A 233081-nucleotide genomic window follows, 5' to 3' on the forward strand; every position below is an offset into this window, starting at 1 on the left:
TTTTAGCCTGTAATAATAATAATAATAATAATAATAAAAATTAATAAATAATGAAAATAAAATATTTTAAAAAATTTACACTTTAATATAAGTGCTACAACGTTCTGCACACTGAAACAGTTTTGGATCAAGTTTGACCCTTGTCTATTTGGATGGATTTTAGATCAATCACTGTTGGCCAGATCAAAGTAAATGGTTGTTTTAAAGAATCTTGAGCCTGTGAAACAATACAAATCCATCCATCCATCCATGTATGTTTATATTTTGTATGGTGCAGCGGTGACTGAGTTCAAAGGGAGACCCTGACTGTCACAAGAACTATCTGTTCCTACCACATTAGTCTAGGTTCTCACACAGGATGGCTGGATCTATTAACCAATGCAAACATCCCAAAAAAGGTAAACCTGTTTGTTGTACCTATGATGAAAACATTCTTTTTGTCGGACATGCCGTCCATCTCTGTGAGTATCTGATTGATGACTCTGTCAGCTGCACCATCTGCATCCCCTGCCCCACCTCCTCTGGACTTGGCGATGGAGTCTTAACTCATCAAAAAATAAGATGCAGGGGGCTGCCTGTCTGGCCTGGGAAGGGTCGGAAATAGTGCAGTGTAAAACAGGAGAAATGAGTGATCTGAAAAGATCACAAAAATACCATTCATCAGTTTTTCTGTGGTCTCATTCTCACCTTGTCAAACACGTCTCTGACATTGGCCTCTGACTCTCCAAACCACATAGTGAGCATCTCAGGTCCTCTGATGGAGTGGTTGTTTCGAAGAATCTTGAGCCTGTGAAACAATACAAATCCATCCATCCATCCATCCATCCATCCATCCATCCATCCATCCATTTTCTGTACCACTTTGTCCAATTCAGGGACACGAGGAAGCTGGAGCCCATCCCAGTAATTTACAGGCGAGAGGCAGGGTACACCCTGGACAGGCCGCCAGTACATTGCAGACAATACAGATCATGTTTGTTTATGTTTTGTATGGGGCAGCAGTGACAGAGTTCAACGGGAGACCTTGGCTCTGTCACAAGAACTATCTGTTCCTACCACATTAGTCTAGGTTCTCACAGAGACAGAAACCTTATCATGCCTGTTAAGGGACTGTGGCCTTGTTGGTCAAAGTGCCTGTCTTGTAAACAAGAGATCCTGGGTTCAAATTCCTGGGATCAAGTATGTGTAAAATTCCTAGATGCACCTCTTTAGAGACTCAGTTGGCAGAGCATCTGTGTCTCCTGCGGTAGACCAGAGTTTGATATTAACACCTTGCAGTTGGGCACATAGGCAGGACCCATAACGCTACTGCCTATTCATTGTAACTTATTTTGAATAAAAGTGTCAGCTAAATTACTGTAATGTAAAGATATTTGAAAGTTTGTGGGGGAATCTTGAAAAAAATAAATAGTAAAGCAACACAGGAGTCATGTATGATGTCCATAAGGAACAGAAGTCATCCAGGATGCCTTGATACTGCACCTGGAAGGTAAAAAAAAAAAAAAAAAGGATATTTACCTTTGAATCGGTTTTGATTGGACGGGTGGTGGTGTGGGGCTCATACCATTATTAAGGGACCTCAGTTGACATTTTAGTGAATTTAATCATGGTAGCAGGTTTAATGCACAGCAAGTCCTGGATCAGACCTTTCATGATGAGGAAGCTGATACTGACATGGAGCAGAGTTTTTTCAGAGCAGGATCATGCATGTTTACTAATGATTGTAATAATATTTCAACTTCCAACAGTTTGAAAGTGTTCCTGCATATATAATTAAATATATTCAAATCATTACAGCTTTTGTATTTTTACGTCTTTTGAAAGAAAAGAAGTGATCTAAACCTTAAAAAAACATACTGACATGCTAAAACATTTATTTAGGATTAATCACACATTTATTATTGTGAGATAAGCTACGTAGACATGACAGATAAATCTAAACTTCAAAATACTATCTAAACAGTGCCTGTTAGAAAGGTTTTTGGTCTGGGTCAAAATTACCCAAATCATACTGTGATGGTATGAAATTTTAACAGTGTGTAAGAGTTAAAAAAGCGAAGTCTGAACTCTCTCATAACTTACCACAGTCTGAGACTTTAATTAGCTCAATATGATTATAGCTTATCTACTTTCATTGCAACAAAATGCCAGCTGATCCACATCTGAAATAGTGAAATAACTGATGAATACCCAGAAAAAACGATTAAAAACAAACACTTAAAGGCATTTCTTCAGTTAATAAGTGACCAGCAGCTTTTCACAGAAATAGTGAGGTCAGGTTGAGGTCTATAAAAACCAAAAGTCTGTATGAAATCACTGCACATAAGGTTAAAAGAAAGATAAATCAACGGTCGTTTAGTTAGAAAAAGAAGATCATCAGAGAAATTGATTAGACTCTGTAGCTGTTGCAGGCCTGACGTATTTATCAATCTTTGAAGATGAAATTAAACTTGACATGAACTCGTTCATGAAAAGAATATCTCCTTACTATTAATCACAAGGGTGGATTGATCGTGCTTTGGGCCTGTCTTACAGCCGCAGGCTTAATAAACATTATAGATGGATACAATTAAGTGCCAACTATGTCTGGAAATTTGATGTAAAAAAGATAATTAATAGATGTGTAGACAGAACTTCCAAGAATCTAAGATCTGGAAGAAGAATGGATGGGTAGCATACAAAAATGGACTGAAATCGCTACAAAAGCCTTTATTAGATGTGGTACCTGCAAAGAAGAGCTCTACAGAGTAGTGTTACAGTGCCTACATTTTTGCCTTAGGGCCTATCTTAGCAGCTACGAGGCAGAATACAACGTGAACAACACACTAACTTCAAACGGCCTGGTTCAAATTAGACAGCTTTGACCTAGCACCCCAAATGTTTAAATGCCAGGGTATAACATAAAGAAGTGGAAATCTGTTCCATATTTTATAGTGGAGACTAATCAGAGAGAAAGCCAAATTCTGAGTTTTCAGGTTCAAATTTATTTTTTTGATCAATTACTTTCAGCTTTTGAAACAAATTTTGACATTTTTATTAGATTTTATGTTTCATTTTTTTATCAGTTCACATAGTCACTGATAAAGATCATCATCACCCTCCTGTCTGTACAGATCCGGCCTCCCTGACCCAGATCCTTGTCCAGAGCCTGAACCCTGACTTCCGGACCGGGTCCCAGTAGCAGAGGGGAACCTGGGGAGAAAAAAAAAGGGAATAAGAATTAGGAATACATCTAAAAACATTAAAGATCAGCTTGCTCTTGGCTGCATTTCCTATGTGTGTTTACCTGAAGTTTCCAAAACCTCGGCTCTGCTGCAGAGTTTGAGCAAACATCTCATATTTGCGGATGTCATTGTCACTGACAGAGCGGCGGGCAAACCGCATCGCCTCCTCAAAGTGGTCCTTCCTGATCTCTGGGACTGGATCAAAGTCCTCATCCTGCAGACAAACAGAAGAATGAGGGCTTCATGCAAAAGCAGTACATATGTGTGTGCATGTGTGTGTTCCCAGTCCAAAGGCTGAGAGCTACAAAACACACAGCTGCCCTTTAGGGAACTTCCAACCTTTCACAGTCCCTTTCTGCACCAAGCACACACAGCCTGGAACGCCTCTGAGATGTGACTTTGTGTGTATGTGTTAATATGAAATAATCAAATTAACTCAAAGTCAGTTCCCCAGTTTAGACCAGAGTCATATTGTGAACATGTAAAAATGAAGTGCAGTTGTGGATGCTGACCATAGGGATGCCTGGTCTGTTCTGTCTCTGACGCTCAGCCTTGATCTCGGCCTCAATGGCCTCTCGGATGGCCAGCTTACAAGCCCGCTGACAGATCTCTGTCAGGTCAGCTCCGGAAAATCCATCTGTGATGCCAGACAGAAATTCCAGATCCACATCCTATGGACGGTAGTAGTATAAAGAACAACAAGAGAACAACTTAAGGCTTTATTAGATATAATTTCTGTCCATTTTCCTTATTCTCTGTGACTCTAGTTCGAACAAAATGCTTCTAGAGAGGTAAAGTGAAAATCTCTTAAGTTTGTAACTGCAGCATGTTACTCTTAAATACAATTTGGTTTACATTTATAACTAAATTACACTTTCTTATGGCAGTTTTTTAATCTAAAGTAAGTTTTTATTAAAAATCGAGCTAATTAAATACATTATACTGAGTACATTTCTTTCTATATCTTACTAAAAACATAATATAAACTCCATACCATGATCAGTGGATACATGTCAGACTGAAACATTTTTTGTAGCTATTTACCCGAAAACTTGGATGTACAAATGAACAAAAAGAAGGTTTGTAAAATGTATTACTAACTTTTGCAACAGGTGACTTGCGTAGGTTGGCTTTAAGAATTGCTGTGCGGGAGGGTTCGTCTGGCAGCGGGATGTAGATGAGCTGGTCCAGACGACCCGGCCGCAGGATGGCTGGATCTATGATGTCTGGTCTGGTGTGATGAGAGGAAGGATGACAAGAAATCAGTAAAGATTTGAATCTATTAAGTGTTATTAACCAATGCAGACATCCCAAAAAAAGGCAAACCTGTTTGTTGCACCTATGATGAAAACATTCTTTTTGTCGGACATGCCGTCCATCTCTGTGAGTATCTGATTGATGACTCTGTCAGCTGCACCACCTGCATCCCCTGCCCCACCTCCTCTGGACTTGGCGATGGAGTCTAACTCATCAAAAAATAAGATGCAGGGGGCTGCCTGTCTGGCCTGGGAAGGGTCAGAAATTGTGCAGCGTAAAACAGGAGAAATGAGTGCTCTGAAAAGATCACAAAAATACCATTCATCAGTTTTTCTGTGGTCTCATTCTCACCTTATCAAACACGTCTCTGACATTGGCCTCTGACTCTCCAAACCACATAGTAAGCATCTCAGGTCCTTTGATGGAGACAAAGTTTGCTTGGCACTCATTGGCGATAGCCTTCGCCAGGAGAGTTTTCCCACAGCCTGGAGGACCATAGAATAACACTCCACGAGAAGGTGTCATCCCAAACTTCAGGAACTTGTCAGGATACTCGACTGGGTACTGAGAAGAGACAAAGATTCATGGATTTCTTCTCGGAGTTGTGTCGGTAGTTTTGTACAGAGTTTGCAAAGGTGAGCTTGTGAGTCTTTCTTCCACCTGAACGAGCTCTTGAAGTTCTCTTTTGACCTCATCCAGCCCTCCAATGTCCTCCCAGTTGACTTGAGGCACCTCTGCAACCGTCTCTCTGAGAGCTGATGGGTTGCTCTGACCAAGTGCCCACTGAGGGTGGTAGTGCATGATGGTGTTACAGAAAAGAGACACATCTATTGTTAAGAAATGTACATATCTAGTTCACACTCCTGCTATCATAAGTACATTTCTGTACACACACTGAGACTGGAAAAACTTTAGCCTGTATGTACAGAGTGTGTTCAGTACTTGGAAGTCATCCATAGTGACAGCAAGTGAGTTGAGCAGGTCAGCATCAATGGTTTCATCCTCCAGATCTATCAGGGTCATCTTTTTGCGGATGGCCTGCAGAGCAGCTTCTGAGCACAAAGCAGCCAGGTCAGCGCCAACATGGCCATGGGTCTCTGCAGCAATCTAGCATACAGTACGTTAAACAAAACACCACACATATAAATGATCATTAAAATAAAGTCTTGTCACCATAATTAATATGATAATAATATCTTAATTTTAGAAAGCAGTGCTAGTCAGGCTTATTGACAAACCTGAATTATAACTTTGTGTTTCAGAAACAAATGCAAATAAACAAATTTTGTATAAGTAGAGCATTTTGAATAAAATGTAAAGTTGATGAACAATAACAAAATGTTGAATTAAGTTCATTGGCAATGGGTAAGTAACATGAGCGAGTATAAAAGGCAGCTTAGAGAGGCAGAGCCTCTCAGAGGTAAAGATGGGCTTTATCTGTCTGTAAAAAGAAAGAAAAAAAAACGTTCTACAACTATAATGTAAAAATATGAATAGTTTAAATATTACATTATCTCTAGTAAATAATATTAAGAGACATCTCTGTGTGAAAGGCGCACGACTGAAGAAAAAACAAAACAAAACAAAACAACAACAATAACAAAAAAACAAAAAAGCAAACAAAAAAGAAAAACTGCATTGAATCTCATGGAAGTCACTGCACTGGCTCAGGAACATTTCCACAATTTATTGCCTATAAACACAGTTCAGCACACAACCCACAAGGGAAGCTAAAACTATTGTCCAAAGAAGCTGTGTGTGAACATGATCCAGAAACACCACCATCTTCTTTGGGCGACAGCTCCTTTCAGATTAACTGAGGCAAAGTGGAAAGCTGCTATGTGGGCAGATGGATCAACATTTAAAATCATGGACACTTCATCCTCTGCACTAAAGAGAGAAGATGTCATATAACTTGTTATCATTTGAAAAGCAACCATCTCTGATGGTATGTGGATGCATTTTGGCACATTGAACTAGCAACTGGCACATCTGGATGACATCATCTCAGAACAGCGGTAAAGATTCATGAGATTTAAGTATCATTATGTTTTATATATATTTTAAATTGTGTCCCAACTTCTTGGGAATTGGGTTTATCTTACTTCTAACAAAATGATTGTTACAATGGACTAAAATTTGATTGCAGGAGCATCTGACTGTCTGGTAACATTTTTTTTATCCATCTGTCTGCTAGTTTCTGCTGTTCTTCCTCCGACGCATAAAAAAATGCCCTCTGGGCTGCTCTGGTCTTCCTCTGACCTCCGTAGAGGCGTGGTCGCATTTGCACGATCTCACTCACCACTCTTCATCACTGATCACTCCTTATTCCTCATGCTCTGCATGCTGACAGAGTCACTGAATTGCCCAGTGGGTTTATATACTAAGAGATTCTTCTTTGTTTTATTTTTTTGTTTTTTTTTCTCCCCATGGTTAGTATCTGGTCACTGTTGTGCTACTTTCATGATATGTCTTTTTGATTTGGTTATTATTTAAACTCTTAATGACTAGCAGCTCTGTTTTTTTGTAAAAGTTGTAGGAAATTTTCAGGTGTGTTCATGTACAGGTGTAACAGTTTGTTGTCTGGTGATGGTGTGGATTGAAGGGTCGTTGCCTTCTGTCTGTGATGTTTTTGTCTCCTTTCTTCTTTCCTTTTTGCTTCTTTTTACTATTTTCCATCTTTTTCTGTCCCCTCTGGTCAAGTCCAGCAAGATTACATAGATTCCGTGATTCAAAGTAAATAAATAAATAAATGAATCAGATTATCAAGAGGAGCCTTACCCATAGGCCTCCCCTTGGCAGAGCAAATTTGTTCAGCACGATACAGCAACCAGATTATCATTTTGCTTGCTATGATGCTGGACAGGACATTAAAAAAAATGCCGTCAAATTTTTGTAGAAGCAGATGGCCTGTAGCAATTTTTGGAATGCATGATTTCATCTCTCTATAAAAGTTTACAAAACAGTTCAGAAAGAAGTATGGACTGACTAAAACATTATTTTTCTTTTCAGTTACTCCTTTATTGTGTTAGATGTGTGCTTCCTGCCACTGTTCTCTTCTGAGACCCAAGACCTTCACATCAAACATAGTTTTCTGACAATAGGTAATTTAAATCTGAAACAGAGCTTCAAAATTCTGATTTTACTAATATTTTGATACGTTCAGTGCCTTCTGTATCAGAGGTGGCGAAGTAGCTTTGCATCATGATAGAACCTCCACCGTGTTTTACTGTACTGTAGGCTGCACTTGACCTTTCAGGCCTCACATTGTTATTTGTTAATAAGTTTGATGCGTTCCATTTCCAGCCAGTTCAGCACTGGTTTCCTTAGTCCATAAAACAGTATTCCACAAATATTTAACCTGATCTCTGAAAAATTTTGTAAACATTAGTCTATATTTTTCTGTTTCTATCAATTATGTTATCCTTGTTGGCCTCCACTCATGAGTTAATGTATGAAACAGGCTCAAACCATCACAACAGCTTGTTCCAATGCAACAGCTGAAGCTTTTTAGGTATCTGACTCAAGTTGATAGGTTTTTAATGGAATTTGCAGAACCTGACAACAAGCTGTTTGGGATATCCATTTCATTGAATCCGGTGTGCTGGAGCTAGGAAACATGTCAATTCTGCAGAGAAGTGGCCCTCAAAGACTGGAGTTTAAGATCCCTGATTTAAGTCTTAATATTTATTTAGGTTTACACTCACAGCACATGTCATACACAAAAAGATAATGCTTATTTTTTCTTCCTTTTGAGTAGTTTTATTCAAAAGAAACTAAATTTAAAAGGATTCAGGGGATGCCCACAACATAACAGATCCAAATTTTTAATTTAGACATTAAAACATAAAGGAAAACCTCAACAAATTTCTTTAAAGCTGTTAATTTTCATTTTCACTTCAGGGTAATCTGAAACTTTATAGACTGAATTATCAGGGATTTGACAACATTATTGATATTGTTCATTGTCAAAGATCTCACTTGTTTGTGCAGCTAGCAGGTATAAACTTGACTGTCACATCAAAAATCCTCAAAATAAAAAAGCCAAAATTCTTTGAGCTTTAATGTTGTTAAACTGTTTCTTTCTCACCCTCTCTAGGTCGACGTCATCACCCAGTTTCATGTTTTTAGTGTGAATCTGCAGGATCTCCAGTCTACCAGTCGAATCCGGGATTCCAATGTCAATCTCACGGTCAAACCTGCCTGGAGATGCATCCCAGTATCCATTAGTGAATATTTCTGTGTGCATGACTGTTTATGTTTTGCATGTGTGTATGTGTGGGTGACTATTCTTACCAAAGCGTCTCAGAGCGGGGTCAATGCTGTTTGGTCGGTTTGTCGCTGCCATGACAACCACATGAGCTCTTTGCTTTAAACCATCCATCAGGGTCAGAAGCTGTGACACTATACGCCTCTCCACCTCACCATGAGTCTATACATGCACACATACAGGCAGTCATTCAAATGACAAAAGTGACACCCCGTGCTAAGTTCCTATGGTTTACCTTCTCTCGCTTGGGAGCAATGGCATCCAGTTCGTCGATGAAGATGATGGCTGGAGCGTTGTTCTCTGCTTCCTCAAACGCCTTTCTGAGGTTGCTTTCTGACTCTCCTGCTAGCTTACTCATGATTTCTGGACCTGTTCACAGAAAAATGCTAAATATTTTCTGCACTGAGCCACAAATAAGTGATTTCCAGCCAGGTTCTAGAAATTCTTCATACTTGTGTTTTAACTAGCACTGTGGCATTAGACCCTACCATTGATGAGGAAGAAGAAGGCACCGGTTTCATTGGCTACAGCTCGGGCCACCAGGGTCTTCCCTGTACCTGCAGGGCCATATAGAAGGATACCTCTGGGGGGCTGAAGTCATGAAAAGATAAGTTCTTTCCGTTAAAATTAAAATCCTCTATTTGGGAGTGGATGTGGTGTATGTTTTTTGTCATTTTGTATGTTTAAGAGACAACACCTTCACTCCTATGGCTTTGAAGAGTCCTGGATGTCTTAGAGGAAGCTCTACCATCTCTTTGATCTGTGCTAGCTGCTTCCGACAGCCTCCGATGTCATCATAACCAATGTCATTTAGACTCTCCTCTTCATCCTGTCACAGATCAGGTAGATAGATCATTAGTGGTGACAGTTCTATAGTTGCATGGCAATGATTAAAGCATAAACAGTTTTTAAAAATTCTGGTTATTATTCAAGAAGAATCCTTTATCTACATTGTTATGTACTTTAAGATATTATGTAATTTTGGTGGGAAATAATCATTTGTACTGCATCAAATATCGTTCCAAGTCAGAAACATGGCAGACTTGGATTTACTCCACTCATGGGCCACATTATTTAAATATAACAGAAAAGGTGGGATGTTTTATGAGTGAAGGTGTTTATATGAATGCATCATGTCTTCAAGTTTCTATGGCCCAACAATATGTTTTGGTTATTTTTTTTTAACTATTCTAACATATTATGTTATGCTAGTTTTATTAGAATAGCTAGAAAAACACAATATAACAAAAATCTATGTTTCAAACCACAGACGAACCAGGAACTTTGAGGGGGTTCCTTCTCTGACCTTCTTCATTTCAACCACATGAACAAGGGACTTAACAAAAAAAAAACAAAAAACAAAAAAAAAAAAAAAAAACTGGGAGTTTTTCTTTTTTTTTTGCCCCTTAATGCAAGTTTAATGGTTGCTGTTTTTGACTAAGCAAAAGGCTGCATACAGCAAAATTGGCATCACAATTACTGGTGTGCTGGGTACATCCTTTTGTAACGTTGTTTTTATGTGAAACATGTTAGAAAAACAGGAATAGCTCCAAAGAATGTTGTGAGAGCAGGTTCATCTCTACAGGTGTCTGAAGCCATCAAAATCCAAGACAATGTTACAAAAAAAAACAAACAAAAAAAAAAAAAAAACAAACACTGAATGATGTTTTAAGTTGTTAAAGTATCAAGAAGTTGAAACTTTGTATTGAAAGAAAAATGGCCCTGCAACACCAGGGGAATAGCTTTAAAAGAAGCAACACAGGAAATACACATCAATACATAAATGTAATGTAATTTTAACAGATTTTTTTTATCTTACTGATGGGTTGTACAGATCCATGTAAAGATAGCCACTGTGCAAACTGGCCCATGTAGCTCTTGCTGTTTTTCAAATGCACCACTCACACAGTGTTTACCAGGTTACAAACATCAGGTTTTGTCATGACCAATGCATAATCTGGGCTTCAAGTGACCCAGGTCAACAATATATTCTGTTGAAACAGCAGATTTCTTCAGTGTCTTGTAGTTGCCGTTCTTTCTCAGTTATATTACAGTATTAGTTGTTCCTGTTGGTAAACACACTATATTTACAAAAGTATTGGGATATCTGCCTTTACAGGGAGATGTACGTTAATGACATCCAATTCTTAATCCATGGAGTTGACCCACCCTTTGCAGCCATAGCAGCTTCAACTCTTGTGCAAACGCTTTCCACAAGGTTTAGGAGTGTGTTTATTGTAATTTTTGACCATCTTTCCAAAAGCACATGTAGCAAGTATGCTATAATAATATAGGCTAAGTTGTGTATCAGCTGGGCTAGTCTCAGAAGGCTAGATAAAACTCACTGGAGGGAGGAGAACAACAGAGGCACAGAGACTGAATTTAGGTTTGATGGTACCATATATTAGAAAGACAACAAAACACCAACATTTATAAAAAATAGAAAAGTATTTGAATGGCCATTCAGTAATAAATATGTACAGTGAAAGTATCTGGTTCAAAAATTCAATAAAGTTCAAGTTCAGTGGTTGGGTGCAAATTGAACATTCACAAATCCCACATCACTCTCCCAATTCCCCAAACAACCCAAAGTCCAGTACGGCACGATAAGTTGAATCCAGGGGTTTGAGTTGATGAATGTATTAGAGGCAAGGTGACGGGTGTGAATGGCTATGTGGAAGCCGTAGGGGAAAAAACCAGGCAAAGAGTTGTGTCGGCTGCAAGGAGCCTCCTACAGGCCCGGACAGAGCAGGTGATATCCTCCGAATCTAGATTGGATAATCTGAATCCGATGAGTTGAGTTGTATCGTTCCGTTTAGGCTCTAGGCCTCTCTGTAGCTCGCCATCAGTTTGAACACCTGGCCAATTCCTTTCCGTACTTAAACACAACGCTTTTTAGGAAATTACATGGAAAAGTGCACGAGAGGGAAGAAGTGATTTTTCACCCGGGTTACACACATTTGTAAGGTCAGACACTGATTTTGGCTATCAAGTTCTGGTTCTCAGATTCTGCTCTAATTAATCCTGAAGGTTTTCTATCAGGTTGAGGTCTGGAGTCTTTGCAGGACAGTCAAGTTCCTCTTTCAAACTCCCTCATCCATGACTTTATGGACCTTGCTTGAAACATCTGAATTCAGTTATTTGATGGTGTGTGCCAAAACTTTGGTCATGAATGTATTTGAAGGTCAGCTTCACTCATGCAAGTTAAAAATAGCTGGGGACAAACTGTGGAGTGAGCTCAAGAAAGAATTAGGAGAGGGATGAAAATTAAGCAGTGAATTAAATAAATAAAATAAATGTTATTTTCTGATTATTTCATAGTGGTTACATTATCAAGTACAAGTAAAATAACACTTCAGCAGAACCCACTGTGAAGGTGAATCATTGCTGAGTAAATGCTGCTTCTCCCACTGCTTCTGCCAGTGAGGTGGCAGTAATCTAATCTGCAATGTAAATAGCACAAAACTCAGAAAACCCAGGTTTAAATGCTTTAAATAGAATTGATTGACATTCAAGTTCCAGGTATGATTTGTAAAAAAAAACAAAAAACAAAACAAAAACAACAACAACAAAAAAGAACAACTTTAAACCTTTAACACTGAATGAATAATATTTTATATTGTTTGTGAGACCTTTTACATCACTTTATAGTAAAAACTTTGCTCAAAACCCTGTAGTATGCAATCTCATTTATGTTTTCTTCCCAACGGTGGACACCTTTTGCACTACAATAATTTTAACATCTCACCTGTTAATAAACCATAAACATATTCAAATTATTTTTGTTTGTTTATTTATTTATTTATTTGCCAATTAAAGACTTCAGATAAAAATCTTTTAAAAGAATGTTCTACCAATTAGCTCTTAGGTCAGGCTTTAAAGGGTTGGGTATTCTCTAAAATGCCAACTTGTGGACTAAAGCCCCTTCACTGTTAATTGTGTATATGTTCATCAAGAAGGAGCGTGGGCAGCTGATGATGTGATAGTAATTTTTCTTTTAAACTAAAAATCTTGGAAAAAAAATCTTTAATAGTATTAAGAGTTTTAGATGTCCTTTATGCCAGTTGGCTCTTGAAGAGTGATCCTCCACCATGTTGCCCTTTAAGTTTAAACCGCGTCATCTTTATACACAGAATATTACACTTTCCCCCTTTCCCCACCTCTCCACATTTTTTGTGGACAAACAAATGCCCCTTTTCCCACACTGACCTCTCTTTTGATTGGCTGTCCCTCACAGTAGATGACAGTATCTGGGGCAACAATGCAGTGAGGACTGGGGTCTGTCTCCACCACCTTGAACTCCACCGCCCTCATGCTCCCCCTCACCAGGAAGATGTCATCTGACAACACAGACAAGTAGTGGCTACACTCTCAGGTGCATAATGATGTGATTTATTGCTTTATCATGTGACAAATGCAGCAGATTTTATTGTGCTGAGTTTATTAGCAGAGTTGGTACCTTTGTGTACTGGTCGGTAAGCTTCCAGGAAGTATGGCTTGAGGAAAACCTCAAAGAGGTTCCCTGTTAGGCCCTCAATGGTGTCATCAATAGGAAGGACATGGATCTTTTTTCCATACTTGATGTCAGGGCATGCGTGGATACTGTGATATCAGACTGGTTAAATAAACTGATGTCCACATGGTGGCACAATTTGATCAACAAAAGATCTACCTGATGACATCACCAAGCCGAACACGCAGGTTGTTGCGCGTCACTCGGTTCATCCGAATCCGTTCATCCCCACAGGTTTCATCTGTCAGGACGATACACACAGTTTGCCGCCGCTTTCGTCCCCTCAATACCACTGTGTCCCCTCGAAAGAGTTGCAACTCCTCTGTCTTATTCTAGTGTAGACACACAGAAGTCTAAAGAAAAAACACATACATGGCTCTTGAGTTGGCTGCATTCACATCTCACACACAACACACCTGTGAGAGGCTGACAATGCTGCTATCTTCACTGAGAGCTTCATCCACGATGAGTCTGTTTGGTCTGTGTTTCTGCTTTAGGATGGCAGTGGAGAAATCTTCTCCCTTTGGACTTCCAAACAAGAGACACATTGAAACCCACACATGCACACCAAGATCTTATTTCCTCATGTGACTTTGTGCTGTATTTAGAACTGCTTTGGATCTGCACGTAGCAACTTTTTTGTTTTGACTCAGTAAACTTGGTAATAACACGAGAAATTCTCAAGGGTTTGGAGTTCAAACAAACAATAATGTATACTGGATAAAATATGTCAAAACATCATATTGAAAATATTGTTTTGCATGAGTATACCCACACACTCACACACAAATAAATTGTGGACATGCAGCTGTTTCACTCACTCTGTTCCTCCTGAACCTGGCATGTCTGCTCTCTTTTGTCTCTTCAGAGTTTAGATAACCGCAATTTTTAACCGTCTTCAAGTGTTTGCTGCAGAAATATTCAGGAGCTGAGCTGGTATCTTTAAAAGCTTTCAGAATAAATGTGATCTGTTCAGCACCGGTAAGGTCTTGTTCTTCAGAGGCCCAGAAGTTCCCACCAGTCTCAATGTTTTCTTCTTCCTCACTTGTCTTCAGCTATCACGTTTGCAGGAAGTGCAGCCTGTCTGTTTATTGGAGGGGGTATAAATATGCCCATCTGCTTACCCATCTTATTATAACCCCATCCCGGGTGCACACACACTTGCGTACACACAGAGATCCCAAGCACTTACCTTGGAGAGTATCCCAGAACAGATCCAGTGTGATATTTCCTCCTAAGTCTGTAACTTGCATACAAATGTTCAACTGGTCATAACTACTGAGAAATATTTATCAGTCTAAATAAATTCTCTGTACACTGTTTTAAATTATTTTTTTCCAAAAGAACTGCCATTTCGTGTCTCATCTCCAGGAAAAGTCCTTTCTCTTATAAAACGCAGCATGGTGTTTCTTCCTTTGACACCTTGTGAATGAAAGGAGCTGCTGTTGTGACCCAGCTGCTCCAAACCGTCGCTGCTTCCCTCCCTCCCACCTCGAATATGAAGATTTTTGTTTGTTATGAACATACACTGACCTCCCAAGAACAAACCAAAAAACAAACAAAAACATGGATAATATATCTTGCAAGAACAAAGCATTCACACACGTATTTTAATGTAAACTTTTATTCCTAAAAATTGTCTTTTAACAAGAAATAGACAAGCAAAAATGGTATAGACACACTGGATGTTCTCTTTGTGAGAATCAGGACTCAAAAACAGCTGTTCTCTTCAATAGACTTAACAAATAAGAACAAAATTATGTTAACACAGCAATTCTCCAAACTATATGTAACATGAGAAACAGTTTTTGGAAAGACATTAAAAGCAAGAGGTAGAGGAGTTTTAAATGCACAAAAAAAACATGGATCTGATTTTAACATCCATTTGTCATCAGTTGAGACCAATATGCTGAAAAAAAGAACTTAAAGCAAAAATAGGGCTATTTTTTCTTCATAAATACATTTTTCAGGACAAAACTTGGAATGTATGCTGTAACAGTGCAAGTGGACACGAGCTGTTATGTGGTTACTTGGTTTCTATCATTACAAAAACGCTGGTGGTGTTCAATTTATTTACTTTTATTTAAACTTAATTGATTGACTTTACTGTGCGATAACATCTTTCAATTAGATATTATTCCTATAGTTTGCCAGTGGTGATGTGTTAAATGAGCACATTTTCAACTACATATTTATGTAAAGGGGAGTTGATTGTTCTGCTTTTTGTTGAGGTATTTTCAACTGGTTTTTATAGCAGTGACAGCCTGGTCGTTGTTTTTCTCTTAGATTAGTATTTTCATAGCAACGCTCGGTTGAATAATGGTGTCATATGACAAAAAGAGGAGAATACTGCTCATATTTTGTGGTGTGTCATAAAGAGAAGCAGTTTTAAGGCAATAAACAGCAGCGAGGATACAGGTTTGGTAGTTTTAATTTGTCCAAGGAAGCACAATGCTGCACCGGTTGTTTATGCTAGATTAAATTAAAATGGACAGCAACTCACAAAAAAGGGAGAGAATCAGTCAGATGTTTGATTAATTCTATCAGCTATACTGTATCTTGGTGAAAGTTATCCAGATGTGGCAGTTTACAAATCAGATTTAGTGTTGGACAGTTGTGTTCAGAAATATTATGAACTTGTTAGTGTCAGATTTTTATGTAAGATATTAGGCTACAATAAACAACCACCTGATGATCCACAATACCAGTTACTTCCAAAAACCTTACAGATGAAATAATCATTTATTGCTTGTTCACTCTTTTATAGTGCACAAGAAACTTGTCACTGAATTATTTCTTGTTTAAATGCCTCAGTATTACAATGCTTGTACAGAATCAAGCCAATTTCTAGATTTTTGTTTGTCTAGTTGAGAATATCTGATCACAGCCCCAAAAGAAGAGCAAAAAATCCAACTTTAAAACACTTAAGATGATCTCCACTAAAATATGCATAAAAGTCAACATGAAATAACAGTTTAAGTACAATTAACCTTCCACATTTACATCAGTAAAAACCAAAAAGTGCTTAGTTATTTTAAAAAAAGAGAGAAATAAATTGCATGGTCGGAATCTCTGAATCTTTTCTGTTTTGTGAGTCTACTTGTTTCCTGGAATCTTTGTGCTCTGTATGGTAGAAAAATCCTTGTGCAGAAGATCCAGTCAAATTTCTGTGTCATTCAAGGATTGGATCAGCCGTAGAGGTGCAGGAGGAAAGAAAACTGAGATTTGATTGTGTGTTTGTGTGTCAAGAGATGAAAAGTAAAGTGTACTGTAAATAATCGTGCATGCATTATTTCTTTTAATAACTGCTCTAAATGTAGATAGAAACATAACAGTCTGTGTGTATTTTTTGTGTTTTGTTAGCAGTCATCATCCTCAAAGTGTGTTTTCTGCAGAACCTTTACATGGCGCTCATAGATCTTGAGGGCGGGGCCAAGCCTGATTGACAGGCCAGTCAAAACATCATTACGTTGCATGAGGAGGAGAGACTTTCCGTCAATTTCCTAATGAAGAGAAAAAAGTTATGCAAGGGAGTGCATGTAGGTTAGAACTGTTGGAAGTATGAGCTGCACTTCAATGAGCTTGTTTAGGGCGCCCTTGTGTGGTTGTAAAGGAGACAACAGCTCACCTGGATTCTGAAGGCAGCAGCCTGCTCAGGGAAACCTGCTGCTGTGAAATAACTGACCACATCTGATACAGTCCAGTCCACTGGACTCACTCCAGCCCCCTCCGATTTCAGTAACCTTGGGAAAAAATAAAAAAGTATTTAAATTAAAAATATTGAAGTAATAAAATTATGTTTATGTTTTTATGATGAATAAATCAAACCTTAAACTTAAGAATGCATTGTATCATTATTGGTATAAACAAGAGATTTCACATTCTTATTGCCCATATTAAGAAAAGAAGAAGAAGAAAAAAAGAAGTTGTTTGTGGGGTTTGGTGACACCTAGTGGTAAAATTATATGTTCCAAGACCAGCCTAACTTCCCCTTCTACTATGATCATTAAAATGAATGTATTGCACCACCCTCAATCACCCAAAACAGGTCAACAAGTCATTTATTGACTGAAAACCACATTAAAGGTACAGTGTGTAAGAATTGCTGGTATCAAGTGGTAAGGAGGAGCATAGAAATTACTTCAAATGCCAAGTGCAATTGTTAATGGATGGTAGCCATAAGTAGCCAAAATTCTTACAGACATAAACATGTTTTTATCTGCGAGTGGATCCAGTGGCCTCAGGGGCCTGTTCCACAAAAGTAGGATTCGGATTTCCGGGATAAATAACTGGGAATAGCTGGGAAGAAGAGCAAGCCAGGATGAGCAGACACGGATTCATCGTGCCAGCTGAAACCAATCTTGGATCAGTGCACGCTTGCAGCTTCCTCAATAGACCCTCGCAATCTATCACAGAATCACTGATCTACCCTGGTTATGAGAGCAGAGTACTTCTCTCAGTCAGAGCAAGAAATCCTACTAGAAGCGTTTGAAGAAGTCAAGGAAATAAAAAAGAAGGGGAAACATTGCCACGATTTTAAAAGACGTTTATTTTGTTCCATGCTGCACCATTAAACTTTGTTGTTAGGAACTGATGAAATGTGAACTAAAGACAATGCACATGGATGGTTAGCACAAGCTAGGTGGACACAACAGTAGAAGAAAGGAGGATAAGCTAGTTGGTATTTGTTTGCTCTTCATGCAGACCAAACACCTGACATGTGAAAGCAAGAAATCAGATTTCACGAGCCTTCACTGTTTTTCCAAAGACATTAAACAACAACAAAGGGTATTCACTTTGTTTGGGGAAATCAGTGTTCACTCAAAAATACCAAAGAGGATAGCGGTGGGTAGCCTTTATCTTTCAGGCTACTGCTTCAATGCAAATTTGACAATTTGACATTTGAAACAGCTGCTTTTTTGCCAATAAACTGCTTAAAAAGTCTGACTCTTTTGAGTTTCAAGACTTTTTGGTTCACTAAAGAAATTCAGTCTAATACCCACCTTCCCCTTCTGTTTAGTGCTTTCCTTTCAGCACCCTGACAATGATTGTATTGCATGTGGTCATATTAACTTCTTCTTCTTCTTCTTCTTTTTTTTTTTTTTTTTTTAGCTTTTTCTATGGACAATTGTGCACACCCTTTACAACAGTGAGGAACTGAGTGTTCAGCCAGAGGCTTCTTCAAGTTCACTGCAAGACTGAAAGGTTCAGGAGATTGTTTCCACCAGAAGTCAGAACAAGACATTGACTGTCAATTCATTATTATCATTTCTTTAAATAACAAACAGACAAAAAACCTACTACAGCATACCAGTTTCTCTCTGGGGATAAATGAAACATTTGTCATTTAATTTAAATTTGAACAAAACAAAAATATGTAATTTTTAGACATTTTAATACAGTAATAATAATTTGGATGCTGTGTTGCATTATAATTATTATCATATAGCTCTATTACAAACGTGTAGTTCTTTAAGGAGATATGCTGAATTTAGTTATTATTATCATTGTTACTATAATTGTTTCATTATAACATAATATAAAGTCTAGTGGTTATTACTTAATAACAAATATGACTATAGTAACTGTTGTAGTTTAGGGGGTGGAATTAGAGAAGTTTATGGTTCCTCCCACTTTTTTTAAACAGGGACATTTTGCTTAATTTCTTTTCATTACCTTTCCCTTAATCAATCAATTTATCAATTATCATGAGTAATCCTGCAACCATACAACAGGAAAAGTTGTTTACAAGTAGAAGAACCTAACTTTCACAAGCTAACCAGAAACAGAAGAGGAGATGCCTGTGATAGGTCAGGAGCTGAGAGCAAGGAGGAGGAAGTTTAAGCACTTTCCCTGATCATCAGGAAGATGTGAAGCCACTCATAAATAAAACTGGAAAGCTTGGAGCACTGATGATACAGCAGGAATATCAGGAATAGTGTTTACCTGTGTTACCTGCTAACCCTGCCATCAGCTCAGCTGTCACAAAGCTACAGCTATGCCCATGCCTCTGCCTGTTACACTTCCAGCTTTTTATTTGTATATTCTCAGAGTTTTATAAAGCAACAATATAATTTCCATTAATGTGCTATTACATTACTTCAATTTAATTTGGTCAAATTCACTTATGTGTACATAAATACTTCACATCCAGCTCATATGAAACTTTACTCAGCTAATATGGTAGATGCTGGTTAGACCAGAGAGCAGTTATATTATTTAGTTAGCCTTCACATATGTGCATGCATACACAGAAGTCTATTATACTCACCCTCCACTGCTAAAGTTTATCGCTCGGTCTTCAGACAGGCTGGAGTCTCTCGGGGAGGCAGTGGGTGTGAGCATGCAGGATGAGACTCCAGCCTCTGTCTTATACTCCAAGCCTAAAGGAAAGTTAACTCAAGTGTCATCAGCTCCAACTGTCAACACAAATATGCACAAATACACACATTTTTTTAGATTATTTAAATTTTAAAGCAAAGCTTACTGTTGAAGTCTGGGGAGATGTGATTTATTTCTTCATTTTCCGTATTAATCTGTGTGGAGAGGGGAGAGATGGTCAGACAAAATGAAGAGAGACGCTGCCAGAGTAAGGCTTAGAGCATCAGTTATACAACCTTCGCCTAAAATGAAGGACAAGAGGAGCTGCTGCATCACAAAGCATCATTAGAAAACTGCAGCGGGACCATCTGTTGTGGGAGTGTAAATGATGATGTGAAGTGTAAGAAGTGGGGGAAACAAGTTTGACAAGGTTGATGAGCCATCCCCAGTGAAGGGTAAATGACTGTCAATGATCTTTTTTAAAACTGAATCAAATCTGGAAATTTTAGAGCCCATATTTTTGTGAAGAGTTCATATGTGTGATCACTATATTCTGCATTATCCATCATTCTAATGACCCTTTTCTGCTTTGTATTTATTGTATATTACTTTTGTATGTATTTCCCCAAACTTCTACACAGTAACTTGTGTGGTAATATGCACATACAATGTATTGCTAACAGGTTTAGTTTGTGCCTTGTTTTCCTCAGGATAGCAATGCTCCATGCTAACTTCCCCCGAACATAATTAATGTGTACTTTCCAACGGATTTTATGGTCCAAGATTGGGAGCGAGGAATTTAATTTCATTTACTCCTTCTATGTTAACATTATCAATGATTAATTTTATTTTACAATTCTGTTATGATTCCCAAACAACATACAATTAGTTTTATCCACAGAGGATGCAATCTGCTCTGCCCTCCACCCAGCCCTCCACCCACCTGGACAAGAAAGACTCATATGTGAGAACGCTGTTCATAGACTTCAGTTCAGCATTCAACACCATAATACCACAACAACTCATCTGCAAACTGGACAAACTGGGCCTCAGCCCCTCCCTCTGCAATTGGCTGCTGGACTTCCTCAGTTAGAGACCACAAGGAGTACATGCCAGCAACACCTCAAGATGCATCACACTGAGCACTGGGGATCCCCAAGGCTGTGTGCTTAGTCCCCTGCTCTTCACCCTGCTGGCACACGACTGCAAAACAACCTACAGCACAAATCACCTAGTGAAGTTTGCAGACGATACAACTCTGGTAGGTCTCATCGCAAAGGGCGACAAGACTCATTAGAAGAAAGAGGTCGATCTTCTGAAAATGTGGTGCAGAGAAAAGAACTTCCTGTTGAACGTCAGCAAGACCAAGGAGATTATTGTCAACTTCCAGAGGCAACACCCACCACTGACCATCGATGGTGCTGCTGTGGAGAGAGTGAGCAAGACTAAATTCCTGGGGGTGCATATCAGTGAAGACCTCTCCTGGACTACCAACATTGCATCAGTGGGGGTGAAAGCCCAGCGGAAACCTCTACTTCTTGAGCAAACTCAAGTGGGCAAGAGCCCCTTCCCCCATCATGGCCACATTCTACAGAGGAACCAGTGAGACCATCCTTTCCAGCTGCATCACTGTGTGGGGCGGAAGCTGCATCGACTCCAACAGAAGAGCCCTGCAGCGCATAGTGAACACAGCTGGAAGGATCACTGGTGCATCACTTCCCTCCCTGAAGGACATATACACCAACCGCCTCACTTGCAAAGCGATCACAATTGAGAGCGATGCAAGCCACCCTGCACACAACCTGTTCAGCCTCCTGCCCTGTCCAGCCACCCCCCCAAAAAAAAATGAAACTGGACTCTGAAACCCTCTAACCCACTTAGTGCCTGTCTTGCACTATGCCACTTCACTTTGCACACCTCTGCTGCTAGTTCTGACTGTTTCGCACTACTATCCACAAGTTATACACACAACTCTTCTGCTACTTTCAAGTCACTCTGAACCCCTTATTGTTATTGTTAGTTAGCCTTAGGATTAGTTCATGCCTTAAATCTTTACACTTTCTTTTTTATCACTGTGCAATGTTTTTTTTTTTTTTTTTGCTGATATTATTTGAATAATAGTTTGAGTTGATTAGGAACACATTGCTTTGGAAGTTTGCTCTCTTGTTGTTTAGATATTTTCAGATGCATTAGTTTTTATTGGCAGTTCTATCAATTTTTAATAATCTCAGTTTGCTGTTTCATTTGCTGTGCCGGTGCAATTTTTTATTTTTAATCGTTACTTCAGTGTTGAGATGTCCTGTCCTGTCTGCACCGCGGGACAGTAAGAAACGTAATTTTGGTTCCTTTGTATATCTTGTACATGTGAAGAAATTGACAATAAAGCTGACTTTGACTTTATTCAAATTTAAAGACAATTTCTTTATTTCAAAGCACTTTTTTGTTAATTTATTTCTTCTGTGATCACCTCCAAAAGCTGCTGCAACTCCACACACGAACAAAACAAAGTTATGTCATCTGCAAATAACACAAACTTTAATATATTTGACACTTTGCAAATGTTATCATTCTTCATAATAAACATATTTGGACCTAAAACTGATCCTTAAGGTACATTAGTGATTTTAAAATACCATCAACTACACTCTTTACTGTTACCGTTTTGTTTTTTAAAACCATTGACAATGTCATAAATTTAATTTTCTTCCTGTGCTTTTAAAAACATTGAGCAATTGTTTCTCTTAGTGTTTATTATCTTCTTGCACTAAGCATCCTCTATACCTCACTGCATGGCATTTCTGAGTTTGTCATTAATGCAGATGACCCTTGCTGCTCTTGAGACTGTTGGCTAAATCGGCATCCAGTAAAACCAAGGCTAAAGCCAAGGCTAATAGTCACTAGGTCTGTTGGTAGATGGTAAGAAAGTAAGTAAGTAAGTAAGTAAGTAAGTAAGTAAATAAATAAATAAATAAGCTTAGAAGGTCTGAAAACAAAAACAAATAGGAAAAAATTAGCTACTAACATGTCAAGACATTAGTAATGAAAATAATTCAGGAACATTTTGAACACTATGTGACGCCCCACCCTCTTTGTTGTATACATGGTTCTTTTGACTCCCCAGCTCAGTGGTTTATACAGAGTAGCGAAGGACATGTACTTGAGACAAACACCTGAATAAAATAGAGCCTCTCGGTCTGGGTTCCTCTCTGGCTGTTTATATTGCAAGTTTGATTACGGTTTGTACTTTTTAATGACTATTAAATTTGACAGCACAGATGAATATGTGTGCACTCACCTGTGGCTCCATGTGTAGCTGGTCAGAGACAACAGCTCTCTCCTCTAAATGAGCACCATTATGCTGAGACTGTGACAGCGAGGCTCCCTGTACAGGTTGAGTCTGCAGCTTGGGGAGAACATCAAGCCCAGAAATTCCTGAGGAGTAAGCAGCAAAAGTCAAATGTAAAGATGGAAGAGAAAAGACTAAAACTTCTAACAAACAGAAACCCTGTAAATGTTATTATAGCAACTATATATCTAACTTATAATAAAGTTGGTGACAACAGGGAAAAATGGGATCAAAATCACTTTGAAAACACCAAAAGGAATAATAAAAAAGACTGCTAGAAGCTAAAAGAGTAGCAGTGATCATAACAACAGTGCTTTATAATTGTACTGGCAAAGGAAGACTTTTATATTATTAGTTATAAAAACAGTTTCACATAAGCACATACATCCATGGACACACACTTGTCTCACCCTGCTTCTGCTCATGGGGGCTGTCCTCCATTGATTTTCTCTGAATATCAGGATCTTCTAAGATTTTTTCAGTGAGCCCTAGTTCAGTTGTTGTGGCTAACGGGGACAGTTGTCCCCCCTCATTAGAACCCCGGGGATCTTCCTCCTGATCCCCTTCTTCATTCCCTCCCCATTCCTTTTTTTCACTGGCTGTTTCCATTGGCTCATTGTCCTGGAGAGCTGGAGATGGTGCCTGCAAGGAAATGTACACTTATGTAAATGTGTTGTTTAGTTCAGGAGCGATAAAGCCCTGTTTTTATTCTATGATCAGGGGTGGAGCCAAATGCTGGCCAAGCCCATACAAATTGAAAATGATCAACATAAGATGGTCTGTCATGTAATCATTGAATTACAATAGCATCTAGCATCTCATATTTTATCAAAATATATACCACTTCTCATACAGAATGAAAGTAGAAACAATGAAATAGGAATTGAGAAGTTCAAAATCCATTGCTCTTGACTTTGGCGTTGCTATAATGCTAAATGCCGTACCAACTGCCAGTAAAATATGTTTCTAACATTTTCTTCAGTGGACATGTAAGGTTGCTTTGCTGCTTTTGCTCCTGTGAGCTCACATCTTACGTAATGTAATATCTCTCAAATACTAATGGTGTTTTGTTTTTTGTATTTTTTTTAATGATTATTGAGTGAATTTGTATTCAGTTTATATTTTCAATGTGAGTTGATAATAATTAAAACACACCTCCATCCACACATCAAACGCATTGCTGAAAATATTTGGAAGAATGATCATTTGTTTAGTTTAACAAATATGAAAAAAGTCTAAAAAAAAAAAAAAAAAAAAAAAAGGCAACACCTGTAAATGGACGTAAAGGGAGAACGATCCTTTCAAGATGATGCTGCCATCCCAGCATGCAACACAGCTTGTTGCTGCTTCACATTGTCTATTCAACTTGTGCTTTTTAAAAAGAAAAAATATATATAGCCACTCAATTTAGCACAAATGCATTTTTAATCTCATTCATTATGGTGAACATGTTTTCTTTTTTCTTCATTTAACAATACAATAGTCTTTTTGCAATCTCATTTTTTTATGAAGCAGAGAAAGTAATTGTCTATAGCTGGCATGTCACCTGGTTCTGTAAAGAGAAATGGGATTTTGCTGGGCAGGAAAATAAAGTTGCGAACGGCTGTTCAGAGCCCCCAAAAGCCCATTTTCAAACTTAGCAATGCCTATAACTAATGTCATCACAATGAGTCAGAAGTACATCATGTAAACACACTTTCCTTGTGCTGCTTTTAAAAAGTAATAAAAGCAACTTTTGATCCTTTAAAAATACATGCTGAGTAATCTTGTGTACTTCACAGGTAAGATGCTCATCGCTTCCATCACCAGTTCAGAAACTTAACATCATTTAATCAATCAAGGGTTATAATCACATTGTAACAGTAATTTCAGTGTGCAAATGAGACTGACACAATATAAACAACTAAGAACTTCTGTACCACAACCAATAAAACGGTTCTGAGCATGACCATTCCTGTAAAAATGATTCTGGTTCCGCCACTGTCTGGGAATGAGTTCAGTTGTTGATTGGGAGTAGCTCAATCAGTTGAGGTTTTAACAACAAATTAAACCTGCTTCACTTCTTCGTATTGCTGAAAAACTCCAATTTCTTGAAAGAGACACAGATAGGCTATCAGAAATAACGAGTCGTCTACTGTAGTCAAGTTTGCACCCACAGGGAAGAAAGAGGCGGAGGAGAGAGCGCTGTCAGGAACGATACAAAGGATTTAATGAGGCACAAAGCGGGAGAGATGCGGGGATGACAACGGAAGAAAAGAAAAAATTAGGGAGATATAATGGCGCCTCAAAATGGTATAAACATGAACAAACACGATGCTCGACTGTTTGGGCTGAGTCCTCCGCTCCGGCCTGCGCGACAGCGCAGCGCACAGAAGCGCGGAAGCGGCACGTCTCAAGTTTAGACAGACGCCGCCTACCGCGCGGCAGGCCCAGACACCCGCACCACGGACAAAGTTCCTGAGAGCGACGTCCGAGATTATACTGAAGCCCAATGTTGAAGTGACAATGAAAGCGGAAGGTGCGCGTGCTCGCACCATGCAGAGGCGCTCTTAACGTCGCGCGCGCTCGTGCTGGGAGACGGGGAAGCCGCTCCTGAGCCGTCTGCTCTGCTCTGATACGTAACCCGCACCTTTTGTGCAGGAAGCCGATCTGCACATTTTCCGAAGCTTAGAGGACAAACGCAACACCAACCAGCAGAATCTCGCAAATAACTCGAAGACAGTATAAAACACAGAGAAATAACCGAAAATATAGAAATTTCCCCCAATTACTTTTTGTAGCCTAAATATAACATCGAGGTTTAACAAGACGCCTGCTGCCTTTCGTGCTGTTTGAAGCCCTGATTATTAATTTATCACTAAGCCATCGAGCCAGCGCTGCCCAGTGTGCCATGTACAGACGGGACGTGTTGGAAATAATAAGTTGGCACTGCTCACCTTTTTCACTGTGTGTTTGTCCTGCAGTGCGCTTTTTACAAGTCTGTCAGAAGATGAATTCTTCGGCATCGGCTCCTCCAGCACCATCCCCCTCAGAGGAAGAGTAATGTTCCCGCAGCGGGTCCTGCGCAGCCTACCCCTCGCCACCTCTCTTTCCATGACCACTTTGACTTTGCCACGGGTCAGTTTTTCCTCCGACAGCCGCTCCTGGCTGCTCAGATAGCTCAAAATCTCCTTCAACCCCAGAGGTTTCATGTGGCCTCTGGTCGGGGCGGAGGAGCCCCCGCGGAGGCTCTTTTCGGACAGGCTGCGGACAGAAGCCACCAATCTATCCCCCAGATCAGAGTTGGCGTGGTCCCCCGTTGTTTTGGCGCTCCCTCCTGCAAGTTTAAGTTTAGGCTTGAGGTGAACAGTCTGCTTCTGTGCCTGCTGTTGAGGGAGGCTGCTGACGCTCCCCGAGTAAGTTTTGCTCTGGGTGTCAGCTCCGGACATATCAGGCTGCTTTCCTCCGCCAGCTGCATCGGCTTTACTCGGCATTTCCCTGTTGGTTTCACTCACGTTGTTTGCGCCTGGTTTGTGGCCGAAACCGTGCGACGAACTCACCCCAGTTCCCTGCTCCTGCTGTCCTAATCCCTTGTCTCTCGCTGCACTTGCTTTCTCCTCTTTACAGCCGCTCCCGACAGCGCAGCTCCTTGTTGCGCCACAATTGAGGCACCCGTTTCCGCTACTCGGGCTGGAGGCAGGCTTGAGCTTTTTGTTGGGGCTGCTGGCTGATGTTTGAGTATGAAGATCTGGGCTGGGCTCAGAGTCCTCTTCTCCCTCCTCCTGGTCGGTAAAGCTGTGCGCACTGTCGCCGTTGTTGTTCAGATGGTTGTGTTTGGTCCGCTCCCTCGGTGCATCCGCGCTGCTGCTGCTGCCAGCGGCCGAAAACTCACTCTTTTTTCTGCTTTTCCTTTGCACCTTCGCAGCGTTTCGATACGATATGGACCCCTTGTAGCTAACTTTGAGCACAGTCTGCTCTTGAATGAGTTTTTCCAGTTCTGTCCTGGTTCGGTCCGGGTCTGACCCGTGTCGTCTTCGGACCATTCGACAAATCCTTTCCAGATCCGGACGGGCTTTCCTCGAGCGGAGAGAGTCGATAGTTTCCAGGATCCACTCCCGGTACTTGTTGGGCTCGGACATCTTCTCCTGTGGGTGCGGATGGGGTTTGGCCCGGGTGCGTCTCTTTTTTTCCCCCCTCTTGTTGTTTCACAAGTGACGCTGTGTCAAAGCTGGGAAGCCAAAGTGCGATCCCCGGCTGGAGAATGAGGACGGAAGCCCGGCTGGTACGCTTGCATTCGCTGGCCACATTGTGCGCTTAAGGTGGACCGAAGATGGCGCCTGGGTCTTCGCAAACAGACGCAAAGCGGCATTTAAGGTGGAATTGTCTCCCGCACAGAGCAGCGCAAGCTTCTTTGTTCGCAGACCCGATCTGATAAATTCGCGGTTTGCGACACACTTTGCGATGTCTAACACAAAGAAACTGGCGCAAACACCTCTGGGTTGTGTTTATGAGCGTCACGCGAATCAGATGAAGCCCACCTCAACAGATGGGTGGATGACGGCTCCATTCCGCATCAGGGCGGGATGGGTGTCTGACCTGGAAGACCTTTTAAACACCTCGTCGTCAATTCAGTTAGGACGTAGTAACTTGTAGCTTAATAAATAAATAAAGTCCAGTCGAGTCCAGTGGAATTTTACAAGTAAAACTTTATTGGAATGATACTCATGTTGCAAAATATTACACTTCGTGTTATGTCACTGCTCCCGTGACTTTAGACGCTTCCCTTTGCGGCTGTGTCTCTCGTGTATGTGTGTGTTTGTGTGTGTCGGGGGTTAACACGGTTTACACTGGGGCCTCATTTCCCTAAAAAGTGCGACAGTATGTACCAGCATTGTGCCTGCGTTGAGCGGAAGTTTTATCACTGCAAAAACATCGAGGAGACACAGATTCATAATGTAAATATAACTACAAACATTTTCGTCCAGAATGATCAACACTGAACCTGACATGAAGGAAATACAGCGAATGTGAAGTCTCAACAAGTGATGTAAACAATAATAATGAATCCTAAAAAAAAAATCCATTAATACAAATAAGCCAGCTGATGACTAAGTAGACATGCAGCCTGCAACTCCACTTATCTGCCAGTGAACTTCAGATTCAGATTTTAAATGCTGAAATTTTCTACCATTTCTCAAAGGGAAAAAAGGAGTGGAAACAGCTCATTTTGAGAATGAAATGTGAGACATTTAGTCTCAAGTTAGCTTCCCATATAGGAGGCAAAGATTAGGTTTAACTATGGTAATTTAACTAAGTCTGAGAATATCAATACAGAAGCACAGCATCAAGTCCCATCACCAAGAGCATTGCTTCATTTTCAAGGGGTCTCATTACCCAACAACCTAAACGTTGTCACATTACTGCATTTTTGTGGCTCCATTTTATGGATTTTCTAAGATATGCAATTTTAATTAAAGAATTAGCCCAATAGAAGCTTATGTACAATTATTTTGATATATGATCTTTATCTTAAGAGAGGAAAAAAATCACCAATTTAACCTAGACAGAGCTCAAACAGTAGACAGTGACAGTTACAGTATAGGATTCAGTATTTCTGGAACTTGACCTAGACAAGGCACTAATAGTTTATCTCGGTTTCTGCTGAGATACACAGACTTGCAAGCTTTATTAGTTAATGATAAATTACTGAAAAGGCTCAGCTGATACTGTGCTTCTATATTCATTTGTGTTTAAACCAAATCAGCATTGCAAATCTGAGGCAACATACATGGAGAGGACGGATGATGTTAAACAAAGGTCCAGATACATGTGGCCATTCATATTTAGCAAAAGTTGACTAACTATGATGTGAAACTGAGAAGCCCACCCTGCCAATTCCTTCATGTTGGGTCATTTCAAATATTATTTCATGTTACAAATTATACACACAGACAGTCACGCATTACAAATGTGCAAAGTGAGAAAAGGCTTGTCATGTTGCTCTGTTTCTGAGCCGTTTCAGACAGCTGGGATTCGTGAGAATCAAAAAGGTCCAGAATTTAAAATGATGAGAGAAAAATGGTGCCTGTTTTAGCCAAATTAGCATCATTATGTGGTACACCAAATTACATTTACAAATAAAGGCATTTCAATGTCTAAAAAAGACACCAAAGTTGGTTGGTTTCATTTAATCAATTACCAATAAATACTACTGTGATCACTTTTTTGGGCATTGTTTACGTACTCTGCCGTCATAGCTTATTAACTAAGAAGACACTGAACACCTGAGGTGCATTAGTTGTGTACTTTGTGTTGATAGGTTGTGTAACGTCCTCTCCTCAGAACCAGCTCTATTCACCTACTGGTGGCTTATCTCTTCCTAACTTGTTCAATGGAAAACTGGTCATTTTTAAATCTTCACCTTCACACAAAAAACAAAATATAACAGAAAACAGCATGTCTGAAACACAAAAAACAGTAACAAGAGTTGCTATCACATGCAAGACTGTCACACGGAGCGTGGTCCTGCTTATATGAGGGAAGGGCCGGGTGATGGGGGAGATGAACATAAAGCACACTATTCAGACTGCCATCCGTGACTGGCCAAAGTGCTGATGACCGCCAGCCAGCAGCAGTTTAAGGCAGTCTGCCTCAGATGGTCTCTTTTAATCAGAGTCGAGGGCCAAATGGTTGATTCAGCGAGCAGAATCATCTCGAGCCAAAAGCGAGCTCTGAGCTGAGAGAGGAAGTGCTTTTATAAGAACAGACTCAAGTTAGCAAAATCAAATCGCCTGGAAGGGAAAAAGAGTGGAAGACGCTAACTAAAAGTCTAATAGTCCCTTTTGTTCCTTTTAGTTTGAGCCCAAATCTGTATCAGAGATTTACCTGCTGATCCTTAAGCTTTATGTAGATAAATATCTATTAAGTGATATGTTTGAACCTGAGTTTCCATTACAATATGGTGCTGTTTCACAACACCAGTAAAACTGAGATTATTTCTTTCCCTTACTCATGTCCCCTTGTTTGTTAGCGTGACATATCATTTGAGCAACTAGTATCTATTAACATTTTAAAAACAGAGTTCTGCAGATATGCGCTAAGTCTGGCTATGCTAACAATGATAAGAACAATAAATGGAGTTACATGATAAAACTAGCAGACTCTTTTGTGTCATCTGTTATTTGTTTGTTTACACCCATCCTACCTTAAAATATCCATCTACATGCTGTGAGAGGGGTTGAAAACCAACTGCAAAACACGGTTATTTAACTTGATATGTGTATGTGTGTTGTACACCAAGCAGTTATCTGTTTAAATTGAAACAAACTTTGTGTGGATTCACTGGCCTCATGTAATGACCAACAGACTGGAGTGGATCACAGGCTGATTTCTCTATGATGTGGCAGAAAAAAAAAATAAAACATGAATAAAACAAATACCGAAAAGGGAAGATCTTGTGTGAAAATGTGTAGAGGCAATTCTAAATTAGTGGGGTTACCCACACCCATAAAACACAGCTTCATTATAAAGGGATTCATAAATAAGACAGAATAATAAATAAAATAAGACAGAAATGCAACAAAAAAGGCAACACTGCTGGTTATCAGTCTCCCCTCTCTTTTTCCCCCCTGCCTCTATCACATTTTTCCACTTTTTGTAGCTGGTGCTTGTGTTTGGACTGGAGACTGTACTTTTCTCCTCACGTCTCCCACTTGACCAGCCTACCTTTGACTCTCCCTACTTCCTTCTTTCTTCCTCTCTTGCTCTCTAACTCTAGAATTCAGCAAATTCCTTGGCACATTTCTCAGTGAAGGAGACGCGAACCTCCTCCTCTTCATAGTCGTCAAAGTTGCTGGTGTCACCTGGACCTTTGAACTTTGGGACAAAGGGAGCTTCCACCTAAAAATAAATAAAGACACTATTTAAAAAGAAAGCCCTACAGAGGCACAGTCACACACATACACATTACACTGACACATGCACACCTTTTTCTGGTAGATGGCAATCCAGTCGGTAGTTGCAAACCACTTGTGTCCCTTGATGTCATTGACTCCGTTTTTGAGGTTACCATAACGTTTTGTGAGATCCACCTGAGGACAATAACAATCATTCCGACATTAATAAGAAACTAAATTACACACCAGCATCAGAATGACTGAGATATCTGCTTTCACCTGTAACAGGTTCCTCAGGAGGTCCTTCAGGTCTGAGCTGAAGTGAGATGGGAAACGTACCTAAAGACGAGTTAGAAACAGTTACACTACCAATCAAAAGTCCACACACAATCATCCATGTCCAAGTTTCACTGTGTGTTGGTTTAGCAGAGGTAACATGTATAAACACGTATGTAGCACTCGTGTTCGTTAGCAGGTTGAACCTCGTGTAGATGTCTTGTCAACGAGCTTCACGTAAAATAGTAGTTGGATATTTGACCTATCTACTTAGATAAATTGGTTGAGTATGATTATATTTGTCGTTGTCTCAGTCCACACATTCTGGACCATATTAGGGATCTGATAGGGTATTTGTGGGTTCAATACTAGTTTTAATGTTTGCTCCTGTTGACATGCCCATATATAGAGGTAGTACCCTTCTTTTTATTCCAGTAACCTTGTCTGATCACCCAGTTCAACTGGCAGCTGAACAGTCCAGGTTGATGCGCCCATAAAGATCAAATGACTGGGCCAGTAATCTTTAGATCGAATGTCTGTCCTTTTTTCATCAAACATATCTCAGATCATTGAAGCCAACTTTGTTTTAAATGAGTGGAAAGTTTTCTAAATGAGGGTTTGTCTGTCTGTGTGAACGGCTGCAAACTTCAAAGCTTAAAGTTGCTGATTTTGGATCAGAAGTTTCTTTCCTGGATGGCAGCCTCCGAGGCCATGGGGACATAAAGCTCACTTGCTTGTGGACAGTAGTGTTCATTATCCTAAAAGTTCATTTAAGGGACCTGTGCCATGATGGCCTCTAATTGTCTGAACCAGTTATATTTCAATGGAGGGTGATGGTTTTTTTTAATCCTTGGTATGGTGGAATTATTACTTCTCATTCAGGATTAATGGCAAAAATCCTGAATCTTCAAATTTGAGGTCAGCCTCATGTAACTGGCTATAGAAGAAATTTTTAAAACAGAAGAACATTAAAGCTGAAATTGTTCATTATGACCTTCTACTTCTCAGCCTCTGAAAAAACTGAAATAAAGAGCAATTAGGAGGTTAAACATTCAGCTTTAATTGTAAATTACAGGCTATTGTTTATTAAGATCCTAGATGAATAAATACAGAAATTAATGAAAACAACTCATTCATTCATTCTCTGTACCACTTGGTCCATGGTTGCGGGTAAGCTGGAGCCCAACACTATCCCAGCATGAACAGGTGAAAGGCAGGGTACACCCTGGACAGGTCACCACATAGGGGACAAACAATCATTCACACTCGCACTCTCTCCTAGGGAGAATTTAGAGTCACCAATTAACCTGACATGCATGTCTTTGGACTGTGGGAGGAAGCCGGAGTACCCAGAGAGAACCCACGCATACATGGGGAGAACATGCAAACTCCACACAGAAACGCCACCTCCCTCAAGGTTCGAACCTGCCCCCAGCCGAGATTCGAACCACCAACTTTCTTGCTGTGAGGCTGCTTTGCTAACCACCACACCACCATGCAGCACTAATGAAAAATAATGAATACAACTATATCTTGCAAGCGACACGTGTAATATTAGACTTGAAAAGTCAAAGCACACAGAAGCTGCATCAAGTCTGGATGAGTTAACAAACTAAATGAACTAAATCAATAAATACAGAAGACGTGGATTATTGTGTGTCTTTAGTAGAATAAGTCTCCATCGACTCAAAAATAATGTAGGACCCAGAAAAGATGCATCTAGCTGGAGTCTGTGTTTAGTTATTGGATCATTAAAACTGCTCATAGAGATGTATAATTACCCCAAAACTGAAAAGGTCATCTGGGAGAAAATCTTAACATTGTTTTTTGTTGCTATAAGACAAAAATGCTGCATATTCTATCGGACAGTCAAACTCACCTTCCCTGATACGATCTTTTCATAGATCTGAATAGGTTGATCAGCAAAGAAAGGTGGATACCCTGCTGCCATCTCATAGACCAGTACACCCAGCGCCCACCAGTCTACTGCCTTATTATACCCCTGGATTAATGGACAGAGAGAAAATTGCACCATTACAGATTACTAAAGGTAAAATTTTAACCAATGTTTGTGTCATTGACTTTACTATATTATGTATTTGGAGATGGTTTGTTACAGTTTAGCTCCAAATAAACAAAAAATGAATTAAATTGAATCCACTTTAAAATTTCATCAGTTTGAGATTTGAACTAATCTTCCTAAAATAATTACAATTTTTTTCTTTTATGAAGAAGAATGAATTTCATAAAGCCTGTTTCACACAGAATGAATTCATTAAAGTGCAAACTACAATGTTGGCTCACTTTGCTGAGGATAATCTCTGGAGCCAGATATTCTGGGGTGCCACACAGTGTCCAGGTCCGGCCCTTTACACGTTTGGCAAAGCCAAAATCTGTAACCTGAAAGATAAGCAGGAAAAAAAAAGCAAAAAGACAAATGAACAGAAAAAACTTTTCAAGATACAATCTACATTAAACCATGAGATAGTCAGTAGAATGGAGAGAGAAAGAAAGATGCAAAGATGAGAAGACGTTTCTTGTTAAAATCGAGGGGAAAGCTATCACAGTTGTTATTTCACAGGTGACCACAAGAGGGTGGCACAATCTGTGAATACAAGACAGCACCAGCGTGGCATTCACTTTCAGCCAGTACACCTCCACATCTGTGTAACACCACAGAGTAGGGGTGGGGAAAACACCTTCATAATGCGCTCTGACAGTATCCGTTAGTCTATGTGTGTCATCATGGTAAAATCTTGTCACGAAGACTTCCACTGTGGTGGGAGCTACCACGAAAGCAGTTATGATTTACATGCCTGTCAGTACATCTCACCACAAACATACACTGCAGACTAGGGCTGGTCGATTAATTGATAAAATCGATAAATCGAATTTTCCATTTCTGGAGATTAATTTTTATGAAAATTGGGATTTTTTTCCATAGTTAGTTAGCAGCAGACTTAGCCCTCCCTCCACACCAGAACGGTGTTTGTTTTCAGTGAAGTGACCCTTCATTCATGCCTGGGATTTAGCTGTGCGTATAACTGCAGTGAGAAATGCTGCTCTCTATGAGATGCAGAAGTCAACTTAACCCACAAACACTAGTTAAGAGACAACCTTCATCAGGGAAATTGTTTCTGCAGTGGATCCTGTATGATAAGGATCCAGATGGAAAGAGATCACGGATGCATTGTGTCGCATATTTCTATGTAAGATATGAAGTCGTTTATATGGTGGAAAAGCTATGACATTATATGCTTTATTTTTGCTGGCATTCATCAATATAAACAATTAAATGTTTTTAATAAGTTTATTTATGTTTTGTAAAAGAAAAGAAAAAAAATCTATTAAAATCGGAAATCGAATTTGGTTATAAAAAATCTGAGATTTTATTTTTAGGCCATATCGCTCAGCCCTACTGCAGACCTATGAATACTGAGTTTATCCAACTAAACACCATCTTGGGGTGAATCACAGGAACTAATGTGCCTTTAAACCACATATGTCAAACTGGTCCAGCAAAGGGCCGTGTGGCTGCAGGTTTTTGTTCCAACCAAGCAGCAGCACACCAGATTTGACTGATTCAATCAACTGATCTCAGTCTTCAGACAGCTGATTGGTCAAACTGTGTGCTCTTGGCTGGCTGGAACAAAAACCTGCAGCCACACGGCCCTTTGCTGGACCAGTTTGACATGCCTGCTTTAAACCATACCTACAGTATCACTAATTTCAATCCCCTGCTTTTTATGTTGATTATTTGAAAAGCATCATGACAGCATCTTCAGTCAAAATCTTTTAACAAGCATCAAAATAGATAATCAGACTTATAAACTCAAATCTCTCTGATAGTTACTGATGCAGCACTGATTACTGTACATGAGTAAAAACCATTATATATACACTACATGTGGATAGTTACAAACAAATGAAAAAACAAAAAAGTATCAGTTTCTATTTATTTAATTTAATGATCTACAGAGTTGGTAGCCCTGTAAGACATACCTGAACTCCCTTGTTCTGCTGGGGGACTGCAATGTTCACGTGGGCAATGGCAGTGAGGCCTAGAGGGGCGTGACTGGGAGGAACGGCCCCCCTGATCTGAATCCGAGCGGTTTTTGTTGTTGGACTTCTGTGCTTGTCCATAAGAAACACCATGTTCAGATATAAGAGTGCCCACATGTGCACTTGGCACCAGGACACTATGCCACAGTTTGATGATCAACTTTGTAGTTGAATCATCGGACTTGTGGACACTCAGGTGAAGAGAGGGGTGGAGCTGTCAACCGATCAACACCTGGTGGTGAGTTGACTCAAATGGTGGGGGAGGATGCCAGTCATGCCTGTTAGACCCAAATGTGTGAAGGTCTGCTGGGAACGTCTGGCAGAGTCCCCTGTCAAAAAGAGTTTCAACTCCCATCTCCGGCAGAGCTTCAACCATGTCCCGGGTGAGGCGGGACATGGTTGGAGACATGCTTGGGACATTGTTTATTTTCGTCTAGTTTACGTTAACGAAATTAACACTACTGCTGATTTCGACTCGGGGCGTTGTGGGTCGGTAGAAGGAATACTTCGAAGACCTTCTTCAATCCCACCAACATGTCGTCCAACGAGGAAACAGAGTCAGGGGACCCTGGGGTGGGCTATCCTATCTCTGGCGCTAAGGTTGCTGAGGTGGTTAAAAAGCTCTTTGGTGGTAGGGCCTGGGGGTGGATGAGATCTGCCTGAAGTTCCTTAAGGCTCTGGATGCTGTAGGGCTGTCTTGGTTGACACAGTTCTGGAGCACTGCGTGAACATCAAGGACAGTTCCCCTGGACTAGCAGACTGGGGTGGTGGTCCCCCTCTTCAAAAAGGGGGACTGGAAAGTGTGTTCCACCTACAGGGGATCACAGTCCTCAGCCTCCCTGGTAAGGTCTATTCAGGGGTGCTGGAGAGGAGGGTCCATCGGATAGTCAAACCTCGGATTGAGGAGGAGCAGTGTGGTTTTCGTCCCGGTTGTGGAACAGTGGACCAGCTCTACACTCTCTTCAGGGTCTTAGAGGAGGCATGGGAGTTCGCTGAACCAGTCTACATGTGCTTTGTGGACTTGGAGAAGGCATTCGACCGTGTCTACCGGGGACTCCTGTGGGGGGTACTCCGGGAGTATGGAGTACTGGACCCCCTTGTATGAGTCTAAATTAAATTGTCTATAGTTATTATATCAGGAGTTATTTACCTGTATGTAGCCCTGTTGGTCTATGAGCAGGTTTTCAGGTTTCAGGTCTCTGTAGATCAGGTCCAAAGCGTGCAGATACTCGAAGGTCAAAACGATCTGAGCAGCGTAAAACCGAGCATGTGGTTCGCTGTAAGACAGCATGGAACAGAAAGGAGTAAATGGAACAGTTTACAGTTTACTTGGTTTATTTAACTTTGGTAAAAATCACTGCATGAACACAGTCACCTAAATCTGCCAATTCTTCGTAGATGAGAGAACATCTCTCCACCTGGTACATACTCCATCACCATGTAGAGGTTAGTGTTGTCCTGGGGAACAGAAGAACAATGTTAGTAACACCCAGTAACATTTACATGCATATGAATGGATACAGACAAAATAGGTGACTGGATAATATTCACATTATTATCAAATAAAAGCAACCAAGTGAGTACCTCCCACAAATTTCTAAACTGCTATGTCCACACAAACCTTAAAAGTTCATTTCATGGCATTTTTGTGACTACATCGCCCTAAATGTTACACATTCAAATTTGAACTTGAACTAAACTGAGTTGATTTGTGATTATTGTTGACTCTTTTGTCTGTGTTCAGAATAACAAAACAGTTTATTTAAGGCGTTAGGGATATTTAATCCCTGGACATTCAGGTGCATCTAAACAGCTTAACCTGAGTAAGGCCACAATTGGGAGCATAGCCATCAGATGACCAGTCTGTGCAGGTACAAACCCCCACTGACAACAGCTCAATGGCAAATAAAGCTTATTTCACTCTATAATGCTGACACATCCCTAATAGGGTTGACAATGTTCATAGAAATCTTCTTCAATATGGATGAGAGCTTAGCCAGTATATTCTTCTCTCCAAACCCCTCAATTGGTGGGACCAAGGAGCATCCCAGTACAGAGCTGTTCTGTACTGGTATGCCTCAGTACAGTCAAGCCAGCAACGAATGCAAGCCAAAATCAGATTCAGGAACATCCATCACTTATCAATTTATCCAAATCTACTGATCTGACAATCTGACAATTAAATTTTACCAATCACTCATTCACAGAATTAACATTTACATCATGACTGTAGCCATCACCAGCTGTCAGGGGGTCTTCTTTGACCAATAAAATTGGGTGTAACACACTCCCTTTTGAGCTCACCTTATTCATCTCATTATCACGAGAAAACAAACTTTCTCAAGATAAAGAGACAAATGATCCAGTCTTCAAAAGAAAATGGTCCTCATCATCTCAAAATAATGAGGACATTAACTCAGTATCTCAAGATAATGATTACAAAAAGACATGTCGAGTATGGCCACTCTCGGCTTCCGTAGTATACCATTATCATAAAAAACACACTGTTTTTATAGAGCTGGAGATGCACTCAATCAAAAATCCTTTAATTTCCTGCAGTTCTATAAAACACACAATAATCAAACCTCAGTGTGTAACAGCAATGCTTCATCTTCATACAAACGTTAAAATCATCCATTTAATGTGTTATGATTTTGTGCAAGCAAACATTTTTACATCATCTGTCATACGAAGGCCTCACCTAACCCCTATGGCACTTAACAGGGGTGGGGATATCAGCTCGGGAGCAACTGACCTTGATAACCTTGTGATTATCTGCAGTTAAATTGATTCTAAGGTGGCCAAAGACACAACATAACTGGTTGTTGAAAATAAAGACATGAATAGATAAACTTTGACACTTTGTTAAATTCTATCTGTCTCATTAATGATCCACCCATACCACACGTAACTACATTTCAGTAAGACATACTGTATAAAAGGAAACTGCTTAAAGGAAATATGATAGAACACCATAATTCATTTTTACAACCGTAACTGTTACTCTTTAAAAGGACACAATTGTATTCATCAGTTTAACCAAAAAACATGACTTTTATTTACTTACATGGTGCAGATCAGATCAACTACAATAGATTAGATAGAGATCTAACATCATTACAGACTGATTTTATGAGTATTATCATGAGCCAGTAGCTATTTATGGGACTTGCTTTGCTTAAAAAAAAGAAACCCATATTAATAAGACTCATACACCTTAATGTCCCTTTATTATCCTAAAATAATTAGATAATTATCCTATGCATTGTTGAAATAACATCACATATTGCACAATACATCCTGGCTTGATGAAGACTCCATCTGGCCACATTCACAGACTACCATTTCAAGAATATTACAACTTCCACCAGTGAGCAGTAAAGATGCCAGTTCAGTGCTAAAAATTCCTGCCTTTGATTGTAGTTTCCAGTTGAAAGGCAACAAAGCAAGTAAAGTGAGTCTTCACAGCTTCCTAAAGCTGTGTTTTCACCAAGTCTTCCTTCATGTTTAGGGTAAATAACAGTTTTAACCAGAACTATTTGTTGATAGCATCTTTATCGCACTAGAAATAACCTTTAAACTTTAACTATATAATGCAATACATGTGGTATCTTTGTAAAAGGAGTCATTTGATGACTATAGAAAGAGCTGTTGCTGAAACTAAAGGCCACATTTCAGCAAGTATGTTTTCACTCAGTGAACTTGAAAAATGACGATGACCAAAGTGCAAACACAACTAAACTGATCCACAATTACATCACCAGGGAACAATGTCGACTAGAATTCAAGAGTTCAACGAGTTTGCTCCAGCAGACATGAAAATGTCCTAAAAGATGCTGTTGCTTTCTATGGCTTTTTACAATTTGTTTGCAATGACATCTCTGATCTTCTTCATCTTGATTTGCATTTTAAGGGCTGTCTTCATCATTTATCAGGTTCAAACTGAGGCTGAACAGAAGTCACATTACTCTTAGCTCACGTCACAACAGCTCATAACACATTGTGACATTAACACCAATGGCAAACTACAACTGGAGGGATTTTCTATACACAAAGAGATATTGAGTGTTTTTAAATGCCACATGCATTAAGGAAATCCCTATGCTAATCTAATAAAATCCCATAAAAATCATATGATCAGGGGCCTCCAATAAGAGCCACTTACCTGATCACTTGCTATTATTCAACTTGGTGGATGTAACTGGGTAACTGTGCATAATGTTATTTTCAGTGGATCACGTTCACAGACATGCAAATGTAACACTAAGGCCCATTACAATCAATCCCTTTGGCTTCACCTCTACATGTTTCATTCTTGAAGGTTACTTTTAGAGATCAAGGACTTATAGTCATATATTCATCCAAATAGCCCAAAGTGGTCCAGATAAACACACACACTCAACTTAAAGTTCTCTGTACCTTGAATGAGTACTCCAACCGCACAAGAAAAGGAAAGCTGACAGCCTGAAGAATCCTCTTCTCATTCAGAGTGTGTTCTATCTGCTTGAGCTTTACCACCTGGAAAGAATACAGAGATATGAAAGAAAAAAAAGACAATATTTAAACTGCAAGGCTCTACAATCAAAACAGCTATTGTTGCTATACTATTTTTTAAATCCATCACATGTGTGTGAGGGCTAGACTAGAGGTATTCTTTTAAAGATTTCTATGGTAATATTGGCCTTTGAGTTTGACTTATCCAGACAACATCTACCAAATACATGCTTTGCTTTTAGGTATTTATTGGATTCTGATTTGGGAGAAAACAGTCCCATTGATGTATCTGAACTGTTTAGCCACATCGCAATTTATGTTCTGCTATCGTGACAACTTGCAAAATATTTCTTCACATTCATTCATTGAACTGTCCCTGATTTTTTTTTGCATCAGTCTAAATAGAAACAATCTAGTAGGTCTACCTTTCTTGAAATCTCTAAATATCTGTCAAAAGAGGAACAGCCCCATGTGCTGTAATCTGCATAAAAGACATCAAACTGTGGGTGATGCCTGTTTCAGCATAAAGAGACTCAGATAAAGCTTGCACCTGCACAATATTTGAGTCTCTACAAAACTGCTCCAGGCCCTTTCACAGCTTTCACAACAGACACGAGTCGTTTATGGATGGTGTCACATAAATGACATTTCCATGTTTTATTTGACTGTCCAGTAAGGGACATTAACCATCAGTGTCTTTAAATTAAAGCACCTCCCATCCTCTCTGTGTGACCCCGATGTCTCCTTTCCCAGACTAACCTTCTGCTTATTGAGGATCTTCATGGCATAATGCTGTCCCGTTTCTCTGTGTTTCACCAGCATAACACGGCCAAATGAACCCGTGCCCAGGGTTTTCAACCTCTCAAACTGCTCCAGGCAAGCAGTGTTCTGAACACACGACACAAAAGTGGTTAGCAGATTATTGTGAAAATAGGATGGTGGGGGTTGTACTGAGAGAAGTGAAAATCTATTTCCACATAGTACTAGACTCATATTCAGTTCTCATTATATATTTACTGATGCTGCATTATGCGTATAGCAAAAAAATCAGTATGTCATCTACATAAAAAGTGTTACATGTGACCCCTGACAACCTGTTTACAGCAAATAACACTTATGTCTGAACAGCAGATAAATTGCATACACTTCTTAATTGATACAGAATAAATATATATTTAATAGTGTAATGTAAAAAGTTTGTAAAACCTACCCTGACTGAGATCTGCACAATATCTATATTTTTAAAATGCAGCCACATGGAACTGTGTTTGTTGTCTTAGCTCAGAATTAAAAGTGTCTCCTGTCACTGATCAGCACATTACTTTTACCAATCTTTGGAGTCGGTAAATAGTTTTAATGGAAACTTGCTGTTGAGACTATTTTCATTAGAATATAGTTTAATGATCTTTACACTCATTTCTAGGAGTGCAATGTGTAAGGTGTACACGTGTTGCTGTTACAACGGAGCAAAAAAGGTCTAACAAAAACTGACCAATGTCAAATGTTCTTATGTAATAATCTGTAAATATGCAATCATGTAAATAAGATATATATTTTTTTTAAATCTTCTGGTCCTAACTGGGTTCCCAAGTTAGGTAAATATTATCTTGGATGACATTTCTTATTAAACTGTTTTTATTAATTTACCAAAAACTAAACCAAAGTACAGGAGCAGTGTGTAAAAAAATTAAGTTCAACCCATGATTCAGTCTCGTGAAGAAACACTTTTAGCAGCAGTGACTTGAACTAATTATTTTCTGTATGACTTATCAGTCACTCATACTGCTGTGGAGGAATTTTGACCCTTATTTCTTTACATTGTTGAGTTAGTTCATTGAGATTTTTGAGCATTCATTTTAGCACATGTCCAGCCATAGCATTTCAATCAAATGACACTGACCTTGCAACAGTTTTTTTTTTTTTTGTTAAGTCATTCTGTTTTAAAATTGTTGCTGTGCTTGGGATCATTGTACTATTACGTGACCCAAATTCAGCCCAAGTTTTAGCTGGCAGACATTTAGCCTCAAATTTGATTTAAGTATCTTTTGATGTGGTCAACTCAGTGACTGCAAGGTGTTCAGGTCCTGTGGCTACAAAACAAGCCAAAATCATCTGCCCTCCACCACTGCAATGATGGCACGATATGGAAAGAAATTAGACTAATACACTCAAAAATTAAATTTTCAATTCAATTGTATAGCACCAACTTAAAACAAAGTCATCTCAAGGCACTTTATGACAATCAATTCAAGCCAATTCATTGTGATCCAATTAAAAAGTATAACGCATGATCAATCTATCCATCAGTATATTTATTATAATCAAGGAATGATGGATTGTTCTGTTACAGAAAGGGTCCTTCCCACTTTGAAATAACTATAGAAGAAAATAGCACTTGAATCCAATTAAAATGAAGATGACCCAACTTTCCACCAGCACTTAAATGCATCATGTATTTGTGAAACTGGGACGAGTTTAAATGCAAAAGAGGAGACTTAAAATCACATATGAGCAAGCGAGCTGATCTGCACATAAATGTCAGGCGATGCATGCACGCAATGCTCAATTTGTATGCACAGGAACCTTTTTAAACATAAAAAGATCACATCTGTGGCATTGAGGATAAAAATCGATGTGCAAAATGTTTAGGTTTGTGCAGTTTGTAATGTGTGTGTGTGTGTGCAAAGTTATTTTAAGTGTTCAAATTATGCACAATTTCAAATTAAGTGCACATTTCCAAATGTCTTGATTTCTGAGTGTGGATTTGAATGGGCATTTGTAAATACATAAAGCTGCTCCCTAAATGGTTTACACATTTGTAAATTATGTAATTACAAGTTTTTTTTATTATTATTATTATAACTGGATCTAATTTCTCTGCATAGAATGGGGTGTTTGTGTTGATATGATGTGTTTTGTTGTCATCAAACATGGTGCTGTACATTATGGCCAAACATTGCCACTTTGGTCTCATCTCTGCAAAGGACATTGGTAAAAGCGTCCTGATGCAACTTTGTAAAGCTAAGCTGCACTGCTTTGTTCTTTTTTTTTTTAACAGAAGCAGCATTCTGCTGGCAATTCTTCCAGACATATCACCTTTGCTTAGTCTTTTTCAAACTGTACTGTCATGAACTTTAACATTTATCCTGTGTACTGTACGGGTTGACCTTGAGAAAAACTTCTTTAGAGGTCCATTCCTGGGAAGATTGGCAGCTGTCTTGAATGTTTTACTCATGTGTATAATCCTTCTCACTGTAAAATTATGAACTCCATATTGTTTATAAAAGGTTTTCTAAATTGATGGACCATTCTCTAGGATGAGTGGTGATGTCTTTTTTTCTTCTTCTTGTGTTCCCACACCTGACTTCTCCAGGTTATTAAGTGCATTTGAACAGCAGGTGGTTGCCAGTTCCTATGGAAGTGTAAGGGTACACTTGTTTTTTTCACACATACCTCTTCTGCAGTTTGGCTTAGTAGTTGTTAAATAAATAATGGTAAAATACATTGTGTTTCGTTGTTCATATGAGGGTGTATTCACTTAGTTTTGAGCAGCAATGATAACCAGGAGATTTTCTTATTATGTCCTAATACATGAAATCTTAGAAATGACACAGTGGTGTTTCTTTTTCACATGAATGCTTGATGCAACATTTAATTTACATGATACAGAGAAAGTCCTGTACTGTTCAATGCAAACATCGTATATGCTGTTAATTGGCTTTAATAGAATTCTTCTTTGCCCAGTCAAGATACATTAGGTTTGGCAGCTGGTTTTAAAGTGGAGGTAAAACTGAAGACAGCAGTGTTCGCATATACACAACATTTGATCAAAGACTGACTTGGTCTCACAGCATGTAGGAGGAAAAAGGCAGGTTAAAATAGAATGAGTATCTTGTGTGTCAAATTCCTGTGTCATTAGTTAAAATCACACTAACCTGTGCGGGATTCTCCCACTTTTTGAGGAAGTCCTCTTTGGCTTTAGCAAGGAATTCCTTAACTGCAAGAGAAAAAAAACAAAACAACAAAAACAGAAAAACACTAGTGTTACTGTGGAATACACCACTGCTATTTCTGAGTACAGAGTGTAAGAAACCACAATAAAATTAGGAAAAATCTTTATATGACTTAAACTAGATCCCATTTTACTTTCATTTAAAGTTAAACAGCCAACCTGTTTCCAAACATACAAACTTATTATAATGCAATTTTGAGGCTGATAGCTCAAAGTTAAGTTGCACCTGCTCAAGACAAAAACTATCCAACCAATTGTGCCAAATCAGTAAAATAAATAAATAAAAAAAAAAAAAAATCAAATGTTATCGTGATGATTCCTTAAAGAGTGCATGCAAAACAACATTATTAGTATAAATGTCAAATTGAATCAACTAATACACAATTATTATTTTTTCCCATAAGTTCAAATATTCTGATCAACCTGCAGAAAAGCCAGTTTGTGCCATTCATACACTTTTAAGGACAACCTTGTATCCTTGTTAATTTGGTTCAAGACGCATCTCTTTGCAGCACAGCTACACTCACTGATAGCATGTAAACGATATCAAATTAAATGAAGCAATATCCTGGATGAGTTAAGTAAAGGTACCTATCCGTCCCAATTTTAATTCCTTGGTTTGTTCAGCGTGTTCAAAGACAAAAGTGCAAAAATTACTACCCTCGCATTTGCGGCCTATAGCATCACCACACTACCATCCCTCTGTGCAATAATCTTGCATTAAACTCACAAAACATGAGATAAAACCAAACATAGTCTCTGCGCGTTTGCGAGCAGTGTCAATAGTAATCCTCCCAAACAGCAACAGGCACAGAGTGTCCAGGAAAAATCTGTCACATAGCTTGTAGCGATCTTGCCAATATGAGTACAAGAGGAAGTGAAGATCCCAGTATTACGGAGCTGTTCGGTATTTTGCACCTCATAAAATGATTTCAGTGCTTCATTCTAACATCGCATTAATTTAAAAAAATACTTGTCCCAAAATTAGCCTGGTTTTCTCAGATCTCCACATGGCCTCTGTTATGTCCAGGGACTTAAATACAGCTGCGTAATTTAGGTTCCTGCGAGCTTACAAGATGTGCGCTAATAATTAGTACTGGGTACTGACAAGTGGATGGCTGCATCTTAACAAATATAGACGTGAGGATAGGGCCGCTGTACGGCACGTTATGTGAAGCTAGTCCGCAGTGTCACATCGAATCTGGACTTCATGAAGCTGCAACAGAGCAGGTACTGATCAGGGGTGATGCATACAGGCGACGGTACCCACCGCTTTCCATTTCGCTGCCCTTTCTGGCCGTGGGCGCGTTGCCCATGATGACAACTTCACAACGGGCGATCCGTGGCTTTTTGGCCGCCCTGCAGCCTTCTCAAGCCGGTCTAATCTCGATTAGATCTGAACGATGCTCCCTAAATCCAGCGGTACGGAACGTTAACTCCGATGTCTTGCTCTTAAATAGCCTGACAGCTGCTAATGCGGCGCCACGACGAGACAGGTTAGTTAAGCGGGTTCACTCTCATCCACAACCTGTGACTAATATCAGACTGAAATCCTAGGTAAGCTAACGTTGAGGTATCTCGGTCGTTAGGGTTTCATTGAACCCTCAGGCCGAGCTCAGCGCACTTGGCCTGGACACGGAGGATTCAGTCTTTGCCTGTCCCTCCTTGCAGCCCCCGCCGAACGAGCCCCCCCTCCCCGGCTCCCCACCTCTATCCAGTCCACAAAACAACGATAACAGGGGATGCGATTTTCTCAAGAGAAAGCCTCCCATTTAACGTTAACGAACCCAGCTTTTAAAAATTAAACCTCGTCGGGGTCCGACAACGACAGTAATTCATCCAAATCAACATCGCGCCACCCCCCCAAACCCGCTCTCGTAGCCTCGGAGACCAGCGAGATGACGGAACTACAGCCGAAGGAATGTCCCGCCTACTATGTATAACTAGGGTTGATTGACAGCTCAATTTAGAATTCGGATTGGCCACTTCTTTGAGCAGTGAGATACGGACTGTTCTAATTGGCTGTTGAGAATTCATCGAAAAACAGCAGCGTCCTGCCGCCATACACAAAAACGAGTGAGAAAAACGTCACCGATTATTTTCCTCCCGACAACGTACGCGCACACCTTTTCTGGTTTCTGTCGTCTATTGGCGTGATACTGACTGACCGTGGGAATCTTGGTGAATGCGAGGACCTCTATTGGTCCTCAGCAGCGACTGACAGTAAAGCAACGCCCCGTCAAGAAAGAACAAATAAATAAATATCTATATACCCCCGCCCCCCTCCTCACCACCACCGCCGCCAAGCGACTAATATACGTTTGGCTGAGTGACGTCAACCGCGAGCTATTTTTAGAAATGTTGGTCAGAATCTAACGCACGCGCAGCGCGATCTAGCAAGAAGGGCTTCTAAACAATTCGCTGGGGTAATTAATAGAAAGTCTAATTAAGAAGTGAAATACTGTTTTCCTACAATAGCTGTTGAAGGCAATCGCGCCAGTCGGTGTGAAAGATCTCCGTCCTCACCGCAGCACCTGGTTTATCCACCGGGCGCCTCGAGCAGATGACTAAGGGCCCTTTGTGAGGATCACAGAGGGCTCAATTTCACATAGATTTGCATTTGAATGTCCTCCTGATTTCATAATTTGATGTGGGATTGGCCAAAAGGGGGGAAAAGCAAACCAGACCTAAGTTTATTTCCAATTTCTGACACATTTAATTTTGAAATCAGTATTAGGTTGCAACAAGATTTTTATGAATGGGTTTATGACATTTGATCTTTGCATTGAGTAAAATAAGGGCATAAAGTAGCATTGCCCTACTCTCTCTCTCTCTCTATATAAAATTTAAAAAAAAATCCTCAAGTTGAGAAGCTGCAAATAAAAATTACATTAGAACAATTATCTAAAGTGCTTTACTTAGAGCCCATTGGCTAATTACTCCTACAGCCTTTTAAAAGAGGGTGGTTGATGCTGCAAATTGGTTTAACAGCCAAATATGAATCTGCACATGACTTCAGCTCTGTGCATCGTGCTAAACAGTGCAGCGTGAGAAGCACACAGAGGTAACAGATGGATGGAAGAGGGGAGTTAGTCCCTGCGCCTGAGATAAAATGGATGAGAGCTGACAGCATCCACCCCTCCCTTTTGTGCTGCAGTTGCTTGGCAACATAAGGCTAGAATGAAAATGGTGGAGTAATGCTGCTGCATTTTATGAATGAAACTGGAAAAAAGAACGGAGTCAGAGAGGGGAGGGCAAAGAGTAGGCTGATGAGGACACAAAAACATGTGCTGAGGCTTTCTGCTGCTGTTGTGCTTTCTTCCTCACATGTTAACAAGCTGGAAGATGCAGCGATAAAAAGAAAAGAGCAGAAGGTCAGCAAAACAGACTTTATTAACTTCACTTTTACAACACCAATGCAGAGAATATACAGTATAGCAAATAGAAAATGAAACTGTGCCTTCTGTTTTAAGACGAAATAAGCGCTGGGATTACATTATTTACAGTCAACCACAAGACTTGAAAATATGGCATCAATTTCCCCTTTAACTTACTGTTTGGTACATTTTATTTAATGTATAAAAGAAGGTTAAAGTATCTGAGAACAGCTCCAAGAACTAGGTTTACTAAGAAATGTGAACCTCCAGGGGAAACTTTCCAACTACAGTTTTACTCAGCATTGCACCAACATGGCACCGTATTTAACCCAAGATTTTTTCCGTGGGCAGGCATCAGAGGACTAAATGGACAATAAAAAAAAATGGTTACTAAAATCAGTGCATAAGCATGACTTTAAAGCCTCAAACTGAACATTATCTAAGACAAAGATGCAATAAATTAAGGCAATCCTGGCCGTGCAGTTCTAAGCGTGTTCAGAAGAGAGCATCCAAGAAAGGAACCAAAGTTGGTAGTAATTCCAGGCCCATCCCATTTTTCTGTGCCACACAGGGATAATGTCCATGATGCTGCGTCAGAATGTCCTGTTAATGCTCACCTGTCATGTAGATACATCCATGTTGTCTTTATTCAAATGTGTGGCTGAGATGTGGGTGATTATATAGATATGAAGAACTTTTTGTCCGTTATATGAATTCCATGAGTCTTACATGCAGTCCATGGAGTTGTCTGGCATCAGTCCAAGGGGTGGCAGCTTTCCTGGTATGCAGGATGGGGGGAGCATACCACTGATGTTGGGGGATGGGTCAACATTCTCACTATCTTCCATCTTGTCTGCCAAGCCCTCCCAGTTGATATGAAAGCGGGTGACGCGTGGGTTGGAGGCCAGGATATTCCTCTGGAGCTGCAATGATGAAAGTAATATCAGAGAAATGTCAGAATTGGATACTGCTGGGTCCATAATATAATTGGATAATTTCAGGGGTGCCCAAGTTCGGTCCTCGAGATCTACCATCCTGCAACTTTTAGATGCAACCCTTCTCCAATACACTTGAATCAGATGTCATCTGCATGTCATTCAGTTCTGCAGAGGCCTGGTAAAGAGCCAGTCATTTGATTCAGGTGTGTTGGAGAAGGGTTGTATCTAAAAGTTGCAGAATGGTAGATCTCAAGGGCCAGATTTGGGCACCCCTGGATTATAAGTTACTAAAAGATACTAATTTCAGTAATAAATTGCTGCAAAAATGACAATTTCAGTCAAAAATCTATAACAGGTAGTCCTTAATCTTTTAAAAACAATTCAATGACCTCATTTTGAATTAATATGTATTCAAACTGTTCCCAGTTGTATAGAATAGCAATACTTTATTAATCCCTTTGGAGAGTCCTCAGGAAAATTTGGGATACAAATCATGTTTCAGTGATAAAAGTAACTAAAACTTTTAAAATCCCACCAAATACCATTAAAAATCATCATCAAAAAATGAGAAAAAGGGTACTATAGAAAGCCTGCCTAGAGAGGGTAGTCAGCTATGTGCTGTAGCCTCCACAGAACTCGCCTTTATCAAAGTGTGACCAGAAAACACAGATTGTTTACAGAAATATTCACAGAAGGCATGTAAGAAATTGCCCAAAAATATGGAAGAAGGTTCTTTGGTCAGATTAGACATAGGGAGCAATCACACTGGTACTGTTTGGTCCGATTTAAATGAATCCTGGTGCACTTTTTTAGAAGATGCAGAAGAAGAACGAAGACGAGGACAAGAAACGTAGAAATTGTGCAAGCTTTTGAAGAAAAGATATGCGAGTGTTTAGGGTGTGCTGGGAGGTTGCAAACAGCGTCATACCAGTGCATTACTGCTGCAAAATGATGTCTGAAACTGACGTCAGCTCATGGGAGTGAACTCTGAACTCAGCACTGCCCTCTAGTGGATGAATGGACTTACTGACCAAGGCACCGCAAAAAACACATGTAAGTATGGGGACAGCGACAAATGACGTTTGAAACAGACGTCCCTATTTATGTACGTAAGGGAGCATATATAGGGCCTTAACTTTTAGCATTGGTTGCACTGGTGCGCCCAACTTTTTAATTTGGGTGCATTTGGGAGGGCGGTTAGCATCGAGGGTCTTGCTTAAGAAGGGAACTGGAAGGTGTTAATATTTGTCCCCTGGATTCGAGGTTGGGTCTCCCGCATGGGAGATGAATGCCCTGCCAACTGAGCTATCGCTCGGCTGGCCACTTGGGTGTTAATCGCTCCAGTGAGAACTGAAGATCACGGCAGATGAAACCACCAGAACCACATCATCTGCAAAAAGCAGAGACCCATTCCTGAGGCCATCAAACCGGATACCCATAGCACCTTTGCTGCACCTAGAAATTATGTCCATAAAAGTTATGAACAGAATCTGTGACAAAGAGCAGCCTTGGCAGAGTCCAACCTTCACTGGAAACAATATTTAATGTATCTTATATACAAGTCTGTGAAGAAAAATGTTGGTTTTCTGAGCACCTACTATGCTTTTCAGGGCACAATAACTACTACTATTTATAATGCAACAACAAAAATTTCCTTTTAGGATTATAAAATATCTTTGATTTAATTAATATGTAAATATTTATAGATACATTAACAACGTGAATCTGCTGATATGTCAATAAAAAACAAACATACAAAAAGGAAAGACTATAAGAAATCTTTCATACTTTACCTCATTCTTCATACTTAAGTTGCCTGTCACTGTACACTGAAGAGCACCAGAGGGCAGCAAAACACTTTTTTTGTCTTTCCACATGGAGGACCCATTCACTGCATTCAATATCTATACCATCTACAACCCTGGCACTGCTGTTGAAGGTACTGATCAATATGTCCAGTAAACACAAACAGCTAGGAATGGCTTCACTACATTTTTATTAATAACCAGATATCACAGACTGCAATCTCTGTAGTTTTGTTTATATTACCTGAGAGTAGTCTGGTTTTAAAGGTGGATTTTCTCGTAGTTCTGGGTCTGTGTATTCATTGTTGACATAGTAACCAATGCGGATGAACTCCTGTCCACGATAGGTGCAGGTTATGAGGACTACGGTTACCCCTACAGCATCACTCTCTGGAATCAGGCCTGTGTTAGGAGCATCAGCCTTATGGAGTAGAAAAGCACATAAAAACAAAAACAACAGATTTAATAATGTTACAGTTGTTTCAATGCATAGTAAAACAGAACAGCAAAATTTCCTTCGGGAGCTCACCTGAAACACAAACATGTGTCTGCCAGCTGGTACAGGGCCGACTAAAACTGAGTCCAGAACCTGGTCGTACTCCTCGCTTTCAGCTGAGCCGACATAGATGATCTTCCACTCCAGATCTGACAAAACACAGAGGAGAAAAATAAAGCCTTTTATGAAAGGTCAAATAGTTTACTAAATTATATCAATTATATATTTAATCAGTGTGCTTGTGAACAAGCGTTCTAGATTTTATTCATAAAAAACACAGAACAAATATTTGTTACTTACAGGCCTTTGAAATTTACAGAATCTATTCAATTTCAAAAGGCTCCATAACAAACGGAAGTTTTGAGGCAATATAATCATCAGTTTAATGAACTGGAAGAATAACATTAAGGCTCTATTTATTATGTAAGATTAGCTGGTTTACTGGGGCATTTTTAGGAATATTTATTTCAGTTTTGCTGGCACATTTTTTTTCTTCATACAGCGTTGTATATGCAGGGCTGCACAGTGGTGTGATGGTTAGCACTGTTGCCTCATAGGAAGAAGGCTTCTGGTTTGAACCAGGAATCTTTCTGTGCTAAGTTTGCAACAGTGTGGGTTCTCTTCAAGTACACAGGCATGTTCAGTCCAAAAACATGCATGTCAGGTTAATTTGTGTTTAAGCAGTTTCCCCTCAGAAGTGAGTGTTTGTCTGTGTTGGTCCTGTGAAAGAAAGGCAGTCTTTCCAAGAGTGCATTTAGCCTTTTGTCTTCTAGCAGCTGGTATAGGCTTCAGACCTCCTTTTATTGTGAAGATCAAATTTGCACATCAACTTCTGGAGGAAATTATCCTAATAATTGCATCATCGGCGCATGATAGGGTTGTATAGCTAATAAAATATTATTTCTTGGCTGGTGAGATTTTCTAGTTGACTTGCTAAAAGGTAATTTTGGACGAAGTTTAGTAACAAAAATGGCAGGATGATACTTTCAGCTGTTAGGACGGTTAGTGATAGCTTGTATTCAGCATCAGCTTATAGGCTTCTTACAACGCAAACCAGCCACTTGTAATAATAGAAAACAGTAGAATTAAATATTAACAGCAAAGTCTCCATTATAGGATCATAAAAGAGTCCATGTTGGGAGGATACTTTGATGCTAAGTCCATCAGTAGAGGTAAAAACGTTCAACTTTGCATTTTTACTCTACTCTAGTAGACTTTTACAATTTTCTTATTATCATTAGTATAGCATAGCAGTCAACTCGGCAGATGTCAATTTAGATTTTCAAGGTACCTATTATTGTTTCCCTCCTGCGTTTCGCGGCAACTCGTAAAGCTTATTTCCTACAAACGTATAGCAATCAACCAATCAACTTGCCGGATAAAACGGCACCAAAGACCTTTAAACCAATCACTGCACGCAGAAGGCGGGCCTCTCAGCACAAACGCGCCAGCGCCAATTTTTAACAACTTGTCAAACGAAACATCGCCAAACAGTTAAAAGACGGTCAAGAATGAATTGTTACGGAACAAACTAGCGTGGATAGTAATTATTTATTGTACATCACACGTATCCACATTGAATGTAACATTTAAATAAAAAAAATTACGGACGTTCCAGGCTTGATTGCTAACATATACAGAGTAACGTAACTGGCATCATGCATCAACTAAAAAGAACAATACTCACCTTCCGGCAAATCCTCCATGCATTCAAACGTTATTTCGAATTGAAACGGATTGCCAAATGGGCTCGGGTTGTCCAGCACAGCAACATTTAACACTTGGACCTTGGCCATAGCAGAATCTTATCACTTTAACCTAGGAAAATTAATAGCTATTCTCTCTTACGTGATCAAAGTTAGACGTCTCACACCGTACGTAATTCTCGTTGTGTTTCATAAGCTAACTCAAGCGCGGTGGAGCTGCCGGGTTGCACAGGTGGAAGTTACAGTTTGATTCTTTTATTCTCCGAGAATACGATCATGTCACAGCCGCGTCTTGGCAAACGGAAATGCGTCACTGCTGCGATTTCTTCTTCTTCCCTAGTGATGACATATTTCACAATGTTATAGTGCTGCCCCCTGGTGTTCATTTGCCATACAACAGGCCAGATGTGGCTCAGCAGTGTGATTTTGGAAACTTTAAAACCCACAAAGTTTGGTTCATAAAATAATAGAAATTAGTCGATAAAAATTTTGTCAACATGTGCCATATATTTGTGTTCAGTCAATTACAAATGTTCAGACCCCAGTTGCCTTGTTGTTTGAGTGTTACCTTATTTACCATGGAAAAGGAGCAGTTTGAGGCAGTCTTTTACCCTTAAACCATAAACCCTTTATAAAATTATGGTCTTGCTTTGACTGGTAGTGCTAAGGGAATAAATGCACCAAATGCTTATAGCGCTGAAAACACTGACAAGTGAAGTGAACATTTGCTGTTATCTCTTACAGTGATACCTACACACACACACACACACACACACACACACACACAGAGAGAGAGAGAGAGAGAGAGAGAGAGAGAGAAGCTTGTGCTTTTATTACTGAGGTGTAGTTTGTGTTTGTTTGAAGTTCTCTCCCACTCTGCTACGCCCTGTGTATTTGTATAGTGAAATCTTAAGTTGGGTAATTAACTGTATATCAGTGTAACTTGGAGGTCCTTTCAGTATTAAATTCAGTTCCACTGCTTTACTCACACATCTCTGTTTTTATCTGTCTTCTATGTGTATATCTCCACAATAGTCAAGTTCTCTATACAGGGTGGGGGTTTCAACAAGCTGCGTTCCTTCATGTATATTTGTAAATCTTGTGCCTATTTTGTATTGCAAATAAATGTCACTTTTATGTCCAAGATGTTACAGACATTGAATGAGAATAATGTATTATAAATGTATTATGTGTTGTTTATAACAGCAGCGCGGGCGAGTCATCTGGTCTTTATTGTAGATATCTATGTTTATTACGTTTATTACGTTATTACGTTTTATTTATTCAGCCTCACTGTCTCCACACAAAGACGCGCAGCTTTGTACTTTACAGCCGCAAACATCTTCTCTGTTTTCTAAGTCCACTTTTGCTTTAGCCATTTTTTGGGGGGAGAGGGGTTGTTAACAAAGGTGTGTAACTCTGTCAGGCTGCTAGAGAACGTGGGAGGTATGGGCTCGCGGGCTGGGATTGACTCACCAACACACTGGCAGTGCATTATGGGACTTGTATTATGGTGGTACACATGCTCTATCAGCCAGCTTCAATAGTGATTAGATATGATCATGTGGGCCAAAAAATAATTAATTCACGGGCCAGATGTAGCCTGTGGGCCTTGAGTTTGACACATGCACTGTAAAACATGCAGGGCAGGGGTCCCCAAGGACCACATCCAGGACTACAGTAAAGGTTTTATTTAAGCCTACAGATTATGCAGAGTTTCACCAAACTGTAGTGTTAAAATGTCTGTTCCATGGAGGCACAATCAGCAACTTGCAGGGCTGTCACAAGTTGCCAGAGCTGTTTTGGCTGCATGTGATTTTTAAGATTGTATATCTACTTATGATAGTATTTTAGGAGTATCATGGTTGTGTATTTGATAAATTCAAAATAGCTAAAGTGAGGACAATTTAAGACAAAAAGGGATACTTAAGCATGTGTGTAGCATTATGAGAAACCATCTTCATATATTTAAACAGCATATCTGACATTTAATAAAATCTTGGATAAGCCAGATAAAAAGAATCAGAACATAAGAGGAAAACATTTCAGGGTCATCTGTTTATTCGACTTGTTACTTGTTTGAAAGCATAAAATGACCTCCTAAAACTTTGAATGTCTCTTGTTTTATTATGAAGAACGTCTTCTTAACTGTCACTGAGCTCAAACTGAATTTTTCACTCCTCTTGTACTATTGTTGACATCCCTGGAGTGAGTACTGCTGGACCATTTTCTCCATGGCAGCACAAGTAAGATTGTATTTTTTAGTTGTACAATCTGTGTCTGTGGGCCAGTACTCGATCCAGGTCCTCTCACCGAGCACGTACTGATACCTGATTTAAACACAGAAAGCTTAATTTAAATGCTTACAGTGTTAGATGTGATCAAACATACAGATAACGACATAATAAACTTACGACTGTCTCCTCTCATCAGTATAAATATCTTTGGATGTTCCCATAATGAGGTAGATTTTGCCTACTACAAAATCTAAAGCTTCTCTGCAGTGTCGGTAACTGAGGAAAACGCGACGTTTACCCCGAGGACCAACATCAGAACTTCCTGTAATTGAAATAAACAGACGGTAAACAGATATATACTTGAAGGAAAACTGAGATTTACTAATTTTTTTAATGTTATTTTTGTTTTTCAGACTATCATTTGATTTAGGTCTAAAAACCTTATGTCCAATTATTTTTGACCCAAGTCTGCCTGGACTTAATTAAAACACATCACAACATGAAAAGTGAGTCCAGAACTTTAAAAAGGAAACAGTTTGTTGTAATAAACCGTTTTCTTTTTTCAAACATATTCAAATTAAGCAGAAAGATTATAAAGATTAATTTAGCAAATTCTCCTGCCAATAACTTTTTACATCTTGCTAAAAACATTTTTTGTGATGACCATCAAAGTCAAACAGGGTAAGAACTTTATGGACAGCTTCAGAGAAAATACAGAAAGCTTTAACAGTAAAGTTTAGTCAGCTGGAAGAGTTGCCTGTCTAATGGAAACAAACCCACCTTCTTTGATGGCTTCCAGAACCTGCATTGTGTAAATATCGGTAGACAAACCATCTGTAAACTCTTCCAGTCTCACTTTATACACTGCAGATAGAGCAGTTACAGATTGTTAGCTCGCATGTTTGCTTCCTTACAGTAAAAAAATTAAAAAAATAAAAAACTTACCAAAATCTATTTTGCTGCTCTCATGGCTCTCACAGATCTTTGCTGTGCGATCATCATTTTTTATTTTGCCCTTTTTCTGCATACTACAATTCTCTGGAAACACACAATAGGGACAAAGTTAACTGGCCGTCTAAAAAGCTTTGTGTAAATAGTTTTTGAAACTATTTACCCAAATTAAAGCAGTCCCCTAATTTTATATATATATATATATATATATATATATGTAGTTGCACAGTGGTGCAGTGGTCAGCTTAAGAGGGGTTTCAACCATTCTTTTAATTCTTTTGTCAATTCAGACTTTCTCTAATTGAACTGTCTTGAACTATGAGGCCTGTTGAGTCTGAGACATAACTCTTGGGCTTGTCTGATTTGTCCCTGGAGCTTCCACTTCTGTAAAATGATTTTCCACTTGTGAAAAATCTTTCTCACTGTATAACGATGAACTCCAAATTGTTTGGAAATGGCCTTTTAACCCTCCTCAGATTAATGTGCAGCTGATCATTGTTCATGTCTTTCTTCCTTGGTGTTGTAGCCACACCTGAATGCACCAGACCAGCAAACTGCCAAGACATCTGCTTTTATAGAGTACTCACACCTGCTGAGGATCAAGTAATCAAATGCATTTGATTAACAACAACTGACTTCTATTTGTCTTATTAACTCCCATGGAAGCTGTAAGGATGTACATTGCTCTTTAAAACACTGCTTCTGCAATTTGACTTAGTTATTTGTTAAGTGAGTAATCACAGAATCGAATAATCTGTTTACCTTCAGCACATGTGCAGTCATCATTTCTGCAGAGGCGCAGCAGCTGTCCAGCTCTCCTCTCTGGATGGTAGAATTTCACACACTGAGTCCCTGTATTGTGAGATAAAGATATCTCATCCACATGGAGGGTTTTTGTACATTTAAGTGTGTAACAACTTGTTAACACTGCCCCCTGCTGAGCATTGCTACATTCTGACAGCTTTGTATAATCTTTTAGGCTCAAATGTGACCAACACATTGTAAAATGTGTGTGTTTGTGTAGTAGAGCCAGATAAAGGCAGCTTGTTTAGAGGCATGTTTGGGACTCACGATTGCTAAATGGAGGGTTGTTGTATTCATAGACAGACACAGCGGCCGGTTGTAAGACACCCACGTTCAGCTTCTGAGTGATTCTAAAAGTGATCTCCTCCGGTTGTGTGTGTGAAACCTGTGAGTAAAGAAAGATAAAGACATAACACACAAAGAATGAATGGGACAGACAAAAATGAAGCCTGGAGGGAAGAAACACTGAAATATTGTTACCTTGTCAAGGAAAATGATGAGCGAGCTTCTCTCTGAATCACTGCTGTTCTCCTCATATTTCAAAATGGTGCGGGCACGTCCTTTAGACAACTACACAGGCATGTGCACACAAATACATAAATCCATGATGTTCATATTCAAGCCCAACAACAAAACTTATTTCAGTGCCGAAAGACAGATATGAGAACTCTGAGTTCATGTACGTATGTGCCTTACTAAATTAAGGTCCTTTGTATTAATGGTGAAGCCAGTTAGCAAGCCAATTTCCAAGACTGTCATGGTTCCATCCCGATGTCTGTCTTTATATCTGTACAAAGAATAATAATAATATAAAAAAAAGCAAGGATAGAAACAATAAAGAAAATTCCTTGTGAAACTTGATGCTCTGTTGAGGTGGCTGTGGTTTGGAAGTTAAAGCGGGACCCTTTTGCAAGATCCTAAACTTCACAAATACTACCAACTGTGCCCTCAGTTTGTGAGTTTGTGTTGGGGCCAAAAAGACCTTTCACTTCAGTACCAGCCATCACCTACTTTATTCTACAGTCATTTAGCAGACGCGTTTCTCCAGGGTGACTTACATCTGAAGGTGGTTAGGCAGTAGCGCTAAGGGTTTTGTCTGAGGACCCAACTGGAAGATGTTAATATTCATACCCTGTGGGATTCGGGGGTTCTGCATGGGAGATGGATGCCTTGCCAACTGAACTATTCTACTGCCATATTTAAATGAAAGCTGACCTCAGACGATTCGGCAGCTTCATCCATCGTTCTTGCTTCAAACAGAACACCAATATAGCCACTTCAGAGCATTTGAAGTTGCAACAACATGACACACAAAGAAAAACCTCCTCAAAATGCAAACCCAATCACTGAAGCATTCTCTGCTGTTCAGGTGCAAAACGGCTTTGGTGGAGATATATATCAGCTTAATTAAAGGACAGTGACCTTTTTGAAGGACTAAATCTTGCTGTCATACTTGTGGTGGAAGTAGACATATAAGATTTGATTATTTTAGTACTCAATCAATGATTCAGATGAAAGCGCATTGTTGAAAATATATTTTTTACAAAGGTGTCTGATGTATCCAGAATCCATGATATAATGTCCATGTTAGTCACTATGATGACTATTAAGCATATCCTGTTCATCATCTGCATTCATACATTCTTCAGTATGTTTGGCAGATGCACACCTAGCAACCATGGGCGCAGTGTTGTACAGTATAGCTCACGTGCAACCAGTGAAAAGAACAATGAAGAAGCAGCTTGTAGTGTTTTTGTTTTATCTTATATTTTAATATCACACTTAGTTATCTGTATTGTTGTGACCTGCCAAGGAACAGTCAGATTGAAATTAGTTGCTCGGCTAACTCTGTTGCACATTTACATGTTTGAGTCTATACTTATGTTCATTAATATGCAGTATTGACCTTTTAAAATAACTAAATAAAATAGTTAATGCCACACAGAACACTGCCTTCTACTTTCTGAGGATGTGCATTTTCATGATTTTCTCAACCATAGCTGTAATTGTTACAGTTTATTGCTATTGAAACTGATGTTGGAGCTCAGCAGTGAACTCTGAATTCTGTGCTGTCCTCTAGTAGTTGTTCTGCTTGACAATCATGCCAACATAAAGCACATGTGGGCAGTGATGTTTGAGAACAACATGGATGTACCTGTTTACATAAATAAAGGTAGACATTTACGTAATAAAGGTAGCTGAAGATCGGGCCGGAATCTTCAGCTTTCGCTGGTGCGATTCACAGCCGAATGTGAAGCGGCCCCAAGTGGAGGAGTCACGTGTCTCGGGGTCTTGTTCACGAGTGAGGGAAGGATGGAGCGGCGTCTGCAGTGATGCGGACTCTGCATCGGTCTGTCGTGGTGAAGAGGGAGCTGAGCCAAAAGGCAAAGCTCTTGATTTACAGGTTGATCTATGTTCCTACCCTCACCTATGGTCAGGAGCTGTGGGTAATGACCGAAAAAATGAGATCGCAAACACAAGCGGCCGAAATGAATTTCCTCCGCAGGGTGGCCGGGCTCTCCCTTAGAGATAGGGTGAGGAGGTGATCCGGGAGGGGCTCAGAGTAGAGCTGCTGCTCCTCCACATCGAGAGGAGCCAGATGAGGAGGCTCGGGCATCTGGTTAGGATGCCTCCTGGATGCCTCCTTGGTGAGGTGTTCTGGGCACGTCCCACCGGGAGGATGTCCCGGGGAAGACCCAGGACATGCTGGACGGATTACATCTCTCGGCTGGCCTGGGAAAGCCTCATGATTTCCCCAGATGAGCTGGTGAATGTGGCCAGGGAAAGGGAAGTCTGGGCTTCCCTGCTTAGGCAGCTGCTCCTGTGACCCGACTCCGGATAAGCGGCAGAAAATGGATGGATGGATGAAGGTAGACAAAACAAGGTAAAAGTTTTAGAGAAAATGTGGGAGCCTAAATGCAAGTTTTAGTTAAGTTATGGTTAAAGTTATAATGGTAAAGATTTCATGCATGTTTTCAGATTATTTAATATATAGGTGTTGTGTCATTCAAGCTAAAAATAAGAAAAATGCTTTATTTAATTACGTGCATGGATACCTTCGTAACTTCAAAGAGGATATTGTGGCTCTAAGATGATTTGCATATTAGATTGGTTTGGCAGGTTAAGAGGGGTGGGGCTGTTACCTGGTCAGGCAAGCATGGAGTAGAGCAACACAGGTTTTTGACCTCTCTTTCTCTCATTTCTTGGCATTATGTTTTATTTACTTTTATTTTTCATACTATAGAGAACTAATGTACTATTTTTTGTGAAGTTTTAAAGTAAACTGTTTAACTGAATCCGAAGGATCCTGTGGAGTTTTTTACAAGTGAGATAGCGTCAAACTAAGGCTTTAAGTACTTCACAACTCTGTCTAAAAAAGCTGGTATTTACATCTAAGGGATCAAAAATGGACCCAGTCATTGTGAATCAAGAACAAAAAATAAGAGGGATGGATGGAAAACCTTTATGACATGTCAATATGATGTCTTTTCATTGCACTTACAAAACCTTGACTTGTAGCTTGTATATCTTCTCATCTTCACCTATCTTCTCTGAAGAGACAAAAGATTAATTTTACAATCTCATTTCATCAAAAATTGAGATCTATAACTTAAATGAGGAAAAACTGAGCAGACAAACCTGGAAGGAGCTGCACAGACAAGTTAAACTTCTGACAATCACCGTAGTTTTCTTTAGGTAAAACGTAATACATGGACACCATCTGCCACATAGTCAAAATACACCTTTTAATTTAGCTAAATCTTAAAATTGCACATGGCCAACTTTAAAAACTTAGCGTCTTGAAATTTGTAATGATCAGATTTCTAAACAAGAAAGCTGAATTTTTCTTACCGTCATTGTTGCTTCTCCTAGACCTGTGGCAGTCACGTTCACATCCTGATTTATATCATTGATCTGTGGGGATAAAATAAATGGACTCACTACTCATGGCAACATAAATGACAACAATAATTAGCCAGTGGAAGTAACAGAGTGTGCGTGGGAATTTGTGTTCTCACTTTGGATGTTCTTGTAGTAAAGTGGTTTTTCCTGTTAAAGTTGTACTTTTCGGGCTTTGACCTGCCCGGCAACAAGATGTCCACATTCAAATTATAATCTGGTTCTTTGTCACTGGCCCAGTATTCTGCCACAGCCTGGTACACTGTCATAGTGGCCTGCACAGGGAAATAAATCATCACAACATATCCATACAGACACAGGATGAGAGCTCCGTATTACCTGAGTTGATCCGTAGCCGCCGCTCTCTCTCTGCTGTCTATTGAACCACCTGACAACAGGTTCAGCTTCTTGAAAGGCCTTTATTAACAGAAGACAGGAACAACACTCTGTTTTGAGATATAATTTTGTGCATGGGATTTTTTTGGTCATGTCAGTGTCAAATAGAAATCTCATAATCATTTCTGGTTATATGTATCAGGATCTGTGGTTTCAAAGCAAATTCTGCATTTTTTAACACATAATTCACAGAATACACAGAATATAATTACTGTGTACAAGAACAAAATCATGTCTGCTCTGTGCTAACAGATATCAGTCTGTGTTAGAAGAATGACTATATTCAAGCAAGAAGTGGGAAATTATAACCTTGAACTTGACCAAAGCCAGAAGAGCATATGCTGTGGCCTCTAGTGTGTAAACACGACCCCTTGGCACCGGCCAGTGGGATAAATCTGAGGAAAATACAAACACATTTACAGTATGTACATTACCTGAAGTGTCCAGCCCTCTTCCTCTGTATCTCTGCCTAACGTCAACTTCAGATGATGCACCATTTGCTGTACCTTGGAAGTGTGATGGTTATTGCTTTTTGCTTTGCTCCTAATATGAAATCTCATCTTCAATAATAAAGTTGCCTCAACAAAAGAAATAAATTGTTTAATTTAGTATTTAACCTCAAATAAATCTGACTTCTAATTGAATTTTTATAAGTTCAAAAGTCAGAAATTTAGATTTCCAGTTTGGCACTAAATGCCCCATCAATACATCGTTGGTAACTGCCTTCATGAAACAAAGATCAGTAAAATATTGTCCATATATGCAACAGTTCTTAGTGTTAGTTGCTAAAAGCTCAAACAAAACACTAAGGCATAGAGCAGCAGGACTGGCTGGTTGATAACAACAGTTGGACCATGGACAGCTTAACTGTCAATGAAAGAAATGTAAGCATTTGAGAATTAAATTGACAGTTTGGTGTGTGGTCTGAACTCTCAGGCTATTTATGCCATCACACAACTTCACCTGGGGAAGAAAAACTGTGAAGGATCTCCTTGTTCAATTTGTTTTCGTTAGCCAGGGCGTAGGATGTAATGGCAACCGCATAAGGGTTGACTAAGGTTAGCAGACGCTTCTCCAGGTAGGCCACTGCTTTGTCTATGCTCCCAGGGAGACTCTGGACAGAGCAAAAAGAGGACAGTTGGAGGGTTGGAATAATGGATTACATGTAAGATTATATAGAATCAATGTAGCATATCGTAACATGTACTGATTAACACACACAATCACTCAAATTTTGCTCATAGCTTGACCATGTCTGTAATGTAACTTCTACCTTAAATGAAGAGATTATTACATGCAGGAATCTGTGTGGTACACTGATTATGACAGACTATGGAATGACTAACAATTGCCAATAGCTTTTGTAATATTCACCACTGTGACTTCTACAGATGTGTTCCTTCTCTTATATCCATTGTGAACTTTATCACAATGACACAGCTAGAAAGTAAATAAATAAAATATTAAATGTGAGGGAAAACAAAAAGTTTCTCACATTCAGAGTAGCAGCACAAATTCTGCGTGACTCCTGCACGGCAATGAGACAAAAGGCTGTCATGGAGACATCCGAATCTGGGCCATAAACATCACCCTGTACAAGCACACACACAAGGATGGTTTGAACACTGATTTTTGTTGCACACAGTTCTTTGTTTAGCATTAAAATGAAGATTTAATGTTGATGAGTGCACACAATCATCTCCAGGTGGGATACTACTCCAATTTCTCTAAATAGGCCATCAGGCTGCTGCGTGTTGAGAATCAGAAACTTCACGGCCTCGCAGATGTCTTTGTCTTTTACTCCCACCAGATTATAGGCCACGGCAAAAACCTTGACAACATATGCTGTCAGCCTAGTGGAGAAAAGGAGAAGATGCAGAAGTTTAGTTACATTTGAGTTAATAAAAAAACTTCACATAGACACATGGTCAGATGTAAATGTTTACATAAATACAGCATTGATGCATGGTCCCATGACTTACCAGGTGCTGCTTTGGTGATCAAGATACCCAGCAAAAGACCCATCCTTTTTACGGTATGCAAGTTGATTCTGGTATCCTAAAGAAACACAACATCAGCCTTTTTACCGACTGCTGTAAAGACTTATCCAAGGACAGCTTAGTGAGTGATGCTTTTAAATCAGGTGGTGTGATACTTTTTTTTTTTCTTTCTTAAGCATATTTTCTGATATCACTTCTCCCACAAGCAAAGAGCCTTATAACCCTTGACTAATAGCCTAACACTGATTTTGGTTTATGCTCAACTCATCCAGTGCAATCTGCCTGTCAGGAATGGGACAACAGCAACCAACAACAGCAGCTAATATTTATCTGATGTGTCCTGGTTGTGTTGCGTTGACTTTTCTTTAAAACTGACATGATTTATTTACATGGGCACATTTCTGGGCACACAAAATAAAAAAAATAAAAAGTTTGGCCATATAAACAGAAAATAATGCAGTTCTGAACAGTTAAAGGATCTTGGAATCTACTTTGTGAGTGATGGTAGGATGCAGTGAGAGGTGGACCAGTGGATTGGGGCTTCATTAGCAGTAAAGGAGGGAATCACTCTGGTTTGTTGTGATGAAGAGGGAGCTGGGCCAAAGTTTAACTTTACTATTTGTATTCCAGAAACCCATTCCTCTGAAAATGTTCAGGTACAAAAGACTTCACTAAAAATTATTTAAAAAGAAGCCAATTTAAAAAAAAAATCTTTACATGACTTTCAGAAAACCTGGAAAACTATAGCTGTAAACAACCTTTGTGTTCCAATCCTCACCTAGATCATTAGATCTGGGTAGTAAGTAAAAGGAAGTCAGCCAGATACAAGCAGCTTTGTTTGGAAGGTGGCTAAATTCAGACTGAGGGACTGAGTGAGGAGCTCACACATTAAGGATCATGGAGTTCAGCTGCATCTCATTCGTATCAAAGGGAGTCAGCAGAGGTGGTTGGGACATCTGAATTGGATGCCTCCTGGTCGCCTCCGCTTGGAGGTTTTCGGGGCAAATCCTAAAGGGAGGGTCCATGGCAGACCCAGGACCTGGTGAGGGGATTATACAGTACATGCCTTCTGTCCTGGAAATGCCTTAGAATCCTCCAGGAGTACCTGGAGAGATGTTTGGGTCTCCATCCTGAACATGTTGCCTCTGTGGCCCAGACTCAGATAAGTAGTGGAAAATGGATGGATGTATATTTTCATATCAAAGGTTACAGGATTGTAAGAAAAGAGTGGTTCTCACTTGATGCTTGTGTGATTAAGGGCTGAAACTCTTTGAAAATATTTAGTTATTTATGCTTTACAATGCATATTTCATCATTTACTTGACATTAAAGTGAAAATAAAACATATAAAATTAAAACATTAGTGATCAGATCAGCCTTCAGCCAAATTATTCTTCCTCAAATAATCACAACCCATGCATCTCTAGTGTAAAACAGAGGCTTTATGCAAACTCTAGGACATCTGTGGTGATAAATGCACTTAGGTGACCTACCGGTGGTTATGTGTCGCAGAGCTTCATAACGTCTCTCAATGCCCACAGTTTCCCATTGGTTGGTCACGTCCAAAAAACTGGTTGCAATGACAGGTAGGGTCATGTGGATCATGTTTTCCTCTCCACATCCAGAGGGCTGGTAGATCAGACTTCCCATCGATTCCCCACCGATTGTGTTTTTCAGGACATCTCCAGGCTTTCGTCCTGTAAATATTCAATCATACCACCAGCATGAAAATCTAACATTATGAACAATAGCAATCATATGTCCCCTGCTAATCTAATGATTTACAATAACATAGTGCTGCAGGCACTCTGCTGCGTTATACATCTCACCTGTCACTGAGATCTGTGTCCTTTTGGGGGTGTTCGGAAGGATGTCAAACAAAGGAATTCTACTACTGATCCGTTCCACTTGTTTACCACCTAAATGAACAAAAAGCTTATTCTTTACAGATAAACAAATTTTTCAGACCATTAGTTTTAAAACAGTTATCCTACAAGGGATCCATAAAAATACTTGATCATAATATGAATGCCCACTTGAAGTCTGATCATACAAACTGTATGCACGGACTGTGCACAGTGCAAACACCCTGTGCTGTGGAAACAAGACCAGATGTGTTATGTGTTTGCCACTGACCCATCTGCCTGCTGTCCACCCACTTGTCTGCTGTCTACAAAGATGTCAGTGCTTATATTACAAGAATAGCTGCTGAACCTTCTGTTTTAGCTCCATACTGTTAAAACCTGGTTAGTGGATCATGACGTAAAATAAAAGCAGAGTAAGAGGGTTTTATTTGAATAATAAAACATGACTAAGTTTAAATCTGGGGGAATGCAAAAGTGAGGGTTTTTAGCTCCAAGAATCCCCCTTTATTCACATAAAAATGGTCCATTGTGAAGTTTGCCTACTTCTGGTAATCTCACAATGTACAAAACAAAGCAAAGGAAACAAAGCAAAGGACATGCAGCAATAAGCATATTTCCATCAAAGGACAACTCACCTGTACCTTTATTTACAGGGTCCAAACTTATAATCTGAGGAGATTTTATCAGTAAACCTTCAGACTGGAAAACAAGAGGGATATCAAAAGACATTAGAATTCACTGTTTTTGCATAGATTTCATGTGAGCAAATAAAAAACGTGTCACCAAAAAATTGTGTTAACTTATTTTAAAGTGTCATTTCAGTTCAGTTCAGTTCTCAGTGGAGTCTCAGTCCTGGACCGATTGACTGAACCAGTTCTATGACAGCGCCTGCCTCTTTCATTTGAAGACGTTATCGATGCACTGATAGAGGAGATGAAGTCTGTTTGTCTTACCACCACATTCAGTATCTTCATGATTCCATCACTGAGGGCTGAGTTTAAAACAGCAGCTTTGACCTCAATGTGGAACTGTCCTTCCTTTGAGGGAATGATGACAAACGGCACAGATCGTGTAGTTCTGGATCCCACTTTGACCTCCTGGCGATATTTCCCACGCTTAGAAGCTAGACTGCACACATTTGCCTCCTCAATGAGATCTACACGCACCTAAAATAAAGTTGAAAAAGTTAGGACTTAATGTACCTTTTATTATTACTTACAGCATAGTGCAAAATAGTGCAATACTCCTTAGTTCTTTATATAAATGCTTAAAGGAGTCAGACTTTCTTAGTTTTTTAAGGTGGTTTTCAGCATTAGTTCTCCAGGTTTTCTGAATGTCAAGTAAAGATATTTTTTGGATTGTCTATTTCTTTTTTTTTCTAATTTTCAGTGCAGTCTTTTGTACCTGACCATTTTCAGAGGAATGTGTTTATTTTGCCTCTTAACTCTGACCTATGAATCATTTGAACATAAAAATACACTTAAATTAAAGGAATGAACAGTGTTCTGTTTACATATAACAGACAACTTAGCAAAGAACAGAAAACACAACATCCAGCGTAACACTTTGAAATGTCCTTCACAAAGCCTGGAGAACTATTTCTAAAGACTATTTAAAGAAATGATAAAAAAGCTTGTCTGACAGGGTTCAGTCTGTGTTAAAAGTATAGGTGATCATATACCAAATTCTGACTTTCAAGCGTTTTAGAATTGTACTGTATCTGTTTTTACCTTTTATTTAATTTATATTGCCATTGTTTCAATAAATCGTAACATCTATTTCACGTTTTCCCATGAATATTAAAAGAAGTGGCAGGTGGTTGAAGACTTTTTCAGTAAAATGACAAAAACTTAAGTAATGACTGAAATATGGATTCATACTTGTGACTTACAGTAGCAGGATCAGGACTGTAGTTATGGAGAACTGCTTTAATTTCTACTTGCTCTCCACGGACAGTTGAGGAGGGCAGTTTGAGCTCTACAAAGAAGTCTTTCCGGACAATTACCTCTAATGGATCAGCTACACAGATCCCTTATAAAAACACACAAATAAAATCACATATAAGAAAACTAAGAGGATAGAACTAGTTCATTGTACTGAAGATTGGGTCCTTTCTTTTAATTTTAGAGATACAACAACAAGATCTTTTTCTTTTAAACGAATGTTTAATCAGTCATTTCTGCTCTTGTTCTGGATGCTGACAGGAATGACCTCCTGTACCTTTTGGTGTTACAGACCTGAAAAAGCCTCAGGCCTAATATACTCATTATTTTGTCGAGAGGGTGCAAAGAGTTGTCCATTACATTCAGGAACACATGCAGAATTATTATTAATTTATTATTATTAATAAAATCATTATCGCTTCATTCTCACCTTGAGTTCTTGACAGACTGATGCCAATGAGTTGCCAGGTTGTAATTGAATCTTGCAGCGGAATATTTTTTACAACTGATGTGGTTTCACTACAATAATACATGGGTTAACATTTAGAGAGGGGAAATGCCAATTATCTGTGTATTTTTAGTTTTAATCTGACTCACCACTTTGGTGTACTTTGAGGGCAAACAGGCAGATTGAGATCTGTCCACAGCCAACTTTCAGGGAACTTGGTGCGAGAAACGATTTCATTGCTGTCCATGTAACTGTTGTCATCTTCCTCACCTACAGTTTTATAAAAGTGTTTGTATTTTGATTGTTTGAAGCAACCAATATAAGCATACAAAGCTCTGTGTAATCTCTCGTTCACATCTCTTACTGCGGGCCAGTTGGAGCATTTCCTCCTTCCTCTCAGCTTGCTGTCTTTCCATCTCCTTGCAGCAGTGCAGGAAAGCCTCTACACATGCTGGACCATCTACAATGTACTCACTGCGACGCTCACAACTATATGAAACAAGTGTGTCCTTCATGCCATCCAAACAACAGTCATGCTGCAGCTCATCTTTAAATAGATCCACTGGAAAAAAAAGAGAAAAAAAATGTTGTTGAAAAGTAATGAAATAGATGCCGACCCTCAGCTGGGGTGTTTCTGTGTGGAGTTTGCAAGTTTCTTCTTGGGTTCTCCCCAGGCCTCCTCCCGAAGTGCAAAAACCGGTGTGTTAGGTTAACTGGTGATTCTGAACTGACCAGAAGTAGTGTCAGTGTGTATGGTTGCTTTTCTCGTTTGTCTTGATTGGCCTTGTGGTGGACTGATGACCTGTCCAGGGTGTATCCCAGCTCTTGACTGATAACAGCTGGGATAGGTACTTTTGAAAGCCTTAATGGAACTTTATGACAACCAACAGATTTATTGTTTAGTTCAGAGCTGTGGTTCTTACATAAACTGGTTGTGATGTTCATTGTACTGGATCGTTTCCTCCTGCTGGAGACCGAACAATTTGGTTCTGGAAATGAAATACAAAGGCCAAACATGGATAAATATAGATCAATACGTTATTCTAAGCACAGCTGAATGGTTGAAAACACACAAAGAAAACATAAAACAACAAAATGGACAGCATACAAATAAAGTGGGATTAGTTGGCCTAAATGATGAAAAACATTATCTCACTTATGCATATTGGGCTGGTTTTGTAAGAAATTATGGCCGTTTCTAATTAACATTGCCTCAGTACAGCATCAAAGCCTGAGATCACTTTGCTTGTTGATAGAACAGTGGGTTTGTTTCTCCTTATAACTTGAGAACATGTTCACAGGAGAAGAAAAATGAATGGAATTGGTGAATAAAGGCATTTTTACCATGTCTGGGAGGAGTCCCAGAAGCTGAGTTGGATACAAACAACACCCCCGCATCGTAGAACACACTCACACCATCCTTCCCTCCACCAGGCATGCAGCCTGTGTCATACTTCTCTACAATGTCCCACACCTGCACAAATAAACGGACATTCCATCTCTAAGTCAAGGCTTTGGTAAAAGTGAAACATGGGTGTTTTCAACCCTTTCAAGATATGACTGGTGCCATGTACTGCTGTTTTGATTTGAGCTCATCAGCTAAGCTGTTAGCATGTTCACATGAAGTTTGAAAAAACCGAGTCACTGTGTTTGTCAGTCTACAAACAGACTTTTGAAATAAATTAAACATATTAACATGAGTGAAATCATAGAATCAGAGAATAACAATAAGGGAAAGCATGTGTCTAATTTTTATAACAAATAAAGCATACCTCACACACAAAACATATAGACTAGTTAATTTTCTTTAATTTACTACATCACCCTGTACTAATTTGCCATCTGCAAAATTGTCAAATGTTTTGGTCCAGGAAAGACTCAATGTCAAGCAGATGAAAGGGGACATATTACCACGGATCGTAGCAGCCTTTGAAATACTTTGGTAAATAGTGGGTGAGCTAAAAAAAGGATAGTGGTTCTATTAAATGGCAAACGCAAACTATACCTATTCCATCTCAAACATCAGTCTCATGTTCATGGCTTCTATGACTTTCCATCATCACCTTCTCTAGCTAGTTTATGAGGTCCTTGACACTTGTTGCAGTTTGCAGTGTTTTCTGTTAGCGTATCCAAACAGTGCACCAGGAACCAACATCAAAGAAGATCTTGACCATATCTCAGATGCATTAAACAAGATGATTGTATTGAAGCCTTGTCAAATGACAATGAGAGATAATACGGACAATACCTTTTTCTGTGTGAGGCGGTGCTTGTTGTTTAAGAAAAAAACACCTTTGTCGACTGCAACTAATCCCACTGTGGCCCCCGGATCTCCTGTGACTTTCAGACTGAACAACTTGCGTGGCTCATAGGATGCCGAAGGTATAGATTGTTCCAGCTTCAGCTTAAAAGAGAAGACAGAATAGATTTGTATGCAATAACACGAGATCAAAATACAACTGTATTTGTGAAGAAGCAACTGTGTGTTTAGCTTGCTGACTCTGCTATCTCTAAGTAGTGTGTCTCACCGAGCCCATGCAGGAATCTTTCACATCCACCCAAACAGAGTCTGACACCACTTCATTATCATCTGGATGGTAGTAAACTACGATGCGGAACGATGGCAGCATCTCTTTCGTAACACTGATTGATATGGCTATCACTTGTTGACCTTTCACAGTGACACGGCCATGTTTCACTAGCCGACCTCTGCTCAGGATCTGTGAACAGAGGACTGAACATTTGCACTACATAGTGTACATGTATTGCTGCACAAGTTACAATCAGAGACACCCATATGATCCCTCACCAGGTGTGAAATGTCCTTTTCTGTATTTTCCTGCTTGTTGAAGTACAAATTCACTTTCAGGTTTTCTTGTAGTTTTACTTCAGCTGAGGCCACAGCTGCAGAAACATTGTAGGTATAATAATTACTATTACAGAGATGTGTTATCTGACATCTCCTTTTATGGGACATTACTTACAAATGTGGATGTAACTGTTGCTTTTAGAGCTATATGGGAGAGCTGTCATGCTGGCGGATGCTTGCTTTTCAGATGAAATAGCAGGATCATTTGTCTTTACCTAGAGTAAAACACATAGTAGTATACAGAGAATTACATAAAACAATCTACATGAAAAGATAATACCTTCGGTGTGTGACTACCAGCAGCCTAAGTCAGCAACCTTCAGCTAGCTTACACCCAAAAATCTTTGCTAAAGAAAGTCAATCACTGAAAAAAAAAAAAAAAAACACAAAAAAAACAAAACAAAACAAAACAAAAAAAAGGATGCTTTGTGAAAAAAAGGTGCACAAGTTTATGAACTGAGGACAATTGCTAAAAACACTTATTCTATTGTAAGAAAGTTTAGGAACCATTCTGAGAGTGAAGTGCCCCATAAGGACAATTTGAAAGAATAATGTCTATGAGATACATTGGAGCTCAGTAAGTATGAGCTTTAAATGTAAGAAGAACATTTTTACATTCTAATTTAAATTTTAAGGGACCAATTGACAAGAAGCTAAAACTGGAGGAATGTGTTCTCTTGATAATTCAGAATGACTGTAGTATTTAGGATCAGCTGAAAGTTGTTTGGACACCCTGATAGTAAAGAACTAGAACTACAGAAGTAACAACACATGCATTGACTAGTTTTCCAACATCACTGAGACAAGATAGTCCTAAGTTTGACAATATTACACTGGTGGCTGTGGAGACTTGTATTATATCTGTGATAACAGGACTTAGATGTGTGTGTAATGGGTAGGCAAGAACATTTCCATGTAAAGTGTGGGATTTACTAACTTGTACAGCTCTGACTTTGCTTACACACAGTGGCACATCTCAATGGTACAACAGCAAAGCTACAACTTAAAAGTATTGCTGGTATCGCAGCATACAGTCTCAACAACAAGGCACCTGTGAGAGGCATTTGAAAGCTTATTGTGCCTGATATGGCTGTATAAGAATCTTTTGTAAACAGTGCGCTCCACAGTGAGCACATCTTTAGAAGGTGCAGTTATCTATTTGGAGGGAACACAGTGACTTCTTAAGAGATACTGCTTATAAAAAAAAATCCTCTTAAAGTTGTTGCTGAGAGATACTAACTGCACAAAAAACTAATCCAGTGCAGGGTCTTTGGTTGCAGAGACAGATTAGCATTTCTCAAGCATTAGTGGCCTGGATTATAGCATCCATGTTTTATGTTTATCTTTTATTAGCCAAATACAATCAAATAGTTGTTTTATTGCACTTCGATTCCAAAGAATTAACAACACCTTTCTCTCTCGACTTTATTTGCTTGTTGTGTTAGTTATGTCTTTCTGTTTTGTTTTTGTTTTTATGAGCGTACTCTTGAATAATATGGGTAACTGAGGGCATTTTTAAAAGCAAATGACCATGAAAAGAAATGGCAAGTAATTTAGAACATGTGGAATTCATTATTAGCTTGTATATATGTATGACTGATCTGCTCATGTCTGATAAACACAGATTTTTCTGCACTTAAACATTTTCTAAATCTTATGTGTAAGACAGAAAACACATCTTCTATGAAAGAAGACAGTGGCTCAAATGGGAGAATGGGTTGTCTAAAAACCAGTTGGTGGTTTAAAACCTGAATAAATGATTGGTAGTCAGTCTGCAGGGCAGCTGTGGCTACACAAGAAGCTTACCACATGTGTGTGAATAAAGAATAGATTCAATGTAAGTTTCAGAACATAAATCTGCTTCTGACTTGTTTTGATGGCACACTGACATTCATTTTGCACATTCGTGGAGCTGCATTGCACTGCAAGGTTCCAAGTCTGAGAATCCACACTTCATATGACAGCTGTGTTTTGCTTTATGTCACCATGTTATACACCAACAACTGATATCAACACACTCTCTGTTGTGAAGTGCACAATGACTGATTCAGCAAAGAAGCCCAATAAGATATTATTGGAGGAAGTGAGAAAAAGAGACAAGGGCAGCAAAAGATGAGACAAGAGTCAAGTTTGGACTGGCTTTTGCTGGGTGGAAAGAGCTCAGAGAAGAGACAGAATGCAACATGGATACCAAATTAGCCTTTGTTGAGGGGAGCCAAAGTGTGACAATCTGACTAAGTTCAGCAGTGCCACTTTAACATACGTCTGCAGTATGGGTTAAAAGAATAATAACCTCAAAGTATCTTTCAAATATCTGTTCTGGCTCCTAATGGAAGTATTGAGACTTCCATTTAAGCTTATCTACAGAAACAGACAACCATCGGGAAATACATATTGTTAAGAAAACAGATACAAATCTAACCAGTCTCATGACTTACTGTAATTGTCAGCGATTTTTGACCTTCCTCTGTATTGATAGGAAGCTTAGAAAGGCCATTGGCTGAAGTGACACCCTCCGTACCATCTGCATCAATCTTCACTAAAACACCTGGTGCTGGTGTCCCATCAGGATTCAAAACTTCAACCTACAGTCAATCAAACATAAAACCATTTTATAAGAAGAGACTGGAAAACATAAGAAAAGAGAGGGAACATGCAAAAAAGTAAGTTGCATTTTTGTACTGTAAATTACCATTTTGAGAGAAAATTTACATGATACACACACACACACACACACACACACACACACACACACACACACACACACACACACACACACACACACACACACACACACATATATCTATCTATCTATCTATCTATCTATCTATCTATCTATCTATCTATCTATATATATATATATATATATATATATAGATATATATATATATATATATATATATATATATAAAGTATAGTTTTTAAGAAGATATACAATGATACTGTTTTACTGTTTGTGAATCCTGTATGACTTGTAAAATTACAGCATGTTATTGCATGCAGGTATGTAAAATCTACCTTACCGTGACATCAAAAGACATTCCTGGTTTAAAATATTTGGGTGTTTTTGTGAAGTGCATGAGGTAACGTGATGTGACAATCTGAATACCCCTCAGCTCTGACTCCACCATCTCACTGCCTGCACAAATAACAGAATGATGCATCCATGACACATATAACCCTCCACACAAGAACATATAACAAACACAACATTTAAAGTCTACATTTCACCACACTGGTCCTGCATGCACTTTTGTCTTCCTAAAGTATGCCTACAGCTCTTGTAGCAGATGCTATTTCACTGGTAAATGGTTGTTTTGTTCTTAGTTTTTTTTTTATCTCAGCAGGTGTACTTGACTGCAGTGGATTTGGATTTATCTTCATCTGCATAATTACTGCCTGTGTACAGTCCCCAGATAGGACAATTAATTCTTAGAATTATTTTAAAAGTTTGTAAGCTTGTTCCTCAAAATGTTTGAACACAATAAAGAATAATGAGCAGTTAGTGAATTTTAAATGAGCATCTATGCTTTAATCAGATATATTTTCATAAGAATCCTTAAGATTTAAATTTGTTGTGGCAATGTACTACTAAAGTACACTATATTAATCCTTTAAAAAAATCATTTTGAAATTTTACCTCCATAAAACACAACAGCATGTCCAAAGACATGCATATTAGGCTAATTGGTGACTCTAAAATTCTCCCTGTGAGTGAGTGCATGTGTGAATGGTTATTTGTCCCCTATGTCTCATCATAAATGTATAAATGTCTATTAGAACATCATAATTAGGAAATTTAAAATATTACATAAGTATTTATAAAATATGTTTAAATATGTGAAAATATGTTTAAAATTATGCATTTTAATTAAGCTAATATGTTTTTAAAAGCAGATATACATTCAAAAGCCCTAAAATGTAGCCCAGTATGTTTTTATGTTTTATTTTTATTTATTTATTTATTTTTTGCAAAGTTATCCAATTCAATCCATGTTTATTTATAGAACACTTTTAATAAAAACATAGTTGACCAAAATGTTGTACACAGCCTTAGGCTTAACAACTATTCCAGATATCACAGTTACACACTCCCTGCTTTTTTATTCAAATACAATATGTTTCATTTAGTATAATCAAGTGTCAGCAAGTCATTTTAAGTCATATTGAAAAAATCTACATGCTAAATAGCTGCAGTTCTTCTGCTCTTAATGAAGTGCTCATGCACACACAGCGATGACCATCGTCCTCCCCTTTCTCTTACCCCTGTCTGTCAACACACTGACAGTCACAAATATGGAGTTCCCCACAAGATCACTGATATTTTGGAAGGTCTGGTTGATGTGCTGTCTCTTCAGTGTCAAGACTCCTTCTCCATTCTGTATCTAATGTAACATAACGCAAAAATTTATTTATCAAATTTACACGCAGATTTGAGATGTTCAGAAAAGAAATAAATAAATAAAAAAAAGTAAGAAAATATTAAAAATCATCATTTGGCTCAGACCAACAGCAATAGAGGAAAAGTGAGTTTATACCTTTATTCTCTGCAATGAGCTGGGAAAACTCTTCTTTTGATCCTGATAAACCACTCCAAATACCCCATATGCTGATCCATGCACTACCTCTCCAAACAGATACCTAAAACCACAAGGACATATTTTGTGTATTAGCTAAATGGTGCATGAGGAACTTTACACAAACCCTATTAAGCTACCAATCAAAACTGCTCACCTAATTCAATTCTGGTCAAATGAAAACATTTACATACTTGGCTTTGATGTCAATGCTGAGTTCTTCACTGTCCACATAGAAGTATGAGCCTCGATGCATCAGTTTAACCTCAAAACTGGGCAGCACTGAGACATTTAACACATTTTATTTGTGTCCAAAATTAGGACATTTGTTAATATTAATCAGAACTTATCATATTATATGTGTTTTTAATATGAGTTTCACAGATAAGGATTTAACCCACCATAGTCTTTGACCTCAAATTCTGCAGAGAAGGTCATCTGTGGTTTGTTGTAGAACCTCACTACCACTTTCCAAAGTCCAATACTGCAAAGGCAAACACACATACAGGGACATTCAGACTGGCCTGTTGACTGAAACTAAAGACATCTGTGATTTACGCTCTGCTGCTAAACCGAGACATGATCAGTCCTATTTTACTTTGAGGCCCTATGATATTATATATGCATATGTTTTATATTATATATCTTATATGCACTGATTGCTTTAGCATATTTACACGCTACTTGTAGAAAAACAAGAAAAACTTTCAATGGTCTAAGTAGACACCACCCACTGGCCTGAGTAGACACCACCCACTCTTCTGTGTCAGCTCTGCTATGTGTTCTTGTAGCAAAGACTGTTAAAACAAAACACTAACAGGTTTAGCTCGTGTGATGGGCTGTGTTTGCTAACTACAGTGCCCTGCTAAGTTAAAATGAGCAGAAAAAGATCAATAATTATGGACAAACACAAAATTCTACCAAAAAGCATAATCTTTACTTTGTGTTCAGTGCTAATTATATCATGCTACACATCATTAGCATAATTGCTGAAGTCATATTTTATAGTTTTTGTAAAGGATGATTCATAGTGAATTACAGTGTTAGGAAAGAAAAGTTAGGCAGATTTCACACATTAAAAGTCTATAGCAGTAAAAGATATCGAAATAAAATGTGATACCTGGTAATCTCAGCAAGTTGGAAATCTCCTGTGTGGATGCCTGATCTCAGTAAGACTTGATCAAGAGGTAAAATGGTGCCTTCAGGGGTCTAAAATATGAAATATTTTAACAACACGTCACTAATTCATGAAGTAGTTCATGCTTAAACAACAAAAAATCAACTAGTTTGTTCTTCCATCTGTCAGCCTGATTAGTTTCTTGATAAGCACTTTATATTTTTGTCTTGGTGATCTCACATAAAATATATTATTCCATTTAGTGGTACATGGACACGATCACATTGAAAGTTCAAGCTGAGTTAATGTAATCTAACTGACCCACTTACCACATTACTCCAGACCCAGACATAAAATGAGTATGTGGATAAATCCCTCAAACATTTCATGTAGATTGCCCAGAGACAGTAGTGTAGGCCTCATTTTTTTCCATAGTGAACATTTACTGAATTAATCTTCAAATAGTTTTTTTTTTTTTTATGACAAAACATAAGCAAAATTGATGACAAAATGGATTCCTTTATTGCTGATCCTGACACTGTTGTGTAGATGTGCATTGATACATATTCTGTGATGGTAAGTGTTACACAGGTTGTTCTATTACTAAGTGGTGACAGGAAAATATTATTCTACTCTGCTGGGTTATTGACAACTAGCACAGGTCATGTAAGGTGGATGGAGGAGGATAAACATAAAAGTTTCAGGTAAACAGGTTGTGAGTATGACCTTGGAAATGTTCTTTTTTGGCTTGTTTATTTATTCATGTATTTTTTTTACTTCCTGTACCTTGTTTCTAACCTATTAGTGACCCATTTTAGATGCAGTGCTACTTTAGTTCTGCAGCTGCTATGGGGCAGTCTTGGCTTGTGTTACGCCCTGGGGGAATCCCTGACTCGCTGGCACTATGAGCTGAACTCATTGTGTCACAGACTGCAGTAGGTTTTAGCTCAGAAAGATTAAAACTGAATACAAATGTCCAGTGAATAAGTAGCACCGTAGCAAGAGGCTAAAAATATTATCTCACTTTAGGCTGATTCTTTACACGCATGACACTCATAGAGATAACATATCTGTAGTCCTTCATCCTTTATCCATTTCTCATCATCATCTTTCCTTCCTTCATTTTCTAAGCTGATCACATGATGGATTCTCTGACCTTTTAGTGTATCTGTTTATTTGTCAGTCACTCCAGAATCAAACCATGACTTCCAATGCAACCTCTGTACATGAGACATTCACAGCAGCATCCTGATGCAGGGGTGGGGGCACACTACACTAAAATGACATGGAATAAGAGGTAGTCTAGAAAAAGGTTCGGGGCAAATTATAGTTTCTATTGTTTTGTTGTCCTCCTTTTGCAAGTGCGCCCTTACACACATTGCACCTTGGTTGCTTGTCCACTTAACTTAAAACTGCCACTTGTTGCAGGTTACCCCTGCAGAGCGTGCAGTTCAACATTGTGTGTGCCTCAAAGAACAGAGAAGAGATTTTCTTCTAAGTGTTCTACCAACATTATGAAAAATTTTGTTTTTTGTATTTGTGGGTTAACCAGTTTTGTTTGTTGCAATGAACACGATGGATTAATCGTAACAGCAAATTATGCTGTTACTTTGATACCTAAAAAGTTGACAAGCAATTATTTTATTTTACACCGGACTAAAACTAGAACACACTTAAAAACTATCTGAGTGCGCGCACACACACACACACACACACACACACACACACACACACACACACACACACACACACACACACACACACACACACACACACACACACACACAGATCTCTGTTATTCAAGTTATTCAATTCAAGGAGTAATGGAGTAAAATACAGTATTCTCCTTATAAAAATGACAAATTTTATTGTTTTATTTTACTATTATTTTTCTTTAGGCAAGGCAAGGCAAATTTATTTGTATAGCACATTTCATGTACAAGACAATTCAAAGTGCTTTACATAAAACATAAAAACATTACAGCAAGGTGCAGGCAAAGAAAAAAAAAAGAAAGAAAAACAAAGATTAAAAAAGATAAAATTGATTACATAAAAACAGCAGGAAAAAGCTCAGATAACAAAATAAAGTTAAGATTTCAGCGTAAAATAATAAATTACATTTAAATGATTAAAAGCAAGACAAATTAAAAAAGTTACCGTGCAGATTTCATGCATAGGCACATGAAAAAAGAAATGTTTTTAACCTGGATTTACAAATGTCTACATTTGGGGAAAGTTTAATCTCCATTGGCAGTTTGTTCCACTTGTTTGCAGCATAACAGCTAAATGCTGCTTCTCCATGTTTAGTCTGGACTCTGGTCTGGACTAGTTGACCAGAGTCTTTGGATCTAAGAGCTCTGCTAGGTTTGTATTCTCTGAACATATCACAGATGTATTCTGGGCCTAAACCATTCTGGGATTTGTGAAAATCTAATATGTGACTGACAGGAAGCCAGTGTAAAGATTTCAAAACTGGTGTGATGTGTTCAGATCTCTTAGTCCTGGTTAAAACTCTAGCAGCAGCGTTCTGGATGAGCTGCAGATGTTTAATGCTCTTTTTAAGAAGTCCTGTTAAAAGGCCATTACAGTAATCCAGCCTACTGGAGATGAATGCATGGATGAGTTTCTCTTGGTCTTTCTGAGAGACTAAACTTTTAATTCTGTTGATGTTTCTGAGCTGGTAAAAAGCTTCTTAGTGAAGCTTTGATGTGGCTGCTGAAAGTCAGGTCTGAATCTATCAACACTCCCAGGTTACGAACTTGGTGTTTGCCAATGCTGACCCTCTTCTCTTTGCTACCAAACAGAATAATCTCAGTTATGTCTTCATTTAATTGTAGGAAACTCTCCTTTATCCAGGTTATTTGCTCCAGACTCTGACACAATAAGTCTATTGGACTGCAGTCATCTGGTGACAGAGACACATAAAGTTGTGTATCATCTGCATAACTTTGATAATTAATGCCATAGTTCTGTAATATTTTACCCAAAGGGAGCATATACAAGTTGAACAGAAGAGGTCCAAGGACTGACCCCCTCGGGGACTCCACAAGTCATGGCCACTCGCTCGGATTCATAGCTGCCGATCGTAACAAAATAACTCCGGCCTTCTAAATAGGACCTGAACCAGTTAAGAACCGCTCCAGAAAGTCCAACCCAGTTTTTCAGCCTGTGCAACAGGATTCTGTGATCTACAGTATCAAACGCAGCACTGAGATCCAACAGAACCAGGACTGATACTTGACCAGAATCAGAATTCAACCTAATGTCATTTAACACTTTGACCAAAGCTGTTTCAGTGCTGTGATGAGGTCGGAAGCCGGACTGAAATTTATCAAGATTTCCACTTTCATTTAAAAAGTCATTAAGCTGGTGAAATACAACTTTCTCAATGATCTTGGAAATAAGTAGGAGATCACTTTCTACTGACATAAAAACTGTTCCGTGCAAGTGCCAGTACTGCTGCTTTAGGGCAATAAACTGTAATCTGCTTAATTTACTACCAACTCTTTGAGGGTTACTCAAGCAATACTAGTTTTCTAACCAAAATTTATGTTAGTGTTGTCATTAATTTCTTGCCCATTAGGAATCAAATTATTCCTAACAGATTCTACATGTACTAATGTGGATTACAATCAGTTGTATTTAATTGTATTGAACATTGGATGGAATTTAAAAATAATCTTCATTACTTTTGTGGTGAGTTAGGGCTATATAAACTGCATTGATCTGAATATTAATAAGTGGATATTGAGGATAAAATGCATACCACAAACTCCATGGCAATAGAGGCATCCATTTGGGTTTCATCATCCCTCTCTGCAGGCTCCATGCTGGGTGTTAGTGCAAATATTCTGTAATAGACTGAAATAACAATCTCAGATTACTTCTCCAATCCCATTAAAAGAAGGGTTTATTAAATATATTTTATAGGGCTTTTAGAAATATTTTATCATAGCAGATTCATTCAATTAACTGGTATCACTTTTAAGTCCAAACTCTTTGTGTTCATTTCAGTACAGATTTTAAACAGAGGGTAAAGACAGCAGCTTGGAGACAGACAAGGGGATGTTAAAAGACACCATCCGCAAGCTCAGGTCAAGTGGGATATTCCCAGAATACTTGAATGCTGGATATTCTGGGTATAAAAATGATGTAGTATATATATATATATATATATATATATATATATATATATAAACATTAAAGAGAGACTTCACAAATTTTCATCAAGTATTCAGTATCAATATAAAAAGTTTCCCACAGTGTTGCTTCATCTGGATTCTCCCTGAAAGAAAGGTATGAGGCCAGGAGGCTTTTGTTTTTATCTTGTTGTCTCCTTTGACATGCTGAAATCAATCACAGCACAACATTCTGCAGTATGTATTAATTCCTAAAATGCATCTGAAACAGAGCGGAAGCTTGTTATAGGAGTGCAGATTGAGAATACTTGGTAGTTTTTTGTGGAAGGATTTTTATAGAAAAATAAAAGGCTCGGCATACTAATTATGCCATATTGCAAACAGAGCTTACAGTAAATATATTAGTTGTTGTCATAAAAAATGTGACACTAGTCACACAAAACTGTATATATCTCTAGACCACAATCATCAACTTTCACTCCCTCTTTCCATGGCACAAACAACCTCTTATCATGAGATAACAGTTTCCACCCTTGAAAGTTTATTTGAAATCTTGAATAAGAAACAGAAGAAGACAGTTTAACGGAAAGATGTGCTGTTCTTCCACACACATTATTAAACTCACCTTTGCTGTTGGGTGTGTAGATGGTCTTGTCAGTTTGGATGAAGATGAAACCGGAGTGGAAAGACACTAAAACAACTTTCTCTAAATGCACATCTGGAAAGTGAGCTTGAAGGTAAACATACTGCTTCATGTTGGGATCTTGTCTGAAATCTCCAGCGGGAATCTGAAACCAGTAAGAAGAGGTGCATACAATGATATAAAGAAAGACAAAATACTGTATGCCACGTGTAGTTATTGTATAGATGGGAAATTTGATGATTTTTTTTTGTTTGGTTTCCAGTTTAAGCCACCACAAAATAATTTATTTGGAGTGATCAGCTCAGGATTACCTTAATTTGCCCAAATGCTTGAAATTTGTTTGCACTGGTTAGTCTCACAGATGTTGCAGCCATCCTTTTTGTTTTGGTTGGGTAGCTCATTACTTTAATTTCTACTGTCAGGTTACTATCACTGGGACAGTCTTGACACTCTACAAAGATATTTTCTGATGTTTCCACCCGCAACAAGTTGGGGGCAGACATTAACTTCCTAAAAAGAAGGGAAGCAAAAATGATAGTCATTAGTCTCACAGAACCAAACAGCTGATTCTCACTACTGACTTGCTGAAAATCTTAACACTGGCAGTTAGTCTTTGTTGTTTAAATTTATTCTGTTTACCCAGTTTGCAAACAAACATTTCTCCGATCTTCTCTTGCTTTTGTACAGACTGCACCACACAATTAGTAATCCATTGATTGTCTTGACTAAAATCCAAGGCTGAGTCAATATAACATTTCATCATTGCTCTGGTTACTGGCAGGTGCAAAGGACCAGTGGGTGAACTTGCAATGGTACTTTTATTTATTTAAAAAAGATTATGAAATGTACCATGGTTCATCATTTCAAAAGAAACAGTCCAAATGGCACTTGGTTGAAATGTTTCTTTTTTATTTGTACTTTACACAGTATCAGTCATTTTTCAATCAACTGCAAATATAAATCATTGCTTGTCCCATCATGGTTCTATTTTGTAAAAATAAAACCAATCAGTCCTCATGTTAAAGTTGGCATAAACTAAATGTAAATGTAAATGTTGGCCCTTTATTCTTTTTTGTTTGTTTTTTTTTTTTGTCTTTTCTTTAGACATTTAAGGAAGAAGGAAAAAGAAAAGAAGGTGTCGTTAATATTGTGTTTATCTATAGTTTTTTAATTATATATTTTAAATAAAATCAATCAATTAAAGAAAGGCTACTCACATTTGAGATCCGTCAATAAGAGAAATGAGGGAAATTAAAGCCAGTGAGGTCAACAGCCACGGCTGTGTCCCATTCGTCCTCCTGCCTGATCCCATATCTGCTGTTACAGCACTACTCTGTAGCAGTCTTCTTTTTTATCACCTACATCCCTCCTCCTGCACTTTCACTTCACTGCAAAAATGCTACTTTTACTAGAAGCTTGGATTTTGGATTGGAAAACATTAATCTGCATTTCCAGAATTGGTGCTTTGGCCATTTAGAAATCTCAGACCTAAAGTTGCACTATGTAACTTTCCTTACTTTGTAAATATAAGTTTCCAGCTCATTTTGACATTTGTTATTTATATTCCTGGAGCCATTGTTGCCTAGCAGCATCCGAGGCTGAGAAACTGCATTTCACAACATTTCCAGGTCACTGCATCATTCTACAGCTGAGTTTCACTTTAAGCAGAGTGTCACATGCCAGCAACTGGATATCAACACATTGGCCATTTTGAGTGCACACTCATTAAAGAAATGGAGGGAAAGAGAGGAAAAGAAAGAGAAAGAGCAAGAGATAAGAATGTACTGACTTGTACTCACCAGAGTAAGCTCAGAGTAGAGGTAGGATGGAAGATGGATATTGTGATTAAAATAAGATAAATAGCATCAGACTCTAGTTTTTAAAATGAGAACAAAGTATATACCTGTTTCAGAGGAAAGGTAATCTTCAGGCTTCAGAGTTTTTGCTACAGGTTGCATCCTATAATTAGTAAATGTGGCTGTTCTTATCTCAACCTTGCATCTTCCATCTCATTTTTAAAAATATATATTTCTACATGAATAGAAAATAGAAGGAAGAATTTAAAAGGTTAAAGATTAAATTACAAAACAAATTTGAAAACAAAATATAATTTTAACTTGGAAATGATGCAAGAGGTAATAAATGAGAACCAAGAGCATCAAAATAACCACACACATCTTTTAAACAAGAAGCGTTTATTGTTTAGAAAGAAATTCAGTAATACAAGTTAAGACAGCATTGGCAAGGCAAGGACTGGCAGTGAAGAAATTTGTAAAGCTAAGCTTTCAAATTCAAGCTCACTGATTCCCACTGATAATGTGTTGAGTTGCTCTTTACAAGGAAAACGGTACAAAGACAGTTTTTGACAAAGAAACTGACCCACATATTAATTCCATCGAGTTATCCATGGCTGAGGGCTGAATGGGGTGGTACTAATGAGAGAGCGGGCTAGGAAGATTATTTTTTCAGATCAGATGGAGACATGAGAGAGGAAAAGCAAGGAAAGGGTGGTGCAGCTGGTGTATACGACGGAGCCCACGTAAGGAAAACAAGGGAGCTGCCTGGAGCTACCAGAGCAGAAAAATTATGCCAACTTTCGGAGGGAGCAATTGACGGCACTAAGCGAAGCTTCTGTTTTAGTCTGTTTTAGTTGACCTGAGCTGAGATCTACCAGTGTCTTTAGTGGGCATCCCACCAGGTTCTCACAGCAGTTCGCACCTGTTTCTTTTTAATTTCATGTTACCAATTTATTTTTAAAATGATTTTCTTCATTTGTTTGATGATTGTTTATGTTGAACTGGGTGTAAAATAACACATTAACTCAGTAGACATCAACATTAAACTGATATGACAAAATTTAATTATTTAGTTACCTGCCTTTCATGAGCTTTAATTTTCATTAACTTTCTTTAAATGAAACTACTGAAGATTCAAGCCTGATGAAGCTGAAACTACAGTATAAAGTAGGAGTTTGTGTAATAAAATAGACACATAACCAGTTTGGGTCATCATATATTGAACATTACATTACCTTTAAGTGAAGAGCTACAGAAATTTTTAATGCTCATGGTCACCAAAATACAAGGAAAACCAGAGATGGACTCCCTTACATCATTCTTTATTTAACAATGAAAGTAATGAAAGTAAAGCTTGACTGAATGTTTAGAGAATTTTGTTTTATTTTATCCATTCTGAACTTTTCTTTTTTTTTAACCTTCAGCACAAACACATTCATCATTATGACACAGCTGCATCAGAGCTCCATTTCTCTCAGGGTGGTAGAACTTTACGCAAGGTTTCTCTGCAATAACAAAGAAATATGTAAAAGAATATTTAGTAATGGTTGATCAGAGGATCACAACACATCTGTAAATGTACACTGAATGTCCTAATTTGAGAAATTGCAGGCAAAATTAAAGAAGTACTTTCACAGAGCTGGAGGATTGAAAAATTTGGAAGTTTTTGAAGCGGCATGAAAATTTGTTTGTAAATGTTTGCCTCATATTGTAAACACTTCAACAGTAGGTACATTATGATAAGAGACTCACGGTCATAGTATTCATAAACTGAGACAGCAGCTGGTTGTAAGATTCCCACTTTCATTATCTGATGGATCCTGAAAGCAACTTCCTCTGGTTGTATGTGAGAAATCTGTCAAAAAATACCAAAAAAATTAATGAATAAAAGGATGTAAGATATTTGCACATAATTGATTCCTTTCACCTTTTTGGTTCTGCAAAGCAATAAGTGCTGTGTATGGTCATTACATGACATAGGGAATAATATAGGGTACATGACTGTAGCAGCTAAACACTGGTTGAAGGTACAACCTTCTCTTCCATTTCAAACAGAACCACAAAAACAAACATAAAAACCCGGACATAAAACCAAAAAAACCCACCAACAAACAAACAACAACAAAAAAAACAAAACAAAAAACAAACAAACAAACAAACAAACGAACAAACAAACAAACAAAAAAAAAAAAAAACCAAAAACTTCAGAGTGGACTTTGTTGGTTAGTTGCAAACCAGTGACGTGTGGTGAGGTTCATGGCTGGTGAGGCACTGATTTACAATTGTAAGAACTGAAAAGAACATCTTATTTCAATATTCATTCAACAGCATGCTGGTAATGCTTCATATCCCATCAGCATTCCTCTTTCAATTACACTCACATACCCACTGTTACAAAACTCTTCAGTGAGAAAAGTAGCTATTGGCTGTCCTAAAAGTCGCTAGAAGTCACTAAATATCGTCATAATCTAATGTGCATAACAGTCTGGTACATATAGTTGTAATGGAGGCTGCCATGGAGAGGAATGTCGTGGGAAAGGCAAAGAATGAGGATAAGACAAGCTAAAAATGTTTAAAAAATGCATAAATAACAATAAAAAAAAAACACACAAAAAAAAAACAAATCCTTTGGTAAATATTTTCTTTTTTTGTAGTTAATTTTATTAAGTGTAGGTTTTTTTCTAATTAGGAGTTTGCAACATTTCACAACACTTTTAACTTTCTAAATGTTTTCCTTCACACTCTTCATTAATAGACATTATTATCTGATGGTAAGCCAGCACAGGATTGTCCAACAGCAGCTTTGTACATGTCATTTTCAGCCTGGTCATGAAACAGAGATCATCTCCTGCTCTAAATGCAGCTGCTGCAGCTGCGTGACGCCCCTTCTGACTGCTTTTGGATGGGTCTGAAAACTAGCTAAATATAGCGACAAGGTCGCTGAATTGGCAACACTCACACACCATGTTGGTGTGTGAGTGTGCCCTCTTGAGGTGAGGCAGAGTACTGTTTGCCTCACCTGCTGACTTTTCTCTGCACTTTATTGTACGATAAACAGGAATAATTCTCTTACAAATACATTAAAGACATTACACAGACTGTAGAGAGTCATGGTGTATAACAAATATTTCTGTAAAGTTCATATTGGCGATATGCTGAGGAACAGAAATGGGCAAGCGTCATGCAACCCAGTTTGTATTGGGTCGCACAGTCAGAGTGGAGGCACAGCTCGCTTGTACCTCCACCGGGGTTTCTGCCCTGTATTTGATCGGTACATACTCAAATTTAGTGATTTTTACTTAATAAACTGTCAAAAACGTGTTATAGTCATACTGAAAATGCATTTTAACACAGACCAGTGGAAAACATTAATATTTATTTTATGTATTTCTTCTTCTTTATCATGACAGGTGAGGCACTACCTCACCTGCCTCTCTTGACCGCATGTCACTGTTGCAAACCACTTAATATTTGTTTGTTAGGTAACAAACCACTAAGTGGAAAACAGAAAGATAGAGAAACACAGTAGTGGTGTAAAACCAGGTATATGCAGGTATAAACAATAAACATTTTAGTCAATACTATGTCACAATATGAAGAAAACATTTTTTTTGACCTTGTTTAGGTAAATGATGAGTGAGCCTCTTTCTGACTGAGGCATGTCATATTTTGAAATGATGCGGTCACTCCCTGTAGACAACTGTGCACAAACAGAGATAGAAAGTTAACAAGAATACAAATAGAATGTGTTTTTAAAACAGATCCTGTGTGTTTTTGCACATCTGCTATCTTACTAAGCGCAGGTCAGCTTGGTCAAAAATAAAGCCAGTTGGTAAACCAACTTCCAAGATTGACATAGTTGCATCACGATCCTTGTCCTTATACCTGCACATGACAACAAAGAATAAATTAAAGTACAATTTAAAAGACGAGTATTACACCTAACTCCATTAAAGAGCCCCCACTAAAAATCTTCTTCCTGTAAAAGTCAAGTCCAAAAAATTGTGACTAATGAATATAATCATAAGCATGACTATTTAAAAAGGTAAAAAAAACAAAACAAAACAAACAAACAAACAAAAAAAACATTGTAGTGTTTTCTTTCTAAAGAAATTGCAAGCGTGATCCAGTGCTGTTGATGGTTTCTTAATATACACAAGTTACTGATGGCTGCGGCCATGACGAAACAACTAAAACTCTGCATGAGGAGGTTACCCTGAAACGGTGGTGAAAAGTGGCCACAGCAGTGAAAAAAATGATCAAAATAGTGTGAGAAATATAAGCGCTGGGGGCTGTGCTGTATATATCTTATATAACACTTGATACTTACAAGACCTCTATTTTCAGGTGGTATATTTTCTGATCATCAGTGATTATCCCTGCAGGGAAAAATACATTAGTTTGATTTATTTATTTATCTGAAAACAGAAAAATACAATCATGAGTTACAGAAAGAACGTTATTGATTTATAAAACCTAAAAACCAAAAGTAAAAGAAAGACATGAAGTAAAATTACCAGGAAGAACCTGTACAGTCAGGCTGAATTTGTCACAGTCAGGCTTCCCTGGCAGCATGTAATACAGTGACTCCATCTGTCACACAAACACATAAAATGGAAAAAGCAGTTTTTAGCGTGTCAAATAAAAATCAAATTTTGTGAAAGTATTGTAAAATTCCTAAATCAAAGTTTCATTAGATCCAGATTTAATAAGAAAAAAGAAAGTGTAATAAGAGAGACAACCAGAGTAGACAAGTGGCAGACAAAAGAGTCGAATAAGAGTAAAATAAAGAAAACAAACAAATAAATAAATAAATAACAGCAATCCAAACAGTCAAAAACTTTTGGAACATGCACAAGAGTCAGACTGTGTAAAAGCTAACAAACAAAGTTCATGCAAAGAAACTGGAAAACTAAACGAGAGATGGCTGGAAAGTTAAAAGCTGCTATCATGATGATGTGTCAGTGTTTAAACTAACCACACTAACTACATTAAAAATGGTGAGGAGTGTCTGAGGCATTAAACAAAAATGCAGTAGTACACAACAGATGATAAAATATCAAAATAGTGTTATATTTACTCTCAGAAAAGCAGTTCCTGTTCCAGTGGCGGTCACTTTGACATCCTTGTTAATACTATTAAACTGTAAAGATTAAAACATGAACATGTGTAAACAAATGTGAAAGGGGTCAGAAATTATACAGTGCAGACATGAACATATTCTAGGTTTTTATGGCTTAAAAGAAAGTGTTAATTTAATCATAAAGAAATTAAAACATGTTCAACATGTTTACACAAGGACAGGGTCAATCAACAGTAATAAGAATGAGGTTTGAATAAAAATAAATAATTTTAACCCACATTTGCAGATTTTCCAGTATTAAATCTGCTGTTTACTTGTCCCTTGGGTACAAATAAAGTAATTGAATTAAATTTAATTTAAATAAATAAAATTTATCTTGGAATTCATGAAGATCATAAAAAGTCCAGTTTCCTATTTTGTTTAGGTGTAGTAAGTTTACAAGATTGATTCAGTTGTTAAGAACTGTTGAGAGCCTTCACAAGGCCCTGGTTTGGTGTTACATTTTGGGTTACCATGCATTTCCCTTATCCTGTCAGTTCTGCAGTATTAGACAGAAAGCGTTACATATTTTTTGACACATCTTCTTATTAATCTTCTATTCTCAGTAGCAATGTAGTGTATGGGGATTTGCTCTGTTTTGGAGCCAGCCCCTAGCAGATGAGGGGTGAACCGCAATTCTTTTGCACTTCTGCATAGGCTTTACATTTTAAAGGTGGAGGTTGCCACTTGGTGTGCATACATACTGAGCTGTGCTGTGTGTGTTGTACTTTTGACTCCTTGACTCGTAGTTAAAGGTCCCATATTATGCAAAATTCAGTTTCTAAAGGTTTCCCAAAAAGTCATATGTGTCCTCATAACCTGTATATGAGGCCCCAAAATGAGAAAATTCTGTCACCTCTCTTGCTTGCTCCACTTTTTAGTGAATGTGTGCTCAAATGGGTGAGTCTGAGATCTTTCCCTTTGTGACCTCACAAAAAGAAATAACCACTGCATGGTTGCAAATTTATGTATTACAGTATCAAATTTTTCAGAGGAAGGGCCCCACTTCAGTTTCTTTTCATGGGGCCCAAAATCTCTGGCAGCGCCCCTGGCTGAGATTACATCACCCCGCTGCACCTGGTCTGGTCTGATCTGCTGATTTACATTGACGGTATAATCAATTTTTAAGTGTTGTGTGTGTGTGTGTGTATACATATATATATATATATATATATATATATATATATATATATATGTATATATATATATATATATATATATGTATATATATTTAGGCTGCCCTCTGTTTGAGATGCCTAAGGGCTAGTCCAGCCCTGGACACCATCCAGAGAGGTAGTGACTTTAAAAAATGCTGCGTAAGGGTTTTAATACACAATTAGAGTGGTAATGATAGTCTAATTTAATCAGAGATAGAAGTATAAAAACTGCGGGGCAAAACTCTTAAGAACTGTATAAATACAGCAGTTCAGGAGAGTAAAATCAGTGTTGATCTAGGTTATTCCTCTGTTTTTGATAAACACCCAATAACACCCTGCTTGCACCTTGCTGTCTGACTCCAGACTTTAATTTTTCATTGTTAGTTTTTGAGGAACGGTTGAACATTTTCAGAAACATTTTTGAGCCTGATGGAGCATCACACCTTCAGATATGAGTTTTTTGTTGGTAACGTCTAACAGCTACACACATGTACAAAATTGTTGGTACCCTTCGGTTAATAAAAGAAAAACTCACAATGGTCACAGAAATAACTTGAATCTGACAAAAGTAATAATAAATAAAAATTCTATGTAATTTAACCAGTGAAAGTCAGATATTGCTTTTCAACCATGCTTCAATAGAATTATTTAAAAAGATTAACCGATGAAACAGGCCTGGACAAAAATGATGGTACTCCTAGAAAAGACTGAAAATAATGTGACCAAAGGGACGTGTTAATCCAAGGTGTGTCCACTAATTAGCATCACAGGTGTCTACAATCTTGTAATCAGTCAGTGGGCCTATATATAGGGCTACAGGTAGTCATTGTGCTGTTTGGTGTCATGGTGTGTACCACACTCAACATGGACCAGAGGAAGCAAAGGAAAGAGTTGTCTCAGGAGATTAGAAAGAAAATTATAGACAAGCATGTTAAAGGTATATAAGACCATCTCCAAGCAGCTTGATGTTTCTGTGACTACAGTTGCAAATATTATTTAGAAATTTAAGATCCATGGGACTGTAGCCAACCTCCCTGGATGTGGCTGTCAGAGGAAAATTGATGACAAATCAAAGAGACGGATAATATGAATTGTAACAAAAGAGCCCAGAAAAACTTCTAAAGAGATTAAAGGTGAACTTCAAGCTCAAGGAACATCAGTGTCAGATCGCACCATCTGTCGTTGTTTGAGCCAAAGTGGACTTAATGGGAGACGACCAAGGAGGACACCATTGTTGAAAACAAATCCTAAAAAAGCCAGATTGGAATTTGCCAAACTACATGTTGGCAAACTGCAAAGGTTCTGGGAGAACGTCCTATAGACAGATGAGACAAAACTAGAGCTTTTTGCCAAAGCACATCAGCTCTATGTTTACAGGCGGAAAAATGAAGCGTATCAAGAAAAGAACACCGTCCCTACTGTGGAACATGGAGGAGGCTCTGTTATGTTCTGGGGCTGCTTTGCTGCATCTGGCACAGGGTGTCTAGAATCTGTGCAGGTACAATGAAATCTCAAGACTATCAAGGGATTTTAGAAAGAAATGTGCTGGCCAGTGTCAGGAAGCTTGGTCTCAGGTCCATGGTAAAATACACTGCTCTGCAGAGCTTGTCCATGTTTGCGATTGGTCAGAACCTCCAAACACCACAAACGCGCACTAATCTTAAATGGAAAACCCTGGGTTGAGTCACCGAGTTGATAACCAGCTTCGTAGTACAATTATCGAGATCCTGAATGTCTGGGTTAGTCAACCCAGGTAGCAGAGAGAAATCTGGGGTATGTTAATCACGCTTCGTAGTACAGGCCTCAGATATTAGAAATACACAGTTTAAATTGTTGCAGTGATCAGTAAACATTCAGCAACATTGTCCTTGCCATCTATTACACAGCCTTTACCAAGCATCTTTTATCTGTGTTATAACGAGGGAAGATATTTGTTCATAAAACATTTGCATAACAAGTACCAGCATCATTACTTATGTTTTGCATCACGTGTGTTCTCACTTTCAGTGTTCTTGTTACATGTTGATTTTCACTGTTGAGATGGTATCTATCTGTTAGTCGTTTTCCCGGTATTAAGATTTCCACAGTCAGATCATACCCTTTGTCCTTTGCATTGGTCCAGTACTCAGCTAAAGCCTGGTATACTGTAATAGTAGCCTGGAAAGGGACACATAATGAGGGGTTTGAAAAAGAGAGAAATAAAAAACAAAAGAACAAAACAAACTTGTGCCAAATATGAACATTAACTGCATATGTTACCTGAGTTGATCCAAAACCTCCGTTCAACCTTTCCTGATGGATGAGCCATTTCACAACAAGTTTGGCTTCCTCAAATGCCTTTGACAACATATAGAAAGTTAAAAAAAATAAAAAATTTAATGAGTCAATATACACAGTTGGACATATTTGACCGTCTTAGCAGGCTTTGGAATGATCATGTTGATCTGTTGGGATTTATTTTGGGTCACTAAACATTGGTTTTCATAAAACAACAAACATAACTGAGGAAGCTTTTGCAGCCCCGTGGAAAAAAATGTGAATTAATTAAGTTTGTTTAAGGTTCTTATAATGCCAAAAGAAGGTATGACTTAATGTTTAAGTTGTATGTGGTTTAAAAGTGTGGTTAATGTGTTGCAGCCATGCCTTATCCAATAAAACAAAAGAATGTCCCCTCGGGAACTTTCTGTGTCTTTATTTCATTGGACAAGGCATGTGACCATCTTCTTTTGTGATGCTGATTGGACGAGGGGAGAAAACCAGAAAAGGAGGGACACAGAGACAGAGGTAAGCGAGAGGGAAACGAGAAAGACTGAGAGAGAGTGGACGAGGAGAAGCAGAGAGAAAGGGAGGAAAAAGGAGACATTTTCCGTCCATGAGTCGTCATGTCTGATCCAGGTGAACCCAGTTGTTTCGCCACTTGTGTGTTGAAGACACACTGGCAACGGCAGTGCCAAGACCAGCGTGGCTAGCGACTATAGATCTCCACGTGCTGAGAAGTGGAGGCGTCAGGGCTGGTGGTTGCCATTTTGGTTCATCATGGATTGCAAGGGTAATAACCAATGACTGTCGGTAAGGTCTCGTCGGTAAAGAGGAATTTTCTTCAGGACAGATTCTTCTGGAGAACAGTCTTAAGGACTAGAGGTAATCCTTAACAAGCGTTATTCAAATTAACATCTGCATTGAGTAGCAGGTAAACAATGTTGGTAAATGCCTCAAACTCGACCAAACCAGATCACCCGATCAGGTTAAACTTTTTACTCATACAGGAAAAGGTGATGGGGTGCTATACTTTATTGACTTATTACCAGAACGGTTGAGCGATTAAAATTTTTAATATGAATAATCACAGAATAGCTGTGGATTAATCCCAATTAAATCACATTAAAAAATATAAACACCTGGCTTAGTTTTATTTATTTATTTTTAATTCTTAAACTGGCATCTAAAGGGCTGAAAGGTTTTCTGAATACTTCCATCCCGCTCTGCAACGACTTCTTCTGCTTTGTTGTCATCTTTTTCTTCATCTGCTGCTTTTTTTTTTTTTTGTTTGTTTGTTTTCTTGGCAGTGTGCATGTAACAATTTGGTGCATTACCACCAACAACTGGTACGGAGTGTGGACTAGAATGGCAGATGTTGCGACTGAGTGTGCAAATTGAGTGATATATCAAACTGGCCATTCTGTGCCTGTGTTTAGAAAATACAACAAAAAACATGAAGACACAAAACACCCCAATTTCACCGAATAATTTCTTTGCATTGATGTGGTTAGTGTGACAGCCCTCCTTATTACATATTATTCACCTCTCAAAATGCTGATTTAAACACAGCAAATTTAATTTAAATACTGTATGTGAGTGTGGTTTGTTCACCTTGGCCTTGACAAGTGCAAGAAGAGCATAAGCTGTAGCCTCTAATGTGTAAACATCTCCTTTTTCTACCGGCCAGTGGTATTGGTCTGTGGAAGATAAACATACATTAACTTTCATATTCCAAAGTTTCACTGTTAATTTTAATGAGCAAGTGCATCCATATTTTACTATGGTATTGTATACATGTTCATATTTCTATTTATCAAACTGAGGTATTCTCATCATGCTTTTGGTTTTATAGTGTGGATAAAACCTGGGTCTGCAAATTTGTAGAGGATCTCCTTGTTCAGTTTGTTTTCAGTTGCCAGGGCATATGATGTCATTGCAACAGCATAAGGGTTGGTCAGGTGGGGCAGACGCTGCTCCAGGTTAGCTACTGCTTGGTTTATACTGCTTGACATCATCTGGACAAAGGCAAGAACAACTAATGTAAATAGTGAACATTACATTTTTTAACAGAAAAGTTAGATTCAAAACAGTAAACAGAAGACTTTGCACATAGTGAGAAAGCAGTGAACATCCTGTCCATAAGTGTGACAGAAAATGAGGTTTGTGGCAACACTCTACACTTATTACATTGTGTCCCTTAAAAGGACAATTTAGCTTTACTGTTCCTTGTTTATGCTGACCTCCTTTCTAGGTCACCCTTTTAAAAGAGATCATGATCCCAGTGGGTTTTAACAGATCATATTGATTTTAATTTTCATCACAACTTGGCTGTGTTGATTGAATGCATCTTAAATTTTTCCAAAGGATATTCCATTTTAAATCATTTTAGAATTCAAGTGTCAGTTCCTTGAATTAACCTAAAATGACAAAGCTGCACAAAGTGTTACACATTTGATGCTAAGGACAAAAAAGTGCCCCATTTAAAATTATGCTATTCAGCACAGACACTGACTGCCTGCTTCAGGCAGTGTAACAAAAAGTCAACCAAAACAGGAAAAACGTTTTGGAACATGTCAAAACCGACTACACCTGGAGAATTTAGGTGTACACAGGCAGCTATGTACACAGCAGCTGCCATCCTGCTCAAGTCAACCAGAGGATGAGAGTGGTCCTGTGGAGTTATGCAAACATACTGGCAATTAAAGGGCAAAAAATACAAATTGTAGTTAATATATCATATGTGTACTACAGACTAAACTTATTTAAAAGACTTACTCATTTAAAGTGGAATAAAATATTAATAAAAGGTTTACATTTGTGACTGCCTTTCTGCAGAAGATTCTGGGAGAAGAGATGGAGGGAAGACATATATGTTAGGGTAACTAGGTAAACAAGGTAACTGAGTATGCAAGATCTCCTTTGTCTGAGGTCATTATTTGTATCACTCTTGTTTGTAGAAAGCATTGTTTCTGGTGTCAGTTCTGGTTTTAGTTCATTGTGTTGCCCAATTTGGCTAATTTTAGAGCTAACGGAGCGGTTGAGTACATTTGTGCTTTTGTTTTTTTGTGATGATTTTTTGTTTTTTTGTTTATTTTTTTACATTTGGGATCACATTTTGAAGTTTCCATATCATTGAGCTTTGTGATATCCATTCCTTCTCCATCACTCCCTTTTTTTATTAATAACCAATTTGCTTTAGCTTTTGGTATTTTACTTTTCAAAATTAATTTAGCCATTTCTATTTAGCTGCTCCTCAATTTGTGAACTGGTTTTGCCATTTCACCTCTGAATGTGCTGTTATTACATTATACCCAACATCCCCAACTTTTTTGTGTCAGGGGTCAAGTTTGCAATGTCATTATATTGTAGCCAAAAGACATGTGAATGTTATCAATTTCAGTGAATGTCTCACTACTTTAAAAGGGGGAAAAAAGACAAAAACATGAGGAAAAAAAATGTATGTAGGTAAGTTGCTCACATTAACAGTGGCAGAACATATACTGCGAGATTCCTGCATAGCAATCAAGCAGAAGGCTGTCATGGAGGCATCCGAATCTGTGCCAGTAATGTCACCCTACACACACAAAGAGAAGCAAGCATTCATAAAGTATGCTTTTTAAAGTCCTTTTTCAAGGACCAAGTTTAACAATCAATGAAATTACCACACTCACAGTCATTTCGCCCCGGGTCACGCGTCCATTTTCAGTAAACGACCCATCAGGTCCCTGTGCTTTTAGAATGAGAAACTTGATGGCATCACAGATTACGTTTTCTTGAACTGCCACCAGATTATGTGCCATAGAAAACACTTTGGCAACATAAGCAGTCAACCTTGAAGAAGAAAGAGATTATGCCATAGATTTACATATGTACAAAAAAAAAACAAAACAAACAAACAAACAAACAAAAAACAACACATCTAAATGTGCCAATATGTGCCAACACTTATTATAATGTGAATCAAATGACTCACCAGGTGCTGCCTGGGTCACTACTAACTGCAGAAAAAGACCCATCTGTTTGTTGGTAGACTAACTCATTTTGGTAGCCTAATTAAAATAAACAACAAAATAATAATAATATTATTTTAATTCATTTTAGTTAACAGCTTTTGAACTACTGACTGAATCCTGAACACTGAATACTAATGGAGAGTTGTATGTGTGGGGTTACCTTTTCTTATCTGTTGGAGAGCTTTGTTACGTTGTTTAGAGCCCAAAATTTCCCATTGATTAGTCTGATCCAAAAATATAGTAGCGATGACAGGCAGTGTCATGCCAATCATGTTTTCTTCTCCAGAACCTGAGGGCTCTATGATCAGATCACCCATAGACTCTCCACTCATGACTGCCTTCAGCTGTGGACTCATCTGTCCTCCTAAGGGGACAGAGACAAGGGTAATTTTCTATTTTACAAAGTTCTTGCTCACTGGGTCTGAGCACGCATGCAGAGGCCAGAGGGGGTTCTCCAAGGCCTCTACCTCCATGTCTCATCCTGCTGCAGTGTTGCATCTGTTGTAAACAAACAGGAGGGAGCAGGTATATAAAATTTAGAGAAGTTTTCTGTCTGGCTCTCAAGAAAGAAGGAAAGGAACCCAAATCAAATGGGCATAAAATTGTGATTCTGGAAAGGAAACTGCTCTCAAAGCACAATGAGAAATGTACACACACACACACACACCCATATATATATATATAAATATATACATATATATATTCTCTTTATTTTTAACTAAATTAGGTTTTATCCTGCATGGTGGATATAACTTTTGAGGCAAGACAGCAAAGGTAAGACATTTTATGACCATGTTTTACAAATAAGAAGCTTAAATTGGGCCTTCTTTTGCCTTTGGTTTGGTAAATCTTGGTCATAGTGAGATGAAATTTACAGTTTTGGAATCTGTGAAATGTGTGTTTTCAGTAGAGGCGTTGTTTGTCTGTGTTTATGTCGTCAGGTGAACATGGAATGCCATAATTTGGGGTTACATTTTTGTTCGGACCTTGTGTATATTGTTTTAACTGTGTTTGGTGGTTTCACTGAGCTGTTAGGTGAGACTCTGGACTTTCTATGGATACCACACATCTATAGTTAGATTACAGATCTGACATTAGACCTTAAAGCCAGATGTTTACCCCTTAACTCCCGTTAGTGGAGTGTAAAGCCACAAGAGGTTAAGCTAAACAGTCAAGCTAAGAATGCAAAGTTAGAGAATTTATAGGCAAGAAATCTGGATAATGAACCACTAAAGGTACGTGGATGGAAGTTATTATGCATATTGTTAATATGTATCTCTCCTCACAGTCTATAGGCTGTGAGATTCTAATCCTGCTTTCTGTCTGTTCACCTGATGGCTGATATTCATCACATATTGTTCTCTCTGTGTTTGGAAGCAGCTTCACAGCTTTAAATTCATCCTGCTGACTTTTTACCTTTTAGTTAGTAAATCCTGAAATTTTTGTCCTTCTTTGTCAAACATTTTAGTTTATCACAATAATAGTTAAGATGAGATTTTCAACAAATATTGTAACTGTTACTGTGTAAAGAGAAAACTGCTAGAAGATGTTTATGTGTTTAGTGTTTGTTACCCTAAAGTGACTGCATTTTCTTACTTTTAAAGGAAAAGGACACTTTCATGCAACAATGTCATTAATCAAGAAATTTTCATTCCAAATAGTTGTAGTTAAAATTTTAAATTGTTGCCCGGCATTATATGTGTGTGTATGTATGTATTAAAAGTTCTATAAAAGTCCTATGGTCGCACCTGTAAGAGTGATAAATGTCCACATCTGTGTGTTGGGGGTAACATCTTTTAGAAGGATCTCACTGTTGATTGTTGTCACCTGTTTTTCACCTAAAGAAAATGACATCAAGTTAGATCAAATGAAATAGTAAAACATATCATGGGCTCTGTTTATTAACGTACCAACACCAGGGTTCATCAATACACTCTTCACAGATTTCATCAGTTTGCCTGCAGGCTGGAAATACAGTAGAAAAACACATTAGCAGTTACAAAGAAAGAAACTTGAAGTTAATTGCTGACACTGATGTTTATAACATACATATCAGGCAAGTAAATTGAAAAATTTAAAGGCAAATATAAGTTCATGTCAAGCTCAGCAGGCATTTTATTTTATTGAAAGTAAAACATGGTTGATTACGAGCAGTTCTAAAATGAGGGTAAACAAATCTTAGGAACCATTACAGTCTGTCTTACCACCACATGCAGCATCTTCCTGATTCCATCTGGTGAAAATGAATCTTTAACAGATGCTTTAACTTCAATGGGGATCTTTCCTTCCTTCTTTGGAATAATAATGAATGGGACAGATCGTGTGGTTTCGGCCCCAACTTGGACGATCTCACGATACTTTCCACGTTTATAAGCTACGCTGCACAGATTGTTTTCCTCTTTTAGTTCCACACGCACCTTGAAATGGGTAAAAATGGAGATGTGAACAAAAGATTTATATTTTGATGTTGAAAGATTTTTAAAAAATGTGAACAAATAGGTGGAAACAGTACAGATTTTTGGGAGCAACTCTTTCACGTGAGTATATTTATTTAACTCTTATTTATTTTAAGTTATTTATTTAAGTCATGAGTGTGTGATGAATTCAGATGAAAGAAAACCCAAGTTAAACTTTAAATAATTTTAAAATAATAATTTAAATGTATTTACATTTTTCTAAGACTACTCTTTCTTTAATATCTTATGTCTTAAAAGTTGGCAATAGAATGGAAACAATAAATGGATAGGTTTTGAAAAAATAAAAGGCAGATAACTTGACAAGCTAATAACAGAGTATAAAACTGTATACAAGAAACAAGCTTGAAAACAATATCAAATGGGTCTGACAGTCTGGCAGCACTATATCAGGGGTGGCCAACGTCGGTCCTCAAGAGCCACAATCCTGCAGGTTTTCCATGCATCCCTGCACCGACACACCTGACTTAAACTAATGAGTCATTGTGCAGATCCTTATAGGCTGTTGGATCCATTTAATTTAATTCAAGTGTGTTGGTGCAGGGATGCATGGAAAACCTGCAGGATTGTGGCTCTTGCGGACCGATGTTGGCCACCCCTGCACTATATTATGAACAGACAGTCGAGATCACTTTTTGACTTTGCTAATTCTAAAAAAAAGATTTCAGACACCAAACAAAAACCAGCATGTATTCCAACATCAATCCACAGAAAGAGTTCAGGTATCAAACTGGCCTGCCTGCAGTCCAGTTCTGTCAAAACTGAAAATATAGGCAGCATTGTGACATTATAAAATCAGAGAGCAACTAAAGTGATATCTCATTAAAAAAGAGATTTTTTAAATGATTTGTTTTACTTTCAAGACTACAGAAGGTGACTTCACCAGCTCCCAAAGCAACTGGAGGATTCTTAAAATAAGAGCTGCCCATACTTTTTCAGAAGCATATTGTTTTAAGAAACTTTAATAAGAAAACTTTAAATTTCTAATATTATTTACATACCATTTCCAGTTACACATATTTTGACCCAACTCCTTTACAAGGTTTCCAGTATTTGTTATTTCTGATAATAGCAGGCTCACAGTAATGGGATCAGGGCTGTAGTTGTGGAGAATTGCCTTTATTTCCAGCTGGTCTCCTAAGACAGCAGAGTGTGGTAGCTGGAGATCAATGATGAAATCCTTCTGGACAATGACCTCTAATGGGTCAGACACACAGATACCTTAAATAAAGGAAGAAAAACAAACATGAAACAAAGACAAAAAGAAAATAGAAAAAGAGGGTGTGGCCACAAATTGACCAAAGTGATCGGAGAGATGGGGTGGAAAGATATTATTAATGTTTAAATTTAAAATGTTTCATATAAAATTTGACATATTAAGAAGAGGAGAAATTCTGAATTATTTCACTATTTTGCAAACTGGTAATATTACACACGCGCGCACACACACACACACACACACAGAGAGAAAAAAAAATGCCACCTTGATAAAATTAAGCAAACAGGCACGAGCCTCCTTTTGGATAATTACTGCATGGCTGATTATCTTTCAGCTGGCAACACACACACACACACACACACACACACATATATATATATATATATACACTACTGTTCAAAAGTTTGGGGTCACTTTGCCATGGGATTCTATAGGGAAGTGACCCCAAACTTTTGAACGGTAGTGTTACAATCTGTCCTGCCACTACTCCAGCACTCCCCTGTCCTGCCACTCCTCCATTCACTCCACACCTGTTCCTCATCCTCATCAGTAATCAAGTCAACCTGCCACACCTGTCTTCCTTTGTTCCCCAGTCCTTTATATACCCCACCAGTTCAGTCACTCATTGTCGGACCTTAAACCACACACCTCAAGGACTCACTCCTGTTCCATCTCCAGATTCCTCACGTCCCTGTTGGTAATTGTATGTGTATCGGCAATATTCCATTCTGTAAATAAATCTGTTGAACATCCTCCTGTCTTCCTGGAGTCCAAGTGTAACAGGTAGTGTGTGTGTGTATATATATATATATATATATATATATATATATATATATATATATTAAAAAAAAAAAAAAAAAAATAAATGTGTGTGTGTGTGTGAGATACTACAGTGTGTAAGTGGCTTTCCTGACCAGACCGACAAGGATTTAAGGGTGAATTGGAAGGGAATATACAAGTTGTGCTAATAAACAACTCACCATGAGTTCTTGACAGACTAATGCCAGTGAATTTCCAGGTTGTAATTGTCTGTGGCAAAGGGGCAGTTTGTTCCAGTGATGTGGACTTACTGAAACAAAAATTTGTCAGATTTGGTGGCAAAATAAATTTCAGAGAAATTTTTGTGGGTGTCAGAACTTATTGTGCATCAGTCTTTTTACCAGTTAATGTTTTCTGGGGGACAAGCACTGAGCGTTGTAGTCATCCAAAGCCAACTTTCAGGAAAGTAGCTGCGACCAATAATTTCTTCTGTGTCAAAGTAAGACTCATCATCGTCGCCTGCAGAAATCATGTTACTCTTTTTCATTGGGAAGTGGTAACTTTTTAAAATAAAAGTGTAAATACAGGTGTAAAGTGAAGGTTATACTATTTTCCTACTTTGTGCCTGTCTCTTACTGCGGGCCCGTAAGTCAGCCCCCTCCTTCTGAACTCGCTGTCTTTCCATCTCCTTGCAGCAGTGCATAAAAGCTTTGATGCAGGTTGGACCATCCACAATGTACTCGCTACGCCTCTCACAGGTGTATGAGACAGGGATATTTCTCATACCATCTAAACAGCACTCCCTTTGCCCTTTGTCTTCATAATGACCTACTGAACAGAAAAACAAGGTTGCAGAGGAAACAAAGTGGAATGACGATAAGGTTTGGATTTAAATTTGATTGGTTGATTAATTAAACACACTTTATCTATGAACATGTATGTTCATAAATATAGTGTGTTTTATAGTGTGATGTATGCATCGCACATTTCCACAGATAAGTGTGCATATATCCTATAAACTATGCTGATCCTGACATTAAAAGCAATGGTTCTTACCCAGTCTGGTTCTGAAGTTCATTACACTGGTGGATCGTTTTCTCCTGCTAGAAGGAGGACACTTGACATCTGGAAATGCAAAACAAATTATATTTAAAACTGAGTCCAGCAATTATAAAATAAGTCTATGTTGTCATTGCAATTTTTTATAAATTGAAAATACAAATATATCTGTTTCTAAGTATGGATTATGTAGACGTATGGATAACAATCATAGTGATAAACATGACATCTGATATATTGCCATTGATCTTTTATCTTGATCCCATTCTTTTTTCCTCTCTAATATTCATTCTTATCCAACATCTTAATGTTGAATAAACATGTATCTAAAATGCTTTCATATAAGTTCAAGCGGTGTTATATTTGCTTTTCACAACTTACTCCGAATATTGGAGTTTCAGTATAAATTTTTAAAGAATAAATATTAATAAGAGGGAAATCAGAAATTGTGAGTCATGAAATTTTAACAATTATAAAAAAAAAGATTTACCACTATGCTGGATTTGTTGGAACTACAAAGTGGAGCATTTTTCTGCACGACATCCTTTAATTTAGTACGAAAAAAAAAAAAAAAGAAAACTAGAAAGAGAATTCATGGTGCATTGTATACTATAGATTTAACACTGTATGTTTGTGGGTAAAATTATAAATAAGTAGGTTATAATGGTAAACAACATTCCTGATCTATTTAGTATGAATTATTATATTATATATTATAATATTTTAAATTTGCAGTCCAATATTAAGTCTGTATGGGCCAAGCATTTCAAATAAATAAATAAATAAAAAATTAAAAACATATACGGCATGGTTCAGTTGGTGGAGTGGTTGTCCTGCAGCCCAAGGGTTGTCGGTTCGATCCCCAGCCGGACAGCTCATGTCGAAGTGTCCCTGAGCAAGACACCAAACCCCTAATTGTTCCTGATGGGTCATGGTTGAGCGCCTTGCATGGCAGCTTCCCCCATGTTACGGGATTTAAAGGGTGGGGGTGTTACGTCCCCAGGCCTTTCAGCCTGGAGCAGTTTATGTGGATTCCACTGTGCTGGAGCAACCTGAGGATTGGCTGCAGGCCCAGCGTGGAACCTCTCTCCCTTCCATTGGGACTGGTCGCCTTCATTCCCCACTCTGTGCGTCAGGACCAATCAGGGGAGCTCCTGGCTTTAAATAAGGAGGACTACCATCAATTTGGGCAGCTGTGCTCCATGTGTGCAGTTTGCCAGCTGGGCTCGTGTTTGAGAGGTTGACTGTGGATAACCCCTTGACGTTGTGTTGGTGAAGACAAAACAAGCTTTCCTTGAGAATAGTTTGGACAATTGTGAAGAGACGCTTTCGGTTAAGAGAAGCTAGTTTGCGTTCTGTTTAAAGACTCTCGTTTGGAGATGCATTTGTTATTTCCAGTGTGGTTTAAGTTCTCCTTTAGAGACGTTTTGAGTTCGGGTAATTTGGCATTTTTGTAAAGCTTTTAAGGAACGCTTTGTGTATTGTTTGCTTTCTTTACTTTTTTTATTGATTGCCAGACATGGTATATTCCCGACTGTGGACTCCTTTTTTTTGTTACTACTGAACCCTTAGGTATGTCTCAGAGGAAGTCAGAGTGAAGGGTGTTCTTGTGATACCTGTTCTGTCAGGTGTTCCAGAGTCTTTGGTTTCAAACAACAGCCCTGCATCGTAGAAAACACTCATGCTGTCTTTCCCTCCACCTGGTGTGCAGCCTGTGTCGAATTTCTCCACCGTGTCCCAAATCTAAGCAGAAAAATTTATTCATATACAGAAATACAACTGCACAGGCTCAGTCAGCTGTTCTTATGATTATTATTTTTTTCCAGTATCGTAAGAAATATTGTTTTTGCTATTTGAGGGGTTTCTGTTATTTTTAAAGAATTGAAAAATGTATTTTGTCAACTGAAAGACATATTTCTTGTGTAAGTGGTGCAGCATACATGAGTTTTCATGTAGGTGATTTAATATTTGGTCTGTATGTGACTATTGGTTGCCTCAGATTTTCAATTATCTAATCTATACTTTAAATCAAAGGTGTCTAAGTCCAGTTCTCGAGATCAACCATCCTGCAACTTATAGATGCGTCCTTTCTCCAACACACCTGAATCAAATGAATGGCTCGTTAGCAGGACTCTGCAGAGCTGAATGACATGCGGATGAAGGGTTGCATCAAAGTGCATAAAAGTTGCGGGACAGTAGATCCCGGGGATCAGACTTTAGCACCCTCGCTTTAAATGGTATAGACTTAATTTTTACCATTTAGTTCCAGATCAGTTTTATTCAATATACTGTAAATGTTGTGATCTCTGGGGCACTTCCCATTAGCTAAGACCTTACAACCTTAGAGACCTTAGAGAGAAACAAATCATTGAAATTGATAATAATTTAATCAAACTATAAGCAGCTTCTAATTTTAACAAACAAAATGAAGAAATGACCTTTTTTTGTGTCAAGTGGAGCTTGTTCAGGATGTAGGCACGTTTGTCTGCTGCCACCAGTCCCACTGAAGCCTCTGGATCTCCCGTGATCTTTAGTCTTATGGGTTTATTAGGTTCATAAGATGGAGAAGGTCTCACTGGTTCCAGCTTCAACTGGAAAAGGAAACATAGATATGTGAATACTACCAGACTGTATGTGTGTGTTGTTAGTTTAACTTAGTTACAGTGTTGAGTCTCTTACCGAGCCCATGCAGGAGTCTTTTACATCCACCCAGACAGAGTCTGATACCACTTCATCAGAATTTGTATGGTAGTAGGCTATGATGCGAAACGATGGTAGCATGTCTTTGGTAATTTGAAGCATCTGGACCACCAGGTTCTGACCTTGGTTCTTGTACCGATTATGTTTCACCAGCTGACCTTTGCTCAAGATCTGGGAAAATGAAATTACAAATCCATGCTTATTAATCCAGTTATGATAAATAAAAAAACAAAGCAAAAACACAAAGGGGCAAGTACCAAAAAAAAAAAAAAAAAAAAAATCACCAGGTATGTGATGTCTTTTTCTTGACTTTCTGGTCCGCTGAGAAAGAGACTGACTTTCAAGAAATTTCCTACTTCCACTTCAGTTTCATTAGCATCTGTAATGGAAACATGTTATGGTTATTAGTAGACATTTAAGCATGTTTCCTCCATGGCAGCTGTATGCAGAATTACCAGTAATACTGAGTATATTCCTTACTTATGAGGAGGTAACTGTTGCTTTTGGTTTTATATGAAACAGCTGTCATGGAGGCTGATGCTTGTCTTTGAAGCTGAAGGAGATGATCATTGGTCCTTGCCTGAAATTAATGGCACTCAAAAGTAAGTATACACAAAAAGAAATATAACATGGCAGTATAGATTACAAAAACTAACTCACGATACTGTTTTGATGACTACTGATCCAAAAGTATTGTCTTTCCACTATAACTGGCTTAAAAAGCCATAGAATATGAGGTTAACTGTGAAACCTCAAACCAGACTGTTCTGCTAAGACTAGGTTAGTGACTTTTAAATTTAATTTAACAGACTACAGTTATAATTGTTGATACATGGATAATAATAATAATACACATATAACAAACATTATACCAACCCTCCTTTTTATTTTTGTTTTCCTGATTTTTCTTCCAGTTTGGATAAGGGGAAACCTTCATGCAATATAACTAGATTAGTGTATCATCTTTGCATTTAACAGGTTTCTGTCTTCTCTGGGACACTGATATTATGCATAGATTTTAAGACTGAACAGACTTTGAGTCTTTGTCCTTTCCCTTCTCTCCACTCTGCTTTTTCCTGTTATCATATAACTGACTCTGTGTTTGACTTTTCATCTGGTAATGAACTTTACTTGGACTTAGATCTGTCTGGGTCTGTGTCCTTGTACAAACTGCCATACCTGATAAGGACTGAGTGAAAATCAAATAGAGTTGAAATACTTACGGTAAGACTCTTGGTTTCAGGCCATCCAGCTGTATTGATGGTAAACTTTGAAATGCCACTGGCTGATGTACGGCCCTGCACATTACCAGGATCTACCACCACAGCCATGTCTTGTGCTGGGCTTCCGTCAGGATTTACAACTTCAATCTGTCAAAGAAAAAAATAATAATACCAAATAATCAAACCACAAACATGTCCTGTTTGAGCACATTTTATACCAGTAGAACTAGTTCATGAAAAATTAGCAAAAATTTGAAAAGTGCAGCAGTTATGAAGGGAAATGTTACTGATATTTTTGAGGACATCATCTAGTATGTTTAAACTAGCGAAGTCTAAAGCAGTGGTTCCCAAACCATTTTCTTTGGGGACCCCCTTCATGCAAATACTAAAAACGTGGACCCCCTGCCCCATCCTGGGCTGAAACCATGGGAGTATAGAGGATCCCTTGGGGGGTCCTGGACCCCAGGTTGGGAACCACTGGTCTAAATCTCAGATGTGAGCTGAGTCCTTACCGTTACGTCATAGGGCATTCCTGGTTTAAAATATTTAGGTGTTCTTTTGAAATGGATAGTATAGGGTGATTCGACAATCTTGATGCTTCTTCTCTCTGCCTCCACCATTTCTCCTCCTGTTTGTGAAACATGAACATCACATTAAAGTATTTAAAGCAAATAACATTTTCCCTCCCTCACCCACTTCAATCTTTAAAATCTGGAAATGAGAAATTGACAAAATATTTAAATTAACACAACGAATGAATGAATGAATGAATGAATGAATGAATGAATTAATTAATTAATGACTGTATAAATAAATAAACTCCACAGGGGTCATCTAAATTGTGAATAACTAAAAGGTAAATTTCCTCCTCAAACATACAATGGTGAAAAAAGGTTCTCCGACACCCTTAAAATTTTACACAATCACAAATATAACCATCATATATATATATATATATATATATATATATATATATATATATATATATATGTATAAAGTTTGGTTTTTAATGACTTTTTAAGGATGTTTTTGTTTTTTTGGATGTGATCGTACTAAAACAGATTGGACTCTAAAATTTCCTGATATTTCTTGGATTTTTTGGATGCGTTCATGGAAAGGTAAACCTGGATGAAAGTTTAAATTAATATAGAAAGTAAAGCAATTTAATTATCTGGCATTTTTAAAATATATATTTAAGCATGATCAGCTTTAATCTGCATCTTTTCTGGAGGAATCTCTTTTATGTGAACATAGCACATGTTTTTGACTATGATAAATTAATTCTTAACTTTTACACTTTATGAGCTTGCTTCAGCAACATTACTGCTTTTGTCAAAATCTTCTACACTTTCAAAATAATCACATCTGTTTACTTTAGGTACCATGCACATCTCAAGTATTATCTGATGTTTTACCAGAACAATAATACAACATATTATGTCTTGAACAGGTTGAAATGTTGATTGGAGGCAACATTACTACTATTACTACAAAACCCCAGTTTAGCATATAGCCTTACAAATCATTGTTTTCTTCTTTTACTTGCCAGATAAATTGGAACAGTCTCAGAGTTCATTTTTATTCAGCATATTTATGAAATGACCCACGCATGTGGAAAGAGTCTGTTTTTCTTACCGTTCTCTGTCAGCACACTAACATCTACATATATGGATCTCCCAACTAAGTCATGGATGTTTGGAAAGGTCTGTGTGATGTGATCCCTCATCAACTTGATGACTCCAGCACCTCTTTGGATCTAATAGAACATAATGTAAAACCAGGTGAAATTTTGTGTTTTTTGGTACTAACACAGGACATTTATATATATATAGAAAATCTAAACATGAAGAAGTGAACTGAAAATGTAAAAAAACAAAACAAAGATGGAAAATATTCAACATCTTAAATCATAGATGAAAATAAAATGTAGAATCTGTCAGTGTTTGGTTGCAATTGTTTTATAAATAAATAAAATGGAAAGTGGATGGGATTGTTTTAGTTTTTCTTGGGCTTAGAGAAAGAGTAACAAAAAAGTGGGCAAAACATTTAATAAATCGGCAGATTAGGAGAGAAATGCATGACATGTACTCACTGGGACTCTTTGGAGAGAGCTTGGAAAGCTGCTTTTCTTGTCATAGTCTATAACTCCAAATACTGCATAGGCTGTTCCATCCGCTTCTTTACCAAAAGTATACCTAAAAGCATGTTTAAATTATTGACTTACAGTAAAACTCTCAAAGCAATCAGACTTTTGCATTAGCCCTTGATCCACAAGAAAAAAAGTTTCACTTACATAGCTTTTATGTTGACTGTCAACGATTCACTGTCCACATAGAAGAAGGAGGTTGAAGGTGTCAGTTCAACCTCAAATGTAGGAAGCACTGGGGAAAAAAAAACCCCAAAAAACCAACATTTTTTTGTTTGTGTATTTATCTGTGTCAATACAACTAAGTGAAAATGACCACTTTCAACAAATTGAATATTTTAGAGAAACTCACCAAATTCTTTAACCTCAAACTCTGCAGTAAAAGTCTGATGTGGATTGCTTTGGAACTTTGCCACCACTTTCCACAGTCCATAGCTGCACAGCAACACATAAGCAACACTTCAGCAAAGACAATGTGTTGGATGTTTTTTAAAAAAGAAAGTGTAGCAGTTGTTTTTTTCCATTTCATAGAACAACTTACTGAACAATGCTACCAAGAGAATATTGTCCTTGGACAATTCCTGATTTTAGAATCCTTTGTTCAGATGCTAGAGTGAAGCCTACAGAATTCTAGAAATAAACAACATTTAACATGTATTAGCAGTTTCCATAATCATTCTCTTATATTAAAAAGTTGAAATAAGATATAAATTACAATTTACAAAATAATTCCTTTTGTATTTACTTACACTTTACTTACACTCTCAACAGCAATGTTTAGACTTTATATTAAAGGAACATTCATTAATTAGGATTATTTAGGATACTATGTAGTGACACATATTTTCAGTACTTTTGAATGAATTAAAAATACAGTAAATTACCACAATCTCAACAGTGACTGCATCTTCCCCTAGATCAACATCTTCCACCTGCTTCATGCCAGATGTCAGCCCAAAGACTCTGTAAAGAACTGTTCGAGAGGAAGACAAAGGGAAGAATATATTATATATATATATATATATATATATATATATATATATATATATATATATAAATGGGTGTATGAATGGTGGGTAAAGATTTATTTATAGACTAAATACATTTATTTTATAAATATGTATATAAGTACACTTAAAAATTATTTTCGTATTGTGTTGGTATGTATTATGTTTAAGACAATGATGTTGAAATGTCTGGAATAAAAATAAATAAGTAAATAAAAAATTACTGCTCTCTTTGTCTCAGTTACGGTTGCTTGTACAAATGCACTGGTCTCCTGTTTGAACCCTCCTTTCTTTCAGGTTTCCTCTTTAGTTTCTTTTAGCAAACCCCTCGGAAATTTAGGCCAATAAAACATACAAACAGTTTACACTAACATCATGTCATGTCACGTTTATTTGGTTAAAATGTTGTCTGATTACTACCCCCTTTCTACAAAAGGTTGGTATGCTGTGTTAATGTAAATAAATGTAGAATAAAATGTCTCCTCAATGCACATTTTATTCCAAACACAACATAAACACGTTACCATTTCATGGAAAATATTAGCTAATTCTAAATTTGATGGTTGCAACATATCTCAAACAGTAAGAAGAGGGGTACAAAAAGGCTGGGAAAGTTACTAGCACAAATAAAAAACAACTGGAGGAGCCACTAATTAGGTTAATTGACAACAGGTCAGTAACATGACTGAAGGTATATAGAAAGGTATATAGGTAACTCATAAGTTTACACAGTGTTCCAACTCCCGTCTACCTGACATGTCAGACATTACCTTAGTTTTGGAGTATTCATAGTATAAATTGATAAAAGTATCAGTATTATTTATTATCTATTAGCAATTTTCTTTTGTGTATATAATGTTAAATGCTTGCACTTAATGACCATCATTGAGACAGATTTCACAAGGTTTCTTTTTGCCTTGACTGATGTATCACTGGACTCACCAGTGCTGTCATGAGTATAGATGGGCTTGTCAGTCTGGATGAAAATGTAACCGGACTGGAAGGAGACTAACACAACTTTCTCTAGCACTTTGCCAGGGAATTCTGCTTGGAGATAAACATACTGCTTTATGTCAGGATCCTTACTGAAGTCTTCAGTAGTGATCTAAGAATAAACAGACAGTGAAAATTAACAGATGTTATCTAAAAAAAAATCTTGGTTTACAGGAACCATAAATAGGGGCTCAATAACCTAATAACCTAATAATAAGTTCAGTGTTATTTGTTCACATTTGTAAATGTACACAAATTAGTTATTTAAAAAAAAGAGTTCACAAGTACTTTACCTTAATTCTTCCAAAATCCTGGTAATGCTTTTGCCTGGTGAGGATCACAGATGTGGATGCCAGAGCTTTGAGTTTAGTTGGAAAGCTCTTCACAGAGATTTGAACATTTATATCATCTTGACGTGTACAGTCTTGAATCTCGACAAAGACGTTTTCTATTGTTCCTGCTCGCAGCAGGTTGGGTGCTGACATTACTTCCCTGTAGAGAGAAGATAGTTTGTTGTTCCACTTTTTGCACAGAGACAAGCTGTTGTTAAAGATCTTTGAACTTGTTGGCAAATCTAATGGTTTCACCCAAGTTTCTTCTTAACACACAACCAGAATATAAGAAAAATCGCACAAAATAAAGCATTTTCTAACAGCAGTCTCATTATGCTGTATGTGTTTTAAATTTAATGCAATTAGCAGGCCTATGGGTTCAACTTTATCAGATTTTATATTGGATGATCCTCTCACTAAAAAGTGCATGTAGAAATTCAAAGAGCATTGATAAGAAGGGCCAACCCTGCCTAAAATAATGTCGTTTAGGAGAAAATAAGAAAGTTCTTAGAAAAATAAAAGAAAGTGCACAAAGTTCTGGTATTTAACCCTTCAAAATCCATGAGTTTTAACCTAAAATGTTTTTTTATGAATAAAAGTAAAGTTGTGGACCACTTAGTTTACTAGACTACTTATACTGAACAGAATGTAACAGAAGCATTTTTGGTGCAGTATCATCTGCTACTAGAGTACAATATGGCTTCAAAAATAAATTCCATTGTGACTGGTCAGAAATAAGTGCTTACTGCTGCTGTTATGACTCCTGGAATGGTATACATCAAGCAAATTTCAAGAATATTACCTTTCCACTGGCATATAACTCATGCAGTAATTGCAAGAGAGACTAAGTAAAACGCATATTTATTGTCACGTCCCGTCCACAGGACATCTGGTACTAATGAGTTAAAGTAGAACAAAAAATTGTTTTAACATGAAAATGCACTTCAAGTCTAGTCTTCACTCATTATAAACAACGTAAACATAATGGAGGAGGGCCAGTGGTAATTTAGCTCCATTAAGCCATAATCATGGTAGAATTAAGAAGTAGTCCCAAAAAATCTGATCATTCCCCTTGAAGACATTCAGCTGATACTGATAAGTGGGATCCCTAAAAGTAGTCCACTTTTAGGTTACATTTAATGTTAAAATATGCTGATGTTTCTTGTTTCTTGCAAAAAAAAATGCATTTATTTGTCAATATTCTGTGCTTATTCATTAAATTAATTTAATTAATTATAATTTCCTAACAACACATGTGATTCACTCCTTTTCTTTCAGCACCATGGAAGGTAGAATAGTTTGTCCGTTTGCATTGTTTATGGTTGATGCATGAAAATAAGGCTCCCTTGAAAGCCTCTGTGTAATTGAAGCCTTACCCAAAATGTATTCAGGATTGGCTTGGAGCTGAGGAAGAATGTGTAAAGATCATCCATTTTACTTACATTGGCGATCCACCAGCCTCAAAAATCTGAGAGGACAATGCAACTAACTTTACCAGCACAAGCTGGATCCAACACATCTTTATACCTGAACCCATATCTGGAGTTGGTGTAGACTCTCACTCTAGCACACACTTTTATCCACTTCTTGGAGCTTGCTCCTCCCACATACTCTGCTTCATCCAGTCACAAAACAGCATCATAATGTTGGGGGTAAAAAAAAAAAAAGTGTGAGTGTGTGTGTGCTGACAGTTGCATGTGATCAATAACAGCAATGAAGCTGATTCGTTAAACCAGGTTACATCCTTACTGTGTGATGGGAAAATAAAAAACTGACTTTAATAATAATAAGTAGTCTAAATGGATACAGGAAAGTAATGTCTGCCCTCAGCGTGCTGCGAGCAGGAACAATAAAAAAAAACTTCTTTGTTGAGATTCAAGATGTGAAGACATCTATGTTCAAGTCTTTGTGAGGATCTAACCAACTAAACTCACAACTGTAGCATCCACATCTGTAATCCTCAGAACTCTTTTTTAATAACCAACTTACACTATAAATATTATTTTGTTCATTATAAGATCTCTTAACTTACAGAAAAATGTGTGTAGATTGAATGCTGAGGAAATGTTGAAGAAAATATTTATACAGTGATGTGGTAAAACACCATAGTTTGTTGCCCTTTACTTTGTTGAAAGCAATCCAGAAATTAAATAGCTTTTACCAGAAATGAATTTGAACAAAAAACCTTGAATATTAGGTTATTGATCCCCTATTTAAAGTTCATGTACCAGATGTTCCAGGAATAAGAAAAATAATAATAATAATTTGGCTGGCTCCAAAACAGAGTCAGTCCCCAAAGACTCCCATGTTAAAAAGACCAACTTCACAGCAGAAATAAAACACATTTAAAGCCTGGTATTTAAAAAAAACAAAAAAAAAACAAAAACATTTTAGGATTAATAGGTCAAGTTCACCTTCATGAAAACTGTGAGGGGGGTGATTTTTTTTTTTCTAACTCATCTGTTTGGATGTTATTTAATCTTGAAATTTGGCATAATTAGGGGCGTGTCTTTTTGGTTGACAGGTATCCAATATCCGCAGCACGACAGGGAAGTGCAGCACAACCGCAGTTTTTAGCCAGCTGACAGCTCTCTTTAGCTTTAGCCCACCTCCCTCTGGTTAGCTACTGGTAACTTGGTTAGCTCTTAGCTACTGGCAGCTCAGAGTTCTGTGGGTGTCAATCATCCACCCCCACCTTCACAGTCTCCCTCTCCACCTCTTTGCCCATTTTTGGATTATCTGGGAATCACAACCTGTGTGATGCTGCCAAGATGGCGACAGTGGGAACTGCCCAATGAGCTTCAATTCAGCTCTTCAGAAACCTACGGATGACATCATCTTTTATATACAGTCTATGATGGAAACTACTGAAGGCCACAAGTCATAAAACTTGTTTAATATGTTAATACATAAACCAGACAGGGGTTAAGGAAAGGCCGTTATGAATGTGAAGACCTGTATCAATACTCATCAGAGAGGTCGGAATGACAGCTTGTATTTTGGGTTGTGCTGCTCTTTCTCCTTGCTCAAGTAACAAATCTTTGTCAGACTTTGAGCTGCAAACTCTTCTGCAAGCATCTTCAAAGGAAAGATTGGAACTTTGTTTGATATTATGAAGAAATTAAACATTTGATGGACTTTTCTCCTTACAGACAGGACAATTCCCCTTTCCCTCCAAGAAGTGGGGGTTCTGACTTAAGACATCATGCAGGGATTTTTATGACTTGGTTCAACCTGACTGGGGAGGGTGGTCACTTTGGATATTCAAGACCTGGAAAGTTTCTGAAATTAATCTTCAGTGCATCTACAAATCTGTCATGAACTAACACTTTATGGATGCCAGATTTAGGCTCGTAACTAAACGTGTGTTTTTCTTCACGCTGATAAGCTTAAAACCCCTTTCTACAGGTCTAACCTCCACGAAAGACATCTGGACATCAACCAAGAAATGTTTATCTTTAACATTCTAAAGGGCAATACAATAATTTAAGGTCTCTCTGGTCCCATCACAGAAAAAGACAAAGACTTTGAACAAAAGAGTAAAAGATTCTGTTTTAATTATTTTAAAATAATCATCTAAATATACATGTGTATTTATTTTTGATAGTGCATACCATGCATACAATCATCATCATTTTGTACAAGATTTACTCAACATCTTGAATAATTTGACCTGAAACTTCATTAACGTGTTCATCTTTTTAAGGTATAACCTTCTTAGTATTTCACTTGTGTGATTATTGTCTTTTACAATGTGTCAATAATGTTTCATTTAAGACTTTAATAACTTGGACATACAGATATATTCACAAAATGTTTAATTTGATACTTTTTACAAAACGATCAGAGAGTTTAACACTGAGACAGCCCATGTTTGCTTTCTGATCTGACTGCCAAATCTACGGATTGCTCATTGGTCGGAATGGTCCCACAAATCCTTCCGTAAGGAGTGTCATCACACTAATCCTTTTGAAACTCAGAACAAAGAGTTTTAGTCGGGCTTCACCTCCCCCTGGTGTTGTATCTGGATTCTTCTTCAGACATGGCTCCTTTTCCAGAGTGACTTAGATTTCTTAAGAGTTCCTAGAGACATGATTTTCTTGGGACACATCTTCGGAAACACCAGAGAGAGAGATGAGGCATGAAGAATTAAGTTTTCCTTTATTGTAAAATTATCATCAGATTAAGTTTGGGCCTGCATCCAGTATGCTTGATCTATTTTCTTTCATTTTGGACTGATTAACTCTGTTTATTTTATGCCTTTTCCAGTTGATGCTTCTAATTTTAGTTTATGTTTACCCTTTCTGTGATCCTACTTTTGAACTGGTTAAATCAGGCTGGCCACGCTTCAGAACCAGTTTACAGAGTTTTTTTTTTTTTTTTTTTTTGGACTGCTCCAAAGATGGACTATTTTGTGAGTTTGCCGTACAACTGCAAGCTATTCACTATTCTGCCATCTGAGACACCACTGACCCTGCTGAACCGCGGGACAAGACCGCATCAGCAGAACTTCCTGATCCTAACTTCGAACCACCATGTGACATATTTTCTGGTTCTCTTGGGAGTCCACCGGGATCCAAACCACCCGTATCAACTTCCTAATGTGCCTGGGAGAGTCACCACAACGGTCGTAAGTCGGCTCGATCCAAACAGAGCCGGAGAGAGTCCTGCCCGGATCAATTTTCTGCTTGGTTGGAATGGAATGGTTGGTGTGTCGTCCAGATTTGTTCTTAGGAAGTAATTTTACTTCTTAGTTAAACTCAGAGCTTTAAACAGATGAGACTATTTTTCCTTTCTTTCTAGGATCCAGAGATCCTTTTTCAGTTTTCTTAAACATTAGTTTAATTAACACTCATGTTTAATTAACTTTTGTTTAATTTTTTGCACACACATTGTATTCATTTTGACACATTACATGTCTTGAAATAATATTTTGGGTTGAACATCATATGAACATTTCACAATGTTGGATTAATTTTCCCATTTAAATACTTTGTAAATATTTTCCTTTGACATTTATGTATGATTAGACCAGTAATAATATTTCATATTTATCCTAAACTGGTCTGATTATTGTGAATTTCTCCTTTGAATCAATGTTATGGGTCCCTTCGAAACAAGAATTCAGGTTATTAGCATCCTGAGACTGATTGACTGATTTGATTAGCTTGAATTAATAAATATATTCATTTAATTAATTTAGTACTCTAATGGTGTCCACACTGCCATTATGTTGGTATCAAAGCTCTAGTGGGGTGGTGCTCCCAGCGGTTTTTCATTAATATTTTATAATTTTGAGTAATTATTAAAATTAATATTTCTATTCATTTTTAATGTTTAATGACACTTACTCACTACATTTGTTATAAAATTCCACCACAAAACATCTTTTACTTTCTCTGTGTTCTTATATATTATATATTTATTAAGGCTGTCAAAAACATGTAACTAATGTTAAAACAAAAGGTTATACACTTCTTTTGAAACGAAACCTCCTTCCTCAAGACCTTGGGCGGACACACCTGGATTGGCATCAAAGCAACCTCACATAGTTCAAGTCCAAAGTGCTGAGGAAGGACCAGATAAAGATCATCTTACCCTTGTAGTGAACTTGTAACAGAGCATATGTATGTGAAGAAAACAAACCTAAAGAAGGAATTAAAGCATGACGAATATATATATATATATATATGTGAAGCAATCAAAGTGTACAGGAGGCAAAGGCAAATTTATTTGTATAGCACATGTCATGTACAAAACAAATTAAAGTGCTTTACAGAAAACAAAGATTAAAAGAGATCAAATTAATTAAATAAATACAGAAAGTAAAAGCTACAATAAAAACAATAAATGCAATAAATAAAGTTCCAGTGTGGGGAAAGAGTATTAAAAGATGATCAAGTTTAAAAATTCCAGCTTAAATGAAACGGAAGCAGATTAGGACTTTTTTTTTAAAAATAAAAACTATAGAAATGCAGCAGATAACAGGTGAGTCTTTAGCTTGGATTTAAATAAACTGAGTGTTTCAGCTGATCTGAGGCTTTCTGGGAGTTTGTTTCAGAGGGTTCTGGTAGGTTCATAATGGGTTAAGAGGTTGCTGATGTATTTTTGTCCTAAACCATTCAGAGCTTTATAGACCAGCAGCAGAAATGTAAAGTCTGTTCTCTGATGAACTGGCATCCAGTGTAAAGACCTCAGACCTTGTCTGATATTCTGGATTTTGTCGGTGAAGAATTTGGCAAACTCATTGCAATAATGTCAGAGAAATAGGACTTCCTTGCATTCCTCAGTTGTAAATTATAAAAGTGAAGTTTCTCTTTATACATGTCATAATGAACCTGTAGATTAGTTTTTTTCCCATCTGCGCTCGGCTTTCCGACATTCTCTTTTTACATTTTTTACGAGTGTGGAATTTCTCCATGAACACTTTTTTTCTCCCAGAGACAACCTTCACCTTTATAGGAGCAATAGCATCCATAATATTTAACATTTTAGCATAAAACTAGTGACAAGTGTTAGGGTTCTGTCTGTCTCCCCTGTGTGCGTGGTTCCCGGATTGCCCTAGTGTGTGCGTTTGTCTCGCTCACATGAGACATTTCAATACATCTGTGGCCGCCTGAAGCTGCACTGGAGAGGATGGACACAACCACCTGCTGCAGATGCTGAAGGAGATGGAGAACAGCCTGGATGTTTTACCTCCTGCCTTCCAGCTAATCACAACACACCTCTTCATAATAAGCATCATGTTCTGGAAGTTCGACAGAACATACATGTATACATGATGTACACATTTAAAGAGAAAATGTTCCATAGAAAATGCATCATTTCATTTTTTTTTTTTTTGTGTGTGTTATGTGCAAAATAAAGATCTCATCATCTGCTATTAAGCTTTGTGTGTTTTATGGAATCATCAGTAGAAAGGTGAAGGAGTAATCCGTCACTGAAGGGTTGGTTGTGACTGAGTTATGGTTTAGAATTATGAGGACATAGTCACACAGATTTAGCGTAGATGAAGGTAAAAATATAAAAAGGGGTGGTGAAATGTTTACAGGTGTGTAATTTGTGTCCACAAGTATTTGATGCCAGATCTTGGTTAAACATGATAAACTTCGTTCTGTGATATGGAGCATTTTATAAAGTTGATAAACTAATGTAATTTACACCCAGGGATAAGACTTAAAAAGTAGCAACCAAAGATGGATCATTTAATATTTCATAGCTGTGATAAGTTAATAACTACTCAATATTTTTATTAGCTAATATTTTATAGATGTGGCCAAAGCACATCTAACAGACACAAACAGAATATTTCAGACTCTTTACAAAGTCATTTATTTTTTTATAGTGAATACAGCAGAGCAAAAATAACTATTTACATGTGTGTGTATGCTCTGCATATCACACTGGCTTTTCCTGCCGCACGCAGGAGTCATTTGCTGCGGCGTTGCCCGAGCAGACATGTCGGTGGTACAAGCTGTCGAATTTACTGGTTTTTCGGTTCCTCCCACTCCGGTTGTCGTGGTCCTTAATTTATTTGTAGTCTTGTGTGAGTTTTCTACGTGCGCTGCTTCGCGTTATCCCGCGTTCTCTGACTGAGAGCTGATCGCCAGGAATATTTTTATATTTCGCTTTGCGTAGACGGTCAGAAGAGCTTCGACCTCCTCGTCTGTCCATTTATCGCTTGCTCTGTTGTTTTTGTCCGTATGTGCAACCGTGTTTTTGAAATGTGGCAGGGACACAAAATGCGGAAATCTGGCATGGGGCGTAGCTACCAGTCACGAAACACCTACGTCATGAGGGTTCCCATAGAACCCCGTTTAGACCCTGCCTCGGAGCAGGAGCTAAAATGGTTATAGGAACTGAGGGCTTTGGTCCCTAGTTCCTATATGTCGGAATGCGCGAAAAATCGGCCTGGTTACTGAAAAGGTTATAGGAACTGCAAAAGGTTCCTACAGTCGGAAAGAGCCTATTGTTAACAGACAAATACAGAACTGAAAAAAATAAGAGAAGGGAGACAGTGTGAACACAGACTTTATTCACTTCCTTGTTCCCCAGCCAGCTCGCTCTTTGATTGGCTACATTCCGTTCCACGTCACCATTCACGGAGTCTGAATGCAGTCGTCTGCGTTCCTCAGAAATCGGCTCTGAAATATTGAACGTGTTCAATACTCCCGATTGTCGGATACGACCCGTTTCAGAGTGGATTATCGGGACAAATCGGCTTGTAACATACCACAGACCAAATGATGATTGGACAGGGAAATCTCACGATGATCGGATGTTTGCCGTCCGAGATCAGAAGGAGGCAAATGGGGACAAAAACAGCCCAAAAATCGTTATGTGTGTACCAGGCTTAAAGCTCACAGCTCTTTTGTTAGACAGCCAACTAATGCCCACACTGGGTAGCACACAAACAATCTTACACGGAAATCAGTCCCTAGTGGCAAACTGTGTCCTAATAGTACACAGCTGCCTCGAATGACGATAGTCCACAGCATTTAAAGGCAAGGAGTGGCCAGCTAGAAGGGTCCTGGACAGCCGGCGACTAATTCTGGCGGAGGAGGGCGGATCCCCCTGCCAGTCATCTCGAAGCAGTGGCACATTAGTATTTGCATAATGGCTTCAGGCTGACAAGCCTGGGACCATAACAGAGGACTACTGTCTTTGCAACAGTTAGAGAAATAAGTAATAACACTCCCAACAATCAAATACAAGGTGACTTGGATCTTTCTCCCAACTCAGATCTTTGGGAACAAAATTTGGAAAACATATTCTCTATGACCACGAGGCAGTGGGCTGAAACAAATGAGCTTTTACATTTGTATGTATTTTATGAGTATTCTAGGCAGATCTCCAAGGAGACAAAGTGAAGCTAATGTTGGGACTCTGCAGCCCAGGATGGTGGAGAGTGTCTCAGTAGGTATGATCCACAGTGAGTAAACTGGTTGCCAAAGCCACATGGCATGGAGATAGTTATCTGTGCTACCTGAAGTTCATTGTGTGCAGATAACATTTTGCTTTGAATGATGTGAGTTCTGCAAATGACTTTACATTATATAAGCTGAATATTGGTGTTCGTGGTCACAGAGAAGATGTTTTTACAGATGTGTTCCCGAAGATCGCGGGTTGGGAGAAAGATTCAAGTCACCCTCCATTTGGTTGTTGGAAATGTTATTTTATGGTTTAAGCTAGAGATGTGTAGATATAATTTAGAGATTAGTTTTTTATAATCATTGATTTGAATAATTGTTTCAGTTAATGGAGATTATATTAATGCATTATTTTTCAGAGGGATCTCTTCTTTTGTTTTTAATTTAAGTTGTTGATATTGAAGAATTAGATTTCTCTTAACCCCATATTTTTGTACTAGAGTGTGAAATATATTGGTTGTCTGAAAATAAGTGGCACAGGTGTGTAATTCCTTTCTCTTCCCAGGTGGAGAAGTGAATAGGTTTGTTTTATAACATGAAGATGGGATTCTGCCATAGTGGGGTGTACTTACGTGGAGCTAGTGATGATTAAGTGATTTTTTTCACCAGGCTGTCAGAGCTGTTTGGTGATGAGGTTACAGATGTCTGATTTTTTTATTGATAGTAGGAGGAATGGCAGTTCTGTGACGAGGATGTTTTGGTATTGATTTTGTTCCGGTTCCATGTTATTCTGGCTAGGTAAAACTCATTTTAAGATGTCTTGGAAAAACAAATGCAGATATGTTGAATTAAGGGCATTTGGAGATATCTTGATTTGGAATTATGACTAGTCATAATTATATTGTAGATATCTTTAATTGGAATTAGGGATATCCATAATTCAGATGTAGATATCTGCAATGTGAGTTGTGGATATCTGCAATTTAATTATGACTATCTGTAATGACAAGCCCCATACACATGAATGAGGAAAGTGACCTCATTTGTCCTGATAAAAATGAAATTATGGATATCTGAAATGTTATTTTTAAATAGGAAGAAGAACTGAATAACAGATATCTGCAATACATATCCAGTCTGGCTATTAAATGTTAAAACAGCTTGCCATACAAGCATCATCTGAGAGAGGTAGTATGGTTTATTTGCTTAGATGGCTGAAAATGCACTGATATATATATATATTTATATTTATATTTATCTATAGCTATATCTATATATATATATATATATATATATATATATATATATGTATATAGATATATACATATATATATTTATATATATATATATATATATATATATATACTGTCAGGCCTGCGCCTCCTCCACCAGCCCGTTCATCATCTCCAGAATACTGAGCCCTGGAAAGAACTACAAATCCCATACCCACCGGACTCCGCCATCATGGCTATCACCTGCGCTCCCTGATCAGCCTAACAACCAACACTTGTCAACATCCCTATATATACCTTCAGTCCACTTCCACTCCTTGTCTAGTCTTGTCTATGCTCATGCATTCTCTCTACTGACCGACATAATTAAACCTTCTAGAAACTACAACCTGCGACTGTGTCTACCTGTTCAGCGTCAGATCTTACAGAAGACAAGACCTACCATGGACACAGCAGGTAGTTCTTCGTTCGAGGGACCTTCTCTGCTTCAGCCCCGGTCCCTGAGCAAACCACCGATCTCACTCGGTTTACTGCAGCAGTCAACGCGTTGGAACAGAGACTGGGAAGACAGGAAGCCGTGATGGCCGATCTTCTCTGACATCTGCAGATCCAACATCATCCGCCACCAACGGCTGAGGGAAATCCCGCTCCAACTCCGACGCTGATGGCTGTTGCCCCTTCCGCACCGCGACCTGCTGCCTCCCCGGTGAGACTCCCGGAGGTCTTCCATGGCGACTCTTCAGGTTGCGCTGGCTTCCTCCTTCAGTGCGATCTGTACTTCACCTACCATCCCGGGCTGCAGGACAGCGAGCGAATCGCCACCGTCATCTCTCTTCTGGGTGGTCGAGCACGGGAGTGGGCCACCGCCGCCTGGAACAACGGCAGGAGCAGTCTGACATCCTACCCAGGCTTCTTACGACTGTTTCGTTCCATCTTCGACCATCCTCCTGAGGGCAGAGAGGGAGGAGAACGCCTTCTTCGACTCCAGCAGTGCTCCCGATCCGTGGCAGATTATGCTCTTGACTTCCGCACCACGGCGGCAGCAAGTGGGTGGAACAAATCGGTGCTGATTACCGTCTTCCGGCAGGGGCTCTGCTCTAACATCCAAACAGAGTTAGCCTGTCGGGATGACGCCCTCACCTTGGACGCTCTCATCTCCTTGGCCATCCGCTTGGACAACCTGCACCGCGAAAGACACCACGCCCACAGGCGGCCCACGTGTAAGGATGATTCAGCGGAGGAACCTATGCAGGTGGAGCGTGCCAGGTTGTCAGCGTCAGAACGACGACGCCGTAAGGAAAAGGGCTTATGCATGTACTGTGGTGAGGAGGATCATCTTCTGCCAGACTGCCCTCACGCGCCCCGGGCACGACGCGAGAAGAGTGGTCGGTGGTCGGTTGATTCCCGGGTGAGTGCGGCTCCGCCCTCTTACTGTTTGGATCAATTCTCCATCCCAGTGTGTGTATATACTGGTGATTCAAACTGTCCTGTTTCAGCCTTAATAGACTCCGGGGCGGCAGGTGATCTTATCTCTCCTATCCTGGTTAACCGGCTCCATCTTCCACTCTATCGTCTCCCCACTCCAGTCGCCACCCAGGCTATTGATGGAAGACCCATCAGTGGAGGCACCATTACCCATTTCGTAGGCCCCCTCAAGCTCCGAGTGGGGTCCCATCAGGAAGATATCACCTTATTCGTTCTCCCACAGTCCCGTCATCTCCTCGTCTTGAGTCTTCCCTGGCTTAATAGAAACACGCCCACATTTCACTGGAAGTCCAAAACCGTGAGTTTTCCCACAGCACCAATGGATAGCTCAGTGGTTTTGGGCTGTGCTTCCACCTCCATTGAGAGCCCTTCGGCGACCACCGACTCACCTGTCCCCAAGGAATATCAGGACCTGCAGGAGGTGTTCAGCAAGCTCCGCGCCACCTGTGTGCCACCACACCGGCCCAGTGACTGCAAAATCGATCTTCTGCCGGGGACCTCGCCCCCACGGAGTCGCATTTATCCACTCACACTGTCTGAACAGAAGGCCATGGAAACATATGTGGAGGAGGCGCTGCGGCAGAAATTCATCCGTCCTTCTTCTTCCCCGGCTTCGGCTGGGTTCTTCTTCGTGGAAAAGAAGGATGGGGGTCTTCGACCGTGTATCGATTACAGGGGTCTTAATGACATCACAATCAAGTACCAGTATCCTCTCCCCCTGGTTCCCAGTGCTCTAGACCAATTACGTGGTTCCACCATCTACACCAAACTGGACCTGCGCAGCGCCTACAACCTGGTGCGCATTAAGGAGGGTGATGAATGGAAAACTGCCTTCAGTACACACTCAGGCCACTTTGAATACTGCGTGATGCCCTATGGCCTGGCTAACGCCCCCTCAGTGTTCCAGAGCCTCATTAATGATGTGTTGCGGGACATGTTAGGAAAGTTTGTTGTGGCATACATTGACGATATTCTCATATACTCTAAATCTAGGTCTCAACATATCCAGCATGTCCGACAGGTCCTGGAACGGCTTCTGGCACACCGGCTGTATGTTAAAGCGGAGAAGTGCGTGTTCCACTCCCCCACCGTCTCCTTCCTGGGATACGTCATCGGTCCGGAGGGGGTGAGGATGGACCTGGATAAGGTCAAGGCGGTGACGTCATGGCCGACACCTCGTACGGTTAAGGAGCTCCAGCGATTCTTAATAATTAAACCTTCTAGAAACTACAACCTGCGACTGTGTCTACCTGTTCAGCATCAGATCTTACATATACACATAGTTAAGTTAGTTTAGGAATATAGTCACGACTGGATTTAAAAAAGTAATTAAAAATACAAACATAAATTGCAGAAAAGCAAAACACACATTTTTAAATGCATGACTTTATTCAAATAATTACTTTTTCAGCAATTTTGGCCAAACTGAGGAGACAGTTTCCTTTCAGTAGTCTGACAACTTTCTCAAGCAAATGTAAATGCTGTCACTTAAGCAGATTGTTATAAGTATTATTTATCAGCTTGAAATCAATGCTCATAATAGAATAAAGGGAAAAACAGGAGAAAAATTCAATAAAACCATGATTTGGTTTTGTTCAGTTTCATTTCATTTGACATCCAAAGGTCTCAATTTGGTCCTGTAGCTCCTCCATGCCCACACAAGTAGGTCGGTGTTGGTACATTTGACACTCAATACGGGTGGGCCAGTACTCGATCCAGCTATTCTCACCAAGCACATACTGGTATCTGTGCAAAGAAAAGTATAAAATCTGTTGAGTTTTTATTAGGGATGGCATTTTCCTCTCTTTCCGTTTGGTCTGTTTGCTCCATGAAGCACTACATTTCTGTGAGGGTTTAGTAACTGTGCTACTCTGGTCTGTTGTTTCCACTATGGGTGAAACAGAAACAACTGTCAAAATTTTCTGCTTCTGTTGCACTCTAAACAGATTACTCCTGGGTGAAGCTGCAGCTAGCTTCAGGGTTAGCTCCCTTTTCCTTTTCTATTCCCAGCTGTGGTGAAGCAGAGATGGGACTCTGCTGTAACTAGAACAGCTGTGTGGTGTTTATTGCTGAAGCGTGTAGCAAAACATTCACCACTAAACAGGAAGTTTCTCACAGTTAACTTTATCTGCTCCAACGTCCATCCATTCCCATGCGTACCGCTCTGAACTGTGTTGTCCGTCAAACTAGCTAATGATGTTCTGCCTGTGTCTTTGTGTCTTTTGATCATTTATTGCTGTTTTACCTTAATTTTGAAGTGTGTTAAATCTAGATGTATTCTTGTACAATGACAATAAAGGATCTGAATCTGAATCAGTCTTACAGCACACAACAAACTTACGCATTATTTTCATCTTTGTGAATATCAGATGATGATCCCATGATCAGGAAGTCTTTGCCCACTCTCAGATCTAAAGCCTCTCTGCAGTGCTGATAACTGAGGAATGTGCGAAGTTGACCTAGTGGAGCTTGATCTTTACTTCCTATGATCATAAGAGATCATTTGAAGAAGAGGATACATTAGCAAAGTTAATGGTTAGAGGATACATGAATAAGCATTACTGTTACATGCATGTTCTGTCCATAAAGTTGTGCATAAACCTTCCAATAAACAAGTCTGCACTGCAACACAGTCGGCAACGTTGTCACCAGTGGCAGCTGGTAACAAATAATTTGTGTGTGGTGGTGGAACTGGCTTATTCTTCATTATTTTTATTCATTTTTGTTTTTTTTCTTCCCAAGTAAACACAGTGTGAAGGGATTTTTCATAAAGAAATTATCATTTTTTATTTTATTTATTTATTTATTTCCCTCAAAGCTGACATTTCCTTGTCGGGTTTGTTGGCTCCTATTTGTTTGTCGCTCATCATCCACTTAGCACCATGACATTCACACTTGTGCATTTGGACACCAGGGATGTGGTTTTGATTGACATTTGTGAAATTGATGCCATCAGATAAATAAGCTAAAACAATGCTGATTAGGCAGGGCGCAGATTGTTGTACTCATTTAGCCGTCAACGCTCACCCATGAAACTTGATGATACATGAAATAATTCACAGAATGCAACTAATTTTCAACCAGTACTAGCAGACTACCAACCAGACAAAAGCAGGCACGCAGTATAAGTTGTGTATTTAATTGTTTTGCATTATCTAATTGATTAATTTTAGAGGCAGACTTCTTGATGGCAGCAGCAGTCCAGTGCCCCATATTAACTGGTGGCTACTGGTTGCCACATTATTTGTATGCTATTTTAAAATTCCTGTCTCAGCAAAATTTTATTTTAAACATCTCAGTTGAGATAATTGCTAAATATCCTTAAGAACCAACACTATTTTCTTTTAACTTAACTAACATTAATATTAAAAGAAAGTTTTTCAAGCTTAACTAAACTGGAAAATCAACGAAAAGAAGCAATTATACCCACCTACTTTAATACCGTGCAATACCCGCATTCTGTAAATGTCAGTGTTCAAACCATCACTAAAATCTTCCACCTTCACTTTGTAAACTGAAATAAAAGAAGTTGAGAATTAACTTAATACATCACTTTTTCTCAAACCTATTCACAAATTCCAACACGCTCTTACCAAAGTCTATTTTGCTTGTACTTGAGGATTCACAAGCTTTATTAGTGCGTTGATCATTGTCGATATTCTCCTTTTTTTGCTTGCTGCAGTTCTCTGGAGAGAGAATGGACAGAGAATAAATGCACAGCTTATGGCTCAGATGACTGAGGAAATGTGATTGTTTGCTAATACAGGGTCTGTCTTGGGAAGGATGCACTACACTAAACATTTCAAAGCTTAACTTCCAACTAGGAAGTATTTGTATACCATATATGCCTTAGTAAAAACTTTTCCCAGTGCAGAAGAGGCCATTAAAGGATTTAAGGCAAGACAAGGTAAATCTATTTGTATAGCACATTTCATGCACAATTCAAAGTGCTTTACACGACACATTACAGCAGGGTGCAGAAAACAATACAAAAAAGAATAATAAATAAATAAAAACAAAGATTAAAAGAAATTAAATTAATTAAATAAAAACAGAAAGAAAAAGAATAAATGCAAGAAATAAAGGTCCAGTTTAGGGAAAGACAATATTAAAACATGATCCAGTTTAAAGATTCCAGCTTAAAAGAACCAGATGCAGATTTTGACATCTAAATAAAAACTAGTGAAATGCAGCACAGAACAGGTGGGTCTTTAACTTGGATTTAAATAAACTGAGTGTTTCAGCTGATCTGAGGCTCTCTGGGAGTTTGTTCCAGACATGTGGAGCATAGAAGCTGAATGCAGCTTCTCCATGTCTGGTTCTGACTGTGGGAACTGATAAGAAACTGGATCCAGATGACCTGAGGGTTCTGGTAGGTTCATATTGGGTCAAGAGGTCACTGATGTATTTTGGTCCTAAACCATTCAGAGCTTTATAGACCAGCAGCAGAACTTTAAAATCTATTCTCTGACGAACAGGGAGCCAGTGTAAAGACCTCAGAGCTGGACTGATGTGGTCCACTGTCTTGGTACACTGTCTTATTGAGGACTTGAGCAGCACAGTTCTGAATAAGCTGCAGGTGTCTAATTGATTTTTTTAGGCAGAACCTGTAAAAACAGTGTTACAATAATCAGGCCAACTAAAGATGAAAGCATGGACCAGTTTTTCCAGGTCCTGCTGCGAGATCAGATCTTCTACCCTTGATATATTCTTTAGGTGATAGTAGGCTGATTTTGTGATTCCCTACACCCAGATTTCTGGCCTGGCTGGTGGTTTTTAGGTGTATAGACTGAAGCTCTGTGGTGACCTTAAATTGTTTCTCTTTGGCTCCAAATACAATCACCTCAGTTTTGTTTTTGTTAAACTGAAGAAAGTTTAGACACATCCAGTCATTAATCTCCTCATTACATTTACCAAGAGCCTGAAGAGGCCCCAGGATGGAACCCCGGGAAACTCCACATGTAATTCTTGTCTGCTCAGATGTAAAGTTACCTATTGATACGAAGTACTTTCTGTTCTCTAAATAAGATTTAAACCAGTGTAGCGCAGTGCCCGAGAGGCCCACCCAGTTCTCCAGTCGTTAAAGCAATATATTGTGGTCAACTGTATCAAATGCAGCACTGAGGTCCAGTAAGACTAAGACTGACATTTTTCCATCATCTGTATTCAAACATATGTCATTAATGACTTTGGTCAGAGCATCTCAGCGCTGTGGTGCCATCTAAAATCTGACTGGAAGACATCAGCAGTTGTTTTGTGTTAAAAAGTCGTTTAGTTGATCAAAAACAGCTTTTTCGATTATCTTACTTAAAAAGTAAGATTTGAGATTGGCCTGTAGTTGTTCATTTGTGTCTTGTCTAGATTGTCCCTTTTTAGCAGAGATTTGATTACAGCTGTTTTTAAAAGTTCTGGGAAGACGCCGGAAATTAAAGACAAGTTTACAATCTGTAACAGATCTGGCTCCATAGTCTTTGAGACGGTTTTAAAGAAACCTGTGGGCAAGATGTCCAAACAGCAAGAGGAAGAGTTCGGCTGACATAAGATGTCGTCCAGATCTTTTCTGTTAATGGGATTAAACTGTGTCATGGTGCTTAAGGTATTCAGATTTTGCTTATTATCCCAACACTGTCATTTTCTCATCACAGAAATTCATTTGTAGTTTGATTATTCAGTAATTGTTAACATTGTTGCAGAAGTGGTCTTATCAATGCTTGAATCATAACATTTATCAACTCAAATGAATCTGCAAAAACTTGTATATCTTGTGTGGCCCACATCTAAAGTCATGGACGGCTTTGTGAAGAACACACGTCAGATTCTTCCTCAATGCCAAAAGCAGAGATAAAGAAATGAATAAAGGTGCCAGGGATGATTTATTTATCCCTATCCAGTCCTGTCTTCTACCAAATTGTTTAATACAACCTACTACAATTTCAGTTCAATGCTATATTGCAACCCACCACAGTGCCAAACCTGCCACACCTCCCTTGGACCCTATTGATCTGCACCTCTAAGTCACTATATAAACTCAGGCAAAGGCATATTTCCAAGTACCTAACAATAAGGTCAGTTCTTGCTCATAGTAAATGCTGCTTGTGAGTTTTCAATGCTACAAAGGACAGGTACAGGTATTTTTAGCCTTTGATTCCAACTGCTACACTGAACATCAAACCTAAAGGAGCTCTTTATTTGACTAAATGTTGATGTGTTTTTGTTATAGAATCATATTTCAAACCTAGGATGAATCCCAAGGAAGATAGCTTAAGTAATTATGTTACCTTCCGCACATATACATTCATCACGAGTACAAAGCCGCAGGAGCTCTCCACTTTGTCTCTCTGGACGATAATATTTCACACAATGCTTCCCTATAACAAAAGAAGGTAGGAAGCATTAATTTGTTTTTATACTGACTACACAGGTGATCATAACACACTCGTTACATCAAACATCTTCAAATGTATTCTATGTTTTTAGATGAGGTGCTTCTTAACCAAGTTACATTTATTCAAAATTATTATACTTAGACAAAACCAAGCTTTTATTGGTATATTTTTACTGAAACTGCATACACCAAGTACACTACACTAAAAGACTTACTGTTATAATATTCATAAACTGACACAGCAGCTGGTTGCAAGACGCCTACTTTCATCGTCTGTTCGATCCTGAAAGCGACCTCCTCTGGCCTTGTGTTTGTAACCTGTGGCGGAGGGCAATAAAGGTACAATAGGTGTGGAAAATTATGGTGAGAGATCCTATACAATATCAATATTCTTGTCAACCTCAACAAACTTATCTGCAGGACAGTCGCAGTTTGGGAATCAGATATGTCAAGTATGTGCATCTGAATTTGAGAAAGGGAGGTGTGATAAAATTCTTACCGAATTCAGGTAAATCATGAGAGAGCCTTTTTCTGAGAGAAGTTTGTCCGTCTCATATTTTGAAATAAGGGGGTATTTTCCTGAAGACAACTGCATGGACAAAGAGTTTGAAATGACTGTTTAGTAAAAAACATTTTTAATTTCAAAACAGTGTTAATCTCTGGTTTAGTAGTTTCTGTGCAGCTCTTACTGCATTCAAGTCATTTTGGTTAAAAGTGTAGCCAGTTGGTAAACCAATATCCAAGATTGTCATTGATGAACTCTTGTCCTTGTTCTTATACCTGCACAGAAACACAAATGATGGACAAAATAAATCTGCATAAAATAAAATCCAGCGGCCACCTATATAAAGTTTATACATGTTTCATGCATCATTTTATTGGTTGGATTGTGCACGTGACAGTGTCCTTGTGTTTATATGACATGTATAGATTTTTGTACTTTCTTACCGTCTTAATCGGCTGTTTACAACTTTACACTTCACACTTTTCTGCATTAACCACGCCCACTTTCTGACCTATCACAGAATTTGGTGACAGCACAGTTTTGTTTAGCTGATGCCGACATCATTTTGTTCTTGCAGCCCTGGTTTTGCGAGTTCTTGCAGCTTGTTCTCCACACTCCACATTTTATTATAGCTGCCTCACCAACAAGACGTTCTTTGTTCTTGCACAGTATGTAACGGCCTTAATGAGCCAATTTAGTGACTGACTATTATACAGTACATTCATTTTCCAATTATGCACAAATTTTGCTTTTGTTAGTGATTTGCCTGAACGACTCATCTGTATATTATGTTTCTATTCAGACAGTAACCTCTTTCCCATAATTTTCTGAAAATCATGGATGTTTATCTAAAACAAAATATTAGGCATGTTTAACCAAATATTATTACACATGACATATAAGTTGTTGATGGTACTTACAGAATCTCTATCGTCAACTTGTATATTCTTTGATTCTCTTCAATTTTCTCTGCAGAAGCAAAACATTTATTGAGTATGACTATACCTACGCCCCATGTCCCCCACTCCTTCCCCCACCTCACACTCTCTCCCCACCCTGTGTGCAGTAAAATCTGTAATAAAGACCAATGCAAACAAGCAAAAAGATTGCTATAACAAAATCCATAAAGAACAGATGGGGGCAGAGTTACCTGGCTTGAGGTCCAGTTTCAGGTCAAACATCTCACAACCTGTTTCCTGATTTATAGGCATAGCATAATAGAGTGACACCATCTATATAAAAAAAAACAAAAAAAAAAAACAAACATGCATCTAAATGAATGTCAAAATAGTCAAGATCTGAATGAAATTTAGTTAAACTGACCTTGCCACTTGTAATTCTGTTGGTAAACTTAGAAAACAACTACACACATATTCTCGCTTAACACATTTCTGTTTACTCTTTACTTTTACTCTTAAAAGTTTGCCATCCTTTCCTGATCAGCACCTCTTTATATTTTTTAAGAGGCTGTTCAAAGAAACCAGGGTATTTGAAACCTCTGAGGTCTATAATAAGACATGGCGCGCTGCTCGGCAGCTCCTGCCTCAGTCTGCCTGATCCTATTTATGTTTGTATGTTGTTGTTGTCTACTCTTGGACAGGTTTGTACTGGAAAAAAACTGTCGTTGCACCTTTTGCAATGACAATAGTTTCATTCATTCATTCGTTCGTTCGTTCGTTCGTTCGTTCGTTCGTTCGTTCGTTCATTCTTTCAGTCATTTGTTCATTCATTCATTCTTTCATTCATTCAAGGTGCACCCTTCCATTTGGGAACCAATAAAAATAAATAAAAAAACTGAAAAAAGATAAATGGCCTGTTTCTTCAAACAGGTGGACATCGCTGGCACATAAACTGTGCCTGTTTTAGTTCCTACAGCCTCTCTCTCTTTTTTTTTTTTTTAGTTGAAGAAGCATTAAGTTAACAAAGCTAATCCATAGCACATTAATCTATTTTTTCATCCACTTCCTCTCCCACTTATAAAACTCTGAGGCAGAGGGAAAAAGACCGATATGAGGCTGAGATATGGAGATGGATCTTAGGATAGCAAGGTATTCCCTTTTTACCATTCTGGCTTTCATTTTTCATTTACATTTTGGACACTCTAGCAGGAGAAGAGCCAGCAGCAGCAGCTTTGCATCCCAAAGAAATGGATGTCTTTCACATGTGCAAGCATGGTAAATCAGTGCATCCAAGATTGTGTATTCTCTCTCAATAGGACTGCATACTAATGTTCTAGACACTGCACACACTTACAGAAGGTAGCCTGTGGTGCCAACTTTTAAAGTATTTTAGCCAAAAATCAAGTGTACCCTGAGTTCAGTAAAAGGTTTATATAAAACAATCTCTTAACCTAACTAGAAGACTGTGTACCCAAGACCCATACCTTAAACATTTCAACTGTCCACGTCAGCCCATCATCTGCTTTAAACCAAACTGTATCATACTTACCCTGAAAACAGCTTCTCCTGTTCCTTTGGCAGTCACTTCTACATCCTTGTTTATTCCATCAAACTGTTCAGATTTAAAACAGTAGGAAAAGTTTAAATATATGTCAAACCTTTGGCAACAGCATAAATAAGGTGGAAGGAATAGAGACAGAGTAGAGTCGTATCTTGTTAGAAAAACTTAAAAAAATAATAAAAAAATAAATATATACAAACATACATACATGCAAAACCAATGAGGTTAATAATCAATCTGGTATTGTATAACAGCATCAGTAATATGTCAGAGAAATTCAGTGCTTACTGCAGCGTGTTTAAGTGCTGCATGCATTTTAATTTACTTCCATCAGTGCTGACCAGAACTGGAGATGATAAATAGCTGCTAAATCATTTGAACATCTTTATTTCAAGAAAAACGGCAGATAACAGGTGACATTGAAAGGTGTATACTGTAACAGTGTCATGTTCCTTTGCTCAGTATTGTTACTAATGAAACTATCACAAAAATTTTTGTTAAAAATTTCTCACCTTGGAACTTCTTGTCTGATAGTGATTGGCCCTGTTAATTTTGTATTTGTCTACCAGAGACCTGCCTGGTAACAATATGTCTACATCCAGACTGTATTGTGGTTCTTTTGCGTTGGTCCAGTACTCTGCTACAGCCTGGTACACCATTATAGTGGCCTGCAAATGAAAATGGATTGAAAGCATCAATAAAATATTTACTGTAAAAAAAACAAACAAAACAAAACAAAACAAAAAACCTAACAAATAAATAAAACAAACAAATAATCTGAAATGCTTTAAATATACACACACAGAAAACAGTTACCTGAGTTGATCCATATCCTCCACCTCCCTTCTGCTGTTGGCTGAGCCATCTCACAATATTCTTGGCATTTTCAAAGTCCTTTAACACCAGAAATTAAGTACATTTTTTAAAATTACTTTACTGAATTTGATCGTGTGCAATGGATGAACTGATGGATTTTTTTTTTTTTTTTTTGGGTTTTTTTTTTTTTTTTTTTTTTGGGTGATATGGTCACCTAGAGGATGAATAAGTCTGAGATTCTCAGTATTTGAATGGACAGCAGACATGCTGACCTGAGCCTTGACAAGTGCAAGTAGAGCATAAGCTGTGGCCTCCAGCGTGTAAATGTGTCCCTTACGTACTGGCCAGTGGGACCGATCTGCAGACAAAAAACAATTTTACTTTTTTTATACTGTCCTTGAAACAAACTTAATTTCTAATTCCTAACATTGACAACATTTCATTGTAGATTTCTTTGTAAATCCACTTAATCCAGTTTAGGGTTGGAGGTTGGCTCACCAATCCATCACAGGGACAAAACAGGGACAAACAAATTTAGAATTACCAATCAATCTTAAATGTGTGTTTGTTTGATTTTTTAACTGTGAGAGAAAGCCAGATAACCATGCATGCAAGGGGAAGAATGTATAAAAAGAAAAGCCCCAGCTAGTGTTGTGCAAGTTCATTCTTCTCATGAGCTAGTTCAAAGTTCAGTCCATTCAGTTTAAAATGAATACTTCATATTCAAAGTTCATCATTTCAATTAGGAACCTGTTCATAGTTCAGTTCATTTCAGTTGTTGTAACCTTCTAAGCACCAAGTCACCATTAGAAGGCAAACATATGACCCGGCCACCAACAAATGGCTGCGGTCATCAACGATCGGCGGCTGCTGCACCACCTGCTACCCCTCGCGACTATGCCTGAAATATTTACTGTATTGTGTCAACAGAAAAAGCAAGCCAATGCTTACATTCACCTGGGTTTTTTTTTCACATTTTTACAACAGCTGATCACTTTAGTTGTAATAATCAGTTCAATATTTCATATAAGCTAAACCTAAAAAAAGATGTCATTGTGCCCCTGCCTGGCCCCATCAAAAAATTTCTACACCAGCCCATGTCATGCCCACCCTGCATCTGCAGCTTCTCCCCTTGCACCCTTACTTGCTATTTCAGAGCAGGTCTTCACTGACTTTGCCTTGTTGGTTTGTAATGCTAGAGGGCCCAATGCATTGTGGTTAATGTAAGCTGGTGTAGCGCCGGTGAAAATGTAGGCAGTGACTGTCACAGGACCTCACATAACCGCACATAATCCGAACAAGTTCATGTTCCTTGTTTGAAAATGCGTAGCGTTCAGTTCATCGTTCACAGAAAAATGAATGCATTCAATGAACACATTTATGCAAAACCCTCGCCCTAGCTGAGATTCAAACCTGCAGCCTTATTGCTGCAAGGTCATGGTGCTAATCACCATGTTCTGCATTCAGCACTCATTTACAAACCTTGGGAAGCAAACTTGTAGAGGGCCTGCTTGTTCAGTTTGTTTTCATTTGCCAGGGCATATGATGCCATTGCAACTGCATAGGGATTGGTGAGCCTGGTAATTTGCCTCTCCAGGTAGGTTACTGCTTTTTGTCTGCTGTTTAGCAGACTCTGTACAAAAAGAAAGGCGACTTATTAAAGGTCCTTACTGACAATAGATTCCTCTAATGTTATATCGCATAAAGATATTGAGTTCTTTTCAGTTCATATCCCTCAATAGCGTTACTTCAATCCAAACATTATTAAAAGACACATATCAATAGCGTAATGCATCAAGATAAGAGAGTTGCAGAAAAAACACTGGTTAGTTTGACTGCTTACATTAACAGTTTGAGAACATAATGATTGTGACTCCTGCATGGCAATCAGGCAGAAAGCTGTCATTGAAGCGTCTGAATCTACGCCGCCTACATCACCCTATGCATACAAACAAACAAACAAACACACAGGCTCATTAATATCCATATTCTCCTGTCATTTTTGGAACCATCTTAATGATGATATTGAAATGACTTTACTCACAATCATATGTTTTTCATACACACGTCCAATTTCCTTAAAAACGCCATCAGGCTGCTGTGTGTTCAGAATGAGAAACTTGATGGCACCGCAGATCACATTTGAATCAATCACCACAAGTTTATAGGACATTGCGAACACCTTGGCAACATATGCAGTCAGCCTTAAAATTTAGTGAATAACAGAGAAAAGGACAATTAAGTTACGGAGAAAAGATATTTGTGCTTTCAGGTTATTTTTACATATACAAAATATGAAACATTGCACTTAATATCTTGTCTTTACTCAGATTAAAGGAGGAAAATATGCAAATATTTCAGTACAAGATTAAGATTTGGGTTCCTCACCAGGTTGTGGGCTTCCTTCGTGGAAAAATAGCAAAAGATCCATCATTTAAACGGTACTTAAGCTGCGTCTCATAGCCTGTAGAAAACCAAATACCAAAATATTTTGCCTGCAGCCTTTCAACACTTTAATGAATATCATCCAGGTCTAGTTTGGAGAAGTATTGTTGTGTACAACCTTCTATTGCAATGTCTTCCACATTATTGTGATAGCAAACAAATTCTATTAAGTCTGTTAATCAACACATTCATACCAGCTTACCAGTTTTTATATGTTTAAGAGCTGTGTTGCGCTTCTCAAAGCCCACGTCTTCCCACATGTTGGTTTTGTCCAAATATATGGTTGCAATAACAGGCAGGGTCATTCCAATCATGTTCTGCTCGCCACAGCCTTTGGGCTCTTTGATCAGAGAGCCCATAGACTGCCCACTGATGCTGTTCTCAAACAATGAACTCAACTGCTCTATTCCTGTGTGAACGCAGATAAAAGTCAACATTAACTTTAAAATGGACAATTACAACAAAAACAAAGATGTTCAGCTACGGCATGTAAAAGTTTGGACACCACTGATCAAAATATTTCTTTAGGTGAATGTTGAAATTATCTTCTCTGTTTAAGTCTGTTGTATTAGGTCAGCAAGTGGATTTTTTTCTTTTTCTTCTTCTTCTTATTATTATTATTTATTTATTTTATTTTTTAAACTATGATAAACATAATAGAACAGTTTTACTGATGGATACAAAACAATTAGCACCTTTACAAGTAGTAGCCAAGGTGTGGTTGTCAATAAACGTCAGCTCTTTATTAACAGGTCCTTTGGTTTATGACTTCATATTAATTCATGCTTCTCATTGTAGACTGCTTTGGTCATAACTGAAATGAGCTGTGTCAGTCTTTACAAGGCAGACTAGTGCTAGAAGAACACTGGCAACTCCCGTTTGTCAAAGATCATGGCAACAGGGGACGATGAAGTTAAACCCATTGATAGGACTCACAGGCACACAGGTAAATGTTTGTAAAAAGTAAGGAGATTTAATTAAAAGTAAAGACTACCGGAAGACCCACTGAACTAGCTGAGGAGCAAAGACAGGACTTACAGACTACCTGACAACAAACACACACAATGAACTGTCAATGAATAAATGAAAGCCTGGAGAATACATAGAGGTTAATTACAAGATGAGAAGCAGATGTGACAATTAATAACCAGGAACAGGAAGCAAACAGACAAAATACACAAGGGGGAAAAACTCTACAAAATAAAATAGGAAACAAGCTAGAAATTAAAAAGACTAGAAAACTAAATAGAAAGCAACAAAAGAAGAATGAACACTGGCAGATCATGACGCCCCCACTTTTTGTGAATTGCATATTACTGTTGGGTATAAATTTTGGCCTCAGATTGTGATTCACAACAGTTGAAGCTGACAATTATTAATAATTATATTAATTATTATTATCTCCTTTGGACTGTGGCTGTGTTAATGTTATTTTATGCCGATCAATAACTGTTAAATAGGTTGTGTTTATATAGCCTCCAAAGACCCGACAATTCATTTTTGTCCTCTGTGCAGGACATGAGTCTGAGACCTCTAAGTCATGCCCCTGTTGTGGGGGTGTGGCCAACACAGCACATGCAGTGTCTTTTCAAAATGGAGGGAATTTCAATTTTCATGTTTTATAATAACTAGAGAGATAAGTCAACACTTTTTGACAAATATCTTGTTCCTGTTAATAAAAATCAAGTTTTTGATTTAGTATGAAAATCTTTACTTCAAATTACTAAGATTTTTTGAAAGACACAGCAATTTTAATCCTTTAAATACAGAACTTTTATGTGATGTCCTTTGTGGTGGACATCAGGACTTGCTAACTTTTTCTGTTACATGAGGGAGCAGAGGGCTAAGTGAGGTGGAGAGGATTTTACAAAGAAATGTGGAGGGAGATTCAGACCTAGAGCTGTCTGAAGATGAGCTAGATGAAGTGGAGATAGTGGGGGAAGATAAACACTCGAAGGACGAGTCTGACCATGAACCTGATTCTGAGCCAGGATAAAGGGGATAATAACAACTGTATGTTATGACCAGGAACAATGTGTAAGCTAGGGTTGGGAAGTTCATTAGTATTACAGTGTGTAAAAATGGGAACAGGGACCATTATGAAGAATCGTATACCTCCACTGTGCAAATCGAAGGTGTCAGATGACGCCAAGGTGCAAAAACAAAGAAGAGGTCAAGTTAAAATGTAGGGCTGGGCGATATGGCCTAAAAATAAAATCTCAGATTTTTTATAACCAAATCCGATTTCCAATTTTAATCGATTTTTTTTCTTTTCTTTTACAAAACATAAATCCACTGCAGAAAAATTTCCCCTGATGAGGGTTGTCTCGTAATAAGAGTTTGTGGGCAAAAGTTGACTTCTGCATATCATAGAGAGCAGCATTTCTCATTGCAGTTATACGCACAAGTAAATCCCAGGCATGAATGAAGGGTCACTTCACTGAAAATCTGTCAGACAAACACCGTTCTGGTGTGGGGGGAGGGCTAAGTCTGCTGCTAACTAACTATGGGAAAAAAAATCCCAATTTTAATAAAAATAAATCATTAAAATAAATGGAAAATTTGATTTATTGATTTTATCGACTAATCGCCCAGCCCTACTAAAATGGTTGTCAGAAAAACATATGAGGTTGCCAAATTCCACTTGTAAAGTTCAGAGAGAAATGTCCCTGGTACCCAGAACCGGAGAATTTATTGTAGTTTCTTCATTTACTGTCTTAATATTGTTAAATGGTCATTAAATGAAAAGATTTTTTTTAAAAGAAATAAATACAAAAAATAATTCACTATTATAATTGCACCATTACAATGTGCATTAAGCAAGACCCGATGTCCCCTACAAGGGACAGTCCATAAAAATGAATAAACATTGTTTTTGAAAAAAAAAAAATGTTGTAACATGTTTCTTGTGACCACAATACTTGAATTGTCATAAAAAGATTAAAAAAGAAAAACTTTTTTTTACCCGGGTCTCAGGAGGATAATGTTTGTTCAAAAGGTTTTTTACACTACAAGCCAGATTATTCTGTTTTTATATACTCATACAACACCTGGATATTTATGTGTAAATTGTATATTTTAAATGGTATTTATCTTTGTCTTTACTTTTCTTTTCTATTTTTGACCTGGATATGTGTTAAGTGTGTAATGTACAGTATATAGTGTTTTTGTATCATATAGTTAATTTAATTGTATTCTCATTCCCTTTTTTATTCTCTGTGGACTGGCTGTCATGATCTTTGGGTTTTGGTTTGGTAGTTTTGTCAGGTATTGTTCTTTGTCTTAGTTTGTAGTTCTTTCTTTTGTGTATATTGTTTTTGCTTTATGCTTCTTGTCAAAAGCCTTGTTCCTGCACCAGTCTGTCTCTGCATCATAAGCCTGCATTTTTTTGGTTCACACCTCTCTTCCACACCACAGTCCAGACACTGGCTACCTGTCCAGGGTGTACCCGACCTCTTGCCTGCTAATTGCTAGGATAGGCTCCAGCTTCCCCACAACCCAAATTTGACTAAGAAGTATAGAAAATGGATGGATGGATCTTTCTTATTCTATAATGCGTCTCTAACGCCGCAGTTTGTCAGTCTGGGATCAGTAAAGTATATCTGATTACAACTCTGGGCCTTGGTCATCTTCCAAAGGACACTTTAACATACACAGCCATTCCAACTAGTAGAGAAAGAAATATTTCAGCCATTGCACCTCATATACTATATTCCTGATAAGGAAGGATTAAGGAACAGTAGAGTTGTATGCCTGTCGAGATATATGTCTATGTTTCTAAGTAGGGAAAAAAATCTCTATACTGAAGGCCTGATTCATCAAAAAATTTACTTGTAGTGTCCCACAAATGCCTTGGAATACACTCTTCAACAAAAATCTGATAAGAACCCCAAATTCATACGTTTAAACTATTTTATCCAGAAACCTAAAAAATTCCAAATGAGCAGAATCATCTAACTCTGAGTGTACAACTGCTTTGGATTTATGTCTGTATTGTTCTTTTAATCCCTGAGTAGTTAGGTGATTTTGGGAATAGTGGATGAGTTTTACCAATGGTTTTTGTTATTCCAATTCACATAACCTTGGTTCATCGAATTATATGAATAACTGGTTGATTGGAGGAAAAATGTCTCTTTTTAAAAACATCCTTACCTTCCATTGATATACTTTGAATGCTTCACCTTTAATACAGCAACACACTATGAGCAATTTAAATATTACATAAGAGGGGTTCTCATCTTTGGAAAATGTGTCCCTTGGTCTCACCTGTTAGAGAGATGAGTGTGTTCGTAGGTGTGTTAGGAATCATATCTGTTTCTGGAATTGCACTCCTGATAGTTTCCCGTTGAGTACCACCTAAGGAAAGAGAGAGCAAAACGCATTCTCATAAACAGAATCCCATGCCTATTATTTTTTTTTTATTGTTTTATTTATTTATTTGTTTGCATATTGGGTGTCCTGGGGGGGCATAGTCCACCCCTCAAATCTGACTGGACCCCATAGTGTCACCCAAGAACAGATAATCAAATTCTATCAAATATTCAGATAAAACTGACCTTCACATGGGTAAAACACAAATGCCCAAGTTCAAGTGAATGCAGCATGTAAAATATTTCTACATAACATTCTGCATTAACACTACCATGTTCTTGATAATGATGCAGCATTCATGCAGCATCATCTCACCAAATGACTACACGGGTGATAATATTTTTCTGTCCAACTGTTTACATTTTATACAGAAGCTCTAAAAATCATAAAACCACCAGATGCGACAACTGTGCAAATATATATATATATTAGTGCTGGGCACGTTAACTTGTTAATCGCACATAACGCAACGCTTAATTAACGCCGTTAATTTTTTTAATCGCGCGTTATTTTTCTTTCTTTTTTTTTTGTTTTGCTGGCTGCTGGCTTTGATGACAGAAACATGGCGTCCATGTCTCCCTTCCCTGCTGCAGCGGTGCGTCTGACGTGATCGGGAGAGAGCGGGTTTATTAAAATAAAGAGATGTTTTCTGTCTGGAACAAGAAGAAGAAAAAAAGAACCGACATTTCTCTTTGTCAAAATACATGCAGATGGACAGAACATCGCAATTTTTGGACGGACAACGTTTTTATTACTATTTTTTTATAAATGCGGTTTTAATTTATGCAAGACAGCAAAGGTAAGAAATGCTTTATGACTTTTACAAATGTGAAGCATAAATCGAGTCTTCTTCTACCTCTGGTTCGGTGAATCTTGGTCATATTAAGATGAAACTTCCAGCTGTGGAATCTGTGAGATGTGAGCTTTCAGTAGAGGAGTCGTTTGTTCGTGTTCATGCCGTGGGGTGGACACGGGGAGACATAATTTGTGTTTACATATTTTTCGGACTTTGTGTAGCTGCACTTTAAATTGTTTGTTGTCTTAACTGTGTTTGTTGGTGATAGAAATGGTTTTACTGAGCTGGTAGCTGAGATTCTGGACTGTGGATACCACACATGTTTATAGTTACATCTACAGACCTGACGCTACACCCGGAACGAGATGTTAACCCCTTAACTCCCGGTGGTAGCAGAGGCTGAAAATTAAAGTTTAGAGAAATTATAGGCCAGAAACCTGGATAATGAAGCAGTGAAGGTGCATGGATGGAAGTTATTGTGCATATTGTGAATATTTCTCTCTCCTCACTATCTAGAAGCTGTGAGATTCTAATCCTGCTTTCTGTCTGTTCACCTGATGCTGATATTCATCACATATTGTTCCTTCTGTGTCTAGAAGGAAGCAGCTACACAGCTTTAAATCCATCCTGCTGACTATTTACCTTTTAGTTAGTAAATCCTTCTTTCTCATAAATATTTGATTTTATAAATATATATGAAGAAATATTTTATCTGAAAATTGCTGCTAAATCTGTTTGTGTTTAGTGCAGGGGTCTGCAACCTTTCCAATCCAAAGAGCCATTTTCCCTCAGCCAGCTAAATAAAACTACTTTAGAGACGCAGATGTTACGAGATTTTTCAAAAAGGCAAGTTAATATATATTTTTAACGAAGAGCCACCATAGGATGTTTGTTATTTTTGAAGAACCACATTTTTATTTCCATTTTTAAGGTTTTAAAATGAAGAAAAGCATAAAACCTTTATAAAAAAAAAGAGGATAGACAGACTTTCTGCTAAGGAATGTAGATATTTGTGGAAAATGATGTAAAAGAAAGGAAAAAAAAAGTCCATGGTTTCCAACCTAATGACAAGAAAGATAGATTAAAAAAAAATTTTTTAGCCACGTATTTAGAGGCATTGTAGAAGGTCCAGAGAGACACTTGCAGCTCCAGAGTTGCAGGTTGGAAACCCCTGATGTGGTGTTTGTAAACCAAAACTTACTGTATTTTCTTTTTATAGCTGTAGACCTTTTTTTTAAAGGAAAGAGACATTTTGCGCGTGACGATGCGATTAATCGCGATTAATCGCAGCATGTCATGCGATTAATCGCGATTAAAAATTTTAATCGTCGCCCAGCACTAATATATATATATATCATTGAGAATTTGCACTTTAAAACTTTACATTTCTTTTCAAATTATATGATTACTTTACCCTGTCTGGCCCTATTGAATTTTTTTTAGCTCCACCCTTGATTGTAGCTTTTCAGTTGTAAACTTACCTTGACCTTTCTTTGCAGGATCAAGTGTTACATTAAATGAATTTTTCATCAGCACACCTGGAGGCTGGAAGAACAACAGATAACAAAAAAATCAAGAGTGAAACACTGTCATTAAGAAAACTACTGACACTGCATTGTGGTACAATTCCAGGGGGCTTTTCTGCAGTGACCAAATAAAGTATTTCAATTAAAAAACAAATTTCCAACCCAAGCTTCACTTGGCATTGAAATTAGGCAGGGTTCATATTACACCAGGGCTTTCGGGGGAAACTTATTTTCAAGCGTGTACCACAACTTTGCAAGACACATGCATGCATACTAGGGATGGGGAGATTCACCAGTCCGAATCGGCGGTCCAAGACAGAAGTTTATGATGCGACTGCACCGGTAGCTTCAGTGTGCATCGGATACAGCTGCTGGCTAAATGAGTAATGTATCTTTCTTACCGTTTTCACATTGTTGAAACCCATGGTTATACCAATTATTGGCATTTTGTTATTAAAGCATACAGGAGCTGGGTGGCACAGTCACAGTTATTAACAAGCAAACATGGAGGAAAGTGAGACAACAGGTGAAGAAGAGATATTTAGTGTATCTAAGTTTCTATTTTTTTTTTTTTTTTTTTTTTTTTTTTGTTTGTATTTTATTTTTAGCTTCTCCTGCAAACAGAATTATGGTCTGGTTGCTGTGTTGTGCCAAACAAATTTGCTTTGCCAAGGGGAGGTTTATGTGTATAAGGCTCCTCTTGATAATCAGATTCATTCATTTATTTATTTACTTTGAATTATGGAATCTATGTAATCTTGTTGGACCAGACCAGAGGGGACAGAAAAAGAAGAAAGACAGCAAACAGTAGCAAAAAGGAAAGCAGAGAGAAGAGAGAGGAGACAAAAACAAAACAGATAGAAGGCAATGACTCTTCAATCCAAACTATCACCAACTGTTTCATGATTGTAGGTTGAGTGTTGGGATTTCCCAGCCGCCTCTGAATGCATCTTACTACTAATTCTGTTTGCCTTGCCCTGATTGCTGATACTTCTCACCTGTGTGGCTCCCTATTTAAGCAGGAGCCTTTCTCCTGCTCCCTGCCAGATTGTTAGAGATACTCCTGCACGTTTTCAGCCCTTTTACCTGCCTGTCAACCAATTTTTTTGGCGCTTGGAATTCCTGTACCTGCTTGCTTCAGCCTGGTAAAGTTTTGCTCTAATTTCTGTGTGGCTCTCTTGAACTTTCACTTTTGGATTGTTTCAAAGGATTGGCTTTGGATTCTGTACCTAGGGATGGTGAAACCGAGGCCTCATGCATCATCGAGCCAACTTTGACCCAAAATGCTTGAAAATGGCTTATTGTTCTGAATCATTTGACCAAACCTAAGAGCTCCATCTGCTGGCTGTGGGAGTCTGATGCATCAGAAGGACAGCGTTGACACCTCACATCTGTCATCCCTATCACAACTTTGAATACATGTTCAATAAACGATACATAATTTACCATCCGAGTGAATATTTATTTTCTGTTGTTCATATAAATAACAAGGAGGGGTATTAGGTAACATTTGTTTAGGTAACAGAATTGTGGTGTAACTTAAGTATACCAATCTGTAATCATAGTCTAAACACAGTGGGAAGGCATGAGGGAAGGAGTGTTTGTGCAACGGGGGTAGTGACTGTGTTAGTTATTTTATACAGTTCTAATAAAATTGTTTATTGTTTTATGTGTCTTATTATTTATAATATTGCAAATGCGTGTTATCGTCTACCTCATGAGTTGTTTTCTTTTGCATAGCTGATTGTTGTTGAATGTGGCTCACTGCACATTTATATACATAGATTATTTACTCAGTTTTTGTTATCTTTATCTTCTATCTAGTTTTTTTTTTTTTTTTCAAATAGTTTATTTTTTATTTTATAATGTTTTATGGCATTCAGGGTGGATGGCAAAGTAAGATTTTTCATTGTTCATAGCTTTTACAAAAAACACAGAGCTGACAGTAATTAAGAGTTCCTAAATGATGACCCATTCAAGAAACGTATGACAACAACTAAAGTACCAGATACTCCATCACAGGAAAAAAACAAAACAAACGTATCTCTTAGTGTATAAACCCACTGGACAACTCGGTGACTGTGCCAGCATGCAGAGTACGAGGAATGAGAAGTGATGAGCGTGATCATGCAAATACAACCACTCCTCTCGGAGGCTAGAGGCAGACCAGACACCCGGGCCATCAGCAGCAATCCTGGAGCACAAACCCAAGCCACCTATCACGAAGTCGACCCCAGGCCCACCCACAGGGTGGCAGAAGAGAGCCCCAGCCCCCCACGGTCACAGGGCACAGGCCCCGACCATCCAGGGCAGCCAGAATGAAGAGTCCGGGGCCCAAAGAGCCCAGAGGCAACCCATGCACACACTGACAGGGTCTACTACTTTACCGTTAGCCAGGCAATGACCCGGGGAGAAGTGATGATGAGCGTTAAGCATTTGCCAGTGGAAAGAGGCTTTACCAAAACAAAAGATAAATTTATCTTTCAGGGCAAAATTAATCATAAAAATAACAATTTCAAAGCAAATTCATCATTTTGTGTGCATTTCTTTCAGGTTGTAGGTTCTATTGGAGGTCTCTTAACATAGGAAAATTTGTTGCAGCTGAAAATAATAAAATCAGTAGAAATTGTTTGAGGAATCACATTAATGCAACGTTATCTACTGAACAAATAAAGAGCTACACATCAACATTATCAGGTTGGAAGATTTTCTAAGTTTACTGCAAAACTGACTCCACCCATGTGGTTAGAAGGGGTGTTTTCACCAAACAAGCTGTTGGATCTGAGCAGGTCACCGGATGCTCTGGCTGATCGCTTTGTTTAAACAGAGTGAAAACTCTGCGATAAAAGATGCGGACCCACTTCGCTTGCATCCGGTGACGACACGACATTGCAACGATTCTACTCAAACGTTGAGTGTATTCTCTCGTTTCAGTCATATCATTCATATGAATAGTAGCTTGTTACTGAATAGTAACGCGCTGTCAGTGACGTTTTATCCTCAGTAATGGTAACAGTGTTGTAAGGATGCACAGAGTAATTAGTTAGATTATACGCTCCTGAAAAAAGTAATGCCGTTAGTAACACCGTTTATTTTAATGGACACCACACAAGACAAACTGATTAAGTGGTTATTAATTACCAGTTGCATAAGAACAGCAAAACTAACTGCATTTATTTTACATCCTGTGAGAGCTCCTCAGCAGTAAAAGCCAGCTGGATGTCTACTAAACTGTTCTAGAGATAATTTTTAAAATTATTTGTTAAATTATTTTGAGAAATCCAAAGGCAGATTTTTCAAGGTAATGGAAAAATAAACTTATCACATTAAAATGAGAACTGTGATCTAGAGATCATGCAATAGTTAACTGGGGATTCTGGCTTCCACAGAAAGGAGGCTCTGATGTTTTCTCTGAGGAACTTTCAGCAAAGCACATCATTAAAATTTTAATATGACATTGAGAAATTATGTCAACTTGATAAAAAAAAAAAAGTGGGAATAACTCGGCTTCTGTATTTTTTATTATTTAATTATCTGTCTTACTTGAATGCAGCTTAGTTAAAATAAAGTTATATTGCAAGTTGATCTTTTAAGTCTTTTTCTTACCACAACACGAAGATACTTAGCAACTCCGTCACCATGGTATGAGTTTTTCACAACTCCTTTGACCTCAATTCGAACTTCTCCATCCTTCATAGGAATAATTATAAATGGTACGGATCGTGTGGTTCTTGCTCCAACTCGGACCTCCTGACGGAACCACCCTTTCTTATAGGCTGCACTGCATGCACCAGGTTCTTCTTTTAGCTCCACACGTACCTTTAAATAAGTTAAGAGGAAAAGATAGAAACAGGCACACACTGTCAGTCAGGCCATTACAAATTAAAGGTATGAGGGTAGGGATAATATGCAGATGTTTTATGTTTCCACTGAGACACTGTCCTAACCCTGGGTCTTTTATTGGCTCACAGAGTTTATGAAATGATGCAAATTACTATTATTAAATCATGGAAAAATGCCAAAAATAGAAAACAAAATAGTGTTCTGTTGTTTTCAATATTGGTATCTATTGGTATATTGGTAATATCTTTCAAAAGATTAAAATAATAATTATTAATGTCAATTTTCAAAGATTAAGATGTTACCCTACTAAACTTGACACATGAACAGCTGTAATTTAACATTACATTTTTATATTAGAGTAAAATTGCTCATTTTAAGCTGAGTCTACAAATATTTTGCAAATTGTGACTTAGAATTAATTTTATTCCTGAACAAAAGCTGTCAGTCTTGATGTTACTCACATTCAAAGCTTAATGTAAAAAAGAAAAGGAATTTTGCCCTTCCTAGAGAAATATTCAAGTATAATAGATTAATGGGAATTACTGGTCAGCAGTCACATGTTATCAATTTATCTGTTTGCTTTTAATTTAAAAGACAACTCTATGACAAAAATCTAATTTCCCTAACTTTGTTACAATTGCATAACATTTTGGGATTTTCAAGTCTTTCAAGAGCTGCCATGAGCCTTCCGTGCTTATTTATTTATTACTTACTTTTAAAAACATTATGGTTGAAGGAGCAACAAAACACTGCACAGACAAACACAGATGGGCATCACTGCATAACTGGATAATTAAAAAGTGCAATCCCATGCAGAGTTGTTCAGTTCTCTTTGCGTAAGATTATTCAAGAAAAAAGTTAAACTATTTCTGTGTGCAAATGCTAAAAATGTGATAATTTAAGGTGCATTATATTACTCAGATAAATCTGAAGTAAATGTTATGCACAGACAAAACACAGAGAAATCTTACAAAAGGTTATATTCATTGATGCTTCCAGTAATAATACATTAAAAAGAAATACAGTTATGTTGTAAAACTTACTACACAGGCTCAGAAATGCTGACTGATACTAAGTAACTGCTCTTGAGAGAGGTATCATCACATATTCTTGCCCATTTGAAAAGGATCTAGCTCTGTTGTCATTCTGTTTTTTGTTAACTCTTTAAATGTTTCCTAGTATTATTTGATTTAGGCTTCTTGAACTACAATAAAACATTTAGATTGTTCAGTTAGTTTTGTACATGCTAAATGATCATTTATTACATCTTCCCATAATGCTGCTTCTCAGTCATTTGGACGGAACGACAGCGACTTACAGTGATTTCCTCAAAATTGTAGTTGTGGAGAATTGCTTTAATTTCCAGCTGCTCTCCTCGGACAGCTGCATATGGAAGCCTGAGGTCGATGAAGAATGGCTTCCAGACTTTGACCTCTAGGCCGTCAGCCACACAGATACCTTAAATAGAAAGACGTCAGAAAAATTTAATCTCTGAGTGACTGGATGCACCTTTTGATTATTGATTATGGGATTACACACTACATCAAGCTATGTATTCCTAAAAAAGTGTTTTTAAAGTCTCAATTGTCTAGCAACACAATGTTGCATTGTAATAAAAACTATCGTAGAGTCACATGGAACCATTGCCACTGATAGTTATATATATATATATATATATATAAACAGCAATATAAGCACAGGAAATAACTTTTTGATTGGTGTCAAGAAGATGAAAAATTAAACTGTTTCTTCACATTAGTATGTCGCGAAGATAAAGAGGCCTTACCATGAGTTCTTGACAGACTGATTCCGGTCAACTGCCATGTTGTGATGGAATCAGGCAAAGCCACAAATTGCTCAGATTTTGTGGTTTTACTGAATGTTTTAGGGACAGAACAACTTTTAGAGAAATTCTAACAACATTTTTTTTTTCTTATACTGTTTTTATTTTGCGGGACTTACCAGTTTTTTTCATTTTCAGGACAAGGGCCCAGTATGATATCAGTCCAATGCCAACTTTCAGGAAAATTAGTGCGGGAAACTATTTCATCGCTGTCCATGTAAGCATCATCAGCCTCACCTAAGGAAGCCATTAAAAATATTAGTATTTTTCATTGATGGCCTTTTATCTTTGTCATAAATAATTAAAAATGTAAAACAACCACCCTCATCTTTTCAACACATTTCTTACTGCGAGCAAGTTGTAGGACTTCCTCCTTGTTCTCGTCCTGATGTTTCTTCATCTCCAGGCAGCAGTGAAGGAAGGCCTTACTACATGCTGAATCATCCACAATATACTCACTGCGCCTTTCACAGGTGTATGAGACAGGAACATCCCTCATACCATCCAAGCAGCATTCCTTTTCAGTTTTTTCTTGGTATTCACTCACTGACAAGAAAAAGTGTTGTGACAACAAAGGAAAAAGAAAATATGGTTTAATTAAAAACTTTAATAGATATTTTAAGAACTCTCATAAATAGGAAACATTTTGGCAGCTGATAGACACAATATGTAGATATTATCTGATTGTCTCTAATACGTATGAAAAGTCATATCATTGTTTCCAGTTCATTTGCATTTTTTGTTACTGTTTTATGAATATTTACTGTTGTTTTCAAACTCTATTGCTTTGTTTTATATAAGATAGAATACCTAATTGATTGTATCCTGGCTGTAAATGCTGACCAGGCCACCATTATGGACAATTAAATTAAATTAAATATTTTTTCTCTTAATGTTTGGTTCGGATAAATAAATATTAAATTAAAAAGAGTATATATATATCATATATATATATATATATGTGATGAGGTTTGTTGAGCTGTAATTCTTACACAAGCTGGTTCTGACATCCATTATAGTGCTGGCTCGTTTCCTCCTGCTGGAAGAAGGACACCCAGATTCTGGAAAAAGCAAAGTTTATTCATTCATTAAAAAGAATTAAGAAACAAAAAATGGTATCAATGCCACTATTCAGTAAATATAAATGAGTAGTGATAGTGATATAATAGAAACCACAATGCCCTTTATAGTGGTGATTATGTGCAAAAATATGTTTTTCTTGCTGGGACCTGGTAGATGGCATTGTTTCTGGCCCTGTAACACCATATGCTTTAATTCAGCAATTATCATTAATTTCTCTGGTTTAATAATAGCAACTGGTATTGTATCATACATCATTAGAAAGTCTGATTAGTAACCTTTTAATGAAATATAACTTATAAGTGTCATGTTTCTATGAGATGAGCACCACAACTAATCATGTGGATAGTTATAAGAAAATTCATCAAAATCCCCTGCAATATTCTCCTATTGGCTTTCATAATCTATTTAAATCAAATCAAAGTGTAAATTTTGGGCACATCTTTCACAAAACACATTACTTAGTTGTTTATTAATTACATAAAGAAAATTGGACTTAAAAAAGTGTCACCTGTTCTGTCAAGCGTTCCACTGAGGCTGCCGGTCTGCAACATCAGCCCTGCATCATAGAAGACCTTCATGCTGTTTTGCCCTCCACCTGCTGTGCAGCCTGGCTCATATTTTTCCACTGTTTCCCAAATCTGAGCAGAATGTCAGAAATACAAAATGCGATCACTCAACAACACAGAAGTTGCAGATTACATCCCAGATAAATGATGGCTTTAAGCCTGGTCCAAGCCCATTTTGGTGTCAAAGATCTGCTGTTGTTGTTTACTTTCAGGGTCCAAAGAGATGCAGTGGTTCTACATTGGTCAAATGACTGGGTAGATGTTATAAGAAGCACTGGATGCCTCTCTTTGCCAGCACAAGAAGATATCTTTAAATCAAACATGTCTAGTCACTGCAGTCCTGGTCTATTGTGTTATTAATTACTATCCAGATAAACATGATACAAAGAAAGAAAGTTGGTTTGTAATTATTTGTATATATATATATATATATATATATATATATATATATAATTTTTTTTTTCTTTATATGTGTGTGTGTGTGTATGTATGGTGTTAATATCCAACTAATATTAATAGTTAACCTAATAAAAATTAAACAGTAAAAAGAAATTACCTTTTTCTGTGTCAGGCGATGCTTGTTGTTTAAAACATAAACGCTTTTGTCAACTGCCACCAGCCCCACTGTGGCCCCTGGATCTCCTGTGATAACCAGCTTGAAAGACTTGCGAGGTTCATAAGATGCAGCGGCTCCTTCTACTTCCAGGTTCAGCTAAATGTGGAAGGAAAAATAGATTTACTTTTGCTAAAGCCTTCTATAAAAGAATTTGCACATGCCTTAGCCATTTGCCTGTTTGTGTGGGTATAAGTTATTTGTCCACCCACATGATTTAAATGTTTAACATGACCGTTGTCTCTCTCACCGTTCCCATGCAGATGTCTTGTACATCGACCCAAATAGAGTCGGATACCAGTTCGTTAGAACTTGTGTGGTAGTAGGCGACGATGCGGAATGATGGAAGCATATCTTTGGTAAATTGAACCATCTGAGAAATCTGTCTTTGACGATTGTTCTCATATCGGAAATGTTTCACCAGCTGACCTCTGCTCAAGATCTGGGGAAACATAATTACTCATCACTCCATAATTAATCTCACTAGAAAAATGCAACAAAGCTCAATAATACATGTTCCCAAACAAACATACAAGCAGCTTCAGAACACTTCTTACCAGATATGTAATGTCATTTTGTTCTGGCTTGCTGAGTAAAAAGGTGACTTTGATGTATTGATTTATTTCGACTGCAGTCGTTTCCACGCCTGCAATTATGTTTCACAGTTATTACTTGACATGTTGAGGATTTTAATAAATTAACCACATGCTTTCATTTTAATAAATAACTTACTTATGTGGAGGTAACTTTGGCTCCTGGTTTCGTAAGGTTTAGCTACCATGTAAGCTGATGCTTGTCTATTTTCTGTAAGGTCTTCCACCTTGGTCTTTGCCTTTAATTAAAAATGTCCAACAATAAATTGATGTTAAATAAATAACAAAAACAAACAAACAAATAAAAAAAAACTAAGAAGTCCCTGATTGGGTTAAACTCACTCTTCTGTTAAAAATCATTGAATGGTCACTTTCCTAGTCTTGAAAATTTACACTTACCAGCAATATTACACACAAATTAAAACAAATAAATACATTGTTAAACTTCTAGTAAGTTTCAGTGGAAGACAAAAGTTTTAAATGTAATTTTTAAAACTTAAAAAATTTTTTTTAAAAACTTAATAACAAAAACAAATAAGAAAAAGAACAGCCAACAACAGCTGAGAATTAAACAGGTTCACAAAAAAAAATAAAATAGAATAAATAAAAATACATACTCTAATTTCCAGGATTTTTAAGTCTGCCAAAGTATTAACGGTAAGCCTTGCAAGCCCAGTGCCTGCTGTTGTGCCCTTAACGTCTCCAGGTGTAACCTCGACAGGAATATTTGGGGCTGGAGATTCGTCAGGATTCAAAACTTCAACCTGCCGTCAAAGAAACAAAGGTCCTGTACTTCGCCTCCTTATTTAACTTTGTATACATGTATATAAAATAAAGAGAGACAGACAGTTAGATATTATGTTTATGTGAATAAATGTTCCATCTTTACCAAGACATCAAAAGACATTCCTGGTTTGAAAAACTTAGGCGTCCTCTTGAAAGAGATAGTATAGGGTGATGTGACGATCTTGATGCCTCTCAACTCTCCTTCCACCATTTCACCACCTGTTTGTCACACATGTTCATCACAGTCACATATCTTAAAACTATTTTCCTCACTTCCACGTCACAAATCTAAAGTTTATATTGTAATAAAATCCCCGTCTCCTTCGGCTACATACAGCCATCAGAATTTATGCATTTAAAAATGACACAGCCAAGAAGTGGCCAGCACATACAAATTTGTATGCAATAAAAATAAAATTTCACTGTTTTTATAAATAAGTTAATTTGTTTCCATTTATTTCTTAATTTTTCCACACCCAAGAGTGAAGTAAGAGTTTGATAGGAAGACGAATTTCTATTTGCTACGTCTCAAGAACAGAGGCTCCAGCAAAGACGTAAGTTATACAACTGTCAGTATAGGTGTCATCCTCTGATGTTGTTATTGAAAAGTGGCCATTATGTAATACAATGAACACATGTAATACTGTTACTTATTTTAATTAAAACTAACACTTTATTCATTTACTTTTACTTGTCTACTGTGCACATCCATGCTGTGTCTTTCTTACCACTTCCTGTTAGCACACTGACGGCAACATAGATGGAGTTTCCCACCAGCTCATTAATGTTTGAGAAGGTCTGTGTAATGTGCTCTTTATTCAATGTGACTTGTCCTCTTCCTTTCTGGACCTAATAAAATAAAATGCAAAAATGGTTAACTTTATGGTTTAATATGTAAATCAGTATTTTACACAAGGATTTCCCATTATTGAAAATAGTTTTAGAAAAAATGTAAAGCTTAAGCTGAAGTATTGCACTTTCAGACTTTGGAGAAACAACAATATCCAATAATTTTCCATGTGTTCTTGTAGATGAGAAATGAATGAATGAATATATAAATGAATAATTTAGGTACTCACTGGGACTCTTTGAAGAGATTTTGGAAAAACCTTTTTTTCACTTTTGGCATCTATAAACCCAAATACAACATAGGCTGTTCCATCCACCTCTTCACCAAACACATACCTAAAACCATAAGGAAATGGTAAACTCGTAGTCAAGGAAAATCAGACCAATAAAACTGTTGCATCTTTTTCAGCTATCAAGCTATGAATTAAATTTCACTAACGTAGCTTTAATGGCGATGGTAAGCGCATCACTGTCCACATAGAAGAAGGGCTTCCCAGCTGACAATTTCACTTCAAAACTGGGGAGTACTGTGAATTGATTCATATTTTTAAGTGTGTTCAATCAAGTAAAATGTGATGGTTTCACTGGTTTAAAAGTTTAAAAGTGACTTACCATATTCTTTGACCTCAAATTCTGAAAAGAAGCTTTGTTGTGGGTTGCTTTGAAACTTTCCCACCACCTTCCATTGTCCCTCACTGCACATGAGCACAAAAGGAACTCATATAAAAGATTTAGTTAAATGATACAATTACAGTTATGTTTCAAACACCTACAAATGCCTCACCTGACAATGGCAGGAAGCTCGTAGATTTCAGATTTAATCCCTGAAGTCAGTGAGACAGTGTCAGATTTTACTACGATGTCACCAGGGGTCTAAAAATAAACAGTATCAAATAATTTTAGTGGTGAAAATGATCATTCTTCAGGAAATTTTAATTAATATTTCTATTTATTGCACTGAAACTAACATTTTCAGGTAACTATCTTTGTTATAGATTGACGGATTAACATCTGTTTTAAGAGTTTCTATTTTTCTTTTGATAAATAAATCATAATATGCTATGGTTTGAGAGCTCGTCTGCACTGAACAGTAGATGTGTTTCCCTGAAAAGATTCTCCTAAGTTACCAGGGGAGCGCTCTAAAAATTGTCCCTTTTGAGGTTATTTTAATTTGACTTTCCTTAAGGTTCCTGATGTTTCTTAAATTAAAAGAATAGCATTAATTTGCCAGTTTGTGTGTTTATTAATGTATTTAATTAAAATTTTCTGAACAACACAGATGATCCACACCATTCATCACTACAGACAGCAGCAGCGTATGTAGTTTGCTGTAAGCTGCTCAAACAGCAACCACTTCATTTGTTTCTTTTTGTGGTTGTAAAATAACTTTCTGTCCCTATATGAGATTATTTAATTGTATCAACGACATGAAGTCATAGCAGAATTTTCCTGTGAGTTACCTTAGTTTTGACCATGCAACCAATCACTAATGTGTGAGCACATGACTATTGAAGTTAATGCAAATCCAAAAATAAGGCTTATAAATAATTGTCTGGCTGTATAAAAATTACATAAACAACATTTTGAAGACCATAAATCTTATTAAGTACACTATTTACACTTCCAAAATTAATATTTGGTGTACATTTTCATGAAAATAAAAATGTACCAGGGCAAACTGTAATGTGCAAAGACACATAGTTCCATCAGCAGAACCCTGATCTTAAAATTAATTGTGCATTTATGAAATATCAAGTACAGTACCATAATCTCAATGATAACTGAAGATTCTGTTTGGGTTGCACGTCCCCTCTCCACAGGCTCCATGCCAGGTGTCAGTGCAAAAATTCTGTAACGCACTGTTGGGAAAAGGGAAAGAGAAGAGTTGGATTATATTTCCTGTAAACTTTCAGCTTCCTTTGCAGCATGTTGCCAAATACCACACACGACTGCAAGAAAAGGTATGTTTCATTCAAACTTCTGCTTATACTATAGGATGCCAAAGGAATGAATGAATGAATGAATGAATGAATGAATGAATGAATGAATAAATAAATAAATAAATAAATAAACAAACAAACAAACAAACAAACAAACACAGAGACATTCCATAAACAGCCAACCAGAGTTAAAACAAAAAGTGTCTTTTTTCCAGATGTGGTGCAGGAGTAGACTCACCATTGCTGCTAGGAGTATAAATGGTCTTATCAGTCTGGATGAAAATGTAGCCAGACTGGAAGGAGACCAACACCACCTTCTCTAGTGTTTTACCAGGGAACATTGCTTGAAGGGTAACATACTGCTTCACTTTGGGGTCTGTACTGAACCCTTCAGAAGAGACCTGACGATGGAGAAACAGTGTAACTGTACAATTTTAAAACTTGTAAAATTAGAGGTTTGTCTCCTATTTGTCTAATTAGTGTCTCCTTGTCTCCTTGTCTCCTTTGTCCTACTTCATCCTGCACTGTGACATGGAAGTCAGTATAAGTATTTTGCAGTATGTCTCAGTGCTTAAAATGCATGTGCAGAACAGACAAGTGAGCAGAGAATAAGCTTGTTGGAGGCGATAGGCTGTACATCATCATATTACTGATGTTGGTTTACAATGACTGCTTTGAAAAAATGATGTCTCATTCTGATTAATGCCTGTTGTCTCAGCTCCTGTCTGATTCTGAGAAGGACTAAAAAAATGGGTGAAAACAAAAAAGCTGCTTTAGAAGCAACAGAGGTGGATGTGGTGGGCAGAATAAAACAAGTAGGTGGGAAAAATGTAATTTCATATTTGCAAGTTTATTACCTTTACTTTTGCAAAACCCTGGTATTTTCCTGCCCTAGTGAGAGTCACAGATGTGGATGCCAGAGTTGTGGTTTTGGTTGGATGGTTCTTCACAAGGACTGGTACATTTATGTTATCTTGTCTGCTACAGTCTTGAATCTCGAAAAAGATGTTTACTGCTGTTCCTACTCGCATCAGGTTGGGGGCAGACATCACCTCCCTGAAGAAAAAGAATACATAAAATGTTTGTATTCAGTCTATACAGAGAAAATAATGCTGTAAAGATATAAATTGTGAACTATAAAAGCAATAAACAAATTATTGATGAGAGAAAAGTTATTTTGATAGCTACTTTGGGGCAAAGGGTGTGTATATTAACCAACCAATCAAATCATTTGCGTGTCAGGGTAAGATAAACATAAAGACCAGTTCAAGCTCACAGAACAGAACTTTGACCCGGACCAGACAGCAAACCAACTTTCTACCAGTTTTGTAAAGTGTGGAACAGCCTGCCAGAGAACCTCAGGGCTGCAGGATGTGTCCAAAAAACGGCAGGACAATGAGTTATGAAGCTTATAAAATCCAGTTTTACATTTTTAGTTTAGCTTTTAACTGAATCGTTATTGTAGTTATTTATTTGTGCTTTAGTCTGTTATTTTTTATTTATTTCCTTAAATTTCCTCATTAAGACCAAGAAAATATATAACTCTAGTCCTCAGATCGTTACACTGGCTTCCTGTCTGTCAAAGAAATAACTTCAAAATGCTGCTGTTAGATTTCAAAGCACTGAATTCAGATTAGATATATTCAGGTCTTTGGGTTTGTTATGAACCAACCAGATTCCTTAAGGCCACCAGACTCTGTTCCCAGAGTTAGAACTAAACATGTAGAGTCAGGATTCTACTTTTATGTTCCTCACGGGTGGAACAAACTCCCAAAAAAAATGGCAGGTCTGCTGGAACTCAGCAGTTTTAAATCAGGGTTAAAAACTTTTTTATTGGTTGTCTTTTACAAAAACAACTTAATTCCTGAAACTGGAACTTTATTTATTGCATTTTATCTATTTTATTTTAGCTTTTTTTCTCTTTTTATTTAATCTCTTTAATTTCTTTTAAAGTTAGTTTTAATGCATTTGTTGTTGCTTCCTGCACCCTGCACCTGCACTTTGAATTGTCTTGTATATGAAATTTGCAAAACAAATAAGCTTGCCTTGGCTTCTGTATTTATTTTATCAGTTAATTTGTCTCAGTCTCTTTCTTTCTTCCTATTTTAATACATTATTTTTATGTTTTTTTTGTTTTGTTTTGTTTCTTTTTTTGTTTTTTTAAACATCTCCTTTTTATCTGTTAGTGTTTTAAACTTTATTTGATCTTTGTTTTTTATGATCTTTATTTTACCTTTTTAACATTTTTAACTCCAGTGTTGTTCTCATGGGGACCCACCACACTGGGTCCGCAGGGTTGTTGTTGCGGCGGTCGCCCTTGTGTGGGTGGCTGGGGGTCCTGCACTGCAGCACTACAACTGTGGTTTCCTCACAGCAGCTTCAAGCCAGTTATTTGTTCTTTCTGGTATTTTTATGCCTACATTTCTATAAATTGCTCTGTCATATACTTTATTTTAATATGCAGAAGTTGTTTGTGTTTGTTTTGGCATAAAAGTGCTTTATAAATAAAATTTGATTTGACTGGATTTGATTCCTTGACAACTTTCTTGTAGATTTTAAATAAAAAGGAAGATGGGCCAATGTTGAACTAACATCAGCGGACCAAAATGATCTGATATGTTGTTGGAGTATAGCGATGAAACAAAGGATCATGACCTTCAACTTTCCAAAAAATAAATTAACTATCTGCTTGACCAAGGTCCATCATTCCAGCATTAAATCAACAGAACATTTCACCATCAGTGTGCTCTCTGTTTGCTGAGTCTGGCGAAATGCAAAACTCAGTAAACTCAAAATAAACACTTTTGAAATTTATGGACAATTAGAGTTCCAAAGTACTTTGAGTTACATGACACAAACAACAAACCCAGTATGCAAACATTCCTCACTATGTATCAATAAACCTTTACCAGAAGGCTAATGCTGCTCATATTTAGATTTTTCTTCAATGCATTAGTACATTTTTACATACTTTAAATTCATTAATCAAACAAAGACATGTTCATTCAACCTTTTCTTATACAACAAGAAATTTAGTTTAATCTGAAATAATATTTTACAGCATTTATAGATAATTTTCAGTCAAAAAAGCTAGCAAACATTCAAAAGGTACACTGAATTCGTCTCTGTGTTGTACTTTTTATTGAGAATAACAAATCCATCCATCCATTATCTTGACCGCTTATTCCATTTCGGGTCGCGGGTGAACTGGAGCCTATCCCAGCATTTTAACAGGTGAGAGGCAGGGTACACCCTGGACAGGTCACCAGTCTGTCGCAGGGCCAACACAGATAGAGACAAACAACCATTCACACGCACACTCACTCCTAGGGAGAATTTTAGAGTGTCCAATTAACCTAACATAACCTAACGGTGGGAGGAAGCCGGAGAACCCGGAGAGAACCAACACGTACACGGGGAGAACATGCAAACTCCACACAGAAAGGCCACCACCCTCAAGGTTCGAACCTCCCCCCAGCTGAGATTCGAACCGGCGACCTTCTTGCTGTGAGGCTGCGGTGCTAACCACCACACCACCGTGCAGAATAACAAATATCAAGAAAATTTAACCAAGAACAATTTCTCATGGTAAATAGTTAATATAAAATATTTTCCAATGTGAAGGATATATTGACATGTTTTTCTTAAGTAAGCCCACCAAATACCCTCAAAGTAACATGTATATCCAATGAGTGTGAAAACAGTGTCATTATACAGTAATATCAGTGCTAGGCTCAACTGGCTTTCTCCTCACCACAAAATTGATGTTAGTTTTGTTGCTGGGTTGGAGCGTTTCCCAACTACTCAAAGCATTAAACAGAAGTGATAATTTCATAGCTGTTACTCCTAATCTGTGGAATGATGAGACATGCTCAGACCTAACCTACTTTTTCATTGACATCCGTTTCCTATTTGATTTAATCGGCAAGTAATCCCGAGTTTTTGAGCTGTAGTGTATATATATATATATATATATATATATATATATATATATATATGTATATATATATATATATATATATATATATATATATATATATATATGTATTATATATAAAATATAATATAATATAATATATATAGAAAATATAATATATATATATATGAAATTGTTTGTTTTTATTCTGTTTTGATTTATTTACATTACAAATCAAATTTTGTTTTTAAATACAAAGACAACAACGGAATGTATTTATCTATTACAACATAATCAGTCGTTTGTTTATGCAAAACTAGCATGATCACTAGAAATGTACAGAATTAGCAAGAACAACAAATTTATATATATAAACACATATTTCTGTCATTTTAACCTAAAATCATTTTTGAAGAGACATTAAGTCGTAGAGCAACATGTGACTTACAACTGTTCTCCAGCAGCTGGATTATTCAGAGAGGAAAACGCCACCAAGGCCACCAGCAAAAGCTGGATCCCACTCAGCCTCCCTACTGATCCCATATCTGCTGTTTGTGCACTCTGGCTCTGTGACACTCTTTTATCCACTTGAACTAGATAACTCCTCCTGTGCTTTTTGTCTCATCCAGGAAGAAGAAAGTGTCACAGTGCTTTACAAATGTTTTAAACAAATCAAAGAGCACTAAAACTATACAGTATTTGCTTGCTGCAGTTATCCCTCCTGTTCATTACTGGTGCACGGTAGAAAAGTGATAATAACAAACTATAATAAATGCTTTCAAACTGCCTCATTTAGTTTATACTGACCTACAAATTTAAAATGTAGTCTTTATTTTTTTTAATTATTAGAATTATCCTAAATAAACTCTCATTTATGCAAGGAAAGCCACTGAAAGAAATTATGCCCAGAATAAAACTAAATCATATGTGGCACAACATAAGAAAACATAAAATTACAATAAAAGATTCAGAGGGTAAAATCCTTAAATTACGACTAATTAATTTGTTTTGCTCTTTGACATTAAAGATAGATTTTATTTTAGGTGCAGGTGCACTCTTAGCCCAGAGTTTGTTTGAAGATAAACTTTTTAGTAGTGACTAATTATCGCTGTGCTTTAAATTTGAGTTATGTGCTTAAATTCTTTTGTTTTGTTAATGACAATGACATAGTTATAAAGTTCTGCCTTTGAAATTTAAAGTTAAATTTAACTGGATTACCACAAAATGTCCACAGACCTACGCAGCCTTATAATCATACTCTTGATATTGTTCTGACATATAGCATTGATAGTGAAGAGCTAACAGTTGTTCCTCATGACCCTGTTTTGTCTGATGTAGTGATATTTAGTGTTATAGCACCCAATATTAATATGAAATATTAATATTGAAATATTAATTTAACAACACTTTATTAACATTAAAGAATGACTATTAATAAAAATCAAGCCTGTTGAGCACCACCCTTTGTATACTTATTACACGGCAAAATGTGAAGGCCGTGAATTAAAATCTATATAGGCCAATAGATATTTAATAAATCAACAATAAAAGCAACACCTTATGGCAGTCGTTTTCAAACTTTTTGTGCCACGATTCCCACGATAAGATGCGCTGGTATTCTCGACCACCACACAACAACCTAGTGATTAATTGTGTGATCTATCAGAGGGGTCATTTTGCAGCATCCTTTAAATGGAAGGCTGTAAAACTGTCGGATTTGTCATAAATAAGGAGAACAAAGTGGTTTTGGGGGGTTTCACCACTGTGACACTGCACCTACATGCCCAAAATCAGCTTCTGTTGCAGAGATAATGTAAAATTCAGATTTGTAATATGGCATGTGTACTAACTTTGTTGTTAATGTAAATTTAAAGACAAGCTATAACCCAGCGGTTAGCAGAGAGAAGGTGGCAGGACCTTCTTTGTGTTATTGGATCGAGAGCAGAGCAAGGCAAACTGGTGGTGCTCAGAACACCCCAACACATATACTGCATGCATATGCTCACACTTGTGCAAGTGTACATACACACACATGGACTTAATAATCACCAAAGCTCATTATTCTAGACCAACATTCATGTAAAACTACAAATCACTAGTCCAGTGTTTCTCTCTTCTCAATACAAAAGTCAAACCAGTACTATTATATTAATGATGGTCTTCTGTTGAGATAAATAACATGATTGTTTCATTTTGTCCGCAAATCATTTAGATGCAAGTTTACTGTAGTACATTTAATACACCAACACCAATATTCACTACTAAAAACATGAAGTGGTCAACAGCAAGTTCACCTGATGTGATTCAAATAACATCAGAAAATTAAAAGTCTTCTCAACTTAGATAAGAGACTGTCCAACTTTAGGAGGGGTTCCCAAACTTTATCATGCAGGAGCCCACCTGCAAAGACATGTTTGGCTCAGCAGGACCTGCCAAATATTTCATGCAGGAAAATAAACCATGTCATTACCATGGGAACAGAAACACATCCACACACACTCCATATGGAGTTTTAACTAAAACCTAGTGTAACAATTTAGCATCATTAAACATGTTTGTTAAAATCATTTTAATAATTTCATAAAATTATTATTAGTCAAAATCTTTATACCTCGGGCAGCACCGCACAGATAACTCTTAATATTAATTTAATGGCTGTGTGGACACCATTAGAGTACTAGATTAAATAAATTCATTAATTCAAGCTAGTCAAATCAGTCAGTTATCGATCAGTCCCAGGAAGCTAATAACATGAATTCTTAAGTTGAGGGGAACCATAACGGGACTCAAAGGAGGAGTTCACAATAACCAGACCAGTTTAGGATAAATATGAAATATTACTAGTCTAATCATGCATAAATGAAAAGGAAATATTTACAAAAGGAGTTTGCATGGGAAAATGAACCAAACATTGTAAAATGCAGAATATGGTGTTCAAACCAGAATCTTATTTCCATGTAATGTGTCAGAATGAATGAACTGTATGCAAGAAAAGAAACAAAAGGTTAATTAACCAATGGCGTTAATTAAACTAAGGTTTAAGAAAACTGGGAGGAGAAAAAAAAGGGGGGTCTTTGAATCCTAAAAGGAAAAAGAGGGAAGACTGAATCAAATCTGTTTAAAGCTGGAAGTTTAACTACGATGTAAAACTGCTAAGGTCACTGTCAGACAACCAACCATTCCTTGGCAGACAAGCGGAGGAGGACCAGTCCGGTTCTGTTTGGACCAGAGGCAACTTACGACCGTTGTGGTGACGCTCAGCTCCAGGGGAGGCCTGAGTAGGTGGTAGCTCCGACTCGCAGCTTCCAGGGAGGAAGGAGGTTTGTCCCACATGATGGTTCGTCGGCTTGGGTCTGGAGGCTCTGTCTGCTGGTACAGTCTGGTACCACGGCTTGGCTGGTGGTATTGATTAGGGGTGAATGGTTTGCATTGGTAGGCAGGAAAGGAAAGTCCAGCTTGGATCAGTCCCAAAAGAAACTCTGTAAAACTGGTTCTGAAGCTTTGGTCAGCCTGTGTTAACCAGTTCTCCAAAAAAAAAAAAAAAAAGAAAATCATAATCTAGGGTCAATATTAAAAGTCAGGGGGATCCCAGGAGGAAACAGTGGTGGTCCACAATCCACAGAAAGGCGGGGTCAGGCAGGCAATGGTCATAACATTGAGGCGAGAAGCAGATACTTATCGGGGTAGGCAGGTATGAAGGTAAAAATGTGCCAAAATGAACAAACTTGTAGATTTGATGTGGAAACTTGTAGAATACAATGTGAGAAGTTGCGCATCAAAAATCTGAACTTGTATGTCAAACTTTTCTGCTGTAAAGAAAACTCAGGGGTTCGGGGCTTAACCAATCAGAGTGAATGGTCGTGAGACCAACGTCTCCAGAGTTTCTCCTGTCGGACCTCTTGGCAGCTATCGCTGTGGCGCACCAACCTGGGGTAAGTTACTTCATTAACCATCGTTTTGACTATTGTGTGTTTTAGGAGTAAACGAACATATGCTCTAACAAAATGTATAAAGAATTACATTAAGATCAAGTGAATACACTCTTTGGTGTGTATGAAAGGTGACTGCTGGCTAGCTGAACAAATCTAAACAGTTCTAACTTATAAATGACCAAAAACTAGCCCTGCATGGTACCCAAACTGATTTAATAGACCACGTTCGAAATGGCACTCAGTTCCGTTATGGCTAGTTTTATTTTTTAGGAGTTTTATTGGAGTCACAGCGCGCTCCGGTCATCTCATCTCGACCGTTGGGTTTAAGCTGGTAATCTGCGCTGTTTAACATCAATCTTTCCCTAGTCTTGGACTGGCGACAATATCAAACATGTTTGATATTATCGCAAGTCGCAGTGACGAAACATGATCAACAACCAATAGATGAGCTCTGACAAAGCAGAAACAGGAATCCTGACAGTCAGAACACCGGCGAAAGCGGACGTAAAAAAAAAAAAACAACAAACAAACAAAAAAAAAAACCAAAACAATAAGTGGTGATGAAACGTCGTCGGTGGACCGTCCAGAAAGAGGAGCGGATGGTTATTAAGAGATAAACGTCTGCTGTGGATCATTTATGTACCACAGTATAATGATCTAACAAATGAGAGAAGAATAGAAACTCATTCATCCCTCCAGATTCTGATGAGTCGGTGTAACACCTGGAGATGCAAAGCCACACATAATAGTGATGATGTGTAATTCCCTCCTGGAGTGAAATTCTCCCCATGTTTGCTTTACTGTGGGCAGATCAGCCCTGTTTGAGATCAACTGTCCAACATATCACAATAAAATGCTAAAAGAATCTAGTTGTAGTCTTGTAAATAGTGACCCCAAAAGATTCACAGTCTTCGTCAAATCTCAGTCTAAGACTAGGCTGAGACTTAAAACATTTGTCTTTAGATGTGAGCTGGTAGTTTTCTAGAGTCTTTTGCAAATCTTTTAAAGTCTTCTGGTGTAAGCCCAGCTTAAGTTTAGAAGACTTTTTAATTTTCTGATGTTATTTGAATCACATCAGGTGAACTTGCTGTTGACCACTTCATGTTTTTATTTGTGAATATTGGTGCTGGTGTATGCATGCAGTCTATGTGTTGGGGTGGCCTGAGTAAGTGTATGACTCGCAGCCTGACTTTGGGTCCCAGCCAACCCTGATCCAGGTTATACCAGGAAGCCCCAAATATGACCTATAAACAGTTAGGATATGAATTTGTATTTGTGTTTTGGCTGATGTGAGGTTTAATAATAAAACAACAAACCAATGCACCATTTCCAATAGAATGCAGTTTAGACAGGAGGTAGCAGCCTACCAGCTCGTTATTACAGCAACATAAAAGGCTCATGGAGAATCTCAACCAGTGATCATCATGTTCAGATAAAAGTATGCTCCCAAACAACACGCTGTCCCCCCCTGCATGCCATTTATTTAACGGTTAACACACGTGACATCGCGGGTGACTGAACACCACTGCTGGTGGAGGATCTGAAAATATTGGAAATTTTCCGGCATTTCCCGCCTCCTCTTCAAGCGCCTTCTTTTTTTTTCATAAGTTCTCTTTCTACTCCTCCTTTCCTCTTTTTTTTCGAGTCAATCAGTAGGCTACCAGCACCACATTCCTTTGTCTCTCTCTGTTCCGCCTCCACGTGCTCTCGTGATTAGTTCTCGTGTTGAAAATAAAACTTGACGACTGATATTTTTAATCAATCGCCAATTGGTGAAGGTGAAAACTGACGAACACAAATCATTTTATTGGTGGGCGGTGCCAGTTTCTGCAGACCAATCAGCTGTACCAATATAGTTCAACATGATTCTTTTTTACTTTTTATTCTTTCTTTCTTTCTTTCTTTTTTTCCTTTTCTTTCTCCAGTTAGGCCACTTAAGAGCCAAGGGCACTGGAAATAGTCCCGCTGCTCCCGATGGCCAGTCCGGGACTGCTATAAGGACAAAAAACCACAAAATCATCAGCGTATATTAGGTGGTTGATGGTATTGTTGCTAACCCTACAACCTATTCCACACCTCTTTAAAAGTCGTGATAAATTGTTCATGTACACGTTAGACAACATGTTAGACAACAAAATGGTGCCCTGTCTCACTCCATTTCACACACTAAATGGTGCAGACAAACATTTTCCCCATTTTACAAACGTCAACTGATGAGCATACCAATAGACCAGAATTCTCACTAAAAGGTACACCTCTCTTGTATAATTAAGAAAATAACTTTTCATTAATTACATAATCAAACGCCTTTGAGACATTAGTAAAATATAAATATTGTGTCATATTGTGGTTGTTTCTAAGATTTCTTTCAAAGGATAGATGCATATATATATATATATATATATATATATATATATATATATATACATGGCCACATTTAAGTCTTCCTGATTCAGCCCAGGCTTTAGCATCCTTTCTAGCCTCAGAACTATTATTATTATTATTATTATTATTATTATGTTGCTGTTGTGATTATTGTTAATATCAGTAATATCATCACAATTCATTATGTATGTATATACATGCCTAAACTTTATTATGATGGCCAACATTACATCCACACTTAAGACTTGCCAGGAATTGTTTGGGACTTATTTACCACTATTTTTTATTTTTATTATTATTTTTTTTTTTATTGTTTGTTTGTTTATTTATTTAAGTAATTCTTATTTTTATTTTTTCTTTGCCCTCTGTTTAAATATTTTCTGCTTTCTGGTTTTGTTGTTTTAACTTTATCACTTACACAGTTGCACAATCAATACTATCACAATTTGAAATAAAACAAAAGAGAAAATTACCTTAAAAAAAAGAGAAAATATAAGACTATCTTGAAGTTAAGACATGTAGAGGATGCATATTTGTGAAAACAGTCTCCACAACTCTTCCAATCTGGAAACAGTTTTTGTGTTTTTCATTTTTTTCTTTTTTCTTTGAGTTACCTTTCTTCAGAGGAACTCAATGTTTTCCCTCAGTTTACTAACAAAACATTGAAATGGTATTCAAATGTATTATTTTTAAACAGATGTCCAAATATTCAAATTATTAATACTATTCTGTTTTAGATGCAACTATGAAGATTATTTTAGTTTAGGTTTCTGACTTGTTCTTTGAAATTAAGTTTTTTCCAGTTTAAAACTAAAAAAGTTCTCTTAGTGGCCTTGGTTTGATTGGATAATTTGTGAAATGTTTTGCAACAATGGTTGGAGTTTGGTAAAGTTTCTGTTTACCCAGGTTAGTAAATAATAAATAAAAAAGGAAAGTTCAAGACTGAATCAATATAACATTTCATCATAGTTCTGGATACGTTTTACTGAGGCCGGCAAAAACAATGATAAGAACCAACTTACTGGAAATTATGCTGACTGATGTTGGAAATAGTGCAAACTGCACTGTCCTTCCCTGTTATCTAATATAAACAGAATAAAGGCTCATTTTTGCTCCCTTACATGTGTAAATAGCAAAATCCATTTCAAATGTTTTCATGCATCGCCGTCTCCATACTTCCATTTGTATTTTGTGTTGCCATGTTTGTTAAGTCAAGTCTTCCACTAGTGGGCAGTGCTAGGTTCAGAGTTCACTCCCGTCAGCTGACGTCAGTTTCAGACAACGTTTGGCGGCAGTTATGCATCGTTATAAAGTTATTACTAACCTTTCAACACACCCTAAACACTCGCATACAGTCTTTATTCAAAAGCTTGTGCACTTTCTACAGTTGTCCTCTTCTTCATTCTTCTTCTGCTTTTTTGTTTTCTTCCTGATCCTCTTTTTCTTCTTTGGTTTTGTTTTTTCGCTGGTCACGTGTCAGCTATTCTGTACAGCACTGCCCCCACAATTTCTGATAGGATTGCTCCATCTTTTGCATCAAGCGACAGATAGCTTCGTTCCCTGTAAACAGACCAAATAAGGCACATAACCAACGCAGGATATGGACGAAACTGTCCGTCTGTCTGTGTATTCGTCTTCTGTGTCAAGCACAAATTGGGCCTAACACTGATGTAATCTAAAGTATCTAATTTTAATTCAATTTTAAATTAGCTGTAAATGTAAATGTAAGCCAATCCTTGTGTTATCGTAGATCTAATAAGTTGTTATGTATTTCTGTGCAATCAGATTTATTGTGAAAGGTCTGATGTTACTTCCTGTTAGAATGAACACTTCCAGGTGACTGTGTACAAGGACGTGATTTTTCAGGATGATTCAGATTATTATCTGGATCAATTAATTTTTTAAGTATTCTTTACAATTGCGAGATAGGAACTATTTTGCCTTTGCAGCTTCTAACTCGTCAGATAATGCCCACAATCATTGGCAATAAATAAATAAAATAAAATAAAATAAAATAATAATAATAACAATAATAATAAAAATTAATAATAATAATTACTAGATGAACTCTTGTAATTATGTTGGTTTATAATTCTAATGTACTGCCTGGTTCAGATCTCGTTATTTATTTTGTTCTTTTAAGATAAAATTGAAATGGACTGATATTGACTTCTATTATCATTACACCATAATTATTAATTTATTAATGCAAAGCAGAATTGCCCCAGAAATGTACCATAACAACCAAGAAACTTTGAAAGTGTGTTTACATAAAGGCAAGATTCTATCATTTTTAAGCTAAATCCCTTTGAGGAGGCAGCAAGTTGGAGAAGAATGGATCAAAGTAAGACAGGGTTACCTCTTAATATCTCTTGATGTATTCTGGTATCTTTTCTTTTCTTTTTTGTTTTTTTTTCTGTTTTGAAGAAATACACATAATATCAAAACTTGGACTGGAAGGTGTGTTACCTCCTGCTGAGACCAGGGGACACTGGAGGCCTAGCTGCTGTGTTAGAGTGTTTCAATGATGTGAATAGTTGGATGGCACAAAACCTTCTATAACTCAACAGTTCTAAATCTGAAATTATCTTAATCAACCCTCCTCCCTCCACCGCCCATATTGAAGACAGTCTCGATCCTCTCTCTTCTAACATCACCCCCTCTGCCAGAAACCTAGCTGTCATATTTGATTCCAATCTTAATTTTCATCTTCACATCAAAAAAGTCACCCAGTCCTGTTTCCTTCACCTCCGCACCATCAGTAAAATCAAACCTGTCCTCTCCCTTCCCGATTTAGAAAAAGTTATCAGGGCACTCATTTTCTCCAGACTCAACTACTGCAACTCCCTCCTCTACGGTCTTGACAATAAATCCCTCTCTCACCTCCAACGTCTTCAAAACGCAGCGGCTCGGCTTCTCACTGGTTTTAGCAGAAGACAACATATTACCCCCGTTTTAGCCTCGCTGCACTGGCACCCTGTACGTTTTAGAATTGATTTTAAAGTTTTACTGATTACTTTTAAAGCTCGTTTAGGTCTGGCACCCGGCTACATTACAGATTTACTGACACCCTACGAGCCTCCCCGCAGCCTTAGATCTTCAGGCAGGTCCCTTTTAGCTGTGCCAGGGTCAAAACTCAAGACCAGAGGTGACCGAGGTTTTTCCATCCGAACCCCTCGACTCTGGAACGACCTGCCTGAGGAGATAAGGCTGGCACCGTCAGTATAATCTTTTAGGTCACTTCTTAAAACACACTTTTATCGACTGGCTTTTTTATAACATTTTTATTTACTTTATTTTCAAAATGTACTTGTGCATGTATCTTTTTATTGTTGATTTTATTACCTTACCTTGCTGTGTGCTGTTCAGCATTTTGTAAACCTTGTTTTTAAAAGTGCTATACAAATAAAGATTTATTATTATTATTATTAAAACTGAATCTACAATCAAGCTTTATTCTTAGTATGTTAAAAAAGGAAGCATTGTTTGTGCCATGCAGGTAGCACTGCAACTCTGAAATTTCACTTGTGGATAGTGGTGGTGGTGGGGGAGTCATCTTTGTTTTCCTATGTACTGGCGCCATACATCTCTACCTTTTGGTAGTCATAATTTGTTTCAGATGACTGTTTCTACCCAAGCAACAATAGACACAAAGAGCTGGAGATCACAAAAAAGAAATAAGATAAGGTGTTTTATTATGCCTTTATTCAAACAGGAAAATATAATTTCTTCAGTTATTTTAGTCAAACTGATCTGACATCTTCATGCAAATACACTTCTATCCTGCTTTGCGATTGGTTATTGTCATTTTCATAGTGCTAAGCAGCTGCTTGGTGAGCTTTTGATTGCTGAATGTTAGGAATATTTTGCTGCAACAGTCTTAACATGGCTGGACTTAACATTTATGCATCACTTTCAACATGACAAAAGTCATAACTGCAGCAGCAGTTAAAGGACAGACACACTGAGCAGTGGGTCTCCATCTGACATATGATCTGCTGGAATAATGTGACAGATTGTGCTATCAAATAAATAACAGTACTGTCAAAAAATTCTTATGCCATGTTTTCCCTCAGCATGTTTTAAGCATAGCAAAGTTTATTTATAGTTTGATTCATTTAATCATTCATTCATTCAGCCCCCCATCATTCATTTATACGTGGTGGCTGGAGTTCAGGAGAAAAGCAAAAAAGATAAAAGAAAATAGTGCTCTGGGTTGTTCCACATTATCTCTTCTCAAACAAGTAGCTAAAAGATGTGAAGATAGAAATGGAGACTCCATATGAAATAACAGTTAATGCTTTTTTCTCAAGTTAATCACAACTTCACTAATTTTTCTAAGAGTTATTTTTAACAGTGACTGAGAAATCATAAAACAATATTTTCAGCTGAGTGCACCATTGTTTTAATATGAATAGTTAGAGTTATAATGTTGGCTGTCTCCATCAGTCTCTGGTCTCAATTAATTTACCGCATTAATTAATTTATGCCATTAATGCTAAATATTTATTGTCCAAAAGAGGATTTATAACTTCTGTACCCTTATCATCAATGTTATCATCAATTAAAATAAAATTAACATAAAATTTAAACAGAAAAGAAAAGATTTTATTCTGTTAAGTTTCACTTCTGTTGACATCCATAGTCCTCAATCTGCTCTATGAGGTCCTCCATGCCCAAACAAGCAGGTCGGTATTTAGGAGACTGACACTCTCCTCGTACGGGCCAGTACTCAACCCAGGTATTCTGACCGAGCATATACCGCATCCTGTGCAGAAAATAAAACAACGTATAAACAAATTGTGCTTAGTATTTTTATCTAGGTTTTCTAGCTTTTATAATATGCTAAAATAAGCATACAATAAAGATCAGAGTAGATCACTAAACAAAAATAAACTGCAAACATTTTTTTTCTTAATTTCACACACAATAATCTGTTTGTTGTCATTTACTACATACAGTGAGATACAACACACAAATTACTTACTGGTCATTGATGATATGGATATCTGATGATGTTCCCATGATCAGGTAGGTTTTGTCTTTTTCCAGACCCAGGACCTCTCTGCATTGCTGATAACTAAGAAATGCACGAAGCTGATTTAGAGGGCCTTCGTCCTTACTTCCTGTATCAAAAAAAGGAAGCATTTGAAGTATTTGATAAAAAGAAAATAGAATAAAAAACCACACAACAGTTTACACACAATAACGTAAAATTTAACTTAAAAAAGAAAAAAAAACAAAAAAAAAAAAACAACCTGACTTATAATAATCATTCTGCTGAACAAGAAAACCTAAAGGAAACATTATTCCCACCTTTCTTAATGACTTTCAGTATCCGCAAGGTGTACATGTCAGTGGTCGAACCATTCTGTATATTTTCCACTTGTACTTTGTAGACTGAAAGAAAAAAAGTTGAGACTGTTAACTGCCTGCATTGCATTCTCCGTCATTCCCAAATTCACATCCACACACCCACACACACACACACACACACACTTACCATAGTCTATCTTGCTGTTCTGAGTTTCACAGGCCTTCTTAGTGCGGTCACTGTTGCTGACATCATGCTTTTTCTGAAAAGTGCAGCCCTCTGAAAATGAAAAAGTGGTGAAAATCAATAACAATAAATATTGAAAATATAATTAAAGATGTTGTCATGAACAAAAATAACAACACAACACAATATACTCCCCACATGCATGCTTAGAAATGTATTTATGATATTTTTGTTACCTTCAGCACACAGACATTCTGCTTTTTCCTTAGTACAAAGTGTCTGGAGCTCTCCACTGCTTCTCCCGGGGCGGTAGAATCTAACGCAAGGTTTTCCTGCAACAAGAAAGCTTCATTTAATATTATACTATTTAATATTTTGTGCTGACTAACCACAGCATCAAAACATGTGAAATTCTCATAAATATCTTCAAACATATTAATCCTTTCAAAGTACAAACGTGTACTCCTTAACCAAGTTTAAAGAAAATGCATTAAATGTTGGACTATACAAAATCTCTATTAGAAAATAGAAAAAAAAAAAAGGGCACTGCATAGGTTTTTCCACTAAGTCCAATACAACAAGAGCCTTACTGTTATAGTAGTCGTAGACTGAGACAGCAGCTGGCTGCAAGATGCCCACATTCATTATTTGATGGATCCTGAAAGAAATCTCGTCTGGCCGTGTGTGGGAAACCTGTAGTGGGAAGCAACAAAAGTATAGTATGTATGTATTTTTCTATTTTTGCTCTTCTGTAGTACTGTGCTATCAATGGTCAAATCAATCTCGACATGTTAATCCATGGTAAAGACAAGAAAGTAGGACCCAAACGCTGGACTGTAGGAATGTAATTCTAAAAACAGAATTTGCTACTACAAAAGGGAGATTCAGAAACTTAAAACTAGAAGCACTCAGAGTGCAGACCTCCACCGAGCCATTGTAATTTTTTTTTTTTTGGCTTATTTTGTTTTTTTTGTTTTTTTTTTTTTGTCAGTGACTAAGGGCTTTACTTTGAGTTAGAAGCTCTAATGGCAATATTATCCTTATTTCCCCACAGTAAAGAATCCATTAAAAAATTCTTGGATTCAGGCGGTGATCAAGATAACCTTTGTTCCTTATTATTCACGTTATGAGATTTCCTGAACATAAAAAATAATAGCAATAATAATAATAATAGATCAGGTCATTAGATTTTTTCAAATTTATCAGTAAGATGGTGAATGGATAATCAGTGCACCCCCGACAAAGAAAACACAAAACAAAACACCTGCCTTATCCAGGTAAATGATGAGGGAGCCTCTGTCTGATAGAGCTTCAACTGTCTCATATTTTGAAATGATACGGTCACGTCCTTTGGACAACTACAAACAGAAAGAGTAGAAAAACTAATTAGTACAAATATGGTTTATATTTAAATAATATTAACCTGCAGATTTTATGTTTTGTGTGCAACTCTTACTGTCTCCAAGTCGCTTTTGTCAAAAATGTAGCCAGTTGGTAAACCAATATCCAAGATTGTCATGGCTGCATCACGGTTGTAGTCCTTATATCTGCACACACAATCAATGATGGATAAAAGGATGTTTAAAAACTTTTCATTTCTATTGCTTTTTCATAGCTGATTATTATTATTATTATTATTATTATTATTATTATTATTATTATTATTATTACTATTTTATCTTATTTTCTTTGCACATTTTAACTGGGGGAAACTCAGGTTAACATACACCTGGTAATAGAAGAGCAGTAATTATTCTTACACTAATATGAAGGTTTAACAACTAAAATGATAAGTATAAAAAAAAAAACAAAATAAAAAAAAGTGTCAGAAATAAAGTGTGCAACAATTAAATAATGATTGCTGTAATGCATAAGTATGTAATCATAGCTGTAATTTCGAAAATTTTACTATTTGTGGAGATTTGCCAGCTCAGGTAGCCTTCCAACGAAGGGTAAAAACCATGAGTAGTTTTGACTAGGAAAATAGACATTTCTCAGTTACTACTATATTTCTCTCCACATTTTGATAAACAGTATTTGATGTTGGTGTGCTCTACTTTTTTTTTCTTCTCTATATCTATACATAAAAGTAGGCAAAATGCAATTACATGGCAAACTAGCCTCTTTGCTTTATGTTGCATGTCAGTGGCAAAACACAGACAATCAAGAGTGCAGAAGAAAAAAGAAAGAAAGAAGGAAAGAAAGAAAGAAGGAAAGAAAGAAAGAAAGAAAGAAAGAAAGAAAGAAAATATAAGCAAACCTTTTGCCTACAATTTCCTCTAACTTTGAAGGTTTGCATGAATCACATAGATACATTTGTGTAGTTGAGGATACAGTAAAATATGTTGATAGTACTTACAAAACATCAATTCTCAGCTTGAATGTTTTACCACCTTCAGTGGCTTTCCCTGCAAAAGCAAAATAATTTGAGAGTTTCTCTCCTATTTTATTCATCTTAGAATAGCAATAGCTGCAAAATGGATCAAATAGCAACACATTTTGCTACAATATAAACCAACATCAATCAAAATAAAAAGAAGGTCAAGAATAATTACCTTCTACAAGTTGTAGTTTTAGATCATACTTCTCACATTCTCTTTCCACATTTTCAGGCAGAGCATAATACAGTGACACCATCTATAAAACAGACAAACATGCATCTTAAATCAACACATGGATAGCCATAGCATTAGGGTTTCATTTGATATTTTCCCCTCATTTTCGGGTTCATCAAAATGGGCACAGAATTGGGTATTGACAGTAGAGACATGTCAAAGCTCACTCCTAGGGAGAATTTAGAGTAACCAATTAAACCCAGCTGAGGTTCAAACGAGCAACCTTCTTGCTGTGAAGCCACGGTGCTAACCGCCAGACCACTGTGCACCGTCCCTCTTACTTTTTGCAGCACAAACAGGTGAAGGATCCAACCTCGATCGACGACAGCACTGCTTTAAGTCCAGACTTATAAACCATAAATGCTATGATTAACTTTGCTTTTTTAATTTCTTGCTAATGTGATTGGTTTTCCTCACCATCACTCACTTTGTTAAAAGAACCAGTGCCCGTGACTACTGAAAGTGCTAGCTAGTACCAGAAAGCAGCGCTAATAGTGGTTGTGTCTTCAGTCAGCATCAGCCGGGAGCAAAGAAAAGAAAGGTGGAGATTAAGAGTTATTTTACAGAAAGACAATATAAATATTTAAGCTTTTTCAGTTTTTTTTCAGCTGCTATTTATTTGTTACTAATATTAATTTAATTTGTTATTAAAATGAGAATAATGATGTAAAAATTAACATTCCCTCTAATATAACAAATTCTATGCAATTGTAATAAGTCAAAGTGATCACATCTAGATGTTCTTTTTCAAAATTATTACATATATAAGGATTAGGATGTCCCTCGTAGCAGTGGTTTATCACTGTAATTCTGTTAACTTCCAGTTTTCCTTCAAGGTTTTATTAGGCTGATCACTATAAGTAGTATATTTCGTGTACTGTGTGACTAAAATACAGTAGATGATTGCACTATAGTGCAAACTGCTTTCTTGTCTGGACACTATGGAGGTGAAATAAAATACCATCAGATGTCTCGAACTCATACAATTACAGAAATCATTATGTAAAATAATTATTTTTCAGTTTAGCCAAAAAAAAAAAAACTAAACAAAAAATCTTACTATATATTCCTGAATAGAATATTTAGCATTATAAACTTGTGCTTGCTCAGATGTTAAATCCACTCAATTCCATGACGTTGCAAACAAACATTGATGATAACTGATCTCAGATTTACCACCTAACAAGACAACTTCCCATCCTCAACAGATGGTTAGATGTTTATCAAGACTTTCGCCCATTTGCCTGGTACGTTACCAGCAGCTTGAAAGAATCCTAAGAGTAGCACCTTTTTGGGGTCTGCCCTCCAAAAAGTTCTTCACTTAGAATACACAGAGGTTTGAAATACAAAGAGACCTTTAGAATTCCAAAGGGTTCTCCCCTCCTCCTTGGAGACATGTAAATCACTGGAGTCTACCATTTCCCTTTTTTTTATCTCCCGAGAACGATAACACAACCCCCCTAGAACTAGACTTTTATTATGCATGTCAAGAAAGAATTAATTTCTTTAAGAACTGGTTTTACTACTAAGTGCTTAAAACTGTATTCAGTGCTGTGATCTCATATTGAACTTGTTAAGTGGATTCATTTTTTTAGAATAAAACAGATAAGAACTTCATTCACGATTCCGGGACAATTTATCATATAGTTGCACTTGAGTAAATTCTGACATTGAGGGGACAAATCCTCAAGAGTCTTTGGTTTTATAAATGTGCTTAACCTGTAAATGAATTGAAAAAAATTGTACATTTATTCAGACATCAATCAATACCCTAACCATGGACAAAAGTATTTTCAGGTCCCTGGATGACAGAGTGCATGTGGAAAAGTATTCAAATGTTTTTCTTTAATGAATTAATTAATCTTTCCCTTCCACTGTTCATGATTAGTATATGTGATGTTCTTGAAGGTTGGAAAATCTGAAAAATTTAGTTTTAACACTTACAGATGACATTCGATAAATCTCTGCCTTAAACGTAAAGCCCACCTCCACGCCAAAATCTCTGCGCTTTGGTTGGACAATGGTATAAAGTCTGCCCTGAGCCAAAAGCATAGTAGTAAACTTAGAGAAGAATGAGTAGGAATATAAAAAGAACAAAGAAACCATAAAGTAGTAGAATCGTAATGTTTGAACCAAAGAAAGAAAGTTTTTGTCTTGTCAGACAGTGCCTTTTCTTTATTTGTTTCATCTTAGTTCGCAGCTCATATTTGGGGATTCCTGGTGTAACCTGGATAAAATAAAATAATTAGTTAATTATTTGTGTTGTATTAAACTGACTGGTATATATTTTAATACTTTGGCTGCTTGGCTACAACAGTGCGTCCTCATATACTGTCCACATCTGTCCCTGTCCACATCTGTCCCCGTCCTACACACAAGTAGTTGCACAGCTGTGAGAGTAAAGAACATTTCATTAGTCCAGGTTAAATGCTGATGAGGGAACTTTTTAACTTAATCAGCATGTCAGTGTGTTAATCTGGATGTAAATAATGTGATTGCAGCATTTTGTGCTTGTTGTGTAAATGTTGATGTCTGAGGTTTTAATTAAAACTCCATATGGAGTGTGTGTGGATGTGTTTCTGTTCCCATAGTAATGACATGGTTTATTTTCCTGCATGAAATATTTGGCAGGTCCTTGTTACGGCCCTGCTTGTCGAGGCCAAGCTGTGGCCGGTTATTTATAATTAGGGGCGGCAGAGCGCTGCCAGGAGTGGCCAGGGCCAGCGCCTTGGTCCCCGCCCCTGTGTGATTGGCACCCCTCTGGACCAGTCAGGCTGCAGCTCACGGGACAGCTCAGGCTGAAAAGGCTGCAGCCGAGGCAGGTCTGGAGGGGGGGAAACCAGAATGGCTCCGGCCTCTCTCCCCCTCATGTTGTGCACCGGGTGTGTGTGTGTCGCGACCACCTCCTTTCCACAATAGGTGTTTCAGTGTTGAGTTAAGTTTACTTTGTGTTTGTGTTAGAGCTGGGCTAGGTTAGCGTTTTATTGTGTTGTGACGACGGTCACTTTAGTTATGGGCCTGTTGCTTTTGTTTGGGTTTTTAGTTTCACCACCGAGTGGCGGTTGTGTTTCGTTTGCACTCGGTGTGTGTTTGGAATAGGTTTTAGTTTGTTTCTTTCTGCAGGTCCGCTAACCCCAGCTCATCTTATTTTGTGTTACAGGATGTCCATCACTTCGCACTGGAATTGTAAATAAATGTGCTTTTATTTTGAAATAACAACTGTCCTCACCGTGTCTTTGTTACACCCTTCCCTACCCCTTAAGTTGGGTCGTAACAGTCCTGCTGAGCCAAACATGTCTCCACAGGTGGGCTCCTGCATGATAAAGTTTGGGAACCCCTCCTAAAGTTGGACATTTTCTTATCTGTCTAAGGTGAGAAGACTTTTTAATTTTTTGATGTTATCTGAATCACATCAGGTGAACTTGCTGTTGACCACTTTATGTTTTTAGTAGTGAATATTGGTGTTGGTGTATTAAATGTACTACGATAAACTTGCATCTAAATGATTTGCAAACAAAATGAAACAACCATGTTATTTATCTCAACAGAAGATCATCATTAATATAAGAGTACTGGTTTGACTTTGTATCGAGAAGAGAGAAACACTGGACTAGTGATTTGTAGTTTTCGTGAATGTTGGTCTAGAATAATGAGCTTTGGTGATTATTAAGTCCATGTGTGTGTATGTACACTTGCACAAGTGTGAGCATATGCATGAGTATATGTGTTGGAGTGGCCTGAATGAGTGTATGACTCCCGACCTGACTTTGTGTCCCAGTCCAGTCCTGCATGTTTCTAAATATTTTGAGGCCTCCCGGACTCTGCACAGTATTTTATGATACTTTTAGGGACCTGCTGGCTATAATCTGTGTAGATTTTGACTGTGTAATTATTGTCGGTGATTTTAACATCCATGTTGACAACCCTCACGACAAAGGGAATAGAGACCTGAGTAATAGTTTGGACAACTTTGGGCTGACTCAGCATATAACAGAGCCCACACACACTAATAGACACACTCTAACTGTTACTGATTTCAAAGAGTTTGGACTTTTCCAAGGTTACTGTGTGTGATGTGAGCATGTCTGATCTTTACTGTTTTCTTTGAGAGTATGATTCCTGTTCACACAAATATCTCAGTTGTCTCTTTCTTTAACACCTTCCCTGTCAGGGGGTTCAGTCAATAAGCTTTTCACTAGTTTCAATGCTAACAAGATGCTATTGCTCCCATTAAGGTAAAAGTTGTCTCTGGAAGGAAAAAGTCATGGAGAAATTCCACTCTGGTGAAACATGAAAAAAGAGTGTCGGAAAGCCGAGCGCAGATGGAGAAAAACATATCTACAGGTTGCCACTGTCAACAGGTTAACAAACCCTCCTGCATCATTAGCACCTGAACTTAATTCAACCAAGGCCTGCAATGAGTTTGCCAAATTCTTCACAGACAAAATCCAGAATATCAGACAAGTTGGTTCATGAGCAGCAGGTTCAACAGACATACTGTGTCCATTGAAACCCCGTTTAAACACCATGACACAGTTTAACCCTATTAATAGCAAAGATCTGGGGGGGCATATTACATTAACTGAACTCCTCTTGCTGTTTGAACATCCTACCCACAGGATTTACCAAAAAGGTCTCAAAGACTATGCAGCCAGATCTGTTAATTTCATCATTAATTTCGGACGTCTTCCCAGAGCATCTAAAAACAGTTGTAATCAAGCTTCTGCTAAAAAGGGACAATCTAGACAAAACACAAATGAACAATTACAGGCCAATCTCAAATCTTCCCTTTCTAACACAAAACAACTGCTATGATGTCTTCCAGTCAGGTTTTAGACAGCACCACAGCACCAAGACTGTTTAGAGGGTTTAGAATTAGGCAGAGGGATTGATGACATATGTTTAAATAACACAATGGAAAAATGTCAATCTTAGTCTTACTAGACCTCAGTGCTATATTTGATACAGTTGTCCACAACATATTCAAACAACTGCAGAACTGAATGGGCCTTTCTGCCACTGCACTACACTGGTTCTGCCACTGCACTACACTGGTTCAAAACATATTTAGAGAACAGAAAGTATTTTGTGTCAATAGGTAACTTTACATCCAAGTAGACAAGAATTACATGTGGAGTTCCCCAAGGTTCCATCCTGGGGCCGCTTTGTTCCCACTGGCACAGGTCATAAAGAACAACAAAATTAGTTACCATAGCTACGCAGATGACACACAGAAATATATTGAAATATCACCAGGAGACCGAGAATTGTGCTATACAAATGCCTTGCCTACAGGGAGAAGCTGCTTTTAGTTTTTATGCACACTGTGATGCTGTTATTTCCATTCTAACTTATTTTGATTCTTCAAATGTATTATCTGTTTGCAGCTGATTGCTTTATTTTAATGACACTGAATTATTTTAACTAAAACGTTCTACATAAATAAATCAATTGATGTGGCCATTTTTTTTCATTGTTTTAAAATGGAAGACAACCTTGATCTATCATAATGCTAGCCACCTTCAACACATGAAACTTAATGAGTATGACTGCCATGATCAGATTGCAAGCTTTGATTGTATGTTAATTTATAATGTGTTATATTGTATGAAAGAGTATGAAAGAGGATTTATGCACATTTATTAAACACACATAACATTGATTTGTTTGATTAGATAAACAGGTCTTTGATATTAATATATTTTATTAAGCTTTTTATCATACCATCAAATGAGGCTAGAAACAAAATAAAAAAAGAAAAAAAATGTGGAATGAAATCTCCAGCAGGGGGAATTCAGCCATAGCCAAAATACATTCAAAATACTTCTGTGTATGTGGTGTCTAAATTAAAAGTTGGTAATATGCATTTATATTCTTTACAATAATGTCAAAATTACCATTAGCCTCATGTAGGATTGAAAATACATACATATATGAGATAATAACAACAACAAAAAAAAGTGTTTTAATTACCTGAAACATTCCTTCTCCATTTCCAGAAGCAGTCAGGTTTACATCTTTATTGATACCTTGGAACTGTTGAGATGTAAAGTGGGCAAACAGTCATGCATATTCAAAGGATCAATGCTCATCCACCCTAATGTTCATTTTTGTGTACAGGTGTTCTCACCTTGGATGTTCTTGCAGCATAGTGATTTTCACTGGTGAAGCTGTACTTGTCCATCAATGACTTGCCTGGTACCATCATGTCTACTTTAAGAGTATATTCTGGTTCTTTGACAGTTTTCCAGTACTCTGCTACAGCCTGGTACACCATTACAGTAACCTGAAGATGGAAACATAATCAAAAGCTTCAAACAAAAATTACCTGAAAAAAAAAAAAAAAAAAAAAAGTTACTTTACCTGAGTTGAACCATAGCCTCCCAACATCTTTTGGTATTGACCGAGCCATCTCACCACAGGTTTAGCATCTTGGAAGGCCTTTATCAACAGCAGGCAAGAAAAACATTTTTATTGAATGTAGTCTAAGTGTATTTCATCTGCTAAGAACCCTTTAAAATGACCATGCAAAACTTCCAACCATTCTTTTTTTATACATGCCAAATAACAAGATGAATAATTGATTATAAATCTGATGCAGAATCCCAGGGTATCCGCAAGATAAACTGTAGTGACTGAAATATTCACATACTTTTGATCTAGTACCACTTACCCCAGTGCTGTCATAAACCTACCAAACTAATAAGATTGAAGGCATATTCACACTGGCACTTTTTGGTCCATTTTTGGAGTAGTGTGAACCCGTATTCATACTGGTGTGGACCAAGGAATGAACTCTAGTACACTTGAAAAGCAGGGGTCTTGCTTCAATAGCAAGTAAAAAACCTGGCAAACTTCTCTTTCAGTGTGACTGCAAACCGATCATCCAGTGAACCAAAGACAGGAACTGACATGTTGTAGAGCAACATGCTGGATATCTTGCTTCCCTCTCCTATTGCTCATACTGGATATATTCTTGTATAAAACCGTATTAGGTTTGAACACCAAAGTAAAACAGAAACTAAAGCTCATTTACATTCAGTGAATGAGCTGTTTTTGGTCCTGGCCAATCATGAGCTAGAATGTCGTCATCTTTCTTCTTGGTCGGGGAATATCCCCTCTAGTAAGCGGTTTTTGAAACTGTGGGACATTGTTTGGGGGCTATGGTCTGCTTGAGTTAAAGTGCAGTGTGAAAGCAAACCAAACTAAACAAAGGTGTGAATTAAGTCCCCTGGACTATCCTGATATGAATGCACCCTGAAATTCTCATCTGATTAAACAGTTCTTTGTAAAATAGAAATGCTGACCTGAGACTTGACAAGTGCAAGAAGAGCATAAGCTGTGGCCTCCAATGTGAAAATGTGTCCCTTGGGTACTGGCCAGTGGGATCGATCTGTATCAGAGGACAAATGCATGCACACATACACATAATCTTCTGACAACGTCAGCTGCAAACTGTACTTAAAGTTTAACTGAATAGCTTCTAAATTGCCCTGTACATTTATCTATGTCTATATCTATCATGCATTAATTGGATTTGATCAAATGTAGGATAAGTTCATTGAAAACCTGGGGCAGCAAACTTGTAGAGGATATCTTTGTTCAGTTTGTTTTCATTTGCCAGGGCATATGATGTCATTGCAACAGCATAGGGATTGGTGAGCCTGGGAAGTTGTTTCTCCAGGAATGCTACTGCTTTTTGTATGCTGTTTGGCAAACTCTGTAAGAAGACAAAGACAGTTCATAAAAGGAAATAAGTGACAGTAAACCTTAAGAAATATATAAAATATAAAGATTTTGTTCTTAGTTTTGTGTTATTTAGAGTAGTATATTAATATATAATACTCATACTCGATCTGTATAACAGCTGTGTGCAAAATATTAGGTATATTAACACTGCAGTCTTTTCAGGCATATCCCTTAGCAGCTGGGACTATACTGTGTTAAAAAAATCCTTTATTTGCATGTACTTGCTTAATTACAAGATACTTTTTTTTTGAAAACAAAATGAAGAAAAGAGGGTACAGGAAAAAACACAGTGTTTAGGTGGGTTGCTTACTCCAACAGTTTCAGAACACAATGTTTTTGACTCCTGCATGGCAATCAGGGCGAAAGCTGTCAGTGAAGCATCTGAATCTTCTCCGCCGATATCCCCCTACTCACACACACACACACACACACACACACACACACAAATTTCTTTAGATTTAACTTCTTATATAAATATATGTATACAGTACAAGTCAAAGGTCTGGACACACTAGCCCATTAAATCTAATGGGGAAATGTGTCCACACTTTTGACTGGTAGTGTATACATGTATCTTTTTGAATCAGATGTAGGGACTGCATATACTGAAATCCATCCACTCACAATCATTTCTTTGTGATACACTTCTCCAACTTCCTTAAAAATGCCATCAGGTTGTTGTGTTTTAAGAATGAGAAACTTGACGGCACTGCAGATCACGTTTTTGTCAATTGCAATAAGCTCATAGGCCATTGCAAACACTTTTGTAACGTAGGAAGTCAGCCTTGGAGTAGAAAGGAAATTGGAGCACAGGACAGGGAATTAAACGAGAGAACAAAGATGAAGGAATCTATCATTTGTCTGAGTGTTATTAATCTGTGTATAGTAGCCTACATAAAACATTGCATATAGTATATTTTCATTACTCAGAAAAAGAAGGATATTCCTTTTGTTTGTACATATTCATGAATGTTTAGGTGTCTCACCAGGTGGTGCTTGGTGTATGCATAAAAACTGTAAAAGATCCATCATCTTTTCGGTACGCTAGCTCGGACTGATAGCCTGGAGGAAATTAAAAGAAAAATCCTTTTGTTTGCAAATTTTAAATTTTTAATGAATATCAGTCATTGAAGAGTAGTTTAAGGAGAATAATATGTATGTTTGGGCTATATCTTCACATTTTTTTATGTGATAGCATTTGATTACTCATATAATGCTTTGAATTTGTACAAGCTTACCAGTTTTCATGTGTTTTAAAGCTGTGTTGCGCTGCTCAAAGCCCACGTCTTCCCACTTGTTGGTTTTATCTAAATATATGGTTGCAATGACAGTCGGGGTTAGGTTAATCATGTTCTGCTCTCCACAGCCGTGGGGCTCTTGGATCATAGTGCCCATAGACTTCCCACTAAAGACATTCTCAATCAGTGAACTCATCTGTTCTCTTCCTGTATGAACACAAAAAAATAAATAAATAAAAATCACATAACTTTTGAGATAGTATTTGCAAAAATCAAAGATGTTTTACAGTGACATGTGAAACTTTGCCTACTCCTGGTCAAAATGTCTTCAAGTGAATGTTTACAGATAGATATGCACCTTGTGTTTCAGGCATCTTATAAGTTCACTATAACTATGAAACATTAATTTAATGATCTTGGCTTTGACATTGTCGTGCTAACCTGCTGGTTGTCGGACAGCTCAGGTCGAAACTATTGCTGTTTGCTCGTGCCTGGAGTGCTCTGCCCTGACGAACATCTTCATTGCATAAGTAGCAGCCGACAGAACAGCTGCTTTAGCAGCGAGCGTATGACAGGCTCGTTTTCCAACTAACTGTGTGGTATCAGATACCCATAAGCAAGTATTGAAGAGGCAGCTGGCCTCATGCCTGGTTCATGTGCTTGTACTCTTAAATGTAGTCTAGGCGGGCTCATGTTGTTTTGGGGTGTAAATATGGATCCGTGGTAGATGTGGGTGTGTATTTATGTCTACTTGCTGGGTTGCATTATGTGTTAGATCTGCAAGAATGGAATGTAATATGGTTTGCACATTAAGTTGGTGCAATATTGGCTAACTGGTAAGGTAGCAATTAGATTTTAGTTTGTTATGCTATTTGATAAATAAATGTGTTGATAATTTTAGTTATCTCTGGTATAATGTTTATGGATTGGGTGGAAATCACATGATGAAGTTAACCTACTGTGTTTATGCTGCTAGATTATTTACTTTCACTGTAAATAATGTATATATTTATCCTGGTATGTGTGTGTTTTTATTTTTTATATGACTTTCTGACCGACTATCAAGCCAAAATAAACTCCAAAATAAAAAATGGAAAGACATTTAAGGGCTCTGTCTGAGTTAACACAAGCTGCATTTCTACATGTTTTGGGTAGTGTGGGGTGCAGTGTAGTTAGTCAAAACACATGGCAGACATTCTGTTTGATGTGTACAGACTGTATATTCTACTCTAACTATGAGGAGCAAAATGGAGTCTAAGTGTTATGTTTATGTAAAGTTTGTGTAGTAAATGTTATAACATTATATACTGTACAAATAATAGATTGTCCATACATTCTTTCATAATTAACATGTCACTACATTTACTTGTTGATAAGAGTAATGGACAGAGAAACAAATTAATGTTTATACTTGTTGTTTTTGCACAGGGAATTCTATACATTCTTCCTGACTTCAGTGTCATACATCCTACCCATGATCTTACCAGTTGCTTTTATTAGGTTGTGAGTCTGACATTTGGAATTGACTGTTAGATTCCCAAACCAACTGGTGATACTGTACCACAGAATGGCCAAATAGAAAAAAAGAAAATTTTGATGGATTCTGGCACACATAGTGGCAACCTGTGTTTGCCAGCTCAAGTCACTGTCAGTTCCCATCAAGTATGGTTTTTATAAATCCTAAAAGTTGACTATATTTGGTGTACGCTGGTTTTTGTACCTACACCAGCATTATAAATGAGGCCCCTGGTCTCCATCTTGCCATAAACCAACTAGGTGTTGGGCAAAGCTGAAAATTTGACTCAGAGAAGATGACCTACTACAGACTTCTACTGTCTAGTAGAAGACTGGAGTAAGACCTCAGTCTGAGGTCATTTTCAAATCTCAGCCTGAGGTTTTTGCTTTTCACCAATTAAGGTGAGTTTTGCCTGTAGCAGCCAGTTTCCAACTGTTCTTGTCATGCACTTCATCCCAGTTTCAGTTTGCCATTCTGTTTGATGGTCACTTAATGTCCGTCTGTGGTTCTTGTGTGATGAGACCGTGGTCATCCTTTTTGCTCTCTGCCTGACTGTAGCTTTGTTGTACTAGTAAAGCAGAATGGGATAAGCTTGTGTAGGAATTAAATTAAAGGATTAAAGGATAAATGGTAGAGGTCTCTTTTGTTTTTTCGGAGTTGTATATATAGTTTGAGTCTGAAGAGGAAATCAGAAACATGTCTGGTGGTTATTGTTGAAGTAGGACCCCATAAAAATGATTCACATTCACTGTGGCAACGCACTATTCACTTTCAACGATTGAGAGTTAAAATGTCACCTGTCACAGCGATTAGAGTGTTCATTGGTGTGTCTGGAGCCATATCTGTTGCATTAATTTGACTGTTGATAGTCTCCACTTGAGTTCCACCTAAGAGGAGAAACAGCAAAAGCATATTCACAAAAAATAAAAAAATAAAAAACAGGCATCACAAGTTTTTGTTTGCTGTCAGAACTCACCTCTCTTGCCAGGTTCTAGTCTTACATTCTTTTCAATTTCAACTTTAACACCTTGAGGCTGGAAAACAGTAATTAATTATCAAATCGACAGTGGAAAAAACTAACACAGAAACAACTTTCTTTCAGAAAACCAACAGAATACAAATGATCTTCCATTATGGTTAAAATATGTTTTAAAGAGAACACATTACAAAAAATGAATAAATAAATAAATAAAAAAGATTAAAGCCACATTTTTTGTGCTTGAGAGGGTTGTGAACTACAAAGAGAAGCACCCACAGTAACATCAATACCTGCCTGCCTAACAGGATATTAGCCCAGTAGAAAGATTTTGTTTTTCAGGATATTCGGCCTCATTCACCAACATCTTACAAATTTAAATTTTGTCTTGAGTTGTACTGTTTTTACATAAAGCCCTAATACAAATTAGAAGTGTTTGTAAACCATTAACTTCTATCTTCTATCTTCTATCTATCTGTCCTCTTGAATTAGTGAATAACAATCTTGCCACAAGTTAAAAGGATGTGTTAGCTGGCTTTACATTGCAGGCAAATGGCTGAAAATTCCCAATGAAGGGCAATACATTCAATCCATGTCCAGGAACAGAGGTGAGACAGAGATAAGGAAAAATAAACATAAGGCCAAAATAATTAATTAAAATAAATTATAACAATAAAGACGTGCACTGAAACCTGTTTTTCCTCATTTTTAAAGTAATGCACTTGGTTATAAATGATCACACACTGAGATTCAAATCATATAAAAGCAGCTTTATGTAGAAACAGGCAATTAATTTTTCCTGAACTCGGACAAGCCTGCAATCTGGTGCCATGACTGTGTCAGGGTGCACATCCTTGTGGTGTAGTGGCTATTGAGAGATATACCGAAGAATACATTTTCATCTTTCTTCAAATACTAAACACTCTACAGTTTGTAGGGCAAACTACCACCTGGTAAAACACATCCAGCATCCTTAAAAGATGTGGTGCATCAATGGAATGAGTTTGTGCATCTGATTAAATAAAACTTTAGGTTAAGAAATTAACTACGATTCTCTGAAACATCAGTGAGGTATCTGACTATGGGACCCGTCCCCAGACGCTGTCCTCAGAAGCCCTTTTACATTATGCCAGTCCTGACTGGAAGACGAAGGTGACGTCTGCTCCGTGAGGGAGGGACTTCCTCCCACTATAAGAGCCTGACGTAACCATCTCTCTCTAGTCACGTCCTCCTACTCGTTCTGGGCAAGGAAGGTTGTCTGGTGAGATACCTCATTCATGTTTCAGAGAACCGGGACTAATTTCTTAACCTAAAATTCTCTTTCAACATTTGTTTTGGTATCTCACTATGGAATACAGAGACTCCCGTATTGCTAGACAAGGTTACCTTTAAGACCCTTTTAGAGTTCACACTTCACACAGACACTGTGCCTACACCCAGCACTGCATTGACATCCAAGCTGTAGACTCTAGTGAAAGTGCGGTGTTTCCCAGTCAGCAGCCACACAGATGTCTTCTACAGAAGTGCCCCAAAACAGCACCCTGGATGCAGCCATCCCACGAGTGGAATGAGCATGCAAGCCTGCAGGGGGCTGTAATGCTTTGCTGCTATATGCCATTGCAATAGCTCCCACAATCCAGTACGACAATCTGTGCTTAGTAAGGGGCTTCCATCTGTGGGGTGGAGCCCACCACATAAACAGCTGCTCTGATATCCTGAACCAATGTGTAACACCCACACCAGGCATAGAGCGGGAACCCACTTGAGCTCCTGCAATGAGCAAGGTGGCAGGTAGAAGGCCGACAGTTTGATGGGGTAATATGGCAGGACTGGGTTGAAAACCTTCAGCACAAAAGCAGCGTTTGGATTAAGCAGAACCTTAAAATTCCCCATCCGAAACAGCATACAGGGTGGGTTGACCGACATTGCCTGGTTGTCACCCATGTGCTTGGCAGAAACTAATGCAAGCAGCAAAGCCATCTTTTCTTTTCTTTTTTTTATTGTCCAGTCCAGCATCATAACGAGCAGAATGATAGTCTGGTTGCTGTGTTGTGCCGAACAAATTTGCTTTGCCAAGCGGAGCTTTATGTGTCATCTTGATAAAACATAAAATACAATAAAATCTGGATAATCTGATTTATTTATTTAAATCCTATTTATTTATTTTAATTATGGAATTTATGTAATCTTGCTGGACCTGACCAGAAGGCAACGACCCATCAATCAAAACTAACACCAGACAACCAACTGCTACACCTGTACTTGTACCACAAACGACCCTGGACCTACACAGAGGGTGGCAGAGGAAGGCCCCAACCACAGCCCCCCCCCCCCCCCCCCCCCCCCCCTCCCAACCACCCCATCCAGCAGCTCCTGTAAAAACTGTAAAACTGTGGGAACAGGGATTTGATGAGCCACCACCCTTGCTTTCACATACCAGTCCTCATATGCATGGCATTTGCCATCAAATGTGCAGTGCGTGGAAGAGGATCTGGCACTTTGAATGGTATAAATGCTGTTGTGTGGAAGCCCAGAGGTAACCAAGTTCAGCCTCTCACGCATAGACATATTATACATAGACGCCTCGTAGACTGACACTGCATATTGGAGCTGACAATTAATGCGGCCACAATCATGGATGAGTCTCCCATGCGCCTCCAAAGCATTTATTTCTAAGATGTATGCCCATCAGTGCGTCAATGTGATGTATGATGTAAAGCACTTTGGGTATCATTCCAGGTACAGTAAAACGTTGTATAAATACAGACCATTTACCATTTGTATTTTAATGGGACTATTATTGTACAAACTGGACAGCAGAAGACAACACAAAGGTTGACTTTGTTCAAACATGTCACCACCAAGAGGTTGAAAAGAGTATGTTCCTCAGATTTGTTCGTAGGCAAAAGCAAAAGATATGAATATTTTGATGAATGCCACAATCTTCAAAAAACGTTTGTAAGTAGGACTTAAGAACTAATTTGTTTAGAAGAATGGTTGGTGAACAAGACCCACTGTTCCTGCATCAGTTAACTGTCTGAACTGGAGATGAGGGACATGGAAATATTTGCAAATAGAAGCTTGACTTAAGAATTTTTCAGTCAAGTTTAGGGTTGCAAAATTCTTGGAATTTTCAAAGTTGGAAACTTTCCATGGGAATTAATTGGAATATATAGGAATTAATGGGAATATATGGGAATTTACGGGACTACATGGGAATTGACAGGAATATTTGGGAATTAACCGGAAAGTTACAAAATTTAGATTTATTCACTTAGCAAGGAACTTAAATATAGTTGAGGAAAATATATTGTAGCATAATCTTGGCTAAAAAAAACAACAACAACAAAAAAAAAACTGATTTATTACATGCACACTGTTTACTGCAGGTTTGTTGAGAACACACCCCCTACATGCATTGTGTATTCCTCCATCACATGAACTGGTGATTTCTTCAACCCTGGAGTACTGAGGCCACACTTGAGCTTGCAACTACATAAAGTCAACTAAGTTATCATTATACTATGGGGTAAATTTATTTTATACATCAATTGTAAAGTTGTTTTAAAGAAAACTCCAGTTGTTAACTATATATCTGTTCATGCCATTGCATTAGTGTTTATAGAAGAATTTTTTGTTGCCTTATTTTACAGAAAAATGTCAAATTTGCCATCCAATGTGTGGAGGCATTTTACACACTAATGTTGAAGGAAAGTAAGTGTGTAAATATTGTGCAAAGACATACGTAAAAAATGCATACAAGGAGCATATTGTTAAGTGCCAAAACTTTCCTGAAGTCTCAAAACATATATTTCCAAAATTCCCCCAGCTTAACTTCCCATGGAATGTTTCTGGAAATTTATCAGAAATTTACTGGAAATTTTCCTCTCCTTTGCAACCTCAGTCAAACTGATGCTTTATATGCTCGTATAAATTCTTATCCTTGGTATGATGTTACGGTATAACATCATGGTTGATGAGTGCAAGTTAAATACAAATAAATGTATTACATGGACAAAGCTGTTCCATTGATCTCACAAGAAACACACCCAGTGGGAGAAATAACTGGTATGTGGTAACATAAAATTTAATTAAGTTCTCAAAAATGTTTGTCATCATGTGAAGAAAATTGGAATGTATCTGTATAAAAAATTTGAGTGTGTTTCTTCAATTTACAAATTTAAAGTGAGTAAAGGTCATCTGTGTTGGACTGGTCCAAGATGCCAATACAAATCTTAAATGAGTATTTCATTGAGTTGAACATTTAAGGGGCATAAAATGGTACGCTAAAGAACTGCAACATGTGTCTCTCTTACCACTACACGAATCGTCTTCTCAATTCCATCACCGTAGTGTGAGCCTTTAATCAGCGCTTTGACCACAACAGTAATTTCCCCAAGAGTCATGGGAATGATGATAAATGGTACAGATCGTGAACTTTCAGCTGCGACCATGACCTCTTGCTGGAACCATCCTTTCTTATATGCTGAACTGCACACACCTTTTACCTCTTTGAGGTCCACACGTACCTTAAAATGGATTGAGAGATAGGCACAAAAAGAGAATGACAGTCAGATCATGGAAAGTTAAATAATAATAATAAAAAAAATGCTAATATATCTGTAGGCAGGGGCATAGCACAAAATTCTGGGCCCTATGTACAAACCATGTTGGTGGGCTCCTACTTGATCAATAGCTCTGACACCTATTTTATTTTATTTTATTGTATTTTTCAACCTCTTAACTACCTCCAGAGCATCATTCCTTCAATTACATCTTCTTTCGTATGTTCTCTCTGCTACAGAGGACAAACCCATACAAGCAGAATAGATGCTAAATTATTTTAACCAGCTTATAGCATAAAATGCAATAGAATAAAAGCTACTTGGTTGTAGTGACTAGGTAGAGCTGAGATTCCACTTAGAATCAGATATAGATGATTGCAAATTGAATAACCTCACTATCTACATGAACCTGCTGCTGCTGCTGAGTCTGAAGAAGCAGAGAAGCAGGAATATATATTAATATTTTAAGATTTATAACACCACAGCAAAAAATATGTGAACAGTGATGCTTGTTGGTGATGTGGAGGTCCTGGTGTTCATCGTTTCAAGGTTCTCCATAATTACTGGAGTAAAATACATGAACATATTCAGAATCTATTCTTAACTATGATTCCTTTTACATTTGAATAATTTAACCTGAGAAATATAATGGAGTAGTAAAGAGAGTAAGCTACTGTATATTGTTCTAGCAGCGAGTAAGAAGGGTGTCACCACGAGGTGGCTTCCAACTGAAGCACCAACAGCAGACGACTGGATCAACATCATCCATAGAACCTTTTTCATGGATAAAATGTCTTTCTCACTGAAACTGCAACTGGACAGATTTTATAGAACATGGATCAAAATGGACAGAACATGTGAAATATGTTAACTCAGATTTCACTTACAGAATTTTTGTTTTTGAGACATTTTTTAAGTGCTCTAAACACGCGATGGGAATAATAGGCTCCCACTGTTCAGTTTGTTTTGTGTTCTGACTTCCTTTTATTTTGTGTGGTTTCAATAACAATGTTATTTTTGTGTGATTTCAATAAAAGACAATTAAAAAAAACTAAAAATAATAATCCTAAAATCTACTTAGAAACTGACAGGAAGCCAATGCAGAGATTTATGGTGTTACATGTGCTCTCTTTCTGCTCCGGTTCAGAACCCGTGCAGCTGTGCTCTGGAGGAGCTGAACAGGTTTTTTTTGGAGACCAGAAAGTAAAATATTACAATCAGGAAGTAATAAAAGTATGTAAATATGTGTCTGCATTAGCTTAAGAGAGAACTAATTGCTTCAGCTCGCTGAAAACCTCCGGTGACCTCTGGTGCCACAGCAGCAGCCTAGATAATTCTGGATGTACTATTGTAACAGAATGCCTCTGTTGCAACTTTTCTTACTTAAACTTTGCACAGCGCCTCTATATTTTACAACTCAGGGTTATTTAATTACTGTAAATTAGCTAGGCTGTTCAGTCATTTTTGCATACAACAGAACTAATTGCATGACTCACAGTGACTGGATCAGTATTGTAGTTGTGGAGGATCGCTTTAATTTCCACCTGTTCTCCTCGGACAACAGAGTATGGATGCCGGAGGTCAATGAAGAATGGTTTATAGACAACGACCTCTAGTGATTTAGCGACACAAATTCCTTAAACAGAAGAAGGTAAACAAACAAAAAAATATTTTCTCATTTATCTTCTGGTGTACATGTACATACCGTAAAATGGAAAATACTTAAAATGCACGATTGCAGTGGCAGGATGTCAGCTTGTTAAAGCACAGGAAGCAAAGGATTAAGTGATGATTTGAAGACATAGACTTGGAACTGAGAGTAGTAAATGCATACAACAAAGCACAGATACGAACTGAAACATAAAAATTGCAATTTCCTGTGCAAATAGCAGCTCATTTACTTTAATTATGGCAGGCAGAGCTGAGACAAAAGTGAGTCACGCAAACTCCTCACCGTGTGTTCTGGATAGACTGATGCCAGTAAACTGCCAGGTAGTGATTGAGTCTTGCAACGGAACTATTTGCTCAAATGATGTGGTCTTACTGAAAGAAAGTAATAAAAAAAAACCTGAGAATTTATTTTGTGGAGGCAGTATGTTTTTGTTTTTTTTTAGCATTGTTCTTCATTGCTGCCCTTACCAGTTAGGGTCATTTGAACGACAAGGATTCAACTGGATATCCATCCAGTGCCAACTTTCAGGAAATTTGGAGCGAATCGTTATTTCAGCATCTTCATCGTAACCATCATCTTTGTCACCTGAAGAAGTCATAAAGGAGATCTGTATTTTTTCATCGGTGGGGGCTATAAATCAAATGCAATTCCCACCCTTATTTCCCATCTCTTACTGCGAGCAAGCTGTAGCATTTGATCCTTTGTCGCATCTCGCTGTTTTGCCATCTCTTCGCAGCAGCGAAGGAAGGCCTTGGAGCACTCGGTATCACCCACAATGTACTCACTGCGCCTCTGACAGGAGTATGAAACAGGAACTTCCCTCATTCCATCCAAACAGCATTCTTGTAGTGCTTTGTTTAATTCACGTACTAGAATGAAGAACATTGTAAGGGCAAGACAAGAGAGGTTTGATGGTTAAAGTAAAATAAAAAATGTTATGTGAAAAAAAAAATTCAACATACCACAATAGTCAAATAAACAGAAGAGATGACTGTCTGATGAATTTATATTTACAAAGCCACAAAGTTGATTAACCCCGACAGAGCAGCAGATGCAGATGTTACGCCAGATAGTTCTTCCTCATTCTGTAAACAGGGATCTATGAATATGCTAATCTTGCCCCACTCACATCTCGACCAACTCCTTCTGCAGTCTCCTTGTACAAAATAAGCACTGATGCTATGCCTGTATTATGTTTGCCCCGTTTTTCTAAAAGCCAAATATCCTGTGAATGCTTATATAGACCTGGAACATCATCCAGAAGTTCTATGTGGTTAATGAATCATTTGAGCTGAGATTCTTACATAAACTGGTTCTGACATCCATTATAGTGCTGGCACGTTTCTTCCTGCTGGAAGACGGACACTTCAACTCTGGAAATGGAAAAACAACAATCTATTTTAAAGGAATCTGGCAAATATAACTGGTTTCTATTCCATTATGATGTTTGGATGAAGAGGTAATATTGACACATTAGAAACAGAAAATATGCCTGACTTCAGTGTGTACTTGTGCAAAACATTGTACTGTACTTATACAAGAGCTATAAGATTGTTTTATTTGTACATCTTATGCTGTTCACATTATGCAATAAATCAGCCTGCTCCTATCATGTAAAGTAAATGCACTAATGCCTCTCTGTTGCTTAATTACTCTATATATTATATATTTGTTTCTTTTGTTTGCATACAGTACTATGGACTCAATGCATTTCTGCATTAATGTGAAATTTATATTCATTGTCTGTTGCATCAAGATTTTTTAACTTTTGTATTTCTACCCTCAGGAATTAATTAATTAATCTTAAATAAAGCTGATTAAAACAACAACAACACCAACAACTACAACATTCCAATATGCCTCTAAGATAAATAAAGTATAATTAATTTCAGTTAGTAATTGCTGAACTAATGTTTTAAAATGTGCTGAATCTGAGTAGAAATTAAAGGAATTTAGAACCAAAGATTCTCATCCAACATAATAACAAGAATTTTGGTTAAATAGTTACTGTAAATATGTTGTAGATAACAGCATTTTGAAGGCAACTGTACCAGTCTTTGGCACTTCTAGATTAAGTTTGAACCTAAAATAACTCCAAATATTTAAATAATCATTTTAACCTTAATGCAAGTGTGAAATAAATTAAAGAAATTTTTAGTTAGTTTACTAGTAAATTAGTTAAACACAGCTTTAAATGTGTGGTCAACGCAGCGTACATGGAAACTTCCAGGTCATGAAACTTGTCTCATGTGCTGGATGTCTGTTTTTCCCATGTTTGAAAATTTGGAAAACCAGTTACAGTTCTTTATCCATTTTTCTTTCTTTTTTGTTTAGTTCAGAAAACGAAAATAGGGGGAACAAGTGATTTTTCTCTTCTTAATTTCTATGTGGCAGAGGATAATTCAAATCCCCTGAAAACACATGGACTGGTAGACCCATTAGCTGCCTTTTCAGTCAGTGTACCTGTGGTGTTTTTACTAAAATCCATCTTAAATGTAATGAAGAATTACTGTTTAGAACTACAAAGTGTAAATGTAAAGTGTTTTACAGATGACAAAGTACAGCTTTGCTACTTCTTAAAGGAAGATCAGAGTTAAGACTGAAGTAATGTCACCTGTTCTGTGGGCGGTTCGATAATTAGATCCAGTCTCCAACATCAGTCCTGCATCATAAAACACAGCCATGCTGTCTTTCCCTCCACCTGGTGAGCACCCTGGGTCGTATTGTTCCACCGTGTCCCAAATCTGAGCAGAGTGGAAGTTATTCAGACACAAAGAGACAACCACAGATGTGGTTCTGCATTTTCTGGGTTGGCTCTGAAAATAGACAGAGCTCAGTTTGTCCTCTAGATGTTATAATCAATGAAAAAGTGTTGAAAAAGAACTACCAGTCTGGGATAGGACAGGGACAGAAAGGACAGAGACATCTGCTGAAGATGCAAGTCTGAAGGTTTTAACAGGATATCTGACCCTCAGAAATGTGGGTTTATGTTACTATATTCAAGTAAATTAACCCTTTAATAACCAGGAATTGGATGACAAGTGGCATTTTGCGTCGCTGGTGACCGATTGTGTGTTAAAGGGTTAAACAGCTAAAATGATGTTAACCTGTCCAATAGAGAGACATGGAGGGCATGAAGATCCAGGGACAAAGAAGGTGAAGCAGATGTATGAAAAAAAGGACCAAACAGATCCAGAGATAAAAGAAGCAACTCCTTCCACTAGTGGGTTTGATTTAGGTAAGAAAGCTTCAGGTCTCACAAAGGTGACACTAACAGCTGTCCAAGGTAGTTCTGGTTTTTCATCCCTTTCTGTGGAAATAACTAATGGGAACACAGCCCAGATATGTTTGACATTTATAAGGAGTTTATAAAGAATTCCATTCTTTTCTAATTTTCCATCTTGTCAAATTTCACCATAAGCTTTAAAATCTCTTTCTTGCATTATTCTACTGTATTCTACTTAAAAGTAAAACTACAGTGTGAAATATGCTGGTTGAATCAGTCTGCAGGGCAGCGATGGTGGAATTAACTTTCTTTAGACCTGCAACAGGCTGTTTGGTGGTGTGGTGGTTTGTTGCCTCACAATCAATCGTTCAATCATCAAGAATCAGAACATCACAGAAGCTGGAGATCATTACAATAACTGCTTTTCAACGCTGCTTTTCGTCATTAAGATTTCACCCCTGAATGAGGGAGACCAGTCTTTAAATCCTAGAAATGTCCCTGCTGAACAGCAAAAGAGACACCGACTTTTAAATAGAGAGCTGATGTCTGAATTAGATAACAGTATGTGCTATCTATGTTGGTTTGCACAGGTATATAAATAATCCATAAACCACACTTAATCTGAGGCCAGATCACCAAAAGTACACTTTCCATGGTTTGATCTATTTTTTTCCTTCTTGTCTAGATTTAAAATGGTGCCATGAGAAATAAAATAATCAATTCATAAAATATATACTCAGAACAGTATATATTCACTCTGCTTTTAATTTCAAATTCAGTAGGTTTAGTAGGTTCGGGAACAGTAATTTCAAACTAGCTCATTATTTTTCGTAATTTTTAGAGTCAGTTTCAGTCAAGCATTTCAGTAGGCTTATTGGTGTTGGGTCATTACCATTTTCAACTTTGACTGGATAATTAATATAAAATTTATTAAATAAAGTTAACACTGAACACATTTTTAGTTCATCCTCACGCAGACTTTATATTTACCTAATATAAAATATTTTATTAGATAGCATAAAGAAATGACCTTTTTCTGTGTCAGGCGATGCTTGTTGTTTAAGACATAGACGGCTTTGTCAACTGCCACCAGTCCCACCGTGGCCTCTGGATCTCCTGTAATCTTCAGTTTAAAAGACTTGCGAGGTTCATAGGTTGCAACAGGTTTCACTATACTTAAATCCAGCTGAAAGATAAGAAAAGTACTGAGATGTGTTTGGTAAGGCTTTTAAATTAAAATTCACACATTCTCAACAACTTTAATAATTTGTGTGGACATATGTTGTTTATCCATTCATTTGGAGTAACTGTTTTTCCTTAGTGTTGTTTCTCTCACCGAGCCCATGCAGGAGTCCTTTGCATCAACCCAAATAGAGTCTGATACCAGTTCACCTGAATTAGTGTGGTAGTAAGCTACGATGCGGAATGATGGCAACATTTCTTTGGTAATCCTAAGCATCTGCACAATCTGGTTCAGACCTTGGTTTTGGTATCGCACATGTTTCACCAGTTGACCTCTGCTCAAGATCTGGAAAAACAGAATTACACATCAGTACACACATACGAATGAAAGTTCGGTGGTGGGCGGAGAGGCCATGGGCGCGGATTGGCTGCCTGCCCCAGGGCAGCTGTGGCTACACATGTAGCTTACCATCACCAGGTATAAGTGAGGACTGAATGAATAATGGATACATTGTAAAGCACTTTGGGTGACTAGAAAAGGGCTATATAAATCTAACACATTATTATTATTAATATTATGAATATATGCCAATAAAAAAGCACATGAATCGTTGGCGGCTGCAAAGCATCCCTCACCAGGTAAGTAATATCTTTTTGACCTTCTGGGTTGTTGATGATTAGGGTCATTTTTATGTCTTGTCCTATTTCGACCTCAGCTGCATCCACACCTGCATTTACATTTCACAGTTAGTGCTAGATATAGAAAAGGAGGATTGTTGACAGGTATAAGTTATTGAAGAACAGGTGATATCTTTTAAGAAAATAACTTACTTATGTGGAGGTAACTCTTGCTTCCGCTGTGATATGGGTAGGCATCCATGGTGGCAGTTGCTTGCCTGTTAGATTCAAGTCCAGGTTTATCCGTCTTAGCCTGTAATTAAAGGCACATAAAGTTAAAGAGATGTTTTATTTATATATATTTTATATATTATTATATTATTTATATTATTTTTTACTCAATTTGTGCCTTTTGTTGCAAATAAGATTTTTATGGTTACTTTCCCAGTCTTGAAATACCTCTCTTGTCAGCAATGTAGACATACAGAGGTATTTATTGAGATGTGAAAGCTTTGTTCTAGTGAAGCTTAGTCAACTACATTTGTATAGTAATTAATTTCATTTACAAATTGGATTTTCAAACACAAAAATACTAACAAGTTTCATAAGTTAGAATAAAAGCTAACCAACACTAGCTGATGACAAAATGGGTAACAATGAAATTGAAAAAGAAAAAAAAAAAAAAGAGATTCCTTGAAAACATACTGTAATTCCCAGTTTGTCTGTGTTTAACTCCGAATTAATGGTAAGTCTTGCAATGCCATTGGATTGTGTGTTAGCTTTAACTGATCCAGGCTCGACCACGACACAAATGCTATTTGCTGGAGACCCATCAGGATTCAGAACTTCAACCTAACATAAGGAGAACATCAATAGAGTTGTAAGACAATATCTGACTGACAATATCTGTTTTTAAACTACATTTGAAAATAACTACTCAGTCATTTGCAACAATGAGTAAACAATGCATGTAGATGTATTTTATGTAGATGTATGTCAGCACTTTACCATGACATCAAATGACATTCCTGGTTTGAAATACTTAGGCGTTTTTGTGAAAGTGATGGTGTAGGGCGATGTGACGATCTTGATGCCTCTCAGCTCTGCCTCTCCCATTTCACCACCTGTTAGTGGTAAATGTACATCACAGTTTTTTAATGCAACTTAAAAATTTAATAATTTCATGTAACAGGCATGAGAAAAGAAAACAAGAACAGGCAATTTGTCATAGTCAAGTAGTCAAAAGCAGCCACTGTTGACATCATTATGTTTAAAATTTAATCTTTTAATAGAGAACTGCAGAAGAAAAACTTTTACATATTGTACAATTTTCTAGAAAAATTGCGTATTTCCTACGAGTAATAATGTACACATTTTATATTCTGTCCTGAGATATTGATTCTGCATGTCAGTATCTTCTACAAGTCTTCTGCTTTAAGACATTACATCTTTACTTGTCCATTATCTTAAAGATTAATAGTATGTTTAGGCTGTTGTCAGTTAACACACCAAACCAACACTTTCTTTATGTTCTAAATCATCACTAGATCAATCAAAACAAGAATAAAGTATTATACCTTGTACAAACAAACTTTATATAATATTTTTTTATGTTCTGTCTTCTCACTGGCTCCATAGATAATGTTTTTACATACATCAAAACACAAAATTCTGCATATAAAATTTCAAAATATATTTCTGTTGGTTTCTTTCATCCACACATGTTCATGTAAATTGCAAACTAAATAATCCTGCCTAAACCCATTGATTTTGTTTGTATAGCTATATATTATTGTATGGCACATTTCATTTGTCCTGTACATGAAATGTGCTATACAAATAAACTGCCTTGCCTTGCCTTACTATATATTTGGCGTTTCAGCAATATTTTGGAACATTTTTAAAAGATTTTTTACATTTTACACATACAACCTATTAATCTTGTTTTTAAAGTCTAAAAACCAACAAAAACACTCTTAAGTAATATAAAGTAATATAATGGCTTACAAATAACTAGAATGTTATTTTTTTTATCAATGAATAAATGAATGAGTGAATTCACTGGAAGCACTCAATGATTGTGGGCATTATTTTTTAATAAGAAGCTCTAACGGCAAAATCTCCCCACTGTTAAGAATCCTTTAAAAAATTCCTGGATCACCCTCAAAATCTAATCACTTGTTCCTTTTTCGACTTCTGAAAATGTAATAAAAATCCATAACTTTTTGAGTTATGTTGCTTACAGACACACAGACAAACCAGCACCACCAAAAACATTAACCACTGCCGTGGAGGAAGTATTGAATAAATAAATGAATATTTAGATTAGCTGGAGACTATCTAACTTGCGAGCCGAGAGAAGAACACACTCGTCTTTCTTACCGCTGTCTGTCAGCACATTGACGGTAACGTAAATGGAGCTCCCCACAAGGTCATTGATTTGTGGGAAGGTCTGAGTGATATGTTCCTTCTTCAGTGTGACTTCCCCTGTACCTTTATAGATCTACAACGTAAAAAATAATTTACCACATAGAATTTCTTTTTTATAAATATGTACATTATAATTTAAAACTAGGATTGTTTTCATATGACATAGGACGTAAGACATATGATCAAAAGCAACTGGTAACCAAACATATAAATCTAAAGTAGAATATCATGCTTACTGGAACTCTCTGAAGTGAGCCTGGAAAGGCCTTTTTGTTTCCTTCAGTCATACACCCAAATACGGCATAGGCTGTTCCATCCACGTCTTTACCAAACACATACCTAGATACATAAAAGAAAAGTCAAATTTTAATAAATAAAAAATAGACCAATCTGATTTATGTTTTTTTTTTTGTTGTTGTTTTCTTTTGTTTTGTTTTTTGTTTTTCCAAAGTACTAATTAAGCTTAGTTTTGAAATCTACAAAACAAAAACATTTACTCACGTAGCTTGGATAGTGATGGTTAGTTCAGCGCTGTCCACATAGAAGAAGGGGCTTTCAGGCGGAGTTGACAATTTGACTTCAAAACTGGGAAGAACTGTGAAATAATGTACATTTTTTTGGTGAGTCTACTTAAACAAAAATAGCATTAGTTTATTGGTGTAAGAGATTTAAAAGAACTCACCGTATTCTTTGACTTCAAACTCTGAATAGAAGGCCAGATGTGGGTTGCTTTGGAACTTTGCCACCACCTTCCAATTTCCCATGCTACACACATGCAGAAAAGAAACATATTTTATGTCCATTGAAATGCTGATGAGCAAATTTTCAGAGACTTCCACAATTTGTAAAGTACCCCACCTGACAACTTCAGGAAGTGTGAAACTTTCAGAGTGCATCCCTTTTTCCAGTGAGACAATGTCAGATTTAATCACAATGCCTTTAGAGGTCTAAAAGTAAAAATAAAAAAAAACAAAATATTGTAGCTGGTAACAATACTGCTTCTTGTATGACGTGGTGCTTCTTCGTTCCATGGTACTGTATCACATGGTATTGGCTCCATAGTTTTCCATTTTATGTAACCAAATCTATCCTATACCTTTTTGAACTACCTGGTACCGTGGTTCTGAGTGAGTCATTATCATACACTGACACACTGCAGAGTAATGATTGACCAGAGAATCATCATCTCTGAATATAAATAAATGTCTACAGCTGCACACACACGGTAACACACCTCCTTTTTGCAGGAAGTTGCTTGAAAGTTGTTTTGTATGATTTATGGAGGCGTACTGAGTCTTATTTGACAGTCCCATGTAATGAAAAAACACCATTAGTCAAAAATTCTAGGTTCAATATTGAGAAATTATATTTACTTTTTGATGCCTTTGACACTTTGTTTCTTCACTGAAACCTTAATACTGAACCTAATTATATATATTCTGACTTCAATACCTCTATTTCAACCTTTAGTGAATTGTCCGATTCGACTTGGCTGCCCTTCTCCACAGGCTCCATGCTAGGCTGCAGTGCAAAAACCCTGTAATGGACTGTTAAAGAGACAGAAAGAAGCAAGTTGACTTCTATAGAACAGCTCAGTCTTTGTAATTGATTATTTTCAGAGAAATGTTTTCTGATTTTTCTCTGGTTTTGTTAAGCCACTTCACACTTTATTATGGTTTCCTCAATAGAATACACTCTTCTCGGTCTGTCCCATCCTCACTTGTGTCAGCTGTTGTGCACCTCATCCTCTGCACTTGCTCCACTAACATGATTCTGTTGATAGTCTCAAACACTGGTGGCAGGTAAGTCGCTGGTGGCAGGTAAGTGACGCTAATGCTGTAGGTGACGTAGTTCCGGGGGAGACGGCAGATTCAAACTAGGCGCGCCAAAACATTTCTACTTTCATTCGATTGTATTTTGTGCCAACTTAATCAAAATATTCTTTAAAGTAGGACTATAGTGTCTTTAAAAGGTACACTCTGGAGCACAGCGGGGAGGATTTGGCCAGCCTGACAGATTTTATAGATCGTTGTTACGATAGAATCGTCATGGGGAAACCAAACAACACCTCCACCCCCTCCACCTCATCCAAGTCCAAGAGACAGCGAAATGAGGATTCACCTGGAGCTATTTCACCAACGGGGAACGACTCAACAGATGTTCTGATCTCCATAGATAAGAAACTCAGTAGTTTTGATGCGCGTTTGAGTCTGGTAGAAATTCTCCACAAGGAGTTCCAGGCGCTACGTGAATCATTAGAATTCAGCCAGAAGCAGGTGGAAAGTCTGGCTGCAGAAAATGCCGGTCTCAGAGAGACTGTAAAATCAAAATAAGAAGATTAAGGAAACGGTGATCGATCTGCAGGCGCGGAGCATGAGAGAGAACCTGGTATTTGCAGGGATTCCAGAGCAGACGGAGGAGGACCCCGAGACCACGGTGAAAAACTTCATCAAAACCCACCTGAAGCTCCCGGAGGAAACGGTGAAAAACATCTTTCACAGAGTCCATCGGCTCGGCGGGAGGAAACCCGGGTCCAGCAGACCAAGACCCATAGTAGCGAAGTTCGTCAGCTTCAAACAGAAGGAGCAGGTGAAGAACCAGGGCCGCGAACTGAAGGGGACCAACTTCGGAGTAAACGACCAATATCCGAGAGAGATTCTGGACCGACGGAGAGTCCTGTTTCCCATCAGGAGGAAATCGATCGCCGATGGCGCTCGCGCTGTCATCGCGGTGGATAAACTGTTTATTAATGGACAACTGTACCGCGACCCGGACATCACTCCGTGGCTCTTCTGATCCCAGGTGCTGTAAGTCAATCTCTCCAAATGATCACTCTTAACTCGCCATTATAGATCACTGACAGTAGAACACACTGCTCGTCTCACCACAGCCTCTACACCTAGATCGATGTATTTTTTTCTGTTTTACCACTCTTCTCACTTTTCACTATCTTTCTATTTCACGTCTTCACTGTTAATTGTAATCCAGCTCGTAATATCAGCAGCGCACGCAACACCGTCAGGACGCACAGCCGCACCATACATGATACATATAAACACTCGCGTTTACTGTATGAGAGAACACGCATTAAGGTAGACTACATATACGGACATTTAACATACGGACAAACGCGCGCAATCAGGCTGCATGCAAACACGCGCGAACACGCAGAGGGGTGCACAAAGACACACGCGTCAGTAACATGCATGAAGCATTAAACCGTTCACAATAACCATGTTAAAAATCGTCTGTTGGAATGTACATGGAGCCGGTTCCAGGGAGAAGAGGTTGAAGATCTTTAATAAATTACAGGAGCTGCAGGCCGACATTGTCTTACTACAAGAGACTCATCTAACAAACTCAACCATAGATCTTCTTAAAACAGCTCAGTTTCCTCATGTTTACTCAGCTTGTTACAATTCTAGGCAGAGAGGAGTAGCTACTCTTATTAATAAGAGACTAAATTTTGACATAGATAGCACAGTAGTGGATCCGGAAGGCAGATTTCTGATAACTTTATTATCTATTTGTAATATCAAATTATGTATTACCAATGTGTACGGCCCCAATGCAGATGATCCCTCCTTTTTCCACTCCCTGTTTGCTACACTCCAGAATTATTCAGATAACAGAATAGTGCTAGCTGGTGATTTTAATGTAGTCTTGACTGAACAAGATCGCTGCAGCACATCAGGTAGTCATCGAGTCTGGCAGTCGTCAGAAACTATCAAACAGTACATGAAGGATTTTGGTCTTTGCGATGCTTGGCGCTCTCACCATCCTAAACTAAGAGAATACACCTTCTTCTCTTCAGTTCACCACTCCTTCTCTAGAATAGATTATATTTTAAATAGTAACTCACTAATGGGCGACATTTCAGAGACTCAGATACATCCAATCAGCATCAGCGATCACGCACCAGTTTCATTCAGTCTGAGAAACAAAAATAATAAACCGATTGGTAAAAGCTGGAGATTTAACACCTCTTTATTGAAAGATCCTGAGTTTATTGATTATTTTAAAAAAGAATGGTCAATTTATATAGAAAAAAATGACATGCCTGAAACTTCAGCGTGTCTCCTTTGGGAAGCAGGAAAAGCAGTAATGCGAGGGAAAATAATTTCCTTCTCCTCACATAAGAAGAAGAAGGAAACAGCAAGAGTTTTAGAATTAGAACTCAGGATTAAATCATTGGAGGAGGCTTATCGCATTTCCCCCGAAGAGCACACAATGAATAATATAAGGAAAACTAAATTGCAGCTTAAAGAAATTATAGATAAAAAAACACAGTTTTTAGTGCAAAGACTTCGCTTGGAGAACTTTGAACATAGTAACAAATCTGGAAAGTTTTTAGCAAATCAACTAAAAACAAACAAGGAGAAAACAACAATCTCCTCTGTTAAAGATCAAGACGGAAACATCAGCCATGACCCAGACAAGATAAATGACACGTTTAGAAGCTTCTATAAAACATTATATGAATCACAGATTAATCCAACAGATGAACATATTGAACAATTTTTAAACAACATTAATCTACCAAAACTAAAAAATGAAAATAAAATAAATTTAGATGCACCTATTACTGTAGATGAACTCCACGAAGCTCTCCAACATATGCCCAACAATAAAGCCCCGGGTCCAGATGGTTACTCAGCAGAATTTTACAAGGAATTCTGGACAACGCTAGCTCTTACATTTTATAATATGTTGTTAGAAATACAGGAAAAACAAAAAATACCGCAAAATATGAACTTAGCTAATATAACACTATTGCTAAAACCAGGCAAAGACCCCACACTTCCATCCAGTTACCGTCCCATATCTTTAATAAATGTAGACCTGAAAATAATTAGTAAAGCTCTTGCCAGAAGGATAGAAAAAATAACCCCTCTTATAATACATCCGGACCAGACAGGTTTTATAAAAGGTCGACATTCATCTACTAACACGCGTAGACTAATTAACCTCATAGATTACTCTACTTTACATAATCTAGAATCCACAATCATTTCTCTAGATGCAGAAAAAGCCTTCGACAGGGTAAACTGGAAGTTTCTATTTGCAACACTAGACAAATTTGGGTTTGGACCTGCTTTCATAGAGTGGATTAAAATATTATATAATAACCCAAATGCATGTGTGAAAACCAACGATCAAACTTCTCCAAGCTTCCGCTTACAGAGAGGCACCAGACAGGGCTGCCCACTCTCCCCCTCACTTTTTGCCATATTCATAGAGCCGTTAGCAGCTGCTATTAGACAAAATATAGAAATTAAAGGAATCCAGGGCAAAAATATAGAACATAAAATAAGTCTTTATGCAGATGATGTATTACTCTTCCTTCAGAACTCACAAACATCACTCTCTGAGACAATCACAGTTATTAATAAGTTCTCATCAATATCTGATTATTCTATTAACTGGTCTAAGACTACAGCCATGTCCATCAACTGTGACCTACAAAACATCCCTAATATCAAAATACAGACAGGAAACATTAGATATTTAGGTATAAATATTTCCCCCAGATTATCAGATTTAACAAAATTAAACTATGTTCAGCTACTAAAAACAATAGAAGATGATCTCTTACGGTGGAGGCGCTTACCCATCTCACTAATGGGGAGAGTTGCCACCATTAAGATGATGATTCTACCTAAAGTTAATTATTTATTTTCAATGATACCCACTAAACCCTCCACCAGTTGGTTTAAATCTCTGGACTCTTTCATATCTAAGTTTCTTTGGAAAAACAAGCCGTCACGTATCAGTCTTAAAACCTTACAGCAGACTAAAGATAGAGGAGGACTGGACCTACCAAACTTTAATCACTACTTTATAGCTAACAGGCTGCAGTACATCTCAAAGTGGCTCAAACCCAGTTATCTGGATGAGCCGTGGCTAGATGGGGAGCAGGCTTTGTGTGAGGACTTAGTCATCTCTGACCTGCCGTTCATCAGCTCAACCATTAAACCATATAAGTGCTTTAAAAGCCTTAACATCCGTTTTTCCTTAATGGCTTGGTGGGAATTCTGTAAGATAACCAGATCTTCCCTCTTTCCATGTAGACTTACACCCATCTGGAACAACCCTGACATCCTGCAGAACAAAAAGATGATAAACTTCACTCAATGGAAGACTAAAGCAATACAACAGTTAGGACAGATAATAGAAAATGGAAACTTTGTATCTTTCAACACAATTGTCTCACAGTATGGAATCAACAGCAATAAATTCTTAGAGTACCACCAACTAAAATCAATTATATGTAAGAAGTATACCCCTGTACAGTTAGACTTGCAGCTTCCTGTCAGAATAGCAGAATTCTTGAATCTTAATACTCCAAAATTATTATCAAAAATATATAGATTACTTGCAAAGCTAGAAGACAGGATATCTCTCCCAACTTCAAAATGGGAAGACGATTTATCTAATAACTTTGATCAGAAAAGATGGTCACAAATATGTTTAAACACGTTTAAAATGACTCAGAATTCAAATATACAACTAATACAATTCAAAATTCTCCATAGAACTCATTATACAGGACACAGGATGTTCAGGATGGGCCTTTCACCATCAGATATCTGCCCACACTGCTCTGAGAACACTTCTGATAGCTACATCCATGCGCTGTGGTCCTGCACACCTGTCCAAAGGTTCTGGATTAAGGTGTGTGAAGATCTCTCAAAATGGTTTAAAACCAGTTTTTCTGCAAACCCCACACTTTGCCTACTGGGCGACCTGGGTGACACTAACATAGGAATACACTCCATAAACTTGGTCCTCGCAGTCTTATGCATCGCAAAGAAAACTATTCTTGTGAACTGGAAAGATAAGAATAATTTGTCTATCCAGCAGTTTAGAAATCTCCTGTTAGATCACATCAGCATTGAGACAATGTCTGCCTCCTCCAGGAACCAATCAGATGACTTTCATTCCCTCTGGTCCCCTGTGACTGGCTACATCACCTAATGTAGGTGGAGGATTGCGGCTTCGCTGGGATGGGGGTGGATATGGGTGGGGGGTCCCTGGTGGCTTCGGGTCTCCGGTTGTCTCCTGGGTGGGGATCTCGGCTGCTCCGCTGCTGGGTCGGCTGGGGGTTCCGGTCTGGGCGGGTGGCATTGGGTGGGCCCCGGGGTGGGGCTGCCTCGTGGCGGTGGGGGGTGGCTGCCGGGGTGCCTGGGTCGGTGTCTGTCGGCCCCTGGCCGGGTGGCCGGTCGGGCCCGGGGTGGGCCGGGTGGGGGCCCCGGGCTCTGGGGTGTCGGGTCTCCCCCCTCTCCTGGGGGTGGGGGGTCTGCCGCTGCTGGGGGGGGCTGGGCCCGTCCGGATGTGCCGTGCCGGGGGTTGGTCCGTGCCCTGGTGCTTGGTCGCAGCCCCGGAACCTGGGTGGGGGTGTGTTTGTATATAGGTGGGTGTGTATGTGTGTGTGTCTGTAGGTATGCTGGTGTGTGGGTGGGTGTAGAGGGATGTGTGTGCTGTATGTGTGTGTGGGTGTGTATAAAGGTCTAGGTGTGTGCGTGTATGTGTGTGTGAGTGGTGTGCGGGTGTGTGTGTGGAGGTCTATGTGGGATGTGTGTGTGGGTGTGTGTGAAGGTGTGTATATATGAGTGTGTGCACGTGGAGGTCGAGGTGTGTGTGGAGGAGTGAAGGAGTGGGTGGAGGCGTGAGTATGTATGGAGGTGCTTGTGTGTATATGCAGGTATGTATGTGAGTGCGTGTGTAGTGGTGTATGTGTATGGAGGGGTATGAGAGTGTGTGTGTATGTGGGCACCGGTGTGTGTGTTTATAGGTATGTGCGTGAAGTGTGTGTGTGGAGGTATGTGCACGTATTGAGGTGTTGGTGTATAGAGGTGTGTGAGAGGGTGTGTGAGTGGCTGGGGGAAAAAAAAAAAAAAAAAAAAAAAAAAAAAGAGTGTGTGTGCGTTTGCAGGGGGTTAGGACGTGTCCTCTGGGGGGCGCCCTGGCCGGGTGTTGGGGGCGTGGGCCTGGGGTTCCCTTCCTTTGCCTCGCCCCCCTCCCACTCAGAAAGAGGAAAGTGGCCCCTTGGGCTGGTGGCTGGCCCCTGGGGGGGTTCGTGGCATGCCTGGGTTGGGGTGCCTGCTCCGGGCCTGTGACGCCCTTCGGGGCCGGCGGGGGACGGGGGTGCCCTAAGCCACTGGCGGGTCGTCTTCCAGGGGGGAGGCTTACTCCCCTCTGGACCTACATCTCCTGACCCCTCCCCTCCCCCACTCTTCACTACATACACAGGTAGGGCTGTGGGAGGTGTGCTTGTTGCGCTGGGCGGGGCAGGGGGGTCATCATAGTGGCCCCGTTGCTTCGCCGAGCAGCAGCATGCCTCCCAGCTTTTAATTCCACTTAGTCACTGAGCACAAATAACATTTGCAACATACAAACACGTTTTGGGGGGTGGAACATGCGAGGTCAGGTGGGTGGGACTGCTCAGGTGGCCCCGCCCCCTCCTCAATGCAGTTACTGCCCCCCAATTTTAACCCTCTTTTTTTAATTGCAAACAGCACATAATATATTCCATCACTAGTGGGGGAGGGAGGGGGGATGGGGTCTTCAGGCGCCCCGGTCTCCATGGATGGCCCGGGGGCGGGGCGGGCCGGGTGGCCTGTCGCGTTGGCCCGGGGCGTAGGCGGGCTGTCCCGGGGGGTTTTGGCTGCTGGCCCTGGGGGGAAGGTGCTGTTTTGGGGGTGGGGAGTGGGGGGCGGGGTGGGGGGGTGGGGGCCTGGCTCGTGTCTCCTCGCCTCCTGGCTGGGGCTGTCCCCCCGCGGCGTGGGGTGGCGGGAGGATGGTGGTGGGGGGATGGTGTTTGTGTGTGTGTGTGTTGGGGGGGTGGGAGAGGGGTGTGGGTGTGGGGGGATGGGTGGTGGAGGGATGGTGTGTGGGAGGGTGGGGTGTGTGGAGGTGGATGCGTGGTGTGTGGGAGGGGGGGTGGTGTGGGTGTGGGAGGATGAATGGTGGAGGGATGATGTATGTGTGGGAGGATGGGGTATGTGTGGGAGAATGTATGGTGCAGGGATGGGGGAGTGTGTGGGAGGATGGATGGTGGAAGGATGGTGTGTGTGCGGGAGGATGGATGGTGTATGGGAGGGAGGATGGTGTGTGTGTGGGGGAGTGGTGTATGTTTGGGAGAGTGGGTGATGGAGGGGTGGTGTGTGTGTGTGGGAGGATGGGGTACGTGAAGGTGGATGTTTGGTGTAGGAGAGGGAGGACGGTGTATGTGTAGGAGAATGATGTATGTGTGGGAGGATGGGTAGTGGAAGGATGGTGTGTGTGTGTGTGTGTGGGAGGTGTGAAGGTGGATGAATGGTGTATGAGAGGGAGGATGGTGTATGTGTGGGAGGATGAGTGGTGGAGGGATGATGTGTGTGTGGGAGGATGGGGTAGGTGTGGGAGAGTGTATGGTGGAAGGATGGTGAGTGTGTGGGAGGAAGGATGGTGTGTGTGTGGAAGGATGGGTGGTGGAAGGATGGTGTGTGTGTGTGGGAGGACAGAGTATGTGAGGGTTGAATGGTGTATGCATGAGGGTGAATGGAGGAGTGGAAGGAGAGTGTGTGTGTTTGTGTGTGTGTGTGTTGGTCTGGGGGGGGGGCAGGACTGGTTCTCGGGGTGTGCGGCTGGGCGCTGGGGTGTGGGGCTGGCCTCTGGTGGTGGCCGTCTGAGCGGGCCGGGTCCCCCCGGGTGGCGTGCTGGCCCTCGGCCTGTGGGGGAGGGGGGTGTCCCTGCGCTCCTGGGCCCGGGCCCTCTGCCCCATCTGTCCCGGGCGGCCGGTGCCCGGGGGGGTCGGGGACTGCTGGCCTCGGCCCGCCGGGGCCGGTGCCCTGTGTCCGCGGGGCGGCTCCTGCTGGGGTCTCCTGCTGCTGCCTTCCTGGGCGGGCGAGTGGTCGTCTCTGTGGACCGGTCGGGATCTGTTGCCTGCGGGGGGGCTGGTGGCCTGGGTCTCGGGACCGCTGGCCTGACTCTGGCCTCTGTTCAAGTGAGGTGGCATCTGCATGATCACTCTGCATGGTCACTCCTTCCTGAACGTCTCCACACAGTCTTTGCGTCGCCGTGTGGCCGAGTTCTCCAACACATCCACACAGGTTTCTCTGCGCGTGTTCTTGAATACAGCAGTTTCACTTATATCTATTATCATATTTTTTTTTCTTTTTTTTATTATTTCTGTTCTTATTATTATTATTACTCTTACTCTTATTATTATTATTGTTACTATTATCAACTAGTTGTGTAATGACCTACTGGCTAGGATGATCTTAGCTATATATGTTGTAAGTAGTATGGATTACATGGTCTTCTGTATGATGTTTCAAGTCCCCACCCGCACTCCCCACACCCTTTCTGTCCCTCTCTCTCCCCTCCCTCTTCTCTCTACTTTCTTTTCTCTCTCTCTCTCTCTGTCCCCTCCGGTCGAGTCCAGCATTAAGAGTCTGATTTAATAAAGTTTCTCATGTCATCAAGAGGGACTTTATACATGTAGTATAAATCCCTGCTTGATAGAGTAAAATTGCCCAGCACCAGACGGCAGCCAGACAATCATTCTGTTTGCAACGATGCTGGACAAGACAGGTTAAAAAAAAAAAAAAAAAAAAAAAAAAAAGATAGTCTCAAACACTCATTCCTCTTTAGGTTAGCTGTACGTTCAATCTGCTGCAGCAAGAGACCGGAATGCCTTACAAAAGGCTAAGGCCAGACACTTTTCTTTTAAAGCTTTTATCATAGACCTTTTCAAAGAACAATTCTGCTAACCACCAGACTGCCAGCCCATCATGTCTTCTTTGGCTGTTTATATTTTAATTTTAGCTGCATCTTTGTAAATATCTAAATATATTAAATTAATGAAGTGTTTAAATTTAATTGTGTTTTGTTCTATTTTATAGCCCCCTTTTTCATCTCACTAAAATGGTCTTCTATTCTACCAGGATGTTGCAAAAAAAAAAAAAAAAAAAAAAAAAAAGAATTAAATCTGAAACAGTTCTTCCAGATTAAATAACAACATCAACAACAACAATAATAATATTTTTATTTTTTGCATTTTGTCTACTTTTCCAGAGTTATGGACTCACCTTTGCTAGCGGGAGTATAGATGGTTTTGTCGGTCTGGATAAAAATGTAGCCAGACTGGAAAGTGATTAACACAACCTTCTCCAGCATCTGGCCATGGAAATCTGCTTGAAGGTAAACGTACTGCTTCACCTTGGGATCGTTACTGAATCCTCCAGCAGGAATCTGAGAATAGAGCGAAAATATGGATTGAAATGGTCTGTATTTATATAGCGCTTTTATCGAAAGCGCTTTACATATATGTCACGTTCACCCATTCACACACACATTCACACAGTGATGGCAGAAGCTGGCTGCAAGGCGCTCAACCACGACCCATCAAGAGCAATTAGGGGTTCAGTGTCTTGCTCAGGGACACTTCAACATGAGCTCTCCGGGCCGGGATCGAACCGGCAACCCTGGGGCTACAGGATGACCATTCTACCCACTGAGCCATGCCGCTCCTGGCTTTCGTACAACAAAGATTTGTTGTAGACCGGTGTGGTGGCAAGGACGAACCTCTTAGTCTCCTTTTACTTTGTTCTACTTGTTATTTGAACATAATTCACTTTAGCCTTTTAAGACGGGGTTATAACATACAGAACAATCTTTTCTTTTATTATAATCTTCTCCTAAGTAATTGACCTCATTTGGAAACATCATGTGGTGAAAAAAAAGATGGTAGGAGATATTTGTGAAAGTTTAGGAAAAGATGACTGTGCTGCAACAAGAATCCAGTCCTACTTAGTTCGGTTGTAGGTCTGTGCTCTATAAATTTTCTACAGATATTGCTTTTATAAAGTATATTATAACATTTTAGGCTTATTTATTATAAAGGTTGTTAATTAAAAAAAGAAAAATAAATAAAAATAGCCAAAAGTAATCAATATTGCAATTTATATAATTCCAGGTCATTTCACTCACATACACTTGCTAGAATATTCCATAATACACTACAAGCTGAATAATAAACAATGAAACAGATCTTACAGTACAACCTGAAACAGCAACAAAAACAAAAAGTAGCTGTGAAAAATAAAATTAAGTTTTAAGGAGTTCAACAGTGTATTACCGTAATTCCTCCAAAACCCTGGTAGTTGTTTGCTCTGGTGAGAGTCACTTGTGTGGATGTCAGAAGTCTGTCTTTAGTTGGATGGTTCTTCACAAGGATGTTAACGTTTTTGGCATCTTGACCGGCATAGTCTTGTATCTCAACAAAGATCTTTTCTGGTGTTCCTACTCGCAGTATACTGGGAGCAGACATCACTTCCCTGAAGAAAGGCCACACACAGAGTATTGCTTTGTAGAGAGAAAATCAAGCTGTTCTTTAGGGTATTAGGATTTATTCATTCGTTTAAATATTTATTTATAAAATGAACTCACATTTTTTATTGGGAAATAGGACATAAAACACCACATATCTTCTCCAAACTTTAAATTTACAAGCATGTAAATTGTGAAGCTGAGAGGTGTTGCAAGCTATGCAAACTAAGCAAAGCATTCCTTTAAAAAGCTGAAATGAAAAATAAATGTAATCCCTCCTAGTTTTGTTATGGCCCAACTAAATATTTCATGGTTCTTTGAAGAGACATGTCTAGACTAGAGGGGTCAAATGCTGCATTCACAAACATGTACCGCATGGCATTCCTTTACAATTAACACCAAGAGGGAAAAACAGCCAAATTTGTTTTCTCTTGGAGTTCCTACAGATCTCAGTTAATTGGTTAAAAACATATTGAGTTAAAATACAGAATGGAGAACATATCTTCCAATACTTACTTGACAAACAAAAGTGAAGTAATAAACTGGACCAAGGTCTATTATTGGGTCAACAAAACTGATCTCTGTTTGCTGAGTCTGGTGTAATGCACCACTAAACAAACTTAAAATTATATATGTTGCAATTTACTTGCAACTGAAGGACCAAAGTTCATTCAGTTATGCAAATAGTTACCCTAAATGTCACAGATTATTCTTTTGTTGGTGATGCACATTTTTGCACATTTAAGATTTGATTAAAAATCGGATTTGTCATTTAAACATGGTGTCATTTATAGGCTCTATGTTATTTGTTCTCATGTAAAGCAAAACAATACATACTCCTCTGAGGCACGACAAAAATCAGCCCAGTCTCACAAGAAAACATGAAATCCATTTTACTTCTTTTTATAGGAATACTTGGCAGTTAAATGTCTCCATATAGTGAGAATGTAGAAGAATGTTGAAAGCACACCAAAAAATCATAAGACATTTTACTGTAAATGCAAACAAGTACAAAAAACATAAGATGGTGCAATTTTTTAAGTCTGTTGTGGACCGACATTGTTGTCAGGAGATGCATCTAGAAGTGCAGACAAATATGTCAGTATGATTGTATCTGCTGTGTCTCAATATTTATAAAAAGACTTGGTTTTTTTTGGAGGGGGGTTAAATATGTAAATATAAAATGTTTCGAAGTAAGGGAGAAGATACAGAATACAAATCATTGACTGGCTGTTATTACCACAAACAGTATAGTAGTACAACTTCAAGTTTTATCTTAAAAATTATTCAAAGTGACATAATAAAAGTATAAGTATGCAATGCAAAACATAAAATTTGTTGTGACTTGTTAACACATTTTGTCACTACACTATAACTAAACATTAATGTATGACACTTGTATGTATCATAACAAGGAAGAAAAATAATACATTTATGGAATGAAGAATATGGTTCAGTTGTTTTTAATCTGTCAGTTTTAAATGGCTTTAAATGCAGGGAAAATGTGCAAAGGTGGGTAGGACTACTTACAATTGGGATCCAGTTGCTGGAGACACCAGAGAGGAATATGACACACAGGCCACCAGCAGCAGCTGGATCCATCTCATCCTCCTACCTGATGCCATGTCTGCTGTCTGTACAGACTCGTCCTCTGTGACGCTCTTTTATCCACTTACAGTTGTTTGCTCCTCCTGCGCGTTCAGTCACTTCCAGTTAGGACAGATAAATACACAGATTTCAGTATCTACAAATTACTAAATTACTTGATTGAGACACAAGTCAGCAGCTTTCACAGATAATAAAAATCAATAGTTCAACAAACTATGCTGAACGCTGACCTTAGTTGAGCATTTTTAATTTCTTGTAATTTCACTGTCATTTATTGTCATTCTTCAAGAAACAGTCTGCTCTGTTCTTTCTTGTAGATGGTTTCTGTGTTGCATCCCCAGTCCAGTCTTTAGTCCTGGAGCTTGTCCGAGAAGGGAGGTTCAATTAAATCTGTCTACAAAGAACCTCTGGGTTAACTTGCTCTGTGTGGGCCAAGTCTGAGTTTTCAGTCAAGGTTAAGGCAATTTCATTAATACCCAAAGGTTTTTTTTTTTTTTTTTTTTTTTTTTTTTTTAATCAGTGTTTATATTCTTGGTTTTTGTCATGTTCTTGATTTATGTTCTTGGGTTTATCGTCATTTTCTTGGTTTACGTTCTGGGTTTTTGTATTTATGGTTTAGCTTTCCATGTTTAGTCCTGTGTTGTTTTCTGAGTCCTGTTCATTAGTTCACCTGGGTTGATTTGTTCATTCACCTCACCTGTCCCTAGTGAGTCCTTCAGTGTATTTAAGCCATTTGTTTCAGTTCTTTCTTGTCAGTTCATTGTTTGTTGTTTACTGTTAGATGTAGTTTGTGCCATGTCAGGGTTTTGCCTCCAGAGTCTTTTGTTATATTGAGTTTAGTTTTACTTTATTAAAACCTTTTACCGGCACCCATCTGCCTCCCTCCTCTTTAAGCCTGCACTTGGGTCCTCACCCCCACCTCATCGTGACAGAATAGACTGACCACACATGTACCCAGTGGGCCATCCCTACATCACATTGGCAGAGCTGGTGAGCTGGCTAGATTGGCGTATCTGAGAGGTCTCCATTCTGGGAGCTACAGACTGGTGGTCTGGACACCTCCCGGCAGACCCACGTCTCATGGGTTTGCATAGACCGGTGTGGTGCCCAGAAGGAGGCGAGGCTCCAAACAACCTTGCCTCGCCTCCAGCTCTATGGTGAGTGGTTAGTGCCACGGATTACCTGCCTAAGGAGACTGTCGTGTGACGTGTACGTTTGAGTAGCTGAGTTGCACACACCAATGTGTGACTTACACCGCCTCACTCCAACGTATGGATAACGTCGCCACCTCATATTTTTTTCTTTGGTTTTCTGGAGATTTGCTTTTTTACCTTTTTAGATAAAGATTTTAACAATATATTGTGCGCATATGTGTATTTTCTTTCTGTTTTTATATGACACTGTAATTTTCTAAACTTTTGCTTCAAGATTAAACAGCTAAATTACAATCTCACTTTGTGACCCTCTGAGATCCACAGATTTTACTTTAAAAATTACCTTTTAAAATTCAACTAAAGATTCAGTTCATTAGATATTAAAATCTTTATTTTGGTCAATCAGCCATTTCCCTTTTATATAATGTTAACCCGATTTTTTATTTATTTATTTTTTTTTTTTGGGAAGTCCGCGAACAAAATCAGGAGAGGATCTGTACAAAATCATTAGAAATTTATTCAGAGTTCAGGCCACAGGTAAAGCAAATGCAACGCTGGGCTCAGGATGACATCATCTCCTGAGCCCCGAGCAATGATGTAGATATTTTTTTATCTTCTTAGGCCGGGGGACTGCCTCATACAAGAACCAAATTTATATGCAACTAAACAAATATCAAAGGAATGTTTCTTTTCAGAGATATTCTGTCAGTAACTTTCTCATACTAAGCCACTACTGAAAGAAAAATCCTGGCAAACATACAAGAACTGTAGACCAAATGGGGATGATTTTTTTTTTTAATGAGCTTTTCTTTGTGACCTTTTTATTACTGTTTTATTACTCTTTAATCTGCTTTTACCACTTGATCAAGTTTTTATATATATTATAATCTTGATGTAAAGCACTTTGGTCAACTGTTTATAAAATGCCATAGAAATAAAGTTTAGTTGGAGTTTAAAACAGAATGCATTTCATAATCATCTTTCCAAGCAAAATTAACTTGTGGTCATTCTCATAAATGTTCCGGACTAATCTTTTTCAATCAAGAACAGAAGACAAGTCCAACCACAGACTGTGAAACCTGGAATTGTCTGCATTCCCAAGTTGTCTACAGTTATCTGTCAAATAGCGCTGTGAACTTTTTCAGTGGCAAGTTAAGGGCGAGGCACTCCAGTATCTTGGTGTCATTTATCTGTGGCTGTAGGACAGGATTTTAAACATGTATTTTAATATCTTATTTACGGACATTTCACTTTAAGCACAGTTCAATTTTGGCAGATTTCTGAGGACAAAAAGAAGACTTACTTTTTGGACACTGCATTAAGAACACAGTGTTTGACGTTTCAAGGTCATTTCAGTACAACTGAATCTGTAACAGGTTGGTTGTTTGAGGAACAATTAATGTGGCTTACAGTAACTTCCACCACACAACCTCGCTTATTGATTGTTTTACAAGATGAAGGCATTTCCCCCTGCAGTTTGTCAGAATTGTATCACAAAAACTTTTTAATATTGGAATGTAAACTAAGGTGTCTTACCATAAATGCTTGTTTATTTCTCCTATCTCCACAAGCTTGTATTTCTCTGAATCATTTCATTAATTTTTTATGTAATGAAGCTATCGAATGGGTTTTCAAAATTGTTAAATGTAACGTACGATCTAATGTAGATTTTTTACAGATTTATTTTGAGCCAAAAACAGACAATTAGAATAGAACTTTATTTGTCATTGCAACAAGTGCAATTGTCTAAAGCATAAAAACTGTAATGTAAAAAAAAAGGGAAGCGGGTACAGAGGAGATGACCATGCTGCAGTCTGGTCGAGTCGGTGGTGATCTGGAGTATTCTACTCTCAGAGACTCTATTAGGGTCAAAGCGTAGGCTGGGAGAAGGAAACAACATTTTAGATCATATTTATTATCACTATTATATCATACATTCAGTGGCTGCTTTAACTGTCCAACCAGCAGACTAAATTTTATTAAACATGCTAAAATGGAGGTCAAGGAGAGCTGAATTTTTTTTTTTTTTTTTACATCTTGTCTTATTCTGCATAAAAATTTTATTAAAATAAATAAAAAAAATGCTATTGCTAAGGCTGGTAAACCACAGCTGAGTGGAAGGTGACGGCCAGGTCTTGTTGTTTCCATTCAGCTGTGGTTTGAGGTGACTGGGTCACATCAGTAGTTATTAAATTTACATTAAAGGATGAAGCAATCCAAAAGATTTGGCAACTGAATAACAAACAAAAATACCAGTCAATAAAGTCATTCATCTCCAGCTTCTTTACAGGCAATGCTTCACAAATTCTTGCAAACATAACACCTGTAAAAACTATTCGCTGCAAACAAAATCAGTAAGCTATAAATATAGTTAACAGTGTTGCAATATTTTATAAGCATTCTTATTCATTTATTCATTTACATTTTATCCTTAGATTTTAGTAACATTCATTAGGCTCTGATTTTAATTAATAGAGCTACATTATATAGTGGTGCTGAGGTGAAAACAGCTTAATTATTATTATTCCTTCGCAGCTTACAGATAATGCATTCACAAACAGGACACAAACTCATACAGGGTTACTGAGTTCAATACTGAGAAAATAACAGGGACCTTGAAAATGTTCTGGATGTCCAGTAGGGAGTGGTTGTAAATATTGTTGTATCTCCTTACTTATCTATTCCCTTCAAGCAGAACGGAATTCACAGTAACTCAGAAAATTATTAAAGAGCAGCCTTTGTGTGAATATTGTGGGAATGGAGGAAGGGAGTCAGTAGAAAGGCAGAAAAAGATAGCAAAGCAGAGCATAGCATCTTCTTTCCTTTCAGCTCTGACCTACCCCAAAAGGAGGACCTGGAGGAATCAAATTTCCGGAAGAAGGAGGGACCACCTTGCAAAATACACATTCACATGAATGCGCACTACATGCACGCACATAGCCACAATGCTTTGTATCACTATAAACGAGGAGGCTAACTTAGGTAGGCGGGTCTTTTGGTTGAACCGAAGGGTCCCGACACGTTATTAGCCTGGGTGTTACATGCTGCACTGCTCTTTAACAACCTGTTCCTGTCACATCACTTCTCAAATCTAAATCATTATATTTACCGAGTTGCTAATTAGCAAAGGTTAGAAAAAAAGACTTACCAAGTTACAGGTCTGACGTTTTTGTAGAACTGTGTCTCTGACGGATCCGTGACTTTCTCTCCACCGGCTGCACGATCAGAAGCTGATGTTGGCAGCTGCACACAGGAACCAGCTGCTTCTTGCTTCGGCATTCCATGTTTAAATCCCATCATATTGCTGGGATGAGGATCCTCTGTTCTACATACAACCACGTTTTTCGTAGCTGCAGCAAAAGTAAAACCCCGGCTGTCCAGCTGCATAAATAACTGTCATGTTGCAGAGCTGCTCTGCAGAGCTGCAATCAGGATGATCTCCTACACCTGTCCTGATTGTCATTTCCCTCACCTGCTCCCTCCCCTACTTAAACTCTCTTCACTCCCTGCTTCCCTGCCAGATGGTCACCAGTACTTACCTTGTGATATCCAGTTATTTCTAGTTCCAGACTTCCTTGTCATCGACCCTGTCACGTCCGTGGATATTCTTTTGCCTGACCCCTGCCGGATCCCTTCAAGTGCCTGCCTGGATTGACCCTTGCCCGCATGACCACGGAATAGCCTGTCCCTCTGGATAAGTACTGCACTGAGCCTCACTGTGAATGAACGTTGCCTGCCCTGACTACGTCTTTTGGATTTGTGGACTAAACTTCCTGTCTGAAGTTCATTTCAGGAATTCTCTCTCACAGACCTGGGATTGCCTGACTCCGCCAGCTAACCAGAACTGGTTTCACTCCCTCCATCCCCTGGTCCTCAATAAACCTTATTCTTTTCAAATCCATTTGTCCTACGTGTGGCTGAATTTCCGGGTCTTCAGGAGCAAACCTGACAGAACCATCTGGCCAATATGGACCCGTCGCCCACGCAGGAATGGCGCTCATGTGTAGAGACGTCCATCACCAAGCTGGAGAACCACATGCAGTATTTATTGTCTCTGCTCACTAACCTGTCTGCATCTGCAGGTCCTCCAGACTCCCCGTCTGCTCCGACTCCCACAGTAATCCCTGCTCACCCTGTTCAGCCCTCCCGGGAGCCGCGTCTCAGTCCTCCAGAGGTATTCACAGGTGAGCGCGCTCAGTGTCGTCCATTTTTGACTCAATGTGAAATCCAATTCGAGCTTCAGCCCTCAGCTTTTCCTTCCGACCGAGCCAGAGTCGCCTACGTGATATCCCTGCTGTCCGGTAAAGCCAGGCTGTGGGGAACGGCTGAGTGGCAGAGCGACTCCCCTCGGTGCTACGTGTATAGAGACTTCGCCAAGGCACTCATCAGAGTGTTCGACCCCATTCTACCCGAGAGGGAGGCCGCTCGCGGGTTGTTGACGCTGTGACAGGACAACAGACACGTCGCAGATTACATCATCGACTTCCACACACTGGCCGCTGACAGTCGCTGGAATGAGGAAGCACTCTGTGATGCGTTCTACCAGGGTCTGAATGAGGAGATAAAGGATGAGTTGGCTACCAGGGACGCCCCCAGGAACCTGGCGGACCTGGAGACACTCGCTACCCGCATCGACCAGAGGCGGCAGGAACGGCAGAGGGAGAAAGACCGGGCGCATCAACGTAGCCAGCCCTATACCAGGGAGGGACTTCCTGGTCGTCCACCTGACCCCGCCCCTTCTCGTTCGTCCACCACGACAACAGGGGAACCCATGCAGCTGGGGCGGACCAGACGTTCCTCCCGGGAGAAGGACCGCCACCTCAGGGAGGGTCTCTGTTTCTACTGTGGAGAGGGCGGGCACCAGGCCCTGCGGTGTTCGCTAAAAAGAACTGACTCGGTAGGTAGAGTGAGGCGCCTACTGAGCCAGAGGAGATTATTGGCCTCCACACCCATGTTTTCTGTTCCAGTCCGGTTACAAATAAATGGGCAGTCGAGAAAAGCATCTGCATTCATTGACTCGGGCGCAGATACTGAATTCATGGACATTAACCTGGCAAAGGTTCTAGACATACAGACCCAACCCACACCCAGCACAATAAAGGTGTTGGCTCTTGACGGTCATGTGTTGCATCGCATAACTCAACAGACTGTTCCCTTAACCCTGGTCATGGAGGGAAACCATCATGAACACGTGAGTTTCCTGCTCATCCACTCACCTGACGTTCCCATGATTTTGGGGGCTTCCTGGTTACGTAACCATAACCCACATATAGACTGGAACAAAGGAGAGATTCTGGGTTGGTCCGCGAATTGTCTGTCCACCTGTCTTCGCACTGCTTCTAACTCCTGTAAGGATCCTGGGAGGTTTCAGGAGGAGTTTCCCAACCTGGCTGCAGTTCCCCGAGAATATCACGACCTCCGTGAGGTCTTCAACAAACATTGCGCCACCTCTCTTCCACCTCATCGACCATACGACTGCTCCATTGAACTGATGTCTGGCACGTTTCCACCCCGGGGTCGGCTGTATTCCTTGTCTGGACCAGAAAGACAAGCCATGGAGGATTACATCAACGACTCGCTGGAGGCAGGAATCATCCGGGCATCTTCATCTCCTGCCGGAGCAGGGTTTTTCTTCGTCGAGAAGAAGGACGGTTCTCTGCGACCGTGCATTGACTACAGGGGCTTAAATGACATCACTGTAAAGAACCGCTATCCACTTCCTCTCATGAACACTGCGTTTGAGCAGATTCAAGGGGCTACTGTTTTCACAAAGCTGGACCTCCGTAATGCCTATCACCTCGTTCGGATCAAGGAGGGAGACGAATGGAAAACTGCGTTTAATACACCCAACGGGCATTACGAATACCTCGTGATGCCGTTCGGCCTAACCAATGCCCCTGCTATCTTCCAAGCTTTAGTTAATGATGTCCTGAGAGATATGATCGGTCAGTTCGTATTCGTGTATCTGGATGATATCCTGGTTTTCTCAAAGGATCTCTCTTCTCACAGGCGGCATGTTCGAGCTGTTCTCCTCCGTCTACTACAGAACAAACTGTACATCAAGGCGGAGAAGTGTGAGTTTCATCAGAACACCACCTCGTTCCTGGGGTACATCATCACCACGGAGGGCATGGTCATGGACCCATCCAAGGTCAAGGCGGTTGCGGACTGGCCCATTCCTCAATGTCGAAAACAGCTTCAGCGGTTCCTGGGGTTCGCTAACTTCTACCGTAGATTCATCAGGAATTACAGCTCCATTGCATCACCCCTGCACGCCTTGACGTCGTCCAAAGCGCGGTTCGCCTGGTCGGACCAGGCTGACCGCTCTTTTGGGTGTCTAAAACAACTGTTCACCACGGCCCCTGTTCTGTTCACTCCCGACACGTCTCGTCAGTTCATTGTGGAGGTCGACGCCTCCGACTCGGGAGTTGGGGCTGTCCTCAGCCAACACTTTCCTGATAACAAGACTCACCCCTGTGCCTTCTTTTCTAGGAGCTTGTCTGCTGCAGAGAAGAACTATGATGTGGGGAACCGCGAATTATTGGCGGTTAAACTGGCGCTGGAGGAGTGGAGGCATTGGCTGGAGGGGGCGCCTGTTCCTTTCATTGTGTGGACCGACCATAAGAATTTAGAGTATTTAAAGACAGCTAAACGGCTGAATCCGAGACAAGCCAGGTGGGCTCTATTCTTTGGTCGTTTCAACTTTACGTTGTCTTACAGGCCGGGCAGTAAGAATGTGAAGCCCGACGCGCTTTCCCGGCTCCATGACCCGCCAGAGAAGGCGCACATGGCCAATCGGGAGGAGTTTATCTTGCCTTCATCTGTGCGTTTGGCGGCCACCAGGCTAGCCCTGGAGAACAAGGTCACGGATTCCCACCGGCTTCATCCCGTTCCGGACGGCTGCCCCCGGGATAGGCTGTTTGTTCCGGGTCACCTGGTTCCCGAGGTATTGTCATTCTGTCACAGCTCTCGTCTGTACTGTCACCCAGGTTTCCACAAGACGCTCTCTGTGGTTCGGGGCCGCTTCTGGTGGGAGACCCTGGTCAAGGACGTCAAGGGTTTTGTGTTGTCATGCCGTCTCTGCTGTCAGGCCAAGCCCTCCCGTCGACCCCCTGCGGGTTTGCTGCGACCCCTTCCCATCCCTGGTCGTCCTTGGTCTCATGTGTCCATGGACTTCATAACTGGTCTCCCTGTTTCCAACTCTTACACTGTTTTGCTCACCATTGTCGATCGCTTCTCTAAAATGACTCACCTGGTTCCTCTTCCTAAGCTGCCCTCTTCCAGGGACCTCGGGGTTATTCTGTCCAGGGAGCTGTTCCGTCTTCACGGCCTTCCCGCCAGTATCGTCTCGGATCGAGGACCCCAGTTCGTGTCCAAGTACTGGAAGGAGTTTTGTACCCTGCTGGGCATCCAGGTTGACCTATCTTCAGGTTTTCATCCCCAGACCGATGGCCAGACCGAACGTGTCAACCAGGAGGTGGAGACCAAGCTCCGCATGTTGTGTGAGCGGGACCCGGCCTCTTGGTCACAGAACCTCCCCTGGGTGGAGTATGCCATCAACTCTCTTCCCTCTGGTTCTACTGGGTTGTCTCCCTTCTACGTGGTGTTTGGTTACCAGCCCCCTGTGTTCTGTGTCCAGGAGAGGGATGCCAGGGTGCCCTCGGCCCATGCTGCTGCCCTTCGGTGCCAGCGGGTTTGGAGACGGGCCCGCAGGTCCCTTCTAACCACCTCTGCCGTTTATTCCAGGGCGGCTAACAGGAGGCGCACCCCGGCGCCTGAGTACTCCCTGGGACAGCGGGTGTGGTTGTCTACCCGGGACCTTCCGCTGAGGGTGGAGAATCGCAAATTGGCTCCTCGCTTCATTGGACCCTTCCCCATCATCCGACTCATCAATCCAGTGTCAGTTCGTCTGGGCCTGCCCAGGACCCTCCGGATCCATCCCACTTTTCATGTCTCCCGGATCAAGCCTGTGTCGGAGTCGGACCTGGTTCCCGCCTCCGCGTCCCCGCCGCCCGCCCGGTTCTTCGACGGAGGGCTGGTTTACACTGTGCGGCGCCTCCTCCGTTCCAGGCGCCGGGGTCGGGGCTTGCAGTATCTGGTCGACTGGGAGGGTTACGGCCCGGAGGAGCGCTCTTGGGTTCCCTCCCGGTTCATTGTGGATCGCACCCTCGTCCGGGCTTTCCATCGGGCCCATCCGTCGATGCCTGGTGGGCCGTCCGGTGTCGGCCCTTGAGGGGGGGGTACTGTCATGTTGCAGAGCTGCTCTGCAGAGCTGCAATCAGGATGATCTCCTACACCTGTCCTGATTGTCATTTCCCTCACCTGCTCCCTCCCCTACTTAAACTCTCTTCACTCCCTGCTTCCCTGCCAGATGGTCACCAGTACTTACCTTGTGATATCCAGTTATTTCTAGTTCCAGACTTCCTTGTCATCGACCCTGTCACGTCCGTGGATATTCTTTTGCCTGACCCCTGCCGGATCCCTTCAAGTGCCTGCCTGGATTGACCCTTGCCCGCATGACCACGGAATAGCCTGTCCCTCTGGATAAGTACTGCACTGAGCCTCACTGTGAATGAACGTTGCCTGCCCTGACTACGTCTTTTGGATTTGTGGACTAAACTTCCTGTCTGAAGTTCATTTCAGGAATTCTCTCTCACAGACCTGGGATTGCCTGACTCCGCCAGCTAACCAGAACTGGTTTCACTCCCTCCATCCCCTGGTCCTCAATAAACCTTATTCTTTTCAAATCCATTTGTCCTACGTGTGGCTGAATTTCCGGGTCTTCAGGAGCAAACCTGACAATAACACCATTACCTTCCTCCTGTTGGGAAACCAATGAGCTCACGGTCCGGACAAGCTAGAATTTGTTCAGCCTCCGCAAACGTAAACATTGACCATGTGGTTGATACATGAATGCAGTCCAAAATTAGTCAAAACATTGATAATCGAAAACTGACAGGCCACTCCACCTAAAAACCAGCCACTCTCCACACTGCAGCACCTAGCATAACTCCCTTATCTTATGTAAAATGACGTGATATAGAAAAAAAGGTTTTTAAAACACTTTGCTTAAAAAAAGGTCCCCTCTTTCAGTAAAATATGTGCCTTCATGTCGTTCTAAACACGTTCTAAACTTAACTTAGAAAACGTGTTAATTCGTGGTGAATCTTTGCTGAATCGCTCCCATTGGCTGAGGACTCTGGGTTAAGCCATTTCATTGCCTAATCTAAAATCAGATCTAAATGTCAACATCTCATTTGGTGTTAAGCAGATGGGTTTTAAAAAGAGATTTAAAAATAGATCTAGAGGAGACCTGTCTGAAGGCAGCTTATTCCTCAGTTTAGGTGCTGCCATCGCAAAAGCCTAGTTCCCTCTGAGCTTCCGGCTAGTCCTGGACACACTCAGGAGGGGCTGGTCAGCCACCTCAGGGCTGGAGAAGGTACATGGGGATGGAGAAGAGAGGCACAACGGGGCAGCACCCCAAGGTGTTTCCTGACATCATCCTCGTGTCCGAGGGATTCCCCCCTCCCCACTCTCTCCATAATAATGTTCAGGCTTCACAGTTATCCGTGACACATACTGTGGGTTTTATAGAGTTTTACATGAAATTCTTCTGACTGACCTCAAATTCTCAACACTGGCCTATTTTCAGGAGAAACAACGGGAAGTTAAGTATTTTAAACTGTCACTGAGTAAAACAACAATGAAAAAGTTGCTTCTTATTCCCAACGGTCCAACAAATTAGTTTATTGAAAGAAAAAATCTAAACAGTATTTATTTGTAAAGATTTTCATGTCTAGTGAGATCGTTGCTAAGTTGGTTGCTATGGACGCTGCATTTGCATGGTGCGTTCCAATCATTTTTTCTGCTGTCTGCCATAAATTTGCTGCATTTCATTGCAAATTACCGTCGGCTAGAGGTAGTTTTAAAGGCTTTTTCTATGTCTGTTCATGTATATTTCAGGAATATGTGGGAGGGTTGTCCCTTTTTCTTTCTTTTTTACAGTTTGTAATGACATTCAATAATTAATATATGGATTAGTATTTTTTCCTGGGTTTGATATCATGTGGTAACTTGAAATGACACAGCTTATTTATTGAAATGACAATAAAGATCAATATTCTAAACGTTTTTTCATCCTGACCTTATTGTTCAAAATTTCCTGCCGGGGACATAAATAAGTGTTTATTCCTACAATTTTGTTGAGAGACCTGAAAGAATGTACACCGAAACAAACAAACAAACAAACAAACAAACAAAAAAAAAAACTACGAACTGAAGCTTTCAATTTTTTCCACAACCTGTTAAAATTACATCAGAAGGAGTTTGTTCAAAAATCCATTTTTAAAGAAAGGCAGAAACCACCAAAGATTGAGTAGAATTCTTTGCCAGCAAAAAGAAAGAATACATATCTCTTAAGAGGAGGTCCGTCTTAGCAATTAGCTGCTGGGCTCTAGTACAGGAAGTGCAGAGTCCCTCAGGTTCAGCCAGAAAGACCTGCCTACCTAAGTTATCCTCTTTTATACTGATACAATGCATGTGGCTATGTGCGTGCATGTTGTGTGCATACATGTGAATGTGTATTTTTGCAAAGTGCTCCTCTTCCGTCACTTTTCTTCCCAGGCTCCTTTTTTCCTTTCACACAGTCAGGCGTCCACTTTGGATGAAATCTGCAAAACAAGTTTTATCCTCCCTATTTCTGCATATTTCTTATCTTCTCAGTAGCTTCTCCCTTGCTGGACACCCAGAACAGTTTCAAGGGTCCTTGATATTTTCCCAGTATTGTTAAATGTTGGACTCAGTAACCCTGTATGAGTCTGTAAGCTGTGTTGTTAGTTAATCTGTTTCACCTCAGCAGCACTATAATAATGTAGCTCTATTAATTAAAAGCAGAGCATAATGAATGTTACTAAAATCTAAGGATAAAATGTAAATGAGTAACTGAATAAGAATGTTTATAAAAAATATTTACAACAGAACCATATATTAGATACTATGAAAATAAAGTGTACATTTGCTACTAGAAAAGTTATCAAAACAAAGTTAAAGTCACAATCTCTCTTAAAATATAGCAGTTTCCACTAAAAACAGAAGGGACGTCCGCCATGTGTTTTGTTAATGACGGGATGCTGCCATCTGCTGGTTATTTTCGGAATAACAGCTCCGCATTTCTGCAACCTGTCCGCATGATTGTCAATGAAATGGCTTAACCCAGAGTCCTCAGCCAATGGGAGCGATTCAGCAAAGATTCACCACAAATTAACACGTTTTCTAAGTTAACCCTATGAATCCTGAGCCTATTTTGGCCGTTTTTTAATACTTTTGATTTTGTCTCTATATACCACATAAAAAAAAGTTTCACATGCCCATGCTTGGTATCTTTTTTTTCGGCACAACTTCATCTATATGAAGAGATAGTTATTATTTTACTACAACCTACTTTTCAACATATTGGACCAAAAAATACACAAAAATCATCAAATTCGAATTGAAAAAAAGTGGTATTTATTACAATAAAAACCACAAACTTGCTCACTCAACTGTTTTGGAACTTGGGAAAACTAAATATAGGTTTCTAATATGAATATCTAAATGTAAAATTGAAATAAAGTAATACTATATACAAATATTTACAAGAAAAACATGTATATTCATAGGCGTTTTTAGCTGAAACTCTTCAAAACAAACACAAACTTCAGCTGCAATTCTTCAAAAAACAAATTGTAAAATAATAGTGCAGTCAACTGTAAAGTAATAGTGCAAATGTAACACTGAGAGACAATTGAGATATAATCAAACTATATACAAATATTTTACACTATATACAATGGGCTGTAGTTTTTTTTTTTTTTTTTTTTAATTTACACATGCCACTCTGCAAAGCAATTTCTATCCACAATAACACAGAGAGCCAGATCACAAGCTTTGCATTTCCAAGGGGTTAGGTTTCTCTTTTTGTCTACTTGGTGGCAGCGTTGGCAACTCCTACGTCCTTGTGTGGCTTTTTGGCTGGTGTCTGTTACCACAGCAATGGGAACGGGAATGTGGTCTGCGCTTTTCTTGGCTGGTCTGCCGCTCCTATCCACCCCACACAGCTGGGCCACCAGCTCAGTTTGGAAGTCCTTGTGTGACATGGGCTTCTCCTGGTTTGCAGTTTTGATGTCACAGTGGAGAAGGTAGGCATTGGTGGTAGCAATGTCCACGAGGTGTAAGAAGAGGGTGCGGTACCAGCGTGCAGATTTGCGGTGGGTGGAATAGTACTGCAGCAGCTGGTCGGACAAGTCAACACCACCCATGTGCTTGTTGTAAGGGATGATTGGGGTAGGGCAGGAGACCTGTTTTTCTGTCCAGAGTCCATCCTTGCCCTTCACCCAATAAAAATCAGGAAAATCCATATGTCCATCTCTTTGTAATGACTTTCCTAAACATTTAGCAATCAATCTAAATATTATTTCAGCCCTGATCTTCTATATATATATATATATAAACCTACGTAACTATATAATGTAATATGCATATAAAGCGGATTTATAATGTGAAAATACGGGAATAAACAAAAGAAAAGCTGTAAATATTCATCTTTAGTTTGACTTACTTCTCATCAATGGCGACATCACTCACAAATGACGGGTCTGTAACCTTGTCATCTTCGTCGCTCTCCTCCTCCTCGAACGATGAAGATGAAATAACATCTTCATCTTCCTCACCATAAAATAGCACTAGGGCCTGTTGTACATTCAAAGTTCTCCTCATTCTCTCCACAAACACTCCGTCTTCCAATAATTCTTACTTTCGATCTCTCTGTCCAATGCTCTCCGTCTACGTGCTGCTAACTCCCTCCTCTAACTCCCACGACTGGCTCTCGAGACCGCGATTTGGGCGGCTCCCTCTGATGTCGCTGAGGTGACGTCATCACGTAGAGTATCAGCTGATTCGACCACTTCTCCCTGTGTGTAAAGTGGCGAATATATGGACAGAAATGCAACGCCCGCCGTCCCATTCCACGACTGCAAGTGCGCATTTACGCACGGAAAAACATATTTTACTATCAAATGAAAACAAACATTTCTCCGGTTTTCCGGGGTCTACTGGCGCCAAATAGTGGGAGAGAGTTTCAAGTCCACTCTGTCGAGCAAAGTTGACGGCAGCGCTCATGGGGCTTTAAAAATGTCACATGTTCTGATTACGGCGGCGTGATCTTCGGCCTCAGGGGGTTAAGGTGCTCTGAGCGCGTTCAGAATGCGTCGTTAATGCGCTCAGAAGGCGCATTTGGATGCACGTTTTTGGCTAAAACGGCTTTCCATATAAGGTGAGACACGTTCATTATTAATTTGGATTTGACACATAATTTAAAGGTATGCCGCTGCGTCGTCGCCGCCAGTACACGTTAATTTCATGACGTCGCCCGCGTCGTCACCGCCCATCTGTCGTTTTACAACCTAGCAAAATACCATTGAAACTGCAGACGTTGACGCAGCGACGTGAGGGTCGGCTGCGCCCTCTCCTGTGCTTGGTGAGCATTAAATTGGCAGCTTCCACTCACAATGCAGCTCCACGGTTCAACAGCTCCAGTGTCGCCTCCAGCTCCACGGCCCACATCTTCAGAGTCGCGGCCGGCTCTCCAGTGTCCCACACCCGTGCCCAGATCCTACTCAGTGCCTCAGCATCCCACGCCGGTGCCCAGGTCTTCTCCATCACTTTGGCATTCAATGCCAGTGCCCTGGTCCACGCTGCCTTCTGAAGGGTCCATGTTCCCGCGGAGGTCCCAGGATGGGTCAATGAAGGTCTGGAGATTTTAAAATTTTAACTGACTGTTTCCCAAAACAACCCTATATGCTGGGGTTTAGATCGTACAGAGGGCCAATGAACTGGAGGAGCTGGCGGAAATCCAAGCGGAGACAAAAGAGCAACCTCTCACGCCTAGTATAGCGTAGCGCACGCTACTTCACATGTATAAAAAATCATATGATGCAGATTAATGTCCCGCTCCGTCTGAAGAGCGAAAGCAGTACATCCCAAAATGGAGGAGGAAGAGACCAGGAATTGGCTCGGTGCACGGCTCGATGGAACGTCCTACTTCCGGTTCCGAGTGTGCGCTTGTAAACTTCCGGTCTGGAACTAGCTAGCAAAATGGCGAGCTTTTCCACAAGGTGCCTCCAAAATCTTCCGAAGATATCTATAACTGACGTTCATCGACTGGTCCAAACTGGGAGCTCTGCCCCTAAGAGTAAACGCGAGAAAGGATACAAAATGTTCATTTCATCCTATATTGACAACTATGAAGGTACGTTATAAATTTATAACACGGCAGTGGGGTAGCTAATGTAGTCAGCTAGAGTCGTTTTCCTATATTTGGTACTTCAAATACATGTTATTTATTCCCGAACCCTTTAAACTGTTGTTTAAGCTGGATTATCTAGCCACCATACAGTTTTAGAAATATTTACGATTACAGTTTTTTTTTTATCATAATGTTAATGATTGTAATTTCTTCTACACAGTTTCAAAGATCCAGCAGGGAGAGTGAGCGTCAGGGCTATCTGCCACAGGTCTATGAGGAAGCATGAAAAGCCTCACGACCTCAGAGTAGAGAGGATTAAAACATGTTCAATCCATCGGTTCAAGCCAGGATCTGTGGTGTTTATGTAGCTAGAGCTAGTGGTATGCACTAAACAACGTTATATACCACCAAACGTAGCTTTCATACGCACCCCAGAAAGTGTTGTTTTTTTTTTTCTGCTTCTGTTCTTTGGAGCACAAGTTTAAGTGGCCGTGTTGGGGTACATCGGTCAGTGAGAGGTAAGAGCTGATTTGGTACCCTAGTTCTAGGCTACAGGAATCTGTTCAATGTTCAGTATTGTTGTAGAAACTATTGTAAAATAAGAAAACCATTAAAGGGATCAGTGAGAGCGGCATATTTACAGTAAATATGCACACACCATAAATACATATAAGAGCCTGTTGCCCCCCAAGAGTACAGCAGGATAAAAAATGTGAGCTACTGGCCATGTGGCTTTGTAGTACATCCAGATGCTCCATGGCTAGGAACCTCTCCTGATGGTGTTGTCTTTGACTCAGCTGAGAGTCCACCATTTGGACTGGTTGAAATCAAGTGCCCCAATGCCAAAAGCTATGTTGACTGCAGCTACCTGCAAATGCAGAATGGCACATTAAAACTGAAGCAGAGCAACAGTTACTACTGGCAGATCCAAGGTCAGCTGTTACTCACTGGGATGGAGTGGTGTGATTTGGTAGTTTTTGCAGAGGAGGACATTCTTGTACAGCGTATCCATAGGGATGCTGAGGTGGCAAAGGTTATAAGGGAGAAGGGAGACTATTTCTTTTTTTACTTTTTCTTGGGTTAATCCTCTTTAAAATGGCTCATTTGGTTAGCTCAGGGTCAATCAGAAAACATGAACTGAATCTAAACTTAAACTTAGTTAAAAATGGCATGTAAACCAGCATTGATGCTTTATTGTTCTGTTTCACAGTTCTTTGAAAAGAAATGAAATCTTTTGGCTGTGTTTTTTTTTTAATCAATCACATTAGTGAATTCATCCAGATGTACATAGTTACACTGCAACTCTATAAAATGTCCAGTGGGTTTTATGTGCACTGTTTGATTATTAAATTGTGTATTTTCTTATGTACTTTGGAGTGTGTTTGTTTTATTTTTAAAGTCTGTATACCCCAAAATTATTACATGTGAATTTTATGTTCAAGTTCATGATGTTAAATCTGAAATAACTTTATCTCACCTCCACTACAGGCCTGTGGGGTACAATTCCAGTTATGAGAAGTTGATGAGAAACCAACACCCACCCCAATTTTTCATTTAATTAAAATGGATCATGACTGATTAGTTAATTTTAACCCCTTAACATATTTTTGTTAGTTTCTGGCAAAAGAAACATAGATCATATTTCATGTTCCTTTTTATCCATATTATTATTACTATTAGCAACAACAACAGTCCTCACAAATGTGAAGAGATCTACGTATCCTTAAAAAGAGGATCATGAATAATGTCATACATACTGTTGGGTGAGAGACTGTGCTTCTGCTGGCGGACGCAGTCTTAGCGCTAGTAATCCTCACCATCTTGCTTTTCACAGCAGGCTCCACCAATTTCCAAAATGCGAGGAAATGCTGGTAGGATGCAAATCTGGTGTAGAAACGAATGTCCTCATCCGAACCTGAGAGACGCTCTAACCCAAATCGCTGCCGTAGCTGTAGCATCTCCACCTGATGTTGTAGATCCGCTATTTTCTGAAGCAAAGCTTCGTTCTCATTGGCCAACTTAGACGCTCTCACCCCCGTCTCTGGAGCCACACAGTAATCATGGTTGACCGAAAATACCTCAGTTTCCATCTCCACTTCAGAACAAGAATCCGGAACGGGGCTCTTGGGCCGTGGACGCCGTTCCCAAACACCGGGTCTGGGTGCAGGTAGTTGATCCCCATTCCATCTGAAGAAAACAGGTATTGCTCCCTTCTGTAGCCGTCTCGACCCTCCAGAACTCACGATAAAATCTGTGGCATTAAAATGCCTACAACAAACCCGAGTGTTTTTGGTAGGGTTGAAGTTGTCCCTCCGGATCTTCCTCAGCCACTCAGCTCGTATTACAGGATCAACCAGGAATGAATGAAAACTTATTACTTTGTTATAACGTGAAGATTGTGTGCAAAAAGGTACACAACAATGGAGACCTGACGTTCTAACTCTTTGAAAAACAAGTCGCCTTTCTTGGACTGTTAACATACTCATGGTGGACAGTATGTTAAACACAAACGATTGAATGAAAGAGTGAAAGTCGCCGGTTTTTCGCTGTTGCTGTCAAACTACCTAACCGGAAGTACTCGCCCGCACACTTGACGTTAGAGCGTAACCAGGCGCCATATTGTGCACGTAGCCAATACCGCAACAGGTCACAAAGAGCTGCCCCAGCACCAAAGTCACAACCCAGCAATCCACCGCAAAGGTGAAACTGCCCGTCATGCGGATTTCCACATAGTTGCGACAATCAGCACACCGCGACGCTGCAAAGAAACAAGCGGGTGTAAATACCCAAGGACTGCCAGCCCCAGTGGAGAAGGAAAGAGATTATGGCACTTAATATCGCAGGGGAGGTAATGTTGACACTTTGGCTCGCTAACCACACAACTGTCAGTGTACAGCGCATACTAAAGGGACAAACACCTGCCCGGATATAAAGGCGCTCTACTCCCCCTGCAATTACTGCTATATTCGCCACATCTTGCGCCTTCAATGGGGAAGCGAGGAGATTGGAGTGAGAAAAACATATTCCACCACACTTACTTACATACTTGATACAGAGTGAATGATGGATAACATTATAAAAAACGATTTAGGATAGACTTACTAGCTTGATACACATTTAATGATCAGAGTGAATGGTGGAAATATTTCCTGCAATAAAATTGATTTAGGAAACAATCTGGGGACTTTGACTGTTTGAATCAAAATGTCGCATTATCCTCTGGACACACACAAGCTGTAAGAGCTGCACCCAACCTCTGAAATTATACTTTGTGTCACCTAACATAACGGCAGTGATCAGGTCTAAAACAACAGCTGCGGCCGACCGAGCTGCACGTTCTGTGTCAGAGCCGGTTATCTTGGCAACGAAATAGGCCACTCAGCCACTCCTTGTAAAAAACTGATGATTTTAACGGTTAAAAAAAACAACATTAACGCATTAATATTTTTTTTCTTTCATAAGTGACCATGGTCTAAGCGGGATAATGCCCTTCGAGGTGCCCATTATGATAAATTAATGGAGGAGGCGTGAACCGCCCGATTTGTTAATTTTTACCAGGGCTGTCAAAATTAAACCATTAAAGAATATATTTGAAATTAGCACCTTAAGTTTTTAGATACATCAACTACTAAAAAATTACCCACCTTATTTATGAAGATTCAAAAAGTTTGAGAACCACTCATGTCAGTGCCATGACCCAGACATATGGTATCTTTTGCCATGTCAGTTTTAATAAATCTAACTCTAACAAGATAAATAACACTTTTTTTTGTTTGTTTTCTTTTAATAAAACGGATAATAATATAATTAGAATTATTATAATGTAATTTTTTTTTTTTCTTGGAAGAGGGTGATACCCCTCTATATCCTTACTTTCCACCTTTATGCCCTTGCTGTCAAAGTAGGTAATTACTTGTTGTTCTAAGGAGAGTTGTTCTTGCTCTGATGGGTCCCCATTTTCCGTTGCCGTAACCCTAGTGTGTGGTTTCCAGCCCACTGATTATCACATCATGCATTCTACCCTTCCAGTTCTGACACTCGAGATACCAGGGAGGCATTTTTCTTATTTTTTTCCTCATTTTGTCTTTAAAGGTTTTAAATCTCTCCAATTAAGTCCATAATCACTTTTTGTTGTTTTGAAATTGTTGATTTTTCTTAGGACATGAAATTAAGAGACTTTTTTATTTCTTCAATTTCCTCATCAGTGACAACATTTAATTTAGGTGGCATCTTGAAATCAAACTCACCTGTGGCAGAAGCAACAAAGTAGCTACAAAGCTGTTGTAAAACTAGCATAATGGCTAATAGTCATTAACCTGGTACCTGGTTAGTCAAGTAGCCTCAGCCTGGCTCCTGTTGATGGACCCAATGGCTAGTGGTGGAACCTGGACCTGGCGGCTGCTAGTAGCTCCTGGTGCCTCCTGCCACTAGCGACTAAAAATAGCTGACACGTCGAATATAAGTAGAGTTGAGTCCCTTGCATTGGACATTTTCAAGATGCTTTTGGACAAGCTGTGGAAGGTTCAGCCATGGGTGAGTAAACAGATAACAGTGCTGTTACACAGCTTTGCCTCTATATGCAATTTTTTGACAGAGAATGTCTTCATGAGGACCTGCTTGGACTATTTTCCCTGGAGGGGCGGACCACCAGTGAGATTTTATTCACCAAAATTGCTGCATTCTTTGAGAAGAACAACTTGGATTTGGCGCGTGTCAACATGCTGTTAACGTATGGTGCACCCTCGCTGGTCAGCAGGAAACAGGGGCTCGTCGTGAGGAAGCCATGGCTTTGCAGGTTGCTATATTGCCTCATCCACCAAAGCCTCCTCTGTGTGCCAAACTCAGTGGTAAATTAAAAGAGGCCGTGGACTCTGTCATGGCAAATATAAATTTTATCCGGTGCACCTCCAGTTTACCTCACCGCCTTTTCTGCAAGCTGATGACTGACATGTCTGCTGAATACAAAGATTTGCTCATTCATAATTACATTAGATGGCTTTGTAAAGGGAAACACATTAAAACTTTCTTGTGAACTGAGAGATAAGATTGTGGTGTTTCTACGGTCTTCAAAAGTGAAGACAGCTGTTTCTGTCTCTGATGGAAAAAGATGAGTTTAAATCCATTGTTTGCTTTTTGAGTGACGTTTTCCATCATTTGAACCAGCTCAACATGGAGTTACGAGGTAGAGGTAAAACAGTTTCGGAACTTGTGGAGAAACTTCATGCTTTTCTAAGAAAGCTCTTACTCTTTTCTGCTGATCTTTGTCCTGGGAAGATGCTCCACTTCCCCACATTAAGGAACTCTGGCCTGCAAATTACCATGGTGATGTCAGGCTTTATTGACTCATTGAAAAACAACTTTGCCACCAGGGAGGTACCCCACGAAGCTGGATTAAGGAAAAGACCGGCTTATTTTGATAAGTCTGGCCCATTTAAGCCAGAGTTCCATTTTATCAATGTTGCTTATTTGAATGCCCGCAGAGTAACCATGGTAACTCATGCACCAGAACTAGCCTGCATGGGGCAGGCTGACGTTCAAGCTTAGCTTAGCTGTGTCTCAAAGGTCTGATACAGACTCCCTAAAGAAAGTTCCATCTGGTAGAATGCTGCGCTCCCGCCACTCATTCTTGTATAAAAGTAAAATAAAGAAGAAAAAAAAATTTATTATATCACTACTCTGACTGTCTTGAACAATCAATAAATCTGTCAGTGCCAGTGTAACTAAAGAAACGCAACTATGCAAGTAATGAACATGAAATTAAATGAAAAAGTGGTATTCATTAAAACTAATTAATATCTTGTTAAATCCCCTCCCCAGTTTCACAAACACCCAACCTACACTGGCTCTGGTTGGCTACAACTGGGATCAGCTGAGCTCCATCCATACAGGCATGGGGTATTTAAAGAGCGAGATAGAGAAAGCTAGTCTAAAGAGATGGACGGAGAAAGATATAGCAAGATACAGACAGGGTTCCTTTTTGGTTACCATCGTTTGGCCTTTTATTAATGGCCCTGCAAAGAGCTCACGCTTAATTCAAAGGGCATTCAGGTCACCAGGGACCCCCCCACCAGTAGCAGTGGTCTCTGTCGTCTTGGTATCGACAGTCAAACATATTTACAGGTCAACATGTGCTTTGAACGAATACATTTCTTCGAAGGCTACCGACCACTCTGAAATATGTTCTTATTCTTTATTTTCACCTGCTGCAGGTACGCTTTGGCTGTTAAGATTGCTTCTGTTGAGATGTAACAGTGCAGAATTAATGTAGCGCGCGCATGCACACACACACACACACACACAATAATCACAAAGACGATGCATATTGATCATTGGGCCGTTAATAAATTGAACAGGGCCAGTACATACAGAGACAATTCAGCTGCTTTATGTAAACAGATTTATAACACGAGACCATAAATAAATGAGGACAGTGAAATAGGGTTGGGCGATTGAACGAATGTATCGACCATCGACGATAGGCTGAGCCATTCGACGATCGTTTATATAAGAGCGATATTAAGAGAGATATATATATGTATGTATGTACATGAGCCAACACGTTTAGTTAGCTACAACGCAGGCGCACGCTGTGGCTCGTGCAGCAGGTGTCGGGAGTTTTTTTTTTTTTTTTTCCATCATCCAGCCTCTCTCCATACCTGGTGCTGCCTTCTTTCAGAAGTCTCGTGCACACGCGCACACACTAAAGGACCGTGCATAACCTCCCACCCCGCCTGTGACCTGCCTCCACCAATTTAGGCTACTCAAACTTAACAGAAAGAAAAAATGACAGAAGTAGGCTACTCGGAAATTAATTACGTTTATTTAATCAATAACCACAATGGTGGGAATCAAAGACCAACTTCTTTATTTTCACCTATAACTGTAGCCTATTTATGGGGTCTTTACAGTGATTCAATTTTTCAAACTCGGCCAAGTGAATGAAACAATAGATTAACCTAAAACAATAGAAAATAAAATTAACTCCTTGGGCTGGGAGCATGTGCGCTTCCATTAAAACAATAAATAACCACAGTGGTGCAAAAAAGATTCTGGCTTCTTTTTTCGTTTAACCTAGTAGCCAACTGCATTTACAAGATTTCTGTCTTAAACTCAGTCCAATGAATTTTTGTCTTCTAAATTGCTTCAACAGGTGTTCAGCGCGCAAAAAAGTTCTGACGTCACGTCCGCGAATATATCGCCTATCGCCATTTGCTGGACTGGCGATAGGCGATTGAAAAAAATTTACATATCGCCCAACCCTACAGTGAAATCAACAATTGACAGCAGTGACGTGCAGTCAGGAGAGGCATCATGATAAAAAAGAAAAAAAAAAAAGAAAAGAAAAAAGTACATGAAATAAATATTAATATTTTCCACTGATCTGTGTTAAAATGCTTTTTTATTATGACTCTACACAAAAATCACTGAATTTGAGGATTTCCTGATCAAATACAGGGCAGAAATCCCGGGTGAGGCAGTGGCGAGCTGTGCCTCCTTTGACTGTGTGATCCAATACAAACTGGGTTTCATGACGCATGGCCGTTTCTGTTCCTCAGCATATTACAATATGAACTTTACAGAAATATTTATTATACATCATGACTCACCACAGTCTGTATAATGTCTGTAATGTTTGTGTGAGAGAATTATTCCTGTTTATTGTACAATAAAGTGCAGAGAAAGTCAGCAGGTGAGACAGGCAGTACTCTACCCCACCTCAAGGGAGCATAGTTGCATGCTGTTGGATGAATAGTGAAATAAGATGCTCTTTTCGGTTCTTACAATTGTAAATCTGACTCCAGACGAATCAGTGCCTCACCAGCACGAACCTAATCACACGTCACTGATCTCCATCAGCATTCTTTGTTCAGCTGCTGAGGAAATGACAGCTCTCTGCTTGTTTTTGTCTTCCAGCTCCTATTTTCCACCAACCACTCGTCAGGGCTTCCTATGTTCCTCAGGACCTCCCACATAGCCAGGCTATGTGAGCCTCACTTGAATTAGCCTCAAGTAGATGCAGCTGAAATGCGTTAGTGGAACAGCTTGAGCCTTAATTCAGAGATGGTGTTAATTCAAGCGAGTTTTTCCTGATACAGCCTGGCTTTCTTTAACTACCTTCATGGAATAACCCACAGGTTTGATGATTTCAACATCTCCAGTGAAGTAATGAGATTTGCTAAGGACCCTTTCTGTGTGAATGTTGAGACAGACTTTGCATTGGAAGGAAATGAGCTAGTACCATTAATTGGATGACAGTTTTTAAATCTGGAATTCATTGACATTCAGTCATCAGATGACTTGCGACAGTCATTGCAGCAGGCATGTTATGAAAAATTCTAGACCCATGTATTCTGCCGAAAGAAATTTCCACACTCAAGAGGTCTTGCACTTTATGTTCTGACAATGTTTGGCTCAACATACACTTGTTGTGAGTCGTCATTCTCACACATGAATGCCATTAAAATACACAATCGCATATCCCTCAATGACCAGCACTTGCAACACTGCTTGCACACTGCCCTGACAACATGTACACCTGACTTTACTGCTCTTGCTTAGTCAAAAAATGCCATTTCTCTAATTAGATGACAAATGCTGGCAAAAACATACAAGATAACAGGCATGTTAGCCAAGCAAGTAATGAGGACAGATTTTTTTTTTAGCCAGTATGATGCAATTCACGTTATTTCCTGTAGAGAGATCAGCTAAAGGACTTAGTGATTTTTTCATGTTAACAGAGCTAAAATGGGTAAGGTGATCATTCTTGAAAGCATTCTGAAATGTTTTGCCTCGATCAAGTGCCATGCACTGGTACATTGTTCTAAATAGAAGCATACTGTGCAGTTTTGATTTGTACTTGTTGATGCACTTGGAAGTTGTTTGTCCGTTAAATGAATGAAAATGTAAACTGTGGAATTGTTATAATTCTTTTCTCTACCATACTTTGCACGTTGGTTTTATTTTTGCTGGTGCAGATTAATTTGATGTTGCCTGCCACATGTGGAATCTTAAATATCTACGAAATGGCCGACATAGCCTGATTGTTATGATGTCTTGATTTATGTTCAAAATGGACA

At 38.7% G+C, this 233081-nt stretch overlaps 9 protein-coding genes and 3 long non-coding RNA genes across 12 annotated transcripts; 3 read left to right on the plus strand and 9 right to left on the minus strand.

The window, feature by feature from the left end:
- Positions 1-2723: 2723 nt before the first annotated feature.
- zgc:136908 lies at positions 2724-14324 on the minus strand. Its single transcript, XM_041982162.1, has 18 exons — positions 14086-14324; positions 13681-13792; positions 13424-13596; positions 13211-13353; positions 12961-13091; positions 9449-9580; positions 9240-9342; positions 8987-9120; positions 8778-8913; positions 8572-8684; positions 5424-5588; positions 5142-5264; positions 4833-5045; positions 4551-4729; positions 4326-4455; positions 3737-3895; positions 3287-3438; positions 2724-3192 (listed from the first exon to the last, which is right to left on the minus strand). Exons 1-18 carry the CDS (start codon positions 14106-14108, stop codon positions 3075-3077), a joined length of 2439 nt encoding a protein of 812 aa, XP_041838096.1. The 5' UTR covers positions 14109-14324; the 3' UTR covers positions 2724-3074.
- Positions 14325-14874: 550 nt separating this feature from the next.
- On the minus strand, positions 14875-27374 carry samd1b (sterile alpha motif domain containing 1b). The gene is made up of 7 exons (XM_041982175.1): positions 25868-27374; positions 23342-23573; positions 22881-23017; positions 19752-19800; positions 19536-19647; positions 16893-17007; positions 14875-16767 (listed from the first exon to the last, which is right to left on the minus strand). Exons 1-7 carry the CDS (start codon positions 27047-27049, stop codon positions 16624-16626), a joined length of 1971 nt encoding a protein of 656 aa, XP_041838109.1. The 5' UTR covers positions 27050-27374; the 3' UTR covers positions 14875-16623.
- A 224-nt stretch (positions 27375-27598) lies between these two features.
- On the minus strand, positions 27599-45871 carry prkacab (protein kinase, cAMP-dependent, catalytic, alpha, genome duplicate b). The gene is made up of 11 exons (XM_041982204.1): positions 44920-45871; positions 43573-43634; positions 40397-40525; positions 39563-39661; positions 36519-36601; positions 36294-36420; positions 33386-33481; positions 32961-33083; positions 31085-31144; positions 30896-31000; positions 27599-30809 (listed from the first exon to the last, which is right to left on the minus strand). The coding sequence occupies exons 1-11, from the start codon at positions 44963-44965 to the stop codon at positions 30684-30686; spliced, it is 1056 nt and encodes a 351-aa protein (XP_041838138.1). The 5' UTR covers positions 44966-45871; the 3' UTR covers positions 27599-30683.
- Positions 38587-60662, plus strand: LOC121637913. Its single transcript, XR_006009965.1, has 3 exons — positions 38587-38597; positions 41064-41069; positions 60548-60662. It is a non-coding gene; the product is annotated as an uncharacterized LOC121637913 (long non-coding RNA).
- Positions 47025-52294, minus strand: asf1bb (anti-silencing function 1Bb histone chaperone). The gene is made up of 4 exons (XM_041982246.1): positions 51953-52294; positions 50299-50414; positions 50014-50190; positions 47025-47949 (listed from the first exon to the last, which is right to left on the minus strand). The coding sequence occupies exons 1-4, from the start codon at positions 52059-52061 to the stop codon at positions 47752-47754; spliced, it is 600 nt and encodes a 199-aa protein (XP_041838180.1). The 5' UTR covers positions 52062-52294; the 3' UTR covers positions 47025-47751.
- LOC121637829 (complement C3-like) lies at positions 54015-81187 on the minus strand. Its single transcript, XM_041982135.1, has 43 exons — positions 81078-81187; positions 80172-80370; positions 79843-80005; positions 78845-78939; positions 75082-75170; positions 74363-74445; positions 74156-74243; positions 73923-74025; positions 73649-73769; positions 72408-72523; positions 71823-71969; positions 69500-69599; positions 69325-69419; positions 69044-69235; positions 68764-68919; positions 67860-67989; positions 67439-67504; positions 66880-67077; positions 66665-66785; positions 66498-66586; positions 66016-66155; positions 65078-65290; positions 64760-64823; positions 64089-64178; positions 63753-63956; positions 62242-62317; positions 61953-62112; positions 61755-61850; positions 61223-61373; positions 60569-60654; positions 60203-60280; positions 59983-60138; positions 59816-59878; positions 59603-59684; positions 59466-59514; positions 56660-56750; positions 56444-56533; positions 56231-56348; positions 55922-56011; positions 55154-55246; positions 54989-55072; positions 54386-54530; positions 54015-54301 (listed from the first exon to the last, which is right to left on the minus strand). Exons 1-43 carry the CDS (start codon positions 81170-81172, stop codon positions 54160-54162), a joined length of 5007 nt encoding a protein of 1668 aa, XP_041838069.1. The 5' UTR covers positions 81173-81187; the 3' UTR covers positions 54015-54159.
- A 2222-nt stretch (positions 81188-83409) lies between these two features.
- On the minus strand, positions 83410-109671 carry LOC121637835 (complement C3-like). Its single transcript, XM_041982142.1, is given in 39 exon segments — positions 83410-83511; positions 85273-85311; positions 85314-85356; positions 85451-85541; positions 85987-86035; positions 86174-86249; positions 86737-86799; positions 89937-90092; positions 90195-90272; positions 91806-91891; positions 92059-92209; positions 93673-93768; positions 93866-94025; positions 94168-94243; positions 94368-94571; positions 95956-96045; positions 96118-96172; positions 96412-96624; positions 97763-97902; positions 98881-98969; positions 99061-99181; positions 99278-99490; positions 99716-99784; positions 101335-101461; positions 102157-102309; positions 102398-102589; positions 102703-102797; positions 102899-102998; positions 103642-103788; positions 104154-104269; positions 105277-105397; positions 105734-105836; positions 105935-106022; positions 106140-106222; positions 106329-106417; positions 106672-106760; positions 107737-107899; positions 108081-108279; positions 109562-109671. Coding segments are annotated over 39 exon segments (4410 nt in total). The 5' UTR covers positions 109657-109671; the 3' UTR covers positions 83410-83419.
- Positions 109672-121074: 11403 nt separating this feature from the next.
- LOC121637831 (complement C3-like) lies at positions 121075-155600 on the minus strand. Its single transcript, XM_041982136.1, has 43 exons — positions 155491-155600; positions 151984-152182; positions 151365-151527; positions 150951-151045; positions 149971-150059; positions 149799-149881; positions 149626-149713; positions 149417-149522; positions 149066-149186; positions 148441-148556; positions 148169-148315; positions 147691-147790; positions 147516-147604; positions 147209-147400; positions 146902-147057; positions 146288-146417; positions 145689-145757; positions 145045-145242; positions 144816-144933; positions 144640-144728; positions 144172-144311; positions 142617-142829; positions 138966-139029; positions 136584-136673; positions 132520-132726; positions 132261-132336; positions 131917-132076; positions 131716-131811; positions 131355-131505; positions 130145-130230; positions 129873-129950; positions 129569-129724; positions 129045-129107; positions 127747-127828; positions 127517-127565; positions 126781-126871; positions 126591-126680; positions 126307-126409; positions 125985-126074; positions 123300-123392; positions 123137-123220; positions 122048-122189; positions 121075-121452 (listed from the first exon to the last, which is right to left on the minus strand). The coding sequence occupies exons 1-43, from the start codon at positions 155583-155585 to the stop codon at positions 121308-121310; spliced, it is 4992 nt and encodes a 1663-aa protein (XP_041838070.1). The 5' UTR covers positions 155586-155600; the 3' UTR covers positions 121075-121307.
- LOC121637908 lies at positions 122196-123073 on the plus strand. The gene is made up of 2 exons (XR_006009960.1): positions 122196-122537; positions 122695-123073. It is a non-coding gene; the product is annotated as an uncharacterized LOC121637908 (long non-coding RNA).
- Positions 155601-164916: 9316 nt separating the features above from the next.
- Positions 164917-165915, plus strand: LOC121637907. The gene is made up of 2 exons (XR_006009959.1): positions 164917-165616; positions 165654-165915. It is a non-coding gene; the product is annotated as an uncharacterized LOC121637907 (long non-coding RNA).
- Positions 165916-165945: 30 nt separating this feature from the next.
- Positions 165946-208603, minus strand: LOC121637832 (complement C3-like). The gene is made up of 43 exons (XM_041982137.1): positions 208492-208603; positions 206771-206969; positions 205722-205884; positions 196099-196193; positions 195505-195593; positions 195329-195411; positions 195148-195241; positions 194883-194985; positions 194599-194719; positions 193225-193340; positions 192922-193068; positions 192430-192529; positions 192235-192326; positions 191753-191944; positions 191447-191602; positions 189805-189934; positions 188495-188563; positions 187865-188059; positions 187658-187775; positions 187473-187561; positions 187015-187154; positions 185270-185482; positions 180954-181011; positions 180775-180864; positions 178462-178668; positions 178210-178285; positions 177848-178007; positions 177534-177629; positions 177044-177194; positions 176782-176867; positions 175838-175915; positions 175605-175760; positions 175448-175510; positions 169415-169496; positions 169219-169267; positions 168316-168406; positions 168128-168217; positions 167450-167552; positions 167096-167191; positions 166863-166952; positions 166676-166759; positions 166347-166485; positions 165946-166127 (listed from the first exon to the last, which is right to left on the minus strand). The coding sequence occupies exons 1-43, from the start codon at positions 208584-208586 to the stop codon at positions 165983-165985; spliced, it is 4989 nt and encodes a 1662-aa protein (XP_041838071.1). The 5' UTR covers positions 208587-208603; the 3' UTR covers positions 165946-165982.
- A 12931-nt stretch (positions 208604-221534) lies between these two features.
- LOC121637900 (piggyBac transposable element-derived protein 3-like) lies at positions 221535-222753 on the minus strand. The gene is made up of 2 exons (XM_041982252.1): positions 222514-222753; positions 221535-222088 (listed from the first exon to the last, which is right to left on the minus strand). The coding sequence occupies exon 2, from the start codon at positions 222017-222019 to the stop codon at positions 221585-221587; it is 435 nt and encodes a 144-aa protein (XP_041838186.1). The 5' UTR covers positions 222020-222088; positions 222514-222753; the 3' UTR covers positions 221535-221584.
- Positions 222754-233081: the final 10328 nt, after the last annotated feature.

This window comes from Melanotaenia boesemani, chromosome 4, assembly GCF_017639745.1.
Source record: "Melanotaenia boesemani isolate fMelBoe1 chromosome 4, fMelBoe1.pri, whole genome shotgun sequence".
In the NCBI taxonomy this organism is placed as follows: Eukaryota; Metazoa; Chordata; class Actinopteri; order Atheriniformes; family Melanotaeniidae; genus Melanotaenia; species Melanotaenia boesemani.

Excerpts from the sequence above, each read along its gene's own strand:
- zgc:136908 (XM_041982162.1), bottom strand. The coding sequence starts at position 14,108 with ATGCCAGGTTCAGGAGGAACAGA. Across the intron at positions 9,581-12,960 it reads GACAGCCAATCAAAAGAGAG|GATGAAGAGGAGAGTCTAAA; the intron begins GTCAGTGTGGGA and ends GATCTGTGACAG. Across the intron at positions 8,914-8,986 it reads TTGCTCCCAAGCGAGAGAAG|ACTCATGGTGAGGTGGAGAG; the intron begins GTAAACCATAGG and ends GTGCATGTATAG.
- samd1b (XM_041982175.1), bottom strand. The coding sequence starts at position 27,049 with ATGTCCGAGCCCAACAAGTACCGGGAGTGGATCCTGGAAACTATCGAC. Across the intron at positions 23,574-25,867 it reads ACAAACACACAGTGAAAAAG|GCACCATCTCCAGCTCTCCA; the intron begins GTGAGCAGTGCC and ends ATTTCCTTGCAG. Across the intron at positions 23,018-23,341 it reads CCCCCATGAGCAGAAGCAGG|GAATTTCTGGGCTTGATGTT; the intron begins GTGAGACAAGTG and ends CTTACTCCTCAG.
- prkacab (XM_041982204.1), bottom strand. The coding sequence starts at position 44,965 with ATGGGCAACGCGCCCACGGCCAGAAAGGGCAGCGAAATGGAAAGCG. Across the intron at positions 33,482-36,293 it reads ACCAACAGGGCTACATACAG|GTTACAGATTTTGGCTTTGC; the intron begins GTAAATAACTCC and ends CTTATCTTTCAG. Across the intron at positions 33,084-33,385 it reads CAGAGATTATCCTCAGCAAA|GGGTATAATAAGGCAGTAGA; the intron begins GTGAGCCAACAT and ends CCATTAATCCAG.
- asf1bb (XM_041982246.1), bottom strand. The coding sequence starts at position 52,061 with ATGGCCAAGGTCCAAGTGTTAAATGTTGCTGTGCTGGACAACCCGAGC. Across the intron at positions 50,415-51,952 it reads CATGGAGGATTTGCCGGAAG|ATCTGGAGTGGAAGATCATC; the intron begins GTGAGTATTGTT and ends GTGTTTTGTCAG. Across the intron at positions 47,950-50,013 it reads TAAAACCAGACTACTCTCAG|CTCCAGAGGAATATCCTGGC; the intron begins GTAATATAAACA and ends TCATCATTGCAG.
- LOC121637829 (XM_041982135.1), bottom strand. The coding sequence starts at position 81,172 with ATGGGATCAGGCAGGAGGACGAATGGGACACAGCCGTGGCTGTTGACC. Across the intron at positions 69,236-69,324 it reads AAAAGGACATTTCACACCTG|ATCCTGAGCAGAGGTCGGCT; the intron begins GTGAGGGATCAT and ends CTCTGTTCACAG. Across the intron at positions 61,851-61,952 it reads TATCCCACCTGGAGATGATT|GGTGATGTTTATGGCCCAGA; the intron begins GTGTGCACTCAT and ends GTGCTTGTACAG.
- LOC121637831 (XM_041982136.1), bottom strand. The coding sequence starts at position 155,585 with ATGGGATCAGTAGGGAGGCTGAGTGGGATCCAGCTTTTGCTGGTGGCC. Across the intron at positions 123,393-125,984 it reads TGAATGTATATGTGCGGAAG|AGAACTGCAGCAAGCAAAAA; the intron begins GTAACATAATTA and ends TTCTCTCTCCAG. Across the intron at positions 123,221-123,299 it reads TACAAGCAAAATAGACTTTG|TTTACAAAGTGAAGGTGGAA; the intron begins GTAAGAGCGTGT and ends CTTTTATTTCAG.
- LOC121637832 (XM_041982137.1), bottom strand. The coding sequence starts at position 208,586 with ATGGCATCAGGTAGGAGGATGAGATGGATCCAGCTGCTGCTGGTGGCC. Across the intron at positions 187,155-187,472 it reads CAGTCTATCCAGAACACACG|GAATTTGTGTCGCTAAATCA; the intron begins GTGAGGAGTTTG and ends CTTCTGTTTAAG. Across the intron at positions 166,760-166,862 it reads GAACAGCAAGATAGACTATG|TCTACAAAGTACAAGTGGAA; the intron begins GTAAGTGTGTGT and ends TTTTTCTTTCAG.
- LOC121637900 (XM_041982252.1), bottom strand. The coding sequence starts at position 222,019 with ATGGGTGGTGTTGACTTGTCCGACCAGCTGCTGCAGTACTATTCCACC.